Raw genomic sequence first — 288,358 nt, 5'->3', positions numbered from 1 at the left:
CTTCTTGGCTTTTCCAACCCTTTTGAGACACTTTTACACTCTGCTTCTTTAATTGAATTATTTGCTTTTTAAGCTTGTTGCTGAGGAAGTCAAATTGACCACGCCTGGTTAACAAAGCCTGAAATAATTGTAAGTCAAAGAGCAGTGCTGAAGGGGGAGGCCAGCTACAGAGACCAGGCTGGTTTCCTGGACCTGCTGAGAGTGCTTAATCCTTGTTGGGTTTATCCAGGTGTCATGGAAGGGTACCTGGATGACAGCCAGAGATGGGAAACACGTCCCCTTGCTACCTGGTCAGTTTGTTCATCCTCTGCTTGTAACCTGTGCTAGCACAGGGATTTACAGACCAACAGGAATGACCTGGTTTTTCTGTGAGGTGTCTGGAAAAGCTGTCTTTGCTGTGTTGATCTTAAAAATGAAAATGCTCAGTTCAAAACAAAGGCTTCCTATTGTTATCTGTAGGTAAGGGGGGCAGGACACTTCTGCCCTTTGAAGGTTAGGTAGGTCAGTGAGATACTGTGAGTCTGGGAGACCAACAGATGAGATAAACCTACTGTCGTGATTAAGCAGAAAAAATAATTTTAACACCCTTAATGACTGCGACTGCCTATACAATAGTTATTTTTTACTTTGCTTCTTATACTAAAAAATTAAGATAAGGGGTTTTTTATGGCAGAAGTTCTTTGGGTACATTCTGCTACTCAGAAAGCAATCAAATTCTTCAGGATTAGAGGCAGATGAGGCATATCATCTTCATCAAAACCTTTGGGATCTACAGCTGAGAGACCATATGTTTAGCGTCCTTAGACCTGACTGTGCCCACTGAACTACAACTGAACTTGCTGGGTGAATTCTATACCAGCTTTTGCAGATGGAAGCATTAGGGAAAAGTCTTTAGGTTATTGAACAGATTCACTGAGTGGGTCTTATTTGGATACTATAATTTTATAAGATCAGAAATATCATTCCAAGAATAGCTTGTGGCAATATAACTTATGTTGTTAGCTTCATTTCTATTGCATGTACTTGTAAAGTGGAGAAGACCCCAAAATCCATGCTGTCTTTGCCAGGGAGGTTACTCTTAGTAGTGGCTTTTGGATGTATATACTAGACCTATTCTTTCTGCTAGCATGGCCAATGTTTAAAGGGCTCTTTGTACAAGAACACATGAGAGTTAACCTTGTGGGAACTCCCCATGCTTTGCTATTCCATGAAGACCCTCCATTTTCATAGTAGGTTGGGTGAGAAAAAGTATTTGACAAAAATTGCCCTTATTAGGAATTGTTTTGGTGGTGTATTCACCACTGCTAACTTTCTGGTTGTTGGCTGTGGTCTTCCCCATCTATTGTCAAAGCCCCTCCCGATAATGCACGTTGGGTTATTATGGAATGTGCCAATAAAACAATCTGAAAACTTGGGATTTCTGTTCAACTGAGAATGGGGAACTGCAATGCTGCTTCTCCTCAGGTCATGGTGAATCAATGGAGAGGTGAGTGGACACCAGCCATTACAGAGAGCCAGTGAGTGGGGCATAAGTAAACAGGAGGTCTAAACTAACCTGAGAAAGACTAAAGTGTGCTGCAGCCCAGGAGTTGATAGAGTCTTCCTCTTACCTGTTCTAATTTCTGATGTCAAGCTTTTTGTCTCCTTTATCAGCATAAATACCAGTCTAGTTACGCCAGTGCTAGCCAGATCTTTTCTCACAGCCCACTAAGAGTCACATTTTCACTGACTTCCTGAGTCCATGTGCTTCACCTCTCCTAAAAACTCTGATTTCCTTCAGAAGTCAAAATACTTTAGACTTCCTTGTGAAGAATGTGTAGTATCTTTCAAAGAATAAGGTGTATCTGCTTCCCAAAGTGGATGACTCCAGAGATGTGGAATGGTCTGGCAATGGCTTCTCCAAATTGTGGGCAGACATGGTCTCATCTCTGGAGCTAAGAACTTAAACTTTTAAATTCTTGAAATGGTCACACAATAATGCTGATGTACTTGACTGCCTTTCAGCAAAGGAAGCTGAGGGCTGGATTGTTCAGGTAACATGGTATCAGTTAAGCATGAGCTGAAGCCCATTTTCTATTCCCTTTAAATCCTTGTATAGGCTGCATGTTATTTCATGATTGGCTATCTTGTTCTCAGAGAAGTTAGTGTTGTTGATTTCCCACAGCAGTTTCCAGTGGTACAAAACATGCCCTGAGTTCTCCCAATTCACTGTGTGAACATTAATGTGATATGAATCCATCAGAAATTTGTCTTTGGCACATGATAAGGCTTTGCCAGGTCACATCACAAAGAGATGCTCATGCTCTCACTTGTGCTGCCAGACATTATTCTTGACTCCACACTTCATTTTGCAAATACTGTGGCAGATGTGACACACAGAGGTGCCTTGTGCTTGGGCAGCTTGCAGTGACCTTGTACTGGACCCAGCAGAGGTGTCTCTGGCCACACATTCGCCCCCCAGGGCCATCCCAGCTTTGTTCTAGCAGTGATTCTTTCCAGGCTGGCTGGTGTACAGTGTCAAAGGCTACAGAAGGCTGTCAAATATCAGCCAGGGAGGGAATTTATTGCAGTGATTTTTGTAAGTCCTTCCACTCTCCTTTTACTAGGTTACATCCTATTACATAATTAAATGCTAATTGTTTGTTATACCCAGAGGGCTTTTGTCTCATTCACTGAGCATCAAAGAAGATGATTATTGGCACAGACAGCTGGTAGTTCTTTTTTTATTTTCATTATTCAGTGTGGCCCTGTTTTTTTTTTCTATTAGCAATGGGCTTATTACATTCCATTGAGTAATTTCCTCACTGTTCTGTGTTCCTACTGTAATACTACTGGACATTCTTTCAGTCTTATATTTATTCTTGTGCTTCTCCTGCACACCAACACGTTTTCAGTCTTGCTTACCTTTTATGATGACACATAAATAACCCAACCCAGAAAAGAAAGCCCTTTAAAAAGTATGTGTTAAATACACATGTTGGTACAAAGCTATAGAGAAAAGCATAGGTCCAGATGACAAGCTTCAGCTCTCTCCTGCAGTCAATGCAATTCACTTACCTCTTTTAATCTGAGTCTGGGTATATGAAGTCCTTTAAGAGTCTTCCAGGCACAAAGATTCTTTCAGGATCTGTGGATATGTGCATCCAGTAGTAGCTTTATTGCATTCTTCTGGAGAAGACCGTGCTTTCAGTTTTGACCTGTTTAATCTGTAATCACCTAATTGCCATCTTAGAGGAAGCAGGAATATCTACTGATCATGAGGATCTTAGAGGTATTTTTTCCCCAACTCCATAAGGTTGTAGCTTTTCATATTTCTACATCATCAGTGCAGGAAGGGATTAGGCAGTCTTTGCTGCAGATGGGAATTAGGCACTTCAGATCAAAACAAAACACAGAGCCATTTTACCCTGCAGGCACCTTCTCTTTGGTCTGCAGAGCTCCTGTAGTGCTTACAAAAACCCTTTGCATTTGTTGCTTTACTGAGAAGGTTGGACTCCATGTTTTCAGCAATTTGAGAGGTAAACAGAGGGACACACACAGCATTGCAAGAAGACTTGGTTTGGCCTTAAAACAGAGCCAAGGTAGAGTTACCAACCCTATTGTTTCTTGCCTGAGGTGGAACTATTCACCAGGGTAGCAGTAGAACAATATTCTTGTTGAACCCTCTCCTCAGGAAGGGGTTTTGTCTCCATCTGTCTCTCCTGAGGAAAGTGCCAAGCCATAGGCCATGCTTGGATGGGCACACTCTAGATCTCTCTTATTGTCAATCTGTGCAGTCAAGAATGAAGAATTTGTAGGCTGAAGAGAGAGCCTGCAAGGGGGTGCAAGCCCGAGTAGTTCACACTGTAATAAAATCACTGTCTGAAGGGAGGATGAAGGGTTTCTTGTTTTCTGGTCTCTGCTACAAGAAATACTTTTACATGAGTCATTAGATAAAAATGCATAACAGCACTGAGAACAGGGACTGGACTGGAGTAGGCTATCCCACTCCCTCCAACTACACACTCAAGTAATTCATGTTTGCATTAGAAATGTCAAAGCTATTAAGAAATGCTCTTATGTATTTCAATGTGCCAACATCCTGAAGGGTTTTCAGCTTGGCAAAAATGCTAGCAAGGGAAATGTGGGCCCAAGAGGTTTTCTTGGCATAAATAAACAAAGGATTATCATAATTTTTTTTTCCTCTCCCCAATCCAGAAGAGGCTATTTTTAAATGTGGAAATTGAATAGAAGTAATCCTGAACTAACAACTGTTTGAATTCTGTAGCCCCAGTGAAAGGGTTGTGTCAGTGACAGAGATGTTGGTAATCCACTTGCAAGGCCAAGTTGTACATGTGAGTATTAATAACTGCACTTCATGATTAATAACTGCAGTGATTTTAGTATAGTACTAATATGTTGATAATTATGAAGAATATTGATAATAAGAAGTAATCAAGTAAAATCTGATGAGATTTTAATACATATGAATTATGTGGCTATTAAGAACTTGCCTGCTGAGTGTACTAATCAATAGCTAATCAAAACAATTGGGAAATGGTTGGAAATTAATATGTAAAGTACATAAAAGCATAATTCAAAGGATCGCTTAAGGGCTTCAAGCATTTTTCAAGGTGACTTCATTATGCACATCATTTTTGCCAGGGTGTTTTAGCAATGTCAAAAAGGCTCTGATTACAGAAATGGATAATGAACAGCTAGCAAGGAGATTTGGGGTGGGTTCCTTGCATCTAGGATAAGATTTCTGTCTCAGATCCTGCTGGAATAAGACAGGAAATGCTGACAGCATCCTCCAAAAATGGTAGAATTGGTTGGCTTACTGCCTTCTTCCAGATGGTGCTATTGTTTTGGTGTGCCATACATGAAAACAACCCCAACAATTACAAAATCTCACAATGTAATCAAGGACTGATCAAGAGAGACAGAAGGAGCCTACAGGCCAGAATTTTTATGCCAAAGGGAGAGAGATCTAAATATTGTTCTCCTACCTCATGACAAGAGACCATTTGGATACTAGCAATAGACATGAGATCTCATTTGTGTGGGCTGGCACTAAGCCATTCAATGCAAACCACACTGAAGAAGGCCCAGGACTGAGGCAGTGGGAGAACTAGGTCCTGTTATGCAGCCCATGCAGACTGCCCTTCACAAAATGAGAAGTGGCAGCACTAGGATGGATGTCCTATGTCATGGAGATATGACATATAGCCCTGCCTTTGCTACACTTATCAGCCTTTGGTATTAGAAAAATGTAAATATATATATATGGGAGAAGATAGTTTTCTTCATCAAGGTAACCAAGGACCTCCCTTGTAAGACCATCTCAGATAGAGAACATTCAAGCCTGCAATTTTCCAGAGAAGCCTCCTTGCCACCAGAATATCAGTCAGAACAACAGCCTTCTCACACCTCTGCTGCTAAAAATCATCAGCTGTAAAAGAAAATCCGAAGCTTCAAGGAGCAGATTATGGGGAGAAGTGATTTGACTCTGGGACTCTCTATGTTGTTTGTTCTTCATTCTTGCTAAGTAAAAATCATGAAACCACACTCCCCTCTCCAGCATACTTACTCCTTGCTGCCTGTCTCAAGTCACAAAGCTCTTTGCTTCTTTCTGAGCAGCAGCATTGGCTCAGCAGACTGTGGATGCAGCAGCAGGGGCCAGCCTTGCTTGGGCACATGAGGAAGCAGAGACAAGGGGAGGAAATCCAGGATACCGGAGAAGTGTTTTACAAATGGATTTGTGTTGATTCCCACACTTAAAATGCTGATGTACATTTCCTTACAGTAATGGATTCTGGACCTTTTTTCTGCCTTTAGCCACTTGCTGGTGTTGTGGGTGCAGCTACAGGGCACTGATGCTTTAGGGCTGGAAGCTTTCTTACCTGAGTAACTTTAGTGACAAGTGTGCTCCTGCTGGTGCTGAACCTGGAGCACAAGCTGGTGTCTGCAAAGACACCTTATGAGACCTGTGAGACCAGCTGCTCTACAGCTGTGCAGTCCTGTGGTACCACCATGTATCCACAAAGGACTGCAGCTGTTGGTCTTGGACAGTCCAGGAAAGGCTTTTTCTTTGTTGTTGATTTCTAGTTGTCTTTCAGCAGGCATGAATCTTTTGACTCCTGGCCTCTTGCCCCCCTGCTGATCTGGTTTCCCTCCTTTTATATTTTTCCTCTGCTCTTCTCCTATTCTGGCCTTTTTTGTACTCCCTCCTCTTCCCCCAGTCTATCCTCATCATATGTGATCAATGGTGCATGAGCTATTAGAGATTTCAGCTGGAGTTTGGGGACAGTCATGGAAATGGTCTTGTCCTCCTTGCCTGTTCCATGTCTTTCTGTGTCCGAGTCTGAATCCTGCAGATCAACAGCATTTTTGCAATTTTCTCTAGGTATCTGTAAATTAGCAGAAACACAGGGTACAAGCCAGGCTGGCACTGTGGTCACAGAGTGTCTCTGGGCAGGTGTCTGGCACACCTGTGGCTGTGGGTGTCTCTGGGAATGCAATGGGGCTGCACAACACTGCTGCCTCTCTGTGGAACAAAACCCAAGCACTTACAGCAGTGAGAAGTCTTGGTCCATCATGGTTACTAAGGTAGATTTTGTGCTACACTTAGAAGCTTTCAAAACAGTGTGCTAGCTTTGGTTAGCCCAGCCTGGCTTTATCCAGCTGCTACAGGAGTTTGCACTAAACAATTTCATCTATTTCTTCAGCTATAGCATGCACTTTTATCTGGAAGCAAACTATTTACTTATTTGCTTTTAATTGTTTATGGTAATGAAATGGCATCCATAGCTCAAAATTTTCCACAAAAATGAATACTCTTGTAGTTCAGATCTGTGGCCATGAAAGAAAGCACAGTTCCCCAGTGTTGCTTATAACGTTTATTTGATTTTAACTTCAAAACACAGATGATTTTCTCAAAACAAATAGAGTAATGGGGGAAATGGAGGTGGGCTCTCTTAGTAACTTTCCCAAGAAACACATGTGAAAGAGCATGTTTTTGCAAAACAACTACATTTCAGCACACCCAGACAGCAAGATTTCAAAAGTTCGTAAATAGCAGAGTTTAAAAAAGAGTGTTGCTGTTTTTTTAAATTTTATTTCATTTTTCCCTTCTTTTTCCCCTGTTAAAGTTGCAAATGGCACTAAATGAACCCACAATTTTCATGGCTAAGACAGAGACATTTTAAAAGAAGTCTTTGAGTATGCAGTTAATTTACAAGATGGGGAATTATTGAAAATAGACCTCCTCATTTTGATTCTGTAAAATAAACTTTGTGATATAATTGGATATTGCAACATCTGGTAGTCTGGTAACTGATTCAGGCCTACATATAGCTATTTAAATCATTATCTTTAGTTGCTACTTAGTTGAGTTTACAAAAAAGTCACTTTTTACCCATAGGCAGGAAACAACACTTCCTTTAGAAGAAAAAGGGAAGTGTTGGATTATATTTTGTAAATACCTCTGATGTACTAATGATGATCCTCATTAGTACTCTTAGAACCTAACTTTTGTTTTCATTACCTGTACATCTCTTGCTCTATCTTCAGAGGAAGGTAGAAAAACAATCAGTTTGGAGACAAATCAATAAAATCAAAGGCCAGCTTTCCTGATTCAGAATGCCACAGCCAGGCTCTGTTCACCAGGAAGGTCGGTGGGGGTGGAAATAATTCTGCAAACCAATGAGGAAAATATGAAGCCACTGCTCAGACTACATTTCCTAGTAGAAAACAGACTTTTTTTTCTAGACTAGAAAATACCAGACTAATATTTTCAATATATTCCAACTCCTAGTCCTTGCATAGACACACACAGAGTCAGGCACAGGCCATCAGAAGATGCCCTATGAAGGCGATCTATGAGGACAGGCTGAGAGCTGGGGCAGCTTAGTCTGGAGGAGGCTTTGGGGAAACCTCACAGCAGCCTTCCAGTACAAAAGGGAAACCTATGAGATGGAGAGGGACTTTTATAAGTGATAGGACAAGGAGAAAAGACTTTAAACTGGAAGACAGGTTTAGATTAGATTTTAGGAAGAAATTCTTTACTGTGGGGGTGGTGAGACACTACAACAGGTTGCCCAGGGAAGCTGTGGGTGCTCCATCCATGGAAGCATTCAAGGCCAGACTGGATGAAGCTCTGAGTGGTCTAGTGGAAAGTGTCCCTGTCCAAGGCAGGGGGGTTGAAACAAGATTATCTATAAGGTTCCTTCCAACACGAAGTATTCTCTGATCCTATAATCAGACACAATCCCATGAGGTGGCTGTGGGGCCTGGGAGCCCTGTGGTGGGCACACCTGGGTACCCTGCAGGGGGAACATGGCTTTTTCTGCTACCTTGCAGCCTTTGGAGCTGCAGCAGCTCCACAGCAAGCTCAGCAGGGCCAGTCTTCTCCTACAGCCGTGGCTGTGAAGCACCACAGAGTTACAACAATCATCTATGGCTGTGACTGTTAAAGAGCAAAAGACATATTTGGAAATGTAATCCAGAATTGATAAAATTTGGATAGGAACATATTAGTTAATTTTGCTAGCTAATGCCTGCTCTCCTGAAGTTAGTCTTTCTTTTCCTGCATGCATGTGAAAATTAAATGTTTCTGGCACTGGGTGTGCAGCCCACATTTTAATGTTCTTTGGAGCATTTTGTACCTACACAGAAGGAAAATATCCCTTTACCATCTGATTTGCTTGAGTTGTATAGTCATCAGTGCTATAGCAAGAAACAGATGGAATAGGAATTAGTAAATTACTCAAGCACTGCTCTATATAGGGTCTTCCTGAACACAAAGTGTGTGTGTGTATTAAGCAGCCACAAAGCTTACAATCTATCACATTCAATATTGGGGTTGTTGGATGGCGTATCGAGGATACCAAAATACACTTCCCTGTTTGCTGGAGGGGGGGTGTTGGTTGGGCTTCCCACCCCGGAATCAGGGCTTGGGGCTGGGTGCATTTCTGGTGCATACTTCTCTTCTTTCTGAGAAGGCTGTGGCTGCTTTGGCTTGAGGTTTTTGAAACGTTTGAGCTTCACAGGGTCCTTGACTTCCTTGGCACAATGGAACAAGATGAAAATGTCCCTTCGAAATTTGGAGCTCATTCCAAAGTAGATAATGGGATTGTAGAAGCTGGCAGACTTAGCAAACAAACTGGCAAGGATGCTGGTAAGGTTGGGCACAGGGTGACCATAGGCAGACCATATAGAGATGACAGCATATGGTGACCATGCAATAATGAAGGCTGTGCAAATGACAATAGAAACCTAAAAGACAGAAGAAGAATAATCTTAAATCTGTTTTGGAAGATTACATCAGGGGAGCAAAACACTGAGAATATTAACTTGAACACTTGGCTGGGAAGGAGAGGTCTGGATTGCCCTGAGGTTATGGCTTATAGGAGAATATGGGCAAGCAAATGGTTTGCTTTGATGCAGCCAGGCAGACCTAGGAGCTACGTATTGAATTTTGGCATGGTAGTATGGCTAAGAAATGCCTCATCTAATGGAATGAAAATAGCTACATTCCCATATGTTTATATGAATACAGAGGACTTCAGGTAGACTCAACTAAACAGTGAGCAAACTGAAATTTCCATCTAAATTCTGAGTATGCCAAAATTCCAAGTTTTTGGGGTTTGTGCTGTATAACCCACTCCAATTATATTATTTTTCAAATGTGATATAGCACCAATATTAACCAATTGATGCAGTAGAAATTTTAAACAAACCTCCTATTCTTCACTGACTTCAGACTCTGTCACTAGAGTTATAAAGAAAGGAAATGCAATTGATTGGTTCTGTTCTCTTCTGTTCTAATGGAGATCAGCTTTTGGAAAGACGGATTTCATGGAGATGAAGCCCAGCTGATATGAAACCCAAACTCACCCTGGTGACGTCCCGCTCTATTCTCCTCTGTCTGTCTGTGGGATCACCCAGTCCTGTCAATGCATGGCTGAGTTTGACAGTGTTGATGATCGACACATACGAGAAGACCATGACAGTGACAGGTAGGAAAAAACAGCAGATAAAAATGGAGATGATGTAGGACTTGTAGATTGTAGAGAAGTTGGCTTTTGCCCAGTCTATCTCACACGTGCCATACATGCGATCTGGAAAGCAGGAAAATGTTGGTTAGCATTTTTAGAATATTTATCTGCTTTTGAGCAATTAATTTATTAGTTAGAATGCTGTATTTTTCTTCTGTTAAGCACTATAGAATGGATTGATCTTTCTGATTTAATGAGACATGACATTACTTCCTACATAAACAATTTTTCAAGACCATTTAGACTGTAAAAAATTTAATGTGTGTTATCATTCTGTTGAGTTTGTACTGCCAGTGTAAATCCATAATGCACAAACTGTTGTTTCAGAATAGGAAACTGTGACACTTTATTAAAAAAAATGTTTTATATCCTTGAGTGATAAGTACTCTTATTTGTCATAGTACTCTACATAGCAACTTCCTAAGATGAGCATCTTAACAGCATAACAAGGAATTCCATAGACAATATGCTAAATGTAAAAAGTCACCACTTATATAATTAAGCAGGAAATAAAAATATTGAGGCTCCTTGAGGTAATGGAACTTCTACTGCAGTGAAAGTCATGAGACTAAATTGATACAGCTAATGATAAAGATTATGAGAAGATAAAACATATAAATACTTAGAAAGATATGAGACCTTTGGATAAATGGGAAACACGTAGTCCTGCAACAAGAGACTTTTGAAAATGAAGTCAGGCAGATTGCAGGGTCTACCACTAGTGAGGCACTAGCTGATCAGGGGCTTAAGGAAAAGGCAGTGGGAATAACGTGTAGTCTCTGGCTCTACCACTTCATGTATAACAGTTGATTTCATTAGGTCCCCTGATTTGTTTGCAAAGATGTCCTGATAGAAAATGCGAGTTCTATAACTTTAGAGGTTTTTCTATGTATTGTGAATTGCATGTTTTTCTTTTTAAGTGGAAAAAGCTGGTCTTTTTTTCTGACGGCTATGACAACAAATTGAATTACAAATAAATGAAGCATGAATCAAAATTAGGTAAACCAAGTATTAACAGGTCCCAGAGATACAATACAGGTGAAGACTACATGATTTAGCAGCAGATCCCTCCCAAATATCCAGTGGTAATTTTGAAGAAAAAAATCCCTTAATTCCTCACAGGTGATAGGAGATTTAAACAGGAGGAATTAAATGAGCAAAAGCTTAAAATCTCTTTTGTGATTCTCATCAAAAAGAGCTTGGTATTTTTATCACCAAAAGCTCTAGATGTTGCTGTCTGAATGTGTTCTGCAATAGAAATAGATTTTTCTCTCCTTTGCCTTTTTTGTCAGTAGACCTCAAGATTCAAAAATATAACCATAAAATCTGGCTTAATTCTAGGTTTCTGCTTTTGAAAACCTTTGCCTGAAAAATGAAACCAGCCTCCAGATGACAGGAAAAGAAAATCCGGCAGATATTCCGCAAGTCAGAATTCAGAGCTATGCTTTCCCCCTCTGCAGGGACACAAACAAGTGGCTTTCCCAAAAATCAGTGGGGAATAGCCCAGGAACCCAAAATTGCTGTGGGTCTCAGTAGGGGGAAGCACTCCTGGAAGCAACCTTGAAAACTTCTGTCAAGGAATTTAATTCAGACAGGGTCTATGGAGGCACTTGAATGTCCTGACAAAGAAGTGTCACCCAAAAAGTCCCTGGTTCCAGTTTAAGGCCAAAACCAGACATCAGAAGTTCCCCCATAAATGAGGAGCTGGTAGATTAATGTAAAAAGAACACAGATCACCAGAAGATACACAGAAAATTACCAGTCCAAAACAACCAAATTTATGACACGTCCAGAGTGCAAAAATATGAAATAAAATTCAATCTAATAAGCAGTTTGAATTTGTCTCAAACCAAAGGTCCATTGAACCTAATATTTTGAGAATATTTTGGTTCGTGAAGGATAGAACATTTAACCAACCATAGGAATGGCTGCTTTTCTCACACCCATACTTCAAAGGTCCAGAGTTTCCTCAAAGCTTATGTACTTAGTAAGTAAGAGAATATATGCACACAGCTGCTTCAGTAAGCCTCCACAGATTTCATGACTTCTCAAAGAATGCAGAGGCCTACAGGATGCAGACAGGTAACTGCTGGACAATGTCAGTCTCATGATTTCAGTTGTTGGGACTTCTGTATCATTACCATTTGTTCCTAGATATTTGTTTTGTTGAATTCTTACAGGCTTAAATTGAGGCAATTTCTCCATTTTCCCCCATGAATAAATTTTCTGGTCTGTCACATGTCTTAGCCACTGAATATCTGCAGTGTTCACTACACAATATTTTTTCTCTTTTCCCTCACCCTCTTTTTTTTTGATATGGCTTTATCTTGCACCCTAATTCTTTCTTGGACTGTCAAACTTTCCAACACCTTTGAGTTCCTTTGCTGTGTAACTTTTCATATTTTCAACAAAATGTTTTGCCAGATCTTTCAGGCTTGTCTTATTATTGTTTCAAATTTAACTTGCTGGAACTTGGGTTCTTTGCTAGTTTCCTAAACTTGACAGTTTTTGAAGGATGTCTTTTGATAGTTTTCTTTATCTCACTGCTTAACCATGCCAAGTATTTCTGGCCTCTCTTTTTCCATAGGCAATATGCACTTGGTCCAAGTCTTTCCTGCGATATCTTCAAAAAAATCTCTTTATAGCTGATACCAAAGCAGGCAACACTCTGCACCCACGTCACGCACAATGAATGATTTCCTCAGTCCCACTGATAGCTGGTCTGGTTTATCCCAAACAGCAAGAAGGAAAGGTAAGTGTGTTTGTTAAGTGGAGAGGGGCCAGACAGGTACATCTGAAAGACACCTGTTACCTGTATAACTGCCCCAGCCAAGCAAGGGAGCTGCAGACCAGAAGAAAGCTGCCACCCAAATGAGGACCAGTGCCACCGACATGCTGCTGTTGCTGATGCAGTGACCTGCAATGGCATGCTTGGGTCAGAAAACAGTAAATAATTTTCAGAAATAGTTCAGAAAGGCAAATACATCTCTGAAACCCAAATGCACTCCTATACCACCAGCTAATAAGTAAAACAGCTATTAAAAAAAAATAAAGGTAGAAAAATGCATATTCATAAGAAAAGTTTGATTTTCAAAGTATCTGTCAGGCTCCTGTTCCCACTGAAGAGTGGAAATGAATGTTTTTTAAGCTGGAGATAACGGGTTTGCTGAGCACTGTGGAATTAATGAATTCTGTGTTAGACTTATGCTTTGTAATTTTGTAAAATGCAGGAAACAGTTGTATTTTGCGTAAAAATTAACAAGATAAATCTAAATTAAGGGGATTTTCTTAATCACATCAAGGTTTTTCCCTGTTAAAAAGGAGAAAATAGCCCAGCCTGTATTAGCCATTCGATACCAAAGATTCAATCTCTCCTTCTGTTTCCATACACAGTGGTTATTTCTTCATTTATGTCGGAAATATTTATGCATCCAGCAATTTCTGTTCCTCAACACTTCTGTAACGTTATACTGGGTACTTGCTCAGATTTACTTGAGATTCAAACATAAATTATGCACACCATCAGATGGATATGTGGTAGAGCTTCACAAAAGAGAAATGTGGGTTTAAAATATGACTTCTTAACAGGCAATAAATAGAAGATGTAGGATTACATCATAGCCAAACTCTATCAGCTCCAGCAGCAGTTTGTGAACTGAAAATGAACTTCAACAAGTCTATCATTACACCAAACTTCAGAAGAACTTTCTGGGGAAAAAATTACCTCCCTGCAGAAGTTCTTTTCACAGCAAATACCCTTTGTGCTAGTAAAGAGAAAAACTCATCTGATGCATGCCATGTACTTACACATGCTTTCCCTGCAGACATTGGTAGGTTCCTGCCTGAAAGATGGTGCAAGCCACTTTCAACAAAGGCATGAAAATGATCTGATCCCTGACCAGAAACTTCTCAAACATCATCTCATAGAAGACTGATTTTTTTTCAGTGAGATCCAGACAACGATGTGAAACTTAGGAGCAATTTGAGGAATTTTGAGGAATACAGAGGGTCAGCAGTACCTGTGGTATCTTTGGTACAAGGATGAATTTACCCATGGGGGCCCAAGCACACTTGTAATAATTTGGCTCTTGCTGGAGTCAACCCTAAAGGATTCTGTGAAATCATGTTTGTAATGTAAATGACTGTATTATGTCCTGGTTTTCAATGCATTTATTTTATATTTAATATAACCTGCCTGCCTGATAATAGTGACTGAGAGAAATACAGATTTGCACCAGGTTCAGTGAAGGCAGAAGTGGACTTGCCTTTATTCCTTACCTCTCTCAGGATGGCAGCCCTTGATATAGCGTGTCACACTGATCACTGTAAGGGTATTAATGCTGGCCAGGCCAAAGAGAAGTGTCAGGAAGCCATCAACCTGAAAAACAAAGCAGTACAGGATGTTCTGTTACTGAAGAGAGTTGAGGGGGAAAAGAACTACAGGAATTTCTCCTGTCATTTTCATGTTAATGAACTCAAAGGGATTTTCCAGAAACCCAACTAGCAGGGAATACAAAATGTCAGGTGCAGTTATCTTCTATAGGATCAGTGAGCAAGTAAATGTTCAAAAATTATATAAGTGCTCTGTCATGTACATACAATAAGTAAGCAAGCACACCCTTACATCTATGCTTCCCTTAAATGACTTGCTAAATGAAGGAGAAAAACTTTGAACTGGAAAGAAGAAAAACCCTGAACAGGCAAAAATGCCCTGGATGCAGCTGCCCCGCTTAGACAGAACAAACATGCAAACTGATCCTAAGAAATTTAGGCCAAAGAGGGAAGAATGCAGGAGGTGAAAGGCTGGGCTGAATGAGAAAATATTAAATCTTTTTTTTTTTTTTTAGGACCCCAAAACCCAAATAGCTCCAGTAGCTTGAGTCTCAATGTCTGGTGTTGCTGGTTGCCTGCTATTTCTGAAGTCCTGATCCTCATCCCCTCGCTGTGACGCAGGCAGAGCCATGCAGCTCTGTGCTCCTGCTGACATCAGTGCCTGAGCCACATCCCAGGATGGCCACAGCTCTGAGCTTCCCGTCCGGGTGTAACCAGGAATTTCCGTCGGCTGTAGCGGACATGGATGCAGCCATCTGCTAGGGAGGACTGCATGGCTGGGAAATGATGCAGGCCAAATGCTGACAACCAGTCCCTCATCTTTTTGGAATCTTGCGATGATATATTAAACTGTCCAGAGCAGAGGAGCTCTTGGAGGTGCCAGTTTTACACCTAGTGAAGCAAAAATATTAAGGAAGTGTCTCTGGATTGTAACTTGGCATTAAAATACTGAAATTATCGGTGGAAAGGCACATCATTACTCTACAGGAACAAGCTCTGTAGGAATGGGCACAACTCCTGTGGAATTCAGTTTATCCCAGCACTGAATCTGGGGCTTTAATCCAGGCTTAAAGCTAAGACCCTGGCAGATTGTATAAATTAAATTGGGTGAAGGGTTAGAAAAAGGACTGCGTCATCACTTCTTTCACTGGTGCTTTTTTCTTACTACAAGTGCCCTCATATTGACTCTAGATACTTCTCATTGCCAACTTTTACAGACCCACCACATTTTAAATGCATGCAAGGTTTGCTACTACAACAATCTACACTCACCTGTGCTCCGATTACAGTCAGCTCATGCTTGGTGTATGAATGCAACCATGTTTAAAACAGACTTTCTCGGATGTCAACTACTTGCTAGAAGCTGCACTTGGCTGAATTTGGCCTGCTGTGTGCTGTGGATGCTGGTGAAATATCAGGACATGTAAATGTGCTCTGTGTTTTTTTAGCCTTCCTGATGTAAACAGCTGCCTCTTCTCCATTTGCTCTAACAATGCTTCATAGATGCAGAAAACATAACAGCCACAATCTTAAGGAATTTCATTAGTTGTTAGATTAGAAAAGAAGCACTATTTCAACAAGGATGCAAATAAACACTTTGAAATTAAGTCTAAAGAGTTATGAGGTTGAATACTAAAAGAACAGAGCAGGCGTCTCACCATGTATCATAGGCCTGTGTTGAAAGCAGGGGAGTTTTTCTGAAGTAGATGTGTTTGTTTTATCACTGACAGATGTGAGCATTTTTCTCCTACCCTCCTTCCTTCCCTGATGTCAGACCAAAGACAGGCAATTATACCAAGTGATCGGTTCAAACAGCCTTTGAGCACACCTACAAGGGAGGAAGGTGGGTCTAAAAATACACTCTTGGCCTTTAAGATGAAGCTGTCACCATAAGAAAAAAGCCAAAATGTTTTCTTTGGAGTGATGCCTTGCTTAAAAAAAATTCAGTTTTATTTAAATCAACACAGTTCATAGGATTGAGCCATTGTCAGTACCACATCTTGTTTTCCCACCATTTCATACCAGCATTTCATCAGACCTTCTGCAGAGATGTTACCAGGACCAAATGGTTTGTAAATGGCTGAGTGGCAGCAGCTTCCCAGGGCTGCTGTCACTGCCCCTGTGCTGGCCACAGGCTCCCTGGCTTGGGAACAGGGGACAGCAGGAAATGCCATGAAGCAGAGGGAGCTGTGGGGATGACAAGGGCTCAGATGAAATGAATAAGAGGTAAATGGTGGCTCCCAAGCTGCAGAACAGCCTGTACAGGAGCCACAGCATCTGGAACACTTAGCCACGAGAGACCATCCAACAGGCTGCTTTGGGAGCATGATGCTCAGACCACTCTTGTCCCGAACTTTTTTTGGCAACAAGTGGCTTTTGAGCCCTGCTATGCATAAACCATTTCCCAGCAAGTTTGTCAATGCTGCACACTTTTATATCATTGTCACTTGGACATATGTCTTCAGAAGAAAACAAGGGATCTTCCTCTAGATATAGCCAGCATGCTTCAAGCTTACACCTACTGGATGTGGAGGAAAGATCGCTCCAACTTTTTCTGCTCTTGAGCAGACAGCACTGACTGTGGGTAGCAAGGCTACTGCTAGGCACCCAAGTAGGTAACAACAGAAAAACTGCTTTAACACAGTCCCAGTTTCTACAGACACAGATTAATATCTGCAGGTTACAAAAACATGTGATAATATCAGTTTTTCTGCATCTTTAAAAATCTATGGAATGACAGCCAAGGAAATACTAGAATATTAAATAACATTTAATTACTTTGGAAGATTGATGCTCTTCTCTTTACACAGTTCTCGTTTTCCTTTTATTCTACCCCCCAGCCAGATTCTTCCTTCCATAGTCATAATATTTCCTCCATTTTTGTGTAATGTAATTTTGTCCTTCCTATTATTAATTATGATAAATAGCAACAGCGTTAACAGGCAATAATGAATTCTGACATGAACACCAAGTTGATTGCATGGTAATTTTAATACACCAGCTTTCCTTTTTATCCAATAAGAAGCAGGCGTAGATGAGCAATTTTAAAAGCTTTTTTCTCAGTGCTGTAGCAGCATTATTCCCTTGGCTATATAGATAGCATGGAAGGTGCTCATTATCTTTATGCTGCCTGGAAGCTAAGACACAACTGAAGAAGAAATTGTGGTTTATTTCTGCTTTGTACTTTTTTGCCTGACTTTAAATCTCACTAATGGTCTTGGAGCACTATTTACAACCCACAATACATAGAGCCCCTACTGCATGCAAATTCATTTACTTCAACACAGGGTGAGTTAGGAATCCCAAATGCACTATGAAATTTTTAGCTGTGAGCTTGGGTGTGCCACTTTTACTACCTTTAATACTTATGAATCCCTACTGATTCATAAGGGTTGTCTTCATTTAAAGCAGAGTAAAATATAACCTATTGTTCTTATTATTGGATTAATCAAGGTTTAATTGCACAGAAGCAGATTGCCAAAATAGTTATTACATTTCACTTTGGGCCAAAACATTGATCTTACCAGCCACAAAAGCTGCCTCACTCCCTCCTCTGGCCAACTGCTAAATCAGTTGCAATTTCCCAAAGCCTGTTTGTTTCCCTTCAGAACCACAGCATACTGTATTTTTCTTCTGTTGAAAATGAGATAATAAATATGCAAAGAAAAGCATAAACATCAAACAGGGATTGTTTGCCCACAGCATATACTTAAAGTTGCCACAATAAGCTCTCTCAGAATTACTATTTCTTAAAATACAGATCAGATTATTCTGAGATCATAATGTAAATAGATAATGGCAATAATCCTCATTCGACCTCAATAAATGAAATAGCGCTTAAATCAATCTTCAAGAAACACATTTTTCAAGCAATTGTAGATACCTTTGAATAGGTACTTTAAAATTTAAAAACTTAATTTTAAATTTAACAATTTCTTAACGTTTGAGGTAAATGCAAAAATATTCCACTTGAGTCTGATGACAACATATTCCTCCCATCTCTCAACTATACTATGATGTGTCAATCGGACTACAGTAACTCTTTAGTCACAGAAGTTCTAGAAGAACTACTGAGTTCAGTAATCAAAATTAGTCTTCACAGAAGACTACTTAAAACTCACAATGCATAGTGTTCCTAAAGCACTCAGTTTCTTTGAGATTTTCTACAAATACAGGAGGTGAAAGAGACCATTTACTACAGTTCCCACAACAGCTTTCGCTCATGAGACATTGTTCTGGTATGTTTGCATTCTACCTTTTAAAATGTCTCAGTAGGCTTCAAGGGTAGTTGTGCTTAGAGGTAGTGGCATTAACCCAAGCCATTAGAGGCCTCTGACACAAATGCCACTCCATGTATAAGTAAACAATGAGAATCGATATGCTACAGGATTAGAGAGTTTAAACCATTAAGTGAGAGCATCAGACATTCAGTATTTTGCACTCAAAAGGTGATTAAATCTTTCTGTGGATGGCATATATTCTAAAGATAGAAAAATATGAATGCAGCATTTAGACTGTACTATTATGTGTCCAGATATGTAATTATACTAATTATACTATATAGGTAATGTATGTCCAGTGCCACTATTAATATATGCAGGTCAAGTTTTGGCTTTACGAAACCTGGGGAACCCAGTTTCATCTACCAGGTTAATCAATTGAGGTTCAAGGTATACTTACTTTGGGCTGACCTTTAGCTAGCAGCCTCTCAGGCCACAATTTCTACTCCTAGTTGTACCTGCCCCTATCAAGGAGCACATCTATAAATGCAACAACTCCACCATCGGGGGGGATGCCCTTGAGGGCACGGCATTTAATGAGCAGATAGAAATTGCTTGCAGAATTTCCTTACACAGAATAATCAGATAATAATCTCACTTCAAATACTCCATCTCCAAGTGCTTGGGAACACCTGCTTTCTGGAAGGTTATGTGCCTCTCATGTCCCCCCATGAAGAATAAATGGGGAGCATGTAGTTCATACCACCAGATGATCCAGAAATGGAAAGATTCCCATCTTCAGGTTAAATTATGAATTGCCATTGTCTTTCTGTGAATTAGTGTAGAGTGAAATTAGGAAGCACTAGATAGGAAAATTTAGCATTGCCCTTTGGGAACATATGTGCTACACTATAAAATTCTTTTCAGTGGGTCTGAGCCAAAACTCCTCTCCATTTCAGTGATGTTAGTTCACAGTCTACTTGTTTGCTGTTAGCATCACCATTAATGCAAACAAAAAAATACACAGATAAAAGAAGAGTCACCTGTCTCATCTTTACATTACCACAGAAGGCAAGACTTGGCTTTGTGGCCTGTAGATAACTGAGATCCATGAACATCAGATTAGAATCACACTTTTGTTTTCCAAGTATTTTCTTTTACGTTTCAGAATATAATGTTTATTGTTTCTCGAGGTTTACACACCTCAACGGAATGAGAGGTCCCACTGTTCATGGACTTTGCTAGGATAGCCCAGAGACTGCAAGTGACCTTTCACATTCTCCAAAGTACAGTCATCTGTGCTGCTTCCCAAAAAGAAGGAATCTGCTTACATAGCCACCCTCAGGTTTATACGAGGACATCTCTGACTGAACTTGCTCTGCTCATGAAGGTCCTAGGCAAAAGACAGGGCAGGTTAATGATGGTACCATCTTGGCCTTAAGTGGCCAAGACAGGAACAGGTTATTTTCCTGAAAACCTGAAAAAACTGTATGGCTACTAGCAGATCTCCTCTTAGGTTAATACTCTTGTCCCCTATGGATCCTGTACGAAAAGAAAAGGAGAGTCACAAGCATTTCCAAGGAGTTTTAGTAGACAAGGGAGAGCATAGAAGGAAGTGTAAAAGATACAGCTTATTCTTGGCCTTGGAGAGCGATTTGGAAACCCACCAGATGCAACATCATCCGTTTCTGCAGGGCCAGTGGTGTGGAAATTCTGGATGTCATGTCATATATAACCCATTGCAAGCAGCAGTCATCTTGTCATTGATTCACTCAGCACAAGACCTAGGTCAGGACCTGATTTACTTCCCAAGCACTATCAGTGTACTCAACTAATGGAAAATATTTTTGTGATAGAGAAGATGAGTAAATGTCAGATAGAACTATATAAGGTATTTACAAATTTTATCAGAGTGATATTTTAATTTCAGATGAAATTTTGCTTAAAAGCCTGTGAGAGGATGTAGCACACAGAGAGGAGTCAGAAGAATATGATTTGTTGAGCCCTATGGTGAGAAGATCTTGGATAATGATGGACAGCATTTTTTGAAAGAAAACATTTAATATCTTAGACATCAGCACAGAAGGCTACTATTTTCCACATAGAGAAATAAGAAAAGGGTATTTCAAAGCCCTCTGGGAGGAAAAGCGAGTACAGAAATCAAAGCTTAGGCTTTGTAAATTCCTGGTTCTGTAGGACCACTCTCAGGCAACAAATGCCCAATCTAGGCAGCAGTGTGTGGTTTGACACTGTCACAGCAGGGGCTACATCACTCTTGTTAAACAAGGAAACAGATAGTTTGGGCATTCATAATTTTTCACTACCAAATATTTAACTTACCTAATTAGTAGCAATTGACTGCAGAAATAATAATTTAGAGGAAAATGAAGGAGAATTGATGACTAATGAAAACTGGCGGAACTTCCCTGAAGTCACATTAGTTACACTGAAATGATCTTCTATGTTGCTAATGATTCTGTTTGTGCAAAAGCAGTCTTTCCCCCCTTCCCTGCAGATGAAGTATTTTTCTCATTAAAATTCAGCTCACAGATGTCTACATGAGTTGCCTTTACCTCTTTGACTGCAATGTGTATGCTCTGGATTATATGAAGGCAGACCAGAAATAAAGAAATAGGGAAGACTAGTACCTCTGCAACTTTATATTTCAGTATCCAAATCTCAGGTAGGCAAGGAAACACGAAGGGGGATACATTCTTGTGTTCCTAATTGAGATATAAATTTGTTTCAGAAAAAGTGAAGGAAAAAAATGAATGGATGATGGAGCAATGAGAATGAGTGGTTAAGCTGGAACAAGTCTGACGTTCAATGGGTACAGACATTTGGCAGAATTGGCTGTCTGTCATTTCCCTCAGCAATCTCCCCAGCAGCAGTGATGGGAAGGCAGTAAAAAGAAAACTTGCAAGGTTCAGTTTTGGCTCTTCCCATCTGACATTGCTTTTATTGCTGGATTTCACAGGGACTGTGGAGCTACCACTAGTCTTTCATCTCCCCAGAATGTGAGAGAGTACCACTCTTCATAAGTAATGTGTAAACACTTTCTTGGTATTTATAAAACACATAAAATGACTAACAAAGTCAAGAGAGTCAATAGTCTAGCTAAATAAACAATTAGTTGTTTTGATGAGTTATATTAAATGGACGGAAATCAATGTTCTCCAAATTTACTCTATTTATAAGAACATAAATGCCTTTAGGGTTTCTGATTTATCAGACAATTTACAAAAGATTTTGCTGAAAGAGGAAAGTATTAATCCTCTGCTTCCTCCTCAGACAAGATTTAGCAATATTTTACAGTCTGTGTATAGGAAAAGAGATAAATACATGTTCTGAGAAAGCAAATGGTATTAATAAAATACAAAAGAATTTATTCAAGATTAAAAGCCTTTCCCTCAAAACTTCTGAAAAGAGCCCATGTGTTTTCATCATACTTTTCTCAGCACTTCCTACAGTTGCAATTTTTTGTGTGTGTTTCAGATATTCAGTTCTAATATTTACAAAGTGTGGACATTATTTCTCCTCAGAAATGTCATGATCGGGCCCTAGATATTTAATAAAGCACAAAATAGTGAGGTTTTCTTGGTGCTAGCAAGAGAGAGTGGCTGGAAGTTGAATCCCCTAAAAGGGGCAAGGGCCATTGTGCTCAGTCTCGCAGGCTTTGGTCACTTGCCTGGTGAGAGGAGGGTTGTGGCTCTGAGCTCTGCTCCGAGACTGGAGGTGGCAAAGCTGGAGAGCAAATGAGGCTCCTCAGGAAGTCAACAGAACAAGGTGATGGACACGTTCTCACCCTCTGATTTTTTCTTTTTTTCTTTACTTTCAACAGAAAAGATTGTGATTCCTTGGTATTCACAGCCATTTCCTTTCCTTAACTGTACAAGAATTTTCAAAAATTAAGCAGTGCCACTGTAAAAAGCAGAGGGATTGCTGACCCATTCTTCCTTTACCCCCACGGATTGTGTGAGAGAGCTGGATTCACTTTTCTCATTTAAAGGTGCTCAGACCCACATTCCCTGCCTTGGAACACAGACTCATGACTATTCATCATAAGGGGGTGCCCAACTATTCCTACAGCAAACAAACACTGGGCCTAGAGACTGAAAGCAGCTCCCTCCATTAGTGTCAGACATTCACTGGAAAGAAGGGAACCCTCCTTGTCCAACAACATTGTTAAAACAGGGATTTAACATGTCTAATTTAGCTTTTCTTAGACATCCCTATTTATCTGGGATTTCAGATGGCAACTTGATCAGCTATACCATCACAATCTGGAAAATCTTCTAAAATGCAAGAAATCCCAGACATCTGTGGGCCAATTACTTCTCAATGCATACACACTAAGTCTGGTGCTTCCAGGTAATTTTTGACTTCCTGGCCACACCATGCTGTTTTGGGACGCACATTCTCCACAGACCTGGTGCTGTCAGGCAAACTGTGCATGAGTATGCTGGGGCTAACAGAGCAGAGCAATACCTGTGTGCATTACTGCTCACCACCACACTGCCAGGTGCTTCTGCACAGGGTATGCCAGACAGGAATAAAGAAGCGCTGTGTGAAGCATGGAAGCACTGCAGGATTCAAAACCAGATTCCCTCCCTGCTTTGTAGTAAACCCAGCCACAGGATGAAGCAGTCATTTCTCCCTTTTTTGCTCCCCTCAGTGTATTTATTATTCTGCACAACAGGAAGCAGCTTTGTGAGGCTGAAGGCAGGTCCTTGAAGGCTGGCTCTTGTGATGGTGAGGGCAGGCTGCAGGGACAGTCAGTGGGGGCTGGATCCTGTCACACAAGCTACTCTGGTGCTCACTAATACCTCAAAGTGGACCTTTTTTTTAAATGATTGCTCCAGAGACTGTTTCTGTGCAGAGACAGATCTGCTGGGGATGCTCTGGCACCATCTGGCTGGCCAGATGGACTGGGAATACCTAGGCTGAGAGTGAGGTGAGTGCATCTGTGGTAAGAGCGTCAGTCAACACATCAGGGACAGGGGGTTTGTCTGTGACAGTACCGTGACCTGGAGATAACCACCCTGTGCTCTGGGGTGCACAGCCCAGACACATCTCACATGTAAGAAACAGCCAGAAATAAGAAATGCTTTTTAAAAGAAGCCTATGCCAACAGATTGAGAACATGGTAAGAGCAGTCAGTTTTCTTGATCCTTGTAGTAAAACCTTTACGTGTTTGAAAAATTAATGTTTAAATAACCAAACTGCATTTTCAAAAATAAATTTTAAAAATTAGAAAAAGTGAACTACTGGAAACAAATTTAAACTGAAGTACTAGAATTATGAAGGTTTTAAAATTCTAAGGCACTCCACAGTCTGTTCTTGTTTTCAGACATGACTGCAATGTACCTATGGAGTTCAAATAGGTTATAATCCTTTCCCTGTATTTAGAGGTCTCCTGAAGTCTGCATCTTTTGTTGTATTTGTCATGTGATTAAAAAATACAAGAAAAACTTTCTGTCTTGTGATAAAAAAAGTTCAGAAGAAGCCATATTTGCCTGTTGAGAATGAGTATTTCTCTGCTTTCTACACATAAGAACATTTGCACACAATGTTACTTACAGGTTTCAGTGCAACTTCTTGTTCAGCACATCATACAAATAAAAATATATGTGAAGAATAAAAATATATTCTGAGATAGCTTTTCACTAGGAATATGGTCAATGGGGAAACAGATGGCTCTTGGTCACTGGGTTATATTCCCTGACCTGAAATTTACCATATTACCAATTTACTTACTGATCATATTGGGAGAGGCTAAAAAATGGATGTGCCAGAGACTGACTGTCCTTCCTCTGTCCAGTTCAAGAATGAGGTGGTGTTAGAGCACAGGTATAAAAGTGAAAGCAGATTCCAAGGGCTACCATTGGAAAACTGTATTTGTACAGAGCATTCAGCAGAGGCAGCATCTGGATATAGAGGTACCATGTAATCTCATTCCTGAGAGAAGAGCTCTGCCAGACTCAAAAAATAATGTTTGGCATGAGAACGAAAAGTGTTATTTCTTCCATGCAGAGGTGAACAGGAGAACTCCTTTCTGTCCCTTTCAGCAGGTATGCAGTGAGATGGTCCTTGTAGCTGGAGGTGCATCTTTTGTTACAGAGAGGTTTCAAAGACTAGGCTGTTTTGAGAGAAGTACTCTTTGTCTGTCTTTCCCCCACTCCCTTCAGCCCAGGCAGCTAAGGATGGTGAACCTTAATGCTGAAAAATGTTACCTGAGGGCACAGAAGGAGACCCGAGTCAGAGGAAAACAAAATAGTTAGGTGGATTAAGTGAGGTGAGCTCTTGAAGTTTCTTCATAAACAGAAATGACAGGCTAGCTTGGGAAAACAAAATTTCCCTAAGCATACCTGACAGCAGAAGCTGACTGATCAATGGGAGCTAATGTGTAGTGAACCAGACAATGACAGAAAACCAAATGAGGCCGTCTTCTAGATTCTGCAAAACAAACCAAGTGAGGGAAAACGCACGGGCCATGGCTCTAAGGAAAGAGGCATGCTCATGGATGCAAAGTGCCATCCCAGATACCTGCAGAGAAGCCTGAGTGCATGAGGGGAGCAAGTGACATCAACCTCAGTGGGTCCTGACAGAAAGCATGGGCTTTACCTTCATGGCACAGTGCTCCTCATGTCCTCATGTTCTACCTGTGAGATCCCTTCTAGTAAGACTACAAATTCAGACTGCAGCAATCAAAACACTACTGCTGTTCAACATTAAACATTTTCAGAACTACCTTTGTGCTGGCTGCCCACACATATCCACATATTTTCATGGATTTTTTTTTTATGCACAGAAGTTTCCTGCTATTTCTGCACAATATTCTTGCTAGAATCCAGCAACCCTATTTCCATCGCCTATTTTTTCATCACTGGCTTCTATTCAAGTTTATTAATCCAGAAGATGGATGTCAGGGTTTACACACGTTTTTGAGGTTCCCCAGACAGAGTAAAATCTCGACAGAAAGAGGAATCCTAGGTGATGTTTTCTCAACAAGTCGTAACCAGCTTGACCACTCAACAAGTCACAACAAATCCAAACTTAATTCAAAGTACAAATTGACTTTTCCAGATTACCATTAATTTTTAATTAGAATTAATAACAGTACAAATTCATATTTGGAATGGTTAATGTTACCCTCTACAGAGGACTATGAAAGCAGAAATTCTAATGTTTTGCAAATCAGAGTGTTAAGAAAAGCCAATACATTATTAGTGTCACGCACAAAATCTTTGGATCCCAGTATCTTAAAACTTTGCTTGATATCCAAATTTTACAAAGGAATGATTTTTAAAACAAAAAGATCCAAACCCAATTACTTAATACACCCTGACCAACAAACTATCTGTGTACCCTAAAAATGTTACAGACCACTTCTCCCCTTGAAAAGGCAGTTCAAGTAAACAAGATTAAGCACACATCCATCTCACAAAGTTCAAGCACCCCTCTATCACAGCATTTTTAAATCTTAAAAAAAAAGGTCAGATCATCATAACAAGACTTAGTAGCTCCAAGTCGGCCAAAGAGGGATTCCCATTCAGAAACATCATGAAAGAAATCTGTAAGGCTGCTGACAGAAGTTCCCGTGCAAACCAAGGTGCACAGACACAGGGTGCCATTCCTTGCCAATTGCTCTGTGTGCTGTTTTATACAGGCCCCCAAAAAGACAGGGCTCTGAAAGAGCTTGGAGTAGGGATGCAGAAAGGTCACTTAATGCTACCTCTTCCGACCTTGTGAGTTGCAAGCATTAAGTTACGCCACTGACCTCGGGTCAGGATTTCACTCTGAATGGCTTACCCTGTCTTATACAGGAAATCTGCAACAAAGCTAGAACTGAAGCTGGAGATTCAGATTTTGCCTTTCCTTCCTCAGTCATAGCTGAATCTTCCTTGAAAGAGGGGAAAATATTAATCTTTAATTCCGAGTATGGGTGTGAATTTTACAGTTTTCAGGTATATTTTTATTTATCTGAAGTCTTCAAAGTTTTCCATTAATGAAAAAATTCAGAGTTTCTGCTCAACAGACCTTAGATTGCAACTGCAGGTGATCTCATTAGAGAAAGAGTCGATTTTGCTGAGAAAAGAATTAGCTTCATTTTGATAAATCCTTTTCTGGCAAATGACTATAGAGATACATTTTAAACAATGAAATAATATTTTTTAGATCAAGCTACAGCTCCTAGGTTAATCAGTCTCTTACAGGAAGTCTTCCTCTCTGCATAAACGGAACATTTTTATTGAAATGGAGAGGACATGACCTGTAAATGTTCTTTCATCTATCTTGCACAATAGCTCAACTTCCTCCTTAAAAAAGCCCAAAAGTCCAAATACCCAAGAAAAGAGGATTATTTCTCTCTCCGTTTTCCTTCATCATGATCTTTCTCACACCTTGCCGTAGGCTATCCTGTCATTTTCAGATTTTTGATTCCCTGATGAAACAGAGTATAATCTTTCTCACAGATGTTGCTGAAAGCACCAGGGAGCCAGCTTTGTGTCTATCTGTCCATAGGGTGCATTTATATTCTGCCCACACAGGTATGTTTTGGAATTAATAATAAAAACTTTTTCCGAGTACTCCAACAAAAAGCTGCCTCCAAGATCAGGGATGACTGTGCCTTAAAGTGAAATCACTCATTCAACCACAGGCAATGAATCAACCAAGAGTTTAGAAATCTGATTGAAGAGTTATAACTGAGTTAGTGCAAAAAATGTCATGCTAAAATATATGGTTATGCCCAAATGCTGTGTAGAGGCTTTGCTCTACACACCTGGTCAAGCAGGAGTCGACATTGGCACTTCAACATTTGGCTTAAGGCAACAACCAGGTTGGCTTCAGATGACTTGAAGACAAGCACAGCCCATGCCTTGATTTTCCAACACGAGTGTGAGCTCTGACACGAAGTAAAAAAATACCAAACTAGTAAGAACTATTGTGAATACACAGGAAAAAAACCCACTGAAAACTGATGAAGCACTGATCTAATGCATAGATTTATAGATGTCACAATAGAGAACACTGTCCTTTTGAAAGCTTAGTGACTACCTCCTTTCATTCTTTGGGTCCTGCCTGGTTATTTATATACAGCACACCCACAGTTATAGCTATACCCTTTTTGTCTAAGTAAGCATAATCATTTCTTACCTGGCAAGTCCATATTGATGTGATAATGAATCCATCATCTCTGAAGACATTGAAGATTTCAATGATGCCCCGTGAATAACCAAACACAGAGATACTGGCATCTGACACTGCCAAGTTAAACGTGAGGTAGTCGGTAGGCTGCAGAAGATGTCTTTGTTTATACAGGACAAAAATCACAATGCTGTTTCCAAACCAAGACAACCAACCTGGAAAAAAAAATTAAATCCATGGAACTTGATGATCTTTAAGGTCCCTTCCAACTCAGTCCATTCTATGATTCTATGAAATCAAAAAGCAAATAAAGAAAGAAGCTGTTGAGTGTGTAAATGTATAACATATCTTTTAAAATTCCCTTGTTTTCCATTAGAAGAGTATTAAACCACATTATCTACTAGAAAACTATGCATGAAACCTTTCTGAGCAGCTGGGCACATCAGAAGTAGGAGCAAGTGAGTATTGAGTGCAGCAATGAAACAGAACAACCACAAACAGCTGCTGCTACACCTACTGAAGATGCACTATTTAAGTGCCTAAAGTGGACTTTTTTCCCTAGAGTTTTGTCCTTAAGTGGATACATGAAACTCGTAAGTGTAACATCTGGGAAAAATAAGAAGGAAGAAAGATTGGTAGAATGGAGCAGAGACTACAAACAATCTGCCAAAATCTGCAGCTGTTTAAGTTCCCCATATACAATAATGGATACAGAAAGTTCATGCATGTAGCCAGAGAGTTGCTTTATCAATTCTCCTTAGAAAAGTGCAGCTAATACAACTAGGTTTATTTTCTTGGAACAATCTAGGATCTCCTTGCAGCAAAGTCTGCCCCGGATGGGAATATTTTTCAGTAATGCATATGAAAATCCATATGAAGAGAATGTTTGTAATAGAACTTCAAAGTCTCTTTTATTTAATTTTACAGAAAGTTGTATTCTCTCTTACTCTCCAGGAACAGAGATGCCTGACTTGTATGTGTCTAAGTACGTGAGCAAAACACAAGGGAGATAACTGTAAAGCTGGTGAAAGTCAGACACTTACTGAGAGAGATCTAGAGTTTCCAAATGTCCACAACTAATGCTCTGCCCATCAGTGCAAGACCCTGGTGGCTTGCATCCCATTTTTTGAAATTACATAGATGTGTAGAGATGAATGACTTCTAACAGAAAGTATATTGCTAAGTGTCAGGTTCAGTGTTGAAAAGGTGGCTTAGCCAGTTAAGGGGGTGGAAGGCTGAGCAGCACATCAGGCAGCACCTGGCTCCCGCCTGGCTCCTGCTTCTATCCCACAAACCAGCTCTGCCACTTGTGACATTGGTGGCCTCACTTCACCTTGGCAAGGTAGAGCGAGACATGACCTCTTTTGAACGTCTGCTGCCTACGACAGGATAAGGAATGCAACACGTGGTGGCTTATGCCAGGTTATAATATTACCAGGTGAGGGAGAAAAGAGCCACAGCCCTCTGCCCATGCCACAAGAAGCAGATACCCCAGAGTTAGGCTACTGTATATTGACCCAACAAGAGATGAACAAACTCAATAAAGGGGGATGTGACATGATGGCATTGCACAACACCTCTGGATATTCCAAGGAGTCTGTGTGATGAAAGATGGCTGATAGGTTTAATGTTGTAGCAAGAGGGCAGCTGCCTTCCTTCGGGAAGCACCACTTCAGTGTCAAGAATCCAGCACTTCACTGCCAGGCTGCTGGGACTAAGAAGGGAGGAAATTGCCTCTCAATCTCCAGGCCATGTGGGAGTCTCAGGAGCTGAAATGCCAATGAGCAAGGCACTTGTTCTGTAAAGAAAGAGATTGGGCAGATACCTCCCGGTGAGGTGCTCTGGGAGGGAGGTGGCTGATGGGACAGCCCCTGTATGGCTGTATAAACTGCTCCTTCTGTGGAGCAATTTACTTTTAATAGTTTCTCTTTGCAGCATTGCCAAGTTGCTGCTGCTCTACCTCTTTTAGCAAATGCACCCTGGTTTACTGAAGAGCATTTGAACTGGGAGCTGGAATATCTTGACCAGAAATAATTACTGGTGCAACGATACACTGAGATACACACATACATTCTATATATACACCTTGCTGTTACAAGATCAGCAATAATAAATAGATCTTGTTCTGGCCACTAGGTGACAATATTTCTTAATCAAGTCTTGTTTTGAACAACTGCATGCACTTTAACTCAGGGATTTTCTGACTTTCGTTTGAATCTAGGTATTATAAATTGGCAGAGCAGGGCACTGGTGGAGGAAGGCTTTGGGAATGCATGAGGAGAGCCTGCACTGCAAACATGGGAGTTGTGTTGTTTGTGTATGTTGGTTCCACTCTCTGCAAGGTAAGACAGCTATCAAGGCAGTACGTATGAAATATTTTTCCCTGTCCACATGAAGACATAGTGCTAAAAGGCAGACAAAATAAAATGGCACCTCCTTTGTAATTGGCAAAATTTTGCCAGTTCAGTGTAATGGATAGGAGGGCTACCCTCACAGAGTCAGACACCTACCCTTCCTGGGAATATACAGAGCAGGGCAATGGAGTTTACAGTTAAAGTGTCTTAAATAAGAACTTGAGCAAAACATCACATCAAACAACGCTGCACATCTTAGAGCACCAAGAGGTGAGAGAGACACAGTTCTTGTGATAATTTTTGGGAACTACATTCACAAACTGAGGTTGGAGATGAGGGAAGCATTAAGGGAGATAAGGTTATGGAGCGAGTATGATTTCTGTAGGTAGGCACAGTCCTTTTAAGCAAAGCAGTGGAGCACTTGCACTGGTGTATCCAGTCCCTGAAATGGTCTGTCTAGGCAGTAGGCCATATTAAGTCAGAGTCAAAAAAAACCCCCAAATACCAAAAAAACAGAAGAAAATAAATACTTCATAAACCATGGAGTAACAAAATCAGTGGTCACATAAAAGTGCTGTCAGCTAGAGTGGTGACTGTGGGACACTGGATCTCTGTGCCATCGGACACAAGTGCTAGTCTGCGTTGCTGCCTGTATTGACTGACTGACTTAAAGAACCCCAAACAGACCATCCCAAAACAGAAAATATACCCAACCAAAAGAATGCCTCAAACCAAACAACCCCTCTCCCTTCCTCCCCCAAGCCCTGACAGCATAACAGGGAGGAAGGCTGAAGATGCAAGGCAAGCACAGCAATAGCTCTGCCACTCTCAGTGGGGGCAGAGATCTCCTCAACTGCATTGCAGGTGCTGTGTGCCTCAGGGGACACCAGAGGTACATCAAGAGCCCAGAAAGAAACCTCTGAACTTTGAAGAGCCTCCATGTTACCAGGCGTCATCTCAGTAAAACAGAAGATAGAAAAGAAACAACTGAGGGAACTTGTTCCATCCTTTGCAAGCTGTCACTAATATTCACTCTTAAGAGTATGCAGAAAAAAACTCCAAAAAAAGCCAGCCGCAAAATCCAAACCCAGCATACTAAAGTAATTATGCCGAAAAAAGATTTCAACTGAGGTCAAAACATGGTGAGAGAGAAAAAAAATGGCAGCTAGGTAGAAACTGAGCACTGCCACCCAGTATAAAGTTCAGGGAGGTATCACCACATAAGCACAGTCTGACATGAGTTGCTCATCAGAGAGATATCAGAGAGAGATCTTCTGACGTGGCAAAATACACAGATAATATGCAAATACTAAATAATTTTGCAAACATTGTGAGGTAGGAGGGATAGGATGGGCAGCAGTATTGAAAATGTTATATCACCCCTATGTAATTCAGCAGTAATCCTTCTCCTGGAATAGCACTCCCTAAGAGAGTATTTTAATCCACAGATGTCAAAAGTACTCCACCAGGGAGTCTGGTGCTGTTACCCATGATTTCTTGGGGAGGTACAGAGAGCTGCCAAGCAAGTTGGTGAAAGTCAGTTTGCTTGGCATCCCTTCAGCTATTCACAAACTCCCATGTCAGTGTGATGCCCAACAGCCCATGCAAAGAAAGCAGCAGAAAAGCAGCCAGAAAGAGTGACTAAGGAGGCTGAAAATCTTTCTGCTGAAAGCAACTGAGAACATTAAGACTGTTTAACTCTTAAGAATATCGAAAAAGTACATTATAATCTTACAAATATTTCTGTCAAATCACTCAAGCCTGTGCATTCAAACATGCCCTATTTTTCTCTCATGTACCTGATATGGTCTTTGAAAAAGCAATAAGCACCTGAGGCAGTTTCATTGTTAACATTGTTTCTGAAGAACTAAATTTGGCACAAGTGAATTGATAGCCCTGAGCTGCTCATCAAGATTTCCAATAGATTAGTTCACCTGTGCCCAGCCAAAATAGGTTATTTTGCTTTCTACTTAGACTTGCTCTTATTAGAAATTGTTGCACAGCCTTTACTTGTAAAACCTGGCAAGGCTGGAATAGAAAAATGGGAGCTACAACTCAGCCATATGCAGTTTAAAATATATTTGAAGCCTTAAGTGGAAGAGTTCAAGAAATGAGAGCAAAAGGTGAGGCTCAGTGTCACAAGACAAACTAGGCTTTTTCCTCAGCAAATAACCTTTCTCTAGGACAGAAACTGGATTGAGCATCTTAATGCAGAGCAGGCATGAATTAAGTCATTTACTTACACAACTACATATACACAAGTATAAATGCCTATCAGAAGGGGCTTGCTGCAAAGGATTTTCTGCTCAGGAAACTTTAATTAAAACAGTGATAAAATCCAGAGAATTGGCAAAGCTGTCATTAACTATTGCAACTGTGAAGTGACCCTACTCTGTTTTCAGTCTTCAGTGCCAATTATACACACACAATATCCTGTCCAGGGCGTATTGCCAATTCTGGCAGGAAGGAGAAGAGTCATCTTGTTTTAGACTTGACAAAGCATGGACAGATTATTTGTTCAATAAATGCAATCATTTTGGGGATGAATGTTCTGTGAATAGCTTGTTTCCTTTCCCACCTTCTCAGAGTTATCTGTCAAACAAAATCTCAAAATAACACTCATTCTGTCACTTGTCAAGTAACAGTTTACTATTACCATTCGGAAGTGTGTGCCTTTTAAAGGCATGTTTGGATCTTGTGGTCTGTTCTGATGGAATTGGTACTGCACTCAGCATGCCTTTCTCATGGAAGCACTCACAAAAAGTCAGAATATGTTCTCTAATAAATACTCTCTCCTACTGATTTTAAATTTCCTTTTATGCCTCTTATTTATTCTAACAGACCCAGTTAAATGTGAAACTAGGGGAAACAAACAGAGAACAAATTATGTATAAATGCAAAAAAAACCCAACTTAAGAATTCCAGTTAATAATTATGAAGTGAAAAATCCTTCATATTTTTCCCTGATGTCTAGCAACCAGCAGCAGTGGGTAGTGCTTTTAAATTACACCTCGTGATTTAAACTGTACAAGGATTTTCTACAGTACTGCACCACTTATGGCATAGGCAGAAAGGGGTCAGATGCAATCCCAGCAGCAGAACAAGCTTTCACCTGTCTGTTAGAGACAGCTCTGACCTCATTGAAGGGCAGGATGGGAGCAGAGTGCTGCCTTCAGGAAGAGGATGATACACAGGTGACCTAGCACAGGGTAACACAGCGTTCTATCACTTGCAGATAGTCCCTCTAAGAATGGGTCACTGCTGTCAGATGGGATTGCACGTTCCCCCCACTCTGCTGGTCCCACAGCCAAATCATTAGCAAGGAGAATGATGGAACTGTGGCTTGGGTGCCAAGAAGCAGTGCAGTGGTCTCAACATCCATCAGCATTTGTGAAATGTACCGTGCACTTCCTGCTGGTTTGCAGCCTGTGACACCCCTGCACTCAGGATTCCATGCAGGGTGCTCATCTGGATCCAAAACTGCCTGGCTGCTGTGCCACCTACAGCACATACATCAGTGTCCTGTCTGTCACCTATCACAGCTGGGCTACCTGTGAGAATTTCCAGAAGGGGACACACAGAGGCCTTATCTCAGCAAAAGGTGTCCATGGCTCCTGGATGTTCATGTCCTCTCTCAAGATGTATGACTCTGGGAAGATTTAGCCAAATATAGTTAGGTTTTTAGGACTTTATCCTGTGAAGGTGAGGAGGTTCAGAGGAACCCCATCTTCTGGATAAATGCTAATACCAATCACATACACCTCTTTGCTTTTGGAAAAGTACGTCAGAATCTGCAAGAAGGGGCACTGCCATACTTAGATCCAAAAGAGAAGAAAATGTTTAGTGACTACAGAAGTGTAATCACTGAAGCCATTTTCCAAGTCATCAAAACTCCAAGAGTATCAAATATGAACATCTTTGGGGCTTTGTGTAAGGAAGTATCCATAGACTCCTGCCAATGTAGGCAGTCTTGCCAGACCCCTAAAGCACCAGAGGCAAAGGGAGCTAGCACATGGACTGGCCTTTTTCTCTGCTGCCAGAAGGGCGAGAGGGTGTCTGCATGACAGAGAACTTGTTCTGCCACATCACAGCTCCCTGGATAGTACGAGTTTTGGTGTACATAAAACTAATAACTATAAATTGCTGTGGCTGGTGCTTACAGAAATGTGATAGTAGACCTTTGAGGAGAAAAGAAATTAGGACTTGCCTGATTTATGTATGACCAACAGATTTTTTCAGAAGTTATAATTTCCAAAAGGTATACCTACATCCATCAATTTTAACCAGATCTACACTACACTTAACTTGGAGTAGTGCTGCTGCTGGTTGCACATACTCTGCAAGAAAAGGAACTTGAGTTTTGAATCTTGAGGGACGTTTCAAGAACAGTAGCTATGACATGCAAAGCACTTGTAAGCTTGGCTGAAGGATCCAAAGAGATCAAATCCCAATAGCCTAAAGGCTCAGGCACCTAGATATTTGCTAGAAGATGTGAGAGGAGAACATCTCTGCTGGCTGATTGATGGAAGAAGTTTGAACTACCAGTGTGATGCAGAGGCAATACTGGGAGGGATCAGTAGAGTTGATAGAGTGTAAATATGAATGTGAATAGTGATGGCAAGACCTTGCTTGGATGCTGTATTCAGTCCTGGCTATAGGGCTACTGGGATGACAGGGGAAAATATATTATGAGAGGAGATAAATAAATATAATTACCCCCTGCCCCACAATCAACCAACCAACAAATTAAAGTTCCCTCAATTGCTTAATATAGGAATACAGAGGTTGACCTCAAGGTATGATTGTTCCTTCAGGAACATAGATTGCCCATAGGATGTCATTTGCAGGCAAAAAAAATACTTCCATCAAAAGGAGTGACCAAAAATTGTATAAAGTTGTTGTGATCACTTTAGCTAAGAATTTAGGTGAAGGCTTCTATCCAACAGAGAAACAAAATCAGGAACATGCTTTCAATTGGAAGAGTGACAACACCACCAAAAAAAACCCCTAGCCAATTATATGAGGGAGCATAATAGCTGTGTAAATGAGATTATACATTGTCTCAGTAGGGGACTGGCCTTGCTGACCTAAGATGTTCTTTCTAGTCTTAAGTGCAACTGCTTAATACTTTAGCTGATGGTGCAGACATTTCCCAGCCATTGACGAGGGGATACACAGATGTGAATAGAGTGGGGATAAATTGGAATACCTCTGATTTACCTTACAACCATTCTCCTAATCAACTCTCATAAGATAGAAGCCATATATATTTCTACTAGAATCTCTGTTTTTGTTCTAAGCACAACTTTCCCTAGTTCCTGTAGATAAAAATAAGAAAGTCCCATGTAAACATATTAAAATACTTATCATTTAATACTTTAACTTCCACAGGCCCTTCTCAAGTGTAAGCAGAGGGCTAATAAGTTAATTGAAAGGTGTAATAAGTTTAGAATAAAAAAAAATCTGTTAGGCAAATAATTCAAAAACAGAAACATTTTTGTACATGCTGTTTAGAAGAACAGATTTAATAAAAGTTAAATTTTCTTCTATTTTTCTGTGAGGTTCTATGGTTGAAATTTTTTATTACCTAGCATGCTTGCACTCTTTGAAATTTCATAAAGTTTCCTTGTGTTAGGCAATAAGTCTACCCAAAATAAATTTAAACAAGCAAAACAAAATTACAGTGGTATCAGAGTGCATTTATACTGAGTTCCCTTTAAAATCCCTGTTATACCCTTACAATAGCTGTCCTCCAGCAGAACTAAAAGAAACACTTGGTATTGTGACTGCTAACACAGGATAAGCTTCCAGTACCTAGATCTTTCTTAGATCCAATTTGAAGAAGTCAGTTTCTATATGCATCCAACATTTAAAGCAAGAACAATACAAATAATTAAAGTTAAGAACCACAAAACGTATTTTGTGTCTCTCCAGAAGATAATTGTAGGATGCCAACTGACTGTCAACAGTCACAACTTTGAAAATCAGGGAACATTTATTCAGTGGTACTAAAACACAAGAAGACATAGAACTATCATGTACTTCTGATAAGGTACTTCTTTTATCTTCCCACATATTAAGCTTAATGAAAATTAGTTAAAAGTTTAGAGCTTTGACTATTTATTTTTCCTCAAGAGTTCTGAATTGATTATAAATCTCTTTTTAACAAAAGCAAGCTGTACCTCTCTGATCTTGCAATTGCTTAAAAAAACAAAGTTAAATTTTCTACCATCCCGTTCCATTAAGGATAAAACATAAATGAATCACTTTGAATTTGATAACAACATCTATTTAAGACTTTCTTTTCACACCCAAGCCAAATACCTACCTAAAGCCAACAGGTAGAAACCTATGATTGTCTCTCCTTGCTCTGTTACAGCTGCCTCTCTGGTCAGAAAACTGATGTTGTTGTTCCTCCAGGGTGCCTGTGCAGAAAACTGGACAGACATTTTCAGTGGAGCTTCTAACCCAGAAATCACCCTTCCCCAGAATGTCCTGGTAAAAAAATGGTTCCAGCCTTTTCCTCAGTTTCTGCTTGCTGTATTCAAGGGAGGTCTCAATAAGACTAATGATCTAAAGAAGGAAATCTCGAGGGACAGGAGCTTTGCAGCCTTCTGACTGATTCTTCTTCACTAATCCTATCTATTAATACAGCCTGTGAACCTGTGGCCAGCAAAAGACAGCAGATTTCCTTGTATCTCATTACTGACTGCTACGTGCAAAATCTCTAATGAAGAGTGTGATTCTGACAAAACACACAACTTCCTTTAAAATAAGGTGACACCACATAACCTACTGCAGGCACACCCACACCATACTAATACGTTCCTTACATAGTCATGCTTTCATCTTTTTTCTTCACTGTAAATGAATTGAATTTTAATTCAAATGAAATTCAGGAAAAATATCGCACAAATTAAAAAATGGCACAGTGAAAAAAGCAAAACAAAACAGGGAGGTGTCACCACCTGAGAATGTGACTTTAACATAGCAGAAAAAATAATCTATTAAGTTACTTTACCAGCAGGATAGTTGTTAATTTAAAAAGAAGGAAAGGTAATTTCCAGTACAGGTGGAAAAAAATGTAAGTACTTTGGATCTTTAGATTTTTAGACTGCTAAGCACTCTCCAATCTTGAAGTAAGCTCCAAGTATAATGTGGGATTTTTCCTGTACTGTTAAAAAATTAGATCTTGTTTTGTTGAAGTGCATGAGATTTGAGTCACCTCAAAAAAGACTAAAAGTATTCCTGGCTATCAATGATTGTAGTTTAGATATGGCCTCTCTTACCAATCAGGTTGTAGTCTTAACTAAAAAAATTGAGTCTAAATTAATTCATCTGGATCAATAAAGTTTCCCGGTGAGCAACACATTCTCCCTGCACTGAAATCCCTGTTCTTGTCTTGCCCTGGCTTGTCCCTTCTCACCCTGGGCAGCAAACTGTGCCCAGTGGTGGCACCCAGCTGAAGGAAGCAGAGCACCTCACTGTGAATGTCCCCTGTCTATCCACAGGCTAAAAATGGAGTGTATTTTACCAGCTACCAAGAGAAAGATGAACAAAAGCATCACACTTCACATTGGGCAGAGACCTGTCCATGCCCCCTCTGCTCTCTCACTGGAAATGAAAGAGTCACCTGCAGCCCATCTGTGGGACAAGTCCAAGGCCCCTGGACATGATTCCTCAGCTTAGTGAGAGGAAAGAGAAGAGCTGCCCAGGAGTTTCCCCTGAGATGAGGCTCTCCCCACACTGTGCAGGTGTTTCCTGCTGTGCAGTCAGGACCTGGTATCCTGGAACAGGGCGTTGTTTCCCACCCTGCAGGAATCCACACTCACAGGGAGTACTGATCTGCTCCACCACAGGCAGTGCTGAGGTGGCAGAGCTCACTTGCTGACCACTTCCCTTTGTGCACAGGCAGTTTTCCATGGCATCTTACACGGGCCCAGGCTGCCAAGTCTGAGCTGGCATCTGTCGTCACACTAGTGCTAGTTTTCCCTACTTTGATTAAATAGGGGAGGGACAACCAGCAGAGAGTGTTTTACATGCAAGGAAACGATATTATTTACATGAATGTGACCTCTTTAGACATAAGAACTTTAAATGGTAATAAGTAACAATCATAATTATTCCTTTTTGCCAAAATAAAAGGCAAATTATATTATTTACCCTGATACTCTGAACCTGAATTTTGATTTTTCCCAGCTGTGAGTTTCTTCTGGCTTCATAGAAATACCGTAGCTCCATGGACACTTAAATTTTCCATTTCAATGAGAAAGTCTTCTGCCAAGCCTTATCCCTTGTAATAATAATGAGAAGGAAGAAAGAGGAAAAAAAAGACTTTTTTCATATTTAAGGAAAAAAAAATTGGAGTAAACTGCTTTCCACGGTTAAGCATGCTTTTTGATGATTGTTTTCACCCACCCACCCCGGTCTTCACACACTAAGAGAGATTAATACCTTGACTGGCTTGCAATTTCCTGCTTCCTTCCTCTGATGGCATCCTCCGGTGAAGAAGAGAGGCTTTGCAAGCTGCTGTGGTTTGTTTGGTGGGTCTGAGGTCACCATGCTGCCAAAGGAGAGAAAGGCTCCCTCTGCAGATTACAGGAGCCCAGTTCCATGTCTCAGTGCTCTGGTGGGGACCAGTTTAGTGGCTTCACAGAGATTATCCCTAGTGCCTTCACTGTCTTCACCAAGTGCTTTGAAAGGATTAGAGCAGCAGATGCTATGGGCAGTTCTACAAAATGCTGTGCTGGTACAGACAACTTACTGTGTTTGACACAGCTGTGACTGTGGGAAGGCATGTCAATAATGGACTTTGAGATGAAAGAAGGTGGTAAAGCACCCTCTCTAAGTGCTTTCCAAGTGATATATCTACCAGCACAAAAAGGCAAGTATCACAGCAGCACGGACTGGCCTGACACACTCAGCCTGGTTACATCAGAACCCAGTGTACTGTTTCCAATATAGAAAAATCCTAAAAATTAAAATTTGTGTGTGACAGAAAACACATGATGAATGTTCCTAACAAGCACCTGTTTTGCCTGCAGACCACAGAGATTTGGGCAGTTGCCAAAGGAGTGATTATGTCAGAAAGTTGGTGTAAGTTCTCACAGCACTATTCTTTCACAATACCTGTCATACATGGGTTAAAGGAAAGGACCATAGAATGAGGAGGCAAAAGGAAAACTATTCAGAAGGGATGGGTTAAAATAAAACATAAGCAGATAGAAAATTGATTGTGTGGAATGAAAATACAGTTTTGTCTCTGTAAGGCATAAAATTTTCTGAGATATTACAAAAATATAATTGAGGGATTTCAAGGCAAATCCAATGGTATATTAGTTGGAACATGTTTACATAGATTCTTTTTGATAAATTATTTTCATTTTTGTTTCACATTTTTAATTAGAGCATTCACTATAAAATGAAAAAAACTGTCACTATCCAACAAGCCATCACTTTGTCTTGCAATGAACAGTCACACAATGATGAATTTTGCCTATGGATTTCATCGGAGTAGCCAGAAAATGCATTTTGTATCAGTGACAGAAGATCTTTCCAAATTCAGATTGAGTATTTTTTCCCTGGTTCTAATAAAATACACTTGTTGAAAGTATTTGCACAGATTCTTTTCTAATGCACATTGAATGAAAAGGAAAAAAATCCTGAGATCACGTAAGTAATGCCTAAGACTGGTTGATGGAAAAATGGGAATACTGTGCCTGCTGCAAGCCATTTGGAATTGCTTACCTGTAAGAATCAGATCTGAATGAGCTTTTGTTGCCGATCTTCAATTCTGTATAACAAAATCACATCTGAAATATTTAAAGTAAAGAGTGATCATAATGTGAAACATGTTAGACCACTAATATTTCAAAACATGCCTGTTTAACCCTGGACATTAACCTTGCTGTGACATTTTAGCATGGAAAGAATTGCACCCTATTCATTCTCTAGTTAAAAGTTTAAACCACGTTTCTTCACCTGTGATGGGTTATTTGCCAAACTCAGTTATGAAAATAATTATATCATATAATGAATATATTGTAAAATCCATATTTCTGCCACGACTTCTATGGACTTTAGCTATTCAGTTTCATACAGCATTTTTGTTCTCACTCATCCTGAATGCTAATGTTTCTCTGAGGGGTTGTATTCTATAACTTGTGAAAGACCTAGAAAACTACCTGACAGAAAAGAATGCTTGGTCAGTGCTTGTTACTGGAATATACAGTTTGAAATTAACTGTTTCTCAAGGAATGCTGTTTAGATTGATGCTAATATGAAGCCAGGCTACCTTGCCACTTCAGATAAATGCTACTTTCATGTTGAAATAAGATTGAAGAGAATGGAAAATACTTTCTGCAGATTAGGTGGCTGAAGCTTTGTATTATTGAAACTCCCTGCTCTGAGCTGAACTTACACCGAGTAGGTTAGGTGATGGTAAAGCAAATTAAAACCTTTTGGACAGCTGAATCAATTTGTGGGAGATCTCAAGTGAAGTGTGAGAAGTCTCTGCTTCTGAGGTGACAGAGTTTCCTAAGAAGAGGGAGGGTCACTCTCGGTAAACACTGATAGGGTGGCTAAAAGGCAGAAGTCTCTCTGTGGCACAAAGAACACAAGATTTGAGCTCTTTTGTTTCTAACCTGTCTTCATGAGTTGCACTGATTTTTTTTTTTTTTAATTAAAAGAATGCTACTGCAGCTCCTGCTACACTAAAACTTGTCTTTTTGGCTTTAAAAGCCTTCCAGTCATCCTTGGTGAGCTCATTACAGTAGCAGGTTTAAACAAACCCACTTCAAAAGAGTGGCTGGCTGGTTTTCTGTCACTGGGGTGCTTTTACTCTCCGTGTTGCAGCAGTGCTTCACTGCTCCAGTTCGGAGGGGGGCCCAGGGAGAGCATCAATTTTCCCCAAATGTGGGCTTGCATCATATGCCTGCAATTTCAAAATGGTACATGTTTTGAAACATGAAAACTGATCCTTAACTTCTTAGGTGTTGGTTCAGAAAGGCAGAATATATTGGGGTTTTCTGCTTAGCAAGCTCTGGAGTCCACTAACAGGGGCACTGAACAGTATGTGACTGACTCATGTGAAGAAATCAATCTCTGCAGAAAAGGCAGAACAAAACCTCCAGCATTTTATATATCAGCAGGAGAAACTTTAATGTCAGGAGAAACTTAAAGTTGCATTCTAGGAACTGAGCAAGCTATTGCAAATTCAGCAAATTAGGGAATAAGATGGGAAGAAAAAGGGAAGCATAAAGCCTTTCTAATGCATTTCATTTACAACAAAAGAAAATAAATAAAGAATACTAACATGGGAAAAAGTCTCAGTAACTACTCAAGACAATGCATGCTTCCTAGCAACTACCATTCTCCCTGGTGTTACACTTAACCTTTTCACTCTTTCTCCTGAGTCTGCAGGCAGTTGGCTTCAGTCAACTGAGGAAGAAATGGTTACAGGGAGCATATATTTTTCCTTTTTTTTTTTCCTGGAAGGAACACGATGGCAGTGCCCAAACAGCATGATGTTGAAATTACTGATTTCTTCCTTCTCTTTCTAAAGTCTGCGGAAGGCTTCTTTTGGTACATTTTCTTTCTTACTTTACAGCTTCTTCTTTTTATTTGGTCTGCAGCTCCACATTATGTCTGAATGACCTGAATGCTAAAAAAAAAAATCTTACATATGTTGCATACCTCTTTTCTGTTTCCTCTGCTACCTGTTAACCAGTTCTGCCTGTGTTCAAGGTTTACATTTCAATGTTTGCAGCTGAACTGTCCATAGCTCTTAAGTGACATTCCTGTGCCCTCTTCCCTTAATCTCTTCATGTCTGCACTCCTGTCCCCTGCAGTTTGGGTTGCCACAGGTAGCTCTCAATTGCCAGGCCAGACCTTTTTTCTTTTACATTGCAATATAAGATGATGGAATAAATATTTCTCTTTACACAAAATAATTACTCGCTTCTTCTTGTCTGCACAAAAATTGTGGTTCTGTCCCATGATCAAATCAGGAAATAGTAACCTGATAATTAAAATAAATTGCTGTCAGAGCTAAGACAGCTAAAATGAAGTTCCAGGCAGGCTAAGGCAATTTGAGGCAAAGTAAGCCTGACATGCCTTGACGCTGCAGTGTCAGGACATAGCCTGTGGTGTACCACTAGCAGCAGCAATAACTGTATTTGTGGGCCTCCTGGTTACACAGATCAGGCAGCCCCTGGACAGAGCTGTATTGGCTTCACTAAACTTTTACTCATCACATAAAATTATAGAGAAAAGCAAGCCTCCTGCTTAACTTCGTTTGTTCTTGTGCTGTGTCAAATTATGCACAGGTTGATTCTGACCACTTGGAAAAAAGTGTGGGTTTCCCTTTGTATGATGCTTTTTGATTGCTTTTGGTGATACTGAGCATGCTCAGCTCCAACATCCAAACTAGCAAAACAACACAGACTTTTATCTTAACGTGTTCATATGAGACTGTGTGCAGGCAGCATCAAATAGAGCAAAACCTAGGGCACTGTGCTTTCATTGCATTGCCTTTCTCACCATGTCCAAGAACAGAGCCTGTGAGGGTTCTGTCTTCATTACTATTATTTGGGTTTGCCTTGCACAAACCATCCAGAATTTGCAGGGTAGTATAGTCCACACCCTGAAACTTCCCATTCAAACCTCAGGTATGTTGTCTTCCTAGAACTTCTATTCAAAGTGACGAGCTTTCCAAGGACTTAACCACAATTAGAATTTAATCCTGGATTAAGAGAATGCACAACAGGAGGAGGAAATCGCTGAAAATATAAATAATCTTAACCTGGTGTCATGCTTCTGTCAACTGAATCCACTTCAGTGTTTCCAGGTGTCAGCTACTATTACAAACCACATCCTGTAGACTCTTACAAAAGGTTTAATATTATTATTCCAGCACGTGTGGGAGCAGGTAATAGGAGTGGTTCATACCAATGGCCAGCCTAGGAAACTGCTGCATCAGAGGAGTCCTAGACAGGCTGGTTTCTTCTCTTTATGGACATTCTGTAAGTTTCTGTTGAAAATCAGAAAGAATATATCCTCCTAGAATCCTGCAAAGGAGAAAAGTTTCTCTTCTGATACCTGATAATTCATGCTCCTGCACATATCATGCACTCACAGGGATAACAGACATTTCCAGAATACTGAAAATGTCATTCACACAAACAAGATTAGAGCTTGGAAAGCATCTAACCTATTAGGAGGTCACTTGAAAACAGGTTAAGTGTTTAGAGAATCACTCACAAGCTATATAACAATACACAGTCAATTCAAGTTTTATGGACAAGAAGACATTTTCCTTATTTCCTGTGTTGTTGCTTAACATCAAATATTACCCTTTTCTTTCTTCTCTTTTACTGGGCTTTGATCCACACATTAAAATATCGGTACTCACAAGTCTTTATCTCTGAGCTCCCAAGAAAGAGGAAAACAGAAATTTCCTTCTCTTTATATGATTTAGTTTACTTCAGGCTAGTAGTTTTCCATACAACAAAAAATAAATGAAAAAGACCCAAACATAGTATTTATACTTACACAATGATAAACGTCCCTTGTTCCCTTGTTGAACAGGATATATGACTCTAAGTCTAACATCCACACTCTGGAAAAGTTAGCGGGACCATTATTCTTGGACAAACCACTTCAGTTTTTCTGCCAAACTTGGGGAAGAAGTCAGGAGTGCAATTTCTAGAAAAGCAAACTGAGATTTGGATTGCCACTGTGTACCTACTGGCTTTTTTGTGTGACTGCCAAAGGAATTCTGCATAAATCCCAGGTATCTGGGACATAAGGTAAAACCCACAAGTTTTATCACAAACATTATTTCCACACACAAACAGTTTTAACAGAAGCATCACTATGCCACAGAATACAAGTGTTGTGTGAAGTGACTACATTCTGTCTTAGAATTTAATTTGGCATTTTATAGCAGACAGATTTCTGCCAATAAACTGTGTATAGACAATATTTTATAACCAAATTGTACATACTCTGTTAGAGAGAAGGGAGCTGCACATCCATACAAGCAGTGGGATTTTACAGAAGAAACTTTGATTACATTAAGCTTTTATTTACTAAAGACAAGACTCGTGCTCATTAGCAACAACACTGATGAAAGAAAGTGAAAAATGTCACAAACTCTGTGTATGTCATAAAGCCAAAAAGCTCTGTCAAACTTCAGGGCTTTGGCTTCCCCAAGAATATTTTGGAAACACGATAAATGCATTATAGGCTACCTTATAGATGAAACACAATCAGCTGGTGATTCCAAAAGAGTGCACCGCAGAGGCAGAGCAGGAGAGGCAGCACTGCTGCCTCACTGACTTTCTAACACCTGAGCCTGAGCACCAGCACCAGCTGTGCTTCAGCCCCAGCACCTCTGAGGAACAGCTAGTGCCTCTTGAACTCCCAGTGCAAGAGCCCCAGGTTTCACCTTGAAGGCAGATAAAGCCTGCACGCAGTCACACACGTTTGCCAAAGAATGGGGGTGATGGGATGACAAGAGCACAGGCAGGTGCCTGTGTCTGTTCCCTCCCCTCGTCACCACTGCCCACCCCACCCTCTCTTCCTGGGCTTTTGTGTAGAGAAAGGCTGATTCCCTTTACAATCCCTTCTGTAAGAATTTAATGGAGCTGAAGTATTCATTTATTTTCTTTCCCATCCAAAACCCAGGACCTGTACGAAATCAGAATGTATTATTTCAATTCACTGGGTTTATTTGAAGCTGACTGTTTTCTTAACAAAAAAAAAACAAAAACAAAAGCAGGTGTGCCATCACCCTATCAGCCTGCTCCTCTCTGCAAATTTAAAGCAATGTGCCAGTCCCAAAACCTGCAACAGAAACAGAGAAGTTTCAGATGTAAGAGGTTTCAGGTGAAGCTACCTCAGCCTATAATAATGCCAAGTGAGAATTACTAATAAACTTTCCTAGCCTCTTCTCTTAAAAGGACACTTAAAAAGGGCAACAGTGGTAATTTGCCTGTGTCTTCACTACAAGGTTGGGATCAACAGTCTTACAGAAGAAAGATACCATCACCTCAGCAGTCTTGAAGATGTCATGGTGGTACACAGACAAGCTATAGATGTCAGCCTTCCTCATGGGAAACATTGATGCAAGATATATGTAAAGACTTTTTTTTTTTTTTTTGTTTAGTGAAATTTCCAAGCATTTCACATTTCTAAATTGATCTCTGTAACAAAATGGTATTGACACTGCAACTTCAAATTAAAAGGTTAAAAAAGGTAATGGGTACTAGTAACTTCCACTGAAAAAACATAGAGAGCTACAAAGAGCTTTTCCATGTGAATGAATGTATCATTTGGACAAGAGGAATAGATTCAGCACAACATAAGACCTACAGAAGAGAAAACACTGCCTCTTCTTTCCCTGGAAAATTTTAAAACATCAATTCTCTTTGCAGGAACTCTGCTCTGAGATGAATTTAGGGGAAGGAAGGAAGCTGGTGACTTCTTAGAGAAGAAACAGGAACAGACAACTCCAGCAGGGATTTCAGAATGGCTTGCCTGAAAATTACAATCTCTTTGATCTTGTAAATGAATGGCAAAGTTCTTCAGCACTTCAAAAGAAGCAATATCACCTTTACAGGGCTGTTTGCCTGGTGTATAAATAAATGGGCTGCTTATTTGGGCAAGAGCACATGCTACCAAGCAAGGTCAGAAGAGGTGAGGAGTTACATCCAAGCTGCAGCTTGACATGGCCAAGAAGTTGGGCACTTCATCACATTGCCCACTTTTGCTCATAATCCTTTGAGCGGGTCAGCCAAGCCTGTATCTGCTGAGGGAAAACAGAGACCATCACTGTTCACAGACACACAAGCAGTGAGCTTTCAAAACACTCAGTTCTCAGGCCACTTTACCAATGCAAACTGGAAAAATAAAGGATAAAATTTGAATGGCATTTTGCACCATTAGGGTGCCAAGGCTTTTCACAAAGGACATTTTATTTTCCCAGGCAAACCCAAAAATTCCTGTCAGTCTCTAGGCTTGGCCACAATTCAGTCAAGTGATCTGAGCCTTGCTTGCACCTGAGGGGAGTTTTAAGGTTCTTTTCTGATGCTAGGTCAGAGATATTTGTTTTCTCATAATGCTTTCAATTACAGGGTATCTCTTGAGAAGGAGAATTGTAAAGCTCAAGGCTACTGGAAGTTTCCTTTAAAAAGCTACAAGAACTGATTCTCTAATATCCTGACTGGAAAGAGGAATTGGTAGAGCTATCCATATTGTGGCAGTACTACTACTGAACATTCACTTCCATTTGGAGCAAGAAAAAGACTGAAAGACATCTGTGTAATTTTAAGTTACAGAGGTAAACTCAAAAAACATTAGCAACTGGTCATAGACAAGAAGGTTGTGTCTCCATTCGCTATGAGGTTCCTTCTTTCCCCACAGCAAAACACCCCAGGGAAGTAATTCACAGTATGGCAGCCAAGATGGTTCTCTGCAGAAATGCTAGATTTTCTACTCTGTTTGGGATTTCTGGGAATGAAACTGATGGCAACAGGAGACTGAGAATGGAAGAATACCAATACTGCAATCAGCTGTCAGTCAAGAACAAAAACCTTCTGACCTGTGTGAGCAGCAGAAGGAAATCTCCTATCAGATGTTTCTCGATGCCATCCTTGCGATGAGGTGCACAGCTCTGGAGCCTGCTTTGCCACTGCAGGAACAGCAAGTGCAGAGCTCTGACAGAACACACCTTATTCACAATTAATCTCCTAAATCTTTAAATCCATAATCTAGATCTGTGTGCCATGTGAAATCATACAGATCTTGCCAATAGCTCAATTCTTCCCTGTCCTTATGTATACCTGCTAGAATCCCAGGGATGAGGAGATATGCTTTGTTAGATAGATCCTTGATCCCACCTCTGGCCTAATAGCTTCAATGATGGTAAATCTTAGCTGTGTCTTTCATACCTCCTTCAGGGCTTTCCATATGTTTTGTTTTTTTACTCTAAGCATCTTCACACCCATGACCAAAGAGTATGATTTCTATTATTTAGATTTGGATGTGCCCAAATTTACCCCCATTACACACAGCCAACACTGGAAGGAGTATGTCTCCCACACCATTGGAAAAGGGGTTCTGCAGTAAAGAGGAGCACAAGTCTTTCTTCTCTCAGTACTATTCCTGGAACAGCCTCAGAATATTGACTCCAGTGATATAAAAATGTGTCATCCCAGTATTACACTGTCTCAGGATATATTCCTTCAAATACCTGAAAATGATTTCTCAGACCCCAAAGGGACATGGCATCAAACAGCTGGGCAAAGACTCTCAGGCTTTCCATCATCTGTGCTAGGAAAATAATTGACAAAAATAAGCATACTCTTTTTTTATTGCTCTGGAACAGCAATTGATGCATTGCTATGTGGACCAGACGAAGCAGCCAGGAAAGTCTACCTGCCAGAGTGCTATCAACAGCTTTGAGAAAAGTCCCATGCCCTCTGTGGTACTGCGCTCTCCGTACTGAGTCATATTATTAGCAAGACAGTTGACATTTATGGTATCCTTTTGTTGCTCATTGTGAAGCTAAGATTTGTCTTCATCTTACACTTTTACTTTGCTACCTCTGCCATGGTGAAGCTGAGCACCCCATCTCAAGCTAGCTGAAGGACCCCAGGTCTGCTCCCCTGAAGTCCAGGGCTTTCTCTCTGTCACTTGCCTTCCTGACACCCCCCTTCACATCAGCCACCATGCAGACTGGCTCATTACTGGCTTTATGCCCTGCTGGAGAGTTTCTAGTCTCTAGTGCTCCCTAGGCATAGGGTAGCTCTGGTTCTGTGAGCAGCTGAGACACCTGCAGAAGCACCATTGGGATTAGCAGGGCTCATGTTTGTAGTCATTACTGGGCTTAGGGGTGAGACTGGCTCTGCACTCTAGTGCTGGGGTGCACACCCGTGGTGCTGGACAGGGAGATGTGTATCCCTGGCTGGAGGCAGTATGATTTACTGTCTGCCGGGGCAGAGAGCTTGCTGGCTACAAATCGTATTTTGCCTCTACACTTTTTGATGTTTAGCACTCTATTTCTAACAGAAAGGCTCAGCTTTCACGAAGTAAGGGCTTCAAAGAATATTTTAATTTCACAAGATCCTTTACATGGTAATGGCTATAAAGCCCCCTCAGCTCTCAGAAAGTCTTACTTCTACCACTCAGTGCTGGGGCAAGTCACTGACCACAGAACCAACCAGGGACCGCTACAAGTGACTTACAGATGCATAGATAGAAAAACTAATTTATTGTTTCAGAAGAAACAATGAATTAAGTTACTGCTTTTCAAACTCACTGTAAGTAGTTGTACATACACATGAAAATAGTAATTACTGGCTCCAGTCATTGAATCTCTTCAAACAGGCCCTGAATTCCATGGAAACAGAAGGTATATTGCAGATGTGCATCACACTGTAGCGATGCATAGTTCAGACGGCCTTAGGAAGAGGAAACACGTGCCTAAAGGTGAAAACCCCCCCAGATATTGGTAGGAAATACGTACTCACAGGGGAGCATTAAAAAGAGATTACTTACCTTGCCCTCAGTATTTAACCCTCCACAGAACAAACTCCCATACCAACTGCTATATGAGAAAGTATTAAGAGCTCATCCCTAGGGCCAGCTTTTGTAGCTAAGCAAATTCTCACATTGTAACAAACGTTGTGAACCACGGCTTAAATTAATAATGAGTGAGTGTACACAAAGGCTTTCCTTCATACCACCTTCACGAAGGTGAACGCGTGTGAATAGCTCATCTTTGGGCTTCATCTCGAGATGCAACACTGGAACTGAGCGATGCTTCAGTGGTGATGGATTGCTGCCATCCTGTGGCAGGCACATGCATTTCAGACTGACTCTTGCCTCAGAGAAAACAGTGCGCTCACGGTGTCGTTTTAGAAAGAAATAAACAGTATTACTCTTAAATGCCGCACAAGGAAGTCGTCTGTAACCTGCAATATTCAGATCTTAGAGAGTCATGAGCCATTTCAGCTACTACAAATTACTCTCCGAAGGACTAATAATAAGGTGGGAATGGGCTCACGCCATCTTTTTTCTTGGAGAGGTACTGCAGCATTCAGTGGTCAAACTTCAGAAAGGACATTAACCTTATCCCAGTTTTAACCCTAACCATTTCAGACTGCTAGTTCCAGAATGGACAAAAATAAAAGGAGATCCCTGTTTCTGATAGCAACTGCGCTGGTGTCCTCAACTAGAAAAGCCAGCTCAAATTCGGTGAGCCCTCTGCTAAGATTGTATCCAAACTCAATACAAATAGCACCATTCCTAACACTGAGTCTTAGGGGAGTGTTTAGGGAGATGTGTGGCGTAAATGAAAGTGAATGAATAGCCAATTTTTACTTTCTGAGATTCTATTTCTCACAGCTTGTTCCCAGTTCTAACATTTGGTGGGAGAAAGTTTTCTATAACATGGCTTTGAGACCCAGGAATCTGGGAGTTTGTGAGAACTTGCAGATTGACAGTAGTGGGCTCAGTATTGTTTAACTTGTTCATCAATGACGTGGATGAAGGGGCAGATGCCTCCTCAGCAAGTTCACTGATGACACAAAACTGTGAGGAGTGGCCAATGCCCCAGAGTGCTGTGCAGCCCTTTGGAAGGACCCGGACAGACTGAGCAGGGAGGAACCTGCTGAAATTCAGCCAAGGGAAGTGTAGGGTTCTGCAGGCTGGGGACCTGACCTGCTGGAAAGCAGCTCTGTGGAGAAGGACCTGAGGGCCCTAGTGGATAAGAAGCCATCTACGAGCCATCAGTGTGTACCTGTGGCCAAGAAGGCCAATGGGATCCTGGGGTGCATTGGGAAGAGCATTGCCAGCAGGTCAAGGGAGGTGATCCTGCCCCTCTGCCCAGCCCTGCTGAGGCACATCTGGAATGCTGAGTCCAGTTTTGGGCTCCTCAGGACAAGAGAGACACGGAGCTGCTGGAGTGGCTCCAGTGGAGGCTTACAGAGATAATTGATTGAGGCACTGGAGCATCTCTCTTGAAAAGGAAAGGCTGGGGGAGCTGGGGCTGTTCAGCCTTGAGAAGAGGCACTGAGAGGGGAGCTCATCAATGTCTGTGAGTATCTGCAGGGAGGTGCCAGGAGGATGGAGCCAGGCTCTGCTCAGTGGTGCCAAGCAGCAGGACAGGAGGCAATGGCAGAAACTGATGAACAGGAAACTCCACCTGAACATGAGGAAGATCTTCTTTACTGTGTTGGTGACTGAGCACTGGAATAGATTGTCCAGAGAGGCTGTGGAGTCTCCCTAACTGGAGACATTCCAGAACCATGTGGACACTATTGTGCGTAATGTGCTCTAGGATGATGACCCCGGTATCCAAGTTTTAGACACCATAAAGGAAAAAACAGGAGGAAAAAATGTAGCATCAAAACCATCTCCTGGTTAATAGCATTTTTTTACGAAGTATTGTTAGGACTGAACAGTGATCAGCTAATCCAGCCGGCCATTGCTGATCAAGACATTCAAACAAAACAGCCAGAATTCCTGAGGTAGGCCCTCGTCAAAAGAATGTTATCAAGTGAACAAGACATTTAATTTCACCAGTTCATTTCATGAGGACAAACTACTTCAACACATTCCTTCTGGATCCTCAGGTGTAGGAAACTTTTTAAGGAAGGTAACTAGCACTTCTCCATCATTAAATGGCCCCTATAAAACACTCCAACCACACTTCCACCTGCAAAATTGTAGACAGCTTGAAAATAAATTGCATTGTCTTTGCATTACAACAGGTAGACTGCCTGTATCATAGAGTGTTTCTGTTTATAGTTAAAATAAACACTGCTGGGCCCACAAGAAAAGCAGAACACTAAATTCACACAATGCAACTCAAGATCCATTTTGTTCTGAGATTCCATATTTTTCTGTATGACAGTCTCAGTGGTTTTTGGAGTGTCTTTATAGCCAAGCATAACTTGGGAGGCTCATGAATTTAAAAAATCAGTATCTGACTCAAATACTAATTCCACCATTGCCCAAAAGAAGCACTGCAGAATAAACGAGGAGTTGGTACTTGTTTGGATCCATCAGAACCAGGAGCACTCACTAGAAAGCTTTGCCAGTGAGGCTGCTGCTGTCCACTCTCTGTGGCTGCCAGAGCTGGAGAAGCAGGCTTCCTGCTGCACTGGCTCTGCACTATCTACAGCTTCACCAGCTGAAACCCAGTCCATAAACTGTCCCTTTGGAAATGAGGAGGCAGCTGCTGTGAAAGGTGCTGTGCAGATACACAGTTGATTATCAACACTGTTGCCAAGCACGCAGGGTGCCATTTCTGGTCTGGCTACGGTTCCTGAGTGACAAGCACACATAAAGAATCCCAAGGTAACCCACTTTGGAAGCAACAATAAAGTGAACAGCTACCATACCACTCCAAGTTAAAGGCCACAATTACCTGGCACAGTCAACAGCAGATGTTCTTTATCACCAATTCCCTACACCAGCTGAGAGTCCAGCTACATCATTATCTATCAGCAGAAGGGAACTGATGCTGTTTTCAGATTTCTTCCCTTAACCAAAATCACAAAATCTTGACTACCTCTAACATCCTGTCCAAACAGATCCTGACTCAAAATTCTAACTCTGTTCATGAAGCCAATAAGCTTGAAGCAAAATAGCTGAAACACAGAAAAAGGGTTAGATAAAAACAAACAAATTAAGCAAGTGATACAAATGAATTAAGTACCTTAAAATTCAATTAGGGCAACTTCGCTTCTAGGACTCTTCATATAAAAAAAGGAGTAGATTTTCACAAAATCTCTGCCAAGGTATCTGTCAGCTGTTTTTTGTAGCCATTTACAACTGTCACAAGCTAAAACTAAAAAGAAGAAGAAAATCCATCTCCCTGAAAGAATGCAAGATTCAATAATAGATATGGAAAAAAACAATGCATAGCAGAAAATACAAAGTACATAGAACTCAGCAGAAAAGCAGATTTGCACAGTTCTTTTTATTCAAATGTTTTGAGATTTTTTTTTTTATGTACATATATAGGTATACATATAATACTTGCCATATTTGGCAGCTGTTGTTTAATGCATACAAGGTAAACAGGTACTTTTTATAATGAAATCTTGTTTAGTCTGATGAGAGGCATGAAATTCCCAAGCAGATGCTTATCCCACTGAAGTTGTTTCCAGTTTCATTACCTTTAGTAGTTTGTGACTTTAAGTCAACCAAGATTTTTTACAAGTAACAAACTTTGACAGAAGTTTTTTTGTTGATGCCTTTTTTTTTTACTCTTCTCTTTGATAGTTTTATTTTGTTCCATCTTGTTACTTCAAGCCTCATCAGGAGATTGAAGCACCTCTAAATAATTTCACACAGCGACATGGTGGGTTTCACATGTACACCTTTTTTAAAATAAAGAAGGGTCATCCCCTTTGCCCATTTCCAGGCATCAAGAGCCAACATCAAGAATTTCTACAAAAAAAGCATGCCATAATGAATTTATAACATACCAGCTAAAGAAATAAATGGCTGCCTTCTTTTTAGAGAAACCTCAAATGAAATAAAATAAAGCAACAAAAAAACTTCTTCACATATGCCACACTTATGGAGAGGATCTATTTATTCCTGAGCAGGCTGGCAAGTATCCATTGGTGGTCAAGTGGGGGAGAGGGAAGAGAAAAAAAATTCTAAGCTGAAAAAGGCACAAAAGACAAAAATATTGAGGCCTTTAGAAAAAAAATCCCAAAACATTATGAGAACTATCTTCAAACCATGTTGTTTTACTGACTAAAACAGTATTTGGTGATGATAATAAAGTTGAACATTAAAGATGATGCTAGGTATTCAGGATCAAATTTCTCTTTAACTAACAAAATCCCTGAAGACTTTAGATGGAAAAAACTGAAGAAAACATGTTTATCTCTTTAAAACCTCATAGTCCAACACGTTTAGATATTCACTATATACATCTGGATGAAGAATCAATAGGAATTCAACCTAGAAAAAAGTGTGGGTTTTTGGTGGCCTTTTCTCTTTTTTTAAAATTAGTACTCCTTATATTTCAAGCTCATTTTTAGACTGGCAAAATGACAAGTATTTAAAATTGAGATTATGGGGTATGTTTCTTTCACAGGATTTGTAAAATACATTCTCATCTGTTTGAATGTAGGTACATCATCACAGAGGAGACAGTGCACACAAGAGATATTTGTAGTAAAATTCAGAGATACACAACAACAAACATCTCAATATAATACTAACTTGGAAGCCAGGTGCAAGTTTTTCAAACTGTACATGTATTTTTAAAAAGATACTGCCTTTTAAAATGATTATATATTGAAGCATTTTCATTAAGATCAAATACCTTTTAAAACCAGTAAAATTATAGCAGCAATATGGGAGAATATCTAAGCCACATGAACATTATTAATTAAAAAAAAAACCAAACATGAAATATTACATTAGTCAGATGTTTGTGTTAATACCAAGAACACACACAATTACTTATGTCAAACCAAGAAATCTGGATTTGTTAATCTATGAACAAATCTGTTGTATAGTTCAAAGTTACCATTTACAAAGCAGTGTTGATTGCTGACTTCCACAATCACCCTTCTGGAGTGTGCTGGAGAGCTCACTTGAATCTTAAATTCCAGGTCTGACTAAGATCATTTTTTCATCTTTGTTTAGAAACTAAGGATTCTTTTACATATGGATTCCTTAAAATGAGGCTTATTTTATTTACACTATTCAAAGTTTACCTTTCCTTCCAACAACAAAATGTGTAGGAGGATTTACTACATGCTATACAATGTAAAAATAGACTTTAAAAAGTCAGAACAATGCAAGTAAAACTGTACAATGTTTGTTCCCTGCTCCAGTTCATTGCACTATTAAGTTAAACTGAATGAGTTGTCATGCCCAGATGACTTACTGTAGGATCAGAAAATCCACACACACAGAGGAGGTAAATGAATACTGCTTTAGGTATAGTGCCAAATGAAAAAATACTATGAGTTATATCCAAGGAAAGCTTCTCATGACAGAAAGGAGCATGGCTAATTCCGAAAGGCAGCCCTCTTCATGTAGGACACAGAACTGCAAAAAAACCACAAATACGCATTGATAAATATCAGTGAAATTAGTCTGCATAAAAATGTAATGTATATAGTAAAATATTTAAATGTTGGATTCTACCCTATTAGTAACACAGTAAAATCTAGTAATCAACTGAAACTGGCAATTAAGTTTTCAACCTTTCTCAAAAGGTAATGAAGTGACACAACCCACTATCTTTAACAAGTATTATCCAGAAATGAGTTAACTAAAGGTCATGTCTTAAATAGTGCTTTTAAAAGTGTTATATCAGAAAACAGAACATTAAGTAACAGGTGACGCATGCAGTTATATTTTAAAAATATGCACTGACAATTTGAGATTCTAACTCTACTTTCTAATTCTGGTGAGTGTACTAGAATCACACAGTGGCAAGATAAGACATGTCCTTCATGTGTTTCTCATTCCTGTTTCAATGTAAGACACAAACCTCAGAGCAATCCAGCTTTCAAACCAATGCTAGCACAACACAAAAGCAAATAAAGAAGTCAGGTGTAGCAATAAAAAAAAAGTTCAAAGGCAAGAAAATAAATCTTCTTATCATCTGAAATACTTGCATAATTTAAAAATAGAACAAGGTGCAAAATCTTGCTTCATTAAAACATAAAAAATGATAAGTTTTTACTTGAAAGATCAGGTATGAAATAGCAAGGAGACAGATGGGCAATTATTCTGCTTTCACGACATCTACATTCAGAAAAAAGGAGCAAACAATACTAGACACTTCATGCATTTTACTAACTAGTAATGTATAGCATATTATTTTTAGCCCTCTATCTTTGTCACAATTACTGTTTGAGGAAAATTGGAAAAGAACACAAAGCTTAGCAGTAAATACATCTTATAAAGTTTAATAACACATCTGATTTCAAAGGCAATCATTTCAGCTGTTAAGTACATACTTATATATTTTATATAATAGTTATGTAAAAATTATCCTTGTACACAAAACTAAATCTTCACATTTTGTAAAAACTGTAAGTACAAAGGCAGTAATCTTGAAATAATGTGTCTAGAAGTGATAGCAGACAACCTACTCTAATACTTAATTCTGTGTATACACTGGTTAACATTTCATATATATCATTGATTCTTTCTGGAAGTAGCTGAATTAAAGAACTCTTGCTTCCAGATTTTGTCAGTTATCGTCTACTACCCATATAACAATAAAACAAGACAATTCCCTTGCCCACAATGCTGTCCTCAACTTCTACTTTAAACCTGCTGTGGACTCCATCTCAGCAGGCCCTACCAACTTTCTCACGCCCCCAAAGAAACAGGAGCCTCTCTACAGGCATTTAAGAAGGTGAATGCATCAGACCCAAGGAGATGCTGGCTTTTCAAGGCAACAGCCATCAGCTCAATGCAAACAGCAGTTTCAGTCCTTCTCTTACCTAGATGCTGCTCCCTACAGTATTTCTGTTACTCCCACAACACCTGCTTCTGTCTTGTGGGGTTGAAATTGGCAATTATTATTTGTGAGATTGAAGAGATGAACAACTGCACAGAGGCATTTTCTTCAGAAAGCAACCTAAACTTGCAAACTGCAAAGATTACAGATGCAACTACACTATATATAATATACTTAATACTAATAATAGAAATATTAATTTTTATAATATATATAAAGTACTACTTCCATTACTGTACTTGCAAATTAATCATTATGCAGAAAGTCATTACATTATACATACAAGAATGACTGAAAGCTTTAAAAAGAAAGTAAAATTTCAATGAGCACTGTCCATACAAATGCTTTCATCAAAGGAAAATGTTTTTATTACTGTTGCAACACCTAAACCCAATGCAGCTACAATATATGACACAAATATCTCCATCTGCTTTAGAGCTTAACTTGCGCACAATAAACTTATTTAGGCCTTCCAATGGACATAAGCATTGTGTTTTCAAATCACATTGTATTAGTTCAACCATCAAAAAAGGTCAATAGAAAGATGAGAACAAACAGATTTAAATACTGTGACCTTACTAAGCTGCCAGCTTCAGTCCAGAAGTGTGCTTTCTAAGATAAAGGATTTCAGTCTTGGTTTGTTATTTCTGTCCCTGTCAGTAAATTCATTACCCTACCCTTTTTCAAATCCCAGTTTCTCCTTCATGACTCCTAGTGATAAAATATAATAACAATATTGATATATTAAAATACATTCAGAAAAAATTAAGCACAATTGTAAATGCTGATCAATTTCATGTTATCATCTATTTTAAGCCTAAATCTATAAAATACAATATGAATCATAGGCTAGCGCTAGAGTTCACTTGTAAAGCAAATCACTAATTCCCTTTCATTATTGTTAAGTTCAGGATAGAAATGTACTGAAAGGTACACTGAAAAGAAAAAACAAACAGAACGTCACAAAAGGAAAAATATCTCCTTGAAAATAATTTAGGCTCCAATAAGAACACCATGAACAAGAGAAGATAAGCTGCTACACTGTACCAGACTATTCACAGGGTTTGCACTTAGTCTGGCTTTGGGATACATACCTTTCAGGAGATATTCCTTACAGAAAAGATCCAGGGGAAAGCTAAATGACCCCTGGAAAGAGGGACTTAAGCATGACAAGGAAAATGATGATATTTTTTAACATTTTGGGGGACACAAGGGGGCAGTAGAAATTGGGGAAAGAAGATGCTTTAAAGAAAGCAAGCACCAGAAATAATTTCAAAACTAATAATCCTACTGAGAAATGCATATAAACGTGATTTTATCCCCTAACATGAAATGAACCCAGTTGTTCTTTTTAATTTCTTTATTACACCGGATTTGCACACACCATGTTTTGAGGATTTCTACTTCCAGCATTTCAGAAAGATTAGCTGGTTATGGAAAAAATATCAAGAATGACCCATGGTAACACAGAAGGTCAATAGCAGATCTGGCTGCAGAACTGTCCTTCAAGTTCCAGCTCTTGTCCAAAAAACTTAATAATTATTAATGAAGATAGTAAGTATTAGTACACACAGAGGGGTTCTGTGTGTGTCTTTCTACATGATCCAAACTTCAGAATTATTGGGAATTTATTTCAAGTTATTCAAGATAACACAGAATTTGTGAATCCTACAAGACACACTGAAATTCACAGAAAATATAATATATTGTGTATATTATAATATATATTATATATAGTATTATTATATATATTATTTCACTATCCTCAGAACAACAGTCATGTAGTAAGATTTCATGTTACATCAACAATTATGCTCAATCTTATGTTATGGTTCTATTCACGTTTCCATGTTCACAGCATTCTTCTATTTGTTCCTTTATATTGTGCTAACAATACTTTGGCAATAATCTTTTTCTTGACATTTTTTCTTCAGTTCTTGCTTCTCAACAATTTTAGTAACTTTTCAAGACTTTTCAACAGTGACCACTAATATCTGGGCATGTCTATTAATAATTCTGTGGACAGCTATAACATAAGACTGTGTATCCTAATTTTTTACATACCAGAGAACAGCAAGACAGTACTGCTTTAAAAAATAATCAAAAGCATGTTTGCAAGACTTTTTTTTCTGCTCTGTAAAACAGAATATAAAGTTTGAAAAAAGATTTTACATTTTACCTCTGTGCAGTCAGATGCCAAAGTGGATTTCCAATAAAGCCACATATATCCTAATTCATATGTAATTTACTGTGCTTTTTTTGTTGCAAGACTGATCCTCAAAGATCCTCAAGATCCTCAAAGCAACATGTACTTAACAGATTTTAACAGAACCAAGTACCTTTGGTGATATAATTCACACATTTCAAAATTTCATTTCTTGATCAGAGCTTAAGAAAAAGCAATAAAATCCATTCAGTGTAAAATGAATACAATTACCACTATACCATATGGATTATACCACTGGGTTTAGAACATCTTTCAGAAAACAAATTTAAACTCTAAATCTTCTTAAAGATTTTTACCTTGCCAAGACATTTTTTAATCTTTACAGTGAAGAGAGCAGAATCCTCAAAAAGTAGGTCACTCCTTTTATTTTGGAATTTAAGAAACGGGTTAGAATTTCATGTATTAAAGCTGAGCTGAAAATTGATCTAAGTGGTTGTGAAGAATTCAACCAATCTCCTCTTAACAAGGTATAAAAATAATGTCCAGACAATAGACTGGTGGCTGGGAGCATTTTGTGCCATGAAAGCCTTGTGGGAGTTTCAGGCCAGAGTTTTTTTTGCAGAAAAAGAGCAATAGGCTACAATTTCAGAAACAACTGGAAGACTTTGCCTGTGCCACAGAATAAATCTACAGCACCAGGTAACACTGTTAGCTGAGTTTTAAATATTTAACATAATGCCAACATAGCATATGGAGCTTAGTTAGGGCTATACTGAAAGGAAGAGTAAAATTCTATGCTCACTAGCTCTGTGCTCACAACTTTCTGCCATTGAGCACACAAACTCAAACAGGGTGAAGAAAGGCTTAGTTCTGTTCATTAAGGAAGTGGTAGCTGGGGAAAATTGCCTTTTTCTTTCACTATGAGCAAAGTGAGTGATTACTCTTCATGTTCCTACAATTTGTGTTTCACAATTTTAAGATAACAGTGTTTGCATATGATGGATGACCTGTTTGATCCAAGACACTCAATGCATGTTTTTGCAATTGTTGTGTCTTGCTAGTAGAACATCCTTGGTGATTTTTTAAGTAATGAGCATACAAGAGGCAGGAAGAAACTTCAGCTCAAGCTTCCTAGATCATCATATGTTCAGATAATCTACCTTTATAAGCCTTCTTTGCTTTTAAAAAAGATTTCTCCACTCCTAAGCTGCCAGTTTCTTGTCAATATCCCAGTGATCTGAAAGTTCTTGTGGAAAGCTACATCTAAAAATAAGAGCAGACACTGTGAAGGGCACTGTTCAATCCAATCACTCACTATCAGATGTATTATGAAGAGCAAACAGTTTTAATTACTGACACGAGTACATCAAAGAACTATGGTTTGGTGCCATCACCACTAAAACAAACCCTGACCATGATCCTACGTGGCTCACATGCAAACACATCTGTCTAATTAATGAAGAATTTTTAGAAAGATTAAGTAAACAATGGAAAAATCAAAGGAATCAACTGAAGGGATCTCTGCATTCTTATTGTATGTGGCAGTTCTTCAACCCTACACAAAACTTAGAAATGTGTCTCTTTCAACAGGAAGTCTGTTGGGGCTTCCAGAATATTGAATGGCTTTTTTCAGATTTTCTGAAGGGACAGCACACTATATGTCATCCATAACTTAAACCTGAAAGTACTTTCAAGTATCTATGATATGAAAACGTGAGTGTGACTGTAAACTTGTGTAAGAAATATAAAAACCTTTAAAAATCACATGGAGTGGCTTAAGTCAAAAGACAATATATTTGAAAAAAAGATGAGACTTGGAACACATGATACGAAAAGAAGAGAAAAACTTTTGCAGCGTATGAGGAGCAGGCTATTATAAACACTCCGGTGGCAAACAAAATGGCATCCATCATCCTTCTGTACAGGTATTTGTTCAGATCTTGGGAGTTTCAAGTATTTGCTGGACTTTAAACACTTAAGAAAATTGTATCATATGCCAACAATTAAGTAAGAACATAAGCATCAGCAAGATTAGGTAGAAATGAAAACATTTTAAAATAATTTAAACAACTTGGAAACTACCTGAAACAACTCCTTAAAGGTACGGCAAACAGTATTTTTCAATGTCTGATATTCTTTAAATACAGTCAATGTCTAAGACTGGAAAAATAAATAACTCATACAAAAACTTTTAGAACAATAGCTGAAGAAGGTATAATAAGCAAAATAAATACTTTTTATTATTGATCAAAAGGTAACACTTGAAATGAAGCTGTAAGCACTTTGCATAGCAAGTGCATTATTACCATGGGCAGTTCGAGTTCCAATTACTGAAAAAACTGTACAATGGAAGATTTTAACTATACTCATTTCACTTCATAGGCCAGACTCCTTTGTTCCTGCTGATGTCATTCAGCAGTTTGCAATATTTTACTATCACTAACAAAATAAACGTGTTTTATTTATGAACTGTATGCTCAAAATGCTTGGACAAAACAGAACATAAGTGAGAGCTGTGTTTGACTGAAAGGCAACAAAATTCATGAATGCTGTAGGATCACTATTTTCAAATACATGCTATATGTAAATGAAGTTAATTTAGAATCAAATAAAATCCCTGCTGAGAAGCATACTCACCCTTTAAAATATAGTCTGTTAACAAGCTTGGCACTTTCTCGCTATCCTCTTTCATGGCATGCAGAACTAAAGTATGAGGAAAAAATCAGATATTTAGTCATACATTAAACACAACACTTAAACACCTTGGAGCAGTTCCAATGACTCATGGAGATACTACTACGGGATGTAAGAAATCTCTTAACTGAAAGATGAGAAGATACAATGAGACATCACATCCTCTCCACCTTTCACCTGTGTAATTCTCACTGAGCTCCACAGTTCGTGGATGCAAGAGTCCCAATTCATGTGGTTAATATTACAGTAAAGTACCATCAGTCATAACAACAGCAAGAAGCACCTCTTCCCTATAAAAAATTCTCACCAAAAGATAGTCACGACATCCAAAACTAAAGTATGCTAACAACTACTGATGGGCTGGAAATCTCAGGACAGAGAAGTATACTCCATTACTTAATATCTTTGTTCATTACTTGAAAAATTCTGTGAATGATTCTATGGAAATATTAGTGGTGCTTTTTTCCCCTCCCCGAAATGGTGAATGTTATCTGTGGTAGGTTCTTAACTAAATGACTGAATTTGTCATTAACTTACAATAAGGCAAAAATGCCATTTTGTGACATATATGAGTAGATCTTGTCCATCTTGCCTATTTCTGAAGAAGGAAAACACATGGACAAGCTTGAGTCACTACATAAAGAAAAGCAATGACTATTCTTTATAAAGTGCTCAGAACATGACTGAAAGAAGCAAAAATACAAAATTCCACTGAAAAGCAGTATTTAATAAACTCCAAATTCCTCATGAGACTCTAAACTCAACTTATAACAAGTGTTCTATTTCAATTTTTACGCTGAAGTAAGACATTAGTGTTCATAACTATAGAGCAATACAGAGCTTTGAAAGATAAAACAACTGAACAACCCTAAACACCTGCTTTACTGTCTGCCTTAGCAGCAGAGACAATGAGTCACAAATCCACAACTGACTCACAGGATCAAGTTCCAACCAGCCCACAGGAATCAATATTTTTCATACTCTTTACAGTGCATTTGTGCAAACCATTTTTTTAATAAACCACCAAACAACACAAAACGTTTTCAAGAGGCTTTAAAACGTGCTTAATAGTGTCAAGTGAAATTTAAATATGGCAAGAGGATAAAATTTCATTGCAAGAAAAAACATTAAATGAGAAATCTTTTGTCACAAAGGAAGTATGAATTAACACCTAAGGCTGCCTACTGTAGAAAAATAAAGGGAACTTTAATTCCTACTTAAACATTTCATTTACTCTAGAATTTATATAATATTTATTTTCTATTTCCAGGAAACAACCAATGAGCCTTTTACCATCACTCAGCCAACTGTGGAATCACAGAACTTCTTCTGAAAATCACCTTAAAGACATAGTGAGATTCTCTACTGAGATCTGATCAAAAGCCTTGACACACGCTACCATCTATTTTTAAACCGTTCCTGTAAACATCCAATGAAGGAGATGCTATTGACTCCTAGAGATGCTCTGTTGTATTAAACCACCTTAATAAGTAATTTTTTAAAAATGCAACCTTGATTTCTTGCAAATTAGAATTTAAAAAAGCCCAATAAAATCAAACAACTAGAGGACATAGAACTTATAATAATTTTGAGGATCTGGCCTAAAAAAGGTGTTGAAGAATGGGGAATTCAAAGCATTGTCAAAACTCTGTTTGGTTTGAATTCCTAATTATCAAAATCTATTAACAACAAACCTCCCCTCACCAAAACTACGGAGAGAAGCAGACTATTTTAAAGGCAATCAAGTGCAATCATTTTTAGTATCTTGACATCCACTCCTTTTTGTCAAAGTCATTACAATAACCTCAATAAAGCACAGCAAATGTAAACAAACAGGGATATATCAGGCACTCTAAGACCAAATTGTATGATATGCAGCCAATGTCAAAACATAGGAATATTTACTTCCTGATACATGCAGGTTTCTGGCCTTCAGGGTTTCAGACAACAGCTAGGAAACAAACCTGACATGAAAGTTCAGAAAACAGGCTGGCTAAAATCTATAGTTAAAATCATGTATCTTTACATGCCCTAGGGTAAGGGGGAAGAGAGAACTGGATGCATTCATTGGCTTTGAGCAGCCACAACTGGAAATACAATGAGGGAAGGATCAGGGGAATTTCATATGCTCACTTTTGGTTAATGTTTGAAGATCTTCAACAGATGGGGGTCCATTTTTCTTCTCATAAGGAATGACGGTTGTTAAGTACTGTCAAATGAAAAACAGAGTTACTTGACTGTCCTTTCACGCAATTTTGTTGTTTGCATTTTGTAAAGATTGTAGCAATTGAAATTGCTAGCCACAAATAATCATATTTCAGAATATATTAAGATTCTACCTTTCTATCTCAGAGCTTTTACCACAGAAATCAAGTGGTTTGTTTTTTTTCTACCAAATTATGTGGCCACTAGAAGTCATGCAGCTAACTGTCCTCTCTGCAAAGAAAATTATGCTGCCCCATAGTTAGGTGAAAATGGAAACAGATGGCTTTCACCTTCTGCTGCTACACAGTTCCAACCAAAAAGAACAAGGCAAGCCTAATGAAACATAATAACACAGAATATGGAATATGATTTAAATTACCAGTTGAGTGTGCTAACAGATAGTTTAAAACCAACTCCTTTTTAATTCTATTTACTGAAATCTTTAATTCTTGTCTGCTTAAAAAAAAAAAAACAACAAAAAAACCTACAAAATTTCTTAAATCTTTCAAGATTTTCATACCTGCAGTGCAACTAAGATTAGTTTTCAAATTCTTGATATATGCATTTTAGGTGACATCTTACTCTGCAGTCTATATAAATGCATATTCTCCTTAGAGGTCAGAATTTCAAAAGTACTAAAATAGCTGGAATTTTCCCCAATGGAAAAGATTCCTAAAATTTCCCTCAAGTCAATTTTTAAGAATTAAAAAAGAACTTTATTCTGGTTTTACAGCTCCAAGGCAGTAGGCGAAGTAACCCTCAATATCTCATTCAGCATGACACCTACGTAGCTCTCCAGGGAACAAGCAGGAAACACATTACAAACAAGGTACAAGGTCTCCTCCTCTCCGTGGTAACAGCCCTTCAGGGAGAGTCAAGTGTAACTCAGCCCATGGTGAAGAGCTGCACTTTGCAGGAGGAGGCCGAGGGCTGCCACGTGCACCTACAACCACTGCCATGTTTGCAGTAGGATCGTATACCTCAATCCCAACCACGTCATCTGCCTAAAAGCCAAAGAGACTCAAATTCAGCAGCACTTAACCAATTGCACCAATTGTCCAGGTGGTACTGACACCTCTCCAAGACCTTCTGCAAACACAGCGTGCTTTTCTCCCTCCCTTTTCTTTTGGCACTTTCTCATGTCCACTCCACACAGCAGAGCTTCTCAAGAAACAATCAATTTTCAATTTTTTTTTTCCAGGAGATGTAACCAACAAGTAACACCAAGAGAACTGTACTCTTAATAAAATTACCAGAATCGATAGCTAGATAAAAGGCTGCTGAATCTGCCAATGGCAGAGATGAAAGGAGATCTATTAACACAGAAATCAGATTTCTGGATTTCTGGCTGTCTTTCCCAGCCTTCAGAACTAAGTGGCATTCTGCCCTTTACCTGGACAATAAAATACTAGGATATTTCACTGTACCAAATATCAACTAACCCTGTTCCCATTCTCCTGTAAATTTCACCTTTCATTTTTCTTCTCTAACAGTACCAATTAAAAACAAAAAAAGGAATTTCTTAGTTTCCAGAAATACTTTCCTTCTACTCCTCAACTCTGCAGCCATAACAATCAGTCTCTACAATACCACTAAAAAAACATTTCCTGAACTGCTCTGTGATGGATAACATATTAAGAAATGAATGAAGGACTGACTGAAGTGTAGCTTACTGACAAGACCAAGTGTTAAATCTGCTGTGACCTCCACATTTTTGAAGCTGATTTGATGACATGATAATACAGCAATTCCCACTGCAATTTTTCACCACGTATGAAAAGTGTTTGATATGCCTGAAAATCAAAATGAAGATGACGGTCTTGAATTTTCTTCTGGAAATATGATCACAGAAAGAACTACCAACATTTCAATGTCTTTTTTTTTTACTACATTATCAGATAGGAACAGGGAGTTCCCACTCTAAGTTTCTCTTTACATGGGGAAAATCTCGTAAGTAATTTTTACTTACGTCTCAAACACATGCACAGAAAAGGGGACTAAGTTTTTAATAATGGATGTACCCACTATGAGCTGGTAGTAGAAGGTGGTAAATACCATTAAAATTAAGACATGGAAAGGAGTTCTGAAAGAACTGTACAAACTTGTTAAACTTTTTTACGTTGTAACCTTATATGTCGGAAATTCTGGTTTCCAAGGTACACAAAAAACTGTCTGTCCTAGCATTTTTTTTTATCACAATTACAGATTTCTAACTAACTCTTCCCTGCTAGCAGAAAACACTTGAGTTTATAATGACACCCTGGAAAAAATTCTCAAATGTATATTGTGAGAACAGCATCAAGAAACTGAAGATTTGATACTTGATCAATTTTGCAACTTGTTGCAATAAGAAGATAACACCAGTATCTCAAAAGCAGGGCCAGGGTTTGGTAATGAGACAGAAAATCTTAATCAAACGAAACCCTCCCAGACAGAAAAAAAAAGCCATAGAAAAATGGATTTCTAGGCACAAATCATAACAGAGCTGGTGTCTTTTCTACCTTTCTATCTCATATTTCATTTTAAGTTCATATCACTTCCATGATTTGCTTTAAGATACAGGAAGCAGAATAAAAAACTCCACAACCATAAGGATATAGAAAAAGATAAATCAGGACAAAAGTATGACCAACATGAAGAGTAACATTAGTAAATGTTATTTAAATGTAAAATGACTGAGTTACTCAATCACTGTTATTTTTAACATATGATTATGCTACTTATGTCTACACAGGAGGCAGTGAAAGCCTTTTAACCAAAAGTAAGATGGGGTGGCATGTCTAAATAAGCTCACTTTATGAAAATATATGGTATTTAAAATACCTAAAGATACAGGTATAAACAGCTGTAATTTATGGTAATGATAGCCAAGAAAATAAATCAAAAAACAAAACAGCACACAGGTACAGCTTTACTAGTACTGTGATAATGCAGAGTGACAAAAACTCTTGTTAGGCAAGCTCTGTGCAGGTGTTCAAGATCCTCAAAGCTGAGGACAAATAACTGGAACAATGTATTCATAAAATCTCATACATATACCTTGCCTGAGAAAGTAAGCAAGTCTGATTTCTAGCCTCATGATTGCAGAATGACTTGAGAGTAGCTGTTTTACCTCTCAACCTCTTCTGCAGGATACAACACTCATCTTCCAGACAAAAGCCTAATCAGCCTTGACTTCTAAACTACCAGTCAATTTATTGCCTCAACGGACTTCTCACCAGGAAAAAAAAATAACTCTAATGGACTCCTCTGACAAAACTGCATAAACTGAAATAGTGAGTGCACATTAAATAATGTGAAATACCAATATTTTGTAGTGCACCAAAAAACTAAACAACAGCAAAAGCATTAGCAGTTCACTAAAATTCAGAATGCCATTAATATAATACATACTACAGACCTGAAACAGCAGGCAAGTTAACACTTTGAAATAAAGCATAAGAATCTTGCTTCCAAGGTACACACATCTATATGATGCCCAGTGAAGCTGTCTCTGCCCTACATTTCAATGTTTAAATAGCTAACAAAAAGACACAAATTTGCCTATTGATCATGTATTTTATATTGGTAATCTGCAGTGCACATATTTGGCTACTTTTAAGATCATGCAGTTTTCAAAGGCAAAAGACAATACAGTCTCTACATTTTCCAGGTGCTACTCTGTTTTTAGATGTATCAGCTATGAATATTTGAAGAAAAAAGAAAACAAAACCTTTCTTCATTATACAAGTTGCTAATGCTGAAGGCTGAAACAGTACATCTGACCTGAAACACATTCCTTGACTGGTTATTAGATTTTTACAGACATGCAACGTACCTAAAGCATGCATTATGCAGACATTTAGTCTGGGGTAAGAAATACAGATTATTAGCTCAGTGCATCAGGGTATCAAGCCTTGAATCTCTTGAGCTGCTGAGGAGAGAAAGAGACTGCAGGCGATCAGAAACCTGAGGTAGGGAAGGAGCAGAGATTACAGCATTTTTTTGTGGCTTTTCCTGTCTCAGCATTTTTCTTCAGCTACTGTCAATTTTCAAGATCTCAGCTCCTACCAAAAGTGCAGGCAAAGAATGAGAAAATTGGGAGAAGATAGCCCAGCACCTGTTTCTCTCCACTCGAGTTTCCAAACGTGTGGCGGAAGCCATTCTGTATGACATTTGAGATCCCTTCCATGCTGAAGCGCTAAAAGTAGTGAAAACATAGCAGAAAGAAAAAAAAAAAGGGACAGAGAAAAGTTCAGAAGACTATTAATCAGCATTTATCAAGACTATGAAAGACAAATGGCAAAGACAAGCCCCGAGGTGTATTTCAGCACATTTCTGTTTCTTCACTCACCTACTTTACGTTTTTAATTAAAAAGCAAACCTTATAAAGGCAGTTAAGCAGTATTTCTACACCAAAATTTATTCAAACAAAATCTTCACACTGCAGATCCGACAATCGAGACTTGCCTTTTACGGATGTTTCATTTAGGAATATAAAAAAATAGCATTTTTCAAAGGTCAGCTCACAGTAAAATCCCCTCTAACATTTGTGTTTGAACAACGTATGTTTAGAGACACTACCGACACCAAATTTTCAGATTTTAAGAACATACTAGAAACACTGTTCAGAGGTAGTAAGTTTCAGCTCCATGTCTTTGAAACTTTTTATGCTTTCATGCTTCCTCTTCCACAATTGAAGAAAAAATTACTATTCCCTATTTTCTGTAATATCATAAAATATCCATAATTAGATAATAATACACCCAATATTGATTTCAAGCTCCATTGCATGGAATCATGGAATCCAAGTAAAGAAAAAGCAGTATATAATCCAACTTCACATTTTTCCTTGAACTTTGCAGTCCTTTTTCCTTGCTGGAGAAGCAAAAAAAATCAAAACACTTTTGATGTTTAGCATGTGATATAAAATCAGCAAGTGATATGAACATAAAAAGAAGAAACAGCCAAGCTGCTGACACAGGGCAGTATGATGAGCACAGCTCAGCATGTTTATCTGAATGTATTTATTTATGTGAGGGGAATAAAATGTGCTGGAATACAGAATTCTTTTACCTTCTAAAGCACACAAGGTCAGTAAAGACATAGATTTTGTCAAAGCCATCTTAACTCTTTTAAGATATCCTACTTGAAGGAACTGGTATCTTCAAGCCCTGACTATTTTTAACTGCTCCCCAGTTTCCCCTCGTGAAAGAGGTAAAAGTTTAGAAGTCTAATAAACTGATTTACCCTAAGATGATATCAAGGACAAAAAAATTAAAATACCTATTTTTTATATTCAGTTATAGTACCTACAGGAGAATTAATTTTCTTAAGAGTTGGACAATTTAATTCCACTTCCAATCTTTGCAATTAATTGAGACTTTATTATAGTTAACAAAATAACCAATTACTACATTATTTATTAACAGAAACTCAGTCTTCACAAAGCCACTAGATCATATTATCTGTGTGAACCTTGTACCTCTTTCTGGGAGAGGGCTCTCAAATCTGTCCTTGATCTTGGTGACAGTGAAATCTATTTTCAAAGGAATCACGCACATGCAGCTACAGTCTCACCGGTGTGCTAGTCTGTTCAATCCCTCTTAGAAAGCAACCTGATACATCTGTATCTTTAAGTGACCAAATATGAAAATGTCTTATCCTGGGACCATGTAAGTTATACCTGAAAGCATCATTCAAGCTGCTAATCTTTAAACTAACCAGAGTTTGTGAATCACTTGACTCAAGTTTCAAAACAATTATTTTTCTTTCTAGGTAGAATATCCCTTTTTGGTTTTCCATGACTGGGAAGGAAAAAGGAACTATTCACTGTGCTCTTGTAAAGGGATGACAATTTTTTATGTTTTTTTCAGACATATACTTTCTTAAGTTCCACTAAAACTCAGCTACACACACAAACATCTCTCATTTAACAGATAAGATCAGAATCCTATTTGGGTTATATCACAGGTATCTTATGCTTGTAAGTTTAGATATAAATTCTTAAGTATTAACATTTCATTATAAATGTCTATTCCTTACATTTGAAAAGCAAGCCCCAAAACCTTCTGATGTTGAACTGAAGCATTCTTTCTGGGACTTAGCCAATATCCACAAAACCACATTTTGTGCATCCCATAAGAGGCACTAAGAAATTCAAACATTAGTATCTCCCTTAAGTAATTTTAAATTAGACAGATGAGAAATAAAAGGTAATAACCTAATTTCTTTTGTTCTTTGACTCCTCTTACCCAACTCTACTTGAAAGATGTTTTTCCTTTTGTTGCTATGTTCTGCAAAGAATAAAACAAATTATCTCCTCCCTGTACACATGCACCCCACTTTGGCTTCCTTCCTGTCTCTTGTTGAATTAGTAACTCTGCCACAAGTTAGGAGATCCAGGGTATGACATTCACGTTTTTCCTAGAAACCAGCATGATCAAAAAATATGTGTGCAACTACAGCATCAATAGTACTGAATTTCCTGCAAAACTAACACATACTAAAATTCACACAGTGAAAACGAACACATAAATAAATCTGCCTACTGACAATAGAACACAGAGCAATACATCCAAAGACAGTATTTTTTGCAAGAAACGTAGGCTAGCTCCAGGCAGATTTGCAAACAGTTAAAAAAATTTTCTCTGAATATGAGAAGAGTAAAATTTATGACCCTGTGAAAAAAAATTCTCAATAGCAAGAGTTTAAACCTCGTTTGTGAAAGAAGGCATGGAAGCAGGAGTACCAGGTATCTTAATATAATATAGGACTATTACTTCCCACAGCAGAAAAAAACAAATTTAAATGCATAAAGACTTATAAAAAATTTCTTACTGTTCCAGGCATATGACTTCTTTCTTGTTTGCCATTCTGAGGACTACCATTTTTCAGCTTCTTTTTCTTCTTTGCTGTTTCTTTGTGTTCTCGCTGTTTGTTTTGTACTTCGATGAGGACAGAAATGAAGCTGTTTTTCACTTCCTTCTCAAACTCTAACTCATCTCGTAGAGCCAGCTGCTGCACCAGTTCCTCAGAATAATCCTTAATAGCAGTCTCAATTTCTTCTAGCAGTTCATTTAATTCAGCAACAGACAATCTTTTCACTCCTACAAATAGTCACATAAAAAGTAATATGTCAAGATTTAGAGCATGAAAAAACTTGTGGGAGTTACAAGAAACACATACTCTGAAATTTCTCAAAACAAAAAATTCAGTTCTAGAACGACATAGAACAAAACAACATTCCTAAAGGAATAAACACATCTCAGAGGTGACAAGATTAGGAACAAAAAGATGGTTAAACTTTTTTCTCTACTTCTGAGAAATCTGAGATAATCTGCAAATATGAACAATGTGCTGGTAGTTTATGCTGGAAACTGGAGTAAGTGCTAAACTTCTGACACAACTGTAAAATATTACTTTCCTCTGCACTCACTGTTCAAATGAAAAGGCTTTCATATTTTCAGAACTATCAGCTGATGCATTACAGATAGTGCAATTATGACCAAGAAAATGTTTTGAGGCTTGCTTGGGTTAAAAGTGAGCAGATCTTTGAGGATTGCTTTCTGTTCCAGTTTAGGTCTGCCACACCTAGGAAGCTGGCAAGTCCCAGCAGTTGCTGTGTCAAAGAACATAATCTTATTTGGCACTTGAGAAACAGCTAGTCCTGATTACACTGACAGGCACAATCTGTCTAAGGACACTGCATAGATGCTTGCAATTATTTAGTTTCATTGAATTAGTCTAGTAAATATCCTGTCTACAAGAATTCTTGTAAGGGAAAGCAGGTACAGACAAGTGTTGAAAAATACAAATAAGGCCACAAACTACAAAAAAGTGTAGCTCTTAGAAGCATCAAAGGTAGTAAGTGAAATGTGAATTTTTTCTCTTAAATTACAGCAGGGAAAATTGATTGGAAAAAGCTCCTTGTCACTTACTTGACTGAAGAGAAGGCAGTGAAACCTCTTTAGACAATTCTGTGTCAAGGAGCCACAGTTTTTCAAGGTAGCTAAGGTCTTAAACTGTTCAAACACTGTAACAGCACTGAGAGAGAGCACCTGAGAGTCCCAACCCTTAAGAACCAGCTTCACAGCCTAAAAACCAATTGTTCTAAAAACATAGGTGTAGGTTACCCAACTGCAGTCCTGACTGATGACAGACCAGCAGTCATTATCAAAGTCTTGAAAGGGCTACACAGGAAATAGTCAGCTAATGCAGCTGAGCGGAGACAGAGGAATTCAAATGCAGAAGACTACATGGACTGAAACTTAGTAGGCTGAAGAACTCACTTCTGTAACCAGAACTTTATTTTTGGACTGTCTTAATGTATGTCTTTTCCTATCAAAGAAAAAAGTAAACGCAAGTAATTTCCTGCTCTGAATGCTAAATGAATGAAAATATCTGATCTATCATACAAAAACCAGACAGTTTCTAGGAAAAACCTGTAAAAAATTCAGAGAGATGCGGACCAATGCTGAAGCACCTTCACACACTAAAAATAGGTAGCAAGAGCTTTTAATAAAACAGTGACCTGAAAGACATGAAAGTAGATTCTGAGAAACTGGTGAAGCAAAGTTAAACTATCTGCCAAAGTAATTCAAGGCATTATTTGGTCGAGACTGACCTTTAAACTGTAAAGATGCAACAGAAAAGATGGGCTCCTGAGGCAAAGCAAAATAGATATGATATGAAATACCGAGCAAGCTTGATTAGCTCCAAACCTTAAGACATATGGAACTGTCAGAAAACTAGGAAGCCCTGCTGAACACAATACATTTTGCTTTCACATTCCTGAAATTTATGAGTTGAGACAGTTAACAGACCATTTTCATGGTTGGAATCTCTTCCATAAATCTGAAATGTAGCAGAAACTCTAAGTCATGCCACAAGAGGTCAGCCAGTTTTCTGAATCTTCTGCAGTTTGCACTGTTGACCCAGACTACAGGAAAGAAAGCATCAAACTTTTTAAGAAAGGCCAAAGTAGAAAGGTCGTCTATCAAATATTGTGTCCCTACTACCTTCTAGAATTCATGTTGACAAATGCACAGATTAAGCAAAATTTTCCATCACAAAACTGATTAGTCACAGTTTTTTAAAATATAATTCAACTTACTACAATTAAATTATTCATCTAATTTCTCCTTTGCTTTTGTATAGAGAAGCACAGATGATTTCATCTGAGTAGAAGATACAAAGGATATTTTTAACTTTTAAGGTTTTTGAAGAGGAATGGAAAAGGAAGACTGAAAAATATGCATGGTCCTCATGGGGTAAAAAAAATACAGCTGCCTTATTTTTGTGTTAGTGTCTATCAAGATATGTTGCAATGACTGAAACTGTACCAAAGAAATGGTATAGCTTTATTTACTGAATAGCTTTAGAGAGCTTTAGCTGATCTTAAACAGTGTACTGGCATCAAGAAAGTGTCTCACTTTACAGAAAATAACGAGCTTTAATAAAAAATGACCAATTTATCACTTTACCCATGAAGGAATCTCATTCCACTGTATCAACCTTCAGAATATTTGCTTTAAACTGAAATTCTATCAAGTCTTATTTTTGTTCTTAGTCATAAGAAAGCTGACAAAGGTAAGTCCTCTATGTACTAAATCTAAGCTATTATTTCAGGACATTTTGAAAATATTTTTGAATTCTGATATTTCGTAAGAAGGACCTGCTATGAATCAAACACATGGCACACTTACCCTTTAAACTGTTTTCAATAAGCATAAGAGCAAAAATACTAAATAAATACCACTTACTCTCTTCATAGCTGTTGTTTGTACTGGATCTCTTGAGGGTCTGAATTTCCTGGGAAAGTATAGAGAGCCGATCTGACTGGGTGGGTGTTTCATCATCTTCTGGATCAGGTGATTCCTGCATCATTTCCTCTATTTCTTCAATTACCTTTGAAAAATGAAAACCCTTATGAAAACCCTCCTACATGGAGAGCTTGCAATTTGAAGCAAAGCTGGATGAAACTACCACCAAGACTGGATGGAAGAGACTCAGTAAAATCATACTGACATTTCCTCCCCATCCTTGCTCTCTGAGAATAATCACACCTTGTAACAGTAAATTGGTGAACACAAGCAGTGTGTTGAAATTAGAGGGTTATTTCTGTATGAAGGTACCCATGATTCTGCTTAAGACAACCAAGTTACAGAGTAAGCTGGAGTATGTTTCCTGAGTATTCAGCTGAAGGAAGATACAACAAAAATCAATTACCTCCCTCACTCCTTATTTCATCACATTTCTCTATGAAAAACATCCCTCCCTCCTCCAACAAAAAACCAACAAAATGAAAAGAAACAATAACAAAGAAAAACTCCCAAAAAACTCTGAAAAACCAAAAAGTCCCCGAACAGCCCGAAAGTCAACTGTGTTCTGAGAAGTTTTTTGAACCGATTCACCATAACCTGAAGCTGATTTGCATCCCTGAGCATAAGACCTGAGCCAGACAGAAAGTATGACAACAGAAATTCTATGCATAGATAGCTTACTTTACATCACAAAAATTATTACATTTCTACAGGCTAAATTATTAACTAGACAACTGAATAAATAACAAAGCAACTTTTGTAAGTTTAAAGGCTGTAGTCAGTGTTAAGATCCAACTGACAGTAAAAAAGAGCCAAGGCAGTTTAAGCAGTCCTGTCTCCTGTACTATTAATAACCGTGTTCATTGCAGTTCACAGCTTAACCATTGCTTAACCATTTAAGCAACAACAAAATAGATTATTTGTTTGCTTACTAAAGCAGGATCTTAATAGGCCTTACTCTCATTAACCTTACTCAGAAGAGCAATTTTCAAGATAATTGAAGTAAATCCATGGATTTGAAGACTTTACATACCAAGAAATTTGAAAACTTAGTAGCAGATACACTGGTCTGCCCTCATGATAGGCAAAAACTTCAAAGAATTCTTGTGAAACAGCAAAGCCCTGTGAAACTATGAACTGCCACACAGTCATGCTGGGAAACTACAAACTCTACCATACCACTAAGATTCTGAAAATATTTTTTCTTTTTAACACATATATTTAATTTAGTAGCATTCCTGAGTAACTGATGGTAAGAAATATACAAAGACTTCAAAGACCCTGGATTATCAACCTCACCTGAAGTACTGAAACACTTTTCAAATCTGAATGACATAATGATATCTCCCACATTATTAAAACCCTAAACAAAGAATCTTAGCTACAGTGAAGAGCAAGAACAACAACAAAAATTAGTAACAGACTAAAAAAAATTCGACACCAACAACACTGTCTTTGCTGAACACCTTACCTGCTCTGCTGTGAAGAGTGGCTCTTCATTGATGCAGGAAACAATGATAGAATGCATATCCAACTGTTCTCTCAGCTCTTCATCATCTGACAAGTCAAGGTTCAAGTTGTCATTTACCTAAAAAGCATGAAAAGGTGTTTTTATATAAGTATATATTAAAAAGATATAAAATATGTATAATACATATATATTATATAGGTATTGTATAATATATATGTATATGTATGCAATATGTATATTTATATATATGCACCCCTAATGTTAGGGTATAAAATACATTTAACATGTACAAAAAACAAAAGGGGAATTATTATTGAATTTTAACAATGAAACTGAATCTTGGCCCACAATAATGGAATCAATAGTTCTTTCTGCCAAATACCCTGGAAAACGAAATCAAAACTGCAACTGGACAAAGTTAAAATAGTTGTCAATCTTTAATGTCATTAAATAATATCTGTACATAAAGACCATATACACACTGACATACAAATTTCTTCATGGGAAGCTGTCAAGTAGATACTTAAATCTTCACTGCAAACTGACAAATGTCTGTGTGGGGTGAAGAACTTGCCTATAATGTCTAATGTTACACAAACCTCTTACTTTAAGCGCTTTTATAGTTCCACTTTGTCACATAATAAAAGACGTGGAAAAAAGCTGAGAAGAGCTGATATTGAATGGTGATATCAGAATGCTGGTATCACCCCAGATTATGAAAAAAAATGTGTTGTTAAATATCTCAGGGTCTTTTCAGGAAGAAAAGCAACGCTGTTCTCATATATACACCACCAAATGATATTTATACTTTCAAACCAAAGATACATATACACTAAGAGACGTAAGTCCCCTCCTTAATAAGTCAGGCATATTTTACTCTCACACAGCAATATATCCTGGTTTATTTACAACATTGTTTCTGTACTTTACCTATTACTAGATTCCAGCCTAGAAAAGCCCCTCAAAGCTGCAACCCCCAACATCTGCCATTTGAGCTCAACTGCTTTAATTGATCTTTGGGCTAATTTACAAGCATCATGACTGGCTGTACAAAGTCCTTGATCCCACAGTATCAGTTTTCAATTTTTTCTTGCAATTCCTCCAATTTTCTCAGTATCTTCAGATACCTTAATAGTTCTCATATTAATTTTGAACCTGCAAATGATATCCCCAGATATCATTTGTAGGGGAAAACACACAATTTGCCCTTCTTCAGCCCTCAGAATGAAGGCAAATATCGACGCTTTTCCACAATCTGAATTCCAGTAACTGTGCAGTGACAAGGCTCCTCTATGACTCTCTCTTCACCTACTACACAGATACAGTCCAATTTGACAATTTTTAAATTTCTGCTGTCCTCAAATATTTTTTTCAAGCACATAGGATATGACAACAATGGTGGGATAGTAAGCAAGGATAACAGTTTATCTAGAAGAAGATCTACTTTTCCTCCTGACATCTCCAAAAATATTTTGAGAGATCTTCAAATACATTTTGATAGTACAAACTAATAAACCACCAAAAATGCCATCAGCTGTAATCCGGACTAAAAGGAACACCTGGCTTTCCACCCAGTCACACTCCATGCCTCCTTCTGTCCTCCTGCTACCAGGGAATGACCCATTTAAAAGTAATCTAGGGAAAACAAAAAAACCAAGGAATTTCACAATCCCATTCCTCGAACCACTGTGCACAACACTTCCTCCCATCTACTTCTTTCACTGTCAGAGATGTATAAAAGTGTGCATAGACCTGTCATGTGAAGGAACCAAGATCAGGCCAATCAGCCTTATTGACCTTACATCTTTCCCTGCTAAAACAGGAGAAGAAATGCTTTCTGCACAATTTCGGTAGCATATTATTAGCTTCAAACGCATCAGGAAGTGTTGCTTAGCTGTTAGTTTTCATTGTAAGGAAGACAGAACAAGATACTAGCTGGCCCATATGTGCTGTCACATATCCAAAAACACTGCTGAACACAAAGCAGCAAAAGAAAAGTATGTCAAACGCTCCCCACAGCCTTTACACATCAGAAGGCATGCCATGTGGAGTGAGAGCTGGAAAAACTTGAGATACATTTAATCCATGAACTTGTGTTCTCTCTACTGGCAGCACATCTAAGATTCTTTCTAATCCAGCAACACCACTTTACACTTTTTTATGTACTTTCTTCATAACTTCCTGCAAGTAACTTACAAAAACTATATGAAACATTTTCTTATACTTAGTTCCTTATCAGGAAATCTGTTAGTTTTCCAATCCATTTTCCCCTGACATAAGGTCACAGCATGGAGGGGTTGCCCTTTTAGTTAACATGTAAGAATTTAATTACTCTGAAACCACTTACAGAATCTGAACAAGGACTCAATAAAAACTTGAAGAAACACAAGTCAAATTCAAGGGATAACCATGAGAGTCAAATCAAGAAAATGAATTCCAAATTTGCACCTTCCTCTACTGAACCCCAAAATATCCTCTTCAGCAGAACAATCTTTGCTCCTGTCACAGTAAAAAGCATCTGTTGATTATCTAATGGATGGCAGAAACCAAAGCATTACCCAATTCTCAGGTTACACACTGATATTTTTACAACATAACAGAACTTCACTATGTTTAAAAGACAAGCCACTAGTTTCCCCAGAAAACCTGTGAGATGGGAATTCCTCCTAGCTTTTCTTAAGTGTTTTAATCCACTTTTAAGATCATCAGAGGACAAACCTTTCTATAAACTCTCTGAAGCTCTTAATTCCCTGTTCCCACGCCAGAGAACTATTCTAACTCTTAAATAAGGAAAACAAAACAAACTCTTGCACTTCAATGTCTCCTGGGTCACCTTTCTTGTTCAAATAAGACATCCGACTGTGGAATTAGATGAACTTTAGAAAGTTCTCACTAGATTTACTACATCAGAGCACTCCTGCCTCTTTTCCTCCCTTACCCAGACCAGTGTTCAACATGAATTATACAGCAGAAAGATTTTATATGAAACACTTCCTCATTTTACAATTTTTTTCTATCATGCTCTGGCTCTAATGAAGTGTCATCTAAAACCAACCCTGAATTATTCCAACACAGGGAGATGCAAATATACATCAATGGTTCTTTGATTTTTAAAAAGCTCTCATGTATAATGGCAAGTACTAGAAATATTTTCATCCACTTAATAACAACATTCTTTTATACAAATGCAAACAGTTTTACTTCCCTGCTGAGTACCAAAGTGGGTACTTTTGCTGATCAGACCTTACCCCTTTTTCTGAAAGATTCAGAGTTGGCAAGTGCAAAGCTCTGGTGTGGGAAGATTTCCAGTCAACTGGCATCACGTTACCATAATTATCAGTCAAGGCATTCCAAATCCTGAAGAAGAGAATAAAGGAAAAAAAATGCAGACCTCAAAACAAGCAGCAATTGAATCTGCAATAGCCATATTCCTAATGATCATGTATCTCTATCAGTAACTGTATTTTCCTCCCTAAATATTCATCTGCAAGTTACTTTTAGCATTATTATTATATTTATTATTATATTTATTTTAGTATATTTTAGTTATTTTTAGTGTTTCAAAGCCGTGTGAAAATATTTTTTGATCAACGTAATTCACTTCCCTTGAAAACAACAGTGTATGCACAGCAATGAAACAAAACAGTAAATGAAGACCCGGCTTCTATACTAATTATGTAACTACACTCAAAATCTTTTCTGGGAGTGGATGAGCCTTTCCTTCAAAGTAATTTGAGCTGAGCTATAAATTACATTCTTAATGTTGTTAAGCAGAGGCTAAGTAGCAAATTCTGAGCTAAATATTTTCTTTTTTTTCCTTTCTGTTTATCACAGAAAAATGAAAATGCACAGATCAGACTAAAATTTTGGAAGAATTTATTTTTTTTCCAGAAGTCCTCTCGCAGAGCCCACCACTCTTGTCTTGAGTCAGTCTTTACTATTTCTAGAGTGTACATCCATCCTCTCTGGCTGTCCTGGAGGCTTGCCTATGCAGACCTGAGACTTGCACGAGCAACCCTACGCTGGTGAAGCAGCTGTCTTCAGCTACAGCAGCCCTGTGAGCACGCTGCTTCCTCAAGTCCCCAGCCAAGCCCTGCCTCCAGGCGCTCTGCTGTGGGTGGATGTTTGGAATGGTTGCCTAGCTAAGGCTCACAGGAGGTCAGAGGAGAGGCCGAGGCAGACGCAGAAGGGCAGACAGAGCCTCATCACTGCCCAGCCTGATTCATGGTTCACTGAACTCACCTCACTGTTTACACCACAGATCTAATATTTTGCTAGCAGGCTTTTTGTTATTCTTAAGAATAAGACATACACTTTAGCTACCTTAAAGTAAGACTACAGTATTTTTAATGACGATAAGCTGATTAAATTTACTATAAAAAACAGAAATGTTAGTAAAATAATGTTAAAAACTACAGCAGCAAGGCTCATAAAGTCTCTGTTCCTCAGGGGAAAAAAACCCAAACAATTATAGCAGTTGCAGCTGCGATTTGTTCTTCGGCTGCTTTCTGCACTTTTCATGTTTAACTTCAAGCACTGACACAGCAGGCACTTTGCAAGAAGCTAAACAAATGCTAACCGCGGTCACTGCACTTCAGGAACAAGTACTTCTCGCTAGCTCGGCGGGATAAGAAGCTCTGGGATGCCCACACGCTTCCCCGGCAGTCAGGGGGATAAAGCCGGAGGGCCCCACGTCAAACCCGCGCCGCGGAGGCCGAAAGTGTCCCCCGGCCGAGGCCCGGCGGCTCCCAGCTGCAGCCCCGGGGGCGGGGAAAGGCTCCGCTCCCGCAGCCCACAAGCCCCGCTGGGCTCGGCAAGGCCCAGGGGCAGCGCTCTCGCAGGGCAGGGCATGACAGGGCCGGCGGGCCGCGCTGTCCCCTCAGGCCGGGCCGGGTCCCCCTCCGCTCCCGCTCCGCGCCCCCCGGCCCGCACTCACTCGTCGTCCTGCAGCGCGCTCTGCTCCGTGAGCGGCCGCAGAGGAACGCGGCTCTCGCCGCCGCCAGCCCGGGCCTGCGGGGGCTCGAAGCAGAGGGACAGCTTCGCCCCGAGATCCCCGCCGCCCCAGCCGCCCTTGTCGCAGGCAGCCTCGGGGCCGCTCCCCGCGGAGGGCTGGAATCCCGAGAAGTCCTGCCAATCGCCCGGGTCTCGCTGCGAGGCCGCCGCCGCCGCCATAGCCGCCGCCGCAGCTGGGGACGCGGCGCTGCGCGCTCCCGGCGCTGCGCGCTCCCGGCGGCGCACGGCGGGCGGGGCCCGGCCGGGGCAGCGATCGCAGAACCGGGCCGGGCTGGGCTGGGACAACGATCGTAGAACGGGGCCGGGCTGGGACAGCGATCGTAAAACCAGACCGGGCTGGGGCAGCGATCGCAGAACCGGGCCAGCCCTGCTGTGGCAGTGCTCGCGGAGCCGCACACAGCGGTGTCGGTACCGACTCACAGCTCCGCACCGAGTAGGGGCGGCTCATCGGGCAAGAGTGGGAGGCGTAGAATGCTTTGGGTTGGAAGGGACCTTTAAAGATCACCCAGTTCCAGCGCCTCTGCCGCGATAGGAGTATTTGCAGTAGTTTTGTTGCAACTTGTTTGTATTTGTATCATTGATGCCTCCATTCAGTCATCTAGTACGCAAGAATTTAAGCTTTGGAGATGCTTTTTCTTACCAGCACTGTGACTCCGGTGCCCATCCTTTGCTAGCTTTGTATTGTGGCCTTACGCGCAATAGCTTAGGATGGGCTTTTTTTATCTTGTATTTTTTTTGAGCAGCCATGATCTTTTGATTATCCTAAAGTACGTACCAGGAATTTTCTCTGCTTATCTTCCTGATTTGGTTTGAGCCTCCTTTAATTTTCTTTCTGTACTTCCTACTTGATGTTTGGCAACACTGCAAATGGAAAATGCATTCGTAGTTAAGCATCTCAGTGCCACTGAGGTCGTTGAAAGGATTTGCATCCTATCCTACTCAGGATTATGACAAGATGACAAACCCTGTGTAAATAGGCATTCCAAATATGATCCTTTCAGACATTGTAAGGCAGAGGAGGCCAGGACTACTTATGACTGTAAAAATGTGGATGTATCATTGTTTTATACATTGGTACAATGATGTTTTCTGTTTCATTCTGATGAAAACCCAAAATGCTTACAGAGTTTGAAGATGCTTTTCAAAGAGACATAAGTATTCCATAGCCTTAGTCTTGGGAAGGAGCAATAATGCTGGAACAGGTAACTAACAAGGGAGAAAAAATTCAGCAGCATATGGAAATGTAAAAGGATGCACATAAACACAGATCTATCCTAGTTAAAGTCAATTATGGGCTTTGCAGTAACTACTAGGCATTTTGTATTATTGCAGCTAGCTCTGCAAGAACACTGACTCAGCCATCAGTAGCAATCCATACAGTAAACACCATGCTAGATATCCAGGGAATACCACATGTGAACAATGTGGACTTCTTCAGTCCCCTTACCCTTCGTCTTCAAGGATGTACATGGAAGTACAAGGAACGGCAAGGTTGGCCATAAGGCACAGAACTACTCCAGAAGAATTGTATCTTGTGATTCTTAAGAAAAAATGGAAACAAGATAAGAGTCTCTAAATTAATGGGTGACATATAAATACTGATCTACTGCTGTTGAATGCAGAGTCAGGAATATTATATGAATATATATTATATGAAACCATTAGGAGAGTAGGTTCAAAGAAAGGAGGTAGTTTTTTACAGAGCAAGTAGTTAAGCTGAAAAACACCATGCCTCAGGATCTTACATACCACAACTTGGACATCAAGTTAATTAACTTACAAATTACTAGAAGAAAAAAAAACAACATTATAGCCTAATAGATAAGTAGTTGATCTGCAGTTCAGGAAGTCCATGAGGTGTGAATTCCGATTCCATACACTTTTTGTAAGACCTTGCATTAGAATCTTGTATGGTTAATCATGGCTTTCTGTCACGTATGACTAGACCACATAAACTCCATGGCAGGGCAAAGGCCAACCTTTGCATTTGATTCACCTTTACTGTACGCTGGAACTATTTGGAATTCCACAAAGCACTCTCATGTGAAAATCCTTCAGTGTAATATGCAGAACTTTCTGTACCTGCAAACTCTTCTTGACCCACAGTACCTTATCCAATATATCAAACTATACATAATATCAAACTAAAAACTAATGTCTCAAGGACCAATGTCCAGAAGTAATAAATATGAGCATTTAAGACGACACACATCCATAGGTTTAAAATTTTTTATTGTGCTGCCAAGAGCCAAATTACAAGAAACCGCCTTACAGTTAAAAAAGTAAACAAGCAATCTGCTGAACCGCAGTGCACTCCGAGTGCCACATATGCATCTATTTTTCAGAAAATTATATCTGCATTTCTCTTACAAGAGCACAACAGGAACCAAAGTAAAAGAGTGTAATGGATACAGCACATAGGATAAATCATATCTTTAAAATAATAATAATAAAATAATAATAATAAAAACATTTTACACCATGTCCTATATCCTGCTAGTATTTTCAGAATATGGCCTTGATTGTAAAACAAAAGCAAGCATTTACAATTTCTGGATAAAGACTGCTTACTCTTATGCAAGGAATGGATGTTTTGTCTTGACAAAATCTCTGTAGTTACTGGACAGAAACATCTCTGTTTCTTTATCAGATTGAGTACAAAACACTGGGGAGACTACATTTTTTCTTATTGGTGGTTGGAAACTGAAGTTATATAAGCAGAAAAAATGTTGACCCTTAATGATACACCTATTTTTTTCTTTGATGCAAACACCTAGAACACCTTTTTGATATTCTAAAACAACAAAAATTGTTAATCTTCAGATTAATAAATTAGGTCATTATAATAATAAATTAGGTTTTTTTTTTTCAGTTTTAAAGTTCAGCAATCTCTGACCAAGTATTTACAACAATACTTGAGAGTTCCTTTACAAAAAATACATTTTCTTTTCACATTTAGCATACTGGGTATCTGTGTCTCTTATGACAAGCATTTGTAAAAGAAAAAAGGCAATGCACAAATGGGTAATTAGTATAAAAGTGCCAAGACCTGTTTGGAAAGTTAACATTGTATTATACAGTCAGAGTTATAAATGAGGCAAGCTACAACAAACTTCCAGCTTAATGCGGACAATATTCCAGTAGTTGTTTCAAACAATTGTTTGCAAAAAAAAAAACCAACCCCCCCCAAAAAACCCAAAGAAAAAAAAAAACAGAAAAAAAACCCAACCAAAATCCAGGAGCTGATTGTATTATTTTATGGAGTTGATTAGTGCTGCATGTATATTGTCATCAGTGTCTCTAGCCAATGCATTCATTAAAAAGCCTTTTTAAGGCTAAGCAGGAAAAGAAAAATAAGAAACACCCTGAAATGTAGCAAGTAGCAAGAGCAACGCTTACTGCTATAATCGTGCACGAACTGAACACACGCCAACACATGAGTGCACATACACACGCACACACACACACAAACACTTTCAAATCAAATCAAACCAAATCAAATCAAATCAAACTGTAGGTAGAATGAGATGCTCTTTTCTTGTCTTTCCTAAACTCACAAGCAATTAAGCATTGATATGGAATGCCTGTTATCTGTTTCTGCTCTGGGTAAAATCTCTCTCAGATAAAAATACATTCAACAAGAAAAAAAAATAGAAAAAATATATACTGTATACATAGTATTTTATATATACAGTATATATATGTATAGTGTATATACACATGCACGTATATATACATATGTATACCTACATGCATTTGTATATACATATATATACACAAACATACAAATACTTTTTGTTGTTTTTAGCATAATTATATTTACATAAATATTCCTATAATGCTAAAGTTTAAAGAAGCATGATCTCCTTTTTTTCTGAGCTTCAAAAAAGGTGCTTGAGTAATATACAATTAAAATTAAGCAGCTTCCTAGCATGGAAGTAGTTTCTAAATCTGCATACCAGTAAATAAGAACATCAACAGGAAAAAAACCAACAACCTTAAAACAGTCTCTTTTTTACTCTCTTGTACGCAAGAGCTTTGTCCAACAAAAATATTTTTCCTTCTCCTGTATGAACAATCAGAGATTGATATAAAATAACAAAACAAAACCACAACAGACAAAACAAACAAAAGCCCCTGGAACTGCATGGTGTTCTTGACTTTTCCTTCCATCCTTCTTTCCTTCCTTCCTCCCTTCAATACTGCTGTCAAAAGATCCAGTGCTCATATCAGGAATTACTTAGGCCTCAGTCATTTGCTAACTCTGCTGAAGTCTGGCTAATCTAGCCAATCAGCTTTGAAGAAAACAAAAATAAAAATAAAAACAAAAAGCAGCACAAAGTATAATTTTATACATCCTTAATAAACCCACCCTTTATTTTCTGCTATAATCTTTTCCTTGCTATTTCATTAACTACTGCAGCTTTCTCATCATATAGAAAAATATTTGCAGCTACACCACACCTGTGATGTGACAAATTCTGTTCTAGGAGTATATTACTGTAGCAACAGCTGGAAAAAAATAATCAGACCTTTTCGTATTTTTTTCACCTGGGGTTAGGCTTTTGCTGCAACAGATGCAATTTTAGAGCAACAAGGAAAACCACTATCCTGTTGCTCAGCAGTATATTTTCATCTCCAGCCAAGTGTGACCAGCTTTTCTTCTCTGGTACTTCCATTTACTTCATTGCCTACCCCTAGCCCCTGATTCCCCCTCCCAAAAACCTTTATAGCTATGTTACAAGCAAATACATCTTAACAACTTTTAAAACTTTGGTTCTAAGAAAACACTTGGTCAGTTATCTCAAGGAAAAGTGGGAATGCTTTTTCTGGCACATTGCAGGAGTCAGAGCTCATCCCAGAAAGGTCTTAGAGCTGTACATGTAGTCACAAATCCAATACAATCCACTAAGCAACTGCACAATTCTAGTTTTATTTTAATAGCAGACTGTCTCTTTCTCTCTCTCTCTCTCTCTTTCTTAAATCCTTGGTAAGGGTGCAATTCTTCAAACTGTTTGATAGAAATTATCTGCCTGTAGGTTGTTCTGTTTCTGCATGCTGTAAAATCCACTGTATCTTGAATCTGGGTCTGCAATTCTTAGCATCCTCTGAGAACTGTCCACCTGGACCATGGTACCTTTCTTGCAGTCCACATATACCAGCTGATTGTTTAGGCAAGAAGGCTGTTAAAACAGAAAGGAGATATTTAGTAGATCATACAATTTTTGTATTCCACACATAATTTTAAAAATCCATTTTGTTCAAGTCTATCAGCACAAAACAAAATCAAACTGGCAATGACAGGGTTTAGACTTTGGTTAAAGTTGGTTTATGTCAATCATAGCAATTGAGCAACACTCTCTTCAGAGTCACCATTTTTCATCTTCTGAATGGAGCTCTGGTATTCTCATCCCAGCTGAGCTGGTTTAACTGTTCTCTGTTAATTCAGCACCACACAAAGGCTTAACCTGGTTGCTCCAGATGTGCAGCAGCTTTTTCCCCAGACTTTTAACAGCCTCTTTATTGCTTAACATTTCCTACAATGTTTTGTTCCTTGTTTCATAAAAATGGGAAACCCTGGAAATAGACACTGCACCTTTGTTGGAGCTTTGTAGCAGGACACTGGAATCCACTGCTTTTTCTGGTTGATGAGCAGCAGCACGATGATCAGTAACAGCGCTATCGTGATTGGGATTGTCACCAAGGCAACAGAGCTGACAGACGCATCTTCGCTGGGGTGTGGCCCACTGCCACCCCGGTATTCTCCCTGGAGATGGTTCATGTCTGCAGGGCAATGGGAGCATTTGTTAGCAATTATAAACAGGCCTTGGCCGTAAGGAGGAATGTAACTATAAAAGTCTCAGTTGTACATCTTGTCACTCATATGAATTTGGACCTTCTCTTCTGCAATGTCACCTTATTTACATAAATTAGAACAGCTAGAATCTTGTAGAGGGACTATATTAGTCAGGAAAAGGCTATCAAAAAGAGAGGAGATAGAAGGAAATCTAAAGCATAGTAACGACCAAGTCTGACAATAACCCCTTAACTCAGCCGTGTTTGCAAATCTTATCTGATCACAACCAAATTCCCACTTGCAAAAAAAAAAAATCAGTGCTTCCAGGCTGAGGAGAACCTGGAAATCTTAGGATGAAAGTATTTTTTTCTTTTTTTTTTTTTTTTACTTTTAAAAACTGGTAGGACAAGTATCATGTGTTCACTCTCTCATCTGTTGAGAGGTTATTACAATACCTGCAGCACTCGGCCTGTGAAAACAGACTGCTGGCACTGTACTAAACTCTAGCAAGTTTTGTGTGTAATTGCAAAGACTGGTAACTTCCAATAACATATACAAAATTCCCTCACAGTTTGTAGTGTGTGTTTATAATCCCCAGGCAGGATAGTTGCAAGCCAGCTACTAATGCCTGAGAAATTAAAATGCTGTAGTTATAAAAGTGGAAGCTTAGAACTTGGTAAAGCAGTTACATTTCATGGATCCTTTCTCCAAACAATAGAATGCATGAGATCATCCTCAGATTAAAAAAAGGACATCCTCAGATTAAAAAAAATACATAGTTTAGGTTGTCCTTCACTTAGAAAAGGTTAACAACAACTGTGGCATGCTGGAATAATATTACAGTGCAGTTTTAAACAGAAGATGCATTTACATCCTTAGGTAACTTTATTGGCTGTGTGTCACTATACCTGAGGTGTTTTTTTGTCTAAGGTCTGACATCATGGCTATGATATATGTTGGGCTGTGGTACATGTTTTTCCATCTTTGTTTATCTATTCCTGAGAATGTCAAAGGATCAAATGAAGGTCTATCAACTCCAATGGCCTGCTTTCTAGTTTTTGAATCACAAAAGGCACGGAAGAATCACTTCTAATTCATCATTTTGTTGTATTCTTAATTGTATGGAACTCCATCATACCAACACAGATGTTTCTTCTATGAAGAACATGAAGTGATAATGAGACCAAAATGTATAAATATAATTTAATCGACTGACTCATCTTTACTCAAAGCAAAATGCATGTAAGAATTATGCACTGAAGAATATTCTCTACCTGCTCTAACTGCTACCTAAATAGAAAAAGTAGATTCATTAAAACATGGTGAATAAACACAAAGTCCTAAGTTATCCCAGTTTATATCAGATCTGACCTCTGTGAATGTGGATTATATCATTTTCACTTGGTGTTGGCCAGTTGGGTACTTCTAGTTCAACATCTCCTCGGTGATTTGTCTTCTCAATGGGGATGTTAGTGGGTTCAGGTACATACATCTCTGTGAAATGAGAAAAATGTGTTTCACAAGTTACAGGCTGCCTAACTTCTCAGTGCTGCTGTTAACTGAGGAAATACAATTCCCCATTTGCAGTGCTTTGTCCTTTAAATTCTTTTATTTGTTTTGGAATTTTCATCATTAGCCTGGGATTTTGTTTGAAAACTTATTCCATATTGTATATAGGAAACATGCCTGTTGCCATTATCATTATCATAATGTGAATGGGAGAGAGGACTGGTGTGGACAAACTTGCTTTTGAAAATACCATCTCAGAGTACTTATTTTATGACAGGCTTGCTCCTCTCTGATACTCAACAAAAAACCCCCTCCCCCAGAAAATAAAGGGAAGGCTACATCTTCCCAGCTGATATGTAAACACTCCCTACTGGTTTCTTTGCCTTGCTTTTTTTTGTAATCCCCAAAGGAGAGAAATTGCAAGAAGGGGTACAGCTGAATCTCCCCAGTTGTCCTGTCAGAAGTAGTTACCAGCTGAGTAAGGTGAGCAAACTTCTGCTCACCTTATATAAGGAGTATATCAGGACTCACATTAAAAACCACTTGCAATTCCTATGCTCCTTGTGCCCATAGCTAAGAAAATGTCACATTGCTTTTAAGCCAACTTAAAGTGATAAATAAAACAATGTGATATTTGAAAAGTAACCAAGAGTCTCAGAAAAGACAGAAATGTTAATCACTGTGACATAATCTGCAGAGATGTAAGGATATTGATTTCCCCGCTCCATTAACGTATTTCCATGGCCTTGTGAAAGGACAAAAGAGGAGCAAGCAAGTAATTTTTCAGTTTACAATTCTCAGAATAAGTGAAATTCAAGCTATGTTTTTGCACAATGTGCCTATCTGTTAAGAATATTAATTTTCCTGAATTCTGAAAGTCTGTTGCCTTTGTGATGCTGTTCAAACATGGACGGACATTCAAAACTCAATTAAAAAACCTTGTTATCGGCCCTAGGAAACCAGCACCACCATAAACTGGGTTGTCACATCACATTACCTGGACACATGGGACAGCAGCTTCCCTCCACATTGATGGGCTCAGCACAAGGCAGAGGTGGGCAGCTGACAGTGGAGCAGAGAGTCTGACCCTGCAGGCAGTAGCAGTGTGTGCAGCTGTCAATGTCCCAGCGTTCCTCATCTGCATACGTTTCTCCACTGAAGTGGCAGACCACTTTCTTTGGAACTGTGTCTTCTGTGGAAGGAAAACGGTGCTGTGATCATGCAGTAACAGCCAATTACACACAAATCAGATTTCTTTCCTAGACACAAAAGTGAAACAATTGCCACAAAGAAATCCCAGCTGTAATCAGAAGATCCTCTCTTCATATTTCAGAAAATCTTTGTGAAAAAAATGTGATGTCTGTTTCGTTTTGAAGTATATAATTAGCCTGGGCTGCTTCTCCTCATTTTCTTAATGCAAGAGGCTAGATGATTGGGACATGAAAAGATGATATCAAAAGTGCTGTGAAAATTAAGAAAAATTCATTCTCTTTGACTGTTTGAGGCTGCCAACTACTCATCTTCCTCGTTTCTAGTGAATCTTATTAAGCTAAAATAACCCCAAACCCCCAACTACCTAAATTTGTAACTACCAAAGCTCAAGAATGATGAACTCTGTCTAGAATACTTAAAAAAGCAGATTAGGCAGGATGCCAAGAAGGATTGGAGCAACTCTCAGGTGAAATAACTAAAGTTATTTCTAAATAACTAAAAGTGCTCAGATTGTAACAATAAAACAGATTTAAAGGGGATCTGATAATTCCCTGCAACTACATCAATGGAAAATCCCAGGAAAGGAGTGATAACTAAACTCAGTACATTTTTTAATGGTTAATATTATATAAATTGCAAATCAATGTGATCTTTCTGCCTAGGCATTCAATACACCACTTTTTAATGTTGCGTCCTATGCAAGCCTTTTAGGTGGTCTGCAGTAAAAACCTATTTCACTGAGTAGGCAATAATGAATTGCTTAGCCTAGGAAGTTTTTTGGTGCTGGAGCACTTTAAGGATAGCCAAAAAACCCCACAGCAGAAATTCCAAAAGCCACGCAGTGCCTCATTTTCATCTTAGCTTCCTCCTACCTTTGTTTCTTAGAGGCAAAAATTGTTATGAAACCTGCTGATGACGTGAGCTTGCACATTAAACATATGAATTAGATAACTGAATGAAATCATAAACTTCTTAAACTTTCAGATAAATACTGGTTTAACATTCACACAGATTATACATCTTTAGGTATGTCAGTTAGATGTATTTACCCTATGTCAACCTTATTTTATATTTTGGCCATGGGTAAAGGTTTTAATTAGTAACAACATAATAGTGACATAATCTGGAATAACAAGGCTAGCTGTCAGCAGACCAGTCCAACAGATCTGAGAGTAAATTCAAATACAAAAGAAAACCAGCAAGAAGTACTACTGTGAAAACATGGAATTATCTGAAAAGCACAAATGGTTCCCAAGGTCCTTGGTATCTCATGGCTTTCATGGCTTTTAGTATGGGTCCCAACCTCTCAAAGTATATTTTATAAGTGAATGTGGTGTGGGCATGGGAAAGGAAGAGTGTGAGGAAATGGTAGCTGCAAGCTGCAGGAAGGACATTAGGTTCTTCCCTAGATGATGTGCATTTTGGGATACAGAGGCAGCAGAACCCTGTGTTAGGAAGGCATGCCTGGGGACAGGGTGAGGCACAGCCCAGTGTGCCTCTGCTGCTGGTTACCTATGCAGACCTAAAGCTGAGTACTCTTGGCCCATTCAGATTTGCTCCCAAAATGTTACCTTGCTTCACTTAAGACACCTTCTTCAATTCAGCAGCTGGTTTGGCTGGAAAAGTTCTTTAACTTGCTCAGGCTTTTCCAAATTTGTGAAGAACACATCACAATTTAATTCAACAAATATTTTTTAGAAGAATGAGCAAAGGTAAAATCACAATTACAGTGCTGTACCTTTGAACCTCAAGAGGAAAATTTTTAAATACTATCCTGTGAGTGTCTCCTGTTCTGGTGTCCATCTCAATGAAAGTATAAACAAGGATGAAGATGAAGGCCACAACACCAACAGGTGCTCAAGGACGGTGGAAACAAGACAGACTTGCAGTAAGAAACCCACATACAAAAACACAGTTCAGTGTCTAGCTCTACCCACTTCTCTCAAATTTCTTCTAGCTGCACCAGAAAATCAGTCTCATCTGGTAAATGACTGGTAAACAAACAATAATTGCTCTGCCTTCTGTAGAAGACTAATCTTGTCTCCAATCAAATAGATATCCCTTTATCCTCTCTAAACTAGAAGGTTATCTTTCCAAATTAATCTTTCTTTCCATGAGAAAGACAAATGTTGAACACACAGGATGAATTTGAAGATTCAAACAACAAAGCATCCAAGACTGTAAAATTTTGAATTTGAGTCTATATAAACTGGATCCAGAAAGAAGCAGAATAAAATAATGCAGTGCTAAAATCCTGCATAATTTTTGGAATTCCAAAAAATGAAGAACGCCTGTTTCCACAGAATTTGCCTATGCCCAATGAAGTGATTTTAGACTATTACACTAAATCACCATCCCTAAGGGTATTTAAAAGATGTGTAAACACAGCATTTGGGGACATGATCTAATGGTGGACTTGGCACTGCAGGGTTAACAGCTGGAATCGTTGATCTTAGAGGCCTTTTCCAACCTAAATGATTCTATGATTCTAAACATTTTATCAAGTATTACGTGAAAATAATTTAAAAGAATCTGTACAAAGATGAAGAGCAAACCAGTAAGAACCAGAACGATGAAAATTAAGTGCATGACCTGACTCCTCTTACATGCAAGAGTATATATAATACTTGGAAACCATAAAAAAGTTACGTTTCCATGAGTTTCAGTTATTTAAATCACAACACATTCTGACTACATAGGACAACACGGATTAATAAAATGTAGCATCACTGAAAAATCTTTGTATCTGAGTGTTAATTAAAATCTGGCTTCTGTATTTTGCTTTTCTGAGTAGTTGCTACTAAAAAAAATAATTTCATAGCTCACACATTGAAGTATTTGCAATATTATACAACTATATAGGATTCAAAGTAAATTAATTAAAGCTATATCTACATGCTGTGTGTATGTATTTGCAAACATGCAAGATGTAGGCAACAAGATTTTAAAGGTTTCATTTTTGTAGAGAGTGCATCCCCTGGTCACCTATAGAATTCTCCAGTGCAGTATTAAGGCTCATGTTCTGACCCTACTGGTTTGATTGCCCAACTTTTCAAACACTCTATATTTTTTAAATATAGAGTTAAAATGTTTTCTGGATTAAAATTATTTCATGGTTCAAACTCACTGGAAGAAAAGCCTACAGAAAGACAGTTTTGAAAGAAACTTTAAATTCTCCCCATTTTTATGTAAACCATGAGAAGAAATAGTAATAGAATTAAAATTGTATTTTTGCCTCAAAATATCCTCATCAGGAATCTAAGTAGGGTTCCAAAGGTAACTGAAGCTTGGATGCTTTGTAACTTTTCCAGGCATTCTTCGATTGAATTCCTTGTACGTATAAAACTGAATCACCTGTCACTAAAGCTATTCTATCTGCAAGGATATAAAGATTTCAAGAGTCGTTTCCATGTCTGAACATACTTCACAATCTTTCTGACATTTTTCTGACGAAGGACTGTTTTGTTTATAGATGGGTAAGCTGACTCAAATGTTCAATTAAATATTTAAAGCCCATCCATTTTCTTATACTCCTTCTTACTGTTCTTTTCTACTGTATCTACTTTTGCAAATAAAAGTAAGTAAGCTTTGTATGCTTTCCAACAATGCTACAAAGACTTAAATTCAATAAGTACATTATATGATTTTTCTCTATCAGCAGCTTCCATTCTACAGCCTTTGTACTTACTGTGAACTCACAAAAAAAAAAAAAATAAAAAGAAATGTGTATAAATACTCCTATTCAACACACGATGGAAAAGTGATCAGTAACCTCCAATTTTTCTACTTTAAAAATGCCTGGCAATTTTCGCTGTCTACAGCAACCACCATTTACTTCAGCTCCAAATTCAACACCAGTGCATGGCCCTAATTCTTTATGCATTTTCAGTATTTAAAAATATATGTATTTTCCCTATTTTTAGGTCAAAGATATTATCATTAATGAAATTCCATTTTTTCCTATATTTTAATTCAGATGCCTTATTAACAGTTCTCCATTCTGTGAAATTGTAGAATGCTTCAGCTCAACTTCTACAGTCATAATTAATGTTTTCCTCATATATCACATAAATCTTGATATAACATATATGTTACCTGGCAGATCTTCCTTTAAATAAAATAATTTTTTTGCAATGTCTTCATCCAATAAGGTGTCTTACCAAGATTCCAAGAGGATGGCCTCTGGATTTGTAGGTAAATTAGATGTATTATCTCTATGCACTTCTAACTAAAAACCACAAATCATGACCCTTAAAGCTCCCTATGCAGACTTCACTCTCCAATTCGACTGGTGGCATAGACTGAATCTCAGCTAACAGGGAAAGCATCTCAGTTTGGAAATAAAACTTCTCTCTTATTCCCAAGAAGGGAACAGCAAGTTAACAACTATTTTTATTCACTCACCAATACAGTAAGGACAGCACTGTCCCTTTCTCAGAACAGGTCTCTCACAGGATACTGGTGGGCAAGACTCAGAGTAGCATCTAATCACACCATCCATGCAAATGCAGCTAGTGCAGACATTGGGCTTCCAGGACTCAGCTGTCAGAAAAATATCTCCATCATCGTTTTTGCAGTAACTGGGCATGCTCTCATTGCTTGATGGAGAGGGCTGAGTCTCATCTGTAAATATAAACAGTTTAGGTTATTTAACTTACAGTGGGTATCTTCTCTCATCACTCCTTAACAGAGGGTTCACTCTTGAAGAACACAATGGAATTGTTACACATTGGCTCACTCCTTCAGAAGAACTAGAAGGACAGAGCCTCATGCCTCTTCAGTCCTTATATGGCATGAAGACCACATGAAATGCTCAAGCATTATGCTTATTTACACCTTTATTGAGTTTACTCAAAAAAGAAAAAAAAAAATAAAGCAAGAAAAAATAAAAAAGAAAAAAACTTGCAAAAAGGAAAGCAAAGAGAAAAACAATCACTTTCAGAAGCAGCCCCTCAGAAAGTGAATGCTCTAAATTGCATGGTGTATAGGAATTCATCTCAAACAAGAGAGATTAAATTTTAAATCTAAAACCTGAATCCCATCTTCTACCATGTCAGCCCAAGTCTTTGAATGACACAAAATGAAAAGCTATTATGCTGCTGTCACCTTCACTAGTGGCCTTAGATGAGCTAATTATAAACTGTTGAGAAACAAATGGAACTTGATCGTGCTTCAGCCTGATGCCAATGGATTGCTTTAATTCTCATGCCCATCCATGGGGGAGACATATTCCTGCAATGAAGCTGTGCCTTAACAGACATTACGGATCAAGAAACAGGACTAAGAAAAAGAGAAAAAAGGTTTCATAACAGCACTGAGATCAGGTTCTCAATCTAACTGCATTAAGCTGTGAGACTAAGCTTATTATATAGCCAGTGAGGAAAGATGAGCTCCTCTGAAACAGTATTTTGAAGTAAGCAAAGTTCATTATGAATAATGAAAAAAATGTAAGTCAGGAGAACTGGCTACCTTGTTCACTGAAAGTATTTTGTCAGGAAAAAAGCCCCACACACAAACCCAAACAAATACTTTGTAGCAAAACCTAAAGGCAAAATCTAACTTCTATTTTTTCCTGAAGTAAACTTTTAAATTTTGGTTTTAATAAAGGCGTATTTTCTTAGTGAGTTTACATGCAATTCATAGGTTTTTACTAAATTTCCACTGCAATAAACTCTCTCATTTTCTATGTAAAATAGGAATTTATGTTCATTTATAAATGAATATCTTTCCTTGGGGGGAAAGCAAATGCTGTTATCTTCTTGACAGTGTTAGGGAGTCTAGGAGGAGTCTGGCACACCTGCCAGGCTGGAATGCTTTGATATTACTCAGCTGCCTTCAAATCACTCTCAGAATGAGACCATGTGAAGGTAAAAGCAAATAGAAGTATTTTTGAGACCACATCCCAAATAGACAAGGTAGTAATAATTTTTTTTTTCTACAGAAACCGAGGTGTGTAGAAAGAAAAAGAAACAAGCCTGTATCTACCTAACACTTTGCTTTCAAAGTTTCTCTAATCCTTACGATATTTCATAACCTTTCAAAGGATTCTGCATTAATATACATTATTGGATTGCCTTCAAGATTTTCCAAGTTCAGGGCCACAACTCCCCTTTGCACATAAAATCTCCCTTGCACACAGTCAAATTTTGCATTTGAATTAAAGGGCTGCAGGCTGTCACTCCAAACTGCTGAAGAACAAAGGCACCACAACAACCACTGAAACATCAGACATCCTCAGATCAGGGAAGGGCTCTGATGAAAGCTGGATGTCAGCACATACCTGGGCACTGTGGACAGCAGGAGTCCTGTGTGCGGGTGGGGTTTTGGCAAAGAAGAGGTGGACACACTTCAGTCTCACACAGGACACGTCCACTGTGGCATGTGCATTGTGTGCAAGAATCAATGTTCCATGTCTCCCCTTCTACAAAGTATTCCCCACCAGGAGCATGACAGATTGATGGACTGGTGAGCTCTGGCTTCTGCACTATTATTTCATCTGGGATAAACAGAATTGGAAGATAGGCAAAATCAACTGTGAATCTTTTAATTAACAACTGTACACAAGATGAAAAATTTCTGTTATTATTGAGAATACATATATAAATTATTCTTAATGAAGCTCTTTTGACTTTATGGCACCTGCATCTCATGAAAAATGGGAAATATATAAACAAGAAACAAATTAGGAATCAGTCTGAATAAAGACCAGTTAATATAAAACAGAAATAACTTCAAGCATTCTTGGCATTTCAGAAAAAAACAAACTTGTGATTTAGGAATTCCAAGAGACAATTGTCATTATCCGAAAAATTTTAATGATCAGACAGTTTCTTAACTGCTAAATACTAACTTCAGATATAGTTCCTGAAAGGATGGATAAGTAAGCTTCTCCTCTGGGATTTTGGAAGTCCAAGGTTAAGTTTTCCAACAGATATGTGTCTATATCATCTGCATCATTAGATGCTACATTATAAAAACAACCAAACAACCCCCCCCCCCTAAAACCCCAACCCCCCCAGAAAAGAAAAAGCAAAACACAGAATTCCCCCTCCCCAGCCCCCTCAAAATGCATAAGCACTTAACAATGGTGGAAGTGTTCACTGTTTCATTAAAAAAAAGAAAAAAGCCATATTTGAAAAAAACAATATTTGATCCAAGGAAATGTGACACTGTGTAGCCTCATCCTTCGAGTAATTATAGCTCACCAAATGAACCTTACTTTCTTTCCAAAAAATTAATTACATCACCTCTGCAGCCCTGGCTAAAACATTCACCCTGGCAGTTTACAGAACAAATTTCACCTCTTTCATGTTAAGGAAAGAACTGAAAATGTTTCCCTTATTCAGCATGAGTGTCCTCCAGCCTCTGGGGTATTACAAAAAATGGGGGAACTCTTCACCTCTTGGTGTTTTAAAAGAAAAAAAAAAAAGAAACCTATCTGGTACCTTGAGTGTTTAAGCACTTACCATCAAGAAAAGGTTATGCCACCCTCCTCAGACTGCTTAAAATCCTTTGAAGCATATCTCACACTGGGGGCACAAGGACAATAATAGTTGCCTCCTTACCATGGTTGTTTTGGACTTGGAGTGAGTCCACCAGCTTTTGCCATGCATTATGCATATATACCAAGATGCCTCACACACCATGTTTTTTCAGCTGCAGAATTCATGAGTTTGAAAGCTACAGGCTATAAAGTGAAGCTTTAGGCTTATAAGTGATGCCCTTCAGCCTGAAATCAACCCATTTAACATTAGATGTCTAAGTTAGGTGCCTCTGTTAAGAACTGAACCTCCTCAGGTTTCCTATGCTATGAATGGAGGAGAAGAAAAAAGTGACTTCTTGCTAATTGCTTGCTAAGTGCTACATCTGGAAACCACTTTCTGAAGGCGCCTCTCTCCTACTTCATTATAACGGTGCCTAGTGTGAACATCATCCTAACCCAAATATCTTGGTTAAGGAGAGAAAAATTAAGGGTACAGCAGCTCCTCTAGTCATTTAGGCAGGCCAAAGCTCACAAAGTGCTTGTGGCTTCTCTTCATGTTTCTAGCACTGCTGTTCCCGTCTGGAGAATGGCGTTTGTGCCCTCTGCTCTGAGACACTGCCATGTAGAAGAAACACCACTCAATTGTTTGCTTTCACTTCCCGAGAATGATCAGTAGAACTCAAGGAAGCTGACTCTGGCTGATCTTACTCTATTCACAAAGTACCTGTGCTTTTCTTTCAGGGAATGATTTTATCTTTCACCAATATGCTTATGCTATGCTTTTCCAATTGCTTACATTTATGAACCACATACACGATTCAGCAGCATTTACTTGAAATAAGATTGCTAGTCTGCTGCCTTGTCACTGTTAAAGTTTTATTTCAGCTGGAACAATGTATTACATGCAGTGGAATCTTAACTCACCATGGCAAAGGCAACACTAAGATTTCCTGGAAATTTTCTGAGTCATCTCCTTTGCATTTAGTTTTCTGCGAAGTCACAGGCCTGTTTTGCTACAGCTCATTACTGTTCCCGATCAAAAAAGCACAACCAGATAGCCCTGCTGTATATGTTACCTACTGCTCCCTTAGCAGCACTGATAATGATGTATCACTGCAACTGAAGTGGCACAAATGTGCAACTATATTACCTCAATAAACAATTGGTTAAATAAATACACACTTTCTACATAGCATAGTTCTGCAAAACACTAGCAATTAATGGCTTTTAAATCTTACAGGAAACCTTTAAGATTTTCACAAGCGTTGCGATGATCCATATAAACCTCTTAATATATAGAAACATGATTATAAAGGACGTTTTAGCATTCAAGGTATATTTTGCTCTGCTGAAAATTTTAACTAAATGTGGAATTTAATGTAACCACACTTTTTTTTTTGTGTTTGCAAGATGATCTCTGAGAGCTGCCGCTTCCCTGTTGATAGGTTAAGAGAGCAATTCCAAACCCAGTACATCAGGACTGCTAATTACTTCACCATCCTTATGGCAGATACATTTGAGTGACATGCTTACAGTCTCACAATTCCAAACTGCATTCCAATCGACTTAAAGCCATGATATATATTTAACATCATCAGTGGGCAATCAATATGTTGCAAAATAAAATCAGAATTACATTTCTAACATACATTTCCAAATATGAGACCTCAGTGGAGAAGAAAAAAAAACACACACAGAGACAAATCTGGCCATAATAATTCCTAGACTTAATGTGTCTTCTTTAAAATGCTGTTTCTGCCTTAGCATTGTAAGGGTTTACACCAAGTATGACTTTGCTTACACAGAAACTAGGTGACCAGTGTTTTGAAAATAGGATTGATGTGAGACAGAGAAACCTATGCAGACCCTCTCCCTTGAAGGACTGGACACTGCTGGCTAAGCAACTGCTCTTTTTATAAAAGAGACCAACATTGCTGGTGCTCAGAATCAGATGCTGATCTCACCTACAAGAAATGTACAGTGTGAGATAATAGGTTCTGCTAACTTCATAGTGACCTTCCACAAACTGAATATTAGGCTTAGGAATGAATTTAGGCTTGGGAATGAATTTACCCGAACTCACTCTCCATACCTAAAGTAACTAGCTGCTGGTCAGCTGAAAGACCAAAATGACAATTACTCTTAGTTGAATGCTCTGAGGTGTTTCGTAAATCAAGATGCACGAGCATGCTGACAGTAGAATGAAGTCAAGGATGACTCTTGGGAACCTAACAAGAGAACTGCTGGAATTGGAAAAACCACCATACATTTTAAATTTTGAATCTTGTTTGTTTGTATCAAACAAAAATTTTATATAAAGACTGATATGTTAACCCACTCATATGAAGTATATCATCCCCTAAAATACTATACAAATACTTGTGAAAAGGCTGAAAGAGACAGACCTTTTAGAATCTTCCATCTTTCTGGGGACTTAATGAATTTTTCCAGCCACCACAAGGTATGACCTGGATTGGAGATCATCATTTGTCTAAGCAATCTAAAGAGACTGGTTATCTTAGGTCACAGGGATGATGCACTCTTCTCTGTCACTTTCAGAAAGAGGATCTGCTTATTTTGCCCCCTAGGATTTTCTGTTCTTTACAAAGAATTCAAGGAAGTTCATAATTGCTTATATCCTGCCAGTACTGTCTTACTGCTCTGCTGTTTATTGAAGCTTCATGAGCTTCATTGTTCTTACTCCTAACATGAGTTCCAATAAAGTCATAGACAATATCACTGTATTACAAATTAATCTAATTAGCACATAAAATACTGTAGGAACTGTATTGAAAACAGAGGGCATTAATCTTACATTCTACCCATACTTTTGCATATTAACACTTATTAAAATTGTATTGGAATGCAACATGAACTGTACTTGGCCTTCCCTCTGAAAGTATTGAAATAATCTACTGTTGGTGGCATAGGAGCCTCCCCTCAGAACACAGAATCATAACGTTAAGACATCTGTTTGTGTAGCTCTTTGAGGGGTTGTAAAACATACATCAGGAGATACATTTTAATAAAATTCCAGTTCAAAATCAAAAATGAAAATGTAATGGCTTATTACAAAACTTGCTATATTGGTAACAGACTAGAAACTTTTAATTACTTTTACTAGTTTAAAGATTCCAATGTGTCAAAGATTAACATGTTAGGACTCACAACTGCATATGCCTTAAATATGTAAGTTCCCATTTTCCATAGCTGAGAAGTTAATGACAGCAACTCAGCATGTTACATTAGGGCATAGAAATCCTCATCTCTGTCTACTACAGAAGTATGCATGAGATCATTTTCATGTATTAAGAAACGGAACACAAGTGCAATGAAACTCGATTACAAAGCACGAAGAAGAAACCATGTGTTACCTGGACACGATGGACAGCACTGCCCTGGATGTATGGTGGGGTTGCCACAATTGGGAACGGGGCAGGTGATCAAGGCACACATTTCCCGTCCATTATGACAGTAACATTCCCTGCAGCCATCGTGCCAGCTCTCCTCGTTCTCATGCCGGCGCCCATCCATGGACAGGCAAGAGCCCGTTTTAACAGGAGGCATAAGAGAAGCTGTTGCCTCTGCAAAAAAACAAAGAAAAATGAGGTGTCCTGATAAGCATCTGTTGCTTAGGAAGACTACCTGGATTGCATTTATTTTTAAAGCACGTATAAGACCAAGTAAATAATAGATCTTCGGTTTACACTTAATATAACACATAGGAAACAAAAGGTATACTGAAGGAGACAATAGGATGTAGTAGAATTTCCTACAGTATTTCCTGTAGTATTTCCTTGGAAAATGTAATCCCTTCTGTTGAACCTATACTTTTTTTAATCAACCAGAAATGTAGTAGTGTCTAAATAATGTAAGAAAAAGGAGAAATTCAATGGAGGGAAATAGCAGATAGCATGAAGCATACGTAAAATGAAATACTTAAATACTATAGCACATTAGAGTATCTATAATGTATCTGATAGCAAGTAGAATACAAAAACATTTAAATGAGCTATGGATGGTCTTGCAAATGATAAAAAACTGCAATCAGGTGCTAACAGGGTAATGGTAGATATTGGAAATATTCCATAAAGTACTTCCTGTGAGAAATTATTTGTTTGTATTACTATGATAAATGAGATATTTAGAAGAGAATGAGAATTTCATCCCTCATTTCTTTTAGCTTTTACTGCAATGAGAATGCAGTAGCTTAGTGACATTATGCTTGCACTCTGTCAGAACATAAAGGCAGTTGGTCTAGGGAGGATAAAGTTTCATTTGTATCTTAAGGGGTATTTAAGTGCTGCAGGATTCAGCCTCAATATATTCTTTGTTAATCAGCAGAGTGAATTTAGAGCCAAACACTCCCTCATCCACATCACTAATATGATGAAGGATGCAGGATCAGTTTGTCAGTGAACTGACTTGTTTTCATGGCATGTCAACCATGTTCTGCTGACATACATATAAGGTTATTTGTACTAAGTTCTTAATTTAATTTTGTTTTAAAAAAGGATCATGTATGAGAAATAGTAATGTTTACATGTAATTTTAGGAAGTGTTCAGCTTTTTTGCTTGTTCGTTTTTTGCTTGGTTGGAGTGTTTCTTAGTGTGGTTTTCTTTTTTTTTTTTTTGCATACTAGTATGTAGGTCAGCACTTCTTCAGCTGTGGCAGATCTATCAAAGACAATCTCACAAGCAGATGGTATAAAGTTAGGTTGAGGCACATTATCAGACTAGAAAGCCAATACAGGAAAGTTACATTAGTATACCATTTTGTGAACCAAACAAAAATGATGCATTAGGATAAAATACTTCTGAGAACAGACTTCAGCCTGTTGCATAAACAGAATTACTATGAAAAAACTTACATTCAGTTACTATCATACTTTAGCATCAAAGTATTTAAATTATGATTTGAATTAATATCACTGGAATACTAGTCTATATTAAAATGATTATTGACACTCAGAAGTCCTAGATAGTAAGACTTTGTTTATTTAGCAAGGGGAAAGGGTATCTGAAACAATCAGACTTTTCTTCCTGAAATATTCTAAAGTACATTCCATAATTTGGAGAAACATATGTAAGCAGGTATTCAAAATTAAGTTCACAAACTGAGATTGTAATTAAAAATTGAAAATTGAAAACAATTAGTACGAAAGTTAATACTTGAAAAAAATCTAATGTGTAAATACAAAATGGGAGTAACCAGCTACCAAGCTGTATGATTGAAATGATCTGAGATACAGGAGTTCACAATGAAAGGAAGTGTTTAATGTGATACCACTGCAGAAGAGGCAAGTTTAATATAAGACACAAGTACAGAAGCACTGTAAATTTAAATACAGCACTATTACTTCTACTAGTCTTAAGCTTTTACTATGGCTAAAGTACAGTATCAAATTTTTGAACAGTGATGAGAAACCACGGTAACTGGGTTTGTTTGACTCAGAAACCTATTTCCCACTCATTGTTTATAAGTCTCCAGCTTCAACCCCTTAAATATTGCAAGAATTCTAAAGGGAATGGTGCTTAGCTGCTCCATATGTCTGCTAAGGTCAGGACAAGAAATAACCAGTTCAATGTATATAAAGGGAGGCAGTAATTTTAGAAAATTCATTTGAAAATGTCATATGTTTCTAACCACAGGAAAACACTATTTTAGAAAGGTTTAGTTTTTCTCTTTCTGTTTTGTTCTGGTTTTTCGTGTCTTTTGAAAGTGGAGATTCTTAATAAATTAAATCTTAGACAAACATCTGTCAAGGATTATCCAGATACACTATTTTATGCAAGGGCAAAAAAGTGGACTCTCAGTTTTTCAGAGTACTACTCCAGGCTGTACTTCTGTGGTTCTACTTCTATTAATTCTAGCATAAGCTATTTCTGGCAGCTATTCACAGGCAGGGGATTTACCCAACCCTTCCTCTTACTTAAAGATTCTAGGTCAAAATTTCAACAAGGACTCACATTTTCCCCAGAACATACCAGTGATTGCTCTAATCATTCTTTGACAAAGCAGCTAATGAAGTGATGTTGAAGTGATATGCTCATGGCTTGGTACTTTTATGGTCATGAGAACAATAAATACTGCTTAGAGACCGATCAAGTTAATTTCAAGAAATAATTGTGTATGTTTAAAAATCCTTACTTGTTAGGGAAAACACTTAAAAGTGTGCATACATGTAATTAGTGACCAAAGTTTATAGTCTGGGAGGCAATTATGCTACATCTAAGGGAACAATACTTTGTGTCTATTTAGTCACAGCACTATGACAATCTGGAAGTGTTCTGATTGTGAACATGGAGGCAAATGACAAGCTGAGTGATAAGAATTAGCTCAATGGGACACCATTCAGCAGTTACCCTTTCTTACTTAATTTTTAAAATTTTAATTTCTAGTAAAGGTCATATACTGTAGCTTATGCCAATGAAATCTCTGCTTCTCACGTCTGCAAAATACATTTATAACATTGCAACTTTTATTTTGCTAGAAGTCTGAAAGTTTCTTAAACTGTTTGAAGTCTATTATGTTAAACAGGAAAAAGACAATGTTGGATATTTTTGATTCATATGATTGCACGTTTGCCTTCAGCTACAGGGGAGTGACTTCAAAAACTCATACACTTTCTTCCAGTGTTGTGTTCCCATAGCTTATCCTTTTACATTTTATAATTTTTTTTTTAAATACAGAAGAAATGGCAAAATGTTAAGAATAGGGTCATTACACAAAACAATGGGAAAGTAATCTAACTTACTTGACTACAGCTAGAAATCAAAACACACAAGTAAGAGTCAAAGAAAATAAGCATGAAAGAGCAGTTAGGATCAGAGAGACACTGAGAAAAACAAAAAAGTTATTAAATGCAGCACATGAAGATGAAGGAAGTCTGATACCCAGACTAATACAAAACATAATCTGAAAATATAGTAAAGAAGAGACATGCAAAAAGCAGCACAAGATACAGCAGACAACAAATGAACACCTGGTCTCAGTATCCACCTTGAACGTGGTGGTTACAGGTTTGGGATGTGGTATGTGTGAAATTTTTAGCTTTAGAATACCATGTCCTTTCTTATGGGCAGCTGCTCTCTCTCTACCCATTGTTCATTAAGATTGCCTGAAAAGCATCCAAGAAACAGCACTCCCATTTTAGGTGATATACTGGATATCTACAAATCTGACACTTGTTTGTAAAGAAAAGGCAATGGTGAAGAAGCCAAGATGAACATTACTATTGAAAAAAATGCTCTCAACTAGCTTATTATTAGTAGTTGCTTATTAAGAGCCTGATCCAATTTTTAGAAATGATAACAGACTTTTTATGACTTTGTAGTGGGAGATGAAAGCAGAGCTGAAGCATTCTGTTGAAGCCAAGATGAATAGATTATAAAAAACAATACACTCCTTTGAGCTATGTTGAACTGGTTTCCCCCTCGTTACTGTATTTCAATTTGTAAATATTCTGTGCAGTATTGCTTTTCTTCCACCCTGGTTTCCATGTGCTTTGAAAACAAGTTGTAGTTAGAGGTGGAATGCACTGGCACGTACCTCTGCACTTGCAGATAACACAGCCGTGACTGTTCTGCTGGAAGCCCAATGGACAGGATTTACCACAAGGCAGGTTGGGACACTTCTTACACCGACAGATTTCACAGCCATGCTTGTTCTTCCTAGATAAGCAAAATAATTTGCAAAAGGTCAGCAAGTCACTTTAAATATCGACATCTTTAAAGCAAGAGCACCTCCCCTAAGGAAGTGACTGATGAGCAAAGAAAATTATTGTTAATTGTTGCCCTTAGATTCAGTGATTTTATGGGCTTTACAAGTCTCCATCCCTGGCAAGTGATCCCTCCATTCAGTGGAGCCTATGCTGAATGTTTCCTTGTCTTTTTTTCACAAAGGCAGATAATACTATTCAAACTTTTGGCACAGATGTATGAAACAAAGACATGGCAAGTTATAGAACATTATCTAGGAGGATAGAGGAAAAATAAACTATTATGTAAATCTCTAGAAAGCCTGGCTTCAAGTTGTAGGAATCTTTATTTAATTTTTAGTTAAAAGGCTGACAATAATGAATTGTCATACAATAGAGTAGAGAATGAAAGACTTTGTCTTCCTATCCCATCAAAAGGAATGCTTCTTTCCATTACTGTCTAGAGCTTTCAAACAGTGAGCTTTATCTAGCAGATTTTTTCAGAAAATTATGAAAAGGTTTTTGGTTTCTTTAAAGATGCACAAACTCAGTATTTCCAATTACTAACTTTTAACAGTCTTTAAAAAAAAACCCTACAAATATGATGATTACTCCTTAACTGTTCACTCTCTAATATACTTTTCTTGTAATATTTCCTTCTTTTGTGTCCTACTTGTGATTAAATGTTTACATTAAAATAGAGATTTGTCCTCCATTACACCCCATGTTTTTAATGATCACAACACACATGGGAGTCAAATAAATGATATTTTAAAAAAAGAATTGGGCACAGTAGCAGCAAACTGAACAAATATGCTATACAACCACAAATCGAAATAATTTCCACACCAAGGTAAAACTCAAAGTGAAATGATCCCAAAGTTGTTCTTGCAACAACTTTAGCCCTTTATACTATAAACAGTTCCATAAAAAGATATCTTTAAATGTTATTAATTTCAATCAGTGTAATTATTCATGTATTTTGTAGAGAATGACAAGATTAGAGTGCTCATTTCCAATTTCTAAAAAATTATCTGAAGACTTTATTAAACATTCATCGTTTAAAAACACCAGCCATTGTGAATAATAAAATTACATTCTGCATGTAAACTCAGAATTTAAATTGAAAACTATTTTCCAAAATGGCTTAAAAAGGTTTAAAGTTCATACATTTTTCGGGTGCACAAAAATGTATGGGAAAAATCATCCCAAAGACAGGGTTCCTGAAAACACTGGCATCAGCTTGAAATCAAGTGGTTTTTAAAACATCTTACACTTACAACTACCATACTGTGCCCATTAAAATGTGCTGTCATTTTTAAAATGCTTTTGCTATATAGTTCACACAGATTTTCTAATAAATCTGTTTAGCTCTAGTTAAAAAAAAAGGAAGAAGAGCGTGATTCTCTGTAATATATATAATATATATGGCATCTCTATATATTTTACCAGTAAATTTTATCTTTCATGGGTTCATTCCATGTTACTGCCTGCTTTTCATAATAGTTTAATTTCTACCTCATGACAGCAGATCTTCAGATAACATTCAAATGTAAATATTTTTTTTAGGATTGTCAATGAAATTTACCACATTTGCAACTCCTAGTGTTTGATAGTAATACTCTTTAAATTTCTGGTTCATTTTAGAGTTCTCTTTGGCCCTTGTTCATAAATGTTGCAGGTTTTTTGATAGCCATCTTTACTGTGGTGTGTCCTCTTAGTACACTGAGTAGTAAATGAGAGAGGAAAACAAAGAGATTTTAAATTAAGGAGTCAATAAAGTTATCTTCAGGTGTGTTTACTTCAGGAGTGGCTGAGACTTATTGTCAGTTTCGCGGGTGAGAGAAAGTAGAACCAGAGGGAAGTTACAGAAAAGGAATCCTGTAAAGAGCAGTAATTTTAGTCTCTATGTACATGAGTTTAATATATTGACCTACAGAGCATAATTACAATTAATATATGTGATTTTTCTACTTAGATAAGATTGTCAAAGCGTGCCAAAAGAATTTCAAAAAGCTACATGGAAGAGATATTACTTGTAAGTGGCTTTCTCATCTTTGTCAAATTCTTCAAAAAAACTTAAGCACCGATTTCCTTTTACAATCTGCTGGTTTTGAGTTTTGGTTTCTAAACCTGTCGACCAAAATCCATTTTGAAGAATACTGCACTCCCACATCCATTTCCATTTCCCTGCGCTTCCCCCCGCTTTGCCACAAAGCAAGCCCAGGTCCGTATGCCTGGATTTTGGCGCGTTTTCAGTGCCCACGGGCACTGCGTGAAGCGTGCTTTCGGGATGAGAATACGTACAAGTATCCAAAGGGACAGTACTTGTCACATACAATGGGTTTGCACTTCTTGGGCCGCGGCCGGCACTGACAGATCTCACAGTTGTGGGCGTCAGTCTGGAAGCCGAAGGAACAATCCAAGGAACAGCCCGAAATGAGGCCGGTGCACAGCTCCTCCCCTGTAAAGGACACACACACCTTATCACAACAGGAAAAATGTTTATATCAAACACATCCTCAGCACACCTAACCTTCTGCTCCCTTTCACTTTGTAACTTTCTTAATACTGCTAGGCCTTACCTTCAGACTGTCCTGTTTTTAAAATATTTGACAGAATTCTCCAGTAACAGCCCAAACTGTATGAGCAGACACTATAGGATTCTTCAGTTCCTGTCAGCAACTTGGGCAGTACCACACAAACTAACAGGATTCTATGAACAGATGCACAGCCAATGGAGTCCAACATCCATCACACCACTAGCTTTTAATAATACATCTGAAATAACACATAATTGCCATGCATTATATGGGTATAGTAGGCTTTTCTTCAATATAGATCATCTTGATTTTTCTTCTACTTATTTTAAATAAATACTGAAAGGGTGGGATGTATTAAAAACTTGTATTCTTTATGCTGTTTGCTGTCAACTTGACTAATATCTGCTTTTTAAAATATAACTACAATACCCTAAGATGTGATTGAAGCTTAGAGATGCTAGACTAAAAGATCTGTCTCTTGAAGTCCAGTACCAACTTTTATCTGCCTTTTGTGGTATAAGAAAGATGTTGAACTGCTGGCATCTCAATTTTTCTGGTATAGAGATAAATAATGGTTATTATATCCCCTCTCATTGCAATTTACTATTTTGAGATTGATCAGTTTATTTTTGCTCTTCTTGAAAGAAGAAATGCCAGAAAGACCACTCTTAACATATTGTGGGATACACTGTTCTTTTATTGGTTGTAGAGATGTGAGGAAACAGAAAATTATGGGGTTTTTGAAACTAAGGATGCAAAACACAAGGGAAAGAAATGACCATTATTAAAATAGCCCAAATGAGATCAAAATAGAAAAAGAGGGAAATATAATTAAGATTCTTCAATAGAAGAATATGATGGGTGATATCCAAAGGCTTGACTTTAAGAGTGATATTTAAAGGATGGCTGATCTCTAGCTGGAGCATCCACACCACTACCAATCATTGGTTGTACAGAGTTCAGCTGAAGATTATTCTTCCACATGTGCTCTTCAACTGAGAATTGAATACCACTTTCCTTTAGGGGGATGAACATTTAGGGACACAGTTTTTCCAAAGAGATCAGTTATTAACATTGACTTATTCTCTAAAATGGTAATTTACTGAAGGAAAACTACAGAAGGAATCTTGCTTTACTTAAATGTTTCCTCTTCTGTTTTTGTAATGTTGCATTTAAGATTCCAAAATATAGACTTAACCAGATGTGGCTAAGCCAAGTGTCTCTTTATCTATTGTACCAAGGTAATGCTCATTTGGTAAAGAAGGCATGTTCCTTACTGTGTCAGACTGAGACCAGAACCTCAGAGAAAACCAGCAAATTCAATGCCTACTTCTGAGGTGGAATTTGGGCATGCAAGTGCAATACAACATAAGAGTCTCCTTATCACAAACAACAGTGCTCCGTTTAAATACAATGAATATAATCAGGGTCATGGCCCTGACCTCTCCACTTTTATGCAAATTTGGTGTCTGAAGCAAAAAGGGTGAAAGTTTGGAGTTGTTTTTACCATTCAGAATATAGAAAGAGAAATGCCAGATCCTTTCATAACCTCTAGAGATTGCGTCTGGAAGCAGAGAATCAATACCACAAGATTTAATAATTTATTCTTGGTCAGATCTAACCTTTGCACAGCAAGGGTAACCCTTGTTTTAGGTTCTTGCTTTAGGGAGATACACACATTCAAAGATCATAATGAAGTTCTACACATTTTTGGAGGATTAAGTCAGGCTGATCTACAAAGAATACTAATCTTTTTAATATGTAGCCACTAAGGCTGATCTTAAAACATTATTACACAGAGGAAACTTCGATATTTTTCTCTGGTAAGGAGTGAGTTATGTGTAATGCAAAGACTTTTCTTGGAGCAAGTTAAAATAATGAGAATTTGTCTTTCATTTATGTGCTTTTATACTAGGATGTTTGTACAGAATTATTCCCTAGCAACACACAGCAATAAAAAAATTAACTAAACTTTTCATTAGGCAAGACTTTATAAAGTAGTCATAATTTTTAAAGCTAGGCTTGAACTTTACAAAGAGCGTATGGAGAAGTACACTAGGATATCTCCAAAAAAGAATTAAGCCCAGTTATGACTTTGATATAATGTCAGTTATATCTCCTGCAGACACTCAGAACTGATCAATGAATAAGCCTGGAACTGCACAGGTCGAACTGAGCAGAGCCATTCCTTTTCCTGAAGCATACTTTGTCAGGGAAATGAAATATTTAAATGGCTGTCTATGAAGAGCAGGATCAGGAAGACAGGTGAAGAAAAAAGAAGGTACATATGAAAAGGCATGGAAGAAATTAATAGGTATCTTTAAAAAGCAAAAGGAAGATCTGGAAATAACAATTAAAAAAAAATCTAAAAAAACCCAGAAAAAAAACCATTTTCTTTTAGCTGACATATTTCTTTATCTTATTTGACTCCAGATTATCTGTTAAGGAGAGCTATCAAAATACAACATCCATGTTTGACTATGAAGTTATACAAGATGGTAAAATAATGATGCCTCGGAAAACCACAGCCAAATACTTTGTTTTCAGTCTTCTATTCTGCTTTGATTTGGCTGGTGAAACTGCTTTTCAGAGATGCAAAACAAGTCTGTTACTTGTAAAGTTAATATACTTTATTAAAAGGTTCAGGATGTCTAAGGGCAGTGCTACAAAGCAGGAACACATCCCAAGTGTCTCTCCCAAGTAGCTCATGATGTTAAATATACTTAAAACCCAAAATAGTCATCTGACATACTAACCAGGAGATCCAATCTCGAAGCAATATCCTCCTTACTTAATCCTTCACATAGTGAGCTATCCTCAAAAGAATTTCTACTTTGTAAGTGGCCAAGACAGAAAAACTCTTCACAGCCTTGAGGTGGGTGACTAATAATCACCATTGCCTCTCAGGAACAGACAGTAAAGAGCATATGAAAAATCATCAAAAGTCTGGCTATGTCAAGCATAAAGGTAAAGTTTGCTGAAGTCAGTACAGACAACTGTTCATGTATGGTCTGTGTAGTGCTATGTCAATGTTATGTATGAGGTGATCAGAATAATCTCCATAGACCTCTGCTCAGTCTTCCTAATAAGATGCTGAAAATTAATTCTGAAAACATGCTTTTCGCTGAAATTAATGTTATTGCACTTAAATTTCTGATAGTATGATAGTACAAACTGTGGAAATAGATTTTAAACAGTTTTTAAAAAAAATTCTCTCAGAAGAAATGTAGTGTCATGAAACAAAGAACGTGAGTTCTGGTCTGCTTTCTGAATTTACATCTAATTATCTAAATGTCTCCTATTAAAACATTAGTAAAAACATGACAACAGCAGGTAGTCTCTAAAAGAAGTACTATCTGGTACACAAAGTTTATATCTGCTGCATAGGCCTGATGAAGAGCATAGTCCAGCAATTTAAGCCAGGTATCTTTTTCAGAAAATTAAGTGAATCACCAATGTCACAAAGTGTAGCTATCAGAGAAAAAGAAAAAAAGGATTGAAAAGATTGCAAACCTAAATATTCAAATATGTATACAATTGTCATCCTGACAATTTTTCTACAGCCTTAGCTACTGCTTTAAATTTATCACTACTAAAATAATGACTAATTCATTATGAAAGGATAAGTAAAACCAGATTTTTCACTACGGTTTTGCATTTCAAGTGACATATACTAAGGGACAAGGAGAACTAGCTCATGAAAGTCAACTGCAATGAGCTGAGGAAATTTATTATGACAAAATGTTAGGAGGTTATTTGTTTGAGGGTGTTTTCCATCTCTGCTTCGACAAATTTCATGAGGAAACTGAATCCTAAATCGTGAATGTATTCGCTGAGAAGATAGCCAGCCCCACCTGGTTTAATAACTGCTTCAAAAGTGCATCAGGGCAAACAGGCTGAAATGACAGTATAGCAAACATTTCAAAAGCTAATGCAGAAGAAAACTACTATTCAGAGTTTGACAGAACTGCATTATGCACTTGCACATCACTGCAACTCTAACAGAATGGGATTAAGCTTCTGATCACATAGTATAAGCTATTGTTTTTGTTTTTGTGACTGATTAGTTATACTGACATCACAGAGGGAACTAAAGTGATGGTTAGACAGGAAATAGAAGACTACAACAGAAACAAAATGATGAACAGGAAATCAATTAAAGGGAAGCCATCTCTCATTGTGCTGCTTAGGAAAATATGTGGATGGAGAGTAGAGTTTCACCTGTTTAGTAGAAACACATTCATTAATTTTTCTTATAAAACATGAATTGTCAATAAAGTCACGCCAATACAGAAAACAATTTGCACGACAAGCTCAGAGTTCAGATGCAAGATATTGGATGATTCCAGAATTACTGATGAGCTTTGACTTTAGGAGAAGATTAATGTGTTCCTCAATGTCTCAGGCTCATAGAACTGTATTTTTACTTCAAATATGTAGCTTTTTAATGCAACTACATGAGCTGAAATACCACATAAAATGCTGAAAGAATCAAGTACAGTAGAAGGTTAGGACACTCAACATGGAAAGGTTTCAATGAAATGAATCAATGATGCTGTTAAATAGTCTCCTGCTTACAACTAATACTCACTTAAGGACTAACAAGCACCGAGTACTTATAGCACCGAGTCCCACCCACACAACAAGACCATGCAGTTTTCTTTGCCATGTGCAACCACGACTGCAAAAGCAGCAGCAAAGTCAGTTACCAGCAGGTCCTGTGGGTTGGTCACAGTCCAATCACAGTCTTCACTAGTCCTCACCACAATGGCAAAAGCTACTGCTTACAGACTTTGAGTCCTCTAAAGACTGCAGGACCAGCAAATACTTTGTTCTGTAGTTTGATACAATTAAGCACATTATATGCTGCCTTGAATATGGGAATTTCAAATTATTAGATTCATTTGGATCAATTTAACGTGATGCTGTTGGAAAAAATACAAGCAGAAAGAACAGCTGAAGATGAATTAGTCTTCCAAAAAACCCATTTGTGAATTATTAACAAATAAACAGATATTGGTGAGGTATGAGGGCTGGTCACCATTGTCCATAAACTCCTTTTAAATATAGTGATTTCTTTCCCCACTCTCTCCACACACTTACAAACCCTTTCTCACATGCAGACTATAATAAAACAAATACTGAAAGTTTTGGAAGAGCATTCCTCTTTTTTTAAGAGGAATCTCTTTGGGATATGGAAGATGGGACAACATTGTAGAAGAAAGTCTTGAGAATTGATGATTACCAAGTTATGGTGAGCACGCTACACACAAACTATCTGGTCTTTTAAAACTTTTCCAGTAAGTATCTTACTGTCAACACTAACATCAACTCTAGTTTTAAAAGATTATCTGGTATCTGTAAAACTGATTTGCTGAAGGAAAGAAAAGCATGTTCCAAAACCACCATGTAAGAGCAGCTGACATGCTGATGTGACCTACTACAGTTGAGGTTCAACCTTGCAAACAAGACAACAAAAACATTCTGTCCCATGATATGTTAGCAATGTCTGCATTTGGCAGAATTAACTTAGCAATGGAGTATTTCAGATACAACACAACCTTTCCTTCTCACGCATGGCATCTCAGGGGCAATGCATCTCAAAAGGAATCATAGTCTTCGTCCTAAATTCAAACCACTGTATGCATGATTTATTCCTGATTTCAGAGTGCTCACATCCCTACCTCACATGAACCTATGAATATTTGGAGTGTTATAAAATATTGCCAAAAAAACCACCTAAAAATAAAATTCAATTCCATGAATTGAATGTTAGCTCTAAAAAGGGTCTTCTGCTTGACTTTCTAATAGCTTGATTGTAGTTCCAGCTCTTTGTTTTTAAAAAAAAAAACCTTTCTTTTTTCTAGCATATATATGGTATTTAAATACCTCTAGGCTCTTTAGCTGGGATATTTATCTTTTTCCAATATATGATTTTACTTATGGACACGCTGATGTTTGTATCATAAGGACTGAAAATCATCTTACTCTAAAAAGTTTTGAAAATGCCTTCTCTGTTGAAATACTTTTAGTTTTCAGTCCTGTAATTCATAGTTGAAAAAAACAACTGGCAGAGAATATTAATAGATACATGACAAGGATTATGTCAGTATTTCAACCTGGCTTAGGCTGGTGTCCATTTTTACAAATTTGTAGCATGGCTACACAAAGCTAGCTACATACCTTTACCAGTATTATTTTCTTGACGCTGAGGACAGATCATATCAGGAGAACTGTTTCACAGCACCTTTACAATTAAGCACTCCTCAGCCGTCCTCTCGGTGTGGATTGCTACTGCTGCTTAATCTTCGGGGGTGGGGATCTGGGGAGGCAAATTTATGAAGGAGAAAACTAGGTTACTTAACAGTAACTGGAATTCTCTGAATATATTGCCTCCACAGATCCACACTAACCCTCCCTCCTTTTGTTAGACTTAAATCATGATTCACAAAAGCTGGAAAAAAATGAAGGGACTGGGCGCTGTGATGCTAGAGAACCCTGTTTAAAGAAATCATCTTGTGAGTCCGTTGAGGCAAATTAACCACTTGGATATGTGCTCTAAACAAATCTAGGATTCACAATTAACACATGAATTCATGAAAATGAAATTGTAGCAGTGATATCTCAAAGGTGGAATTACTGTAGAATGATCAAGCTTCAAGCACACTGTTTTTTTGTTTTGTTTTTTTTTTTTCCACAAGTCAAGCCAAGTGAAATTCTTATCTGCTTCTGTTGCACTAGATATATTGTAATCTTCAGAGATCCTGCCAAAGACTTATTCTAGAGACAATACAGATAATATTTATTTGGAATGAGTTGTTCTTCATAATTCCATCCTCTTCAGGGAGCACTTCCAGTATCTTGCACATGTACTTTGAATTAGTACTTCTGTTCTACTAAGAATATGCACTTTTTTCTGATCTGAGCCTTAACATTTTAGGAAATGTGCTTCATCCTAAATTTTTTGTGGTTGTATTTCATTAACTGAAGTCTTGCATGTAATAGCTATTCCCTTCTACATCACTGCAGAATAAGTGAAAGAAACAAGACATCCTTTTTCTGTCTTACAGAATTACTCCAAAACTAATATGTGCTCTCCTTAGCACTAACAAAGATTACCTGTATTTTTATTTTATAACTTTCATTTTCCACGGAATTTGTTGTGAAATCAAAGTAACACTGGAAGACAATTGCAACTAAAATAGAAAAGTGTTACCTAATTTATATTTTACTTTACTATTTCCAGGAATTTTGCATTGCCTGAAATACATTTTGTGTGATTAGCATGCAATCACTGTCTGACGTCCTTTGACATAGAAATAAACACAAAATACGTTTATTTAAATGGGAAAAATGAACACTGAGAAAGTTTAAGGGTTGAGAACACACACCCCTAAATATGGACTACTTACAGAAATACAGGAATGAAATATTCAAATTTTGGCTATAAGATTGAAATGTTAGGACTCCCAGCTACTTAAGAATTACCACACAAAAACAAGGAATTGAGATGTGTTCTCCCATTGCAGTCCCTGTAAAGTTTTCTTAGGCTTTTTCCCATCATCAGTCCCTGTGCTTTTTCAGAGCCTTAACAGTTGCTATTTATAGACAGCCTGTAGCTGTACCTACCAATCCTGCCTCTGAATGCCTACACAACTAAACAAAGACCCACATTGTCAAACCTGAAGTCCATGCTGGAATTTCACTCTGTTTCATCAGCTACAAAGGGAGATGGTGTGACTTGCCAGAATATTGAGGACCATGCTCTTGGTGTGTGCTAGTACTGACTGAATGATAATGCCTCCTTTTAACTCCATGGTAGAAAACTCGTTCTTCTCATGAAAGGAAAAGGCACCAACACTTCCAAAGTTATTTCTGTGTGTATCCACAGGATGTGTTTTGGGGAGAAGGTGGTTTCATGTTGAGAGGACTGTGCAAACACATAATATACTAAGATTTCTTATTTTTAAATAGTGATTGCATGACTTGCCTTGACAGACAAAAGAGACCATAACAAAGTGAAAGGTGATGCATTACAAAGTCAGGCAAAACATCTCATCTCAGCCTTCTCCAGTTGCACCTCTCCATAAGGAGTCCGAAATTATTGAAACTGGATGACAGCTGCATCTTGAAACTGCAAAGGTAAGACTTCTAAATGATGCAAATAATTTTTAAAATTGACAGCAACACTCAAATTTAATTCCATTTTAGTAATTTCTGAAATGTTAAAAAAAAAAATTAAAGTCATACATGCTCACAGTTATATCCTGAAGAGTACTACATGTTCAATTCATTTGGGTAAAACACTAGCCTCAGTGACAGGAGAGATTCTAAAGGGTTTTTTCCCATGAAACTAATCCAGAGAACAGACAAGGCCTGCACTGCAGACCCTTGCTGAAGAATGACTTTGTGAGCAGCAGCAACTACCTATCAGATTTTAAATCCTATGTTGCTTCCATCACCAGGCATTATTTAATATGCCATTCATTTTCCCTGGGGCAAGAGGAGTCCTGCCACACAAACAGCAGACCACTGATCTTCCGTAAGAACTCCTCCAAATGGATTTGTCTTCCTAAAGACTTCATTCCACTCCAGTTCTCCCTATGAAAGTAAAGGCCTAGACACTCCAAACACATGACCAATTGCTGCACACTACAATTTTTTTTCTTACTTACTTTCTTCTGTTTGTGTTTTGCTCTTGTATCGTCTTATACCATCCTACTTTCTTTCCATATCAGTCTATGCTCACTGCTTTTTTTTCCCCCCCTCCTTACTGTTACAACTGTGGTCTGGCTCTGCTACTTTTAAAAAATATTTTATTTTACTTTACAGCTGGTATGTTTTCCCTATGTGTTGCTACAACAGGTTTTTTACATTCACTGCAGAAACAGAAGGATAAAAGACAAAATAAACTACTTCTATTAAAATAATATTCTAGAAATGTTTTGATTTGCTTCTTTCTTCCTTCTCATTCTGTAAGTTGGCTGGAACCAGGAGGGATAGACTTAAAACTAAATTACAATGATGCACCAAACAAGTTTCATTAAACTGTACTTACATAATCATTCCAAAGAAACTTCTACTTATTTCAGGCAACATGAATGTTAGTGAAGGTAATAAAGAAGAACAAATTACACCTTCACTCTATGCTCTTCTACTTTATCATTTTGCTTTTATTTTGTCTGAAATAATTGAAGTATAAGAGTTATCTAAAGATAAATTAACAAAAAATGAAACTTTATTGGAAATAGATTCTTAGAATTTGGATATGATGACTTCAAATGATAATGTGGGCATGGGAGTTCCCTTACTGAGGTAGTTATGTTTGACTCTGTTGAGCAGCTTAGACCAGCAAAAAGCAATGGATGTAGTATAAAGATAATGATGTTCCCAAAAGTCCACATGAGTCTACATGAGCTAAAGATAATACATGTTCTGATGTCCTTAAGAGAACCAAGACAAAACTGAACGGGTTTGGACATTAAAGTACACAGGATCTCAAAACACAGAGAGTTGGCACAGTACATTCTCAGCATATTTGACCTAAGACTCCTCTCTTCTCATTTCTCACACACCAGAGGAGAGCCTTGCAAGCAACAGACATTACTTGACAGAAAAATTCAATTTCTGTCATTTTGATTGATAACCACCAAATGATGAAGATTTCCAAGCTGTTATTCTTCTTCACTTCCTTAGAAAATAAAGGTCTCCTCTTTCTAAATGACTGAGACTTTTAAGCAATCTACTAGTCACATTATTTAACTGAAAAAAAGAGATGATAAATGATACTATTAACTTTGCTCCAGACAGTTTGCTACCATAAAATGAAGAAAATTTCAAGCAAATCTAGCAAGAGAAAAATTCCCCTGAATAAGTTCATATGCACTATTGCATCAGAAATACTCTAAGCAAGAACATCCTGAGACGGGATTTGTGTCCATATGCAGTCTGGTAGCCTAGGACAAAACAAATCCCCCTTTGGAGTGATGTGTCTCCAGTGCACCAAACTGGAGGGAAGGACTGCACACACAGGCACAGATGATAAAATTTTCCAAGTGTCTTGTTTGTGTCAAACTCCTCAGTCAATTTAATAAAAACAGAAGGAGAAGGAAAATCAAACTACAATGTTAAAAGCAGACCCTAACATTTCTCATGTTTTCCTCAGGAAGAACTAAGTAAGGCAAGTATGTGATAGCTTGGATGCAACCTAAGGAGTCATCCTTCCACAAATACAACTTGTAATCAAAGGTATTATTTCTGTATTGCCATGATAATGTTATGGCTTGCCATATATTTACTTTTGTTTTGTTACTCTCCAACACCAATCCATTCCTAAAGCTCTTTAATTTGTACTACTTAAGAATTTTATTTTGACCATTTCTGTTGGGACCCCTACAATAGTAATATTGGTTTAGAAAGTGGCTGAGAATGAGTGGACTGAAACCAAAAGAAGAGGAATAGAGTAATACTTTAGTGGTAGAAGCCTTAGAGGCTGCAAGAAAGCTGAAAAACTACAATAACGTTGCAAAGAGAATTTAAACCCATTCGTAGGTTGGGCTGGCAGCTACAGAGATGCATCCTGCAGCTGAGACTAGTACTCCAGAGTTGTCCTTTGTTGGCCAATTCAAAAAACCAACCTGATACTGCTTTATATTTCACCTGTAAACACTGAAGTCTTAAGGAAACACATATAGAAAATACATATAGAAAAGACGTTTTTCTTGATACACACAAAGTTCTCACAAGGCACAGTGTTTTTCCTTTGGGAAGAAATAGATGTTAGAGCCTGCAAAAATGCTAACTAAAATATCTTATACGTATATAAAATAAATATAAGTTTTTCTTATATAATATATTCTTATAGAAATTTATGTTTTTCTATAACATATATTTCTACATGTTATCGAAATAAATATAAATATGGATATATATTTTTATATATATATACACAAACACCCACTTCCAAGCATATAATTTTCAAACATTTATCCTCAAAATCTAAATTTTGACAAAAAACCTAAGTTGAAAATAGGCTGTTTAGCCTATTTAGAGTTTTTGAAGTGCAGAAACCTAGACGCTTTTAAAATTCTTTAAACCGAGGAAAATGAAATGTGGAATTCTCATAAGACTTCTCAAGGTCTATTTGAATATTAGGTCCCAAATTATTACCTTTTCTAGCCAGCTGTTAATTTTTTACCTCAGAAGTCAAATTGTACATTTTCCTCCAAACACACATTTTAAGCAAGCAAGCAATGTCAGCAGTTAGTTCTTTGAAGATGAACAACTATAAAGCACACACATACTAACACAACATATAATCAACACTGTGAATGAAGAAAACCAGCATAATACCATTTTCACATACAGCTTGACAGAAAAGGTAGAAGCCACCGTGTTTCTGCATACTCACTAGTTTTGCACTGACAAATGCGACACCCATTTTGGTCCAGTTTGAAGCTATAGATACAGTCTTTTTCAGTCAAAGTGCAGTTCACCAAAACCTCACAGGTGGGCGGACCTATTGTGATATATGTTGGTTCTGGGGGTGAAAAAAAAAAACAAATGTGAGATTCTCAAATATTTTACTTACGTTCATTAAAATCTATTCACGATGTAACAGTAAGGAGTGATTTTAATTACTTTGGTTTCTGATGAATATTCTTGGTACTTCAGAAACAAGTTGATAAACAGACTTTGTTTCAAAGTGATGTACTCGCAACAAAAACAGCATGAAGCTGCAGAAATATTTTATGTATTGAAACAGGAAAAGATACCACTTTTTTTTTTGTTCACTATGAGATCAGCTTACCTGCACATGCAGTTTCAAACTGAATGAAAAATGTTTATTTTTCCACTTATCTCCAGAAGTGTTTAATCAAAACTTCATGCAAATTTGTTTGCTTTAGAAACTGAACAGTTTCTCTAAAGCTGAATTGATTGATAGTACCAAGCTGCACATCAAACATGTAACTCAGAAGTCAAATCTTTCTCTGTGTGAATAACATCTCCTCTACTGAAATTTATAGCAGAAGAGACTCTGAATACCAAAAGGGAATGTAAGATGCACTGCATGTGAAAGATCTCTGGAAAGCATTTAGCATGGTTATTTATGAAAAACATCACATCTTACACTATACTTTTCAGTCCCAAGTTATACTTTCTGGAGTTGAGGAGATTCTTGCCAGTAATAAGTTATTTATCAACACTATAATACTTACTTTTTGACACCATTTAAATACCCTGGATTAAGGACTTTGTTTTGATACATAGGGTGGACAGAAATATTTACATGCTCTAGTACAGAAAGTTGTTAGAATAAAACAAAATCCAGAGACTTATGGAAATAACAAGAAACCTTAAAATGACCATCATAAAACAGGATAAAACAGAAGGAATGCAATACCTATCTTTTCTTGAACAACTTTTTGCTCTCTGAGAGTAATTTTGTCTATCTTGTGTTCTTCATAGAACTCAGGCACTGAAGAACCAATGAGTTCATAATTGTGAGCATTATTAACATTATACAAAATATTCAGGAAACAAGAACTGCGTGATTTAAAGAACTGTGAGCTTTCATTTCAGTGCTTCAATTGTTTAAGTGTACTCTGTTTCTCCATCTCAAAAAATGAAGATTTATACAAAATTAAATTTAAAAAGCCTTCCATATCTCAAGCGATAAATTGTGAAATTATGGAGAAATTATATGCAGTGGAGGTGGCCACATGTTGTCATCTTTCATCCTCAGACCACAGATTTTGCCATTTTTACCTACAGGGAGCTAGTCTGTACTTTCAGAGTAAGGGTAAAATATTGCTCAACATAGATTAAGTTGTTAGGAGTATACAATGTTAAATAAAATACTGATTTCTGTGCCTATTGGCTACATTCCAGCAGGGAGCTTTTGCACCCATGCCTTCCAGTCAACTGAAAATTATCCTATTACGAGAATGAATTTTTCTGCTTTCATTGTCTTTCACAATTTTCAGCTTTCATAGCTTCTCTCCAGTCTTGCTCTTCCCAGCAGAACAGTTTATGCAGCCAATGAACGTTTTTAATCCTTTAAAATTAGGTCAGCTAACTAGAGTTTGGAATGAAAAAACTGCATTAAAGGCACTACAATTAATTTAGATAACTTCAAACCTTTCTCAGAGGTCATGGTTCAGATTATGCACTTGCTGAGTAACACTCAAATTCTGTTGATTTTATAATTTCTTGTAGAAAAGTAGCTATACATTTTAAAAATATATAGAACACTGCCAACAGCTTTCTTCATGCACAAACTGGAAGTCTGCATAATGGCATCATGTCTCCCTAGATCCCTCAAATATCTTCTTATTTCAATTAAAATTTTCCCCCTTTTTTCTTTTGTGGTAGGGATTTAATAAATAACAAGTTTGGAGGTCAAAGGATTGGTTTCCATCAATTCTTCATTTCACAGCTCTGAGTTTGCACTTTTAGTATAGAAGAATAGTCACAATGAGAAAAGTATTTCAAAATGCATGTATTTCCACACTAGACTTCTTTTAGTCTAAATGAACTCTTTGTAGTTGTTTTCAAATTCATTTAGTAAAGTATCTGACTAAATCAAATTCATGTCTAGTACTTAATACTTGCAATTTCACCAAACCATTAGTTTAGGAATCATGAACATATTGCTATATACCAATGACATGATAAATTCCATTAATTAATCCTGGCTGTTTAGGTCTCTGAGTATATAAACTAGTCTTGCAACCAAACTGATTTTTAGCATCGCTCCATTCTCAAACCAAAATATCCTGAACATGCAAAAGGCCAGAATGCAAGAGCCACCCTGAAGCTACATTCAGGTTACTGGTCAGCCACCACAAACCTTACACTTCAAATGACAAAAAGGCCACAGCAATGCTTGCACTCACAGGTAGCTAAAACCAGTACAAATCACATGAATCATTAGGGCTGCCCAGAGCAAAGTTCACTGACAGTAACACAAGCCAGAGAACTGAAGGAGACTGCAGCTTTACCAACCTACTGCAGATGTGAGGTAAAACATATTGATTAAAAGAAGCCTTCAAAGCCCCACTGCAAGTTGAGATGCAGGTTAGTTAGTATTCATTGATCCTCTTGAGTGTAAACTAAAGCTAGAGAGAAAGAGGATTGTGTTTTACTCCCCATCATTAAAGTTTACCCCTCAAGATAACTTCCCTGTAATTGCAGGTATAACATTTAGGAAAACCATTCATAATTTTATGTATCCATCTATATATCTATTTATATTTGTTGCACAATTTTTGCTGACTTTCCAAAACTAAACATCTCTGTTTTGATGCTCCCTTGCCTTGGACAACAGACACAATTTTGTGCCTTTGATACATGCAGTATATGATATTTCTTATAAAGGATGAAATTAAACTGTTTTATTAATTCGAAAAGTTTTTTCATCCTCTATTAATTGTGTTTTATTATTCTGTTACCTTCCACTTTTGGGCCTGCTTTCAGCATCCTCAGTGTTTCCAGTCAAGCTTACAAAACTGTTTCTTTCTCCCTTCTCTCCCTAAAGGTAAGCCCCGAGATACAGTAATTTTATATGCATGCCTGCTTCTCAATGAGCTGCAAGCAGAGGACAAAAGAAATAATTTCATTCCCTACCCCCACATGTGCAAAAATGCAGCCAGGAAAAAAAAAAAATTCAGGCCTTTTCACTTCACTAGACAAGACTCAACAAATAAAGCCAGATCTGCCCTGCCAGACTTCTGGCTATTTGAATAGGCAAGCAGTAGCTAAGCTTGAAAAAGCATGTGCCACCACAGGATCTGAACTGGGCTTTCACTGCTGCTCTTGGTAGGAATGGCTGAAGAAAGATCCAGTGCACAAACGCACAGACAATGGGTGGGAAAAACGGGAGCTGCTTCTGCCTGTGTGCTTTACCAACAATACAACTATACCAGAGAAAGAAAGGGAGAAGAAAATAAAGAGAAAGGGATTGAAGAGAGTCTGGATGAAAACAATGGATTATTTAATGGAGCACAGATTTTGCTGATGCCAAGTGCTTATATATAAAGGCTGATTCCTATTAGAACACTATGCTTCCATGTATCCTCTCTGATAATTTCTCTGCTGAATTTTGGTGAAGATTATTAATTTGCGGGCTGTGAGGTTGATAAAAATACTTGAATTAATTTTTTACAATGTTGTTTACTTAAAAAAAACTTCAACAATTTTAAAATATACAGCAGATATTTCAGCTGCTGCTGGACCTTCAGTCTGACTAGTCCACTGAAAAATATTACAGCACGTGATCAAACCCCGAGTCTCATCATTGCAGCTTGAAATCAAACTACATTTATGGTGAAAGAAGGGTGACATTTAGTAATGCCTAGAACTAGCTTTATCCTTAAGGACCTATATTAACAATATCAACACAAAAACTGCTTGTCAAAAAAAAAGACGATATCAAGGTGGAATAGTATTTTCACTGATTTGTTTTTCAATCTAGAATACTTTTGAATATAAGCAAAACCAATTCCTACACCCCTCTTTTTTGACTTCTGACACCTCCCACTTCTCCTGAGTGATGTGACACAGCTTGCAGTACAAAGAGCAGATACTGACTTCTGCTAACAATGTGAACTACTGTAAACACACACACACAAGAACACAGGATGGGCAATGTGGTCTAGTACTGTGCCTTAGATTTGTTATACTCATCAGAGTATCAAGGTACTAAATTGGTGCACCCATGTTCCAGCGAGATCAGGGAAAATTTGTTTCTCAGGATTACGATTTAATTATATATACAATTTGATCTATTATTAAAAAGAAAGGAAGAGAATGAAAACTGAAATATACCATTGACTGCTGAAGCCTCGGGAAACAAATAAAAATAAAAAAAACAGGGACAATTCACAATTTATTGCAATCTTGTTAACTTCTACTGCTTATGTGCATGTTAAAAACAAACAACTCACTGCAGATTTAACCATAATTATATAAATTATATAAAAGACAACTATCTAAATAGAATCCTTCTTAAGTGTGGAACTAGAATGAAAAATTATACCCACCTTCCTATCATATTCTTAGTTGTTCAAAATCTGAACTCTGGCCATAGAGCTTGTATCAGAAAGCATAGAGGGATTACACTTAACTTGTCTACTGCACAGCCAAGTATATTTGAGAGAACCAAGAGTTCAGTTTTGGTTTGTGTGAAGGACAAGAGGGACCTGCACCAGCAGGAGCAGAGCCTGCAGGTACAAGGAAGTGATGGTTTCCCTCCATCGAGCACTTGGAAGCCTGCTGCTGGAGTAGTGTCCAGCTCTGGGCTCCTCAGCAGAAGAGAAACGTGGACACACCTGAGCAAGTATGTCACACGGCCACTGAGCTGGCCAGGGGCTGGAGAGGTGGCACACAAGGACAGGCAGAGAGACAAGGCAGGGCTTACTCAGCCTGGGGAAGGAGGTCAGGGGGCATCCTACTGCTGTCTACCACTCTTTAACCCCAGGGTACAAAGATGACAAGGCCTGGCTCACCTTGGAGGTGGCTCCAGGCTGGGATGAGAGGCAACAAACACAAGCACAAAATGGGAAATGACGACTTGATAAAAGCTGTTTTAATCTTCCTTTTAAGTTACATGGGTCATCACTACGACATGGTCACGGAGACTTGTGCAATCTCCATCCTTCAAAAACTCTCAAAATTTAACTGGGACAAGGCCCTGACATCCTTCTGTCACTGGACCTGCTTTGAGCAGGAGATAGGACTAGAAAAATCTCTGGTGGTCTTTCCCAATTTGCATGACTCTATGAATTTCACTCTCATATAAACTCAGGACATTTCTGTGAAAACAGCAACATCCTTGATGAATCCTAATCAAGGAACTGAAATCAAAAGACAAACATTTCAATTTCTGATAATTTCTGCATGCTTTTGCCAAGTACTGATTACCTTCCTTTTGCAAAATAAGTACGTTTGCCTAACACTATCTGTCTGAATCTGCTTCATGACTTTAAAGCTATTTTTTATTATTCAGGAAGCAAAATTTCTTCCAGGTGTTTGTAAGAGCAATTCTCTGTTAAGAGTTATTTAGTAGTAACAGTCCCAACCAGCTTTAATCAGTCTCATTTTTTTGTTCTCCTTTAAGTTAATACATTTGCAGGCTTCACCTCTCGGCAAGGTATCTTTATTATTATTATTATTACATGAAAAACAATCTCTTTGCTTTGTTTCATTTGGAATGCAATATTTTAACTCCAAAAAGGTTTTGTTTCATACTTTCAGTAATATCATGTGAGGGAAATAGCTACTCTGTGGATTTACAGAATTGGTTGTAAGTAGGAAAGTTACTATTGTATTCCAAGCTTTTTCCTCTGCACATTTCTTCTGAATAAGCTCAACAGAATTGGATTCTAGGATGTCCAACATCTCTTTTGTTTTCATAAAATGAAAATCTCTTCTGGGGGGAAAAAGAAAAAAAAAAAGAATAGAAACCATGTTCTAAACAAGGAGAAAGATTTCCAGCATGAATAATAAAGAACATGCCCATGTTTGGGGAAAGTGAAATAGCTCCCTCTTCTGTAGTAATTCAGAACACAGATTACACGTTTAAAAGAAGTAAGGCGTTTTGATCCTATGAAGCCAGTATCAACTAACTTAAAGAAATTCAAAATCAGTGCATTCAAGCATTTACCATAAAAAAATAAGGAAAAAAACCCAACCAAACAGTAGTCTAACTTTTTACCTAACGATTTAAGTGATAACTGGCTCAAAACTGTGCCTGAAGGGTGTGCTGCTCAACAGCCTTTCATTCAAGTCTGCAGACTTGTTTAAATTTTGTCTACTGTCCAAAAAAGTTAACTGCAGCCTACTAAGCAGCAGCATGTGTGTTTACTTAAGCTTCCTGTAAAAACATTCATATCATTCCAAGAGTGACTAAATGTTTTCCATCCTCATAGTTCGCATTCCAGCCTTCCCCGCCCCTCCAATTCATTACATGAAAAATATCAGCCCTGAGTCCTGGGCTAAAGAATTTCCTTCCTGCGTTTGAAATACCTAATGCCTCACAGGAAATTTTTTCCCAGAATTTAGCTATCTCTGTCGGCTATCAGGGTTCAACAATTCAGCATCATACAGCAATTTATAAATGTATGCAAGGACTTAGGTGATACAATTTTCTAATGTCACAAGTAACTCTGAAAATACATTCATTAATACCTCCAAATGCATAGTTCAGTTTGGCAGCCTTTTGTCCCAAATTTTATTCATGCTGCCAACCAGAAACTACTAAAATATGCATTTTTTTTCTTTGAAAGTAACTATTATAATCAAAGACTATTTATTGCTGCAGAGTAAAGAAAGTGGGGGTATATGTATGTCTTTTTTGCAGTGATGCAATCAAAATACATACTTTCTACTCCCAAAATGTGAAGTTAAAACCTTTTTTCTGTCTTAATCAATTCTAGCAGTTTTTGGTTTAACAGGCATATGTACTCTTCAAATGAATTTTAATGCTGATAAGAACTTTTTTTGACTAAGACTCTCCTTGTTAAAAGAGAATCAAGTCTATCAAGGAATGCCTAAATACATTAAGAAGGCCATTCACTTATTTTTACTAGGTGAAGATAAACACTAAATTAGTGTACAATCTGTAGCAAGTCTATGAAAACCATTGCTGCTGAAAAAAACTAGGAGGATCCATGAGGTTCTTTACAAGTGAGACATTCTTTGACACATATTCATTAGGATTCTCTGGCTTTTTATCCTTTCAGCAGTCTTCCACTGAATTCAACGATGAATCACTGAAAACCATGAGAATGTTATTCCGTGCTCATATAGTCTTCCTGAATTTCACTGGCTCATGCTGGCCAGTTGGGTTTCATCATACAGTGGTTCAACAGGCTCAGCTGCCTTCTCGAGAACCACTACACTAAATCATGATCTGGCAAATAGAAGCCCAATTCTCTGCAGCGTGGCGTTTGCATCCCCTAATTGACTCTGATGAAAGGGCTGGTTGGGAGCTGCAGTGCTGCTGCTGAACAATAACTTACATTTCATGCTCTAAGGAGGACTCTGAGCCCACACCCCGTGTCAGTGAACACTGCTCGCTACCACTGACTTCATCCTGAATGAATCAAATTTCTTTTCACTGGACTCTGCTGCCTGTTTTTACTTAATGAAGTGCTAGACACGCTAAAGGAACTGAACTGAATTACATCTCAGCTAGAGTTTGGATTCCTTTATTGATGAAAATGTTAATTTCTTTTTGTGAAGATAAAGTGTCAGCCATAATGACAGCAAAGTACTGTGGGTCTTATTCATGAAAATCCTCTGAGGGGATTTTGTTTAACACTTAATTTCTCATTCACAGCTTATGCTGGCACCCTGCCACTTGTACCTGAGGGCTCTTTTGCAGAAGGACGTGCTGTGAGATAACCAATTACTGTGTATCAGCTTTCTCTATGAATAGCCTGAGCCTCTGAGAGATGCAAGGGAATAGAAGCAACCACAGACTTTCCTAAGGGACATTTCTGGCATCAGTGCCAGTGCTGAACACTTGTATTTATTATCTTGTTAAAAAAAAATAGAAAATCATACTATCCTAACCAATATTTACTTCCTGTGAACACAGCTATTATTCCAATTTACAGAGGGCTGTCCACAGATGCAGATGGCCTGAAGGAAACAGTTATTTCTACCACTGTAGCTTCTTTAGAATATTCACATGCTATTATATATTCATACGGGATATTCTCTCTTTTATTTGTACAATTTGTTAAAAATGGAATTGCTGTTTAAACCACAATAATGTTATTTAGAAAGCAAAGTTATTAGCACAGCAAGAAGCAAGCAGGTCTGTAAGCATCAGTACTAACTGCAGCTGATGGATCTGGTTAGCTGCAGTGGAACAGGAACCCAGACCAGCCCCCATGAAGAGCTGGTCTGAGCCAAAACAAGTGTGAGCACATATCAAAATTTTGCAGTCCCTTATGGCACTTGAAAAAAACCCTTTCTCCCCTCTACCTAGCTGTCTGTTTTTATCTGAAGAAATGGGATCCCTTCCTTGAGCTGCATAAATAAACCATTGGCTCTAAAACGATGGGGAAAGCACAGAGGGCCAGTAGGATTGCCTAAGCTTTGGCTCTTAATGAAGTCTAGAAAACAGAGAGAAAACAAACAAACTAAACAGATAAATAGATAATAGATGAAATAAACAAAGTCAAATCCCAGAGGACCAATAGCATTACAGGAGCTATGGAAGCTATATAGGAGCATCCATCAGAAGCTTAAAACTAATTCTTTCACAGAAGGGAATGAGTCTGCTTTCAGTGGCTCTCACCAGAAAAAGGAAGTGCATGCCTTGAAAAACTGTGTCAACTGAAAAGCTTAAGTTTGGGGACATAAAGGATAAAGGAAGGTCTTCCCCTCCACACTATCTTGTCTCAATATGACTCTGTCACCAATTTCATGCCTTTTCTGTGGAAAGGCTTTCTGCCTCTATCCCTGTGGAAACAGCCACCTCAAAGTACCCAGCCCCCCGTTTCATACATTGGGTTTTCACTGATATGCCCCATGCACAGCCCGTGGGCTTTGGTGTGTCAAGTACAGGGAAAGAAGGGTTTTAAGTGGACATATTGTATCAAGATGTCTTGCCAAAAGGATTTTGATCACTTTGATGTTTAGTTAAAAAGATCCCCAAACACCCTCCCCTCCAAGCCCCCAGCTATATATCAGGCTCTACATATTGGTAAGCTACAGCCATCACTTGCATGAACACTTACAGCTACACATGAATTACCATTACTGCTTTCAGATATGCAAGCAATTTCCTGAGCAAATCTCTTTTCACCGAGGCTGAAAATACAACTGCCATGCCCTGAACACGTCAAAAAGACAATCTTAGTCACAACATGCCACAGAGGGAATTTTGTTTTCCTCAACAACTTTCTGCCTTTCCTCTAAATCTCATATTTCTCTTTTGTAATCCAATTCAATTCTTTTTTGTCTTATCTTTTTCTTTGCAACAACCTTTCAGGCACTTGAGGACTGCTGTGCTCACATTCTGCCTTCATAGTTTTATTTTAAGCTGAACCAATCCAATTTACTCAGTCTGTCTTCCTAGGATGTGTTTTACAAATTTTGGACACTGCTTGCAGCTCTCCAACACTTTCCAGCTCCCACCTTTATCAAGAAGAAATGCACCGAAAAGAACCAAGTACCTCCTATGTTATCCAGGGACATACCCACCCACAGGAAAGAGAGCAAAAAGGATTACTTTATATTTTGTGAATTCTCCTCTTGATCTTAATTTCAGTATGGTATTTGCCTTCTCAAGGCCCTGTTAATCCATGTTCAACACGTTCTTTCCCCTTAATCACCAAACCTCTCCTGGAAAGCTGATATTTAACAATCACTATGATTCAGGAATTGTGAAGAATCTCCAAGCATGCCATGTTCCACTAAGGGAGAACTACAGGAGGTTCTTTTAAAACAGATGATCTAGGACAGAATTAAACCAAACGAGGCAAGCATTATATCTGAGAACTGTTTACTGGTAATGAAAAGGGCAATGCCTGACTAAAGAAAAGTAGGAAAGACAGAAAAGGAGGAAGGAGAAGGAAAAGGAGTGGCGGGGGGAGAGAGAGAGGGGAGACAGAGAGAAAAATTGGGCGTTACCACCAGAACTTGGGAGCCATCAATGTCCATGAGGCCGGGGTGTGTGCAGTGCCTGCTGAGGAGCCTGCACAGCTCCTAGAAAGGCACAGCTCCATAGGCACAGCTCCCATGGCCACAGGACCAGACACCAGGTGTGGGGATGGGGCAGGAGGTGCAGAACCCCGGACAGGGCTGCAGCAAGGATCATGGTGATTACGGGCTGGGTCAGAGACACAGCGCTGGAGGCAAGTGCCTCGAGCAGGACCCTGGGCAGGAATGCAGGAGGGCAGGACAGGTGATGGCTGGAATAGGTGGGGAAGATGGAAGTGGTAGGACAGGACATAGGAAGTGGTCAACAGGTGTCCAGCCAGCAAGCAGGATAGCGAGTGAGTGAGAGCAAGCAAAAAGAGCGAGGGCAAAAAAGAGCCCAGCAGCTTGTGACACAGTTATTTTCATACCCCCAGCTCCTCCCAAGGGCTGCTCGCTGGCAGCAGACTGCTGGCCCAGTTGAATGTTTGACTGCAGTCCATTAGTAGAGACCTTTTGCCACCCAATTGGAGAACCTCTCTGGAGGATGCAGTGTCCTTGGTGGTCTCCTACTGACTGCCTATTCCATGTGAGACATGAAATGGCTGTTAGGCAAAGTCTTCCTAGAGACAGGGCTTTCCTCTATCTTCTCCTAGCTGCCTCCTGCAATTGGCACATGTGCAGCCCTTTCCCCATGTACCTCTGGTCAAACAATGTTGAAACAAAAATCAAAATTAATCTGGTTCCTTACAGCATAGCATGTTGTGTTTTCCCTTGTTGAATTTGGTCAGCATCTTTCTATCAGTTCTCTGCTTCAAAACATATATGAATTCATACTCTGCCTTCCAAGACACTGGCTGTTCTTTTTAGCTTTGTTGTCTATAGATAAAATAAATTTAGCTTTGATCTGAGCTAGCTAGTAAAAACATCAAACAGAGCTGGTAAAGATACTAGTGGATACCAGTGCAACTCAAGAGAGGCTGGCCCACAGATTTGGAAATTAAATCCATATACAAACTCATTGTTTTGGCACCCCTCATCCATAAACACCCCTCTCCTTCATGCATCTACCCCCCCATGCTCCTCTCTTCCTCCTCATCAATCTCCCCAGGGAGCTCCAGTGTAAAGCATCTCAAACACCTCACTCAGCCTCCCCTTCCAACAGCAGCAGGCAAGATTGAGATGACTTACCATCTTCCCCAAGTACAGCAAACCCAAGGCAAGCATTCAGAAAATGATACATTTCAAAACAATCTGGGCATCCAATCAACATGGGAACGTGTATTGCATAGCACACATACAGGATATACACCTTGGATATGTATATAACAGCATGTTAGGAAGAATTAAAAAGGGTTTACTGCGGAAAATAGATACAAATCAACTCTGTATAGTAACAGAAATATTGCTCCATCTTGGTCTCCAATTTAGAGGAGTGTCAACAGCTACTTCAGTCTCTACAATCCTCACAGCCTGGTTTTCTCACTGTGGTAGTAAGAACATCAGGATTTTCTTCATGAGGGAATGGGAATGTTCAAGTTTGGTCTGAATTTACCACATTCAAAGGCTGAATACATTTGCGTGCTGACATACTGTGCTCATATTTCAAGAATCTTTGTACATAGAATTTCTAGTACGTTATATATGACCTCTGGCAGAAAAAGTTTTTGCAAGTGTAGTCCAAGAAAAAAATTTATCCTTATGAAGCTGCTGGAATGTAAATATATCTAGGAGAACAAATATGTCCTTCAGTGAAACTGATTATAAACCAGCCAAGAAATAACTGAATTGGCAGAACTGCAGGTACAGCAGCATTTAGATCAAAGACAGGGAGGAAGAGTCAGAAGTGACTGATACTTATAACCTTTTACTCTGGATGAGCCACAGCCAGGCCAGATCCACAAGGAGCTTTGATTGCAATTTTCTCATCAGTTTCATGCCCCACAAATCCCTGTATCTCTCAATACTCAAACCAAAATATACTACAGAAATATCTTTGACTAAATGTTTTGGTTTGCATATTAAAGAGCTTATATCTGACATGTTTAAAGTAAGCTTACACAATTGAAGCTGGCTGCTGGAAGTGGGTTCTCTTTCAAATGTAAATGTAAGTCCGATGAGAAATAAATGCATCCTTAAAAATAGTGATAAGCATATAAATGTCTTCCTTATTATTCTTTATCTAACATTTATTTCTAAAAAGAAATATGGACATGAACTGGTCCCATCAGCAACTAAACTGACTAAGGTACTAGGGGGTTTTCATCAGGTTCCATTCTTCCTTCTGCTTTAGATCTGATGCATAGTTAAGATGTCAAAATACAAACTATTATTTCCTATATTCTGCATTAGTCTCCACAAAAAAATTGAAAAAGTTAACGCAAAAAGAGCTACAGCTGAATCACAAGATGCAGTATACAAGTAAGAGCAAAAAAGCAAAGTATATTCATGATGCAATTACATAATGCGACTTTCAAAAAGAAGTAATTTGAAACTAGTCTGCCAAAATGATGTTATTTCTCTATGGTATATATTCTTGTTCAGAGTGTTGAGATGTGAGTGAGAACTGGAAGTCATTCAAAAGAGGAGTGCAAAATGAGGTATGTTTATCTTTACAATCACTAGTAAACTACTATTTCAAAATCAGCTGCAAAGTTTACATTACTTTTGCCCATTTATTGAACACATCGCTGAAGTACACTGCTTTTTCTGCTTTAATAACTCACACAGTTGTAAATATGACACTTGTATAATATCACTGATGCCAGACCTTTGCCCACACTAGATAAGAATTCTGCTTCTCTTTCCTGAACAGTAGGAAATTAGAGAAGCAGAAGGATGGAGAAACCAAACTGGAGAGCACAGGACAGTCAATGCTTCTGCTCATTTAGTGCATTGCAAAATTCAGGTTAAGCTGTGGATATGCAAGTACAATGAGGTGGTTTGCAGAAAAGCATCAAATGGCTGACAATGCATTTTATTCCTCTTTAGGAAAAAATGCGCCTGGAATTTACTTCATTGCTTGTAGCTCCATTAAAATGTGCTGCACATGTTTTTTCATTAGAATCATTAAAATCAATGGATTGATTTGTCAGCCAATTTCCCAGCCAGGACCTTATTCTCCCCTGTTCCCACCACCCCTGCAGGTCATGGACAACACAGTGAGCATCAGCAGCAGAACTTCATCAACAGAAACAATGCTCAGAAAAAAGAGTGAGAAGCTGATTTAAAATGGGAAGGAGCACTGATCCATGCAGCTTACCTGATTAAGAAAATAGAGATGTCAGGTGGCTGGATGATGGCAGAAACAAAACAGCATTTTAGATGGGACTAGGTTGCCATTAAAATGATATAAGTAAAATTCGGGAAAAAACAGTTGTGCGAAGGAATGAAAAGTTTATAACTCTCTTCCCATGGCATGCATACTTCTCCAGTTCAGCCTTAGAACAAGGAGAAAACCAGAGAACAGAAATCTAAAGAAGCTCCTTGCCTAGTGGGCTAGCAAGTGACAGCTGTATTGTAATGAAAGCAGACAGTACTTGTTTCCTACCCCACGCATTACCCCAAGTAGAAACACTACTAATCTCAGATTTAAGGCTTAAGATACATGAAGCTATCTGACCTTGGAGGTGGGCCAGAAGTCTACAGCTAACACACAAGTCACTGATGCCATCCGCTCAAACACTACCTTTTTTAAAAAAATAAATTAAGATACACATTCTTAATGTTAAATGCAGACAGTCAACATCTAACAAACCACCACACATTGCTATTTTCCCCTAATGTTCTGGGATTTTCTTAATGGGTGCTTTCAAACAAAAATGTTAACAGATTGAGAAAGGCACACAGGGCTCATACTTCAAATCAGGTGATACCTTGCTCTCATGTATCTAAATACTTCTATTTAGGCTGCTAATCGCAGGGCATAACAGCCTTGAACTTGTTTGATACCTCAAAACATAACTTCAAGAGATTTGCTGGTACCCTTGATGGTTCATTTCTCAGGGTTTTTTTCATTTGTTATTACTGCAAGATAAGTTGTTAAGTCTCAGATGCTAAATAACTTCAAATCATCCAAAGGTGCTTCCTACAAAGTCAATTTTTTGAATCAGAGTGCTAGCATCTGAACACACTATTGTGTTTTAACAGTCCAGTATTTTTTGATCTTTGAAATAATCCCATATCTGGATTCCTGGAGTTAAGTAATTTGCAATAATTGATCATAATAATCTGGCTTAGTTATATTTGTTTGCTTTGGGGAGGGAAGGGAAAAAAGAGAGGATTCAAGTGTTTTCAGATGTTCTCTGACCACTGGTACCTAAGTATGCTGAAACTTTGTCCTAGCATGAACTAGAAGCACTTCTACTAATTGTTGGTTCCACTACTTACATAATTTCATTACCCATTGAAAAAAAACCCCACCAAGGCAAATGTGATGCTTTTAAGCTTAAAACTTAAGAAGTTTCTCAAAATACCATTCAGTATCACTGCCTTCCATGACACACTCAAAATTAGATGACTACAATTAAGCATACATCAGCTAATGTGACAAATAAGAAACCAGACTATATTTTAATAAAATATAACTTAGATGACACAAGGACCTCGTTTAAATATTGATTCCACAATTCTGTTGTGTCCGTTTTCATCCATTTGTATCATAAGTATGATTGCACTCCATAAGTCACTCACCCAAGCAACTGCAGAACAACTTTTATGGACTTAAAGAGCTGTAGCTACATATTCTTCTAAAAGTAGAAACCTGTAACTGCATAGAATTACACAACTTAGTCCAGGGGACCTAACTTGTGTCCTGAGAGCACTGCACAGGCATTACTGTTAATGAAGCACCAGCTTGTTTATTTTGCAACCTTTAGCAATGAAGGATGGAAACCTATGCCTGACCCTGTGTTTGCTTCCCACGGCTCTTTATAATTAGCTTATATACATATATATATATGCATTTAATTCCATTATCTCTCATCCATTTTCTCCAGTCTGGAAGAGGAAAATAGAGACATTTGCCTATCCTTCCCTCATTAGAGGAAAAGAATCCTCTCAGTGTATTAACATGTTGAAAATACTTCCATCAGCCTCTCTCTGCACTCCCTTCCCAAGCTGGCTCAGACACCTAGATAATGAGGGGTGACAGCACAGGCCATGAGATACCCATCCTGAGGTGATCACTGGGGATTAACAGCAGTTAACCTGCTTCCTCACAGTGACATTAATTCAGTGCAAGCAGAGCAATTCTGTAGAATTCACCAGCAGCTTTTGCACATTACATCAAACACCTTCTTCATGCCTAGTGATGTGAACTCTGGAGTTAAAGAGCACCTGTAAGAAATCCTTATGCTCCTCAGATTTATCCTAAAATGTAAGTATCACAGTGAGCTTACTTGGATGGATTCTGCAAACCAAGAAGGGCCCTCAGACACATGTAGATATACAAAATTCTTTTTTTTTTTTTTTAATCAGAGATGGAATGAGAAAAACTTAAGTGTCAACTCACTGAGCACCTGCAAGGGTTCGTATAATGTGAAGATGGCGCTAGGTCCAGATGAACCATTTATAAATTTATCTGATGTTTTTTCTGATGAACAGCTACTCCATAAAATGCAGCTCTAGATGTACATTTACATACAAAATTCAAAATATTTTTTTAATGTCTCAGTTTGCAAGTCTTCTCAGGCTGGAAAAGCATTTTACCTTATAGTTAGTTTAAATCTCAGTCAGTTATACCACATACATGTATTTCCACAAATAAATGAAAAACTAATTGTAAAGTTGAAAAATTAATCTCTCTCCCAGGTAATACCCCTTTTTATGAGTTTCACTGAAATAATTATGTCCGATATCAAACGATGTTGTACAAAGAGATTTTTAGTTGCAACTAAATGACAGTGATGAAGAAGAAAACAGGGATAATCCAATTAATAGCCAGTGATATCTAATGATAAACATTTTGACCTTCTAACTTCTCCAATATTTATTAATAAGGTTTAATCAAAGCTATGAGAAAAATTAGTAAATAATGCTGATCTTAACCACCTCTTGCTATACTCTTTGTGCCAAAGGAGTACCAGGGATTGCCAACACACATGTATAGTGAAACCATGCTGATGAGTTGTGCCCTCAGTAATTATTCAGTACCCAGCCAACGCCATACCAGCTTCTTCAATCCAAAATTTTAAAGTGAACTGAGAACTGGCAGGTAAGCAGCAGCCATGGCAGACCAAAGCCCGGCGAGGGGGAATACCACTCGTACCTTCACAGACAGGGCAGCACTCCCCAGGGACCTTGACAGGGTTCAGGCAGCTCTGCCCGCAGGCTGTGGCCACGCAGTGCGGGTCCCCGTTGATGCACTGGCAGAACGTGCAGTCGTCCTCGCGCCAGCGGTCCCCGTGAGCCTGGATCTGGCCATTGGCATAGCAGCCAGCAGGGTTACTCACTGGATACAGTGGGTCTGGAATGACAGCAATTGCAAGGGAACGTGTTTTAATTAACGTTGTAATTTTATGTTTCTGTTCTTCAGGATGAAATGGTTCTTGGATCTATTGGTTCTTTCGCTGTACCAACATTTCTAAACAACCCACTGCAATGACTCATGCCAGCACTGCAACACCCTTTGACACCATGAGCAAAAATGAGGCCTCTGGCACATCTGGCGCTGGAATGGGAAGAGCATTTAAGCTGCTTCTCATCCCAGTTTTGGAGATACACTACCTTTTTAAACAGGGTCACTTTTCAACTTCATTTTAGTTTGCCTCTTGAAAGCCACAAGTCCCACTTACCTGCTAGCAATCAAATTAATATCTGGGTATTTAAATACCAGAATTGTAGAGAGCATACTTTGTGTAAGATTTATCCTCAAATTCCATGCAAGTTTGTCTGTATGACAACCCATTACTTGAAATAAAAGCAGCTTTTACTCTTCAGAAATAATAGTACTCCAGAGATGCGGTAATATGCGGTAAGATGCACTGATATTAAGTTAAAAAGATATATACATTATGTGAATGTATGCAACTTATCATGGTAGCTAATAAAAGGTAACTGTCAGGCTCAGAAAGGAAGTATCTGAGAATATACAGTAAGTAGGTCAGGTTTGCAAAGCAAGCAGTACTACAAATTACACATTGAAGCAAATTTGATATATTAAAAGCAATAAATATACCTGAAAACATCTTTTTTAGCAGACATCAAATAAGCACAAGTGATTTATTATAAGTTAATTTTCCAGGAGTGTTAAGGTGGAAGGACTTGGGAGAAATAAGATGTCCTATCTGAAGGAAAAAAAGGATTGAATGAAACTTGGATCATTTCTTTGAAGTTTCATCAGTCCCCTTTAGAAGGAAGGCAATGCATTTTGAATGTGAAAAAAATCTGTAGCAGTGCCAGTATCTGTTGTCTTATGCTAAGCCACTTTATGACACTCCAAATATTTGGAGTGAAACAGCACACAATGTCATCCCCATCCTGAGCTGTACTGATATTCAGAATTTTAGTAAAATTCTGATTAAGCCCAAAACCAGATGGTTGTGAAAATAACACATTTAAAATTTAAAACACTTCTTAAATTCTTAACTTTGCACCATTCATGTTTTAGGATGATCTTGCATCTGTAAATAACTGGTTTGACCTAGCCAAAAATCAAATAATACACAAAGAAATGAAGTGAATTTTATCATTCCACTTATGCACAGGATTCTGATTGACAGAGGAATACAGAAAAAGCACAGAAAAGGCATACAAGACTTGTGCTACTTGCAATAGTCTTCTATGCAACTCAAAGCACAAAGTTCCTGGTACCCTTAAAAGGTCAGTAATGTTTGAAGCTACAAATTGAGTCCAGCAAATTGCATCTCCTACTGCTGATATAGCCTACAGAACTTTGAGAAAGAACTCCTGGAGTTAAGTCAAGAAGGGTTTTTGCCTGTACTACATAAATCATACCAAGTTTAGTACTTCCCATTTTAGAACATTTTGGGGAAAAAAAAGCTTTGTATATCTTGATATTTCTATAATCAAGTAAATATTTATAGAAAGCAACTAATCACCTTGGTAACAAGTCATGAGATACTCAACAGAAGAAGAACAGGTAGAAAAAATGCCACTTCTTCAACAAGCAGAAAAGCATGAATGGGTGGGCTCATATGTTCTGCCCATTTAAAACACCTGAGCTTGTCAATTTAGGTGTCAGCTTTATCCAAGTTATTTAAAAAGGGACCAGAGGCACCTTTTTTTCCTTTTTTTTAAAAAGTATTTAAAGGAACCAGGACAATTATAATACATTAATGGTGCCAGTTGACTAGGCTCACTTAAAACAATGCCACTAAATCAAGAGGGATTTCTAGCAAAAACCACCATGTATCTTACTATCAAATCACTCAGAATTCAGATTTCCTTCATTTAGTGCCATAACCCCTATCAAAAGAATACACAGGAGAAAGAAGCAAGCCATAGAAGACCAGGTGATTTGATGAAGGACCCTGTAACTTGGCATTAAGCCACAGTCATTATTAGGCAAAAAGGACTACTTAAAAATTATCTATCATTAACCATTTTACTCTAAGTCTTAAAGAAGAAATTTCCACGGCACACTAATACACACCAACTCACCAACCTGAAAGAAAAGTTATCAGGTTGTCTTGCTAGTCTGATTCAAACGTCGCAAAATGGAGAAATAAAATTTTACTGTGGTATGATGACATGACAGAACAATTTATTGATAAATAAGGTAGCTGAATATTTAAATCATTGAAGAGGATAGAGATACCTAGATCTGCAATGCAATGTGAAAAATCAGCACCCATATCTGAATATGACCGAGAGGACAGATAGAGCATATCTATATAGATCCATTATTTATAAATCTATATATTGTCACAATGATTTCATAATGTCAAATCTTGGAATATTCACCTATGAGAAAAAATAGTAATTATAGGAAATGAATCCAAGAGATTTTACATATTCCATAAAGTCAGCAGCTCTTACAGCAATTTCTTCAAGAGTGGATCTGCACTTACTTGGAGGGGGGGTTCACCACATCAGACATGCCTTCTCTAGAGTTTTTCAATCTGTCATTAAATGACAGTATAGCACTTTCTTTTTTTTCTTTCCTTACAGCATGAAGGTTCTTGTAAGTGTAGGTGCAACTGCACCAGGAAAGACTAAAAATCTAGGATCCTGCCTTCAAGTACAGTCAGCAATGAATGTCCAGGCCAGGTCTTAAACTCTGGGCAAATATGGATTGGTATCACTCCGGAATACTCAAACCTACAACATCTGCATTTCAGTTTCTCTACATGTGAACACCATGTATCAACTCGATACAAACTTACACTAAAATATATAAAACATACACCAAAATATTAAAAAATTATAAATACTCTTTAAAAAATTACTTCCTAACTTACCCACCTAATATTTTATTATCCAGATTTTGGGTTTAAATCTCCAAAGTTTTCACAAAGCTTTCATAAAGCTTTTTCACAAAGTTGTAACAAAACAAGCCATTTTTCCCTAGATCCTGTGCTGAGTGAGAAGGTCCAGCTCTTACAGCTGCCTCTATTAGACATATTTTTATGGGGTACTTTACTTTCTAATTCTTTGCTTGGGATAAAACGTGACTAAAATAAATCTTCTCCTGCAAAGAACTACAGGAATAATCATATTAAGGAGACTGCAAAGTGGTTGGAATTGCCAGTAATTACTAGATTCTTCTCCTCTGAAGAGGAGATTTCAGATTTCCAGGTGATTTCATTTCCTGAGAAGATATTCCTATGTCCACATTTAAACAAAGGGACTAAAAGTGCTTTACAGCCCTTTTGACTGCCTGGTGGCCACAACCTGATCCTCACTGAAGATCCAAGTGCACAGCACCACCCCATCTTCCTCTGCTGGAAATCTGGTTGTATTCTGGCAGAAGATGCCTCCAATAATTTCTAATATAAGCGAGAGGGTGAAAGTGAGATTTCCCACAGAGCCTTTTTTTAGGAGGGCTGCAGGGCTAGCACGGCTCTCAGCAGAGCAGAGGAGGAAGAGGAAAACACTGACATTGCATTGCTTTGCTGAACAGAGCAAGAAGCAGGTGGCAAAGCAATCGAAATTTGTCCCAGGGCCACAATGGCAGCTCTGGAGTTGCCTGTCTAAATGTCTGTGCAGAAATTAGAAACAGCTTTTTCTGTCACTTGTCAAGAAGGCCCCCAAAAAGCACGGCACACTTGACCATGTCTAAGAAGTGGTGTCAAAGTCAGAGAAGCACTGCAAAGAACACGACAGCACATTCAGGAACAGCAAAAATGAAGAAATAAACTGAATTAAGGAGGAATCTGCAAACTTCAGAAGAACAAAAGCCCTTGTTTGCCCATTTCCATTGAGCAGGCAAATAAAAAAAACCCAGCCGAATTAAAAGCAGACAGGATGAAAAAGAGAATGTACCTTCACAGACTGGGCAGCACTCTCCTTCAGGCACATAGTACCTGTCACAGTGCAGCTCACCACACTGGGCAGAGAAACAAATGGACACTCCCCCTTGGCACCGGCAGAACCGACAAGCATCCATGCGGAACATGTCTCCATCGTAATATTCCATGCTGTTAAATATGCAAGTTGGCTTCACTTCTGAAAGAAGAAAAAGAAAAAAAGTATTTTACAGATACCGTTAAACAGGAAATAGTTAAGCTCATGTTGCTACTGACAAAAACAGATACAAAAGAGTCAGTTGATTTTTCTTTCATTTTGTAAACTCAAATACAATTTCATTTTAAGAACATGGTATACTTTATTTTCTCTTTCAACAATGGAAGAAAATAAAATGCTGCTCAAAATAGCCTTCAGAGCAACTGTCTACAATTAAAAAAATTAAAATCTGCAGCACTAGTATTTCTTTGTAGGTGTTAAATATTTCTCATTCTCGATGAGCCTGAAGCTACTTTAAATTTCAGCATATGAAACAATATGTTTTTCTGTTTTAAGAAGTCAGTTTCTGATGTTTCTTAAGTGTAATCTTCCTCTCTGCAGGACTTGGTACTCAGATGGATATACTGCACTAAAAAGTTGTCCAATCCATAGGTAAAAAACCCAAATCAACAAAATCCAAACATTTTGTGACTGCATGATCTGTTATGCAGAACTGAACATTTCTTTTTTCAAGCAATCTGGAGCTGTAATAGCCAGCTCACAACCATACTCCCCACCAAAAAAACCCCAACAAACTCAATTGTAATAACAGTTATATGATCACTTCAGTGTTTCAAAAACATCAGATGGATATTTCTTGAATGCCTCAATCTAAAGCAGAGCCTTAACATATAATTAAAGCCAAACTTTGTGGGAAACTAAGAGCCTCTCAAAAGTTTAAGTATTTTGGAAACATTGCTCGTTTATTTTGTTAACATTCAAAAAAAAAGAGAAAAAAAGATGCTAATTAAAGCAACGAAACAGTCTGCAGTTTTAATCAGCTTTTTCTCATTATTATTATACACCAAAGAGATTTGGTTCCAGATTATGAAGACCTACACATCATGTATGTATCATAAGGTCTTCACAGAGGTTTTGACCTTGCAGTTACCCCATATTTATGAACCCACCTCCACCACCTATTGCCAGCAAAGCCCACTCAGTTCAACCAGCCCAACTGATCCCCCCTTCCATAACACTGTGCAGCTTAGGGCTGAATCACTGTGACTGAAGACACTGTAGAAAACACACTCCAAATTTATGTATAACTGTAGTTTGTCACATTAGTCATTAGGAAATCATGACTTCACAGCATCATCATTATATTACTCAGTGACTTAAGCCCCCTCCCTATTCCCCATTTCAGAATAAAACTTTGGCCTGCTCTTACACAAGCCCAAAATTTGTGAAAGCAGCCACCTGAAGTACAGCAGTATCTAGTACCCCAGTCTGTTTTTTTCAGAAGCTGTATATCTAGCAGTCTGAAAAAACAAAGGTTCTGCAAACAGGAAGCTATTTATTTCAGCACCAACATTATCAAATACTGTAGGTAAATCCATAATGTTTCATTTCATTTGAAGCAAACAGCAAAGAAAAGAAAGGACAATTGTCCATGTTACTGATTTCTGTAGAACAGATGGTAAAGACTCTCTATTTACATATTAATGCCTAGCCACACAGAGTTGAAAACTATGCCCACTTTATGGTCAGGTGATTTTTTTTTTTTTTTTTTGCTTAGTGATCAATCTCACATGAGAGATGAAATATATTTAAATGAAAAATCAGCATTTGCAGATTCCTTTCAATCCACACCAATTCTCTTAACTTTTGGGAGCTAAAAACTTTACATCTGAGTTTTTCTTGAAAATGACACAGGTTTTCTTTAAAACTCTAAAGCATTTCAAATACTTCTTTCAATATATGCTTATACTGTGGTCCAGCCTTGAGTCAATTAAAATGATTGTAAAGCACTAGAATTGAAACTTGGAAGTATCCTGAGTGATGTTTGATTTTTATATGCCTGTTCTGTCTTCAAGGCATAATGTAGAAAGCAGCATAAAAAGTAAGAGCAAGAGGAGGAAATACCACTGTGTCCGGGAAAACAGCTATGACCTCATTAGAAAGCAATTCACATAAACAAACACTTGAGAAATATTTCAAGTTTATGCAGCTCAAGCTGTTAGTTTAAAAACCTTCTCAAAAAGGAAAAGTGCCAACACAACTCAAAGGGCCTTTAATCCATTTGCTTCGGGCTTCACTGTTTTGATTGCAGCTCTCCAGATTTTTACTGATTCCACCATACCTGAACAGCAGAGATGAACTCCTGCCTTATTAGACGTTGAACCATCATCTCCCATTAATTATCGTTATTTTTAAATGTCCAAACAAGACTATGCAAGTAACTGCAAATCCTGTAAGGAACCAGCATGTTTTATTCCTGCAATGAAAACCACTGTAGAATACACACCTTGTGTGTATTTTTACCATCCAGCCTTATGGTAAGTGTATATATCCAGACTAAACTATAGACCCAAGCCTATGCATCCAGCTATGAGACAAGGATTACTTTTGTTAGAACCATCTGTAAGACTCCAGTCTTGAGACTGAGTCGAGGCAAAACAAGCATAAAACAAAGAACTCTAGCTTTAAATACTGCAGGTGGAAGCCTGATGAAAGAGTGAGCAACACACAATGAAATTATAATAATGCATTTCTTCCATCACAATATGCTGAAAGATCTTTCAGTTCCCCGTTTTTGTGGGGGTTTTTTTGTTTGTTTGGGGTTTTTTTTATGTATTGTTTTTTGCTTTTTTTTTTTAAGAGTCAATTTTATTGCCTTATTGATCTGACAGTCACCAAGGGACAAAAGAACAGAAAGCTAACATTAAATAAATGCATCTTTTCCTAAATTCATGAATTCATTTTTCTGCCAAAAAAGAGAAAACTACAGGTAGGAGTCTGCAAGTTTAGAGTGTGTCACAAAGGAATTCAAATTGCCAAAACTTCATAGCACAAAGCAGTTAAACATATCTGAGACTCCAAATCCTGTTTGTGATGCAGACTACCAAAACAAAGCAATGGGCATGAGACACAGGCCATGGCTTTGTGAACATAAATTCAATGTCTGCAAGTTCTCAGATAACCCAGTAATACAAGATCAGTGCAGCCCAAGCACTAACACACAACTGCCCAGCTGTGAAAGAAGCCAGGACAGAGGGGATGGTCCCCAGAAAGAAAGGTGGTTTTTTTCTGGTAGTGGCAGAACAAATTATATCTCTGCTTCTACATGAAGCCAAGCATGACTACGATTGACTTGATTTGGCATTAAAGTTCCTGACACAGAGTTAAATGAAAAATAGTTCTGACACAAATTTAGCTCTACAGATCCTATGGCCATGGCCTTTTTCTTCGGGGGTGAGAGCCTGAAAATGTCGCACTAAACCAAGCCCATAGCCTCATATAATAACACAAACAGTGATCGTTTCTCAAACCTTTATCACCAACCTGAGCTGCAAAGGGACACAATGTGTTTTACCAAATTAGTTTTCAAAGGTATTTTACCTTCTACATGTAAATCTAATGAAACAGATATTAGTTCTATGGGCTAAACTACTACAAAGTAAAACTTCTGTTATTGAGATTTCTATAGCTTCCTAATACTTATTGTTTTCTTCAATTAGACTCACAGAACAGTTCAGAAGCACATGCAAGTTTGGCAAACCATCCCTTGCAAGGCAGCAGTTCTGCACATGGTTACACCAAGCCCATGAGATGCTTCAGGGCATCAGCTCTCTGTAGGCAAGTTTGGGCATTTTCTTTTGCAGTATCAGAAATTCCAGCTCTCCCAAACCGGAAGCAAGATTCAAAACAATTTTGTGTTGTTTAAAAGATTAAAAAGTTTGTGATTCCAGGACTTCAGATTTTCCTTCAGTATAAAGAAGCATTTGTACCAGAGCCTTAGGAGGAACTCGAGTAAGTGCTGTGAACTTTCTATTAAATGAAAGGGAAGGAAACTGATAAATTTGAATCCTTTGTCCATATAAACAAAACACAGAAAAGCTTTCCATTTTTCAAAAGCTGAGCTGATAGTTTAAAAAAGAGAAGATTACATGTCATTGGAATTGGCCCATAACAAACTATAGACAACTGTATGCTGTTGCTTCCATGCAGGCATATAAAAACAAGGTAGGTAGAAAAAGCTATTTGGATTCCAACTCTTCAGGTGGCACTGCTTAGTTTCCCTAAGCAGCATATTCCTTATTATTGCAGCATATTATATTGCAGCATATTCCCTATTAACACAGTTACAGGACTATTCTGAGAGTCCTTTGGTCCTGCACATTCTAAAAAGGTAATCCAGAAACAGAGAAACCAGAATTAAAATAGAACTATAACTATAATTTGTAAATGAATGCATTTATTTATGCAATTGCTTAAAAATACTTTCACAGCTTAAAGGAATGAAATACTATTTTGTGGCAACTACAGTCTGTAAAAGAATTTAGAAGATACTTGGGATGCTGAGAAAACCCAAATTCAGCTCTGTCTGATACATCTCTGCCTTAATATTTTCTTCAAAACCACCAGTAATGGAGGAAACACAACCTACCTATTAAACAATTCCACAGTTTTATCTACTGCAACAGAGTAAAAATCATGGAAGAGTAATTCAAGTAATTCAAGACAGAAACAACAAACAAATAGTAAAGGAAGTTTCCCCTAAACTTCATTACATTTCCCATCTTTGAGGTCTCATGTTCTACAGTTCTTTTCTGTCCTCCAGAATATAAATTTCTTGCTAAGAGGACTCATCCTCAGGACAACTCAGGGTGTCACTGCCTACATCCTCTCTTACAAATAAAATGTACACCTTTCATTCAATTTTAATTTTTCGCCATCAGGTCATGTTTTTTAGTGTTTGATTGTTTCTGTGACTTTCTACGAGGCTGTCCCCCTTCTTTCTCTTGACTCCTTCTAGAAATTAAGCAGTGCTGCTTTTTAACATCCTGCAGTCCTACTACAGGAAAATACCAGGACAACAAAGGAGGAGCTAGAGCTACAAAGGGTGGTGGCTATGCTCTAAAACCCCCAAACAGTGACAGATTTTCTTGATGAAATTGCCAAACAATCCTTGGAAGCAAGATATGCTCTTCATAACAGAGGAATGTGTTTAAATCCCAGTGGTCTCTGTCAGTCCATCACAGGAGAAAATACACGTTGTGACCAGTTTAGCAATAGGCATGTTAATAGGGCACAGACATCTGAAACAGTACCACTAATAGGCACTGGCACAGCCCATCATGCATTGCCAGGACATTTGTGAGAAGCCTCTAGTGCATGAGAGAAGTTAAAAACTGCAGTGGGGAAAAAAAAAAATCTCCAAACCTGTAACACAAAGCTGTGGTCTGGCATTATAACAGGTCTAGCCATGTCTTCCATGCTTTGAGAAAAATACTGAATTCTAACCTTGTCCTCCAAGGTATTGGCAACTTTGTCCAAGTTTAAAAATCCAGCACTATCTGAGCCAGAACATTACTAAAGATATTAAGTCTACCAAGACAATTCACTTTGGCAAAAAAAATTACTATTTCACCAAAATAAACTCTAGAAGTATATACTTAATTTTTTAAAAAACTTTTAAACCCAGGAAGAGCTGCACCATTTGACATCTAATATTATTTGTATATGTCATATAATTTCACAGAATCTATACAGTGTCTTGTGTTTCATTAACTAACATGAAATAAGTGAAATAGATTTTGTCCTTTTTTATTTAAAAAAGAACTTTGTATTTAAAACTCAGTCTCTACTTCCAGTTGAACAACCCTCCCAGTCCTAGTGAATCACTGCAGAGTTTTGAGTCTGGTTTCACATTCAGGTGTGGTCCTGAAAATCCCTACTCCATCTTTTTTATCAATTTATCTACAGACTATTTTTTACCAGGAATTTTGGGTTGCCTGGCCTTCAGTTTTCTGTGTTTTCCTTTTCTCCCCTGTTTTAAATATAACTGGTAATGACTTGCATTGTTTCACAAACTTTTCCCAGTTTCACTAGGGCAAGTACAATACAGGTTCAGAGGATCTAAAACATTTGACTTGGTTTGGCAGATTGACCAACTTTTTCATTATACAGACCAAATTCTCATCCAGCTGTGACTGGTGATGATTCTCAAATACTTTTCAGGCTAATTCAGTTCTGACTGAATTAAAAACAATAAACTCCAAAACCAAACCTCAGCCCACAAGAAGTAACTCCCTCTACCTTTTTAGTATCAGATTATCTTCTTTTAATGTTAATCTTTTTATGTACCAAACAATTTGTTATCTTTTGCATCTCACAAGCTGAATTTTGCATCTTATTTCTTTAAGCAGCTGCCTATTTGAAGTCTGCCAGAAAAATCTGTGATTTTGGATGGCCAAAGAGAAATATGCACTACAATTCAATTAGTATTAGGACTATTTAGTTCTCAGTTCAGAGACAGACTGTTACCTTGGTCAAATCCTTATTTCTTTAGAGCACACATAAAGTAAGTTTAATGAAAGTGCAATAAAGACTGACAAGATTAATGCAATAAATAATGGGAACTCCATGGTAGATGGTGTACTGTGAGGTACTTCACTTGGACTTCATTCCTCGTTCTAAGTGAATATTTTCATTGCTGACCCTCTATTCCCCATCAAATCCTTTCAGTATTCATTGATGCTCCCTGTAGAAACAGGCCATTCTTATTTCTTTTAGAAATAGTGGAATGACCTTTATCCTTTTCTGCACCATGAGGTTAATAATGGATCTGCAATTGATGTGAGGAGCAAGTGAACCAACAGGTGACAAGAAGTGTGATTAAAGAGGATTTTTAATCTCTCTTCCAATGCAGTACCACTTATAGAGATGCAAGTGTGAAAACAGCCAGAAGGCACAAAGGAAAAAGAAATGCCTCCTTTATGTCAGTTTATCTTCTCAAATGGGGGAAAAAAAAAATCACAGAAACAGTTATAAAATACTGATTATGAATCACATCAAATGGTCTTACTGATGTAGGAGGCCAGGTCTGTACTACCACACAATTATCAGTACAGCCTAAACCAGCAGTATAGAAAGGGTCAAAGTCTTCAGTCCTGGGGAAGGTGTGATTTGATCTTCCCTGGATCAATGCCAGTTATTTTCATGCATCCATCAGGTAGTCCCACTTCCAATGAATAGGGCAATAAAAGTCCACACCTCAAACCCCAGGGAAAATGAATTGGGACTCTACAGCCATCCTTGGCAGATCTGGCCTCTAAAATCACAGCTCACACATGGCCATGGCAGAAAGCAGCCTGGTCCCCCTGACCTTGAACCATGCTGACACATTGATGAGGACCACTCACACACGTAATGTATCATATTTCACAAACCAATCGACAATATTTTTGAAGTAGCAGTTGTTTTCAAGGAAACTTACTGTGAAGTGAAAGCCCTGACTGACAGACAGAAGGCAGCAGCTGCAGGATGCCTGGTAATTGCTCTCTCAAATTTCCAAGGCACAGCTCACAGTCAGTATGTGCTTTAAGTGCAACTTACATTCAAGAGATCCATGCATCAATACCTAATTAGAGAACAGGCAAGTTTGGATACTCGCTCTTGTTTCCTAGCACTTGAACTCTTGCTGCACATGCAGTTTTTAATCTCTTTAGACTCACTTGTTGATGCTTGTAATTTAATGCTGAATCAATTTTATTTCCTTACAAGCTCCCCCATGAGTAAAAGTAGCACACCAGGATTAGCAGTCCTGGTGAATAATATATTTTGTATGGATCAGAAGAAACTAGGTTCTGTAAAATGCAGGATTTTTTTGAAGACTGCATATCTTGGGAATCTCTCACTCAATTTTCCCCAAATACATATCACATACTATCTAGTATTCTCTAGATGAAAAGCAGTTTTCAGGTAAGTGCCAGTGGGGAAACTTCACAGCAGTTGGCATAGTCTGCCTTTAAACAAAGCAATACTGACTCTCATTTTCCCAGAAACTGGGCAGCTGAACCATGCAACAGACAAAACCTCTTTGTTCAGTTTCACACAGTAAGATGAAATTATTTGCTATAGATTTCCCATGCTACTTTATTTCCTTTGTACCGACTTCACACTTCCAGAAATCAGTACATTCGGCTATGGAAGTAGCTCTTCCCTGAAAACTTTACTAATGAACACCATTGTGCAAATCTCTGATTCTCATATGCAAAAAGTAGTGATGTATTTAGTTGCATCAGTTATACCTCTACTGATATTATTTTATGTATTTAAATAGATTTAAATTTAGCAATCCATACTTCTGTGTCTTTCAGGCTAAAACTGTTACATGTTACATGTGTGAACTAGGGCTTGCTCTGATGGTCCTCAAGAATGTAAGATAAGAAGAAACAGCCAGTCAGCCATCTAAGCACAGATGACTGACAAAATCCTATCTCTATTGGATTTTAAATCACTGTTTGCCAACAGTTCCATAGAGTTGCAAGGTTTAAATTACAAATTAAACAGTAAAGACCTTTCTCCTGACAAGGAAAAAGGAGCAGAAAGAAATCACAATGTTGCAGCCATCATTGTTGTTTGAGCTCTCATTTTTGATATCCAAGGACCAGGCAGGGTATGCTCAGAGATGGCTCAAATACTCACCCTAGATAAATCATGACAAGGAACTTGATCACATCAAAGAAGGAATTTTGGATTGATTCCTACCACTATTTAAAAACACAGAATGATTTTACTTACAAAGATGCTTCCCTTTAAAAATAAGAAACCAATGCATGCCTTAAAATTGACCTTTACAATTGACTGACCTTTGGAACAAGAATCACATTCTAATGACAGTAAGCATTAACTGTAACAGTGAAATCTTTTAAATACAGCAGTGCTTTAAAAAGCACAACTTTATGTCTCTAGTTAGTATAACAGCTTTATGCAACATACTCATATCTGCATACATTCATTATGCCTAAAATATTACACAGAACTATTGTTTAAAATATCACTCAAAAGTATTGGAATCTATCTGCAATACAGTTTTTTTCTTCTCACTAATAAGAAAGTTGTTCTCAGGACTTTCTAAACTATTTTTTTTGTATTAAAATGTCCTAAGAAAAGTTTGATCTATGCAAAGATTGGACAGTTACAGACAGCAGCTACTTAACAACAAGCTCCAATTAAATGAAAATACCAGGATAATTTTCCAAGCAGGAATAAATGTTATTTTGGTGATTTATAATGTCTATATAATTACAGAATAAACTATGAGAAGCAGCAGATTGCATATGATGTGAAACATAAGGACACACCCAATATCAATCTGAAGCAGGAAAATAAAGACTAGTGTATTGCCTTCATGCTGTATTTACAATCAAATAACAACACCACCATTACAATCTGAAAAAGAAGTAATTATTGCAGGAGTTTCTTTTGCCACAGATTAATATGCTTTTCTTAGACAGACTAACCAGAAGCTAGTTTGAGACTGTGTGTACCAGTAACAAAGATAATCACACAAAAGCTACATATATATTGTAGAGTTTCTACATCAGTTTTATATTAAATCCAGGAAAAACACGTGCAAAAGAACAACTCTCCAAAAGAACCATCCCCAAACTGTTGACAAACAACAAAGAGAACTTACTGCAGATTCTCTCCATGACATGTATTTTGCAGCCATTATTTACTATCTCCTCAACACTGGCCACTGTTATTCTATAACTACAGTAGAGCTCTTTCCTACACAGTAAAGCCAACCTACTCATACTGTGAACATATAATTCTGCATCTATCACATTAGCACAAAATTGCAATAAATATTGCAGAAGTCTGGCCTGCTTTAACACTCTGACCATCATTAGGGTTACCTAAATATAAATTGGATTTTTTGCAGTCTACATACACTAATTTGCAATGGATGCCCTTATTTTAAGGCAATGATGATCAGCATTCTTCCTGGTTGCTCCCCCCCCACTGCCAAGGAAATTATTTAATTATTTTAATTATTTAATTCAAAAGATGTTACAATAGCAGGAAAACGATATTAATGTATATACATTTATCTTTTATTCCATCCTCTTGCTTGTTTTCAGAGGTTTTCAAACATAGAAGTAACTAATCAAACTTGTTGGTAATGCTGATTATACAACTTCCCCAGTTACCATCTATAAACTCATTAAATTGCATTTGATTAAAATACATGCTTTAAAAAGGCATCTAATCCTAATTGGGAAGGATGAAGATAAGGAATTCAACATCCTCCTAGCATTTCATGCCAACAGCTAGCCACCCTCACTGCTGAGAACAGCTTGTCCTAGATCTTACAGATTTGACTCTTCTTACTTTGAAAGCATTTTTTTTTTTAATGAGGCAAGGAAATTGATCTAAGCCTATAACTGTAAGATATTTGCTCCATCTGTTACTGATATCAATTGTATCTCCTCTGCACTTGTTAGTATTTCAAAATACTGTAAAAAACCAGAACTGGATATTGAATTTGACTATCAGTTTCACAAAGAACACTCCCCCCTCCTCTTCATTTTAAACTGACAAAAGCAATGGTAGGGATTTATTACACACATGCACCAGTTTGTCATTGCATTAAACATTTATTTAGAAGTTCTTGCCAGAATTAGTTTTCTAGGAATTTAGAGGTTTTAGAGGGCTTATTTGTAGTAGCTGTCCCTGAAAAAAACCCCACCTAAATATGCTAAAATGCATTTGAAAAAACCCAAATTATAAAGCAATGTCATTTTCTATGACTATTCCATCTTCTCTACCAATGATATGCCACACAATACAAATGCCACACACTCAAGGGTAGTTTTATAATTGCTCACAGATTGTTATTAAAAATATTAATCATCTTCAGATTTATAACTATTTCCTCTTTCCAAAATGGAGCATCATTAATAACTACACCTGCAAGTTTGCTTGAAGCACATTAAAATCACATTATACAGCACTCATTTGTGAAATTTGATTGTTGCATTAAGTAATATAATGACAAATGTGATTTTCTTAAAAAAGTATTTAACTTTTCTGACCAGTTTTCTCAGGATTATTTTCTTTTTTTTTAAAGAGGAACTTATTAAAGATAATTTTGATAATAGCCTGGAATATATTAAAACTAATTTTTAAGGACATATCTAAGGCAAACTTAAAAACCTTAATTTTTCTCCAATCTGCCCTTTCTGCTTCCCTCTGTGGCACCCCTTTCCTTTCAAAAACTCCTATTTCTTCTTCCAATTTATTCTGTAGTCATAGGCTACTAAGATATGGAAAGCCTGAAAGGCAAGAAGGAATCTTGATCCAAAATCAGCTTGATCTTTGGACTGAGCTACAGTGCACAGTAAGGCAGTGATGCCCAGGGCAACAGTGCTAAAGACAGTCCAAATTCACTGTTACCAAAGAAAAATGAATCCAACTCCTACTTGGAAATGGGACATGAGGATGCCATTAAAAAAAAAAAAAAAAAGTGGGCAATTTAAACAGCTCCATCTCACACCTGCTACAATATATCTAGTGCAACAGTTTTGTCAGCAGCATCCACAAATAAGAGTCAGGCTGAAGAAAAGCAATTAGCATGAGACATTGTATCAGTATACTCTTTGCTCAAACTGCTAAAGTAAATCCTGAATTAAACATTGCATTGAGGTGTCTCACACAGGTAACTCAGATTCAGAAATGATACTTGAACAGAATGAAACAAATATGAAACAAAGATGAGTATTACTTTAGTATACATAAACAAGAAGTAGCTAAGTTGCATTTATACAATCTTACTCAAATAGCGAAAGAATTACTCTAAAAGCTAAGGAATCTGTGACTCTTTCTGATAAAAATTCTTTTATTCATATGGGAAAACTTTATTTTTTTATATAATTTCCCATTACATGCACTATTATTTTTTCAATCAGCATTTGTGCATTTAAGATATTGCTATGTGTAAATAACACAGACCTTCTCCTGGAGAAATCTCTCTCCATTTGCAACGACAATCGTAAATGTTTGTAAATGTTTGTTTCAGACATTTGATACACATACCACTAAACAAGGTCAATTATTGCTGGATAAATAGTCATTAATTAATACTGTGACAGCTTGTAATTTTTAATGGCCAGACATCATTATGCAATCCTTCAAGAGTATTTTCCTTCTTACCAGTAGTCAAATACTGTTTCTTCACAATTCCCCATATACACAGCATATACTAGATAGAGCATACAGCTCTCTATACAGAACAGTCTCAGATAAGAGTTGCACGATAAATTTAAGGTTTTAAAGTATTTTCTAAACATTTTGATTGGGAGGCAAAGAATGATAACAAATATATTCCTACACTGTATCATAATTTCTAAACTGTTAAAAATTTCTTTGCATTTGATTCTTAAAGCAAACCCCATAGTCTGAACAGCATGCTTTCACCAACAGTGCTGCCACAGCAGCTGTGATGGTTAACAAAAATTTCACATTTTATAGAAGGCCTCTGGTATTTGCTACTGGCAAAAGACTGTGTGAAAGACATGCAGTGAGGGAGTCTTGCTAAAACCTTAATTCCCTGAGTCACAGAGAAAAGTGCTTCAGAAACTAAAGCAGCATGACACATCATTCACCTAAACTTCCAGTTCCTTCTTACTGAATGAAATTCAAGAAAATCAACTCTCATAGACCTTGACAATGCAATGAAAACGAACCAAATGCCCAGCATCCCCCAGAGAGACACAAACCCCTGCTCTTGAGGTGCGAGATTAAGTTCCACCTACCATTGACACACTCGAAGACATCGCAGCACTTGCCAGGCGTGCCATCTCCCCGCGACACGATCTGGGGCACGGAGCCCGCCTCGCACATGGGGAAACCACAGAGACCCGTGAGACACTCGCACCTGGAACCAGACAACAGCCAGGAAAAACCATAAGTAAAGGAACCCATGCACAAGGTGAAAGTCAGAGCACAAGTTACAGCTTTGGCATAGCCGTGTCTTACAATCATTCTTTACTCGCTCAACAACCAAGATATCGTATCAACCTGAAGGGCTCTTTTTACCCATCCAAACTCTGTTGGCTGTCAAGCAAACAAAAAAGGTGGTAGTGTGCAACACCAATAGTGATCTGCTCTGTGTAAGAATTTGGAAACTGTAATAACTGTGTGCTCCAGACTCAAAAAATAAAGTTTCTTCTCCGATTCTGTATTGAATAATCAAAATTCATGAAATACTAATACCAGAAATTGCATTCACTCATCAGAAGGGTGTTCTCTCATTAGGAAACCACATTATATTCAGTGTAATCTTGGGAAAAATTAAAGAGAAAGGAAGACCATATTCATTAAATCTAAGCTGAATGAAATTAATTGGAAGTTCTCTTTTGGTGTTGATGGTGCTACAGTTTGCAGAGAGGGAAACCAATTTAATGTGATGCCAAACAATGTGGGAAGTTAGGTATATTAAATACTGTGGATAATTTTGGATCATTCTAAAAGGACTCCATTTAAGTAGTATTTATCTGCTTATTTAAGAAAACAGTCTAACAAATGGAGAGATATAAAATGTGGATAAACAATAGTAATGTTTGCTTCTAGATTCTTTGCTTTATGATTAACACAACAGTTTAAAAGTCAAACTCTTAAGACTTTTCATAAGTTTACATTTAACAGAGTTCTTGCCCTGAACAATAGGCACATTATAGGGATAAGCAGCAATGATTCTATAATAGAAGATCCTGTAATTATGAGTTAAAGAAATAAGAACTCTACTTGTTAATAACTATTTCAAATATTTTAAGTATTCCAAGAGACTCCCTACATTAAACAACCCATTAGTAAAAAGCAGCATCAGCCCTTAATGCATTTGCTCATTCTTTATGCTCAAAAAGCAAGAAGTTTGGTTCTCCTCTGCCATGCATGTCTCCTTAATTGCCCAACAGCCATTTCATCTCAGATCAGCATCCGGTGAATGAGGAAGAACCACCTCTCAGACAGGTTTTTAATCTCATCAGTGTTAGATAAAATTATTATAATCTCCAGTGTAAGGTATTTCTCAAAAGCACATTTGCAAGAAATACAAGTCAAGGAATCTCACAGAGCCTCTACTAATCTATTTGAAAAGGATTCTTAAAATACTGTATTACAGAATGATGTTACTGTAAAGAGATAAAGTTCATTTCACAAATAATGTTAAATATGTCAAGATAAAGTGAAGCAATTTAACTTTATGTGCACATATATGCTACAGTATAGTAACAGCTTTAGAGCAGGCATTTGAAGGTTTTGTATTTTTTTTTTTCTTTGCTGGTTTGGTTTAGGTGAGGTTTTTTTGCTTGATTGTTTTTTTATTTGTTTGTTTCTTAATAATACTACACTTCCCATAACAGTAAAGGATAATGGATTAAACAAAAAAATAAAAGCACAAAAATCAAAGTTTTATTTATCCCACCTTTGCTTGTGACATTTTCTTCTGAACTTATTTGTAAATACAAAGACAGAGGGAACCCAAATATTTTCTTTACTGTGTGTTGTTTGTCATCACAGATATGGAAGGAAAAAAAGACATTATGGCTTCTACTACATATGATCAAAAAATCCAAAGGATTTGTGACAGCAGTTTCCCTTTAAGACGTAAGTAATTTTACAGAATTACTAATATCTCTCACTTTTTTCTGTCCCAATAGTACAGGAAGATGAGGGGGGAAAGAGAAAAGATGACCTCTAGTAATCAATGAAAAAGAAAAATGAGCACTGTTAGATTCATGGAATTTGTACCTTAACCCGTGTAGCAGACTGTTTTGAAAGATGCTCTTCCTTTCTGAGAAGAATGAAACCCAGAAATAACTACCCACATATTACTAATGAAAAAGAAAAATATCTTTTAAAAATGTCAGAAAAAAAGTGTAGACACAATCTGAAAGTGGTATTAAAAGCCTAAATAAAAATTGAAGTTTCACTTCAATAACCCTAGATTCAACATCCTGATGACCTCTGGGAAAATAGGTAGATCAAACTTCCTGAAAATTCAAAGAAAATAGCACACATTAGGAAAATAGTTGTGGAGTTTGATTTTCCAAGTTTCATGAGCTGAAATGAACACTCTTAGTTTTACTACCTTCACAATAAGCTTTCTCAGAAGTGTGTTTTTTCTTTTTGTCTCATGTTTCTTGCAACTCATAGAACTGCAATATTAAATGATTAGGTTAATAACTTGTACTTTCCCCCCTCTCACTTCTTTTCCCAGTCAACAGCCTAAAAAAACAAACAAACAACCCAAAACACAAAACTGAAGCACAAGAAACTATGAATCACCATTTAAAATAACTTAAGATAGGACAATCTTCCATATAAAGACATGAAAGAGATATTTAAAAGATTGGTGGGAGCTAACGCTCTTTTCCTGCAGAAAAGACTTCCTCTTATTCAATGTAATGAAAGTTTTGCATACTCACAGTGCAAGCAAACAAAACCTCAGCACTCCAAAATTTTATAAATTGACTTCCCATTTGGTTAAAACATAATCTGTGCATAGGAGAATGTCAAAGTAGAAAGTGATCTGAGATGGACTTTTAAATAGCCTGCATTCTTTTCAGCCAGCTCTGCTAGGAAAACCTTTGACCATTGTCCAGGCTATTAGCATGGAAAACATTGTTTTGGAGACAGAAGTCTGTCAGAAAGAAACCCAAGGAATTCTGGTAGCTGAGCATGGCTGTCAAGCTGCCAAAACAACATCTGGAAATTCAGAATAAGTGATCCAATTCTCAGCAAGAGAGCAAGATGAGCTTTGTAGAACTAGATTTTTCTGAAGTGCTTTTTGGAGCTGAGGGATGGATGGAAGAGAAGTTGCAGCCCAGCTCTGTGCACTGCCACAGGCAGCATTCCACCTGTGTCTATCTTACCCCGGTAATGGAACACTAGGCTTGAGGAAGTTCAGCAGGTCAGTTTGAGTTAAGCCTGTTGACAGTGGCCATGGTCCCTCCCAGGTGAATTTCTGTAAAATTCAGCTGTTCAGACTGCTGCTCAGTGAGGACCACGCTGGTCCTGAGCTGCTCCCCCCATAACTGCAGCTTGCCTAAGGAAAACAGCCACAGCAGAAGTTGCTACAGGAAAACCTGCCCTGAGAGAACACTGGCAACTTCTCCTTTCACATGGCCTACAGTGCCACCACTGCAACATCAAATGGCATTGTGGCATCCCAAAGTTCTAGCATTAAAGAAGAGAGGGCAGTACTTGAGGTACTTGAGGAAGCTGGCACCCAGCATCTGCCCCTGACACAGCTTTCTAATAAAGGCTGCAAGGAAACAAAAAACAAACCTCTTGGCATGGTATTACCATAACTGCACTCCAGCCAAGCCAAGAACATGTCCTTTTAACAAGGAAGAACAGTCCTGTACCAGATGCTACCTTAATAATGCTACCTTACAAGAGGACCCAGAAAGACAAAGAAGAATCAAACAGTAAAGCAAGAGCCTTTATGACACCTGAAAAGGTGGTGGCATAGCCTGGAAGGAAGCAGGAATCCCAAGGAAGAGTTTTGCTGCACTAAAATTGTGCAAATACAGACTCAACCTGACTGACAAAATGATCTCCAGTTCTTCAGGCTAAAAAACCAAATAAAAAACCCCAAAAAACCCCAACCCAAAACCAAAACACTGCCACCCTAAGAAAAACCTCCTCAACAACACTAATCCTAGGAATATCAACAACTGAGCAAGGCAATCTTCAGTATATAAAAAAGCAGAAATGAGATGATGTACATTAATCAATGCTTTACAGATTGAGGAAGGTGACTCCTTCAGTAATATAAATGGCCTGATTTTAAAAATCAGTTTTTAAGTTCTTCAGAAGATAAGTTCATTGCCAGTTTAGTTTATGTTTGAGGTGTGTTGGTGATGGGGTTGTTTCGGTTTGATTTTTGTTGTTTTCGGGTTTTTTAATGTAATCACTTAGCTTTTTTCTTTATGTCCCCAAAAGTGCAAAAAGAAAAAGGAAGAAGACAAAAAAAATCAAATTGAATACTTGTAAATGACAACTTTTATTTCAAATCCAATTATCTTGGTTCATTTAGTTCTGTTATTAAACAGATTTAAAGAGAGAAGGGCTTGCTTAGCTTCAGAAAAGCTGTTTTGATGGTAGGATCAAAAGAGTTCTCCAGGCACAAGGCATAATGGCTATGAAAATAAGAACAGGCACCCTGGAAAAAAAGATTTAGTACCAGTGAATGGGAGGGTTGAGGCAGGGGTGTATTGACGAGAGGGATATTTATTTTGAGGATCAAAACAAAATTAAAGTCTAAAGCACTGAGACTAGAGAAAAGCATTCCTGAGCCACACATCACATTCCTGTGGAGATTTTATCACAGTCCTTTTTTTTCCCTCCCTTGCAGCAATCTAGTACAATTTGCATTAACATTATTAACATTTATATTAGTCAGTGTAGTAGATAAAACTTCCATAGATGTGTTAATAATGTAAGCAAGGAAGGATACTGTGAAATCAGGAATTTTCAGAAAAGGATTATCAAAGCTTGACAGTGGCAAAGAAAAGTTTAACTGCGAGACCCCAGCTGCCATCAAACACATGATATAACAATGATGATACAGCAAAATTAAATATTGACATAGCAGTCTCATGAAATTATTGAAGAAATAGTTCCATGTTATTCACACCTGAATCCACAATGTGAGTTAAGCAGACAGGACAAAGCCATTGCCTGTAATGCAGGCAAAGCTAAAGCCATTGGGACAACTCCATAAACAAATTTTCCCAAATATTCAGTCAGACGGACTGGATTGACTATCACTAATTCAGTATCACTATTTCATGCCCTTTTGGTTTTAAAGAAAGTATTCAGAAAACCAGTAATGAAAATAATAATTTTTTCATGGAAATCTTTCAGTATTTTATTTCAAAGATCAATAATAAGCCTCTAAAGAGAGATGACAGAAAAGCTGTGGAAACTGCATATAACACTATGAGAGTGCTTGCAAATGCTCAAAAGTTTTACATCATTGCTATGTAAACAGACTCGTATGGAAGTTCTACCAATTTTAAGTTTCCAGGGGGTTTACTTCTTGAGAAATCAAATTTCGTGTGCTCCCAAGTAAGAATTCCTTTTAAAAATCTGGATATTGTTAGAAACACCCAACATAACAGTGACTTTTTCCATGAGTATAGTAATCTTTATACACAGGGGGCTTTTAAATATTACAAAAGGCAACTATCTAGCTTTTAATTAAAGATACCACGAAAGGGAACTTTTTTTGCACATCTTTTGCATATTATTAGCATTAGGAAATAGCAAACAGATGCTAAGCAAGGGAAGTTGTCATAAAAATCAGCATTTACACCAAGTAGATTCCAAGGCTGATGAGGATCTAAAGAGTTCATCTGACTAAAAAACTTAATTTCATCCTTTGACTAATATTAAATCAATTCCTCTGTTTCTCTGAGGGCCGAGGCAGAAGAGGAAAATAATCACAAAAGAGTGATGTCAGAGATGCAGCAGGCATACAACCAGTGGCCAAATGCACTGACTTTTCAAGTGTGCTGATTTTTATCAAGCACGCAAACAAATGCATAGACCCTTTGGAATTCATCAGTATAGGAGATAAAATACAACATAAACTAGTTCAACCCTGTATTTTTCTCACATTTTGCCACACCAGCAGGTACTTTTTTCTGTTGATGGTCTCCATGGTTTTTACCACTGTGTACCTCAGTTAGCTTTTTTTCAGATTTATCCGCTTCAGCCTTCATAATATAACAAACATTTCAAATCTAAAAATAAGGTACTAGTTAAGATGTTATACAAATGTCAGTTTTCCAATATTATGAAAAGCTATTCCTTTTCTTATTCAACCACTGTTTACTGAGAAATTATAAATATCTAATCCTCTAACAAATCAAACACAATTCCTGAGGAATTCCGGTAAAAAATCACTTACAGGCAATAGTTTTATAAGTAATTCAAAAACTTCCATATTCCTGTAACTCCAAACTTTTTTACTCCTGAATCGCATATCTACCTACAACTAAGCCATCAGAGATGGCTTTACCATAAATGAACAAAAAAACCCCTGAAAAGTAAGAAAAAAAGCAAACCCCGCCCAAAACCTCTCCAAAATTCATTATTGTTTAATTTATTTGACTGTTTAACTTCCCGACCACTTTCTCTTCTTTGCAAGAAAAAAACCAAACAAACCCCTATTAATTATTTCATGTTCAGTTTTTCCATGCCATTTATGCTATTCAACAGCTTTCTCAAATCCCCTGAAGGCAATTCTGTGCAAGTTTAGGAAAGGTAAAAAAAAAAAAAAAAAAAGAGTTTGGGTTGGAAATGATCCTTTAAAGGTTCTCTAGTCCACTCCCACCCCTGGCAATGATCAGGGACATCATCAACTACATCATGTTGCTCAGAGTCCCATTCAACCTGACCTTGAAAAAAAAAGAAGACCAAAATTTGTTCCAAAATCTAAGTGGTTTTGAGACCAAACAACTCCACTCCATCAACGAGACCCTTTCTGTGTAGTAGAAACCATGCATGCAAGAACTGTAACACTGGTAGAAACCAGACTGAAATTCACCAATGACATTTCAAAGAACAGCATTGAGAAACTACTTTCCATTTTAAAACGGTCCATGACCTTCAGTTCCACTTTTTAATTATTCAATAATTTGAGAAGGAAGAAAGAAGCAGAATTTGTGGCTGCTGAACTCTGACATGACATTTCCCACTATTTCTCGAGGAAACACAACTTCCCACTCTTCATATAACCTCTGTAATGTTCGTATTATCATCTGCCAGTGGAAGATGACAGTACCATTGGAAACTGCTGGGGATTTCTCATATCTACTTCCCTTTTAAAATCCAAATTATAATTCTATTGCTTTATTATGTACATGGGTCTCCCCAGACATCTGTGCACTTGTGAGTCTGAAGACAACAGTCAGACATTATTGATCTCTGTGATACAAACAGAAATTTGCCTGTTCAATCAGAAATTATTCTCAACCAAATCACTTAGTCAATTTCCGAACAAGCTAATAGCTGATTAAATAGAATAAATGAACAAAACACAGTGGGGAGTCTCAAGAGAAAGAGGAAAAACAATACTCAGTGTGATCAAGGTACACACTAATTGTTAGACTGACAAGGAAAAACAAAAATTGAAACAGAAAGACATATCTACCAGCTTATTATAAGCTGAAAGAGTTCAAACACCAGCTTGGAATGGAAAAGAATGGAAACAAACCCAAATTCAACCTCATTCTAATTTCAAGCATAAAACACCACCTAAAAGCAGATACAACTAGGAGTCACTTCAATTTAACTGGCTTAAAATTTCTTTCCAAGTTCCACAGTGGAGAAGTAAATATACCATCAACTCAGCACATGGTCAGATTAGAGTACTACAGATACTTTTTGTAAAAAGGAAACTGCTTGCATAGCTATCACTGATACTTCCTCCCTCAGTGCAAATGTTTTGCATTTTTTTGTTTCACCCTTGGAAAATGTGCTTCTTCCTTTAGGTGACATTGTCTTACAGGTTTTCCAATTCAATATTTCCTAAAAGTTGGTGGAAGACCACGGATGTATTTTTAACAGATCATACAGGCACAAAATGCTTATCTTATAAAAGATGCAAGCAGAGACCTCTGTATTAGCAATGATTTACAGCTTCTCTGCAAAAGATTTACATGCTATTTCTTCTGCAAAGGTTCTCATATTTCCTCTCCTTGTCTGAGGTCTCTGACACTCAGGAGTCAGCCATCGGGCTCCTGAAATGTCTTGCGTTTCAAGAGCTTCTGTTTTACAGAGATGGCTTTCAAGAAACAACCAACCAACCGACACATCATCTTTTCCTCATTTGTGTACTTCAGGGAAAATATGGTTGCTGGCCAAAACAACCCACATGGTGAGGCTCAACGCCAAGGCAGCAATAACTACCATCACACTGAGAACACATGGGAATTCCTGAGGCAGCTGTAGTAGGGAAGAAGGGGAATGCTTGAATTCTGAATTCAGCAATTTATTACCTCTCCTGGAAGGCATCAGGAGAAGACAGACATGAAACATGGGTCACCTAGAAAGGGTAATGCCCTGTTATCCTTGTTTTTTGTGGATATTCAGTACAGCGCAGTCTGTAAGCACGACCGAATAGCTCAGCAGACCTGAACGAAGCAAAATCTCAGGTTTTCCTGAGAAAAATATTCACCATTCCTTAACTTCTGAGGATTTTAAAGACTAAAGTGAAAGTGCCTAAACATCTATTTCCAGATATTCTGAAATTTCCAAAAAGTCCAGAGTTGCCAATTTAACACCAAGTGTTTCACCACCACAGTGCTGAAGAACTTGAGATGGCAAAGTGGTCTGCTAGAGTGCAGGAGAAACAACCTGAGCAAGTTGGCCAGGGTCAGAAACCAGAGTTTCTAAGGAGCTGATGACAGAACTGAAGGCATTAAAAAGCTTCTGCAGAGTCCTTAACACAGACCTTTGATCCAGCTACCCAGGTTACTCAGGAGCCAGTCCCTGAAGAGAAGTCTCAGAAACATACAGATCTTGGATCCATGATTGGTCTTACCACTTCCAGCTGAACCTTCCTTTAACAAAAACTGGGATCCACAACCACTTTCTCTTGGATACCAATTCTTGAGGATGAGATGGGTGGAGGAGAAGGATCTAAAATTCTAGAACAAATACAAGGGAGACCTCTGTATCAGCAACAGTTGCTTAAGAGAGGTGACTGGTACAGGGGAAAATGAGGAAAAAGTTACACTTGCTGGAAAGTCACAACTGTCCTCTAAAGAAGGCTGAAGGAATCCAAGTGGTGAATGCTGTATGGAACACCAAAATATTATCATAAAATGAAGGTCTTCCAAAGACAGGAAGACCTAAGAAAATCTAGACAAGTGTGAGAATCACAAGGAATGACTTACAGAAGATCTGAAACAGCCAAAAAGCCAAGAAGAATAACAGAATGGGTGCACAATACCCTTCCTACAAAATGGGATAGGTGCAAAGTTAATCAGGGACTCAGAGGCCACCTCTACAGACATTAAAAACGAGCTGACGTCAGATCCAACTGGTTGTGTATGGGTGCTCTCAAATACAATGCAAATATATTTGAAAATAGCTTAAAGGGGAACTTAAAGCAGTTGACTTCCCAGTTATGATTCTGGTGGCTGACACAGAATGAGAAGAAAACAACTGAGTTGATTTTTGTGTTGCTGGCACTAGATTGCCTAGATACTGGTGCAGCATGACATACACAACCCTGGCTGGTAGCTCTAATGCTGTGACAGGTAGTGGACACAATATATGACACAATAATAACATGTCCATGTGCCATAAAAGCAGATAAAGTACAGTAAAAGCAATTGCTTACTGGACAAAATCATCTAGGAGGGTAAAAGATCATGGAATCCTAGAATAGCTGCCATGTATACAGACATCTTCCACTAGACCAGGCTGGTCAAAGCCCCATCCAAGCTGGCCTTGAACACTCCCAGGGATGGAGCATCTAGTGTTCTCTGTGAAACTTGTTCCAGTGTTTTACCACCCTGATGGTGAAAAACTTCTTTCTAATAGCTAATTTGAATCTAACCTCTTTCAGTTTAAAACCATTATCCCTTGCCCTATTACTACAGTAATTCTACATAAATTTAAATGCTCTCTAAAGAGGTGTGATTTTTGATTTTTGCATAACCATCTGCCACAGGACCCTCGCTTCAATTCACTTACATGAAAAGACAGCATATCTTTTAACATACCTACAGGTTTTCTGAAAAATTCAAGTGAAACTGCTAATGGTGAATTTCTCAAGCAGCATCTATATTATGCCTAAAACAAGACAAGTTTTTATTAGAAACAAAAGATTAAAAGTAACAAAATAGGTAATTTCTTCCTTTGGAATCAAAGCCATTTCAGCAACGGTATATATAAATTTTAGAGCTAGATTGCTAATCTAGATTGCTACTTAGCCTTAATGCCTTTAGAACTGCTAAATAATGCACATGCATGTTAAAAATATTTTAGTACAAGACAGATAAAAAAGAGCAATCTCTTAAGAAGATCCTTAAAGTGAAGTACATTTTTGTAGATTTACTCTTCTTCCTATGTCATAAATTAAGCAATTAAATATGATAGAAAATTCTAGTCTAGTTCTGTTCCAAGTTATATTCCATTTCTATTCATATATAGCTTAACTTAAACCTTATCTAAAAAATCTATTTCCTATTACATCAAGGTATTATTCATTTTCATGAGCTGTATAAAAATGAAAGTATTTAAAAATTTGGGATGGGGGGAAGAACTGGGCTGTTTTTTAAAGTAGTATACATATTAATTGCCCCTCTGACCCTCCAATGGGGCTGAGTAGGTGATGAAAATGTAAGTCAAGATTTTATCATCCAGAGACTTAACACTTGGATTTGCTCACCAAGCACATTTCAGTTCTTTATCATACTGCAGACCAAATGGTGGCATTGCCATTCACAGCAGTCCCAGACTGAGACATTTTAGCCACATACAGGGAAAAAATGAAAGGGAAAGACTATTAAACAGGGAAAAAGGAATTCCATGACTAATGCGTTGAAGAAATTTTTAAGAGGCTTTCTTCTAAACAACACAAATACAATCCTACTCCTTCATGCTACTTGAGCCAACTGAGAGGTTTGCATTTGTAATGCCATTCAGCTATCTGTAACTAAGTGATAGTGAAATGGTCCAATTCAAAGCATCTTCATTTGCTCATTCATCAAGCCCAAGCCTTTTGGGCTCCAGTCTTGCAAGACTGCATCTGTAAAAAACTTTTAATCACTTCTTTGGCATATGAAATTTACCTGCTCCTGTTATGCTCAACTTAAAATTGGTTTTTCTTCTCATCCCACTACATCATTCTTGAAACTGCTTTTTTTAAAGTTAGGACTCAGGTAGAAAATAAAGTACTGGAAATTTTGATAGATAAACATGTATCAATTATTTCTGAACTTTTTCAAATTTAGAACATACCTCGGGATTATGGTGTGAGCTTTTTTAAGTAGTATGTAAAGCAAACTTATTACTGGGATTTAGTGAACATAGGATGCTTCTCTCCTCTCAGAAGAATACTACTATATCCTATATTATCAGCAAGATATTCAAGCCAGCATGCATATGCTGCAAGAGCTCCTCTTGGGAGCTAAAGAACAATGATGCTGACTCATTGAGACTGAGTCACTCCTAAAATCCAAGGAAGGTGTGAGAAATGTCACTTCAATGTTAAGTAGTTTGGGGAAGGGGGTACATTCCATTTTATAAAGTAAACCTTATGAGATAATATTAAAAGTCCTAGTTGTTTTTCATTTGTTTGTATTGTTGAAAGCTAGAATCCAATTAAAAATAAGACTAGTGAAGACGGAAGACAGCAACATTGGTCACTTCTAGCTATAATTACATCCTTTAATCCTTAATTAAACCTTCTATCAGTTTTTCCACTATTTCTCTCAGAACTGATAACAAGACAACCAGATTTAATTGCTTAGGTTTTGTTCTTTCTAATATTAGCATGGTGCTAACATCTTTCTTCTCTATGGAGTTTTCTTGGTTATCTGATTTTATTAAAAGACTGACCAAGAATAGCTGGGGATGAGGGGAGGAGTGTGTGTGAAATATCTCTGAGAACAGAGCACTGAATGAATCTTGAAATTACAAAATCTCTAACAGATGACAGCACAGAGGCAGGCTTATAAAACAGTAGCAAGAAACAGAAACCTAATAAAGACTAAACTTCCAATTTATTCTGACAATAGTCACAAAGAAACAAGATAATAAAAAAATATTTGCTGCAAAGCTATCCAAACAGGCCATATACTATGTTGTAAAAACCTTATGAAACATGTACAAATACAATATAAGCTGTTAATAATCAGGATAGGATTTTTACATTTAAAAATAAATCCCCAAAGGAATCTGAAAGTTTAAAGAAATTTCATTTACAACAGGAAAAACTGGGAACAACCAAAGAGAACAGATTCTGTAAACTTGATATTGATCACCCTCAACTTTCTAATAGAAGACCACAAACTTACATTAAAAAAACTATAGTAATGTTTTCAGTAAGAGCTCTAAAACATTTTTTTGTTCAACAACCTCCTTGGAATAGCAAGCATCTTTACCAAGACCAGAGACAGACTGTTCTAAGCTTTCCTAACATAATAGCTGTTTTCCTGTTTTCCAAACATTCAGCTTTCCTAACATAATTGCTGGAAATTTAAGATAAGTGTCTCATAACAGCCTGATGAAAGCTGAAGCAAGTGGTATTTTGATGTCAATGCCAAATCAGTATGTTCTGTTCTGTCTGAACCACTGCATTAGAAATCAGTGGGACACAAATGTAACCTCCGAGTGCAAGAACAAGAATTTACGGTTTCAGATGTTTACTATTCCCACTTTTCCCCTGGCATTGCTCAAGGAGTTTTCATTGTTATGAATATGCATTCAAGAGTTTGCTCACAAAAGAAATGCCAGTTTATCATCAGATTTAAGGATCTCCATTTTCCGAGCATATTATGTACAAGAAACAGGCCCAAGAACAAAATGTGAGGCAGAATCTGCTCCTACTGCATGTGAAATTATCAACTACTTGTTAACCAGCTCAGTGACATGTCATCTGCCCTTAACCATGGCACTCTCCTTTAATTGCTCTCTGGTTCTGATTGTATTACACTTTCATTTCAGTGGCAGTAAATTAAACAGATGATCATAATTTCTTCAAAGAGTTCATAGCCTTAAAAACACAATTTCATGGAGCCTAAATGACTGTCTAAAGTCCATGGCTTTATAGAACAATGTGTCTGCTTTTAATAAATGAGTCTCAAATGTACAGTGAAAAAATACAATGCCACTTCTTTTGAACTTAATTCTAGCAATGAAAAAGTGATGCGATATGCAATTAGGTGATTCTAACCTGAACCTCAGAAAAGGTAACGTGGCTATTTCATAATTCTTAATATTTTATTAAGAAATTTTGAAATTAAGGAAAACCATCCCATTTTCCTACCATAGACTCATTCATTCATAAATATGCACTTTTTCCTATAATTTTGAGATGCAAGTCCCACAGAGACTCTTCAACCATAAAGGGTATCAAATGGCTCAGTTTTCATGTTCCGAGTAACTGCACTTTGCTTCTCTTTCTGTTTTCTCTTTTTTATATATGTACTTCTCTTTCCTCTTTTTCAAAGCCTTCTTCTCTATTATCCCCATGTCTGTGTCCCTTTATGCCCCCTTCAAATAAAATCTTTACTTGCAGCACATGAATGATGACTACGGCACTGTCTTCCTTAAGAAGCACAGTAGTATATGGAAATCAAAATAAATATATTTCTAGCAGGTTCACAACATGTAAAGCATCTAGATGACCATATAGCTGCCAGATTGAGTTTTACTTCTTTCCTTCTCACCTACTCCTTTAAAAAGTGTATTATTGCTTTGGCTGATTTAAGGCAATCCAAATAGCAACCTATGTAATTACAATATACAGCAATGTAGACTGAGCCATGAAATTAAAAAAATTCTTGTGAAATTTGATTTCATTAAAAAATGTCACAAGACACTGACAATTGTTTCTACCTGCCTGCAGACATACTAGGTTATGCTAATTGTGGGGGTATTTAGCAGTTTTATGCATCAGGGAGGGTAGAGGTGTTAACACAAAACCCCCTTCGATCATAAGATCAGATCCTAGGACTCCAGGAGCTAAGTACTCATCAATCCTAGCTCTGATCTCTTGTTAAACTCTGATCCCAGGAATGCATGACTGCTGATTTCAAAGAGGCTTCAGGAATTCACAATTATCTAATAATTCACATGCTGTAAGCCTGCTTGTACAATTGAGACCTTTGTGCAGAGCAGAGGAGAAGACTGTTTCATCTCTGACATGCAGACAAGGACACTTCAGACACCAGTTAGCACTCAGCAAACCGACTTTAAACATTCTCAACAAAATAAAAAGATTCTTTCAAGAACATGCTTGCTGTAGGTGTTTTATTTAAGGTCAGTTCCCACATGTGTACTAGGAATAGAAGCTATTTCAAATTGGTAATTTTTCTGAAGTAAATGAAGATTTATTTTCTTGGTATTCTATACTTCCTGTTAGAAGGAAGATTGAAGTTATCACTGACAAAGAATAAAGTGGATATTTTTCATTCTCTTCACCCAAGCACTAGAAAAATCAAACCACAAGTTATATGAGATTGCATAAAAATAGAACATAATTTTACTTTTGTGAAACAAAAATAATTTGGTTCATGCATCATTTTTTAGTCCAACAAGTTGAAACAAATTTGGAAGTAAAAATGTACCATTAATCTTTCTAGTGTATCAATGTTACTAAGTGTTAATCTAAATTCTATATGTATGAAATATTAATCTGTGACTGCTTCTTTGACTTTATAATCTATCTTTCTGAATACAGTCCTTAGTAGCATTTTGTTCTAGTTGTCTGGAACGTGCTGAGCTCTATTTGCAATAATGGCAGTATGATGACTGTATAAAATCTGCAGACTCCTGCACAGTCCCAGCCAGCCAGGTCAGCTCTGAACTAATACATCATTGCACTTCCTAGGAAGTTTACTGAAAATATGTCAAAGAATAAAGGAAAGATACTGAGAATTCATACCATGTTCTGGTATACAAAATTCAGAAAACAAGAAAATAAACAAAAACAACTCTGAATTAAATAACATTTGCAGCATTCACTGAGTAAGGATAAGACGACTCATACTACCATCAGTATTCTACAATTACAAATAAAATCTGTCAAATTTAGAAATATATTTTCAAATTTGAAGAGGCAGGATTAGGGCATTAAATGATATTTTCCATATCTCTTTCTCTGCCCTAATTTTATTAAGTATCTTTGATTCTCCATGCAATAAGAGACTGTGCAATATGTCAACAACATATGAAACAACAATTTTAAAGAAGATGCCACAGTAAATGTTCACCCAAAGGAATAACCTTGATTATACAAGCTTTGTCATCTTCTACTTTCTAAATTCTTGGCAAATTTTTTACCACTTTGCACAAGGGGCTGAGAACATGACAATATTCTATGGCTGCAAAGACCTTCCACTAAGTAAGCCGACTAGCTACATCTAGCAGAAAAATTTTCTTTCTGGTGTAAAACCTGTTAATTTATGTTAATTTTTGCTTGAGTATGTACTTACTTGACATATTCACGAATCAGGTTTTGGGAAAGTTTTATAAAAACACAAACAGTGGTGCATAATTGTGGAACATAATCAACTCAAAAACGATATTTTTTTAATAGCAGTAAGTTATAACTACTTGAACAACAACAGAAGTAAAATGCAAGCAAGTACTTGAAATTTCTGTTCTCCTACAGTTCCAGAGTTCCATCTCTCACTTTTTAAAGTGATCATACAAAAAATTAGATTTTGTTTCTCCTTTACCTAGACGAGATTTTTTCTAGCATGTCTTCTGTCATCTCCATCATTTAAATCCTTACCATCAAACACCTTCAAAGGTTAACTCTTGCAAAATTAATTGAATTAACTAAAAGTCAATCTAGAGGCATGAACTCTTCAAATACTTTTAGCAGAAACCAACTTCATGCATTTGTAGAGTGAAGACTTTTTTCCTGCTTTAAAAAATACAAGATTCTGTATTTCCATCAGACTCATATAACCTACTTCGCGTAGCTTTTATTCAGTATCAGCATTTATTGTCGCAGAAGTATCCTGTATTTACAGCACTTGAGTTGTCTTTAAAATTTAAATTTTAAAAGTTAAAAATACTGAGCCATTGAGACACCAACCTTGTGGGCAGGGTGCAGCAGCCATCAGCTGTCAGCCTGACTTGTGTTTCATAGCTATCCAGGGGGCAAACCACTTGCTGAACAGGAGGACACTCGACCGTGCTGCAATCCACACTGAACACTACGGAGGAAGGGAAGAAGAACATTTCTTTTACTCATGCTTTAGAAGCTTTCTGCAAATTACTTCCTCATAAGCAACCAGCATCAGCCTTTTAAGACACAAAAATTATCCAACGAATGCGTGCTTGATGGGTAACATTATAAAAAGCCTCCCTTTCTCGTTAAGATTAACTTTTTAAAATTATTAGGAAGCAACTGAACTGGTAGCACTGAAGTTAGACAGGCAACCTTACACAATCATTACAACTGTGAATATTAGTTAATAGAAGTACCTAGCTATGAAGAATATATGTTCCTCACAGCTTGTAAAACAGTAAACAATTCCTTGTTTAATTTTCAACTAATTAAAAGTCTGTTTAAACAGCAAAGTACTTGGGTTATAGGAAAGAGATACATTATAGATATATGCGTGCATGTGAAAAGTACATTTTTAAAGACTATTCTATTAGGCTGTCTTGTTTGTATATTTATATATGGCAAAAATCAAACGCAAATTAACAAATCTTTCTGCATTAGTGAGATGAAGAATTCTACTTAACAAGAAAGACTGACGGACAGTTTTTAGAAACCAACAAATGTCTGGAAATGCAAAAGAAAAAAAAAACAAACGAGGCTAAATTTAATTAAATTAATTTAAATTTAATGTTCTATATCATACTCAGGAAAGTTGAAACACATCTTTCTCTTATTTGGTATTAAATTTTCCATGTAACAAACACTACTAGCTCAGGTAGTACGTATTGCCATGCCTTTTCATAATTATATTAAGAAAGTGCAGAATAAAACACAGCTCCCTCTTTAAGAAATGAGCTACTTTCTGACTGAGCAAGCTCGATGAACAGAATCTTATCAGACTGCAAAATATGCAGTATGATATCCCTGATTACTGATTAAACTGCACTGTTGTATTGACACTATCACAGCAGCTGACTGAACTACTAAAGCAGCTTGACAATGCTACCCACATTTCTTACAAGAGCTCATAACCTTCAAAGAACCATTTTTTGTCTTTTGGTTGGTCCTACATTTTCCAAGCTTGATCCTCAGCAGTACATAGCAATAACTGACTCTGTCATCATGGGACTTCAGTCTCAGAATTACATCTGCTCTGCTCATCTCCATTGTGGTGGTTACAGTGTGATAGTACATGGCTCACTAATACTGAAAAGCAGCCCAGTCCATCTTTTTAAATCAAGTACAAACTTAAAAAGCATTACAAACAAACCCCAAGACTACTCAAGCAGAATTTTTTCTCTTTATTATTACATCATTAGATTAATGATAGAACAGCTCAGGTAGGACAGGACCTCTTAGAGTTTCCCAAGTCAGGCCACGTAGATCTGACTGCCCAGGATTATGCCCAGCTGGCTGTTCAATATCTCCATGGATGGAGACTCCACTACCTCTCTGGGAAAACTGTGTCAGTGCCCAGTCATCCTCATGGTGAAAAAGTGCTTCCTGATGTTCAGAGGGAACCTCCTGTGTTTCTATTTGTGCCTCCTGCCTCTCTGATTCTGCGACAGAGCACTACTGAAAAGAATTTGGCTTTGCTTTTAGACTCCCTTCAGGTATTCATTGCATTGATGAGATCTTTCCTGAGCCTGCTCTTCTCCAGGTGGAATAATTCCATCTCTCTCATAGTTTCTTCATAGGAGAGAGATGAAGACAGATAAGAAAGGAAAATATTTGGAAAAGGGAAAAAAAAAGTTACTACTTTCTTTCAGATTTAAATAGCTTTCTCAAACTGGAAAAAGTATTGATAGAAACTTATAGATAAGTTTCTGAAACTATTCTGAGGTTACAGAACAGCCTGCAATTGGATTCTTCATTTCTTTAAAGAGTATCTCCCAGGTTAGCTGCACTAGTGTCCTGAGAAGTAAGACTGCTAACATTTGCCACTGATCATTTAGTTTTCTTTTCACATCCTACTGTGACTCCAATAATTAACATATGCACATTTCATGAACAGTTTATTATAAGCTATTATTGCATACCTTATTCTAAACTCATATTTTCTGTCTATCTTAGAAACGTAAAGCTTTAAATACAGTTTGACCAATCTGCGTCTTCAAGAAGTCATAAATATGTTCCAATTTCCTATCAGTGAAGATTCACCCAATCAACCTTTGCTTACAAGTCTTCAGGAATTTTCTCATGCAGTGAATTTGTATATAAAAGTATCTGAGAGCTACCACTTTTCTACAAGAATGTAGCAGAAACTCTGCCACGGTTGCACACCCTGACATATCTGCAGTAATGTGCTACTTCCTTGGTAGACTACAAAACCAAAGGTTTTGAAACTGTTAATGAAACCAGGTGAATAAAACTTTCTAGTAGAGTAAGTTAACAAATTATATTAAGTGTGTTAAGTTTCACCCTGACATATTTCAACTAATACAAGGCACAGTTTAGGACAAGATGTAAATAAATACCTATGCATCTAATGGTGAAGAAGCAAGTCAGTATTTGCATTTCTAATGAAACAGTGGCTCAGCACAGGCTAAGGCTTCAAAAGTTGCAAATTTCCGAGGGTTCAGTACAAGGATACACAGTCTGCTTTTACAGCATGGAAGCATTACATGACATCCTCTGCTTTCAGTTCAGATGCATTTCAACTGGTTCCTCGTGAACAATGCAACACAACTACACATGATAATGGTAGTCACATTGTCTGCCATGGGAGAAGGAGAAAGGAACTCTCTCTCCATGAAAAGGCATTATCTTTTTTACATTCCATGACACTTCAGAACATATTACATACAACCATTGCATTCCTGGACCTTCAATGCGGCTGTATCACTGCCTGAACCACTTCCTTAACTGCCCTATCCCAGGTATTTCCCAACATAGATCTCTTCATTTGCTGATTTTTTTCCCCTCCCTCACCTTCATTGTCAACTTAAAAGCCACTTCTCCAGCTCCACTATAAATACATCTGTAATTCTTCCTCACTCTTTTTGTCCAATATATTCCCACTGCTATATCAAACTCTGTCAACATAAGCTTTTTAACAAATCATCCAATAAAACAATGTATGTACTATTCTGTAAGTAACGGAAGACAAAATAAAAACACTATAGAATTCTATTTCTCTGAGCTGTGTATAAAAACTTGATTTTGCTAACCCTTGTCCTTAGTGCAAGATTGTATAAGCTCCAGACCTGATTTTCAATGCTGAAGCTGTATCAGGGTGGAGCACAAGCTACTTCCCTGTCCGTCATTACACACTACCTACTAAATTATGCTGCTGATCTCACACTTTACATCAAGCCCTGACTGCACAGAATTCCCCAAGAAGCAAGGCAAGCAATAACATTTTCTTTACAATTGTGTTTAAACCAATATTTGGTACAGGAAAAAAGAGCAATTTTCAGGCCATGCTGGAGATGAGTGAATGAAAGCTCTGCCAAAAAGACTTCTGAGAAAAGGACAGATGAGTGGTCTTTTCAACACAGTTTATGTCTATCATGACAGCCATTTCCCAATGCTTTCCCAAAGATGTCAGAAACTAAGAGATTACACTCTCCATTGCACCATGTTCAACAACAGAAGTTACCAAAAAAGGTACAACAAACATCTGTTGGACAACTACCAAAGTATACTCTTCAGCTTGTTTTATTCAGAAGTGACTGCTAGAATTTCTATCAACACTTTGGCAAAACACATTTTAATCTAGATTTTAACTCAATCTTTAAATAAACAAATATGATTTTTAAAATGTCCTTGTTCATAGTGATTTAGCACATACTGTCCCACAAATCTTGTTTTGTATTATTTTTATTTTTGCTGTTAACACGTTATGCAGTTCTATTTGAGACTGTTCATTCAAACTATCATTAAGAATTTTTTTTAAAATACATTTTGAGAAATGTAATCCCTATCTTAAAAGTAAATTCAATGCACACAGATGAAATTCCCTACTCATGAATGGACAGCTACACGTGCCTAGGAATAAAAGAGGTAGCTTATGGAACCAGACCAGGATTATCTCATGTCTGAGCTTTGCAACCACAGTAAAACAAGGAGCATGACACACTTGGTCTGAGTACATGTCACAACTGTGAAGAGATGCTTGGTGGAACAACAGGTAAGAACATTTAAAGCAAATTAATCTGGAGGTTAACAGACATGTATGACTAAGCTACTAAGTTTCTTCAGTATTAATTTTAACTGAATACCAGTGCCCTCAATTGTATTCCCAAAGGAATTCCTAAAAGGGGCAGAAGATGAAGTGGATCTCAAAATGAAATATTTTATTTTTATTCTAGTATTTAGTGTTGAGGAAACACTTTCTTTTTTCCTTTCACTAACTCCATTGACAATCACAGCACTTGAACATATGCAGTTCTCAGCAGAAGGCTCCCAACTCAAACGCTGGAATAAACTAGAGAAACTCTTTTTAAGGAAAAGAAATAAACACAATTTATGCTTTAATTGCACAAGCACTTTATCTTGGCATAAAGCAGCACTGCTGTCATAGGAAGTAGTCCTCCCAGCTTTCTTCCCACCAGAAAGCCTTTGCTGGTGCAAAACCCCTGATGAGGCTGGTTAAGCAGACATGGAGGTGCAGGAAGAGTGTTCTGGAAGCATTACTCACAGAACTAAAGTTTTTAGGTCTGTGGCAAATAATGGAAACATATTTTTCTCTGTTCAACGGGTTAACTCCATAGAGTTGCTGACACATTCAGTAAAGCTGATGGCATCAGCTCCACAAGAGTCTCTGCATGAACACCAACCTCCCACGCCTCACTCTGTCCCTTACCCATATTTTTCCAGCAACATGGCATTTCAGTAATAATTCACATAGTCCAGTTCCTCTCTAACTCTTCTTGCCTACAATTCTTCAGGATATCAAGTCAGACTCCAAAGATGCAGGGTTTATTACCAGGTCTCTCAGTTTCTACCCACCATTTGCAAAGCTCTACGCTTCCCTTAAATCCTGCTTGTTTCTTTCCTTTCCCAATCTCTTCAAAGCCCCTGCTCTTTTACCCTCCCCTAACACACACCTTCATTTTTCCAGTCCCACGACCCTTCACCTCTTAAAACTCCCTACAGCAAGAAAACAAAAACAATACAGACAGAGTTACATAAATTCACTAATGTGATAGAGACTCATGTTAAATTCGAAGATTCTGTAAAACTAACAAGTTGAAAACAGCTTTCAAGAAGGAACTTCCATGGGGAAGTCTGGATGGACTTATTTGCCAATACAAGATGAGAATTCAAATAATATTTGGGAGGACATGATCAGAGCTAAAATTTCTTTTGAAAATGATAAATAATCCAAAGTATGCAAGACAAAATTCAGTAAAGGCATAACTGAAGTACATAGGAGGAATTAAAATGTACAAATATAACGGTTCAGTAGCACTCATACTAAAGAAAGATCCTGGCATCACAGCAGTTCACCAACTAGAAATATCTCTTGCAAAACAGTTAAAAATCTTACTTAAAGTTTTGCATGAGAAACAGAAGGCAATTACTCTAAAGTATTTAGTGCTGATGAAGACTCTCCCAAAATATTAGTCTGCTTTTGGATGCCACATATTAAAGTGTGGATTAACTGAAAAAAACTTACAGAAGGGAAACATAACTAGGGAGGAGTCCAAAAAGACCATGTCACAAGGAATTACAGCTAATTCTAGATGAAAGAAGCCCATGGTTGACAAAATGTTCCAGAGCAAAAAATTATAGTAAAGACTTGCTCACCAACTACTCAGGACAGGGTACAAAAAAGTTTGCTTAAATCTCCACACAGATTTGCACTGAGTATTAGGAAAAAAAACACAAAGAGAAGCACTAGAAGATACAAAGACTGCAGAATCTTCTTCTGTGAAAGATTTAAGAAAATATTAAACAAGTATAGGAAAGTCACAGTTTAAGCACACTTGAAACTGCATATAATGTTTTGGATTATACCATTTTATATGCTTGCTTTCAGTCCTCTGTTTTGACTATTTATCTTAGCAAAGCCTGGATCAAAGAGTGAATTACATCTTCCACTTCACTTGGAATAATAAATCACAAGAAAGGGTGATTTGTGTTCTCATGAAATGGAAGACAAGTAAATACTGAAAAAGTTGTGCAGTTTTTTAGTATACCCCTCCATGATCCTTTTGCTCTGCAGATTTTAAGGGTCAACACTTGATAATCTAGAGACATCTTAAAAGAGAAATCCTAATTCATTGTCTATGCACAATGTATTCCTACTATGAAAAACCTCTGTATAATCTAATCAATGCATAAAGTATGTTACTTGCACTAGCAGCAATCACAGAAATGCAATATTCTCACTAGGTTACTTTTTCCTTGCTGCTCCATTTTAATTAAAGTCTAAAGGAAAAAGAAAGTAAAATTTACCATAATATTTTATTCTTTTTTTTTAAATGATATCGCATATATATATAATAATTAACTTTCAAGAATAATCAGAAGAATTTAGAGGCTCTATAGGCTTTATTGGATGCAATTATATAGATTATTTTGCTTGGTCAGGCAGAAAAAATTGAAAAATGAGAAAAGAAATTGTATCTACTTTTACCTGGCTTGCATTCATAGAGATCACAGCATTCCCCTGGCTTTCCTGATGCCTTAGAAACCAATATATTCAAATAGCCAGGTTGGCAAACCTTCCTCAAGCAGCCTGCAGGATTACACACACAACGGCTTGGGAGTGGACAGCATTCACCAGGAGGTGCATAGCCTTCAATCAAGATGGAATCTTCTGGACATCGAGGAGAAAACTGCACCTCACAGCGGGCCTTGGAGCAATCAGGTTTCTCTTCTGAAAGGGAGAGAAAAATCATCATGCCATGTGTGTCAGTAAATCACTGAAGTTGTAAAGATAAACTCAGACAAAGCTCTCCCTCTCCTCCCTCCCCTCAAAACAACAAAAAAGAAAAGGAAACAGCTGCTGCTGAACTGATTAGCAAAAATTACCAAATATCCTTTAAAAACTATAGTTATTTGCAAGATGCTATATGTCTTATGAAAGATTTTACAAAATTTCTAATTCCTACAATGTGCATGATGGCTGAATCCATACAGCCTCAAGTAGAGCTGTGAACTTACATTTGGCCAGGATGTTAAACAGCTTGTCATATCATGTCAGCCCTGGTGTTCACACCTACTCCTTCAGTTTCCTAAAACCTTCCATTATGGACTGATTTAAATAGATTGATTGATTTATTAACCTGAACTGAGCTCTCACATATTCAGAAAGCAGTTAGAAGTTCAGCAGCTAACATACTTGAATACATTAGCAGAAGAGGATTTTTCCTGCACACACTTCCAATGTTCACATTAGAAGTGTTGTCCCTACATACTCCAGCAGTTTGAATACTAAAAGCTAAGAGGTTTGACTATGGTGATGATGAGGTTTGTTGATGACCCTCATGCATCCCTTCTAGCTCAGGATATTCTATGATTCCTCCATGTACAAGTACTTTATGTTTTTTCTTACAACCATCAAAGATTACTAATCAAAACGTGCTACTAGATAGCATTATAGCCCTTTTCTTACAGTTAAAAATCCTACTAATTCCATCCATCTTTAACACAGCCTTGACTAGATATGTATTTTCCCTAGAACTTAAATAACATTTTTAAGACCAATGTTTTTTTTCAAACCTGCCCTTATGTTTAGATTCTTATCTGCTTTATTAAACACATTGTTCAGACAGAACATTACTGGTTACAGAAGTTCACTGCAGAGAGCTGTATAAATAATAGATAACATACTAGTTTCAGTATTCTATTGATAGCCTTTAGTTTATGGATATAATAAAAGGCTTGATGTTGTAGCTTTTTAAATTATTTTCATTTTCCACTGCATGTTTGGTCAACATGCATAGAGAAGCAATAGAACTGTTGCACTATCAGCCCTTAAAGTACACACTTATGATAGGCTCTTGATAGACCACTTGTACTCATGGTGACCCTTTAATTCCCACTGTTCATTACTTTATGTGCCCTAGCATTATGCATCCAGTGATCTTCCAATTTCCATGACTAATAGATAATATCTCTCTTGAAAATGCTTTGGATTTTAAGTGTTTTAAAAAGTTGACCAGCTCTTTTTAATTTGACTGCATTTAGACACATACATGTATCTATATGAAGATAAGCATTTCCTTAAGGACTGCTTAGATAATTCAATACAAATAAAATTTGAGCAATGCAATTGGTCAAATACAATAAAAACTATTTTTGACCAATTTAGCTAACTTTCCAAAAGGCAAGGTTTGTCAGAAACGCACAAACTGTTTGAATTCACACTTTTCAGGACTCTAGGTGTATAATTTTTGAAGACCAATGAAAAGTCTACTGCTGGAGTTGGTAAAACCACCTAGCATTGATATGAAAACAAGGACATGTCACTATCAAGACATAAGAAGCATCACAAGCAATACAAGGGAGAACTTTTAAAATAGAGAACTATGACAAGTATTTTTGTATGAAATATTCACTCAGTGTTTTGCAGTTATTTTTGATAGTTTTTCCATATTAGACTATTGTGCTCACTATAGTTAAAGGTTACAGACTGTGACAAGACTCTTGCATAAAGCCAGCACTATTTTCAGAGGAAATTATTTAAACATAACCACACCTCGCAAAAGACGTGTTTATATTTTAATACCAGGTAATATAACACCAGTACATATTTACAAACCAAAGGTTTTCTTCTTAATCCAGTGTCACTATTACTTTTGTACTTCATAGGCCCAAAAAAATAAGCAAACAAAACCCTACTAGTAACTCCCTATTAATACTCATGTAAATATTGTGCTCATGTAAATATTACATCTCAAACTATGTACATGTTGAAACATTCCCTTCCCAATACATAAATACAACTGAGCAACAAGAAAATCAAATATATTCACCCAAGCTGGATCAACCAACAGACAATTGCCATTTGGCTTCCCAAGCTCTAGCCCACAGCAGAGTCAAAAGCAGGTTAAGAAACTTTTTGCAGACTATGTCACAATCTGTTCCCTGATTTAGATGTCATTTTCCTTTATGGAAAGCAACTACTGACTAAAACAATATGTTGCCAGCAGTACATAAAGTGTTTCCTTGAACATAATCTTTATCTAAACCATGAAAATCCAGCAGCCCTAGGTGTAGCATTACTATGTGCTAGTTAAAGCTTTAATCAGCCAGCATCACACTAGTGTTCTGCTTTCCAAGTCCAGAATTCACTGCAGTGTAAGAACATGGGAGCTCAGTTTTACTGCATTTCAGTAAAAGCTGATGTGGACTCCTCATTTTGACACAAAGTTTGGATAAAATACATTACTTCAAAGCAATCATTCAAAAAAGTTTCAAGGTTTTTCTTCTTGTTAACTCAGCAAATGAGAAAATCTTCTCTATCCACAGGGATTCATTACACTAAACTAGTTCTACCTTTTCATTACTTCTTTGAAGAAAGCATCAAAATTTAATCTGTTCTCAAAATAAACTACAAACATTAATACAGCCATAAATGCCACTGCTTTAGCAGAATTCCTGATTTAATTCCAATACATATAGCTATTTAAGATTTCATCAAACAAGAACTGTTTAATAGCTCTTTTTCCTTTATTAACAAACACTTCTACCCTTTACAAAAGGAACATTAAAAAATACATGTAAGAAAAAATATTTAAAAATACACCAACAGTCTCAGAAGACAGAAAGCAGGATAATGCCAAGCTGTATCCCACAAAAAACCCCTGTGAAATCACTAACCAGCGATATTTCTGCTATTTTGCCCCTTTTACACACCAGACAGACTGTTCCAAAGCAGCTTCTCAACAGACCAAAGTAGATTCACAAGAGCCTACTGCCTCTGTCAAACAGACACATACACTACAGAGCACCAACCTGTCCCCTGGATGTTCTGAGCTACTGCCTATTACACAAATCAGGTTCTTCCTGACCAGTGTCTTCACAGTCAAACAATGCATCAGGACTTACACTCCATTTTGATAATAAATAGAATAGAAACAAATATTAAGTGTGTCCAGAAACAGGAGAACTTCATTTTGCAAAGCACTGTGGTGAACCTAAAGAATTAGGCTTCTGAGGACAGGGAGAATTATACGTGGGACTATATATATGACTGTCTATGAAACAAATTAGTATAGCAAATATACACATTTTCCTGAATAATAGGGCATCCTAACAAACAGATTACACAGCAATATATATGTGTCACCTTGCTCTCACCCATAGTGAAAATTCCTTCACAAGAATTTCATACAACCCTAACTGCATGTATAGACAGTAAAACTGCTATAGCATAAAGCTCAATCTCATTTCAGTACGTCCTCTAAAAAAATACCCCAACCATTAATAAGGAGAAAATTACTTTTCAGGGATGCATCCATCAAGTTTCCCATAAAAGTTTGAACTGATAACTCACTGAGAAAAACATAGTTAGCTGCAAGTGCTGCCTTTATGTTCAAAAAAGTAGCATTTCAAATAGCTACACAAAGAACAGAAAATACTGGTTAGTTTTCTGATGAGGTTTCTCTGTTGGACACATTCTCTTTATAGCCTTTCATCAAACACCACTGAAGCTGGAAGCATTCTGGTATCCCTGACATCTCAGCAGCCTGAGCCAACAAAGAATCTCGACAGAGATAAAGAAGAGTCTGAATCAATCAAGATTTTGCAAATGATCTATTCTGAGACAGACAATTTTCTCAAGAAATTCAGAAATGTTGCTAGAAATATAACATTCTTAATAGACTGAACACAATCCAGACAGGAAAACTAACATTTTGATGAATTCCAAATAAGACTTCTATCCTTGGAAACAAACTTAATCCCTACTCTAAAAGGCAGCTCTAGAGATAATTTTAAATAAAGTTCCTCATTTTATCATTGACAGTGTTATTTTTAGATATACATTACTACTGGTAGAAGTTTTTCATTTCAAGACAAACTTTACTTTCTGTAGGTCTGAAGGTTCAGGCTTGCTTGTACTTTGCTAAGAGCCTGCAAGAAGAACGTGCTGTTATTGAGCACCTGAGAGAGTACACCCTACAGTTATTAAAAATAACCGAAGTTACAATGTATAATTGAAATATAATAGCTGAATAAGATACAATGCTGTGTGCTTTATAATTAAAACCAGGGATCATTCACTTAAGGAGGTAGGATGTCTCAAAAAAATTTCTCACTTTCATCTCAGAAATGCACAGGGAAGTTGAGGCATAACAACATTCAGACTGGCCTTTCACTGTAACCACAGCATACTTGTTATAAAGTGCATAAGGGGGAGGAGAACAACCTTCAAAGGATATAATAATAAGAAGAAATCAAGATATGGATTTGGGTTTTTTTCTTTCTGTTAACTTTAGAAAGTATCTCTCATAAAGCAACAACCATAAACCCAGAACTTTGTCACAAAGTTTCTCCATATCAAAACCTACAATGTATTTTAAAAATTATACTTCCCATGACCATACAAAGTTTTTAGGGGAAGTGGAGGTATAACAGCAAGTTACTGAAGCATTTATACTGCAACCAAGGCTTTCTTTGAGAGAAGGCAGCTTCTTTACCTTCCTGAAAGGCTTATGCAACACTCAAACTGGGTACTAGTTAGATATGCTTTTATTAAGACAGTCACTGAATATAGAAAGTCTAGATTTCAGGCATTTTCTATTTCTTTTGTTAAAGTAGAGCAGTTGTAACGAAAACCAACCAAGTCAAACCACCCCCAACCCTCTCCATCTCTGTTAATACCAAAGCAGCATGGAAATAAAAATAGCTCCTTAAGAAAAATTAAACACTTTGTTTTCACCTCTGTATCAAATTCTTTTCCTTCATTATGTTTGCATGCTCTGCTTTGACATGCAGAGAAAGTACATGCCAAGTTTATTTAATGAGAAAAACAGAACAGTTAAAACATTGGTTAGTACAGTGAAAGGATCTTAGGGCATAATCTGGTGTAGGAGAAACAGAGAAGAAAAGCCCTGACGGGCATGGGAGGGTCTTCTCATTCTTCAGGTGAAACAGAACAGATCCATGCTTCTCAGGAAACCATTTCAGGGAGGAATTTTTATCATTTTGTCAGAACTTCATGCAATGCTGTTACTCAGTCACCATAGAAACGAGGGCAGAATGTTTTATTGGAGGAGATGGCTGAAGAGAAATTGGTATTTCTCAGGTCCAAACGTCTCCACTGAGATATTTAAATGGTTCTAGAGTTGATTCTTTAAAATCAAATTTTTAATACATATGCATATACACAGACGTGTATATACACAGAGATGGAGGGAATACATTTTTTTTTCTTTCAAGTCCATACAAAGAACACAGAATGAGAAGTACATTGAAATAGCAAGCTTCATATTTCATTTTTCTGAGCAGTTCAGAATAGGATAGGGTTTATAAAGATGAACATTTTGCCTGACTAAAGTAAGCAATGCACTACAGTTGGCACACATGCTTTGAAGGCATGCGTTCAGCTTTGCATTTTTGTTTCACTGTAAACCATTTTTGTGAAATCTAGGCTAAAACACAGTCACTTTTATTGTACAGTCTTACAGTCATCATTGAGATACATTCCAAACAATAGGCATACTGTACTGTTATACAGTGGCAGGAAGGAAATATTAAAAGGATTAGGGATAAACAAGAAAAATGATTACCCAGCTGAAGCAGTCAGACAGACAGGGATCGATATTGGAATGCAAAATACCCAAAAGGATTTTCAAGAATCAAAAGGGCAGTTATAGTAGATTAAAAAATGAGATTAACTTACACATACAATATGCACAGTACTGTATACGGATGAACTGCTACAAATAAAAAAGGGAACTAGAGCCTGACCTTTTACCTAAAATTGAACTTTATTTCAAATCCATTCTATTTTCTAAATGAGTCTTGCTATACTTCCCAGCATTCTGGTGCTCCACATTTTAGGTACTACACAGGGGGGCAACCTGTCCCACCCACATGATAGCTAATCTTCTTGTAGTATAACAGCCAGGAACTAACCTGGGTTAAAAAGTCACACACAAAAACACAGGCATAGATACTAGTTTTAAGAAATGTGCATTAATTGATATGCATCTTTGTAACACAGTATTCATTACAGATTTGGCAAAGATTTTCCATTTTGAGGACCAAATAACCAGGAAAAGGGTTATATACCTCAAGACAGCTACAGTGAAGGAAGACAATCCCCTTTGAGTAGATAACAAAGCTATTGCAATGTTGCAATTCCATTTCCTGAACTAGTTTTTTTTCCTGTACTAGAAATATTAAAAATAAAGGTAGCAATTCAAAACAAACAAACAGACCCCCCCAAAACACCACACCAGAATCACAAATAATCCTGCCTCCAAACTGATGTCTTCCAAAGAAAGAGTTAACAGACTCAATGAAGATCTATACCTGCACCTAAATGGAAATGCAAGTTCTGTAAAACCACTAGTGTTTGTGGCAGTAGCTGCATTTGGGTTCTGACCTCCCAGCTCACAGCATTCCTCTGTTATGCTTAGAAAAAAATCAGGTCATGAAAACTCAAAAGAAATTTTACTTTTCCTCCATTTAATTTAAAACCTGCTTTCAACAAACACATATTAGCTAGACACCAACAAGTTAATCCAAATCAATACTGGGTAACATTAGTTGATAGAACTGTACATGAAGGACTGAGCCCAGCCCACTGCACAGAACATGGGAAGCTGTGCCATCCCTGGGACAGGATCCATTTCTGCTGTTAACTGCACTGCTTTCAATAGGAATAAAACACCTTTAAACTTCAGTAGTGAAAATCCTTCAGAAGTTAGCTGGAGAAATGAGCAGCTGGCTGTAGTCAGATTTACAGCTGTGTTGCCTCTATTGTAAAATAACATTTAAAAGTGTTTTCAGTATTGTCATGGCTGGAATAACATTGTACATTGTAATTTCTTTATATAAGAGAGCCTATTATGCTGCATGAATGGCACTACTCCTACTATTGCTCAATTTTTATATTAGCAAGTCCACTGAAATTTTCAAAGAAAGAGCATGTAAACAGTAATGAGATGGTCTCACCTACAGAGTCAGTACTTAGAAGAATGCCAAATCGTTCTGGGAATAAACCAAAAATGGAAATACTAGATTTATAATCAGTATAAACTGCATATACTTTGATGACTTAGAAAAATGTACACTAGTAGTAGATTTACTTAAAGCAGAAAGTATTATTTATTGCAACAGTATATTCAGCTGCAAAACCAAAGGTAATGTTGAAGAGTACCAAAATAATGATAAAGCACAACTATTTGGAACAATTCTGCTTAACACAGCTTAAGAAAACAATATGAGCCTAGCTGATATCTGGAGAAATAATCACAAATATTCACTGAAGGAGAAGCACTGTAAGGCACAGTTTGATGTGACGAGGAGAAAGGGATTTGAATTTGAGGACACACTGTATATCTCCCAATGGACAAACCTCTGGAGGCAGCTCACAATGTAAGGAGCACCAAACAACTTCACCACATAATCACACCCAGTCTAATGTCCCAAATTACTCTTTGCTTCTTACCCAAAGTCTAAAAACATAAGCAGAAAAAGGACTTAGAAAACGCTTGCATTTGCAATAAATTGTAATGAAAAGACATACATGAGTTTACAAAGAATAAGAATTCACATATGTATGAAGCTAGCAAGTGAGGCTGAACAGCAGGAAGGGCAATCAGTTTTCAAGAGCTGATTAACAGGAGCAACAGAGTTGTAAACATTAACTTAGAAATGAGCGGTTTGATATTCAAACAGATGTTATTTTTGTTGTTAGCGAAATTGAATCAACTCCTGTCTGCCTTTCAGTGCTTCAGTTTGTTAATATAAATAAATTTAAGGTATGTGATTGCTTTTAGTTCTCTCTGATAATTGCTAATGTTAAAAAGCCCCACCAAAACCCACAACCCCAAGTCCACACACATGCTAAATGCTTTAAGACATTTCTGGCAAGTAAACTCCAGTATGCAAACTAGTTTTCCCAGTTATTATGTTCAAAGAACCTCTGTCTCTTACTGGCTTAACCACGTGTTTCTAAAATTCTTTAACCAAACCACTCAAGATGCATGATATTAAGAAAATCAACCTTGTTCAACATTTTGGTCTTCACTTTACTAAACAGAAAGTGACTGCTTTCAATGGAGAAGGGCAATGCTGCCGTGTTTCAAGACATTTTCACACTCCACCTGCTATGCTTCATCTCTCTTGACTTCTCTGGGTTAGCTTCTTCCTAAGCCCTTCGAAATAACCTCTCTAACTTAGAATTTAAACACATTTTTATTGCACAAGATTTTCCATACAACCAAATTTTCCCAAATTCTTGCTTTTCTCCTTTATTTTCTTCTTTAACATTAACATTTCTGTTAAGCTTGTCTCACCAGAATGAGTTTTAATGCCAACTAACTGTTCCTTTGTTACTCATCAGTTACCAAACCTGCATCATTATTGAACAACATTTCCATGCATTACGTAGGACAACAGAAAACAACTCTACCTATAATAAGAAATACGACAGCAAAGCAAAAAGGGGCTATTATAATTTCAGGAGAAATCTACACTGACAGAGAGAATTCTGATGTAGAAATTCTTGGTGTCTTGCAGTGAAGAGACTCTACAAACATTTAAAACATTTCCAAATAGAAGAGAAATTGTCAACCTGAAGGAATTTAAACAGCTTAGTCCTCCAGAAAAAGTAGATATTGGTTCTTACCAGATTTATTTTTGCTGAGAAATGACACTTAACAAAACTCTACTTAGGAGCATTTCATTGAACACAGAAATGGTGGGATATTCCACATAAAACATTATCTTTTCTCTAAAGGCAGTCTTCTAATAAATTGCCATATTTGACACTTAAAATGCAAAATGCAAAAATAAGTAGCTTATCAGAAGACTCCAGTGTAAAAGAAGCTAAAGTATTCCATTCTTAGGTTCTTACACTGAAAGCAACTTCTCATATTCCATGTAAAAATATTGAATATATAAATAATAGTAAATAAATAAGTAATAGAAACTGTGCTTTCTTGACTCCAGAGAACATTTGCACTAGGCAAAATAAAATCAAATAAAGCATCTAAAAATCATGCAAGGAATTCTGCTGAATTCCGAGCTCCTGCTTGCAATACCTGTTTCAAGTACTAGTTTGAAAGTGTTTCTGCATTTTTACAACTGTCATTCACAAAAAATAAAAAAGGAAAAACAAAATATCTGTTGGGGAAAAAAAGTAACAAGACAAAAGAAGCATAAGAAATTTTAATTTTATTCTAAGATCTAGACGCCTTAAGCTTGAGAAGACAGCTACCCAACTGCTTGACCAAAGGTTTTTGAGAACTGATTGGAAAAACAGACACCTGGAAAGTTGAGAATCATCTTACCCATCCTCCTTTCAAACTGCAGCAGAATCCTAACCAGAAATACCTGCACATTTCAGGGGTGGTGGGGGTGGCATGTGTGCAATATATGCACACATGGATTCATAACCAGCCCTCACACACAGTAAGACCCCAAGGAATCACAGTGAGAGAAGTTTGTTCTGCTCTGCAGTACTGCTTCACAAAATGTAAGAAACCAAATGACTTTTAAGACAAACTGAGAATTATGCAATATCCACAGTCTTTGTTCCTCAGATCGTCACTAAACAGGCACCTGCACAGGACTATGCAGGTACATAAATAAAATATTTGACAACATAAATTAAACATAGCTTCAAGTCCACCACTAAATGCTATTAGATGTCACCGCCCTCTTGCAGCATCCCTTATTCCACCTTAAAGCAGCAACACCCCACAGAGAGAATTAAATGTCAAAACGAGGAAAAAGCATAAAGTCAGAGTTTATACAGTACTGAGCTTCTGTTAACACTAGTACAAGTATTTTGCTGACTTCAACAGCCATTAAACTTGGACCCCTCTGTTTCAAACTGGATGAAAGCCAACACCTTGTATTATAAACAAAAGACAGCAAGTCTGGAAAAAGACCAACAATCCTATGCCAAATATATAAAAATAATCTCTCAATTTCAAAATGCTGTTGGCTGCAATGTTCTTTAATTAGATTCAGTTTCTGATCTCATTTGAAGCATACAGTTGTGAATTAACTACCTGGAAAGTTTGTTTCCAAGAGCAGCTTAAAGGAGAATGATCTAGAGGGTTGCAAGTACAGTAATCTGGTTTTTCCCAAGTGTATTGTTTAATTTATTTTTTTAAAATCATAACTGCCAAAAAGCAATACACATCATCTTTCTTCTTCATTGACCTTTCCTCTTAAGTTATCCACTTACTGTTTATGTCCTCTTTAAAGCAAACCTCAAATACTATTTACTTCACATCTTTCCTAACCTGTCTTTCCTATTATACATCCCCATCAGTACAATACACAGCAACGTACTTGTTTTGTGTAAAAATCTACCCTAATACAAAATACTACTTTCTCTTAAACACTAAAGACAAGCACATTTGTGGCATTTTGCATAGCAACTTCCACGACACAACTGAAAAAAGAACAAATTAGGAAATTTGGATGCAGAAGCTTTAGATAAGCATAATCTCTTAGGGCAGTTTGGCTAAGCCTTGAATGCAGATTAAATTTACAAGCACTACAATGCAAGTTACATACCACTGTGGAATATTATGCATCATGGAAGAAGCTACTGCCGGGAGACTGCAGACACAGTTGCACTTCCCAAGTGAAACATATTAGTATAATTTCCAGCAAGATTCCCATGATGGCACCCCTTGCACAAATTTGGGATCCAGTCACTTCCAAAGCCATTCCATTTTTAGCACAAACTCAGTACAGTGCACGGCACAGGAGACAATCAGTGTACATTAATCCTATGTATAAAGGTTTGCAGGGTATGTGGTTCCATGGCCAGAGACAAGCCATATGGGCTCATTAATAAATTGGTCAAGTATGAAGATGGCACATCATCCACAAGTTATTAGCATCTTTAAAACAGCTAAGAGACACCAATGCTGTATTTGGTGAGGACAGACTCCTTGTCAAACTTGGAAAAACTCTATGAGTGGGAAGATGGCAAATGGAATTTTGAACAGTATCTACTGAGTGTCCCAATGAAGGAACTGGCTCTGTACACTCTGATGCTACAATGACAGTGGATTCTACCTCACAAACACACCCTGGGAGGCAGTGTGAGCAGCAAGACCAGAATTTTAATTGAGAGCTATTGTGAACAAAATGAAAGTTCTGTGTGCTTGAAACAGACTAATGAAAATAGAAGAAAGGAGTTGAGCTTACTAGCAAACACTAAGAATTTTTTTCTCGAAAGATACAATGATCCTTACAACCATAATGCACTGATGCTAGAAACTCACACAATACATTCAAGAAATCCCAAGGCTCAGAATTTATTCCTTCATATAGGCCAAACATCACAGAAGTGAGCAAAGCCTGAGCACTGCTAACCAGGAAAGCCTGTTGAAATTCAACAAGATAACAGCAGTAAGCAAAAGCCACCAAAAAGCCTCATTAAATACCACAACCACTGATGCTTACACATCTCAAAGCAGAGATTTCATAGTTTTCCCCTATTTGGCTGGAAAAAAGACAGCAGAGAGAATAAAATTTAGTATTACATGATGAGGTATCTCATATGTCACTTAAGATATCCCCTCCATAGTAGTCCTCATAGTAAAACAGCAGCAACAGCAGTAAATGAGAAAAAATGAAAAAATCAGGTCTTTAGTTAAAGCAGTTGTAGGTTCTAATTGCTAACAAAGGCAATATTAATGAGGTGAGTTTTAAAGGAGACTTTGCATTAGCACAACTCAAAATTCTTTTTTTTCAGTAATAAGAATAAGGTGCAAAACATGCCACTGAGTATTACTGCTGCAAATCAAACAATTCTGCTCTAATCTTTCATCCAATCTATGCAATGAATGCACTTTCTCAACACAGAATAAGTACTTGCTTTCATGGAAATCTGGATCAAGACCTGCTAACCTTTATCCAAAGTCTCTGCAATATAACCAAGCAGGAAACACAAGATTAAGTAATACTGATACATCAATAATAGCAAAATAGGATGCAACAATGCCAATTCTGTCACCTGCATGCCTTGTGAAACATGCCTTCAGAATCTCACCAGCATAAAAAAAAAAAATAAAAAAATTAATTGAAATACAGTAGAAGAAAGTTAGAAATTTTATTTCAAATTTCTTAATACATGCATACCCTTCCCATGCACCATGACCTATAAATGCCTTAGGGGAATGCTTAACAGGAAACAAAGCAAAGTTGAATAAATCTTTTGCATTTAACCTCACACTTAACCTACTAATGTCCTATAAAGCAGGATTTTAATTATCAACTTTAATAAACTGGTCTTCTCCCACTTCACATTATTTTCTTGAATTATGCTGTAGATTTTAAGACATTTTAAAATATATTTTAGCACCAACTATTTCAGAAAAAAGTTAAAAAATAAAAATTAAGGTGAGTAAATGTCAAGTTCGGCTACAATTTCTATTAAGTCACAAAAAGAAGAAACACTTAGATCACATAAGAGGTTAAATAACCTGTAAATTCACCATTTAAGCAATGTGGAAAGACTGTCTTACAAAATTAATTATTTATGCAGCAAGATTTAATAACAAATATTCAATTAACATAAAATACTTTAGCTGCTTGACTTAGAAAGGACTTATAAATACTTGTGTGGATTTATACTGTCTCTTGTCCTGTGCATTACAATGTGGTAACTAAGAGCACAGACTTTAAAAAAACCCACAAAACCATTCCCTGAACCCCAACAAAACAACAAACAAACAAACAAAAATCACCCAAACCCAAATTTTTTAAAAAAGCATCACAAAAAGAGAAAAAAATCAACAAAAACATGACCAAAGAAATAGAGATGCTTATATAACAATGAAGTATCCAAACCAAGAGACACGTAACATACATAGAAAGGGAACTCCAATGGATAGAAATTGCAGAAGACTTAGGACCAAATTTCAGGACCACATTTAACAGGATAGAGTTTCTACTCTTGGTTTCAGTTAATTCAGACAAGCTATTTTGATTGTTTCACTCCCCAATTTACCATCCTTTTCAGCAACACAATTTTTTCACAAGTGCAGGGGAACTTTGTTCTGCATGTGATAACATGATTTGTGCAACACATGATTCTCCTTTCAGTCAAAATTCTTAGGTGCCACAAAAAACCCACTCCACTCTACCCAAACAAAATCCCAACTTTTTAGTATGTATCTGAAAATACTTTACAGCTGCTAAAAATTCTGAGTGTTCATGAAAAAATGGACAAATTTTTCTTCAATAGAAAAATTGCATCCGAGTAGTCATCCTTGACTAGATTCAGTTGAAAAAGAAGGCAATACAAATGCATACTCACTAGTCAGTCACTGGCAAGTAGTTGTGAACTGGTGTTTTGCAAAGAAAGTTCAGTTCACTCAGTTCTCAGTAAGCAAAATTCAGTCTAAAACAAAGCATGATATATCCATTTCTCTTCTTTAAATTAACCATTACACCCTAGGTTCTAGACCCATACACAGATAAAGTTTGCTAGAATCATGCTATTCTGATCAGATCAAAACACATTTTGGTTAATCACCCCCAAACAATTTTTTGAGAAGGCAGCTGCTTCTAGGAAAAGGTAGAAGAGCCAACCACTGTCCCAGCAGGATGAGGTCTATGAAGTAAATTTGCAAGTATCTCAAATGCATCCTAAGAATATAGTAGATACAGAGGGCAGCTAAACCAAACAGGTTGTGTATATTAATATCTGATATGTGTCACCTTGTGATGTATTCATGTCTCACAGAAATTATCTGTTCTTACTGACATCATATAGAGAAAGAGAAAAACAAACCCTTTCAGGTAACAAGCAGTCCAGAGCTGCTCCCAAGAATGGTGCCAGTAAGTCAAATTTCAGAGCATTTTCCCCATGGCAAGTACTTTCAGAACTTTCAAGGCAAGTCTGAGACTTTCTACCACTTTTCGTGAGGATTTATCGGTTTCAAGTCTGCCAACTGCAGAGTCATTCCAGTCCAGGTGGACATGGTAAGGTCATATGGTACCCTCCCCTTCTCTGGGCAAAGCTTATGCCAGTCAGCTGCTCAGATCCAGGTGAGTTCAGACAAGCCCGAGGATGGCAATTCCTCAGGGAAGTTTATCCCCTCCACATCCCACCGTGTATGTTTTTGTTGCAGCTCATGTCTGATGCTTCTCATCCTTCCACTGTGCACCTTGGTGCAGCACCCACCTGCACCTTCTCTGCGGCCAAACACGAGGCCACTGAAGAGAGCATCAAAGTCTCTTCTTCTTCCTTTTCTTCAGACAGAACAAAATATCTCCGGGCTGAAGGCGGTGTTCCCCAGCTCCTTCCGAGGCAGCAGGGATGCCGAGGCTGTGCAGCAGCGAAGGCGAGCGGGCTGGCAGCGCTGCTCCCGCAGCCCGGGATGCAGTTGGCGGCTGCCGCCGGCAGGGCACACTGCTGGCTCGCCATCCTCCCTGCACTGCATAGCCCGGGCACACTGCTGGCTCGCCATCCTCCCTGCACTGCATAGCCAGGGCACACTGCTGGCTCGCCATCCTCCCTGCACTGCATAGCCAGGGCACACTGCTGCCTCGCCATCCTCCCTACACTGCATAGCCAGGGCACACTGCTGGCTCGCCATCCTCCCTGCATAGCCAGGGCACACTGCCGGCTCGCCATCCTCCCTGCACTGCATAGCCAGGGCACACTGCTGGCTCGCCATCCTCCTTACACTGCATAGCCAGGGCACACTGCCGGCTCGCCATCCTCCCTGCACTGCATAGCCAGGGCACACTGCTGGCTCGCCATCCTCCCTGCACTGCATAGCCCGGGCACACTGCCGGCTCGCCATCCTCCCTGCACTGCATAGCCAGGGCACACTGCCGGCTCGCCATCCTCCCTGCATAGCCAGGGCACACTGCTGGCTCGCCATCCTCCTTACACTGCATAGCCCGGGCACACTGCTGGCTCGCCATCCTCCCTGCACTGCATAGCCAGGGCACACTGCCGGCTCGCCATCCTCCCTGCACTGCATAGCCAGGGCACACTGCTGGCTCGCCATCCTCCCTGCACTGCATAGCCCGGGCACACTGCTGGCTCGCCATCCTCCCTGCACTGCATAGCCAGGGCACACTGCTGGCTCGCCATCCTCCCTGCATAGCCAGGGCACACTGCTGGCTCGCCATCCTCCTTACACTGCATAGCCAGGGCACACTGCCGGCTCGCCATCCTCCCTGCACTGCATAGCCAGGGCACACTGCTGGCTCGCCATCCTCCCCGCACCGCTAGCCCCTGGCACCACACAGCGCCGCTCCTGCCCCGATCAGCTTCTCAGGAAGGCAAAACTCCCTCTACGACTAGTAACGTAGTGCCCCAGTGGGGCATTTTAGTATAGTAAAAGACACCATTTTGCATAGTAAAGGGTTTTAGGGTTGGTTTTTCTATCCCATCATTGGCAATAGTCAAACACAGACTTCAAAATCTTTAATAATTTTACTTCGGAGCTAGCAGTTTATGACCAACAGATGTATTAAAAGAAAGTTCAAAGACATGTATTTTTAACCTTGGATTCAATTTTTATCCTCCATCTACCTCAGTTATGTCTCCTGAAGCTGTTTAAACATTCAGGAGTAGCACAGGCTTAGGCACTGCAAAAAATAGAAATTAATTTTGTCCACAAATTGCTACTTCAGTGGGGAGTTTATGCACTCCTCATCTCTTAAAGTGTGACCTGAATTCAACTTTACCTGTAGTAGACAAATTCTGAGTAAAGAAGAGGAAATTTTCAGAGTACTTCACTATGTTTACTGCTCTGTTTGTAGAGAAGTATTTATTATTTTTATTAGGACCTTCAGCTTGTTTGGGCTATGAAGGAAACAATCCTGCCTAGTATTTTGTCATCCACCCTTCACAGTTTTGGTATGCAACATCATCTCCACAGAGTCAGATCAGATACTCTTTTCTGACCTTGGTCTAAATATTAACTCTGAACTTCGCTTAATTCATTAGTTGAGAGAGCCATATAGACGACACTAATGTGTCAATAAGCTTCCCCCTGGAGTTAGCATATGTTCTTCAATACTGACTTGATTTGACATAAGGGGACAGTGCCAGAATCATTGGTGTGAGATATGACAACCTTCCCACTCATCTAAGCATTGCTATTTCTAGTACTTGAGGATGGTGTGCAGGGGGTGTGCTGTATGGAATAACAGCTGAGGAGAAACAATAGTACTCTTCCCCTCAACTCCAAGACAAATTTGTCCCTAAATATTTAATATAAACTGAAGTTATCCTAGAGGCTCATTTGTTCACCAGCAAAAACACCCAAGAGGGTGGCATAGCCTAGGAGTTATCATGTCCTGCATCTTGACTCACTGCAGCCCCTCTTCAGACACCCACTGCTGCCCAGACGAGTCTGAAAAGACCACAGCCACCTTTATACAGGTCGAGCAGGAGGCCACATACCACACTTTGCTACAACAGGCTACATTCTTCCATCTGAACACACCCACCTTCACTAACAACCACAGTTCAATTATCACAAACTTTTGATTACATTGAGGTTTACCATGCATGTTGTGGTAAGTCAAAATGACCACACAGAATAACTAGACAGATACGTCATTATTTACACCTGCACTGTGTTTAACTACAGAAATGACTAGCCTGCAGTAACATTTTCTTTTCTAAGAATTGAACATTAAGAGTGAAAGATTTTCAATAAGAAATAATTTTCATTTCCGCTACAAAGCCTTTGGCTCCAAAAAAAAAGAGCTGGTTGTGACAAACACAGGAATAAAACAAATACACTTGCATTCGTGCCCATAGTCACAGATCTGTGTTTGCCCTGCAATACCAGTCACAGATGCTCCAATTGTGGATGCAGTTATTATTACAAAGCATAGCACTGTAGTAATCATCTGAAAAATAAAGTTGTACAGTGGCCAACAGTAAGTGGGTGACATTTGTTATGCTAACAAGGCTCAGATACTATAGCTACATAACTTCTGTACTTCAATAACACTATCATGTTTGTTACAGTTAGGTAAAAATGATCTATTTTAGAGGTGAAAAATGCAAATTATTTTGGTAAACTTTTATTACCTCTGTATCTTTCAGAGATTTCAAGCACTGTTTTTTCTTTATATATAATATTTAAACATTATTAGAACATTTAATACAACTTAACTAGTGTATTATTATATTTGTATTTTTACACATAGACTAAATTCAGATCTGTATATTAAGCAGGACTAAATGGCAAATGCACCACTGAGGAACAAGAATATTGGAACCTTTTCTCTCTCCTTTTAAAGTAAAAATATACATATTTTTTATTTTACTTTTAAACAGAAAATAAATACTGCTTGGACTTTAAAAGAAAACATATTGACAACAGTGACAGGACGCTAGAATATTGTATATTAAAACTAAACAATATGCATATTAAACAACACCCAAACGTCATCTTACAATATGTATGTGTGGAGTAGAAAAATTTCAACTGTAGCAGGTTCACTGCATTCTCAACTTCACCACAGTGATTCAACTTCACGAGCAGCAGTATCAAACAAATAGTTTCTGTAATACTTTAGATTCCAGAATAAGAAGTCAAAGTGAAATAGAGAAGCCAGATATGTCAAACCTAACATAAATATGGTGAAGTCTCCAAACAAGCAAGCAAACCCTTAAGGCACGTATAGAGGAATCTGTACAACATGCCACTGGCAGATCTTGAAAGCATGTGAGCGTCCAGATTACTACTTCATAGTAACTCAAAACATTCAGCAGACAATCAGCCAAACTTTTCCAGACTTCACTTTGATAACTTCAGTTCATTTGTGAAGGTTTATGTCATGGTTTAATCCCAGTAGGCAGTTCAAGTACCACACAGTCACTGGCTCACTGCCCACCCACCACTGGGATGGGGAGAGAATTGGAAGGGCAAAAGTGCAAAAACTCGTGGGTTGAGATAAAGGCAGCTTAATAAGGAAAAGGGAGTAGAATAAAAAGAAAAACAAAACTCCTCAAAGAAAATCAAAACAAAACCACTGCAAATAATGCAAAATTCCCACAATTGCTCATCAACAGCCAACCCACTGAACTCCAGCCAGTCCCAGAGAAGAGGCAGCACTGGCAAACCTCTCCCCTTCTCCCCATGCTTTGTTACTGAGCATGATGTGGTATGGTGTGGAATATCTCTTTGGGCAGTTGGGGTCAGCTGTCCCAGCTGTGTCCCCTCCCATCTCCTTGTGCACCCCCAGACAACTCACTGCTGGGGCAGCATGAGAAGCAGGAAAGGCCCCAACTCCATGTTAACACTGGTTAGCAATTCCTAAAACACCAGTATGTTACCAAAACTATTTCATCACAACTCCAAACACAGTCTCATACAAACTCCTATGGAGAAAAGCAATTCTTTCCCATTCTAAACTAGCATAAGGTAACATCAGAAGACAATTTCCAAGATAGTATTCTAGTGAATGCACATAGCTTCACCCACCCGTAAGTACAGCTCTTCAAGTAACCCTTTCTGATTCTTCTGAGATGCTCAACAAGAATTAGAATTTAGTCAAATACCATATTTTCTTTCAGCAGAATGTTTTCCCTAACAACTCAGTTAGTTTCCAGACCAACTCTATCCACATTAGTTTATGCATTTCCAAGCCCCACTGCTGTTGCCTAGTAAATAATTAAATGCAGAAACATTTTACTCCATGACAGCAACTGGAAGAGTATTAAAAACATATAAAATACAAGATGCATTTACAGATCCTTTTAAATATAACTCCACATGTACGACATGAATTGAAGGATTTGTGAGACAACACTTCCTTTAGAAAGCTGCATTTATTTTTAGGATAGAATATGAATTTGCATCATTTGGAGTTGTATTAATTCACTAATAAGAAGGATACTTAGTAGATTCACCATAGATTTACAATGCTTGCAAATATTTTCTAATGATAATACCTTGTAAGGCAGGAGAAATCATGAATTTCTATCTGGACCAACATTACAGTGATTCCAGACCTAACTAACTTGGTAAGTAAATGGTAAATACATGAAATCTGTCAATTATTCCAGGCTTGAATCGCAGGGTGACAGTACAAAAACACAAACCTTTGCATATTTTCCTTCCCCGTCTTCTCTTCAAATATCAGCCCTTATCACTCCCCCAACTGTTCTATTTCTTCCTTTTTAAATTCCTTCCTGTTTCCCTCACCATCCATTCAGCTCATGTTTAATTGCCTAGCCCTCTCCCTCTTCCATACTCCTCCTTCTCCTTCTTCAGATCCCATCCCTATTCCATTTAATTCAAACAACCTTCTTCCAATGCACTAAGTTTGAGGGGAGAAGAAAGAGCACAAAAGTCTGTCCTTTCTTTCAATCCTTACACCTGACAACACAGAATTACAAGACTGCATGAAATCCTTCCTTGCCTTCTCATGTCCAAAAACCCACTGATGGAAAGATTTTTTTCCTAAATCTCTACTGAACTTTTGCAAACATTTCTTGAATTGTTTATATGCTGGCCAACTACAAGCAATGCCTATTTTGACAGATAATGACATCAAAAACTAAAGAGACAGCTGGTAAAAGAATGAGTATAATGAATACAGATTCCCTACTAGTTATCTCCAAGTACAAAAATCATCAATGTCAAAGTTAAATCTGAGGTTCAGAGGTTTTTTGTTTTGTTTTTGTGTGGTTTTTTTTTTTTTTAAATCATGAACATTAAAATGTACTAAATAGAAAACTCTTAAAGAAAAAAAAACACAAGTTAACTAATTATTTGCTCTAGGATTGTACTTTATTGTTTTTACTTTAGTTTTAAGTTATCCAGAAGCAGATGTAGCAGAAAGCACTTTAATTTACATGTTTAAAGTTCAGCAACAAAAATATCTGAATTGCTAAATTATCTCAATACTAATCGTAATTTGTCCCCTCCCTACCTCTCACGCAGGAAATGCCACCAAGAATGCAGGAGAAGAGTACAGCCATGATCAGGGCAGGTGTGAGAGCCTTTGTGTCTCACACCATACCATGCACACAAAGAAACAAAACACGAGAAGGAAACATGCCTCAGCCACCCTCTTAAGGCTTCTAAGTGGTACAATTACCTATGTTTAAAGGCATACATGCTGAAGCACTAAAACTAGAATTCATCCTTATCTTGAAAGAAGACTTGATAAAGAACAGACAGATAGAACCCAGTAATTGTTGAAATATCTTTTGGAGACAATAATATAGCTGAGAGGATAGTAATACTAGATTTGCACCTGAAACATGACATCAAACAGGGTCCTGATGTAGTTACTAACATAAGAGAACTAAACACTCAGTGTACTTGTGTGTTTGTTACACACAGCACAGCTGTACCAAAAAATAACCACAATAGTGCCCTAATGGCCTAACACACCAAAGTTCAGACAACTTTAGTTGTTGCTGCTGGTTCTGCTGACTTCATCAGTATCATGCTAGCAAAGTTATCCATTGTGCTTACACATATGGACCATGCTTTCTGAGACAAGTGTGTTAAAATGTTACACTCTTAGAAAGTACTTTTATAATTGCAATAGTGGTTCAGCAACAAACTTCAAGAGAAACCAGGCAAGCCTGCCTGTACATTTATTCTCCTCAAAATGCCAGCAGAACATCAGCAATATAGCAGTGAAAGTCAACTCAGTTTTCATACTAAGACATTTTCACAGAACAGCACAAAATGACATGGAATTAAATCTTGATTAACTTCTTATTGACAGGAAAAAAGCCGTAAATATTACAAACAAAACTAGGTTGTTAAGATTACATACTGCACCTGAGGTATTCCATCTGAAGTGAAATAAACACTCTGCTCTTAAAAAATAGAAGTAATTTAATTGTAAGGACTTTACATCACAAGCCAGCCCTCAGAGATCATATGGCAGAGGAGTAAACACATGCAGTCACACCCTAACAAGTCAAACACTGTAAGCTTACACTCCTACCTGGCAACAAATACTAAGAATTGTGTCATCTGCTGTCTGCTGGGATTCCTTTCTACTTTTTTTTTTAGGTAGTTTCTTGTTGGTTCCAGCCCAAATCTGCCAGAGTCAAAGACTCATTACTGCCAACTCAATGCAGTTATGTCAAAAGCTTCCTTTTAAATTTACACTTCTAAGCTTCTCATTTATGAAAACTGCTTCTCTATGTATTCTCTCCTTACTACATTTTTTCTTAACTGCATCAGATTAAGACTTTGAAAAGGAAAGAGACTACTTTAAGACTTAATGTACCCTCCCCATTACATTATGGGTTTAGTTACTGTACCAGGCATGATATAATGGAAGCAACTACACACATGTATGAATGCAGAAGCAAAATGCGTAATCCAATGAAGTATAAAGCACAGCAATTTCTTTGAAAAAGAAAAACACAATAGAAAAGAATGATAACTAAGAAGGGCTGTTCCCTAATATCAGATAGTAAAAATGAAGTTTTTATTAGAGAAGAAAAAGGTATGGAAATACCTTCTGAAATACTAAACAAGCAAAAAGCAAACTGAGTACACAGACCTGAAATATTTGGCTGGATGTTACACCATGCATATGCTATTTCTTTGTTGCATCCAGTAACAGAGGCTATAAACATCCCATGGACTCAGTGCTAGAGTTTCTATGGATATGGGAACAACCAAATCAGTCTATTTGAACTAAGTTTCCAACTTCATACCAGAAGTCACCATCTTAATATCAAATGAAATTGAAATGTTTGTAACAAAAATTTCAAACAAGATAGTGTCTATTTTTTCCCACTGTTTAGGAACAGCAAATCAAAATAGTAAAAGCAAAAAAAAAAAAAAAAAATGCTACATTTGAAGCTTATTCAGATTAAATTATTTAAAAAATTTTACTGCAGAGCTTCATTTTGTCCTAGAATTATGTTTCCTGTGTTGCAAATTTATCTTACTCTTCAAACATTTTTGCCAATAATTTTCTGATTAATAATCAAAATCAAAGCTTCAAAATTATTTAATATCCATATGCATAGCCAGTAACAGCTCTTCACACATAAACAGCAAAAGAAAATATATGTACAAATGTAAATGATATATGCAAACAGTCACCTGGAATTTTTTTTTACTAGTTCAAACTGTAAACAAATGCTGCATACAAAGAATGTTTAATATTCTACTCTATGTTGGAAGGATGGAAGAAAGTAAAGAAATTATTAAATCTTGAGAGAAAAATATTAATCAATAAAATTCTCAATCTGTTTACACAAATAGAGGTTCAGAGAACGGGAAATTTCCATGGCTTATAACATAAATTTATTTAATCCTGGATATATAATCCCTTCAGTACCACCATATAGGAGCTCCATAACATATAAAGAAGCGTGCCTTAATTCTACTCTACAATAAATTAAGCTAAATATCATTGATTGCAATAACAACAACAACAAAAAAGCAATTCTTATATTACTAATTTCAGACTGTTTAACTTTGAGGAAATCAAAACAGACACCACCTTTATTCCATTACCATTGTATTTTTCTCTCCAGCACACTGGGTTACCCCAGGTATTTCTAACCATGCTGAACTATGCATAACATTGGAAAAACATTCATTTGTTCTTTGAAATTATACAGAAGCAATGGGCTACTTTAGATAGGTTATGAAACTGCTGCATCACATTATGAAATTGTAGTCAGTTGGGTCTGTAGGTTTAGTTTATGTTTGTATATATGTACACACACACACACACACGTGTATATGAACAAAACAGCCCCCCAGAACATTATGACATTATGGAAAACTCACTCATTAAAATCATTATTGATTTTGCTATGATATTATTCATATAGCTTCTGCTACTGATAACAACTATGAAATGTATTAGTGGATTTTTGTCCTATTATTGTTAACAGTAAATCAGAAGCATAAAGATCACTGGGAAAAAAAGATCTGTACCTCCAGAAAAAACACGCTACTCTTCAAAAAATATATTTCTAGAGTATTCAAATCTCATCAGTCATATTCTAATTTCTCTGCATCACCACAAATGCAGATGAGAAAGTAACACACATCAAGATCAATTAAAAAAAAAACTCTATTGAAAAGAAAAGGTGCTTGCTATTGCACTAGGCCTACAGAGAACACCAAGAATGCCTCCCTCAGGCAGCATCACTGAAGTGGCTAAAAGTAAACCAACAAGAAACACTTGTTTCGTCTGGAGACAGAAGAGTTACTCAGGGGTACCACACATTTGTGAAGAGTCAATTATCCTGGATAGATCATGAGGAACAGCACAACTGCAGAACACAGCAAAGACTGAGAATACTCCTGTTGGTCAAACAGGCAGAGCTGCATAGAGAGAACCATTGGCACGGACCGCAGGCATTCCCTGTGCAAACTTCCCTGGCCTGGCCTCCTGATGGGACCAACAGCACCACAGAAGCCACAGGGAGCTAAGAAATCAAAGATGCAGCTAACGGAGAAAAAGTCAGTGTTTTGATCAGCCTGGCACAGAGTGTGGTGCTCAGAAACACGATGGAAGCTGTGAATCGAGAACAAAACAAACGTGCCAGCAGCTCAAAGCCTCCTTCCCCCCCCAAGCAGCCCTCAGCATGTTTCACATGCCTGCTCCAAGCATCTGCTTCCTCCATTAAATGTTACTGCCAGAACCAAACAAGCAATGAACTCATCCACTTTGCCCATAAAAGAGAAGAAATATTCAAATTAACTTCTACTGTTATTTTTAATTATGATAGTGATATGAAATACACAGAGCTGAGCAGAATATCAGATGGTTTAGCTGGGCAGCTGAGCAGACCAACACAATACTGCCTGAAGGTCAAATCAGTATCAAAAATAAGGTCTTGTGCTACCAAGAACATTTACCATCAGACGTGCAAAAGCCTAGTTTGGGAGAAGTTTAAAGGAGTGGAAGAGGTGATAAAATTGAGAAGGAGCATTATACAGTGTAAATGGCTTTTATTCAGTGACGCAGTAAACACGAAAATTCTCCCTTGGTGCCAGGCAGGGTAAACAGAGGAGGATTAACACCACAGCTCAGATCTCTACCTGGGGCAGTGCCAGGGAAGGCGTCCGACCCCCACACCACTCCTGCAGGCAGCTGGCACCATGGCTTTGCATGGAGCAGAGGGAAAGCTGGCAGGGCTGCTTGCTCACTTACAGCCCAAAACAATCCCGAGCTGGACTCAGTCAGCATCCTGCTCCTTAGTGGCATCTCAGCAAGCCAAAGTAGCTTTGGCCACCTGCCCACTATCAGTTTCTCTGCAACAGAAATCACTCCTGTTGCTTGCTAAGAAGTCAAACACTGCAAATAAACACAAGCACACACCTACCATTTCTCTCTCTGATCAGCTTTTTATGGTGGGATTGAAAATAAATGCATCAAAGGCAATTTTTGTACCACCTTCAGCCTTCATTCTAATAGTGAAAAATGATTTCGAGATACATTTCTGAAAAATGTGTAGTATGTTGCTTCATACTGCAAAGATCTTTACACAGAGCAAAGGGACATAATTGTGCAATGGAGTTCTAAAAATCATCACATCAGACACTTAGCACAGAGATGATTCCTTTCACAGACACCAAATAGCTACATTCACTATGTAGATGTGGTATTTGTGCATTGACCAGGTCAGTTTTAATAGATAAGAGCATCCCACCCCTCCCCAAATCTTGCATCTATCTAAAATATAATTCAATTAGCCAGAATCAGTAGCAATATCAACAAAAAAGATTGATAAAAGTGACTACATAACAGTAGTTTGAGTACAGATAACACTTAGTCTCTAACTTGTATTAAGTGACTTTTTGGATCAAGACATTCAAAAAACAAGCACAAAGATGTAAGTCACCACTTAGCCACTCTTACTATAATTTTAACACCACCACCATTCATTATTTAACACATAAAACAGTGCTATAGCTGTCTGCAGAACTCATTAAAAGAACAAGGCACAAGCATCTCCAAATAGTATCTGTTATGATTTACCACCCTAGACAATATCAGTAACTGATTTTTTTTTAAATCTCCTGTATTTTCTAACATTAATACAACAGCAGCAATATATTACTTAACACTGGACGACTGGACAACAGTTCAAACAGCACATGCTAACAGATATTTTTTGGAAGGAGTTTTACTACCAAAATTAAGTAGAGAGAAAAAGTAAATGATAACAAGAAGTAATGTACGATCAAGATCAAGACAGCAGTATAGAAACATTGGCCATAAAAAGTGTAAAGGAACTGAAGACAAAATTTCTTCAAAGTTTTCATATCTACAACTAGAAATGAGAAAAGCTCCAACATAACATGAGTAAAGTAAATCCCATTTTGTAAACAATACATTAGTTTTTAATCTGAATTTAATATTTCTTACATTGCCCTGAATAAGGATTCACTAAGTCTATTTTAATTGACCACAGCCTTGTATATAATATAGAATTCTACAAAATAGTACTCAACTCAAATGTTGAGTGCCTAAATTTGAGTACTATTTAATTAGGCAAATGAACAGACATTCTAATAAATGAGCTAGTCTTAAAGAAGATGAAATCATCTTTGTATAAGGTAAAAAATTACTTACGCAGGTACCATGAAAGCCTTCTCCACCTCAAAGTACATTTACTTCAGAAGTCTCCTCTTATTCTACTTTGCTTGCTTACACATTTTTTGTAGATGTGAGGTGCTTATTTTAAGTAATGGAAGATGCTAAGGAATGGCAATGGTCCTTTTACCACCACCTTATTTACACTCTCATTTAGGTAGCTTTGCAGTCGCCACAAATTATTATCTAGTGCTGGTCCACAAACTCAAGCACCCATTTGCTAAATGCTTTAACAGATTATTGTCACTAAATCCTGGGTATATGAACCTCTCAGATGCTCATTTTGTACTAACAGCTACTATATAGCTTTTGAACTACACTGGTTTATTTTAAAGACAGCATTATGCAAGTCCTGAAAGGAGCTACTACCTAACAAAGTAATGCTCAGCATGAAGGTGACTTAATCCCACCACTTAAGGAAAGCAAAACCTTGATAGTTTGAAAAAGCTTATCTAACTAGTTGAATCAAGCACCATTTCAAAGCACTACTTCCAACCAACATGAAAAACTTCATGATCAGTGATTAAGCATCTTGTTGAACTACTTCAGACAAAAGATAAGAAATTGGTCTTTAAAAAGAAGCAGAAATGAATATATTGTTTTCCACCTATGATTTTCTTTTAGCTAGGCACCTCCAAAAACATACAGGTTACAGAAGCTCTACCGCAAAAAAACCCAAAAAAAACCCAAACAAACTGAAAAAAAAATGAAGTTTTGTTGACTCTTCCCACACCCATTGCTAACTAGCAGTCCTGCACATCTCCATCAATTCCTACTAACAAAGCAGGACTCCAGATTTCACCAGTGACAGATCGATGAAGAAGAGAAACAGAGGAAGCACCAGAATACATTCAAGCCATGACCTGTAACACTCGGTGGTCTTCTAGCTTTGTGACCAAGATTTCTGCTGGAAGGAAGTACAGACACTGAGAGGCCCATGGGAAAGGATGCTTCTTCCTCCCTGCACTTAACAGACTAACCAGGAGCTGCCACATGACTGGGAAGCTATTAAGAGTTTTTCTCCAGATAAAAACTTTTGTTGAAAGACCTCCTCCACCATGCCTGTAAACTGGAGGGAAATGCAAATGCTGCGTGCCAAACAGGGAGAGTTTGAGAGGAATTCCCAGGCTGCCTGGCAAGAAGAGAATAGGGGCAAGTAGGAGGAGAGGCACTCCTGTCCATGCCTCCATCCCAATGGCCTCTACTCACCCACGGAATGGCTGAGGCTGCTCCTCCCGCAAGGAAACCATCTGGGCATCAGCAGCAGTGGGAAAAGTCCCACTGTGCAACCAGGAAAGTGGGGAGAGCACCTACAAACAAAATGGAACAAAATGTAAAACTGAAGTCAAGGAAGATGAGATAGGTAAAGCTCACTGGATTCTAAATTCCAAGGAAATATATTTGAAATTTGAAAGGAAATCAAATCATATATCCCAAGCTTAGCAGCTGTTGTCTAGAGTGTTTTTAATAAAATGGAAGATTTTATCTCAAAGAAAATCCTGGAAACATCCCAACAATAAACAGCTATATGAGAAATTCAGTTTACATATAAACTAACTTCATGAACAACAGATACAAGCTAACTAGAAGAAACTACGAGAAACCTGCATCCAGTAAATTAAATCAGTATTCCATGTACAAACATTTCCACATACATCAATCTACAGCAAAAAAATGATGTCTTTGTAATTACTTATTGTCATCTAGGTCAAAACCAAAATAAAAGCACACATTCTCCACCTGAAAAAAGCTGAGACTTAGGGGAAATGCAAGTGGTATTTGCTTATATAAATATTTCCCCTCCCCAATTTCCAAGTTCTTATTACATCAGAAGAAAATTAGAGAGGATTACACTGCACTACAAAGTGACACCCATTACACCATAGTACCCCAGTCTGTGCCTTGAGACCTATCAATATTAATAAAAAACAGATGAAATTGCCCATATAAGCGCTATGACAAGGAACTTATGAGTTTGTTTATAACATTTGGTTTAAACATTAAAAAAAATTACAAACTCAGCTATTAATCTTTTTTTGTCTGTGCTACAATGAAAGCCTTCAATGGATCTATTACCCATAACTACTGTTAATTAAACAAGTATACAAAGAGAATATTTTCTTCCATGTAAAAGACAGCTGGCTAGCAACATCTTAATTAAATTATAAATCTTGTATTTAAAAAATATTAGATAAAAACATCTTAATCACCTTTGACAATCAATCTCACCCTAAATGTTTAAAATAATTAATTATGTTGAAGGCAGATGAGCTATTTGTTTAAAGGCTACAGTCATAAAACCATTAAGGTCTCACATTTATAGAGCTATTTAGAACTAACACAAAGGCATTTTTTGCATGAATAGCTTCCTGCAATTCCAGAATCCCTGGAATGCAAATTCAGTTATGAAACCAGTTAATCTTTTTAATTACTTAATTATCTCTCAGATCCAACAAACAGGCAATTGTAAAATACGAGAGAAACAGAAGGCAGAATGAAGGTATTTGTAACTGTACATTGTCTAACCTATTCCAGAAAAACAATTGCCCTCTGGAAGTGGCAATTTCCTCTGCCAGACAGGAGCCTTGGTACACCTGCAAGCAGCTGGGCTTGCAGCAGTCTGGCTGGAGTGTTTCTCAAGTGCCTGGGTATACGCCATTTGAGATCTGCACATATTGTCACCAGAAAAGGTGAATGTGAAACAGATTGTCAAGTGCAACAAGCACCTTGGATTCAGCCTTCACTTCAAAAGGCTCATTTCAACCTTTCTGGTGCAGAAGGTTCATCTGTCTCTCCCATCCTGAAGTAGCCTGAGAAATAGTCTGAGCTATTTTACTTTATATATATATATATATAAATATATTACTTCTGAGCAAAAGTTAGGTTTTCTTCACTGCAATTTATCAGGTTTGTTTCAATTTAGCACTGACAGCTGTTAAGAAATCTTTTTTCCCCAATTTACTTGATTGTTGCTAATTTCCTCTTATTTTGTCTATTTACAGGATTAGTCCTGCAATTTCATCAGCAGAAGCTTGCCCCAATATAACACTGGGAACAGTGGTAAATATGTGCTTCATGTTCTCAAGAGACCAATGCAGTATTTTAGACACTTGCCTTTTACAGACTCCCAACCTTTTCTTCAGGTCTAGGTAGTCCACAGCAGCTACTTTCTGTTGCAAATGGAAACTGTTCACTTTTTGGAAATGTCATGATGAAAGATTTTTAATATAACTTGTTTTTTTTAAAGTAACATTGGCCAATTCCATTAAAAAGAAAAAAAGTCTTAAAATAGCTTGTTTATATTGTTTGCCACCCAGTCATTAGGTCTGCAAGCCCATTCAACACCCTGTCCTTGAACTCTTGATTTCAAACACATTTCAGATGTACATGTCTGGTTTTCTTTGAAACTAAACCACAAATGCCATAGATACTGCTCACTTTAAAAAAAAGAGCACAGTATGTTGAAAGACTACATAGAGGGGAAAAAAAAAAAATCAAACCCCCAAAAGAACAAAATAAGGTAGCATTAAAAGTCTGGTTTGGACTACATTTCATCATCAGAAATTGCAACTAACACTTTTTAACATTTCCCATTCAAATTGTATTTTGATTGCTTCTAACTGGCACACTTAGCCCTTTAACCCAGAACTTGCTGTATTTCAGCACCAGTATTTTCTATTAAGGAGAAAAAACATCACATTTCAGCAACGTCAACTTGGATTTCTTCAAGGAAATGAGAGAAGAGAAGCAATACTCGCATTTCTTGCCAGTGCTAAAAAGCAAATGAATCCTTTCTTATTTGAATTTCTCAAACTTATGCAATCTGCTAGCATCTCTACCTGAGAGGTTTTGAACTGATTGCCAATTTCAGTCAAATAAGGACAGAAATACAGGAAAATAAATTCTTAAAAGGTAAGAATAATGAAAAATAAAGCCAGTATCTGATTATTGCCATTATCTAGTAACCCGAGAGACAAAAAAATAGAAAAGGCGGTTTCTTTGTTGTTGCGTTTGGGTTGTTTTTTTGGAGAGATGGGGTGGGTGAGGGATTCAGGAGGATTTGTTTGTTTGTTGTCAGTTTTGGGTTTTTGGGGTTTTTTTTGGGTTTTTTTTTTTTTTTTCAATTCAATTATTTTGCCTTTTAGAATAGTTGTCAATCATCATATGTTTAGTTGTTAATTACATATCATGCACCTTTCTTTGTCTAGTGCAGGTGCCATGGAAGATGCAGAAAGAGGCAGAAAAACATAAAAAAGCAACACGAGCTTTTCTAATAATGACAAGGAGCTTTGTATCACTTAGACATGCTCAACTTGAGGCATCCAGCTGAAGTATCTGAACTATGAACAATTTCCCCATCCTGACATAATGCTATGGACAAGCCTAGATATCTGCAAAGGCATTTCAGACCTTTGGTGACCTGGATCATCTTCCCCACTTTTCCTGTTAACCACAATACAACATATTCATACTTTTGACACAGCAAAAAAAGTGCAGAATGTATCACAATTACACCTACCAGAAACTTTCCTAATCCAAACAGCCCAGTAAAATCTTCAGCTCTTTCAAGGAACAGATATACCACTATATATATATATGTTTTCTGGGCTTTTTTTTTTAACAGACACATGGTAAAATAGATTATGATGCAAGGACAAAGCACTCTAGAAAGGAACAATTTAATCAGCTGCTCAGGTTTTTAGCATCATAAGTAATTTTTACACTAAACTTATGTTTATATGCTAATAAACATACCAAGGCAAAAAGAGATGCTGCAGTGCTGCTAGACTCCATAGTCTGCTATGAAAGAGACTGTTTTAAATAAACTAGAAGTAGCGAGAAAAGATATAATTATTTACTTTTTATTGATGAACTTTGTGCTGTGTTCAGAAGCGTATGGGAGAAGGTGAGAGCTGCAGTGTAGAAGAGACATTGCAGGAGGGGTCAGGAGAGGCTGATCTGCACAGACAACTGGAAGAGGGCTGAGAGGAGCTGTTCAGCCAGCAGAGGAGAGAAACTCTCCATGCTGGAAGCGTTCACCATCAGTCATCAGGCACTATAAACTGCTGCAAGTGCTAGTTGAAGGGACAGCTTTAAACTCTTAATGGCTCTTCTACAGGGCTGCTTTCTGAAGCCTTTTCCTTCAGGCATAGAATTAAGTTCAAGTGCTCTCGCTAAGTGAAGAAGTTCTGTCAGTCTCCAAATAGTGTATCAGACCAGTGGTAGGTGATCACTTCAGGCCATCCTTTAAGGTTAGACTGCAAGCAGCAAATGAAAACAGTGAGCGAGTACAACTTGATTTTCACACTTTCCTCAATGAGGCTCTAGAGATGAAAGTTTGGAAACAAGATGCCTAAGGCAATTCTCACACAATAAAACATTATTTTTGTCCTGCTGAAGTTCTTCTGGAACAAGTCAGCATGATATGAAAAGCATTTTGAAAAAAAGAAATACTGTAGTTTTACAATACGTTCTTAGCTTTAAATTAGCTCCATGAATTAAATGATTAAGCACTTAATGGGGAAGTATAGAACAGTCTAAAAAACTCTACAGCATCTTTTATCTTTCGGAATTTAAAGCAGCTATCACTATAATAAAAGAAAATTAAGGTTTAGTCTACTGTGCGAGACAGGACTTTGACCCTGTTAAAACGCTAAACTCTGTAGCACTTTCGGTGAACCAGAAAAACACCAAAAGATTGCTGAGGCAAAGTAGGACACTCATTAAAAGCAGCAGAGAGAGGTACAAAACCCCAAAAGCAAAACAAGAAAAAAAGCTCTTGCTGTTACTCCATATTTACTTGCAACAAACTTTTTTTTGAAAAGTTAATTTTAGATGTCAACATTTGTTGGACTTTTTCCTCCCTCAAAAGATACATGCAGAGAAAATGTTCATCTATATTTTTAAACGTTTTTAAAGACTGGATTTCTCATTACTTCACTTCTTCTACAGTTCCAAAACAAGAAAAGAACACCTCAATTGAACTATGAAATTAAAATCTGGATGTTGTATACGTGGTGAGACACACTACCCAGAGTCAATTTTTTTCCAAATCTGAATGGTAATAGTATGAAAATCAAGTCACACTCTAAAGAATAATAATTACATGTTCCTCATCCAAGGTTTTAGGGCAAGAGATTGCAATAACGTTTCAAAAAATACATGAAAGTTATTTGGAAAATGGTCATTTTCTTGCAATATTTTGGCATTGTAACACAACTATTAAAGCAATAATTTATTTCAGAATGCAACTTTAATATTTTTATATAACACAACACTTGCAGTTTGAAGATACTAAGATGAAAGCATACTAAGAATACAGAAGAATAAATTCAAATATTTAGTTCACAATTATCACAATTTCTGAATTGGATGTTATTTCTTTTGCTCTACAATTGTTTCAAATAAGCAAAACCCTTAAGGCTTTATTTTAAAAGTTGCTCTGACAACAATGATTAGTCTCTATGTTCAAAGGAAAGAACAGTATGATCCAGCCAGTGACTTCCTGTCTTACATGCCTACCCTTGAAAATTTTCCCTGCAGTAAACACTGCATTTTTTCAGCCAAGCAGTAGATATATCACTCATCCTCTTCCTTGAACACCTATGCTGAAGTTCATAGTTGTGTGGAAGAGAGCACAAAGCCCTTGCAAGTAGCCTTTCTATTTTTAATAAGTTCATTTTTTTCTTCCATAGAACAAAGTCAGTTCTATTGTTTTGTTTAAATCAGGAAGACAAATACACAAGGTCCAAATTTCCTCAAGCAGGGCCATCCTGAGCAAGTTTTCCAGGATCACATCTACTTGGCTTCTGTGTATATCTAAGGATAAAGACATTGGTTTAACCTTTGCCTGCACTTGGTCACTCTCACAATGAAAAGGTGTTCCCTGATGCTCAGAGGGAACCTCCTGTGTGACCATAGCCTCTGGTCCTGTCCCTGGGCACCACTGGAAAGAGCCTGTCTCTGCCTACTGTACACCCCTCCAGGTAATAACTAGAGACCACTCCCAAGCCTCCTCTTCTACAAGCAGAACAGTCTCAGCTTTCTCAAGCCTTCCATCACAAAAGACATTCTCTAGTCACTAATCATCTTGTCCTCTTTGATGGGCCACAGTTCTCTTGGGAAGCCCAGAGCTGGACACAGTACTCCAGGTATAGCCTCACCAGGTTTGAGGAGTGGGAAAGGATCACCTCCCTTCAGCTGATGGCAACACTCTAATGCAGCCCCAAGACACCATCAGCCTTCTTTGCTGCAAGGGCTCAGAGCTGGCTCATGCTCACCCAGACAGCCAGAGCCTTTTCTGCCAAGCTGCTGTCCAGCTGGGCAGCCCCCAGCATACACTGGTGTTGTCTGGGGTTTTTCCTCTTCAAAAGCAGGACTTGGCACCCCGCCTTGTTGATCCTGCCAGCCCATTTCTCCAGGCTGTTATGATCCTTACGGATGGCAGCACGACCCTCTGGTGTACCAGCCAGTCCACCCAGTGCTGGATCATCAACAAATCTGCCCCATCACCCAAATCATGAATGAAGATGTTCAGCAGGACTGGTTCCAGCATTCACTTCTGGGTACACCACTAGCTGCCAGACTCCAGCGAGGCTTTGAACTACTGACCACCACCCCATGGACCTGGCCATTCAGCCAGTTCTTACCTCCCTGTCTGCTCACCCAGCCCATATTTCATCAGCTTCTCTATGAGGATCTTATTGGAAGCAGCGTCAAAAGCCTTACTGAAGCCAAGGTAGGCAATTGTCCACTGTTCTCCTCTCATCCACCGAGCCAGTCATATCATTATGGAAGGCTACTGAGTTGGTCAAGCATGACTTCACCATGGTGAATTCATGCTGACTAGCCCAGACGACTCTGTCTTTACTAGTGTAGACCATTACACCCTTGCTTTATACTCCATTCAAATAAATTCTGTAATCATTCATACATACACATCCCCAAACTATTTCAATACCGAGTAGTATTCAGTAACACTTTTCTTTATACACTAAACACACTGAAGAAGGTAGAATGAACTTTTCCAATTCTAAGAAAGTTACAAACACATCTAGGAACCTTTTCCTAAGAGCACAAGCTAGTTATCATTAGTAAGGTTCTTGAACTGATTTAAAAAAGGAGCTATGCACTAAGAGCAAGTCAAAATAAAAACAAGCAGAACGCACATCTAAAAGAACACCTAAGGCAAAGTCTGGCTCACTGCCATGCAGAAGCAATCTATATTTTAAAATGACCTGCTTAATAATCAAGTAATGAATATTCAAGTAGCATAATTATTTAGATATATTGCTTCTGTCTCACTGTAACCATAACCTAAGAAAAAACAGAAAAAGGAAAGATAACAATTAAAGAGGCTGAAAGGACAAATGGTCACTCTCACAAAAAGTGCAGCTGCCACCCTCAGATTACTATGCTGTCCCACAGTGCCATTATCCCTAGATCCTTATTAAACTCTTGCTAAAATACCAAATAAAAATCTTGACACTGCTACATTTCCAATGCTAGCCTTCATGCTAACCAGATTTCCACTGATTCTTTGCAGTTACACATTTGTTGGTATCCTGCGCTTACTTTCCAGATAAGTTCAACAGAAAAAGATGTTTGTTTTTAATCCTTAATGTAATTTGAGATGCTCATCCATGACTACATTATGGCAATGTCCTTTTAAAAATAAGAAAGCAACACCACTTCAAAACACACCATCAAATGCAGCTTGTCTTTATTGCTAGCCACATTAAACGAGCTACTTAACTGCTATACTTGACTACAACTCACAACAAAAAATTGGTTTTTAATACATACTTGTAGGTAAAACAAAGTGAAAGAACTATTCATGAGCATATGACTACAGCACCAGACTATGCTGATGATGTAATATTAAAATTGTTATCTTCTGTCATTCAAGATTCCTGTTCCAGTCACAGCAGCTAAATTTCAATAAAATTAAGCTTTCAATGCAAACCAGCTGGTAAGTATGCACTTTGAAACAGTATGATAGATGACAGGGCAGGAGACCAGAATGGTTGACTATGCCTCAAAAAAGAACTGAAGTCCTCAGCCTAGGACAGACTGGTAGGGAATTCATCTCATATTTAATAATCACAGGGAAAGTTCAAGCTTTGGCTGAAGATGCTAATTCCTTGTGGAAATAAAATGTCCTTCAGAAACACAACACTTGGGGACGGGTTATTATTACAAAGCCTTAGTGAAAAATTGCAATGGAAAAAGCTGTGGTTTATTTTAGATAACTGATTTTTAGATTTACGTCATTTTCTTGGCCTTACTATTTGTAGAACCCTGCCTTTCTCCTGCCTCTGGAGCTGCACCAGCATTGGAAACAGCAGCTGGCAATGGTCTCAAGCCAGACTTCCTATGGTTCACCACAAAGCAACTACCCTGTGGTGAACCATAAGCTGCAGAGCTGTGGGGCCACTGCAGCAACCCAAGGCAGACCACGGTCACTGGGGAATTCTGCCAGGTTCCCATACAGACACATCAGAAAGGAGAGACAATGGATTAACCTGTCAAGTGCTCATTAAGACAGCTATGCTGTTCCTGCAGCAAAGTCAGGTATCTCAGAATGTGCAGGGGTATCCCCAGGGCAGTGCTCTGCTCACTCAGGGGCACACTTGTAGTACTCAGTGCCGAGTGTGCTGTTCTTCCATTAAACAAAGACTCAGCATCTGGTGAAGAGCCATGAAGAAGACTTCATGTTTGCTGTGTCCAATGTGTGGAGCTCTTTCAGGTGAGATCTTATGAAGGACAGAAAGTGTCCCTTTCCCTGGAGGCAGCTAACCACTCCCAGTCAGGGGAAGATGCCACAGTCTCAGGAGAGCAGACAGGCAGAGACATAGCAAACCCAGGAGGTCCCCGAGAAGGCACAAAACAGGTGAACAAACCAGCCACAGGTGTGAAAAAGACAGCAGCATCTTCTCAAGTTCTAGGTGGGGATTTGGAAAGGCTTACCATGAATCAGAAAGCCTGAGAAAAATGCCTGGTTGGAAAGCAAAACCCTGCAGGACAGAATAGATAGTGCTGATTCTAAGCCATTAATGTCAACATTTTCACCAAACAGACACAAGTTCTTGTGGTATGCAGTTTGAGTTAATATTTTGTACTCTTCCATAATCTATTTTTAAAGTGAAAACTTAGCATTTTGGGAGACTTTTTGTAAGCATAGTACAGGACAGTTCTACTTCAAAGCATCCAAACTGGAAAATCCATTACAGCAAGTAGAAAAAGGATCCTTGCTTCTCTTTCTAAAATGTTAAAATTATTAAGAGCTTAAGTTTTGATATTACATACGTGAAATTTTTTATCTAGCATCCTTCCTTTTATTACATAATCTGAAAACAACTGGCCTGAATGCCCAATTTCATCTTAGAGTAATGAAGGCCTGAATTTCCATTTAAAGATTTTTTTGGGAAAGAATAAGAGTTCTATGGTTTATGGTGTGTACTGCATCTGAGTATTTTCACTGGCTATTGTATATGAGTAATCTTGCTATTAATCTCTTGCTATTAAGTTTCACTGGCTAAAATTATAGTTGTCATTTTAAACTGGAAGTCAGATTGGATGGTATCTTTTGGCTTAAGATACAAGAAACTGTGTTGGAAAATGCTGTAACCTGAAAATATGCTGAATTTTATCAACAAAAATTATGTAGGAAATGTGCCATAATTAATAACCCTACTGGAACTACTACCCCAAATACAAGAACTCCTCTTCTTTTAGAGTAATATCCAAGAAACAGGTGCCTGGGTTTCATTAATTTCCACTATTTCAGAGTTAAACCTGCACTATACTCTCCACATTTGTACTGCAGCACAAAGTGAAGCCTGACATGATTAGCAACTCAATAGCAGAATCCTTAAAATGAATACTAAGCATTTTCTCCATTGTGTCTTGGCTTGTCCTCTCAAAAATGTTCTACTTGGTGCTGAAAATATTTCTCCTTCCATTCATAAATATCCTCCCAAAAATTTAGAAAATAAGAATTGGAATATGATTTTAAGGTGATGAACTATCAATTAAAATCTTAAAAGCTCTTCTTAAGAAACCACAGAAGTAGGAATTTATAATTAATGAGCAACGCAATTGCATGAAAAACTAAATGTTAAGGATATAGTAAAAATAAAGTGCCAAATTTCCTTGAATAATGCAGTTTCCAGAACGTTATTTTCCTGCAAGCTACTGCTAGATCTAACTATGTTACAGTCCAAGTCAGAAAGTTTTAAACAGCATAAACTGTTCTTTCACATCCTAAAAATATGACTGATACACATTGAAACAAGCCTGCTTTAAAAACAGGGAGCTCTGAAATTGCAAAAACCTACATTCACTTCTCTGTGCAGAGACTGCTACAAGAGACTGATTATAAAAAGTAGGAGATACATGAAGTAACAATTATGATTTAGCAGACCTAAAATGCCTATTTATGAAATCTCCATATGAATAGATGCCATGTATATATATTTGAGTGAAGGGAGGAAGATGAAAACCTTGACTCTCAATAAAGCTTCAGGGAAGATCTTTTATTCCAGGTCATCAAATGATCTAATTACAGTATGTCCTTTCAGCTGTATCCCGACAGACTTTCAGTCATTACATTGTTCATTAAATAATCAGTTTTTAGTATCCCCTCCCCCTCCATAATGATTTCAAGTTTCTTCCTCTTTTGCCTCCCTCCAAAATATAAGCAGCATGGCCAGAAACTCCTGGTTTCTCTGGACATACATGATATACCTCTTGAACAACTCCATCACTTCCAGACTGATTGCAATACAAAAATCTACTCTTTTAACACAACATTGTATCCCAATGTACTGGCACTCGAGTATTCGACATTCTAGCATTTAGCAGTGCCCTTCATTGTACTTAAGCTGCTCTCCAATGCCTCTGCTTCAGCTTCTGGTGCAACTGAAGTCCTGCTTTATTACATTAATAAGTCTGTGTTAAGCAACTGTTAATTACTCAGTATTCCTGAAGAGCAAAGTGAATAATCATTAACATTATAAAAACAAACTCACTATTTTTGCCACTCTTCTTTCTTATCTTGCTTAACATTATATGACTCATGAACCACCTATACAGCTCCCATCACCTACTTAATAAAGCACGAAGAATTGTTGCAATGAAAACAACGAAGAAAGTACAGATCACCGAGTCAATACAAAAAATCAAAGGGAAGAAGAGCTACAAAGCACAGAATTCTTCCCTCAAGTGTCCACACAAGGTGGTAAATCTCCACGGGAGAAGCCTCACAGAAATGCTTTAATCTGAACCTTTTGCTGAGCTGACTGTGGGAAGTGCTGCTTTGCCCTGTGGTGTTTTTTAGTCTCACACCCAGGCACAACATCACTCTCTTGCTTGCCTTCAACATGTATAGTACATTTTCTGTTCAAAACAGTTACTAGAACTTTCTGAATGCTTGAATTTACTAGGAAAGCATGAAAAAAAACATACAGACAACTATTGTCATTTTTTTTCATAGATTTTCACATATACTGGAATAAGACCAATTTCTTGTCAATGCCAAAACCAATTCAATTAGGACTGGTACTAAGCAATTAACACCCAAATGCTCATCATCTGGCCTTTTGTTTGTTTTACTGATAAATATTCATGGTTGAAGTACACTTAAGAGCTTTAGAAAATCAGCATTTCATAAATTTTTTCTCCATACAATGTCATCAAGGCAGACAATGTATCATAATATCTTGAGAGCAAAGACAATAATGCTTTTCATTGAAATTTTAATGCTGAATTTTAGAAAAGCCTCTTTCCTTCCTCTTGTGTACTCAAAAGATAGCTAACCCCACTGCTGCAAATATTTATTAAAATTTGCTGTCCTTGTAAAAAAGGGTCAAGTTTTTCTCAGTCTACAGTGTAGACTGGCTCATATATTCAATATACAATAACTAAAGTCTGTGAACAGCTCAAATTAACCCAACCTTTCCCAGGCACTTCCTGAGTAATTTATATCAACTCTAAATAAAGTATATGCAGAGTTGGGCTACTCAGAGCCAATTACTCAGATACATCAGGATGACATTAATAAAGACAAATCTGTACTTGAAACTGGTAGTGAGGATAAAAACCACAGGGTCTTCTGAAGGCTAGAATGATTGCAAAAAGAAGATTAAGGAAAGCAAGACCAGCTCCCCAATGGAATGGAAGACCTAGCAGTAAAAATATATGGGGAAGGCTGATTTACTGTATTTTTTTTATATTTACTCCTTTGCCTCAGTCTTTCCTGATAAGGTCTGTTTTCAACCCTTCTGGCTCTCTGCCACTGCACATTCCTGAGGATGAAGGACTAGATCAGGATTGAGAAAGGCAAAGTTTGAGACATATAAGAGCAAACTGGATTTACAGAATTCCTGAGTACAGAAGAGTAACACAGAGCTAGTCACTGTGGAAGGTACTTCTGGGTACATAAATAAGTGACTCAGAATGTCCACCATTGCTGGAATTACACCTCATCACTGCCTACAACAAAAAGACTGGTTTGGTGAAGAGCAGTGGATCTCATTTACCTTGATTTAATGAAGCTTTGAACACGGGTCCCCCATAACACTTCTGCAACCAAAGGGAGAAATTGACTGGGCAGGTAGAATGCAAGGTGAGTGAAGAGCACAGCAGACTAGCAGCCTCACAGCACGGTGGCTACGATGACAGCAGGTGACCCCTTAGTGGCAGGGCTGCTCTAACTGCTGGCTCCAAGTGCCTGGCTGGAGCTACAAAGAAAGCAGCACACAACTCTTCAGAGAGATGCCCAGTCACAAACTGCAGCAAGTGCCACTCCAGCTCAACACAGGGAAAACATGTTTCACAGAAGGGTGGTCAAACACCAAATCTGTCTGCCTGGAAAGCACCCTGCAAACACTGCACTTTCAAAGTGTTACTTCAGTTACTTCAAAATTTTATTCCTTAGCTCTAAACAATCTTCTGGGTTATGTGTGAGATTTTTCTTAAACAAAATTTCAGCCCAGTGTACCAGGTTACAGAGGACATTTTTTGTTTCTTAGGAAGTTGGCTGCATGCTTAATCACTTAAGACTTCAGGGCTGGCTTTTTCTTTTTTTTTTTCTTTTTTTAAAATCACATTGCAGTACTCTTCATTCCATATCACTGACCAGCTATTTTCTACTGCTTTCTGCAAGACTCTTCATCTTTGATTCTACAGGGTTTTTTTAACAAACCAGTTCTTTTTTCTCCCTTACTGTAAGTAGGGTACACATTTGAAAATTTCTGGTCTTGGAGTATTTTTCTTTTTTCTCTTTCAGGTCAATGCATAATTTATAACAACCACCATTAGCTATAATCACCTATTATTAATCAGATCGCTAATGGTTCCCTGTGCATGCAATGGAGTACCAGTAACTATGTCACTTCCACATCACATCTTACACTGTTTTGTAGTTAATGTCTTTTGATCATCTCCATATTGGAAATTTAATATATAAATGGAAGTTATTAATTATATCCATATAATTCCTTTGAGGAGGAAAATCAGCTGTTGCCAGAGTGGGGAAATGCCGCTTTTCCAAATCATATGGGAACAAGTAGAATGGGAAATAAAAGCTGCACAGAAACCTGCAAGAATATTACCTCTACAATTTTCTGAACAACTCAGAGGAGCAGGAAGAAGGAAGAAAGCAATTAAGCAACCTTTTCATGTTTTCTAAGAAAAGTGAGAAAATAGAAAAAGGACCTGTCCTGCATTGAATCTGTTTGTTTCTTCTTGCAGCTGACCATCAAGCCCTTTGCTCCCAATCAGAAGCAGTAAGATGGCATGGGTACTATTTAGATATATCAAAGCAGGAATCAATGCTGTTTACAGCTAGAACTACTAATGGACATTCTCCCTGTAGCATCAGCGCAAGAGACAAACTATTTGTGAAAGGGTCACTTTGTAACTTACAGCAAACTAAGGGCTAAAGACGTATGTGCCAGCCTTTAGCACACCATTTCATTTGACATGTGTAGCCAAAGTGTTTTTCTCCTTCAAGAGATCTGAAAAGTGGATACAAGTTAAATACTTATGACATTTAATAGCTCCAAGAAGATGCCAGTGAGTTCTCAGTACTAATTCACTATTTTCTTTTCAGATCCAATAACCTCACTAAAATGTAACTGTCCACTAAAATCTGCTGTGGGATAACTCCATTTCTCTTCAGAGCCCAGCAAGCCTGGCCCTTTAGCCTCAACTGCCTTGGTTATTAGAGATACTAAAATAAATGAGCACCCTCTAAGTTTTATTAAGCTCACAGAGATACATAGTAGTTTCTCAGATTAAGAAATTGAAGCAGAAAGAATATCTCTATTTCAAAGGCCTTAGGAGGAACCCTGCCACACTTAGAGAAAACTTCATGTCTTTCTATACTTGCTGAGCTACCAGACTACAAATATATAGAACTGAAGTTAAGAAAGTCTGATCAAGCATTAATATGGTTTTAAAACACTAATATGCTTTCAAGACATGAAGGGTGGAAATCTATTACGGCAGGGTAATGTTGCCAAAAATAACTCTATCTTGCAAAGTTGATGACAATAAAACCAAGGGAAGTATTAAATTTTGAATCATCAACTGATTTTTTTTTTTTGAGTAAAACTCTTTGAAGGCAATGCTTCCATGTAATTGGAGGTCCATTAAAAGTTTGACATTTGCAAAGATTGCAAGGTTAGTTTATATTTACATATTTAACAAAAAGTCCAGTAACGAACCAAGTGTCTTATTCTCCAAGGTTTCCCATTCTTGTTAAATTACTGTTGAAAGATGACAGAGACAGCAATTTTAATTTGTAACAATGTTTTATTCTGCCCTGTAGAAAGGAACCATTTATCCTTGCATACTCAACATCCTAAGGCAAACTCATGTGATACTCATTACTGATGTAATCCATTTGTTCTTCTGCTTTGCCCATAGCTTGTTTATCACTGTGAATATTTCAGTAAATAATTTAAAAAATAACTTGCCTAAGCTGATTTTTTTGGTCAGCATAACGACCTTACCAACTCTTCTCAAGGCCTTGAAGTTCTGAAAACACGAATTTTCCCCAACTCATTGCCCACTCAGAAGGATGGCAACCACTGTTCAGTGAATGAGCATTCCACCTCCTGTTTTTGTGATTACACCTCCGAAACTATTGCAAAATTCACCTGAAAAGCACTGTAAGTTTCCCTGTTTACTGTGACTAGATTTTTTTTACCATGTGCTATCATTGCTTTCTAATACCTTATGAAACTTATCAGGCAGCCAAGGGCAATCAGAACAATTCCTGAAACCTCTCCAGTAGTTTTTAGTGCCAGCTCTGGCACAGTAATCATGCTTATGCACTTTACACTGAAAATTAACACCAAATGAGAGCTGCAATGCTGATGCTGTACGTAAAACTAGTAATTTTCATCACAAAGCATTGGGGAGTCACCTGCTTTTCAAGGCTACACTAATGGTAACACATAACTATTTTAAGTGGCACCACTCATTTTGCTTAAGTACAGAAGGATAAGACAGGCAGCTGTCACTTTTTTCATCCTTCTCTTCCTCTGGTTACAAATACATGTGCTATTTTATTGGGATTTACTGATACCAATATCCAAACAGCAAGTAGTCCATCCTCAAGTTTATTTTACAATCACACAGAAATCTTAAAGACTTTGAGTATTAGAATGAAACACATCATTCCAAACACATATCAGAGGCAATTCAGTTAATGAACATACATTTGCTACAACATCAAAATGCTGTACAGATAAACAGCAGACTTAGCTTTGAAATGCCTGTAATCCTTTTGCAGGGAAACCATGCTCTTCCATTTGACAGACAAGAACAGAAAGTTACCTCGCAGCAAAAATCAATACACTTCCTAACAGTGTATTTGATCACTTTTAATCCAGAAATACACTGGAAATACCTGTTACTCTGAAGCCTTTCATATTGAGACTGCCCTTTGCACCCTCAAAACTTGAAACAACCATTCTTAGCTACTCTGACATCCTGAGAGTTTAAGATATGTCACTAGGTAATACAGACCATTTTCTGAGAAGTCTCAGGAATAGGCCTTTTTCATCCAGAATCAAACATTTTTTTCCAGAACAATTGCCATAAATTGGGAGGACTTTTATGGGAGGGGGATAAGTGTTACTTACCAGTTATCCTCTTTATTGAAGTCTTCCTCTTCCTCCAGCCTACAACAGAGTCCTTATACTAAGGGTTACGGCTCCCACCTACCAGGAAGCAAAAGAATTGTCAATCAAGGTCATCAGGGAAGTACCAGCCTGTGCACTTCTATCTCAGCCACATCTCCATATCATGGAGATCTAAACTGCATGTGAAAGTCCAGAAAAACCTTATCACCAACCCATCATAAAGAAGAAAAAAGGAAAGTAATTCCTAGATGCATTAGGAGGCTAGAGAGAAGCATTGGCTTGTTGATAACTCTTTCTCCCCCACACATATTTCTTACACAAGAACCTCTGCTGAAGAAATCAGAGAAAAGAAAGATTGCTATAAACAGTTACCAGAGGCCAAATGCACACTTGAGGCATGCATCCAAACCTGTGCAATTTAAACACTAGGGGAACTGATGAAGTTTAATGGGGTGCAGCAAGTTACACAGGAATAGAACTTATTGCTATTACAGACACTTACTGGTTTTGCTATGGCATGATGATGATGTCCTATTAGGCAACAAAACCTCAACTCTCTGCAGTATTTTGCTGTATTGGCTACTGTCCTTTGAAGACAAAGGATATGAAAGGACTTTTACTTCTTTACTAATGCAACCTCCAGAGAATGATCACAAAGATAATGTGCATCACTCCTATATTAAACTACTCTGTCTGTTCATGTGTATCAGTAAACACTTTGATTGCATTGTATACACACAGCTTTTTAAAAAGGGTCTGGACAAGCATGTCACACTTACCTATTCCTTTTTTTGGAATTTAGGAAAGTATCTGGAAAATTGATCTAATCTTTGTACAGAGGGGGAAAAATTGTCAACTTCAGAAGCCTTTGAAGAGGAGGAATATAAAATGTATTGACTAGTGCAAAACACTGTTTTTAGGAACTGCGTGAGCTAATTTAAGACAATTTACCTGTCTAAAATGAGGACACATGACAAAGTTGTCATAAGATTTCATGCTTCTAACATGCCTTTTATAAGTATTACAACTGTTTTATCAAAAAGGTGTCTTTTGTTTTAAAGTAAAAGTGACAGGCATCTCAGCTGCCAGTTATTAGCATTATAACATTTGAAACTCAATCTTTGTGGAACTTAGAGGTATAAAAAGCTCAGCTACAGACAAGAGGTTGATGTGATGAGACATAAGATGATGAGAGAAAACAAGAATGAGATCATCTTTCTATGTGAGGTTCACCTTCCCCTGATGTTAACTTTCTTTACAAGAAAGTTTCTCCAAAAGTTTTTAAAATTCCATCTTTTAGGAGCTGAGAACCAAAAATAACCCACTGATTCCACAAATGATACAGTTTTCAAGGACAGACATTTCACTATGATTTACAAAAAACACTAAAAGTCAAAAGCCTCAAAAAATAGCTTTTTCGATTTTAGCTCTGTTCATCATATTACATGTAGTTGCAAGCAGCCAGGAATTACAACTACCTAGGAAAGAGGGGTGAAAAGAGAAACAACAGTAAATGAGGAAAAATTGTCATTATTTGAAAAAATAAATTAAACCACAGAAAATATGCTGTGTATCAAATAAATAGAGCACATCAATGAAGTTACATCTGTTAGAACTATTGATTTGAGACACCTGTCAAGCTCATGTCACTTAAGGTAAGAAAGGCTCCAACAACATCCCAACACCAAGGTGAAAAAGTTGAAGGCATGGAGTCTCTTCTTTGCAGACTGCCAAGGAGTATTCCTGGAGGGATACTCACAGGGATAGCTCAAAATGTTAGCTGGAGAAGCAGGCCCATGGGAATCGCATGTGGTTTAACAAGACCAAGTGCAAGGTGCTGCACCTGGGTTGGGGCACCCCTGGTGTGAACACAGGCTGGGGATGGACAGATGGAAAGCAGCCTGGGGAGAAGGACTTGGGGGTGCTGGTGGGTGAGAGGCTGGACATGACCCAGCCATGGGCACTCCCAGCCCAGAGAGCCAAACGTGTCCTGGGCTGCATCCAAAGCAGGGTGGGCAGCAGGGGAGGGAGGGGATTCTGCCCCTCTGCTCTGTGAGACCCCAGCTGGAACCCTGGATCCAGCTCTGGGCTCCCAGCACAGGAAGGACATGGACCTGCTGGATTGAGTCCAGAGGAGGGACACAAAGATGGTTAAGAGGGATGGAACACCTCAACTGTAAGGAAAGGTGTGAGAATTTGGTTTGTTCAGTCCGGAAAAGAAGAAGATTTTGGGGTGACCTAATTGCAGCCTACCTGAAAGGCGTCTACAAGAAACATGGAGAGGGACAAATTAGAAGGGAACACAGTGACAGAACAAGGGGGAATAGCTTTAAATTGAGAGTAGGTTTAGATTAGATATTAGAAAGTCTTTACAGCAAGAGTGGTGAGGCATTTGAACAGGTTACCCAGGGAAGTTGTGGATGCAGCATCCCTGGAAGTGTTCAGTGCCAGCTTGGATGGTGGAAGGTGTTCCTGCTCAGAGCAGGTGGGTTGGAACTAGATGATCTTTAAGGTCCTTTCCAACCCAAACCATTTGGTGAATCTCTGATTCCATGAGAACATTGTAGTTTCCTTTCTCCACAAAAATAGAGATGGATGTTTACATATGGGCCTCTATATTTTTCAGACAGTTCTTAAAAACCACTCAATCAAAATTATAGTAACACCTTTACCAGCAAAATGCAAGCAGAAAAACTATGGCAAAGCAAAGGGGAACTGAATGGGGAATGAAACAAGCATTAAGCTTGTGTAAGAACAGAGGGAACATAGAAGTGTACCCAATCTTCCTGCCATTCAAACACACACAACACCCCTATGAAAATTAAGAGCCAAAAGGAATTAGCCAGGATAACTGAAGAGGAGCTAAAGATTCCCGTTTTGAAGTCAGAAGCTGAATACCTCCAAAACTTTAAAGCTTAATAAAACATGTCTCTTTAAGCATGAAGACCAGCAGATTTAAAAAAACAAAAAACAAAAACAAAAAAATACATACCCCAGGGCATTGAAGATTTAACCCGCACTATGGGATCAAAAATCTTGACCCAGTAGGTACTCTGAAAAGAAGTGCTCAAAATACCTTCAAGCAGCTAACCAATGCTTCTAACATTGCTTTAAGTGCTACTCCCACTCACTCACTGCCCATCAATATAAAATTAATTTCAATAACAGAACATTTCTTCACACACATCCATTGACTTAGAAAAACAAACTTGTGAGGGGGCAATACTGCAGTTCTTCACCCTGACAGACTGTACCTTGCCACTACTCAGTACCCACCTTATCAAATGCTCTCTGAACACCTTTGTAAACCACCAGGCTGCCAAAAGCCCTTCAACAGGTATTTTACACTACAATGACTTTCCAGGATGGTAGTATCACTGTTAGATGTCCTGTTTCTGTCAAAATCAAAAGCAAAGAGAGCCCCTAAATTCCAAATCCACAGCTGACCTTTCTGCCCTGGAGAATTAATACTCTTCACTTTGCTCAGTTGTATCTTCTGTACTTTTCCCTGTCAGTGATTCATCATCCAGTAAGACAATTTTCCTTAAGAGTGACACTTTCTACTCACACTGACAGGCGTTCTTCTCAACCGCTCTCAAGCAGCTCAAGCATCTTGCAGCCTTCTCAAGGCTGTCTTTTCCTCACCCAGCTACAGAACTAGGCTTTTATTTAGTTACTGCCTTCTTCACCTTCTCCCTTTACCTCTTCTCAAAACTGCCCATAACTTACACACACTCGGTTATCTTCTTCAGTTATGTTATTAACATTTCTTTCATTACTTCCATTCCTAGACCTTCCTGTGCACCACAGCAGATAACATCACACCTCAGCCTGTCTCCTTTGATACTCACACAGACTTTAAGCTGTCAACTTTGTCATCTATTTAGTTCCTCTCTTCTGTTTTTATATCTAAATTATCCAATTCTTGGTCGCACCACTGTCTATTTTTCTTTAGTCAAAGTTCCCATCAATAGGCACCACTGCATCTCTTAGCCTATCCCATTTTCAGTTCCTTTGCAGGTTAACAAAACCCAGGTACACACTCTGACACTTGTCTGGTATCACTTCCTATCTTGAAGGTATGCATTTCAGGACAAGAGCAGCTTGTAGCAGCATTTGTCTCTCAATATTCAAATAGATGGCCTCATGTTATCTGTCTCTTAAATTTTTCTGTCTCACAGCTAAAAATAACTTGGAGTGATGGAAGCCCCATAGAGCCTTAAGCTCCAAAATACTACCTGGAGAGAGCACGGCATTTACTTCAGTCTTTACTGCAGTTAACAGATGTTTCTATGAATGTATAATAAAAAAATTGTTACAGAAAGCCTGTTTGTTTCTCAAGGTTCACTATTAACTACATCAGTAATTATAATATGGAAAAGCTTTACAGGAATGACAGCACCAGAAAAGCAAAATGCTATTGAGAATTTTCAACAGCTGTGCAGCAGAGGGGACAACTAGTATTTCAGAAAGTATTTTTGCTTTTATTAATGTAATCTAAGTTTGTAAGACAAGCAAGCAGAGATTTGCTTAAAATACAGTCTCTCAAGCCATGAAGAACCATGTTTGAAAACAATGAAGAGAAACAAGGATTCCAGCCCATACTAATGGAAAGCCTTCTACAGGCAGCTCACCCCCCAAAAAGGGAAGAAAAAAGCACACAAAAGTTCTAGGTCTCACTGGGATAAAATCATTAGTGGTCTAAATGTAACTTCTGCAAAATTTTTCAGTCAATGACAAATATCTAAGACCTGAAGCTACTCAGAACTATGCATCTGAAGGTGTCTGGAGTTGACAGAATTAACTAATGAAAAATTTGCAACTTTGGGGGAGACAAGGGTAAGGAGGGTTAGGAGGATCAATTCAGAGCAAACAAAATGCCTGTGTAAATTTTTCCAGGAAACTATTACAATGAAAGTTCCCCTAAAAGAAGTTACAAAGATCTGTTTTATTACTGAAGGGCTCTCTTGGGCTTACAAAACTAAACAAACGTTTAACGTAGAGCAGCAGTAGGGTATAAAGCAAACACAATGAAAATAGAAATTAAGGCTGGATAATTATGGTCAAATTTTAAATTTCCACTTTCAGTGATACCAAGAACACAAATTAAACCGTGTTAATATTACTCTGTCTCAAAACGACAGCACGTATCAGCTGATCGGTGACAAGAAATGACAGGGTGCTCACTCTGTCCAACCAAATCTAGAAATTTGAGTTTGCATTTGCAGTAAGCTAAGCATGTGGACAAGAGCAGCTACAATTTAATCAGCTGACATTCACCTATTATCAGATCATGTATCCCCCACATCGTAGAAAGACAAAGTAAATCTGATTACAGAAGGATTTGAAACGGTTTGAGTGTAACAAACACTCAACATAGTTAGCAAATAAGCAGCAAGACTTAAGTGCAGATCTAAGACACTTTCATACATGCTTCCATGGATCCTGCAGGAAGAAATTTCCCCCCCAGCAAAAAAAAGTAATGTTTTAAATATGTGGATGAGTAGAGCTGCTGCTCTATTCTTCCCGTGAAAGGAACAGAGAATACGCTGTAAGGAAGAGAGCCAGTCAAGACAGGTAGCAGGCTAGGGAAAGTAACTTCTTGTATTGTCTGAAAGAAATGGACAACTCTAGATCCAAGATGAGAGAAGAGATGTAGTAAAGACAGAATGATTAACTTAGCATCATTCAACTTGAAAAGCAAACATATTTTCATCTAAACAGTAGTCCTGTTTGCAGGACTGCTAAAATTAAAAGACTATAGACAATGTTTTTCCAATTCATTTAGTACACTTACCAGCATTTGCTGTATAGACAATTTCATTGATGAGTCAGTTGTACTTCCTCTCTAAAGTGCTTTGAGGGGAGCTCAAGTGCATCCTCTTCCTCAATCTTTGAAGTGTTTATCTGTACCACCAGCTTTGAAAGTAAAAGGCAACAGGCAGGCAATGCAGAGACAGGAATGAGGCTGAGTACAACAGTTTGTTACTCCAAAACTATTTTAGTGTTGCTCTTCAAATCTTACAGGGACAGACACTCCTTTTATTTTTTTAACTGAGGCTTTATATATTATTTAAAATACACTTTTTAAAATTAACATTTTAGAATTCAGTCAGCAATATATCAGTTGACAAGAATAAAAGAACAGATAATCTGAAATAATATACATTATATACACAAATACATAAAGCAAACAGGATTCTTTTCAGTGAATAAAATCATAGGTGTGTTATAATAGAAAAAAATTCGAAAACTCCCAATATTAAATAAAACGGCATCAATAGTGGGAACTAAGAACTAATGGGAGCACATTGTAATAGGAATGTTATGAACCTGGAATTACAAAAAATAATTACATCTGTATAAACCTGTCAGAGTAAAAAGAATTCCAACAGTGGTGGAAATACCACAGGTTAAGACTACAGCCGACAAAGATTTGTCCACAAAGTGGGGAGGAAGGGAAGAAGGGAACTACCAAAGAGAGAAAAATTGAGATTTATTTAATATTCACATTAAATACTTTATATTCCAAAGTGATTAGAAAAGCTAAAGGACTCTGCAATCTGTCACATTTATTAATAAAGTTATTTCCAAAATCCAGAAATAAATAAATCGTAAGGAAGAAACACTTCACACAAGAATTAAAAAGAACTAGCAAGGAATCAATATTGAGTACTTCCATTTATGTTACTCCTCTTCAAGTTAAAAGGACAAGCAGACTAGGAAAGCATGAGAATGAGGTTGTGTCTGAACTGAAGACTGCAACTAAGGAAATTTCCACCACACTTAAATGTTAGGAAGCTCTCCAAGCATTTGGCTTTCATGGTATTTGTTATATGTCTGCTGATCTAAGAAAAGTAACCTGCTTCTTATATAACCTGGAACTTTAAAAAAAAAGTCAACTTCTTTATTTTCTTAATCAAATCTAAGTGGCACACAGGCAAGCTGAATTATACCAGAGAATCTAAACATGACTATGCAAGAGCAAAATACTGAAAACTAATGCAGTTTAGATTCCATCTCTTCTCTAAAGGGAAGACATTGAAATGAAAATATAGTGGTTGTCACTTCTCCTACCTTTTCTAACCATTGGGCTTTTTTCATTTTGGGATGTTTCAGGATTTTATTGCTTTGGGGGTTTTTAAAGTTAAATATATATTTTTTAATTCTTATTACTAACATCTGAAAACTCACTTAAGGTTTTGTTTTTTTTTTTCCTTGACCATGAAAGTATAGAAATGAAAGTACTATAAACAGTAATAAAAACTTATCCTGTATTTCCACATGCAATTAGCAAGGAGCAATTTTAGCATAATATTGAAGTGGGAACATTTCCTAGTTTCTGGGGAATACAGAATAGAACAAAGCAGATGTCTTGACTAGAAGAGAAAGGATTTTATTATCAGGAACAATGAACTTCTCCCTAAAACGTTAATCCTAGAGATAAATTAAGTGAAATGTAAGAATATAAAGCTCCCTCAACTAGCTGAGAAAAAGTCAACACAAACGTTAGCATATAAAAAGGAAAGTGACTACAGTTAGAAAACTAAGAGCAAAATGAGCGAGAAAAGTAGCAGAGAGTCAGTTACCATCATGTTTGTTGACTTAACAAGGGGGCGTTTCCATGTCAAACTACCTACAATGTAACATGGATTATAACAACTCCTCTTTGCTACATCAGAAGCTTCAGTAGTGAAAACTATAGCGCACCAAGTACTGTAATTTCCAGTGAACGCTTGCTCACGGTTCAGCACCTGTTTTCCAAGCAAAAAGGACGGAAATATGGCAAGGCAAATTCAGTATCCTCTGCAGAGATGCTTCAAATGGATCAGAAACCAAAAGTATCTTATTACTGTTTGGAAAGCAAGTCAGGAACAGCTTTTTTAACATTTGTCCTCTTCCCCAGTTTTTAAATTCTTGTTCCATTACTATTTTCTAGGCTCTTCCCTCCGTTTAACTGCTATTTCAAGTTCTATAGATGAAGAAACAAAAACTGAAATGCATTTGAACTCCTATGTGGTCAAGACCTGCAGTGGGGGCAGGTGAGTTGACTCAGACAATGGTGGTAGTTCCTTCCAGTGCTGCACTAGATATGCTCTTATGCCACAGACAGTGGAAGTTTCAACCATGTCATTATTTTTGGACATTAAGAACTACAATCCATTGATAAACTTCTAAACAAGAGAGAGAAAGCTGTATGACCTGACTGTACCTGAGAGATACTTAATCTTATCCATAGATCAAGCATCTGTATGCTTAACATTCCTTTTGCTAAGTCTTAACAGGGCAGTGAAGGCAATAACCACTCACTGCACTTGAAAAAAGGTAATTCTACCATAATCTTCTTGAAAGGAGGTCAGCACCTTCACACACTCAAGAAGAGTGCCTCAAAACATTTGGAAGCATGGCTCTTGCTCAGCTGATTTGTTCTTGCACAGCTCTTTGGATCAGCAGCAGCATCACTACTGCAGAGATGAGTGAGAGCATCCGTCAGTAGCTTCTGCAGATGCTTGGTGCCAGCAACTGCAGTCTGTAATTTGTCTCCCATCCTGTTCAAACGGGACCTGCTCTAGAGCACTCTGTGCTCCCCTTGGGTCCAGTGGAACTTTGTCAGGCTGAAAAAGTCACACTGAGAAACACGAGAGCTGTGCTCCAGGTGAAGGTAATTTGGCATGTGCAGCATTAGTAATAAAGGGCTAAAAACACAGTGCTAACTCTTAAAATTGCCTCTTCAAAAACTAACTGAAAGTGATGCTGCGTTTGATGGGGTGGTTTTATTCCAAAGAAAATTCCCTTTTAAGGGACTTACCTTTTCCAGTGCCAACGAATCCACAGGCTCATGACTGATGGAAGCCAGGGACTGCAGAGCTGATAGACTTAATCCACCTGCTAAAAAGGATCATGCTGGAGCTGGTAAGAACCACTGGCTGCACAGTCCAAATCTAATTCACTTAACACAGTGTGACATCTCTAGAGAACCTTACTGCCTAGCTTCTTGGCCAGGCAGAGTCACAGAAGCCCTCTGAAACCAACGGCCCAAGGTCTCTAAGGGGCACAAGACATACCAGACCAATGCATCACTCCCCAGACACACTCTTGTAAATAAGCAGATGAAAGAATATCCCACATCAAGCTACACTGGAGAATTAAATCATTTGCATCCCAGTTAGCAATTACATCTACCGTGAAATGAAAAAAGAACTGCAAGGATGAAATTAAATTTCTTCATGCAGAAGTCAGCAGAAAATTCATTTGAACCACAGCCACCATCTGGACATTCAAACAAGCATTGTCAGTCTTCTCTGCATCTTGTTTCAGGAAGACTAAAAGGATCATCGTTATCATTTCAGGAATTCCTAAATAAAGCTCACTGCCTTCATACAGCCCCAGTACGACCCTATACATCAGAACAAAACAGTGTCTTAAAGCCAAGGATCTTTTCAAGAGTGTCATGAAATCTCATGGGCAGATATCACACAGTGTTTCACGTATTTCAAAACAAGGTCTAACATAACCCAAGGCTGATGAGTTACACAAGATATTTTCCCTCTTCTCTCTCTAAACAAGTACCCATCAAGACCCCATGCAAGACCTCTACCTCAAAGGGGAACATCTCTTCAGTATTGGTCATTGGCTCATCAACAGGACAGAAATACACCATTATCTCTAATAGTGCTGTTCTTAATGCATATTCCACAGCTATCTTTGGAATTGTAGTATTTTCAGTGCCTCCACACACCTGCTACATTTCCTTTCAGTAACCCCCTCACCAACACGGAACTCTTCAGCATCTCAGGTCTGCCAAAGCTGCATAAGGAGTTTATTTTCTCCCTACCTCACTTCAATAGCTTCATCAGGAATCATACCACTTCCAAACAGTCAACAAAATTGGGGTGTTACATCGAGACATCACTGCTCATCTGCTCAGTACAAACTTGCTTTCATCATCAGTTTAGTGTGCTAGGTTTATACTGTCTCAAATTACAGTAGCAAGATTCACCAGACATAACACAGATTTTGTGTGTTGGAGCTTTCAATTGCAACAATCCAATCATCAGCTATTTTCAACACATCACAGGAAAACACAGAGTCAACAAATTTCCCTTCTGAAAGGAGGATTGCTTTCTATGCACAATTTTAAAATTTCTACTTAAAAGTAGGAAAAACAAAATATAATGTAATTTATAACAACCAACCTCAAACTTTGAGGAAATACCATCTTTCTTACTGTATGATGTAGGACAACAATAACTCGAACATAACTTGGAACTGACGGCCTATAAATACTCCTGGCTGTTACACCACAAATAAAGCCTGTTGAACAATCTCCATGGTATTGGCTTGTAGGCAGAAATTATACAGAGCTGATGACATAAACAAGATACAAAAGAGAAACTATAGCATAAATCTGGACACCAAGATGCTTCAGGCATTTCTATCAGCATAGTGTATTTAAAAAAAAAAAAGAAAAGAAAAGAAAAACAGATGACTTTGGTATTTGAGATTGTTATTTCAATTTACCTTTCTATGATAAAAAGACTGAGAGTCAAAGTAGCACCTTCCTGAAAACTACTCTTTTTTTGGCTGCATTTCTTTCTTTCACAGTATGTCCTTCAACACTTCCATGCATGTTTCATGAAGCTGCTTCAAGCAAACACCAGAAGTTCTAAAAGGAACTGTGGAGAAAAACGAGCTTCAGAAATGCATGCCAATAAAGAGCTTTTCAAAAAAGGCCATGCTATCTGCATCTGAAAACCCAAAATCTCCTCCTTAAAAAAAATAACAACACAAAAAAAACCCACCCAAACCCACCTTGTCCAGGTTACAGACATCTAGCACCACCAAGAGCACAAGTTCACAAACATCCCTGTCACATCTCCAAAGTGGTACTGCAGAGCTGGGCAGGGGCTGAAACAGCACCAGCATTTCTTATTCAGCTGTTCAGAGCAGATCCACAGAGGATGAAGGAAGGAATGAGGCATTCATGAGGTATGGGCATACCCAGGAAGATCATCAGAAGTAAGGAATGATTTGATGCAGGGTAGCTGGAGAAGAGATAGTTAGAAATAGGCACAGTAGATGTACTAAAAAGGTAAAGAAGACTGTGCACAGCTGACTGCAGCACTGAAAGAAAACTGAGGTGGGGAAAAGCAATTTGAATGCAAACTTCTATTTGAACTTACTGAGAAATAAGATACTTGTACAATTCCTCCAAGACACTACATTCAAAAGGTGATTCTCATTCTTGTGATTATTCCAGAAGAGCAAAATAAAGTTATAAACTAGCCAATCTTTGCCCAAGAAATGGAGTGAGTTGTTATCCCTTCATATTTCTTTATAGGTGGCCAGAAACATCTGAATAAAACTGCCCTCATGAAGCACAGCATCAACTGTATACAAAATGCCAACTAGGTATCACATTGTGTTAATTCTAATTAACAGATTACTTAGAGATTAAAGGTTGATTCTGATACCTTTTGAAAACCCTAATCAATTTGCTTTGAAATCTGACACTTCAGTTTTAATACTCCAAACTGAAATATCTACACAATTTTCCTAAAATCCAGCACCAAAAGAAACAGACCCATACTGCTTTTAGATTCATCAGTCAGTATTTATCAGATTCATTATTAAGCATGCACTCATAGACACCTTCATTAAAAGAGATGGCATACTTATGAGTAGATCATGAGGATATGGATGTCTCCTGCCTAGTAGCACTACCCCCTAATGCAAGCTGAGGGCTGTATCCCAGTTAATACAACATGCAAACACATAATTGCAGAATTGATCCGGTCCCCAACACCCACAACCACATAGTTCTCTACTAGTAAATAGAGACAGGCAATGACCCTATTCTTGGACTGTTTTCAGCCACAATCCCAGCTGCTCTATAAGTCAAAACAGCAATTAAATGAAGCTAAAATGATCTCCCACAATGAATGGATGACAAGCACATTGCAGTCAAAGACCAGCACCAAGAGAAGAAGAACCTTGTTGAAAAGAACCATTAGCAGGTACTCTTCAAGACATTTGTTTCCCAGCTGACAACTACTCAGCTACAAGGGTCTCACCAACAGAAATGAGTCACTCCAAAACACGGAGCTTGCAACACTCAAAAATCATGCCTTCTACCACAGGTTAAACCATTCACCATCTCCATGTTCCTGCCACTGTATTCTTTACAAAGAATTCCTCTTAAATGTCACGGTCATCTCATTACTCATCTATTAACAACAGAATCAAGAAAAAGGGGAAGAGTTGTTTTGACATCTAAGTGCAACAAAATGCAAGCAACTGCTTTGAGTAGCATGCTTTTCACAAGGGTAGCAGTCTGAACAAGTAAGGATAAGAGTGTGTTTCAAGCCCTCCATGTTTCCCACAACAACAGCCAATATGAGCCCAATTAGGATAGCACGTAAACATCCCTACCGATGTCTTTTCTCATTACACGATAGCTGAAAAGCAATTTCAATATACTCAGATGAAGAATCAAAGGACAGAAAGAAATCCACAAAATAGATGCAGGGGTTCTGCCACCTAGTGGCATTTGGAGCCTCCAATTACTGTACCTACCATATTATTATGACTTTTTTTTTTTTACTGGAAGCATTTGACAGCAGAGAACAGAATAGAGAACATATAGTTTCACTAGCACTGAAATTACTACGCCTGGTTCCCTGTGGCTTCATTTCAGAACTGCATTCTGTAGCACTCAAGATGATGAGAGTTTCAATTGAAGCTTTTCTAGTTGTTCAAATAGTAATAGTATACTTCCCTTCATCAGTCCTCCAGCTCCCACAGATTCTCTGCTGCCTCATACTGAAGTGTATTTCCTGCTGCATAGTGTCAGTCACCTGCCCATATTCAGTACTTGCAGAATGGCAATATCTTTAAAGTCCTTACACATTCATTGAAATTGTTCAAATCTTATAAATCTCGAAAGTAATCATGAGCAGCAAACAGGGAAAAGCAGAGACTGAGAGAAAAAGCAGCAGAATGATAAAAGCCTTATTTTTTCACAACACCATCTGGATCACAATTTGTCAATAAAGAATCTTTATTGGCCCCAACCAATTAAGGGATTCCCCTCCCCAGGTGGATATGGACATGCAGCATGTCATGTCAAGGCAACAGGGAGAAGGGACATAGAGGAGCATAGAGACATGAACTCCTTGGGCAAGAGGCAGCAGAAATGCCCCTTTTCACCAGGCCATAAACTCAAAATCCCCCTTTTCCACTTGGGATTCAAAGCCAGAAGTATTTTAATGCCCAAACTAAGTCAATATTTGTTTACACAAAACATAGATGAAAAAGGAAATATCAATTCATTCAACTTGGGATGGGTCAAAACCACTGGACTACAAGCCACAGAGCAGCTTGCTGATTTTTTATTTATTTTTACCAAAAAACACCTTATTGAAGGCACATTGAGAGAACACACCTCATATAGATGTAGCCAGGTAACAATTCTTCTAACTTAAGATAGATATGCTTCCTCTGTGGGAAAGTTGACAAAGAAATTTAAAGTGATGTCATATTCTTATTAGGCTATACCTCACAGTTACTTTACGTTTCAGGTCCAACTTTTGTAACCCTAGAACACGATGAGGACTTTTGGTCTACTACACATACCTTAGTAAATACCAGACAGGTTGAGGTATTTTAGCTTCAGTCCAGGAAACAAACAAACAAACCCCAAAGAACAACAAAAATCCTCACTAAGCAAAAAAACCTAAAACAAAACGGACAAAAAACCAAACCCCAAAACATAAGCAAAATCACAAACATGATACAGTTGTCCTATTGTCCTTTTGACAAGTATCCTTTGCCTTCTCCAGCTTTTCCTCCAACTGCATAGCAATCCTTGCACTTTCCACAAAGTTCCTTAACTGTATGTAGCCTATGATAATTTTGCCCTTAAGACATGGTGAAGAAGAAGAGGGAGGAGAAAAACAACAAAAAAAGGGAAGATTTGCCACAAGGAGTTCACAGGTCAGCCAATCCTGAAGACCTAGCAACGATTCACAGATTTACATGGAGCTTTTATGAGAAAATAAGATTTCAGTAAGTTTTATTTATTGCTCCATATTCTACAGATTTTAATTTCACTTAAGTAAAATATCAAGCAAGTAAGAACTACCATAGTGATGGAAAGAGGTGCAGGAGTGACTTGATGTGAAACCCTGTTTGATCACACAGTGATGAGTTTTGTGGACTGCAGCTGAACAGACAGACTAGATTTCTGTAGAAAGCAAAGTGCTCCTTCCCTTGTCAACGAGTTAGTAGCTTTTACAGCAATAGTCCCTAGGATTGAGTAGAAAAACAGAGATTATTGCATGAATGAGTGCACTGGCAAATCAATGCTTCACAAATGCAGGACTCTGAGTAAACCCAGTGTCAGACACAGACACTTCTGTCTGCAGCCTCCTGAAGCAAACCAATGGTGGCTTACAGAAAGTTCAGGGCTTTCTTAAAATGGGTACTCATGCTCTGGTCTGCATGTAGGACAGCCACTCACATTATTGGAATGTTAGAGTGTCATTCAAAAGAAGTTAGGGATGTGTTATTATGAAGTTACAGCTTTATCTCAGTTTTCAGGTTTCACTTTATCTCCACATTAGTACTGAACAGATCTGTTGAAACTCTTCTTCAGTGTAAGGAGCCTGCAGAACACAGTAGTAAAGCACAGTTCCCTATACAGGACAATCTACATAAGGGATTGGTAACTAGGTTAGCCAGAGTCCTTATTTAACCTCATTTCAATAAACAGTTTGCTCAGGCAATAGCAAAGGAGAGAGTAAACCGTTTTTAGGCAGTACCAATGTGTACCATCCCTTCATATGCAGCTAGCTCCTACAGGCTTGCTTTAGGAATCTCAGTAACACCCTACAGAGTTTTGAAAAAAAACTAAGCAAACACACGCCTAGAAAACAAAAATCTTGCTAAAGTCAGAATAACTTAATGCAGCAATGAAAAGTTCTAAATCAGCACACTTCACATGTCGAAAATGGCAAACTTTTCCTCTTCTCCTCATTTTCTGCCATGCCTCAGACTCATTCATTAGGTGTTATGTATGTCATGTTTTATAAGAGATTCAGACCTAACAGTGAGCCAGTCAGATCACGTTTCTTTGTAAGGGACCTGCTACCCAGGTACAGCCCTTGAGCCAGAATCCAAGTCCTATCCACCCTCAGTTACCTGTATGCTCTCCCAAATAACCACTGTCCTGGAATACACAGTTTCTTACTTAACACACCTATGGTCACACAACAAACAGCATTAGCATGCTGATCCATTAAGCACTTTAACTCTCGAACACTAGGAGGAGATATCAGGGAATAAAAGATGGGTATTTCTTCCTCTTTTCATTCTCTCCTCCTCCCCTCCTCCACATACACACTCTGCACTTTGATCTTGCTTGGCTCACTTGGAGTTTGCAGTTTCTAGTAAAGCTGGGATGAGGAGTCCTGCCTTACTCTGCTCTTCTTACTCATGACTTGGCAGCTGCCAGCATCTTGTTCAGGGGCAGATCCAGTCCAAGGAAACTGACAGGATTTAACTCCCAGTAGCTCTTCAGCTCTAGCAGATAAGTTCCAGGCTCAAGGTGTTTGTCTCTACCTGGTATTCCTATGTTGCAGGACATTCAGAGCCTCAGCAGAAGGTATCCAGTTATTGCAAGCTGGAAGCTAAGAGCAGTGGCATGGCACCATGGTAAGGACCAGATGCTCAGATTGATGTCACACACTGAAGTAAACACCTTAACTCTTCGACTGATATGGCAGTATGAAGTGCAAGACTTATGAAAAGCAACACCATCAAGACTGCTATTTTAGTTTTCTGTCACATGACGTACCCACGTAAAAAATATCCACACTGCCCACAAACTATAGCATCACAGTAATTCGAAAATTTTGTGTAAAAGATTTTACATCTTGTTTTCTATCCATCATTGTAGTATGGTATATCAGTCACAAGTTTATTAAACCATTTTGGACGTTTGAAGTGGTTCTCTACAGAAGCATCCAGACTGACTTCTTAAAAGTATATTATTTTTACTCAAGCTGTAAAACCTTGATACTAGTATTCAATCCTGACTTCTAAACATGAACAAGAGTTTAGGAACTTGTGCTCAAAACTCCCATAAAGCAATAAATATAAATTACAGAATGACCCAAAGCAGAACGATGAAACATGTTGCTTTTGGCATTACTCTGTTCCCTATTTACATCTACAAGAAGCCTGACATGACAACTGCAAAGAAAGACTTCAGACGTACCCATATAAGTGTGCCAAAAGGGCTGGAAGTCCCAGCTCACATGATGAGAATGTCAAGCATTTCCTCTGCTGCTGTGTATGACTGCACCTCCCAACCAGGGGTCAAAAGCAGATTTGAGTTTCCAGTTTGGGGTTTGGAGGTCTTTTTATACTTGTTTTAAATCAAGAGTGTTTTCTTTGTCCTTCTAAAGTTATATGCTAGTGCCAAAAATGTTCAACATTTAACATTATTAGTGCAGTCATTTATAGAAGCTGCAATTTTGGCATATATATTTGACAAGTCATTTAAATTCTAGCACCTTAAATTATGTAGATTGGTTTGTTACTATGACAACAATTTTTACATGTCTAAAACATACAAAAGTACCATTTTTTCTGTTCCTCACTGAAGCCAAGAGTTATTGAAAGCTTTACCTCCTCTGGACAGAAAGGCAGAACTTACATAGCATCTGATTTTAGACAAACTATGCAAGTTACTTGTTGAATGAAGACGGAAGTTCTCATGGACTTGAACAACTATAATTTAAAAAACACTTTGAACACAGAACACTTGAGGGAATCTAGAACAACAGGGAAGAAAATATGAATGCAGGAATTCAGGAATGGGTAGAGCTCTTTCTTATCATCATTAAGGCTAAGAAAAGTCCTTGAATGGCTTTCTCAAAGGCAAATCCAACCAATCTCAAGGTCAGGCTTCACATTTAAAACCAATGTTTCTCTAAAAGCCAACTGGTTCAAAGGATCTTGCTTTGATTCAAGTCTCCATACATACATACATCTTGGACATAAACACTTTGCTGGTAATGCTTCATTCTATTACAAAGAAAAATTAATCTGATGATATGGAAGTGGCATAGTGTTTGTTTTATTTAGAAAACAACACAACTTCAAGGCCTAAATTTGGAGACAAAGTGCTAAAATAGTTTGTCCTATGCTATACAACTGCTCAGAATCACAAAATATTGGTATATGATTCATCTAAAGAGACAACTGTGAAGTTACTGGAGGTGAACCAACAACAACAACAAGAAGTTGATTTTACAATAGACTGTTTCTTATTATTTATAGAGACATAGCCATTATACTAAAATTGTCATACTGACCAGTATGTCATTGATACCACTATCACTGCATACATTCATTCAACACTCAGTTATCTCTATCAGCATCAATGCCACATATATCCAAACAAGACTTTCCCTGTCAAAACAAGACCTGTGACCCAGTCACAGGAATATAGCTTCCTGCTACTATACAACATTAACCTAATGTTTACACACCATTCAATTTGAGATCTTTGCTCAGGTCTCTTCTGTCACGTGTAGCTAACTTTTGATCCTTAAAATCAACACTGCATCTGGAAGCGTTCTGCTGAAAGTCACCTGCTGTATTTTCATTCTCTTCCTCAACTTGGACAGAAGTAAGGTCAAGCATTCATTTAAACCTGTAGCCTGCCACTACAGTTAAAGTGGACATACTTCAAGCACAGCCTACTTGCCAACATGCAAAAGAGCTTTCGGAAGGCACAGAATTTATCAAGTGCAAAATCTGACCAGCTGTAAGATACCCACCCTGGTTTTTTCCTAGTCTCATAGAAGCTCCAGGTACAATCAGTTATTTTGTATTCAGTTTCAAGTGAATGCAGGTAAGCATTCAGGAAAAGGCAAAAAGAAAGCTCCTTTGTCTCTAGGAACAGCCCTGCTTTGACCATCACATCTGACTGCTGGCTTTGTAGAAGGCATTTGTCACACAGTCCTGCCCCAGGACCTACAGCAAAGGTTACACTTCTGTCCACAGCAATCTCGAAAGCTGCCTCGTTTGAAGGCACCTGAAATGTCACACACTGAAGATGCAGTACGCTCTCCACACGTGCTACATGCCCAAGGACACAGCTGTAGAAAAGCAGCCATGGCACCTGTACAGCAGCTCACATGAGCCAGTGCAGCACAGCAAGGCATAACCTCGGTTACTACACTGCAAAACACCACTCATTTACATAAAATGGCAAATAAACGGCAAAGAAAAATGGAAAAGATATACAGCTACTTCCAATTGTAAACAACTTTTGGGATGGTAACACTTTAGGGTTTTTTAACCAGCTGCTCAGTTTTGTGTTTTATATTCAATCTTCCCTCCTAACAGCTCCTGCAGTGCAGCTTTTTCCCTGTTAATACAAACTGCATTATTCATAATCTAATTAAGCCTAAATTTAGGTATCCAGCCACATGAATACATATATGAAAGTCAGTTTTCCCTTTTGATATCTTTCTGAAACTTCTACAAGGTTTTCCTCTGGTTAGCTTGAAATCCCATGGCATAGATTTTGCTTATGTGATATCTTGCCTTAAAAAGAGATGCTAAACCAGCCAATATATTGGCTAAAAAGATCATACTTCCTTGCTCAAGGAACAGCTCTGAGGAACTAGAGTCAGGAAAAAGTGACAAGTCCTGCAAATGTAACACTGGCCTGTCATGCTGTGAAAGCAACTGCACTGCCAGATGTGCCACAGTAACAGAACCTCTCATCGAGTTAATGATTGTGTTCTTGTTTTGGAAAATTGCTCAGTATACTGAAGTTTGTATTGGTATTCCTAATCTGTATTATTTCCACATCAAATGTTTTTTTTCCCTTCTGTCTCTATGCATTCAGAAAAAAAGCCCAAAAGCTACACTGCTGGCTTTCCCTGTGTTCATGTGAAATTTTGCCTTCAAATGCATTTACTTGGCTCTCACTAGCATGTTCAAGGATAAAATCTGGATCTTTGCCATAACTGCATTCCTTATTGCAAATATATGCCAACCTTCAAAGTTCAGTTATTTGAGCAAAAACATACATTAATTGTTGTGCAAGGGGAGTGGAAAGTATATCAGATTAAGCACATCTGAAAGTATTTCACTCCACTCTTTGCTTGATAAATCAGCATAAAGCTGGATCTATCCTCTTCTAGTTTTTCAACAGAGCCATTAAGACCACACAAGTGAAGTTTCACACAAAATCAAACTTAACAACAACCAAACAAGCATTCAGAATAAAATTACCTTCTCATATTTGTTATTCCAGGACTGGTCTAACAGGTATTGCAACATTTGTCTGCATAAAGTTATTCAGTTACATGTAAAAATAATGGAATGCAAGGAGTGTGTTGCAATAAGCCAGCTTAATAGATACCAGCAACTTAAAAGGCCTTTTCCTTTCACCTATGAAGGACAGCAGTGAATAGCTTGGAAATGTACAAGCCAGGTAACCAAGAAGCAATTCTTAAAACAACAGTTTCAATAATTTAGTATCAGCAGCACATTTTACATGTGGACAGAGATACAAGTGAAAGAAGTTCATTTACCTTCACATTTGTTCTGAATAAAGACTGAGTTTAACTTTGATATGGAAAATGCTTATGGCTTGGATAGAGCAGAACTGATGAAGTCAATTGGTTTCTGCTCTTACAGCTCAAGTGTACACCGAAGCTGTGAGGCAAAACCACCATCATTGCTACAACTGATGGCACTTCTGCTCTCTGGAAAACACGTTTGTCATCACAGTCTGGCATTATCAAAGCAAACTCTTTGACAGAATCTTCAGACCAAAGTTTTTATTACATCAGTTGAAGAGAACCCAGAATGATGCACAGCCCATCTAGTGAAAGACTGGATGCACTGACTTCCAACTTTCCCTTCACTTCCCAGAGGGAAGAGAAGATAGCTATTCTAGCAGACAACTTTTATTAAGAAGCAAGCCATCATTTGAAGACCTGACAATGCCTCTGCAGTGGCAGCTCATAAGAGCACAGATCCAGGCTTGCTCTAGTAGAGGAAGAAGAGGAGAAGGCTCAAGAACATCCTTAGGTTCCTGCCATTTAAAGCTCTGTAGGGCTATCTGAACTGGTGCCAGCCAGGCCTAGAAGGAGAAAAAGCAGAAGACCTCAGAACTGAAATACAGCCATTGAAACTAGATTTTCAGCTAACTGAACAGTCACTACAGTACAAATTTTCCATGCTACTTCCTATCAATGCCCTACAAATTTATCTTGATAAAAAAAAATTATTTCCTCTCTTAATTCCTTATTCTCAATCCTCAGCATCTCATACCAAGTCTGAAGAACTGACTCTTTTGTGCTAGCTGCAGCTAATTCTTTGCAAATTGTGACTGCAAGAATGCATAGATGCAGTTTTATTAAGAGTATTGTTTACTAACTGTGGTTCAGCAGATAGAAGGCATCTTGTCACTTTCCATTCCCTGGCCATTTTTTCCACAGTCCATTCCAGTGGTCCAAGTTCAACCAAGCTGTCATCATTAGCAGGCTCCTGAATAGAAGCAAGCTTTCCAAGCTCAAAAATGCAGGATTTCCTGAACCATATCAGAACAGGCACTCATCAAAACAATAACCGAAAGCATTTTAAACAACAATAACAAAAATGAAACCAAACCCAAACACCCAAACACAGGAGTCTATTATTGTTAGTATTATTATTACTAGGTATGCAATAGCTTTTCCAGACAGTTTCTTTCTAGGCCCAAATGTGTGCATTTCCTCATGGTAGGATGCCTCATGACCTCTATGCAAACCTTCTCTACGAAAAATCACTGATGGTCCATGCAGAGAAACAGGCATTTCAAATCTGGTGATGGAGCTGGAAGGCCTCTAAGCATAAATGCGCTTTATGCTATATAATCTGTTGAAATAACAACTCTTTAAACATTTCCAGTATGTCTACATGAAAATTAGACAGAATTTGTCTAACAAGTTCTATGACCAAACCAATCCTTTCAAATGTATCTAATCCTACTGTTTTCCCAGAAAACAAGGGCAAGGGATGGAGATGACAACTGCCTTGAGTACCTGCATTAGTGAGATTGCACTTTAACCTAAGAGGTTACACACAACTGAGTAGAGATTAATTTCTTCTCATTACAGGCTTCCCCAGTACAAGGTAGAGCAAGTCTCAGTGAGACAAAATAGAGAACATGGCTTCAGGGCCTGTCAATGACATCTAAACAACGTGATATTAGAGCCCAGGTGACCTGATTTTGGGAAAGAGGAATAGAAGAAGTCATTTTAAGTGAACTGGGATACAAACAGAATTAAATAGGTAGGCAAAGAAAGGGACAGATAGGTAAAGCTGAATGAAATATGAGGTGGCCAGGAAGGCAGGCAGAACCCAAGCCAATAGGAAAAGAAAGATCTTACACGAAGCTAACAAGTGAAAACTCTGGGTTAGCAGAGTAAGAAAGCTAGAATTGACATCAAGCCCAGAAGGGAAGACCACATACAGGCTGAAAAGCTAAAGTATAAGACAAACTAGATAAAGAGGGAAGATGACTGGAAAGGCTCTTGAAAGGGAAGGTGCTAGCAGAAAAAGGCACAGGAAAATGAAGTACAAGCAAAAGCCTAAATCCCTTCGCACATTCCCATATGGAGACGGGATTCCAGATTTCAGCTCAGTGTTAGTTACTTGTCAGGTTGTATCTTTGCAACAGATTCCTTATCTGCAGGCTTTCAGCAAGCTGTGTAGTTTTCTTCAGAAACTCTGATTATGGTGTATCCATCATTCAGGTATTCAACTTCTGTCTTTTTAATCACACTGTGGATTCAATTATCCATGTAAAGTGTGGTGAAGAGAGAGAAGTTAGACTACCCTCCCTTGGTCCCGCTTTCCATGGCAACAGATTCTATTAGAGTATTTAAAGGTTTAAATTACTAGTTTCAAATCTTCCTGCTATTATCTTTTAACAGACAAGCCAAAAGAGTCAAGTATACATCAGTACTTTGGATTTCAGGAAAATCTTAATTTGACATATTTAACAGATCTTATGAATCATCCCTTTTTACATGACACTACACTTTAAGATTTAGCTTGCCTTAAATAAACTGAAAGATTTCTCTGTTTTAACATGCTCATAGAGCCCTCTGGTTTGTGTACTACCTATTCCATGTTTCAGGTGGACTTTCCAAGTGGTTGAATTCCATTTTCAAACTATTAAAATCTGAAAACCTTGAAATATTCAAGCAGCAAATACTGGCTCGGACACACCAAAGTGTCTATTCCATTTTACCTAAGAGACTTGGCTTGCCTAGCAAACAGGGACGTGGCAAGCACCAGTGGAAAAAAGTTATTCTTTTCCATTAGCTTAGGTACAGGATGAAGCATTACTTTGGTTTTAATTACCAAAACAAGAACTAATGCATTTAAAGAAACAACCTCCATTAGCAGTTAGCATTCAATTACCAATCCTAGTCAGAGAAAGAGGGAATAAGCATTTACAGTGCAAAACCCAGAAGGCAAATTTAACAGTAAAATATCTGTAAAATGCAGAAATCAAAATTACATTATAACTTCTGTCTATTAGGAAATACAAAGGGATTTAGCCTCCAACATCCTTCAGTGGTACAGTTTGATAGTCTGAGGATGCAAATGCAAATTCACATTCTTAGGAGTAAAAGCTGGACTGTTATAACACTCAAGTTGTAACTGCCAGACTTCTGTTATTTAAAGGTACCGTTGTTGCTTCAACACTTACATCAGTCATCCTTTCCAACTGTGAAAAATTAAAAAGTCAACAGGCCCTAAACACTTCTACTGGTGCCCCACAGTCTGAGGCTTTGGAAGAACACCATCCCCACTCCACAAAGAAACAAAACCAAGGGGAAAAAAGAAAAAATACACCTCTGAAAAAGATAACTGCACCACAGCTCTTATACCAGACAGTTTACACATAGAATATTGTTACTTCGTGGCTAATTATAAAATGCTGGCTTTTTAGAAATGAAAATTTAGCTGAAAAAAGAGATTGCTGAAAGCAAGTGACTCAGAATCAGCCTGCCTTAGCTATGCCATTCCACAAGCTAAGTCCATTTCTTCCAAGGCTGCAAAATGCAAAAAGACAACCCACTGCAGATTTTCACAGAGAGTTAAACACACAATGAACTGCCATGCCAGTGGAGTCCTGCTGAAATATTTCAGACTTAGTCACATATTCACAAGTCAAAAAAGAAGTTGTAAGACTGAAGAACACATACATGCTATTGCCTACTACTACATCAACAAGAGATCAAAGGTCCTGCCCCTGCTCTTCCTAGAGTTGCAAAAGGAAAAAAACCCACAAAAATTCCAGATCAAGCATTTGTACACCTTTAGTGAGCAACATCATGACCAACAATCATGAGTATGTTTCTTCAGTTTCTCACATCTCCTTAGTTAAAGTGCATAGCACATAATCAATTTTCTTAACACCAAAGTACAACAGATGACATCACATCACACTTCCTTAAGTCAAAGACTCCCCTAACTTAAAATACAGTCAGTAGCCTTATAAATACATTAACTTTTTCAATACGACTTTACATTGGTTTAAAGTAGTCTAATTAAGCAGGTTCACACCACTAATCAACTTCTGCATGTTCCTGAACACTTTGGAGAATAAACAGTAATTACAGCATCATAGAAGTGGTCCAAGATCACTCCCTTAATTGCTGTTCAGAACAATCCAGAAATACACCATGTAAATTTAATTTCAGTTGGATATATTCAAGCCAACTCATTTCCAGTTTAGCCATAAGCAACAACAAGAAAAAAAGCAAAACAAATATGGATGTATGCATAAGCATAAGCATATGGGGCCTAATACAAATCTAATCAAAGGAACATAGGAACTGTAAAATATGAGCAGTAAGGTAGTGTAACATTATGTAAACTTAAAGAAAATAGCAATTCATGCATTCATACAATAAAAGATATAAGTGTAGTAACAACTCCTTTTTCTATGCCTTTACTCTTAAAATCCACTGTGTTTATTCATGATTCAGTCACATCAACACATCTAAAGAGTATTCCACACTGCTTTACAGCTGAAGATAAGCAAAGGTAACTACCACAAAAAGAACTGTTTAGTCTTAAAATCTGCACACATCGTAGCACACAAAGCATGTTTTATCCCATCATAAACTTAAGCATCTGGAATTCCAAGCCTATGAGGTACTACCTTCCTCTAAAACATACACCTGTTTTCTGACATGTAGAAGACCAGAATTACTTGTGTGAAACTACACAAGTCATCCTTAAATATATACACTAGTTTTTCATCAACTGCACAGAAAAAATTGCTAACTCTGAAGTACTGAAGAAAAGTGCTTACCTTCAATCCTTTTTAAGGCCGACAGACAAGTATCCCGGCTTGGAAACTCAAACGGATTATTACAGGTCCGGATGGTGTCACACTCACACTTCCCGTTGATTATGTTACAACCCGTTATCAGGTTTTCATTGCATGGTTCAAATCCAAGAAGCTGATCATCATCCCAGTTTTCATCTAAAATAAACAAACAAACTCACTCACTATTGGATTCCAGCTGCAGTACATAAATTTCACCTGCTTTGATTTGGGTTCGATCCACTTCAAGTTCAACACAGTGCTAAACAGAAGATAACAGATTAAAAAAAAAACCAACAGATTAAACAGTGGGGTTTGCCAGATACCATGTCTCACAGCTGTTCAACTGCCCATTTTGCTAAAGCAACTGGCATTGTTTACTTCCATCTGTATGAAAAACTATGTCATTTCAGGAAAATGCATAGCTGTAGTACAAATGAGTGCTATTCTAACAGAAATAACTTTTGCAGATAGTTGAAGTTATATTTATAATGGAAGTGAGAACACTGTACAGAGTCTGCAGCTGTTACAGAAGTCAAAATTGAGTCAGAAAGAGAGCATTTTAAAAGATGATTAAATATGCATCACATAGAACTCATTCTACAGAGATAACTTTTTATTACAGAAAAGCTGCAAGGTGCCAGACCTCTGATTCCATTATATGACCAAAAATGAATTTTCCAGCAGTCGTGAATTATCAGACATATTCTTGGAGAATTGATCAAGCACATTGCACTCCTTGCTGTCAAGGGTCTAGGGATAGAGTGGCCAGGACAAGTCTCTCTGCTTAAATAACAACTCAGGTCCTTTTGAATCAGTCCTGCCAAATGTGTGTAACTGGTGCTCCCACTCTACAACTGCCCATCTTCCTTTTAGGAGGCCACATGCAACAAGATTTTTTTTCCTCCAGAAAGAAATACAAATCCAGTCAATCCAGAATCCCAAAAGATTATCAGTCCTACAGTATCTCTGTTTCCTTAGGCCAAGTGCATACAGAACATTCCACCAACTCAGAAGATTAATCAAGACAGAAAAATAGAACAGTCTGGATTTGAAGAGACCTTCAAGACTGGCCAGTTCCAACCGCCCTGCCATGGATAGGGATGCCCTCCACTAGGCCAAGTTGCTCAAAGCCCCATCCAGCCTGGCCTTGAACACTTCTAGGGCATCCACAACTTCTCTGGGCAACCTGCTCCAGTGCCTCACCACCCCGACAGTAAAGAATTTCTTTCTAAAGTCAAATCTAAGCCTATTCTCTTTAAGTTTTAAACCACTCCCCCTTATCCTATCGTATGCTTTTTAAAGCAAGATTGAAGAAACTAGACTAGGCATTAGGTATTCTTTGCTACAGAATGCCAGATGTTTTATAGACAGACAAGCTTGGAAAATTAAGTGCTACAAAATAATTGCACAGGGTCCACTAATTTATACTAATGACAAAAGGAAAAAATAGATATTTTTAATCTTTATAGCCTTACATTCAACAGCAGCACTCATATTGTGCATTTTAAGCAGTTCATTCCAATTTTATTTACTGTCAACAAGCAAGTTTCCAATGTAGATCCTGCCAAGAAACACTTCAAAAAAGTTAAAATATCTTCCAGTAACGCAGGGTGGGTTTCTTCTTGTTGTTGGGGTTATCAGAGGCTGTCCTCCAGTATGAGAGGCCACAGCCAATACAAAACTGTCATTCAGTAGTCTGATGCTCAACAGAAGTCTAAAAATTAATAGCAAAAAAACAGTATTATACACATATGCTGAGGTTGGCAAGTAAATTCTTTCCACTCATGGAAATATGCAGAATATCCACTAACCTGAAGTTTTTCCTGTTTTGGGGGAAAAAAAATTTCTAGAAAAAGCTGTTTACCAATTCAGTACTGTACATGATTTACAGGAAGTGTCACAGTAGATTCTTGGGTATATTTCTCCCTGTACAAGAAACTCCTTGCCTTCTATTATGAGCTGGCAAAGTACTCTGCTGACAAAAAAGCACTGATAAACAACAAAGTCCATTTTAGACGTGAAGATGGGAACCTCCATGGGAACTTCATGGCTCCCCTCCATAAAAATAGCAAAGGAAGAACAGTCACAAACCCCAGGAAGTAATTTTTTTTTTCTTAGCTTAACCTATCATCCAATACAGCAACTGTATCAATGAAAGTCAAAGGAAGTGCAGAAGTTCCTGAAGAGAAACTATTAAAATTCTTTCAAAGGACGATGCTTCTCCAGTAATGCTTGGGATACTCTCATTGTGATGAGATCATCACACAGAGAGAAAAAAAAAAAAAAAAAAAAAATCCTGAGAATTTGGAGAACAATAATACATCCTGTTTTTGAGAAGCCGGAATACAGTCTGGACAATTTGTATTTTAGAAGTCACAGCAGTAATCCATGTAAGGACAAGAACAAAAGCTACACCTAAGCCCAAGGCTCTCTGTTTGAAACTCTGTAACAGCAAGGACCACAGCTTCACCCAGACCAGCCGAGCAGCCTGAAGAGTTTCCCTGTTAGTGAGAGGGGAGCGCTCCTCCTGCGCTCCCGGGTGCAGGACAGGAGCCCAGAGGCAGCGCCTGCACTCAGCCCCCACCTCCCACGCCACTGCAGTGCGGACTGGAAGGACACACAGATGGCAAGGCTCCGCTGCTTTCCCAGCAAAGCGCTACAGAGCATTTGTGCTGCTTTGCCTTGTGGTATTTCAGCACTAGATCTTCTCAGGGCAGACAGGTCAGCAGGATCTTGTCACACGAGAGCTGCCCATCCCACGAAAGGTGGGACCCAGCTGGCACAGAAAGCAGAGTCACCCCTCAGCCACGGCAGATGCACTGCATCCTTACCTCGATGCAGAATGTACTGCACAGTGTGGCACTACACACGCTGATTTCCAGGACAGCTTAGTGGTTGGTACCACATCTGCCAGCTCTCATAAGTTTCCAGAAAAGGAGGTACACAGGAAACACGTGGCCCAATAGTAGGTGCACCTAAAGTCTTCGCTGCCACACACCTCAAAAATTAGCTCAGTAGCCATTAAAGTCTTAATGAGAAGAGTCCCTCAGTAATACTCATTCAGAATGTACTTCTAACATGTTGAATCTTCAAACAAGTTATTTATTTTTCATTACTCGGTGTGAATAGAAAAGAGTTACATTCAGACAGGAAGAATGCAAATCCAGTTTTAGCCTGTACATCTTCTACCAGCCTGCTTTTCACAAGTTTATTTAGAAACAATATTTCCATCATTGAAGTAGCAAACATGTAGCAAGAGCTTATTTTGTTCAGTAATTCAGTGCCAAGTCTACCATGATTTTTCATGCAGACTAAAGACTGACTCCTTTTCCTAGCTGATTTAGCCCACGTGAAAGTATTCACATGACCTAAAGGGATGAATGCAGCATGTCCCATCAATTCCAAGCTTTGGATACTTGATGCAAAGGCACCTATTGCTGTCCTTGATGCAGATTAACAGTGCTCTAGTACAGCATGCTCACACCTTTAGCAGTCAGCAATATTTCAACTGACAACAGAAAGATATCTTGTACAAAACTTAGAACCTAGCCTCTATTACTCACAAAGTTCATCATGTCCTGGGGACGACTCCAGAAATAAACCTGTACATACCAGTGATTTGGGACCTGGGACAGTTCACCAACTATTCCAGGCTGCACACATTTGTCTGCATGCTCTGCTTGACCTCTATGGCTTCCTTTTCAGAAGACTGTCTTTCTATGCCTACCTCTCAAATCTGGATGATGTGAGCAAAGAAATGTAACAATTTGTGAAAGCTTTATTTCTCTGCAAGCAGGAACAACAAACCCTAAATATAAGAATCTATGCCTCAGGTACATTCCATCCCCTAGCTACTTCTAGGACACCTAAAAATACAAAGATCAAGTTCATAGTTAACACGCTAGAGGCTTTTAGAAGCAATGCAGCTGAAAAGAAGCCCAAGTAAACGACTAGTTTTCATCCAAACTGATCTTTGTTTAGCTGTGATTTTCACCACCTCATTGTGCTGACATGATCAGGTAAGGGCAAAAAAATCAAAGGGCTGCACTTTTTAGCCATCCTGGGTTGTCACTGGAGTCTTGTTATACAGTCACTCAAGTACCTTTTGCACACAAGCCTCAAAGCAGTTCAAATGCTCCCAGCAGGCTCATAACTACAGCTTCAAAGTCATTTCTCTTTCAAATAATTTCTACCTACATGCAGTTCCCCACTCTTTCCAGCTCATTCAGGCAAGTTCCAGATAATAAAGTTTCAGATAATAAAGTAGTTCTGCATTTACTCAGATCAAAGTTAAGTCTTGGACATAATACATTTTTAATTCTTGTAACTGTGCTTTCACACCAAAAGGAAGCCACAGGAAGGGAGAATTCACATTCATTCCAAACTTTTTTACTTTTCCATCATTCATATAATCACTTTCTTTCTGCAAAGCAAATGTTTCAGCATGCTAAAAATTCACACACTGCTCTGAGTTGTTGAATTCCCAAGTCCTGTCATAGCATGCATCTAAAGTAGGGAAGAGGATTAAGGCATTAACAAGTTGAACAAGAGGTCCTTAAACAGGTCTAGTCTGGGAAATAGTCTGAGAAATATGTCTCTGGTAAGCAGCATTCCATCACTTCTTCCATTCTAAATCCTACATACCAGCACTCACAACACAGCACCATGCAAGGCACAATGGCCACGATTGAAGCATTCACCTTCTTTGCCTCAAGAGCTGCCTGTGTTTTTAGAAAAGCATGCTACTGAGAAGCTAACTTTAAGCCTTACTTTCAAGGCACACACTACCTCATTATAGTTACATTCATTATTTATTATTTCCCATTGGCAAAGGATCATCACAAAACAGGTGCAAGCTAGAAGTACAAGGAAAGACCTTTATAGAGACTGCTTCTCCATTGCTTAAATTTTTGCTTTCCCTTCCTTCGAGTTATCAATTCCTTCTGCCTGCCACAGAAACTTCTCTTTTGTCCCCCAACTCTTCTCTTTCTTTCTGGATATTTAATAATTATCAGCTATCATTTGGAGAACGTTATACTGTTCGATACCGTTGAAAACGAATACACCAGCATCTTTCCCACAATAATCTTATGTTTACCACCCTACCCTTTGAACTGTAATTTAACAGGGGTGGATTGAGTCAACTCCCATAATTCACATTTAACTGCAGCATGTTACTGTGCCACTTCCGTCTTTTTTTAAAGTCCCAGGTTGTAGCTGCTAGGTTAGGGTATTAACCCTTTAGATGCGATGGAAATAAGACACAGCTACATGGTCCTTCTGAGGACAGGAAAGAGAGAGATGAGTTTATTTTAAAGCACACTGTTTAAGTACAGTCTCCTAAAATTTAAAAGACAGGATAAAGCTGATTGGTGCAGAGAGAGTGACACTTTTTTCAGGCCTGGTCACATACTGAAACTGGTGTTTTATCTTTGTTATTAATTTTTTTCTATTTTGACCAAGTTATCATCCTGGGAGAAAATCTCCCTGGCTGACACTGAACCAACTTATCAGCCTGGGAATGGAGCTGAGAAGCTCCAGCCTGGAAGATCTTCCAGGCTGTAATTTTCCTAGTTCTCTTAAGTATGCGTCCACACCAGGTAGCTCTTAGGATGCTGAAAAGAGCAAAGACACCATAAAATACATTGATGACCTGAAACTGTCCAAGTCACATCTTACAGACTCTTTCATTCTTATAAATCTGCATTTGAAGACAAGAGAGAAGTAATCCTTATTGAGACTGGCACTGCCCTCTGGGAATTGAGAAGCAGAGGGGGGAACCTTTCCAAAACTCCTCCATGAAACTAGACCCAAGGTCTGAGCCCTACCACTCCAGCACACTGGTATACACAACAGCATTTTCAAATCAGTGGTATTCATTAAGATGGTATGAGACTCTGAAAGGATTCTAACTTGCTAAAATAAAAAAAGGAAATGCTTCTTGCCAGTAGACTCTCGCTTCTCTTTGAACAGGAAAAAAAGAATGATGGAAAGGAAATCCATGTTTTGGAGGAGCTAAACAATAGAAATGACTAATTACCACTAAAGAATGTTTGAAACCCAGCCCCAGACCTTGAAAAGCAGTAGAAGGAAAGAGTAGCCTTGAAGTAAGTTTGAGCTCGTACACTGGTTTCAATCCTTTCCCCTCTTGCAACTTATTCCTCCACTGAAGTCATGAATCAAGGACTAGAGCCGGCAGAAACTTTTATGGTAAGGCACACAGCTGAGAGTTTTGCAAGAAAGCATTTTTTTTTCCACATTTCAGGATGGTCCATTTTCCAAGATCAAATCTTCATGTGGAATGTACAGCAGTACAAAAGGGTTTTGCAGCTTCCTGAGAAAATTTCTAGTCAAAGCTAGTAAGCAGAACTGTACCATAACATTTAGATACCTCAGGAACACATGCATGTAATGCTTGTTTCCAACCTGAATGCCTGCTCTATCTTAGCCTGTATCTCAGGTGATCAAATCCCCAAGGTAGTGAGAAACATTTTCACTGCAGCAGCTCTTCATGTGTCTGAAGACAGTTATTTCATACTAAGGAATGCAGAAAGTATTTAAACAGACAGCTTTCCAGTGAATTATCAGAAACTCTACAGAAGTCTTGAGGAAGGCAAGGAGATGAATGGAAATGTAAATTTTGACGTTTTCCCCACACTGTCTGGAATATTTTTACTTCTCCAGGTAGTCCCCCACCCCTCACAGTTTTTTTGAGGAGGGGGGAGGGGGAATGGAAGGAAGGAGGAATGGGTAGGACAGTATTTTGTCTTTTGGGTTTTTTTTTACTTTCACTCTTAGGGTTCCCCACAGCAAAAAGTAAATAGTAGTTCCAAAAGCCTTCTTCTCCGAAGATGGTCTGAAATAATAATCCATGAGATTTGAAGTCTGACCCCTACACATTTACACACCTGAAAAAAGACTTACAAGCAAATTATTTTAATTTGATGACCAAAAACATGTCGTGTTCGTAAATAGCTGACTGAAAATACTGCACTGTGTCCCAGGATTTAATAGGTCAGAAACAGCCTCTGCCAGTACTCCCCTGATTAGAACGAGCATGGACAGCAGTGTTTCAGCTGTCATAGCAGATTTTTCCTCCAGCTCTAGAAAACTCTTTGCAAAAATAATTGCTAAAGCCTCAGAAAAGGACCAAAGCTTCATAACCATTTTCCAAAGCAGTCTAAAATTCCAATTTTCTTTTTATTTTCCAAGCTGCACTCTGCACCCACACGCTTCAGAAGCTTGCATGTACAGCAGCACGCATCAGCTTCACTGCAAACAAGTAGCTGGCTGGCAGCTTGCTGAAGCTGCTAGGCAGAGGCAAAGCTGACAGGAGTAGGAAAAGTTTTGTCAAAGACAAATTCTGGAACAGGGCCATGAGTAAAGAAACCTATACCAAGAACAGTCCACACTATTGTAAGAAATCTGATATCCTATATATTTTGCCACTTCCCCCCCAAGTCATTAATGCAGCACCACTGAACACCATAATTACAACATATTTCAGAGGTATTGCACCCCATCTCTTAGTCACAGAAGACTACAGGAAAAACTGAAGCCTGGATTTAGAATTACCCTCAAGGCTTCTTTTCTTTTCCTACAACATAACTTAGAGATAGACATCAAGTTTGGCATTTCTATTGTGAAAGCAGCACAGGTTATATCAGTGCACATAACATCATGATCAGCATGACCCCAGTTTTTTATCAATAACACATCAGTGAGGAAGAAATACCTCCACACACACATCCAGCCTTTCTGAAAAATTCTTGAGGAGAGTACAACACAGCCTGTAGCAAAACACTGAAATTTAATTCATTTCAAGGATAAATGATCCACCAGAATGGGCTCTCTTGGATTTGAAGACATTACACTTGCTAGATTTTTCACCAATAAAAAACAAACAAACAAACCCAAACCAACGACTGAGTCTAACAGTGGCTATATAAGGCTTAAAGTTTAGGAAATGAGTAAGAACATAGGAATTGGTGCATGCCTAGAGCCAGTCAGTGCTTTTCCTCCTGCCCACAACCCTGTTCCCCAGTACTTTGTCTTACTCAGTCTTAATAAAGACTTGTACAATCACGACCCACAAGGTGATGTTAACATGATGTGCAGTTTCCCAAGTTAAGTGGGAATCTGCAAATTCAAAAGCTCTCACTCAGTATACCCAGTGAAAGCTGATGGGGACTGAGTATTGCCTCTCGCAAAGGTGTGAACTGCTTCTGTTCCTCTCAAAACATTACCAAGGGTTTACTTCCCCAAAACAAGGCCAGACTAGTCTGTTTAGACAAGAGTTCCCCCAGGGACTATTTTTAATCCGTATACTTATGTGGAAATTATTCTAGATGGCCTCTATATAAAGTTATCTTCCCATCTTAGTTTATGTCGGTAAGTTTCTCCATGTTGGTAAGTTTCTCCATATACATAAGCTTTCTGTGTCAGTATCAGTCATTTTCCAAATTCCAGGATTGTCAGACACAACCAGCGTCACTCAAAGTTTCAGGCAAAACGCTGAGTTCATGATTTCCAAGTTTACATTCCCTGTGGATTAAATGCATTCTCAAATGAAAAGCAGTTTATAAGTCACAAGAGATACTTAATAGGTCACCTCTGCAAAGTATTTAATCCATTAAAACAGAGAAACATTTGGTTCTGTCTGCAAGATCCTATAAACTTTACTTATTGAGATGAAGAATCCTTAAGGGGGGGGCAACAAAGTAAGGAGGGGAAGAGAAAAGCATTTTTGAACCATATTAATGGGTTAATTATTGCATAATATGCCTGTCAGTGAAATGACATTTTGGTTGACTAAGTACCAGGCAAGAAGTTAAATGATGCAAGAATCCTTGAATTAGCTAGAGGGTGCTTAAACCAGCAAAGATGCCTACAGGCAAGTTTGAAGGTAGTTTAAAAAAATTGAAAAAGAAAAAAAATATTTATAAGCACCATGATTTTGGGGAACCTGGTGAAATTATCACTTTCTGTGTGGAAAAATTCACATATGCAGAGGATGCTTATACAAAGTTTTAAAAACTAAAAATAAATAAAAAGAGGCAATTCCTCTTACAAAAGTTAAAAAACTTAGTAATCCAGCCTATCTACAGTGAGATTTCTAGTTTTAAACTAACTGTGCTGATCCACAACAGCAAAATCCTACTAGTTCCTGCATCATCTGTTAGACTTTTCCATTTAATTTTTGCTGAAATACTGGAACCAAGTCATTTCTAAAATTGAAACACGATGCCCAGAAACAGAGAGGAAACCATTTCCAAGTCAAATAAGCACCTGATCCAATTCAAATTCCATGCCACACTCAGAGTTACATGTTCTTACTGATGTTGAGATTTCAGCATTGATGGAATACAGAGTAGAAATAGCTTATAAATTATCCAGTCTGTGTGTAAGAAGTCAGCATTCTCCTACTAAGTGTTTTGGGGGTGGCAGGGAGGAGGAGTAGGGGAAGGGGACTGTTAAATTTGATCAAGAGTAGCATATCAGAAGCTGAATATTCACTAAAGAACTACTTCTCATTCCAGTTTCACAACTTAAGTAATTTTTCTGATAGTTTTCTTTTTTGACAGCATAAATATTTTTTCTGTTTGTCGCCCTGATAGTCTGGATTGCTGACAGCCTCTGAACAAAGTACTTTGACTGTCTTCACACCAACAGCCATTGGTACACTACTTACTGTTGATGAAATCCCCAACTAGATCATAAGTTCTAACACTTGATGTTACTGAAAGAGGTTCTCTGCACACACATGGACATCAGAACCACTTGGACATTTCCCCAGCCATTCACTGCACAACAAAGAAAAAAACCCAACCAAACAAAAAGTTAAGAAATCTGGGCAGCACTGTTCCAGTCCAAACAGATGTAAACAACTGGGTTACCCACATGCAACTTCCAGATTACTTGAACTTCAGTAACTTGTACTGAAAGCAAAATACTGCCTGATCTTTAGGGGTCTGGACTGCATCACAGGCAAGAAGCCAAGCATGTAGTATAAGTCTGTCTGGAGACAGAACACCAAGTTGAGGGCTTTGTGTCCATTGACCCATTAGAGAGCACAGGACTGAAAACAACTGAAAACAAGGTTCTCCAAAGGGTACTAGCTACTAAAGTTACTCATGATAAAAACACTATTAAGTCTGCATGCAAGTTGCTCTTACTTCAGTAAAGGAGGGAAGAGCTGCATTAACACACATGTAAACCAATGCCTGAACAAAACAAAAAAACAAGCTCAGCTTTCCTCTTCCAAATTTTGAAAAAAAAGCTAGGCTTTCAAGGCTTAAAGTCTTCTCATCAGCTCCAGTTTCATACCATACGCTGTGTCCTTATGTATTTCTCAGGGAGGAAAACCAGGCAGACTTATGGGTGGGGAGAGGACAATGGACACATCCAAACTCTCTCAGCTTGCCCCAGCAAGGAGTCAGACAGACTGTAATTCTCCTAACTCTCAAAAAGATGCAGTTCACTAAATGAGACTAGGACTAGCCACAGAAAGGAAAGCTTCTGCCGTCATCCTAAGAGATTAACATGCATACTTCCCAATACTTGCCTAAAATCTGCTACAGCAACCTTCTCCTGGTCCCAAGGGCACTTCAGTTCAGAAGTTATGCACTAGGCAGACAAGCCTCAAGCACTCAAGGCAAGCCTTAAATTACCTACAGTAAGCAAAAAGAATACAGCAATAACTGTATCCCCCCACCAAAAAGAGACTCAACTAAAGCAAAAAACACCCAAACCTCACTAAAACCAAACCAATAAACCAAAACCAAACAAAGTAATAGATATTGTCGGTAAGCTAGTGGCACAGTGATACCTTCTTTCAATGTCTACCTAGAGGCTAATTCATATGGAAGTATGTTATAAAGAGAAACTAAGAACACCTTCAGACTAGCAGTTTGCATTTCAACTATATCACAAAAAAGTTATGTTTCTGTTACGCAGTTAAAGAATTTCCAGTCATGTTAAGTGTTAGATTATTTTCTACTGTCACGACTTTGAAGAGTTTAGCAAAGCAATCTAGGCCTCTTCATCTAATAGCACTAGAAACTGGGGACACAGGGAAACAGACAAAAGAGAGTAATCTCAAGAAATGCTTTCACAGAGTAACCTAACTTCTTTGGCAGAGTTTTTTCAAGGTTCTCTGATCCTCTGAAAGCCAGAGCCCTGCCCAGCTGCACTGCTGCAGAAGCCAAAGCTAAGGTGTTTCTAGAGAACTTCAGTCTAATTCAGTGGTGGCTCTAAGACTACCTTTAAAGGTAGACAGTAAGGGCAGTTCCTGCTTTGCATTCAAAATTTCTAAGCTTAGGAGTCTTTGGAAGGGAGTGTAGGCTCTCAACACCTCATAGAGCCAATCCAGCAAAACCCTGTAAAGGATGTTTTAAAGTCAACAGAGGCTGGAGGTGTGCAAAGTCTCTCAAGAATGCCCTTTAGGAGGTGTAGCTACCAGCACGAGGACCTCAGAATTATTGCTTACTAAGAATACATCTGCATTCAGGAAAGGCATTTACTCACTTCAGGATAACAACACAAAAGGAGTGTTAGAACTGCTCAGAGATGCAAATAGTTAAGGCAGTGAAATAAACGAGAACTTTCTTCAGCTTTTAGAACCATAAAGGTAAAAAAAACCCCTCAGAATCAGCAACAGATTTCATTTATAAGAAGTGCCTTAAAGAATAGTCTGTTTGTAATTTCAGAAAGAGAAGCTACCAAAAACAGATGCCACAGAGACTCCTCTGTCAGGTGTTACAGAACTCATTTATGTCAAGTGTGTTAAAGGCTAAAAACAAGTTAGAAGGCAAGTATTTCTACCTGTTGCTATTCCAGCTCTCAAAGTCTTCTGTAGCCTAGCATGTGCTGATAGTCTGAAATAAGACAGGGATGAAGCTTCAAAAATGATACCAAAAAACACGCTTTTAACTGTAGCCAGTAGGGGTCATTTCAGTGTAAAAAATTGCAATGAAAGAAAACGCTAGAGACAGGAAGAAGAATAAAAACATGAATTTCTAGTCACACAGTTCTGTAAAACACTTCCATTTCCTCCTCCCTGGACTGGGGAAGTGAAAGGTTTGCACTCCCAATGTGCAAGACAACCAAAAAAGCTCAGACTTTATTCTGTTGATGGATAAAGGCATGGCTTAATACCACTCACATCAGAGATCACCAGCCTAGCCTGTTGCATGTGTGCCTGTAAACTGAACAACTGTTTAGGTCATCACAATCAAAAAACCAGAGCTATTCAACCTCACATTAGAGATCAGAGGCAGTACAATCAGTACCCTTTTATCCTTGCTGCCACCTCATGTGCAAAACATGCACCATGAAAACGTCATATTACCTCTGTTCCTTAGAATGAGGCACTTTCCTGACAATTCACTAATAGGCATTCCAGGACTATTTATTAGGCTGACAGTTCAGCTCGGTTCCTTTTCATTTATGAGAATGAAAATTAAATAGATAAGTTAAAATAAGAAAATTAAATAGGAAAGTTATCTCCCTTAGTTATAGTTAATAGATCGTTATCTCCCTCCCCTAGGACTATTCCTATAGGGACAGCTGGAACTAGTTTCTAACCACAACACTAATTGAAACACAATCTTGCCAACAAATGCTTCATACTATTTTCAACAGTAGATGGGACGTGTTATGAGTTGAACTACAGCAACGTACAGATTGCATCACTTCAAAGGAATGAAATACTCCTAAACTGCCAGAGATGTCCATACTGTGATACAGTAAGGGAATTGGAACATTAAGGCCTTTAATGACTGTAGGCTTTTAGTTCCTTTAACCATCGAGAAGGGGGAAAGGTATTTTAGACCAGCTTTTACTCGTAAACACATTGCTGCAAAACCAGGTAAATTTTCCAAGTACCTTTGCTTGTACTTTTCTATTTACAAAAACTTTTCCAATACATATTAAAAATAAGAGACTACAGTACTGTACATATTCAGCAACATAGTCTCAACCAAGGTCTTCAAAATAGTTTAGGGCCACTTTAAAACGTTTAACAACCCAGCTTTTAACCTAGAGCTCATCCTACCCAAGCATCAGCTCCCGAGGCTGACAGCATTGGTTGTAGCACAGGCAGGACACACTGCCTTGCTCTGCTGTGGTTTGCAATTTATTTGTTATGGAGGCAAATGGAGTTTTAAACTAATAATGAGCGTCAAGACAAAGGTCAGCTGCCCACTAAAAATGACCGGGTTTAGCTTTCTTAAAATAGCGCATCATTTTAAATGCAAGTTTTTTGGAACAGATGCTGCCTCACCAGCTCTCTGGACTTTCTACTGCCCTCTACCCGCCGAGAGGAGACCGCCTCCGTCTCCTTTTCCAGAATTGTCGAAGCTCCCGCTCCGAATCACATATACATTTATACATACCCCAAACTACTGCTTATTTGTAATCTCTTTACAGCGCCATGTTTTCCCTCAACTTGGGGGAAAAGGCAATTGGAGGTACAGGAGAAAGAAAGACTAAAAATTTGTGTCTGGCCTTTCATTAATTTATAACATATAAAGAAATAAATCTTAGGAACTGAGATAGACAAAAAACTGAAGGGGAGTGAAGTCCTTTTGCATTTCATACCAATTCATCCACCTCACAAGACGGCAGGAAGCTGAGTGACTTCGAGAGGAGTTCTACCGTGGGTATTTCCCCCCGTTATGCTCCAGCAGGGAAAAAGACGCCCCTTATCACTATATGCCGAGAAGGACTGACAGAGAGATATTAAGTGACAGGAACAGGAAAGAAAACTTTATAACAGATGATCAGTCTTTGTTGTGTCTTTGCACAGGAGGGAATCCGGAACAGGCATCATATGTGCAAGACTGACCTCCGCCGATCTCCATCTGCCAAACTCTTCCCGAGTCCTTTATCAAGGAATTTTAGTTGGGCATCAGTAGCTGATACAAGCCATTAACAACCCAGTGACACGCTACGGAGAATTCGTAGAGCTCTAACGTTTAGAGTAAGAAAATTAAAGGCAAAACTTCTAAGTAGGAGTTTGTGGGGTTTTCTAAGCAGGGAAGGTTAGAAGACGCTCGCAGATGGGACAGGCGGGCGGGCTGGAAGGGAAGGAGGGCGCACGTCTTAGGTGCGCCCTCCTTCCTTTTCCGCCGCCCATCGGGTACCCCCACCCCGGGGGCGAGATGGAGGGATGGATGGAGGGATGGATGGTGTCCCGCCACCTCTCACCTTCGCAGACGCCCACTTCGTACTCGGTGATGGAGTCTCCGTTGAGCGGCGGTCGGATGACACAGCGCAAGCCCCGGTCGCAAGCTCCGTGCAGCCCATAGACTCCCCCGCAGCTCTCGTTCCGCTGCCGAGCGCACATGAAACAGCAGCCGCAGATCCCCAGCACGATGCTACCGGGGCAGCTCTTCGGTTCTTCGCATTTGGATTCGTCGCAGGGTAAGCAGACGAGAGCACGCGTCCCCGACTCGCCCAGCAGCAGGGCCAGCAGGAACAGCCACCCCGCGGCCGCCAGGTGCCAGCCGCCGTCTCCGCCCGGGCGTCTCCTCCCCGCCGAGACCGCTGCCAGGTACATCCCAGCCGCCGCAGCCCGGCCTGGGCCGGGGGGAGCCTCTCGGAAGCCCCCTCGCCGGGCGGCGGACCCGAGCGTGCCGCGGCTCCTTCCCGCCGCCCCCGCCTCCGGCCCCCCGAGGAAAGTTTCCTCTCTCGGCGGCGGCGGCTTCAGCCAAACTTCTCCTCCGGGTGGCGGCTCCGCCCGCTGCTCCCTCCGGGAAGCGGCGTCCCTCGGTCCGTCCGTCCCTCGCCCGCCGGCTCCCGGTGGCGCGGCGCCGTGCGTGCGAGCGGCTGCGAGCGCGGCTGCTGCGGCGGCGGCGGTGGCGGCTGGCTCTGTCCCCCGCGCGTCCCGAGTCCCGACTCGCCTGCTGCCTCCCTCTCGCCCCGCTCCAAGTGCGCCCTCTGCCCTGCCCCCATTGGGCGAGGATCGCCTCCGCACCGCCCCGAGTGCCCGTCCGCGCCTCTCTCATTGGGCACTGCCGGGGCTGGCCCGCCCCCTTTCCTCCCGCGCCCCCCCAGCCCTAGATCCCGGGGCTGGAAGAGGCGCAGCGGAGGCGAGGAGCAGCCTGGGCCCCACAGCGGCCGCCGCCTCCGCCTCCCCCTGCACCTCCCCTCCCCCTCCCGGGGCTCCGGGCGCGGAGCGGGGCGGTGGGGCTGCCAGACCGCGGGGACGGGCTGGCGGCGACCCGGGGGACACCGGTGGCGGGGAGGGAGAGGGCCCCGCACAGGGCGCAGCCCCAGCGGGGCGATGCTACGGGGAGCCGTGAATGGGGCCTCGCCGTCCCCGGCCGTGGCGGCGAGAGCCTCCTCCTCTTCCTCTGCCCGCTCCCTCGAGGGGCGCGGGGATCCGGGACGGGGAGCGGCTCCTGGCCCTCCTCAGCCCCAGCGCCACGGGAAAGGAGAGCCGGTCGCTCCCCGCCCCGCCCCGTTCCGTTCCGTTCCCGCAGCCGCGCTCTCGGGCGCGCCCAGGTGCCCCGCGGGTGCGGGGGAGCCGTGGCGGACCCGCTCCGCGGGGGCGGGAGGGGCTGTCCCGCTCCAGCGGCGGCGCAGCGCTGTCCCGGGCCGCCCCTCCGCCCGCTCATAAACAAGCGGCGGTGCCGCTGCTCGCCCGCCGACCTCGACACCAAAAGCCGACCCCGGGCCGCCTGGTGCTCTCCGCCGGCACACGGGCAAAAGGCGCCCGCGGCTGCCGGCCGGTCTTCCCTAGCGAGCGGCTGCCGTCACTGCCCGGAGCCGGCCCGACAGCCGCGGCCCTGCCGCCGCCCGGTGCGCTGGGGCTGCGCGGGCCAAGGACGGCCCGGAGCGGCGGCGGGAGGTGCGGCGGCGCTGTGGCGCTGGCCCGGCGAGGCCGGCAGGCGGCAGCGCTCGGCGCGGCGCTCGCTCCGGCCGAATGCGGCTGCCTGCCCTGAGCCGGGGCGAGGGGGTGGCGGGAGGGAAAGCGAGAGGAGCGGTCCTGCCGAAGGTAGAAACGCTGCCTCGTCTGCGAGCGGCTGCGACCGGGCGGAGGAGACGGCAGTAAACAGGAGGTACTGTAGCTGGGCGCCCAAGGCAGCCCCTCGGTATGATCTCAGAGTGGGACGTGCCGCTACCGTGTCCTGCCCAGCCCTAGGTGCGATGGCAGCTTTGAGAACGATGGATCCCGCGGTGAGGAATGCCCGGAACTGGGGTACTTTAGAGTATTAAGCCATTGGCTCCGCAAGTGGATTTTGTCAGCTGCAGGGTGCTGAGCCTGGGTTGCATGTACCGAGGCCAGCAGCTTGGGAAGAAGAGTCTGGAACCTTAACAGAGATTATTACAGAGAGGCCAAGGTACGGTTTCTACAGTTTCTCTAGTCCCGCACACATGTCCACTTCGGCACAAACAGGTCTCGTGTCAGCCGAGGAGTTGCTATGGAAGAGCAAAGCTCCAAACTGGCAATGCAAAGTTGCCACCAGGAAGAGACGGCACTATAGCGTAGAGCTTTGTCAGCACTAGCATACCTTTAAGTGAGTTTTAAAAGCACTATAATTCACTGTTGCTGCCTCCAGCCTAAATACCTACTGTAGCAAAGATTCCCTATTGCTGTAATAGGCCCATTGGTAGTGGAAGCAGTGTGACCATGTAACATGATGTTGAAAAATAAAGCATTTTCATATTTTATAAAAGAAAGCGTTTTCCATATTTGTCTATTTTGAAAAATAATAATGGTTTTATTGTAGCAGAATAGCATTTTATTGTGATCCATTCAGAACTTAAACTAAATTGTAGGCGGTATTTTTCAAGAGCTACAGTGTTTTCATTAGTCTCAATAGTTTGCAAGACATTGGTCTGTTTCTCAGTGAAACCCTATTATGGCAATAAAACACTTGTTACAGCATACATTACATGGATTAGGGTCATTCAGCTGACACATCTCAACAACGAATGGACAAACAGCGATTTACTGGGCAATAGTATCTGAAGTAATACAGTGATATATTTTTTAGGGGATTTAGAAAGTAAATGACAGGCTGGTCTTGCTAAATGCACGTTGTTTTGGTATAAACAAACCCAGTGTATACCTTTGCCAACAACCAAAAACATTGTATGTTCCTGAATTCTGGAAAGCAGTAGGTCAGGAAAGCACACTGAAGGTCATATTAGACAAGGCCTCAAACTCTGTTATGCACATGAAAAATACTCTCTGGCGAAGCAACACACCAAGTAAGAAGTTTTGTGCCGTTTCCTCAAAAATGCAAATTCTTTCTCCCCTCATCCTCAGCCCCCTCAGTTTGTCAGTTTGCCGAAGCACCTGTAGGGGTCAGAGTACTTTTGAGTCACCAGAAATTTCCACCAAAAAACCCGCTGTGATTTGGATGAGAGTAGTTTGTAAAAACCTACTGTTTCCTACAACGTGGAAACACTGCCTTTTGGTCATGTATTTTACTGACGAGGTGCATGAAGGGATTTTGCCTTCCATGTGTAGCATCGCTGAGGTTGCTTTTTGAATGAGGCATACAATTTCTGCGACTGTATTTTTAAGACACTGTTCACAAACCTGAGATTTTGCAGCAAGGAATCACAACAGTGATTTTAGTGCTAGGGAGGATGCTGCACCATACAATACGTGGTCAGAGGCTTGAATTTAATAGGCTTAGTTTATAAAAAGATGAAAAGTGAACTCATTACAGTGTATTAATCCCCTCATGTGAAAAAATGAACTGGTCTATGAAAAATACGTAGGTATTTTTCCAGGACTTATATAATAGCCAGCATGGAAATCCCAGACATGTTGGATTGCATGCTCAGGCAGTTCAATATTTCCCAGACATGCCAGACCTACCCGTCATGTACTGTACTGATGTACAGTATATTCAACACACAAAGAATTCACTGGACCTACTGTGCCTGTTTGCTTGTGCGGGAATGAACAAAGAAGCTCTAGAAGCAGTACAAAAACAGATGAAGAGGAAAGCTATGGACAGCTTAGATAAGAATGTTGTAGGGCCCTGAGAAAAAGAGAGCAAACTTTTGAGCTGACTGCCAAGTGAGAGAGGCTTCAACTGTGAACAGGATTAGTACCCTGATTCATACATTGTTTATTCTGTGATAGCTGCGTGTAAGAGAGAAAATACAGAAATATGCATGAAACAAGGACCAAAATTTAAGCTCCTTGTCTCCTTAGGTCTTGCCCTTTAGGTGCAAGTCACAAATTGTTCATGCTTATGCTTATGTTTCTCTCTTCTGGCCCCAGGAATCAAAATACTTAATTGCACAGTGGCACAGATTCAACAAGAAAGGTAGAGAATTATCTTGCCCCAGACCTGAGAGGAGTCCATAGGGACAATGAGATACTCCTTGGAAATCAGCAAATCTGATACCTGATGACTTTACAGAGAAACCGAATATCTCTCCTTTCCCCAGCAAGAAGCAGTGGATCAATCTGTAAGATGGATCCTTACTGGGAAATTCACTTATCCCTGCTCCTACTGCTTCTTGATTTATGAAGGGTTCTACTGATCCAAATAGCTTAGGAGTAACTGGATTCAGCTACTGAAGTAAAACCCAGCTCCTTATTTCCCCTAGAAACAGGTTAGTAACTACTGCTGAATAGAACTGTGGGAGGAAGAAAAGCATTCTGATAAACAGGCTGTAGCAGCTGAAATTTTTTGGGTTTGTTCTCCAGCAATGTTAGCATTGTACTGAAGCCACATCTTGGTTGGATGAAGTTGCAGCAGTAACTGAGTGGAGCTGTGTATCTTTCTTGGTCATCATGGAATGCGGAGCTTTTGCAAAACCACACAGTGACATGAGAAAACTACCACCCCCTTCACTGATTCCTCAGTTCTGTACTCACTACTCTTCCTTCTGGTAAATCTCCCCATGTGAAAAATATGTGTTCAGTGTAAATTTCCTGTAAGTCTGAAATTCACAATAGTGATAACTGAATGATTTCATTTTATTACACGGTTAAAGACATTTATACTACCAAAAATAAAAACATCTCCCCCCTCCTCCCCAACACTAAATAAAATATCAAAATGTCCTCATTTCAATTCAAAAGGCTGTTTCCACTGTGTTGATATATGCTGGTAACTCCCTGTATATCTCTGAATTTGGGAACATTGCTGCTCTTAATACCAAACTTGTGGATTTTTCCAACACAAATGTTTTGTTTCTATTCTGTACCTCATTGTGTCTTTGTTACACATTAAATTTCTTTTTTCATTCTTTAGTTTGTTAAGATCATTTATGTCTCCTTTGTAGCAGTCTCTTGACATAAACTTTCGTAAACAGGTTATACACATGAGCAATCTCTACTACCAGAAAAGAGAAAAGATCAAGATGAAACCTGCCACTAATACAAGCAGTGCTGAATCAGGCTAAACCACATGAGAGTAATTTATCTCATCTTCACAGAAATATCATGGGCTTATTACATTAGTAGCTGCAAGGTGTTTCAAAATCCCAAAATGAAAAATGGTGGGAAATTGAGAAAGTGAATATAAGAGTTCATTTTAATACAAACAATCTGTGTATGAATTGTTTTGGACCATTTCATAATGAATAAATATCCCATCAGGAAGACTCTGGGGTGTTTTTTAGACCTGCAAGCTTTTCCTCTCAGTTGAATCCTTAGTTTGGGACAGCTCGGTAGTTCAAAATTTAAGTCTGGAAAACCTAACAAGCAGGTTTGTAGCCTTTTTCTAATACATCTTTGATTCCTCATGCGGAACATAAAAGTAAAAATATCTGCTTTTTGGCCTCAGAGCAACTGCATAAGCAATTTTAAAATACAATTGCATAACAAATTTACTTTTGAATTTTTAAAAATCAAATTTAGGAGCTATATATTAACACAAATTGTAAATAAATAAGCTAATAAATGAATGAATGGCCGTTTACATGAGTAGTTCTTCATATTGCACTTAAGTCACTGAAACGGTGCATTCAACTCAAGGATTTTTTCAGACCTTAACATGCTAGAATATATAACTTTAAAATTGGAAAGTTAAGGAACTGGGGAGTCAATATCTATTTAAAGATATGTACCAGAAACATATTGGGAGAAATAACTACTATATCTAGAACTGCAGTGTTGTATTAAAATTGATCACAGTCAAGGTCACGTTGGATTTAGCTTCTTTAGCATGAAGAAAATATTCCTAATAAATAAGCATATTTAACAAGGAAAGACAATTTTCTGTCAGTTTACAGAAGAAAAGTAGAAGTATTTTAAACTGGTATGTCATTCTAGGGATTATTTGCATTTTTATTACAGAAAATCTGGCCACCAGAAAAGTAGGTGGATTAGATCAGCATCCACAATCCTCTTCATAGTGCTGCATACTGATAAGATTTAAAATGTTAGAATATAAATCTGAAAATACTGTGTTTATTTCACTGCAATCTGCCGTGTATCAATAACTGCAGTATAAAATAGATGAAATCAAATAGGATCAGGGATACACTGGATGTGAACTAGGGTTTGCCATAGCTAATCTTAGTAGGTCCATGGAAAGTTCATAGCATTCTAGTAAAGGTACTTCCTATTCTGAACATGTTTCAGCTCAAGGTTTTGAACTCTTGAAGGGAAAGCAGGAGGGCTGAAGCTGGTGGGTACAGACAAGGCTGGTGGGTAGCTGCTTATCAAGGTAAGTCAGGGCCCAGCTGTAATGCTTTCTATTTCAGTTCAAACTCATCAAAACTTGTCTGAGCTTGAAACTCTTCAAATGGCTGGTTCAAATGGGGGCAAAATGGCTTATCCTCTTTTCAGCTCGATCAAATGCTGAAAAAGGAAAGAAACAAAACACCTGAAACCCAACTCTACCTCAAACCCCAGGAAGTATAGGAGGAATGCAAGACGGTCTGTGGGATCACTCCATGAGAATGAAATGGGGAAAAGAGAGATCTGGTGACGGTGGTGACTGCAGAGGATGGGGACCTGGCGGGTGTGGAGCACACCAGCATGTCGGTGTCCTGCCAACACAACTCTCCGTCTCGTGGATGGGAGCTGGCTCATGCAGAGCCTTTCAGGAGTCTCTGGACTTGCAATACAAGTAGTCCATAACCCAGACATGCCACCAGCAATTGATTGAGAGAAAATTTTAGGTGATTCTGCTTTATGGCAGGAGGCTATATAACCCCTGTGAATTTCCTGACAACGTTTCTATACCTTTTTCAGGCACCATTGCGTTTTCTGGCTGGAAGTCATGGATGCCAGAGGTTGTTACAACAATCTCAACCTGCCTCATTACTTACTTAGCAAATTAAACCTATTTTTGATGTCTTTATTAAAGCTGGATAGAAGCTTTCATTCCAAGAGATCACAGCAAATTTCCAACGTTTTTTCTAGCTCTTTCTAGGTTTTAATGCTGATAAATATAACTGGCCATAAAGCCACCTATCCCTACTGACTTGATTCCCTTCCTGTCTATAATCACCTTCTCAATTTCTCTCAATGATGATGTGGGTCAGCAAAAATGTTTAGGACAGTGTGAAAGGCTTTTCTGATTACAGCAATTTTATGTATGCTAAATTAAGAAGTTTGTCTTCTGGTATCAACCAAGTATGTTAAGGGAATCAGATTTTGCTAGTTATCCATTAATCCTAGGAAGACAATATTGCTTATGGCAGTAAAGCAGAGACATTTCCCAGATTAAACGTGTATTTCTACAGATTGTTTGAGCTTCATTATTTCTCTTGATGGATAGTTGGCAGACAGTCTACCTGCTCAGCTTTTTAATATCTTGGTTGGAACCATGTACAGCTTAGATACCATTTGCAAAGTCTTTATGTCTAACCTTACTGGAGTATGGCTATAGTGACAGAACAAGGTAGATTAGGTCAGCATTCATAACAGTTGTTTAATCTGTGTTAGTTTTTGTAACATCTTAGGGCAGACCCCACAGATGACTGTTTTTTCCAAGGATGTTTAGGCCTTACTTATTCATTACTGGGATTTTTTTTCTGTTAATATTTTCTTATTCATGTCATGATATAAATTTGCCTTCCATGTCTGATTTCAATATATTAACAATATCTGTTTGCTAATCCCTGGGGGTATTTTTCCTGTATATAATTAGAAATATGGTGATTCATACTGTAAATTGCTAAGTACCCTGAGAGGTGTTGCAAATCTGGATTTTGTTGTAGGCTTTGTATTAACAAATGTTAATACACCCATCCGACAATAGGAGATACTCAATATCATGCAAGTTCATACACCTTTTCTTTCAGTCTGCAGGAAGACATGTTTAGTAGATTTCCTGGTCAGGCTTGGCTGCAAGAAGCAAATGAATGTGGCTGTATACCCAGTGCTTTGAACAGCACATATCTATTCGAGTGTGACCTTGGAATCTTAACTTTAGAGACTTCGATGGGAGGTAAGGAAACAAACAGGAAGGTAAGATGACTTGCTTGTAACAGAGGCAGTGATGCAGTCAGCATCTCCTGCTTCTCAAAACATTTCTGCCTCACAAATTACCATTTCACATGAAAAATGATGGTGAGAGGAAACGAGCCCTGAGGAGCAGAGAAGTCTCAGCAATAAGAAAGAGGGGAAGGAGGATGGTTTGATTAATTCACACTCATAGAGAACAGGCAGACAAGAAAAGTTTTCTCAAACCAAGGGGATAGATGAGTTGGATGGAGTTATGGGAAATAGCATCTTACCATTGGTAGGAATTTTCAATATGGTAGCAGTTTCCTAGATATTTCAAATTCTATCACTTCCTAACAATAAAAGAATAAAACCATAAGCCATTATCAGTATTATTCTTCCAGTCCTTCCCTCTTAATATATAGGGGATGAATGTCAACAGCCTATTATGCCATCCCTTTTAAATCAGAAGGGTTCTTCTCTCAATGTTCAGATCATCATTGTGTTTGAGCTGAAGCAGACCCCCTTTCTAGGAAATGTCTTATTTTTGGAATTATGTTAAAGCAACAATTCCCATCTCCTTTCCTAGTTAGTTGGTCTAACCTCCACAGCTGATTACAGCTTTTTATAACTTGCCCCCATGGTAACTAGGTTCTAGAGCATGTAGGTAGATTTTAGCATGCTTTAACTCATGATAGTGAGTTTAGTTATGAAAGACTTCGTACGGTTTAATATAATTAATGTATTCTCTTGAGTGTTTGACTGCTTTTTTTTTCCTCTCTCTTTACTTTTTTATTATTTTAAAAATATTTTTTTCCCTTCAGAAAAGAAGATGCAAAGCGTTTAGGTTAGAAGTTTGAAAAAAGGAGTTAATCAACTCTCACAAGCTAATCTTTGAATACTACCAGAAAAACTGCTACAGGCTCCTGTCACCTTATGGCAGTGAAGCTGTTAGAGTTTTTGTACTTAGTAATAAGGAGAAAGATTTGCTGTTATGCTGTGTCTGCTTAACTCTTCACAGCCATGCAGAGTAGGAGTAAAAAGGTATTCTTTACTGTCCAGTTGATTTGGTTCTACAGGTGATCTTTCTTTACTAGATTTGCAAGCAGCAAGCAGATCACACTAGTGACTATTGTACAGGCTATATACAGCTTTTTCACCTTCTGTCTCAGCTACATCTTGGGGAAGTGTAGCACTGTCACTGTACTGATGTGCATTTTGGAAATGTTTTTCTCAGCCTTCAGCTGGATCTTGTGGTCAGATGGAAACTAGTGTGGTGTTCCAGTCCTGTTGACATACTAATCTTTGTAGTAGATTTTATGAGGATAAAACTATTGATACTGTCTCAAGATCTTGAGCAGGTGATCAGGAAGAGGACAATTTTCAGTTCCCTTGACTTACATGAAAGAGACTCAGAACAGCTGGCAGTGGGATGTAAAAAAGTCCATGTTCTCTCTACACAATTCTGTGTTTATTTCCAGCATCAAGGCAGGACAAAAGCATCTTGAATCACCTTCCTTTCCTTGGTCATCCAATATTACTTTCAGCAGATCAAGGTCCCAACACATTATTTTTTTCATAACGTTTTCTTATCTCTCACATTACAGAGAGTTTGATGGGGTTTTTGTTTCTTTGCTTTGTTTTATTCTGGTTTGATTTTTTTTGTTGTTGTCGTTTTCACTTATACAAGAAAGTGTGGTCCTAGATTCAGCTTAAGTGATGCAATTGGGTTTAGATCATATGTTTTATAGAGAACTTTTGGGAATGAACACAAATAAACTATACAAACGGACTCTTCCAATTCTTAAAGCTCTATGGGTATTCATTCTCAATATAATAATTCTGAAACACAACTTTAGAAATATGAAAAAGATAAGAGATATTTAATTCTTTAGCTAAAGCTTTAAAAGACTGTAATTATGCAGTATACAGTATTTCAAGTCCAGCTAAGTATTTATATTATGAATTATTCCATAATACCTTTGATATTTTACATTTGTTATAAGAAAAGGAATTTTTTAAAAAAAAAATTTACAGAATAGGCAAAGAAAAGTAAAAATTATTAAAAGGAATACTCCTTGGACATTCATTATTCTCTTCTAATCTAATTTTTCCAGATCACTCTGAATAATTCAAACAGACATCTTAGTTTATATTCAATGCTTTTATATTATTTTGCTATTAAAATGCAATTTTTAGTAAGTGAGATTTAAAGCCTGAGTGACAAAAAGCATTTGGTTTAACTATAACTGTCTGATGAACATATTTTTAGTAGAAAAATCTTAATTTTTCCCACTGCTAAAACCCCTTGAAGCTAACATTCCATTACAAGAGCTTTATGCACTTAACTAAAAGACAGAACACTTAGTGAAGCTGGTAAAAATGCTCTAATTAACTTTATAAAGTTCTACCTAATAATTACTTACGTGAAATACATGTAACTTTATTCAACTATGATTCTGATTTTTCCTTTTTTTTCCCCTCTTTTTGGTAGGCAGGGAAAGAATATACAAATCTGGAATGCTAACTTTCCTTCTAAATCTAAGTGCTCTCAGAATTTTTGTACATATGTATTAATAATTTAGCTGGACTGTAACCATGACAATATTGATAGCATATGTAGTATAAATAGGAAACAAGACTACTTACCCAGGAAACGTCAACACATAGAATATTAGGAGGATATTTGAAATTCTCAGACATGAGCAAGGCATTAGTTATTAATAGTTTCTTTTATTATAAGCTATTGCAGGTTAATTTTTTTGTTGTTTTTTCCCTGTTATACATTTGTCTATCAATAGTCTCAACCACTTAACAGTCGTGACATGTAAAAGGTTAAACCTGACAGTTGTCCTTTAGATTATATTGCTTTAAATGCCAAAGTGTGTCTTTCTATTTAAACCTTCTGCTGGGGAAAATATTAATTGAGGAATAGTGTTCACTATTCAGTGTGGAAATATTAGACTATATTGCAGCCATATTATCTGAAATTACTGTTTGGAGTTCAAATCAGAGTAATCAAGTGCTCTGTCTTGAGCAAAATTTCCCATTCATTCCAAAATACTATATTCATTTCTGCCTGTTTTCACAGTCATCTTCCTGTTTTATTGTTTGCAGCTTTCATTCATTGGAATCAATACCAAGGTGCACTAGGGCTGTAAAATGAGCTTTTTCAACAATTTGGGGATAGTGCAGATAACAGCTGTCGCCTGTTGTGACATGTCTTTCAGATGAGTGAGATGAAAGCTCAACTTCTACCATGTGCTGGCAGTTTCTGTCAGGTGGGACAGGTTATTGATGACCTTTAATGCTGGATAAAACCTAAAGGAAATCAGAAACTGTCAATATGTTTGGTGAAGAGGGGCAGAGAAATGGTTCTTTGGTAGTCCTAGGCCTCCATTTAGATATTTTTCTGCTTATTTCACAGCTACAATGCGTGCAGAACACTTTGTTTCTCTTTATTACTATTAGAACAGCAACAAAATCACCAGTATCTTTAAAAATAACACTGAAGTGGCCAATGTTAATGTTAGCCAAAGGGCTGTTTGTATGTCTACATGTATTTGTAGGTCTTCCTTCAGGATATATGTGAGTTAAAACTATACTATTAAAATATTACAAATGAAAAAAACTGAAGAATCAGTAATAAATAAATATAATCTCAGCCTAATATAAGAAAAAGGTAATTTCTATAGATCACTAACTAAAGCTGAACTTCTAGAACGGTGATTTTCTGTCAGAATTGCATTGTTAGTTTAACCTCTGTGTTGCTTTAAACGCAGTTAGAGGCAGTGGTGGTGGAAAAGGAGGGCTGGGCATTGTTGCATCCTTTGAGTCCAGGGAAATTGGTACCTGGCAATTTTGTCCTGTTTGGGTAGTACAGCTACCTTCACACTTTGGGGTACCACTGCTCCCTAATCTCATCTGTCAGGTACTGGACCTTTGGAGACAACATTCCAAATCCGTCTTTAGCTGGAATTCTGCTAAGGAATTCCTAAGGCCTAAGGAAAGCATAACTAAATAGAAACAAAATTTCTCTGAGATACAGGTAAGTATTCACATGCAAAGCAATGGAATTTGGAAGTTTAGGGGAACTATCTGTAAGCTGCCTTTATATCTGCAAGACACTTCTCACCTCTGTGAATATTCAGCCTTGGTCTTTTTTAGCATCCTGGCTTCTCTTCTCTTCTCTTCTCTTCTCTTCTCTTCTCTTCTCTTCTCTTCTCTTCTCTTCTCTTCTCTTCTCTTCTCTTCTCTTCTCTTCTCAACTGTTATGAAGAGATTTTTGATAGGCAAGTTTAAAAGCCCACATCTTCTACAGATTTCATAGAATTGCAGCTATCTCTATTCACATAGTCCTATGAAATTGAAATTGAATTGATAAAAAAACTCAGAAAAATAATTTTATATTTTGGGTATTTAACAGAGTTAATTTCTTATTTGAATTAACTCTGGTATACATAAGTTCACCCAAAGATTTTTGGATTATTTAAACTACTGCCTAAAAGTGTAACCTTAGTAAATAAATTGAGGCAAAGGATGTAGTAGTAAATGAGGGAAGAACAGTAGCTCAGAAGAGAGGCTGCAGATAAGTTCCTATATAGAGAATCCTCTGGCACCAAATACATACCACAAAAAAAAGGTAGAGAGTGAATGTTGCTGGCTGGCAAAAGTGGTAGTGAGTAGACTAAATTATCATTTTACATTAATTTACCCATATCACATCAGTCAACAAGAGCATATTCTGTCTGGGAAAAAATGACATTTTATGACATGCATTAAAATTCAGTATTAATTAAAATAATTTGTTCAAATACCAGTTTATGTACGAGGAACATTTTGTAACAGATAATATAATTAAATTATCCAGATTCTTGGAAATAGAAGCATATGTGCTCAACAGATGACGTTTTTAGCTCAAGTCTATTCCTTTTATACAAAAGCAAACAACAGCAAATGTAGTAATAACATCTTTTCCAGTACAGGAGGTATGGCAACAATGATAATACTGTGTCTCGGTGACCATACACCTCCATCAGCAAAAATCAGCTGGAAATCTGAGGGATAATGTGACAGTTTTTATACCCCAGCAAGGCAGATGAGAAAGCTGAACATCTTTACATGTATCCAAGTGTGCTCTACATGATCACATGGATTCTTGACAAGCCAACCGTTATGAAATTCAGTCAGAAAACAGAAAATGAATTATTCAACACAATATGAAAGAATTTGTCTTTGAAGGGTGACACTCATTTCTGCTGAATTACACAAAGAACCTTGCTTGGGGGGCAAAGACTCTGAGGCAGTATTGATGTTTTTTCTGTTTATTTTTGGGTTTTGGTTTGTGGCAATTTTTTATTCAGCTGTCAAACCAATTACACAGACAATAAGGCCATTTGAATATTTTTATTTCTCATCATCAAGATTAAAATCTGGAAAATTGAATGGAACCCAATTCATCCACACTGAGGAAATCTAATTTTTGATTCTCCAAAGCGGAAATATTTTGGTAGCTTTTAGGCATTAGTTTGTCATTTAGGACACTAAAGTATTTTGGATTTTAGGTACACACTGATAAAAGTCAGGGAGATGGAAAATTAGATTCCTAGTGGTATTACTGTCAGGGCTTTTCCTCATATCAGACAGCCCAGGAAGGGGGGAAGTGTTAAGGAGATCTTTTCTCTATCTGAGAGGACTTGAATCATTATCCTTCTTGAACAGTATGGCCACAGCACAGCACAGATGGCTGGGTAGAGCCTCAGACTCTTTAGGTGGAGTCACTTCCACTTTGCATTAAAGCACAACATTTAGCCCAGAGGTTTCATGTCTTTTCCAGCCACCAACCACTATACTCTGTCTACGTGTCTCTTTTTCTAATAGGCTGCCACGACGGACAGTGTCAGTCACAGCATCGAGAAAGCCTCAGCCGCAGTGTATAGGAAACAGTGAGGGGACAGTGCCATGCTTCAGTAACACTAGTTCAAAACGTCTTAAGAGGCTGGAGAGCAGCATGCATCTTTCTTTCTCATCTGGATGACATAGCCCTCCTTTTCTTTGCTTTTTCTGTCACTTAAACAATATTATGTTGAAACAATCCATTATGTAGATATGTCAATTACTACTTTTTGATATTTTAAAAAATTATTCTGCTAACATTGCTTGGAAATTCAAACCAAACTAATGACCATTTTCTGTATGCTTTGGTGACATTCTCCCGAAATGTTAACATATAATTAACATATAATGTCAGTTCCTTTGCAACAAAGCCACTACAATAAGTCTAAATACACTCTGAATGATATTAAACAAGACTTTAACAAAATATTACGGAAAGGTAAAAATAGAAGAGGGAACTCTACAAACAAAACCTGTATTGTATTACATTCCTACTACCCAGGGAAAGCCATTTCCATTAGAATACTTAATTATTATACACTGAATAAATCAGAAATTCTTAACACTTCATTTCTATTTCTGCCTTCTTAAAAAAAAATCATTCAGATAATCTTCTTTGATATAATTGTTTCAAGTTACTCATAGACATGGTTAATTTATTGAATGAAGTCTGATTTCTTGCTGTTTTTGTAGTAATTTGATCCAATTTCTCTACTGTATTCTCTTGTGGCAGTCAGGTCTCCTTTACAGCAGTCTTCTCTTTTCCTAACATATTTTGCATAAACCAAGCTGTAATGTAGTTTCCTAAGCTCTGAGTGTCATGCTGTCCTCTTTTCTTCTTCACAGTACATGGTGATCTTACAGAAAGAACTTTATCCAGAATTACCACCACACAAGAAGAGTAAAATAGGAGTCTGCTTATAAATATTTTAAGTTAAACTGCTATAATTTTTCACACCTTCTCCCCTAAAGCCTTTTCTCCCAACTAATTTGTCTCAAGTAGAATCAACAACCAGTTGATGACCTTCTCTTAGAATAGACACCTCAAATGCTCACACTTTAAGCAAAAACACTTAATTTTCTTGTTTATATATATAATTTTATATATGCCATTAAGCAACAAGAGAGGGAGAACTTGATAATACAGTTTTTAGGAGAAGTAGATAAAAAATGCCATCAGAAGACACAAGAGTTTTGTGTCTGATTGCTGCTCCTGAACTCTGATGAATCCTGTGAGAGCCCTTGGACTGAGCCCACTGATCATTCTGTGGGAACCCAACCATTCTTTCTCCCTACAAGAACAATACACTGGAAAATCTGCTAAGACTTTGCCACGGAATTTCCATCCCCCTGAAGGATTTTCCAATACAGGATTAATCTGGACAGTTAATGGCTTCTTAGTTGAGCTTTAACTTAGGTTCAAAAGCATATGAATGCTCTCTTGGGTGGAATAGCAGGCTACTGGAGGATATGAAATATTTCCTCAATGGAGGTATTTACCAAAGCCTCTGTAGGACTTCCATGAATCCGTGAAAGCCAAGCCCTCTGAGTATCCTCATGTTAATTTATATAGATGTTTTTAAAAAAGAGTCATGGAATCCCATACCTCATATACATTAATTTTCCATCCAGCAGAATAACTTTGGCCATATTGCACTTCAATGAAAACCTCCTCTGTAAATAGAGTGTTACTGAATAATGGAAAGTTTCATTTCCAAAATATAATAAAATTGCAGGAATAGTGAAGGAAGTGAACATTACTTGCACTTATGGTACACTCATTTATGACTATATGAATTTGTGGTTTCCTTTTATGCTGTTGTTTTGTATAATTGCAATCTACCACAGCATTAAAACTAGATTAAAATGTTTCTTTTGTTTCTGCTTTTGAGCCTTTTACAAAATAATTATATTTTAATGTTAGTATTATAAATACTTATGCATGGGCCTAGTCCAATTACCTCTTAACTTAGTGGAAAGATCCCTTTGATGTTGATGGGAGCAGGTTCAGACAAATACATTAGTATACAAAATTGTTAATGATCCATAAATTAACAAAGATATTCCTGTCATCTGATTTTCCAATGTAGATATATTACCTAAATCGAGTAGTTCCATAAACAGTGGAATTAATGAAGCCTTATTTTATATGATTTTTTTCTGAGGGTCAATTTCCATGTGGATTCTCCTATGCCTAGCCATGATTGCACTCACACTGCAGCCTTTGCTGCCAGGACAGCAATGTCTGTATCCCCTCAACCTTTGCAGCCAGTTATTTTCACGAGACTTGTAGGAAATGCATACAGAAGAGTCTTTCAGCTCCCTTTTGAATTTGGGCAGAAGTAGCTAACAGATTTTCCAGGGACTGGAAGATAGGCAACAGGAAAGCTAACAAATGCTATAGCTTCAAGCCATATTCCTAAGGAAACTGGACTAAAAGTAGAGGAATGCACATACTGGACTTTGTATCATCAGACTTTGATAATATGCAAAAGGAATGGTTAATAAGAAACCACAAATGTAGACTTAAAAGGAACAAGAAGTAATCTAAGTTTTAATAAGCAACACAGGAAGCCTGGTTATCCCCGTAAGCACAGCTCAGCATTACACAACCTCCTGACTTCCCAGGGGAGGCATCTTGTTCCACTGAGACCCCAATGCCTCCCGGAGCTTCCCAGCATACAGTTGGTATTTGAAATATTTATGGTACTGCTACATGCCTTTGGGAGCAGTTGACTCCACCAAGAATTAAGACTTTCTTTATAAGCCAGAACAGGATGGGAACAGACCTTGGCTTGGTTCCCTCTGCCCTTTGGTAAGCAAAATAGGGAATGATTTTACTTAACTTCTGGGGAATGCACTCTTAAGAATGAGGAAAGATTCCTTAAACCAGCCAGAAGAGGGAAATGAGGAATTCATAGTGTCAGACCTTACAGTCTTTTTTTCATTCTTCTTTCTTTCCATCCTTCTAGTCTCCATTTTCAAAAAGACTGCTACAGAAGTAATAGTAAGTGTATTGACCATTGGAATTGACCTTGCTTCAGTTACTCTTGGAGGAAGTTGATCCTTACATTTTTTAAGTTAATTGATTAATAATTAATAATTGAGAACATATTTTAATATTCCATGAATGTAAAAGCCTTAATTCCAACACATTTCCTCACTATGGAGTAGATACTTTTATGCTGCCTCCCTGGGGCCCAGATATGGGATATTACTGGGAGGCTCCCTGAACTAATTCAGCCCTCTGATTATTACCCTCTGCTGGTTGTCCACATTGGCGGTGATGAGGTTGGTAAGAAAAGTACCAGGATAATTAAAAAGGACTTCAAGGCTCTGGGTCAACTGGTTGATGAGACAGGAGCATAGGTGACATTCTGCTCACTTCCTTTAGTAGCAAGGATAGATGATCAAAGGAACAGGAAAACCCATGTTATCGATAAATGTCTAAAGGGCTGGTGCCCATCAGCACAATTCTGGGAGCAGAATAGACCCCTGTAATCCAGAGGAAGCAACTAGTGATCTGCTGAGCCACTTGGATGCTCACAAGTCTATGGGACCAGATGGGATCCATCCTAGTGTGGTGAGGCAGCTGGCAGATGAGCTCGCCAAGCCACACTCCATCCTTTATCAAGGGTCCTGGCTCACTGGGGAGGTCCCAGATGACTGGAAGCTGCCCAGTGTGATGCCCATCCATAAGAAGGATTGAAAGGAAGATCTGGGAAACTACAGGTCTGTCAGCCTGACCTTGATGCCTGGCAAGGTTATGGAACAGATCATCTTGAGTGCCACCATGCAGCACCTACAGAATGTCTGGGAGATCAGATCCAGGCAGCAAAAGTTTAGGAGGGGCAGGTTGTGTTTGACTATCCTGGCCTGGTGGAGGGGGAAAGGCTATGGATGTTGTCTAGCTGGACAACTGTCAGCTCATGGCTGGGACAGGAGCACTCTTTGCTGGGTTAAGAACTGGCAGGTGGCTGGGCCCAGAGAGTGGTTGGGATTGGGGCTGCATCCAGATGGTGTCTGGTCACTAGTGGTGTCCCCCAAGGACTGGGTGCAGTCCTGTTTAATATCTTTATTGATGATCTGAATGAGGGGATTGAGTTCACCATTAGCCAGTTTGCAAATGACACCAAGTTGGGTGAAAATGTTGATCTGCTGGAGGGTAGGAGAGCTCTGAAGAGGGACCTGGACAGACTGGATTGATGCACTGACTCCAACAATATGAGGTTTAACAATACCAAGTGCCAGGTCCCCTGCACTTTTTCCCCAACAACCCCCTATAATGCAATCAGTTGGGGACAGAGTGGCTGGACGGCAGCCAGGCAGAAAGGGACCTGAGGGTACTGATTGACAGCAAGATGAACGTGAGCCAGCAGCGTGCTCAGGTGGCCAGGAAGGCCAACGTGGCCTGTATCAGCAATAGCACAGCCAGCAGGACCAGGCAAGCAGTTGTTCCCCTGCACTCGGCACTGGTAGGCCATTACTTAAGTCCTGTGTCCAGTTCTGGCCCCTCAGTTTAGGAATGATGTTGATTTGCTGGAGTATGTCCAGAGAAGGGCAATGGAGCTGGGGAATGGTCTGGAACACAAGTTCTATAAGGAGTGGCTGAGGGAGCTGGGTGTATTTAACCAGGAGGCTCAGGGGAGACCTTGTCACTCTCTGAAACTCCCTGAATGGAGGGTGTGTCAGGGTAAGGTTGGTCTCTTCTCCCAGGCAAACAGTGACAGGACAAGAGGACACAGTTTTAAGCTGTGCCAGGGGAGGTTAAGGTTGGGTGTCATGGAGTTCTTTACAGGAGTGACTGGGCATTGGAATGGGCTGCCCAGGGGGGTGAAACAGAGAATGCACATTTATTCTTTGTTCCAAGTAGATTTTTTAATTTTAACTTAAGTTAAAAAAAAAAAAAAAAAAGAATGAAAGGTAAAAAGTGTCTCTGCATATGTTCTGTCATCTCCCCACGAATCACTATTTACTAGAAGTCTACCACTGCCATCAAGACTACTTTAAGAGACAAAAAGAACAGTCCTGAAATAAGACAGATCGGCGTGCCAATCTAAGGAACATCCAGGCAGAATAGTCTAAATTATAAACCTTTGAGAATAAAATTTCTATATCCTCAGTAGAATTTGTTAGATGTACTGCTAAAGGTCTCAAAACTTCCTACTTGCACTTCCTGACAAAACACTTCAAGTGGGTGTCCTTAATTTTGTGCACATAACATGTTGTGTAACCTTCATTTGGCTAATTTATATGCCTAATTTACGCCACATCCCTCTCTGCCATTTAGAGTTTGAGATAGATGGTAAATGAAGCAAAAGATACAGAAGAAAAGAAAGAAATTTTCTCTTTTACTTAGTTTTACCAAAGTGAGATCTGCAAAAGCTTTACTGTGCCAGGAACTTTTGTGTACCGCAGAACAAGACTGTTACAGTGCATATGTTCAAGTAGGTCAAATCAAAGTTCTTAAATTCATGACATTTTATCATTTTCCTACTTTACTGTACTTATAAGACAATTTTTATTTGAAATCAAGTGCATCTGATTGCTTTAAAATCTACTACTAGAGTTAACAGACCATAATTTACCTGTGACGTACATTAAAAGGTTAATCCATTGTTGTTCTTTAAAAGCTGTGAGAACTCATGGTATGGGAATGATTTGTATCCTACTGGATGCTCAAGAGGGTAATTTTTCAAAACTTTAAGTATGTCAGTGTTTTTCTTACAAATGTTTTTCTGGTCATAAAATGTAACATGGAGATGTTATATCCTGAGTTGGCGAATTATTGTTCATTTAGTAGTGTATCATTTTATGAAATTGTTGCCATATTTTTATGATTGTGTATCCATCCTGTTGCAGACTTCCTCACAAAGTATTTTTTGGTGGGGGTTTTCAACAAGACGAATGTTTAAAGAGTTTGAAATCAATACTTCATGCTTTGCCATGTAGGTGGTATCCAACAATCTCTTCCAAATATAGCTATGTTTTGTAGCACCTGTTTCACAAGTTCTTGGCGCCTGCTCCCCTTATGTGTGAGTATTAACATTTACTCCAGTAGATAAAACATCTGGTCCAGTTTTTGTTGGTAGTCCCACACAATATCAACAGCTGTACTACTAGAAGAAAAAAACATCAGATGAGCATGACATGCTGGTCCATAGGTCTTTCTTGTCTTAATCCTTTGGCTATTTCTATTAGGCTTCAGAATTTACTGCTCTGGGTAAAATGGGGAGGATGCAAAAGCTATACTCTCCTGTGGGATTCTCGTAAAAACAATAGGATACAGAGAAAGGATTTGCACAGTATGGCTTTCACAGTTGCCTTATGCAATCCTCAGCAATTTTTTTTGTTTGTTTCTTTGTACCATACCATGCAGTGATTTGGGAAAAGGCATAGGCAGCCAGTGAGCCTGTACAGTCTACCTCTGCCACTGTGGAGGTCACAGCAGCTGAGGTCTGCTTCATTTGCTGTGGCTTTGTGAGGCTGTGAAAGACCTATCCTTACCCACTGACAGTATTCTGAGCAGAAGCATTTGAGGCTTAGCGAGCAAGCATTTTAATGGAGCACTGCAACAGGGGCCAGGACTGCACACGTGAAAGTTTCTGCTGTCTATTGTGACAGCTTATGAGATCAGAAGAGTTTATGTGTAAATTCTTAGCTAGAAGTCTATCTTCTGCTGACAAAAAGCCCACAAGTGCAATGGTGTCTACAAATTAGGTTTCCTGATTTTTTTTATTATGGTATTTCACAATAAGTGTATATTACATCCCTGGGAAAACTCTGATTTATGAGACCTTTGAGGTTTAAGCTTTAAGATTCTTTTAGCTTACAAGAACAGAATATAAATTTTTAGCATATTTGAGAAGCAGGGACAAAAATCTAAACTTTGCTGGTACATGCTTGATCATCATTGAACAGACTGACAGTCTTTATTATTTAAAGGAAAATTGCTCTAACAGTTTCCAGTGACCCTGCATTTGTCTCCTATTGCTTCAATTAAAAATAAATGTAAGGATTGTAGTATTTTCACTGAACATTTTAAAGCACTTTACAGAAGATGTCAAGATAATAATAATAGAGAAATTGAGGAAGTGCAAGAACCAAAGGAAAAGAAGAATATAACCCCCCAAAGTTTTTCTCAGTGTTGCCAGGTAGGTAATACAAGTAGTCCACACTCCCACTGTGGGACATGAAGGGACAAAAAGATAGATACCTGTGCTGATCTTGCTTTACAGCCCAGTGCAAAGCTAAAAAGAGGACAATCTTAGCTTCTCCTTTGGAGGAGGGAAGCAACACATCCTACCCTTTTCTTTCCCTTTCATCTCGGGATGAAAACCTGGGGAAAGTGCTCTGTACTTGGTTTTTAATGGCATAGTCTAGTCCTCAGCATATGGTCTGAAATGAAAATACTTTGCTGAACTTAATATTAGCTTTTTAGGTAAAGTTAGTTTAATACTTTTCCTACACCTTAAAAAAGAAAAGTAAGGAAATTCTTAATGTTCAATGTACAGCCATTATTTATTATTAAGTTTCCTGTATGCTTGAACTGGTAGTAATTTTTTTCCAGTATTATGAATCTTCATTTGGCACAAATTGACTGTGTTTAATATATCCTAATTTGTTCTAGGTTATCATTGCCTTTGCAGCTGAACTTTAGCACTGATTCTGGAAAAAAAAAAAGAGGAGTGCAAAGGCAACTGTTTGCAAGGCAGAACTAGATAGAAGTTTTATCAGAGTAAGAAGTTCAGGATTTCATCCTCTGAGTAGATTTTATTTTCAAGGCAGCTTCCCAGAAGCCACACAGAAAAGGGAAACAAATCTAAAATTGGGACAAGGTCAGCTGGATATAGAAGTGACTGTAACAAACCTCAAATAGTTCTGTTATTTTTGTTTCAGCTAAAGTTCACAGAATTTTTATTAGGAATCTAACCTAGATATTTACACAGGAATCGGAAAGAACAACTTTCTAAGGGCTGCCCAGCAGGGAGGTTGTATTCATAACTGGTGTTAACTTCATACTTGATGCTGACAGATATCTGTTTAAATATTCAAATATTGGGAAGCCTCCCTTTACTAAGGGTATAACATATTAGAAAGTAAGAGATTGGAAAAATATTTTGAGGCCACATTTTAATTTCTCCCTTCTTGAAAAAAAAAATATATGTACATACATACACACACACTCATGTATATATATATATAAAATATATAAACGCATGTATTTTATCAGAATAAGATATGGTTCCTTTTCATTTTAAGGGTTTCACAATCAATGTGACTAAGAATGTCAGTTCTTATTTAAACAGGGCACAAATGCAGATACTGTTTATTTTCCAAGCAGAAATTCACGATTTATAATCAATTGCTAGGGCTAGTTTATCTCAATTAAAGAAAGACACATTTTTTACTTTAGACACTCCTCTTCTAAAAGGAACTTTCTCTATCATAGATGGAGCAAATACTTGCATTCTATGGTGTCTTCATGCAGGACTTCACTCTGCTGCCCCCCCTCCCCCAAACTGCTCAGAAACATTAGGTATCAGATAACATAAGTCACAGAGGTACTCAAAATTTCCTCTGTTGCTAAGAATAGACATTACTGTTAGAGGTTTCTCTGAGAAGGTGTCTGCAAATTAGAATTCATTTTCTGTCCAAACTAAAATAGCTTAAATTTATTTGTTCTCCTAGAAGGCATATTTAAAATGAGAAAATTCTGAATATCTCGAGCTGATGTTTACTTGGAAGTTTTAGATCTGGGAAGATTTAATTTAGATAATTTCTACATTTTGTTGCTGATGTGCTTATACAAAGAATATTCTGTCCTTTTGACTTTCATTTTTGTGATTATTTTATAGTTTAGTTTTTCACTGTTGAAGCATACAGATATTATATTATTTTATGTGCATTTCAGTAAATATTAAGTGAATATATAAAATACATAAACAGCATATTGTGGACATAGGTATATTCTGTATGCTTGTAATGAAGGCTGCTGTCCATTCTTCTGAAAGATGACACTTGACAATTCATGCGACATGGAAAATACAGAGGTTTTAAATAGAGATACAGCTAAAGTGCAAAACTCAGCCAAGGGCAACAATATCCCTTGTGAACTGTTTTTAGTAGTCACAAACTGCCAAATCCTTTAACAACAGAATTAAGTCTAATTGACAACTGAAGAAAAGCACACCCAATACGTAGAGATAAACATGTATCATTTTCATTGTCATAAAAAAGTTAGGCTGGATCTAACCTTCAGCGTGCATTCAGAATATCATGATACAAAGGGAAATGAAGTTTCTTTTCATTCTCTCTTGGTTGTTATTATACAGGTTAAGTCGGGAGCTGTCTCTAAGTCTTTCTTAAGAATAGGAGCAAGAAGGCAATTTAATGGCATTTAACTGCAAATATACCAGTAGCTTTCATACTTTGTGACTAATCCTAAGGACTCTGTAAAGACAGGCCACCCAGAGAGCATCTCAGTGGGACTAATCTTATTCTTAAAATCACGAATGTGCTAAATTTGTTCACAAATTATGGTTCTTATTGTATAATTAGTGAAAGCTCTTGATTCTTGATTGCATAAAATCATGGTAATGCATGAAGATGGGGACTAAGAGATGAGCTACTTTTTTTCCATTTTACAAAGGGTAAACTTAGGTGCAAGAAGATAGAGAGCCCTATACAGGCTGGGCAGGGAAATCTTGGCCAAGCCCTGAACTCTTAAGTTTCACCTGGGTACATTTACCTGACAGCTGTAATTTTAGTTTCAATAAAAAAGTTATTTATTTACTAATTTGACATAATGACAGTTGAGTGAAGGAGTAATTTCAAGTAATTCAAGTAATTTGATAATAGAGGATTTTTTTCTGCTGTCCACCTTAAAAGAGCATGAGTAAATTAAACAATTATAACTAGTTACAAAGGTAAGCTAAAATCTAAACATAATAAGACACTGTTTTCAGCATTTCAAAAGAACCAAATACAACACATCAGCAGCTTCAAAATCCTTTTGAATAAGTGCACTCAGAAACAACTAACAAGCAAACAAAGCTTTTATGAAGACAGTGTGGTCAGTGAACTTTTGGCATGTCAATTCTATAAAATGTAGGCCTCTAGAAATATTTCTCACATTTGAGTAAGTAGAAAAGAGCCAAATTTAGCAACAGATGCTCTGGACGGGGCATGATAATTTGCTGCTTTTTAAAAGGTTTGACAGGCAAGAATTTCTGTAGAAAGAAAAGCATACTTCTTATGCATTGTTAAAAGGATGTAATTTTTCTTACATTTTGAAGGATTGAGAATAATAAAGTGATCAGAATCTCAGAGACCAGTGAGATGATTTTATCAGATTATATTTAGGCGAACTTCTATTCTTTTCAAGTAATACAGACACTGATTACACAACATCCCATATCATGGGATAGCTGTTCTATATTCTAGCATTTATCATAATTTCTAGGCAATTAAAAGAATTCTATCAATGGATAGATCATCTTAGTCGAATAGAATGGGTCAAGTAGTACAGAATCACAGAATATTCTAAGTCAGAAGGGACACACAAGGATCATTGAACCCCAGCTGCTGGCCCTGCACAGGAAAGCCCCAAGAATTGCATCATGAGCAGTACATAAAAATGAATGTCCTTTGAAAATAAAAAGCCTTAGGTTTGGATTTGGGTTTTTTTTTTTAGCTATTGATTTCATGTAAATATGCACATTAAGATTTATAGGAGGAAAAAGTGCTTCAACCTCAGTAATAACAAAAGTGATAAGAAATAAGTAGGTAACTGTATCTCATTGTCTTTGGTGAATGTCAAAGCAGAATCAGCATAGTTTCAGCAAACATAGTGTTGGGATGTTTCCCTTTCCATGTCTTTCAGAAGGGCTATTTTACACCTCCAATAGGAAATCTTCATGCTTAAAGGAGAATTGTAAAAATGCCAAATGAGAATATCAATTATTAAAAAGGATAAGGGCATCAAGTTGGATTGATTCTACTAATATTATACAAATTGCTCTTCCAACAAAATCTATTAAAAATTGCACTAACAAAGTTGATTTTCTAGGTTTTGATTCAGGAAAATGATTAAGCACATGCTTAAAGTTAACTTTCCCCAATTGGAGGCCTTTAAGAATTAATATGGGCCTCTGAAAATGGGATACAGGATATTCTGAAATATGCTGGACTCCCAGATAAAACAGGGTAGCAGTTATAAGCTGATGTCTAACAGTCTCTTGTACCACCAGAACCACTAAAAGAATCACAGCAGCAAAAGCAAAGCCAGAGATGTATCTATGCCTGGCTTCAGCACGTGAGAACAATCCTGCCTTTTTGGTTTTGCTCTTTATTAGTTCTCATTCTGCTCAGAATTCACAACAACGTTGCTTGTACCATCTGAATATATCAATTGTTTTAATAAATTTTGTTGTAAGTTTGAATTGTTTCAGCACTGTTTATTTTGTCTTCCTTTATAAATGCATACTTTAGAGTTACATAATCTATTTGTTTGATTTCTGGACATAATTTTTTTAGATGTTGCATGGATTCTTAAAATAGGAAAGATATTGTGTATGCTTGTGTCATTAGAACATTGTTCAGCATATTGTTTCATTAAGAATGGATATGCTGCAAACTTTTCATGGCAATTACTGCAATAGAAGCCCTTGTTTACTTTTTTTAAGTTTTTTTTCCCCACTGGGTTTCCTATTATTAAATTTAGATAAATTTTTATGATGTCACGGTTCTCACAAAACTTTCATAGGGTTAAGACATGTTGAGATGAAAGATACAAAAAATAACATGCTGATATAAAATCAAAATGGAAACTCTGGGCAGCATAATTCAGATCTCAATAGTTAAAAATAGAAATGTAGCAGTAAAGGAGAGGCAAAAAGAAGAGGGAAAGGAATTAAGATTAGACAGCAAATCGAAGCTGATAAAATATGTTTAAAAGGACAATGCTGTTCCTCACTGGCATCTATGGATATAACTAAAATCAGTTCCGTGTCATTTTCACAGACATAAACATTTAATTCAAATGAAAAATGCAATTTTTTTTCTTGAGACTTATTCAAAACAAGTAAGAGTGCCCTCCCTAAATGATCCACAGTGAGAATGCATTCAATGCATTTTAAAATTCAACTATAATTTGCTCAAGTATCATTATTAGACATTTGAACTATGAACTGGTATGCTTAATTGAGTAGGCATGGTAAGTCACACATTATTGATGTTACCTGACAGGATGAGCATGTAAGCAGGTGTTAAATAAAATAGTGAATGTTTTAAAGTCTACTTCTATGAGCTCAAGCCTGCAGTTTTTAAGCTCAGCAAACATGAATGTCCCAAATTTAATTGCTAAATATTCCCAGAAAATATGTGCTGGGGCTGTATTTATTTATTTTGTTTTAAACATGGCTGATTGAATAATTGTTGAGTTTTTGCAACATATTCTGACGCGCTTTTTTTGGTTGTTGTTGTTCGTTTGTTTTTCTCTCTTGTTTTTTGCCTGATCACTGTACTAGGCACAAGCTCAAAGCTATTTATGGGTAAAAACACCAATGATGAAACAAAAGCCAGAATACAGAAGATATGAACAACTTCTTAAATATTTTATGATACTTTGAAAAAACAGAAAGCAAATTCAATTGTTCAGACTAAGATACTGTATTTTGCTAAATCTGCAAATACACTAAGGATAGACAAATTACTCAAAAATGAAAATTTGCTACAGCCTTTGAATCTCCACCAATCAGACTTATGTAATTATTGTAATATAAATATGCATTTCTATGGAATGTAAGTACTCAAATGAATTAAAAATGTGGAAGAAAATCAATGGAAAATAAAATTTAAATAAAAAATGGTAATTTATGGAATACGTCTTTCATCATTGGTCTTTTATACAGTATATTTGTTTTCCTTTACTGTAAAGCTGTTGAAGAGAGGAGAGAAATGTACAAAGCCTAGCCTAATCATCACTTAGAGCACCTAAATTTGACACCAGCTTTGACTTCGATATCACTGTTTTGAAGCTGGTTTAATACTGCTGCCCTGGAAAAGAGCAGTCCTGTCATTTCCCTCTCCATCCCACCCAGAACTGATCATTTGTGCCCACTCCCTTGCAGCAGCTACAGTGACTTGTTCAGTCTCAGAGGCATCAGGTCATTGCACTAATGTTGCTTAAAACTTATTATATTTTTCCAGAGTTGACTTTAAATTGATTTACCTTGGTAATAGAAAAGAAGCAGCAGAAATGTGGTGAAAGCTGGACCATGCATCTCAGCATCAGGCTGTCAGGCTGTTTTTAGGGCAGCTTAAATTCATTATGAAACTGATCTTCAACAAGATGTCTAAAAAATATGATATGAACAGGCTTTGGTTTGCTCACTTCAATAAAAAATGCTGATGATATGAAATTTCTCAGCCAACTCTGACTCAGGCTTTTATTCGTTTTTCTTGCTTGTTTAATGACAGGGGACATAGAGAACATTTTTCACTGTAGTTTCTGCTACATCTGTTGAACACAGGTTCCAGAATCACATTTACCTTCTCTTACTTCCTCAACTATAATCGCTCTTTTCAATCACTCACTTTACCATGGTGCTGCTCTTTATATCAGTGGTAGATGTTACTGTCAAGACTTATATTGATACATATATTTTCCTATTTATATCAGAACTTATAGCTCAATGCTTAATAGCAAGGAGATTCCACTTATCATGCTCCCAACAAAACCTCTTAAAACCTTCTCATATTCAAGCTCAGAGGTAATTCTCCATCCTTACCCAGAAAGTCTTTCCTAGACAATAAGTAGCCCCATTTTCTTCAACATCACAGTTGCCTCTGATATCATTTAGACTTCTCTGCAGCTGTTCTGTAGTGCTGTGCTTAAACCCACAAGTGTTTCCATTATAGCACCTCTGAATATGCCATTTCTTTTTACCCTATGAGACGCTTGCTACATCTCAAAATTATCCTTGTTTTTTACATTTACTAATATTTACTTCTTCTTTTTTTCCCCTCTAAGGTTGACAAAAGGAAGGAGATTCATTGACAATTCTTCTGCAAAGGCTGGTTTTTTCTTTCTTGTCTTTGACAGACTCATCTGTTCCTGTGCATCAACATGTGGCCTCCCTGTTCCTCAACCGCACAGAGCAGTGTCCTGATCTTCCCACTCAGGCTTCCTCCCATATCATTTCTCCCACTCATCTCTTTAGATCAGGTTTAAAATCTTGCCTCCGCTTCCTGTCACGTTAAGATTCTAGCATCTATCATCCACCTGTTAACATTTTGGATACGCCTTTCCGAGTTTGCTTTCCACATAGTGAGAAGGCCATGGGTTGTCCCTGCGAACCTGTCATCTGCATGAAAACATTTCCTTAATAGTCTCCCGGGCAACATTTTCTGCAAATCTCCTGAAAGCAGCCCGATTCTGTCAAAGGCTGTCAATCCATCATAGTAATCAAACTGGCTTGACTGTTTCTTGAACTTCCCTGTTTTAACCCCTGCACTACGAGGGACTTGTTGTATGTACTGTTAAATTTAAAGGCTTTGGGGAATGGGTTATTTTTTCCTGCTTTCTCCAATGGGACAGTACTTATTACAGAGAAATCTCAGCTATGACAGAGGTTGTGGCTGCTACAGTAAAAAAATCAATTATTATAATAGATTAACAATTATTGATTTGAGTATATAAAAACAATGTACCATAACCAAACTCTTTTGTTATTGCTCTAGTACTACATTTGCGACCAAATGTTTTATCCAATTAAAATTTTCTTTATCTATTTAAAAATCTCTTCATTCTTTCAATAACAATATTAAAACAATACAAAAGCATTGGTATAGTTTCTGTACTTGAAAATTGCAAACGTTGGAGAACACACTTTGTGATAAAAGTCACTGCATGGCAGACAAAGATGTGACTTTCTTTCAATTCTCTTGGTACAGACCTTAGTCAAACAAAGGGGCCATGAATGGCTATGGAAGTTGCTGCTGGTATTATTATGGTAGGAATTCTAATAGGATTTTTTTATTTATACAAAGGAGACATCAAGTTATCTAATTATCTAAGAACAAAAAGGTAGTTACCTGAATTGCAGATTTTAAGTGTATGTATGAATAGAGAAGAAACACTGTTTTTCCAGATTGGATTCTTGTTTTCTTATTATACCTCAACCCAAACATGCCCCTTAAGTTGTGTATCCCTCTGTGTGCATACAGACAGTAGGTTTATGTTTTGCACAGAAGTTGCCTTGCTCAACACCCACCTTCTAGGATAATCCAGAAGCAGCAGCAATAATTCTAACAGGACGCTCCTTCATCAGTGATGCCATCAGAAAGAGCTGCTGTGTGACCCCAACATTTGAGAAAAATATCTCCATTATAAAGTAAACTATTAAATAAATTGTGTTTATCCTACTACAGCTCTACTGCTTGCCCAGTTCAGATAAGAAATGGTGACAGCTCTTCACAGAAAGCGAACAGGGTCTTGGTAAGATGTAGACATTTCTTATTGCCATTAGCCTCATTTTAGCAGGTCAAAAAGACCCTGAGTATAGAGAGGAGACGGGCTGGATCCATTACCACATGTGTAATATTCATAGGGTTAGACCTGATTATGCCTTCTGGCGTCAAAATCTAGCAGTAATCCATGAGGACAGCCCTCATGCAGAGTAATCTAACTTTTTAAGGGCCTTCTGCTTTTCAATGTCATTTCAGTTGCTGTAGAAGAAGACATACTGCTCCAGGGAAGCTACTCTGAACTCCCTCAGGTCTCCAGTCCCTTTGGGCTGGGGAGGTCAGGGATGGCCTATGACAGCTTGGTGATGAAGTGCTCAACACTCAGGACAAGGGAAGCATGAAGGAATGATTTAACAGATGTATTTGTGCCTGCAGAAATTTATGGGCATGTGGATATTCTGTGCCAGGACTTCTGAGCTGCTGGCAAATATCCTTGCCAAAAGTCATGGAGCTCAGATTTACACAGAGTATATTTGTCATTAGGGTTGGTATCCATCAAATGTAACCTTGGTATCTTGTATTACTAAATGTCTCAATGTGAGTTGTTTTAATTTTTTCCAGAGATAACCCTGAAATTATCTTTAGAGCACTCAACATTCAATCCCCTTCTCCAGTTTTGCCTTTGCTCAACTCCCAGCTCTCTGTGTTGAGTGTGATTGGTGACATTTCTAAAGAAAGGCATCATGACTGAAAGTTGCTTCACTGTCAATGACCATACTGTTATGGTTTGGAGGTGATGGATTTTTTTTTTTTAACCTTCTGAAATACCATAAAAGCTTTGGCTTCATAGAAGATCTCACACCGCTACAATATGATGACTGCAACTTGAGGGGGTGGCCTCTACTGGCATATGGGTTTTATGTATTAGGGTCTGTAAAGGAGATACCACTTGCAAGGATTTACAGTGTGCCAGGACTGTGTGCCAGATGGTAAAAGCCACATGAGTTGCAGAGTTCTTGAAAGATTTTTTTTTTTTTAGTTTGTTTTTGTTTATCATAGAGAATACGCTTCTAGGTTCATAAAGTTTCAGCATGTTCTGCCTACTGCGTCATGGAGAAAAATATTAACTCCATCCTGAATCCAGGCCACCAGGAGAATAAAAATAGTATTTAAAAAAGGAGGTAGGCAGGCCGTTTCCTGGGACAGAAAAAATAGTTGGTTTAAAATACATTCTTGCTATTTTAATACTAAAATGAATAGATTGTTACTGCTGTTATTCCCTAAATGACTTATTCAGAAGCTTAAGCAGAGTTCTTTGAAACAAGTGTATTTAAACCCTCTGCTTATCCTGTTCACCAGGAAATGCAAAGTTTTTCTTGTTACAAAGAATTACTCACATTTGAGTTTGAGCAATATGTTCACTCAGTATCACAGAGTGGATTCCCCCACCACAAGCGGTTGGTATAATACAGCAAGCCCCTGTGATTTGAGCTCTCAGGCCAGGGAAGCACACGTAACTCTTGGGACATAGGACTAGCAGGAACTCCAGGTCCACCCCACGATAGTATGGGAGTAAGGATACAAAGGGGGTAAAGGCACAGTGTGCATGGACTGGGGGGGTGGGGGGGTCGCAAATCGACCCCAAAATAGATGCACTGCGATAAAGAGGACGCAGCATCAAAGTATCTCACTGGATTGTCCATCTCCTTTGAAGCCAACTACTGTGCTTGTGAAAATTCATCTAAAAGCACCGTTTCTTCACAAGAAAGCAGACATGCGACCGTCAGGAGAACCGTGGGGACACGGGGCTGAGGGGACCCTGAGGGCAGAGAGGCCTGCGCGGGCCCAGCGCTCGGACTGGGCCGGCCCGCCTGCAGAATGGGAGCTCGGCCCCCCGGTTCGGGTTCGGATTGGGGCTGGGGCTCAGGCTGGGGCTCGGTCCGGTGCCGCCAGGTGGCGGAGCGGGCCCGGCGGGCAGCGCTGGGCGGGGCAGGGCGGCCGCGTGTTCCTGTTATTGTCCCTAAATAGCTGACCTTGGAGAGAGCGGCCCCGCCGCCAGCTCCGCGCTGCCGCCCTTATCGCCGTTTGTTTAGCGGGGTGGGAAGCCGAGCCCCGCCTGCCCGGCCCGCCAGCAACTTCGGGGTTTTTCCACCAGCCCCGCTGGATTTTACCAGGCTCCTCGTAGCAAAGTGTCTGGAAGCGCGGGGGAATGCCCTGCTTATAAAGTTTGTGTCCCCCGGGGCGCGTTAGGGAGCGCGGTGCCGCCAAGGCGATCAGAGCTGGCTCCGAGCTACGCGCAGAATGCCGCAAGTTTATGTGAAAATGAAGTAATCGTGGGTTCAGTATAAATTCCTGTGTTAAACCCCCCTCTTCATGCTTTGAATCTGAGTCACTTCAGCTAGACTACAGCTACCATTGACATACGGGCTTATGGATGTGATCCAGGAAAACAAGATATTTTGGGACCCATGAAGGGCATCTCAAGTTTGTATTGCTTACTGGTAAAATTATTCATTTTTGTTGAAACCTGCAACTCCTGGCTGAACCATGCTGTGATAAATAGGGGTAAAACATGGTTTGCTTGACTATTGATAGTAAGCTGCATGCTGCTTTTTGTGAGTGAGAGATCACTGCTGCTTGTGGAGGCGTCCCAGTCTAATCCCTTCCGTAGACGAAATTGACAGCACAGCCACATGGTGTACATGGCAGATGAAAATGCATGAATGCTTTATATTTATGTTATTAAATTCGAAGTGTAAATTGGTAGTGAGAATTCTCTTGTAACCACCAAAAATAACCACCCCATGTGCCAATTCTCCTCCATGTTTCTTGGTACGTCTTTGTTTTCTTTTCCTTTTTGTCTGCTGCAAAATATAGAGGCTTTTAGTCAATCTCTCAGCCATTTCAGGGATTGGGGTTTTTTTGCTAACTGAGCTAGCACAGTCTTGTTTTCAGGAACCTGAGCCTAAGAGATTTCAATGGACATGGGCATTTATGCTCAGAATGCACTGAACACCCTAATTTTACTCTTAGCTACTTGGAACCAGTTTGTTAGCTTAAATGTGCCATTGTACATTTTTCCTTTTTCTGTTCCTTTTCTCTGTAGTAGTTAAAAAAACCCAAACTTTCAAACAACAAAAATTACGACACAGGCCAAAGCATAAAGTATTGAGAAGCTCCCAGTCAGACCCAAGCTTGTAGCTGCTGATCCAAAGTGTTAAGCCAATTTTTGATACATCTCATATATGGGAATGATTCATCACACAGAAGCCCTTTACAACCAAGAAAGCAGATGCAACCTATATATCCAGAAGGGAACAGATCCATAAACAGAGACAAAAAGTTTATAGTGAATAATTCTTACCAAACAGATCAAGTTGGGCTTTCTTTTTTTTTTTTTTTTGGTGGGGGTGGTGGGATGTGGAGGGTTTGGGTTTTTTTGGTTTTTATTTTTTGGTAGAGAAAGACTTTGGAGCAGTTTTTCAGAAGTTTGTGCAGCTGTTAGTTTGGTTGGCTAGAAGGAGGTTTTGGCTTTCAATGTAAAGTAAATATTTTCAGGGATCAAAGAAAGTGGAAAATGGGGGTGAGGTGAGGGTGCATGTTGAGAGGTAGCTACTCAGCTCTGAGTGGGCTATTACACAAACAGGTATTATGTCTATGTTTTTGTCTACCACACATCTAATACCCTGTCAACGAACAAAAATGTATATTGACTTATGTTTTGGATAATTTGAATAAAACAAATCCAGAAAGCAAACCTGAGGAGTTCTTGTTTTTATGGTCTCCTTTCTCTCTCATGACTCCAGAAGGTATGGTGTCTGGCCTTATGTCTCACCACACCTTTCTTTACTGACAGAAATGCTTTGAGTTTCATTTGGAGGGATTTGGGTTAACCACTAGCTAGAAGTCAAGAAATTCTCCATTCATGTGGAGATAAGCCCTCAGTCTGAGTGTCCTTCTTAATCTAGTTACTGCACTTTGAGGTTTGTCTTCAAAGCTGGTAGAAGGATCTATTGGGTATTTTAATTGTCTTCAGTTTTAAAAAGAGGATTTTGGGCTCTAGACAAAAATATTCATAAAACAAATACCTCTAAAGCAGCAGTTAGAAGCAAGGGCCTAAGCTTG

At 38.3% G+C, this 288,358-nt stretch overlaps 3 protein-coding genes across 7 annotated transcripts; all 3 read right to left on the bottom strand.

Moving 5' to 3' along the window:
- Positions 1–6,875: 6,875 nt before the first annotated feature.
- On the bottom strand, positions 6,876–37,111 carry LOC106852139 (visual pigment-like receptor peropsin). Its single transcript, XM_014874566.2, has 6 exons — positions 36,419–37,111; positions 27,746–27,951; positions 14,316–14,415; positions 12,850–12,954; positions 9,877–10,100; positions 6,876–9,255 (listed from the first exon to the last, which is right to left on the bottom strand). The coding sequence occupies exons 1-6, from the start codon at positions 36,537–36,539 to the stop codon at positions 8,815–8,817; spliced, it is 1,197 nt and encodes a 398-aa protein (XP_014730052.2). The 5' UTR covers positions 36,540–37,111; the 3' UTR covers positions 6,876–8,814.
- Positions 37,112–52,061: 14,950 nt separating this feature from the next.
- FEZ2 (fasciculation and elongation protein zeta 2) lies at positions 52,062–79,175 on the bottom strand. 2 transcript variants are annotated; one of them, XM_088161355.1, is made up of 9 exons: positions 78,886–79,175; positions 77,198–77,306; positions 73,950–74,066; positions 72,419–72,563; positions 69,495–69,763; positions 66,775–66,855; positions 62,604–62,679; positions 60,414–60,479; positions 52,062–54,180 (listed from the first exon to the last, which is right to left on the bottom strand). In XM_088161355.1, exons 1-9 carry the CDS (start codon positions 79,119–79,121, stop codon positions 54,164–54,166), a joined length of 1,116 nt encoding a protein of 371 aa, XP_088017481.1. In that variant the 5' UTR covers positions 79,122–79,175; the 3' UTR covers positions 52,062–54,163. The 2 variants fall into 2 exon arrangements, with proteins under 2 accessions (XP_088017481.1, XP_014732206.1); XM_014876720.2 differs by lacking the exon at positions 66,775–66,855 and having other exon boundaries at positions 78,886–79,169.
- Positions 79,176–81,177: 2,002 nt separating this feature from the next.
- Positions 81,178–255,064, bottom strand: CRIM1 (cysteine rich transmembrane BMP regulator 1). 4 transcript variants are annotated; one of them, XM_014876733.2, is made up of 17 exons: positions 254,698–255,064; positions 240,472–240,645; positions 172,799–173,041; positions 166,138–166,258; positions 150,095–150,216; positions 137,307–137,489; positions 133,129–133,326; positions 116,617–116,745; positions 104,971–105,127; positions 102,516–102,637; positions 98,338–98,547; positions 93,761–93,976; positions 91,885–92,103; positions 87,266–87,460; positions 86,131–86,253; positions 84,559–84,746; positions 81,178–84,145 (listed from the first exon to the last, which is right to left on the bottom strand). In XM_014876733.2, the coding sequence occupies exons 1-17, from the start codon at positions 255,047–255,049 to the stop codon at positions 83,969–83,971; spliced, it is 3,129 nt and encodes a 1,042-aa protein (XP_014732219.1). In that variant the 5' UTR covers positions 255,050–255,064; the 3' UTR covers positions 81,178–83,968. The 4 variants fall into 4 exon arrangements, with proteins under 4 accessions (XP_014732219.1, XP_088017479.1, XP_088017478.1 ...); XM_088161353.1 differs by lacking the exon at positions 254,698–255,064 and adding an exon at positions 200,116–200,216 and having other exon boundaries at positions 240,472–240,597; XM_088161352.1 differs by lacking the exons at positions 240,472–240,645; positions 254,698–255,064 and adding exons at positions 200,116–200,216; positions 216,063–216,140.
- Between the last annotated feature and the right edge of the window lie 33,294 nt (positions 255,065–288,358).

This window comes from Sturnus vulgaris, chromosome 3 (assembly GCF_052056855.1).
Source record: "Sturnus vulgaris isolate bStuVul1 chromosome 3, bStuVul1.hap1, whole genome shotgun sequence".
NCBI classification, from domain to species: domain Eukaryota; kingdom Metazoa; phylum Chordata; class Aves; order Passeriformes; family Sturnidae; genus Sturnus; species Sturnus vulgaris.
This window is presented reverse-complemented; position numbering and strand designations above follow the sequence as displayed.

Bases quoted from the DNA above. Each gene is read 5' to 3' on its own strand.
- FEZ2 (XM_088161355.1), bottom strand. From the start codon at position 79,121: ATGGCGGCGGCGGCGGCCTCGCAGCGAGACCCGGGCGATTGGCAGGAC. The intron at 66,856-69,494 runs GTAAGAAATTTT...CACTACTTTTAG, and splicing joins GAAGTCATATGCCTGGAACA to CGCTTCAGCATGGAAGGGAT. The intron at 60,480-62,603 runs GTGAGCATATGA...CTCATACTTTAG, and splicing joins TCTTCAAACATTAACCAAAA to TTCTGCATGCCATGAAAGAG.
- CRIM1 (XM_014876733.2), bottom strand. From the start codon at position 255,049: ATGTACCTGGCAGCGGTCTCGGCGGGGAGGAGACGCCCGGGCGGAGAC. The intron at 133,327-137,306 runs GTACATTCTCTT...CTGTCATTCCAG, and splicing joins GTGCTGCCCAGTCTGTGAAG to ACCCACTGTATCCAGTGAGT. The intron at 84,146-84,558 runs GTGCAGTGTCTA...CTGTTTTAACAG, and splicing joins GCTACAAAGCTCCAACAAAG to CCTTCTTGCCTAAACAATCA.
- LOC106852139 (XM_014874566.2), bottom strand. From the start codon at position 36,539: ATGTCTGTCCAGTTTTCTGCACAGGCACCCTGGAGGAACAACAACATC. The intron at 14,416-27,745 runs GTAAGAAATGAT...TTTGTTTTTCAG, and splicing joins CATCAATATGGACTTGCCAG to GTTGATGGCTTCCTGACACT. The intron at 10,101-12,849 runs GTAACAGGTGTC...CCTGCTTTCCAG, and splicing joins TGGCTGGGGCAGTTATACAG to ATCGCATGTATGGCACGTGT.